The 288358-nt window shown below is 45.4% G+C and overlaps 3 protein-coding genes and 1 long non-coding RNA gene across 23 annotated transcripts; 2 read left to right on the top strand and 2 right to left on the bottom strand.

The window, feature by feature from the left end:
• Positions 1–63157: 63157 nt before the first annotated feature.
• LOC113596804 (uncharacterized) lies at positions 63158–165937 on the bottom strand. Of its 14 annotated transcripts, XR_008295221.1 has the most exons (7): positions 164516–165937; positions 148103–148416; positions 116294–117447; positions 102627–102737; positions 74025–74072; positions 70497–70645; positions 63158–67412 (listed from the first exon to the last, which is right to left on the bottom strand). It is a non-coding gene; the product is annotated as an uncharacterized LOC113596804 (long non-coding RNA). The 14 variants fall into 14 exon arrangements; XR_008295219.1 differs by lacking the exon at positions 70497–70645; XR_003417640.2 differs by lacking the exons at positions 102627–102737; positions 116294–117447; positions 148103–148416 and adding an exon at positions 85150–85291.
• Positions 88818–106065, top strand: GJA5 (gap junction protein alpha 5). 2 transcript variants are annotated; one of them, XM_015084247.3, is made up of 2 exons: positions 88818–88966; positions 102918–106065. In XM_015084247.3, exon 2 carries the CDS (start codon positions 102950–102952, stop codon positions 104024–104026), a length of 1077 nt encoding a protein of 358 aa, XP_014939733.2. In that variant the 5' UTR covers positions 88818–88966; positions 102918–102949; the 3' UTR covers positions 104027–106065. The 2 variants fall into 2 exon arrangements, with proteins under 2 accessions (XP_014939733.2, XP_053070694.1); XM_053214719.1 differs by lacking the exon at positions 88818–88966 and adding an exon at positions 92598–97409.
• Positions 165938–166083: 146 nt separating the features above from the next.
• On the top strand, positions 166084–191274 carry ACP6 (acid phosphatase 6, lysophosphatidic). 5 transcript variants are annotated; one of them, XR_008295209.1, is made up of 12 exons: positions 166084–166757; positions 174210–174338; positions 174454–174584; positions 174920–174999; positions 177676–177763; positions 178628–178760; positions 179871–179971; positions 182152–182247; positions 183898–184063; positions 188988–189150; positions 189232–189405; positions 191024–191274. XR_008295209.1 is itself a non-coding variant. In XM_053214705.1 (11 exons), the coding sequence occupies exons 1-11, from the start codon at positions 166542–166544 to the stop codon at positions 191032–191034; spliced, it is 1314 nt and encodes a 437-aa protein (XP_053070680.1). In that variant the 5' UTR covers positions 166084–166541; the 3' UTR covers positions 191035–191274. The 5 variants fall into 5 exon arrangements, 4 of the variants coding, with proteins under 4 accessions (XP_053070680.1, XP_053070679.1, XP_053070681.1 ...); XM_053214705.1 differs by lacking the exon at positions 189232–189405; XM_053214704.1 differs by having other exon boundaries at positions 189232–191274.
• A 14276-nt stretch (positions 191275–205550) lies between these two features.
• Positions 205551–219046, bottom strand: BCL9 (BCL9 transcription coactivator). 2 transcript variants are annotated; one of them, XM_027051503.2, is made up of 7 exons: positions 218912–219046; positions 217381–217697; positions 215972–216161; positions 214985–215084; positions 209895–212136; positions 208371–208631; positions 205551–207274 (listed from the first exon to the last, which is right to left on the bottom strand). In XM_027051503.2, the coding sequence occupies exons 1-7, from the start codon at positions 218962–218964 to the stop codon at positions 206157–206159; spliced, it is 4281 nt and encodes a 1426-aa protein (XP_026907304.1). In that variant the 5' UTR covers positions 218965–219046; the 3' UTR covers positions 205551–206156. The 2 variants fall into 2 exon arrangements, with proteins under 2 accessions (XP_026907304.1, XP_053070671.1); XM_053214696.1 differs by lacking the exon at positions 218912–219046 and having other exon boundaries at positions 214931–215084; positions 217381–218422.
• Positions 219047–288358: the final 69312 nt, after the last annotated feature.

Genomic DNA, 288358 nt, shown 5'->3' with positions numbered 1-288358 from the left:
GCAGTGGGGGCTGGTGGTTAATCCATTTGGAATATTTGTTCGATACACTTACCTGTTGGTCGACAAATATCTAACACCTATCATTCTTGATAACCTGCTCAAAGTCTGAAAGTGTTTACAGTGAAGGTGATCACTCTCATTTCTTGAAAAACATAAAAAAAAAAAAGAAAAATAGTTAATTATCCTTTTGTTTGGTTGGGATGATCCCATCCTAGTCATATCTCTGTTATGGAATTTGTTGAGTTGCATGATGATTATTAGTTAACTTGGCTGGCTCCTCCAATAAAATGTAGGTTCCTTGAGGGCATATTAATTAAAATTAATTTTAAGAAGAGTTTGCGGATTCTTGATTAAATTGTGTCCAGAAATTCACTAATAAAAAATGAGGAGTCAAATTAATTCAGTTAATGAGATAACTGGGGCCAGCCAGCTCAGCTAGCCAGCAGGGAGTTCCCCTCGAAATTTATCACCACCTGGCTATGTTTTGGCATCTCCTGGTGGCAGTTGTCTGTTCTAGGTTAAATATTGATGGGGATGCTTCTGGATCCTGTTGTTTGAATTTCCAGAGCAAGAGCAGTGATTCTGGAAATCTCCTGGCTAGTGGTACCCATTTGTTGGCCCAATTTAAGTAGATACGTGGGGATTCTGGGGCACTCCACTTCTCTGATTTCAAAGGCAAAATTTCCCCTATCCTGTCTTCCTCTCCTTACACATTCCCTCCGTTTCCCCCCAAATAATAAGACATTTAGATGGCTACATTTGAGAATGGGGGCTGGATGGAGGATAGGAGCCAATTTATAATGGTCTTCATTCTAATTTAATGTCATTGCAGGATTTTACTGTATTGGGTGCTCAAAAAGTGTTTCTTGAATGAACAAATCTAACTTGTCTCACTCAACATCACCGAGCAGTGAGTTGAACTTTTTTAGAAAGACAACAAAATGTGTGAATAACCAATGAAAGGGATCAACATTTGGTCCCACTAAATCTTGGGTACCTAGCCACTGATGTACTAATGATATATTAGCAACCCTAGATCTGAATATAGCAATGATATATTAGCAACCCTAGATCTGAAACCCTGAAAGAGCATCTACAACAGATAAGCCTGAGTTTCAGAGTCAAAACTGTGCCTAATTCTAGCCTAAAGAAAGTCTTGCATTTGGGCAAAACTGGAAATGGCTGTGGCTGTTACTCAAGATTGGACAACTCAACTGGTGCTGAAGTAGAGTAGAGTGTACCAGAGCATCCAACGTAGTTGACGACGGGAGCAGAAAACAAATGGTGATGAAGGAGACTGAAGACTTTTAATTTTTAAATATATATCATTAGATTCTTGGACCACAGAATTCTTCAAATTATGCTGGCAAAGATTGTAACAGCCTTTTATGTGTAGTGTGTTGGAGAAAGCATGTTCAGACATATTGGAACAGAATCATCATGACAGATCAACAAATCTTGGCCAAAGACAAACTGATCTAAAAAATAATAACAAAATTTCGTTTTGATGGTTAGGGGATAAAGTCTTTTGTGGTTTCAGAAGAGAAGCCAGCACAAATGTGATGGTTGGGAAATGTGAAATTACCTCAACCAATTATCACCTGGGTAACTATAGTAGTTTTGACCCCAAAAGGCAAGCAGCTTTGGGAATTAGGGTTTCCTTACATGATACTATCAATTTATACCCTATTTCTTTAGAATAATCCACATGTTTACCATTTCTGTTGTCTTTTTACCTTTCTGTGTCTCCAAACTACCATTTGGGATGATTTTCCTTTTTCTTAAGGAAATAACTTTAGTATTTCTCTTAGTGCCAGCCTACTTTTGATGAATTTTCTGTTTTTGTTTAAAAATGGATTAAACTTCATTTTTGATGATGGATTTTTTTGATGAGTTATAGAATTAAAGACTAGTAGTTATTTTCTTTCAGCAGCTTAAATATGTCGTTGCCTTCTGGTTTCTATAGCTTCTGTTTGAAAAGTCATCTGTCAGTCTTGTTTTGCTCCTTTGTAGGTAATGTGATTTCACTCACCCACTGATAATTTTACAGTTTTTTTCTTGGTCTTGGTTTTCAGCAGTTTTGCTATAATGTGCCCAGTTGTGGGGCTGGTTATGTGTGTGTGTGTGTGTGTGTGTGTGTGTGTGTGTGTGTGTGTGTGTTGCTTGTGTTCCTAGGGATTCCAGTATGTGGACTGATGCCTTTATCGGTTTTGGAAAATTCTCACCTGTTATCACTTCTAATATTGCTTCTTCCCCATTCACTCTCTCACTTCCTTCAGGACTTAAATTTCATATCTTTTAGACCTTTCACCATGTCCTGTATGTCTCTAATGCTCTTCTCTTTCTCCCTTTCTCTCCCTCTTGATATTTTCTATTGACCTGCTTTTTTTTCCAGCTCATTAACACACTTTTCAGCTGTGTCTAATCTGCTTTCAAACCTCTTCATTGAATTCCTAATTTAAATTATTTTATTATTTCAGTTTTAGAATTTCCATTTGATTCTTTAAAAAATAGATTCCAGTTCTGTGGAGAAAGTTCCTCATATGTTTTTTTTGAATATATTATTCACAGTTATTATCGTTTGATAACTTCAAGATCTGAATCTCTCTTGGGTCTGCTTCTATTTTCTTTTTATCCCTCCTTTTGTTCAGTTAGTCTTGTCTTCTAATGCGCCTGTAACTTTTGTTTGAATCCTAGACATTGTGAATAAAATATTGTAGGGATGTTTTGAGACTCTTAGTGACATTATTTTACTTCAGATGATATATACTTTTGCTTCTAGCAAGCAGTCTAGAGGCAATTTATCTCAACCCAATGTGTAAGTGAGTTCATAGAAAACTGAGATTTATTCTTTTTGAGGGGTGGTCCATTTCTAGTTCACATTTACACTTAAAGTCCAGCCTTTTAGAGGTCCTAATTGAAAGCCTAGGGTGTTATCAGATCTTTTCCTCTTTGGTAGACACTGACCTCAATTCTCGTAAGGCTGCCAACAGCTCTGCTCAGTTTCCTAGCCCCACAGTCACCCTTTTGAAGCTGAATGTCGTACTGACCTTTCCTGAGTCAAAGATCTTTGTCCTCAAGGCCTTGCTGCCTTGGTAGCTGTTTGACCCTTCCAATTGATGTTTTTATTTCAAATAGTTTATCCAGATTCTCTAGCTGTTCTTGGAATGAGGATTGGTCTGTGCAAGTTGGTCTGCCATGGCTGGAAATCTCAATGATGTCTGTTTCAAAGATGAATTTTCCAGATAATTCTCATGTGATCAGTCTGGGTTGAGTTTGGCAGCAAAAGGTTGGTCTGTACAGTGCTTGGCTTATGATGTTCATATTGTGTTAAGAATAATAAGTAATAATGACAATGGCAACTTAAAGGTAGCCACTCAGGGTAGCATGAGGATGGTTTGTCATGACCCCGTGACCAGTCTGCCTGCTCCCAGGCCCAAGGCAGTACTGAGAGGAAAGTGAAGTAAGAACCCTGCCACCTACCTTTTCTTCTCAAGAAATTTGTAATCTCCCCAGCAAAGTAGAATCCCTCCTTGATTTATCCTGGCCACCACTGCACTTATCGTAGTATCTTGCACAAACTTTGTGCATGTGTTGAATGACTGACTCTTGTCTCTCCATTGCTTTCTGTCACTTAGTAGCTTGAGGAAAATGCCATTATCCAATGCCACAACAGCAGTCCGGGGGTTTGCAGGCTTGTGTTCTTGTCACTATGTGACACAGGGAAAGCCACGCCCTCTCTGGGTCTCAGTTGTCCTTATCTAGAAAAATGAGAGGTTTGTACTAGATGCTTTTAAAGAGTTCTTCCAGCTTAAATTGTAAATATTTATAAATATAGCCATCTTAGCAGCATTTTTATTTTTAAAATAATAAATGAACTTCTTTTTTAAAATGTTTATTTTGAGAGAGAGAGAGAGATAGCGCACACTCGTGTGCATGCACCTAAGTGGGGTGGGGCAGAGAGAGAGAGGGAGAGAGGGAATCCGAAGCAGGCTGCGTGCTGTCAGTGCAGAGTCCAGTGGGAGGCTTGAACCCATGAACCTTGATGTCATGACCTGAGCCAAAATCAAGAGTTGGAACCTAACCAACTGAGCCACCCAGGTGCCCCTAAATAATGAATTTCTAAGTGATAGGATTTGTGGAGTGAACTAGGAACTCCTGTCTTTCCCATAGGAAATTGCTCTTATCATCACTTCCACCTGAGAGTTAAAACACTGGGTGCTTGCAATGTGTCGGGTGCTTGCAATGTGTCAGGTGCTGTACTAGACTACTGAATCTCAGCCTTCACTGTCTACTAGAAACTCCTCTGGAAATGTATACAATGCCTAAACCTCATCCCGAAAGATTTTTTTATGTCCTAGGTAAGGCTGGAGATCAATGTTTTTCAAAAGCTCCTCCTATATTCTAATTCTAATGTATAAACAGGGTGTTGCTGTGCCCTGCTGTACTTGGCATGATGATGGTCACTGCATCTGAGGTCAACTCTATATAAACAGAAGTCTATCAAAGGAAAGCACCTGGACCCTGGTTACACAACCAGTAAGTTGGACTTAAAACCTAGGTCTTTTGATTCCAAGTTCAGAGCTCTTTCCTCATCCAGCAGCTAGTGACTGGATACCTTGCAAGCTCAAGATGCTAAGTTCGGTACTTGGAGGGATGGAAAGATGACAAGGATATGGTCCCTGCTCTACAGGTGGAAAGAAACCTTGGCCAAGTGTCTAGTAACTCTCAGTTGCTTTTATACACATCATCTCTATCAGTCCTCAGAATTACCCTCTACTGGGGGACATTATCAACCCAATTTTAATATGGGAAAAAGGAGATTCAGAAAAATTCAGCAATTTAGCAACTTGTACAATTCCAACTAAAAGTAGTAAGTGATAAAGCCTAGATTTGAATCCAGGTCCATTTGTCTCCAAAGGCTACTCCAACAAGCTGCACTTTAGTGTCATAGGTGGGAAACATACAGTGATGACTATGTTATAAGACAGTATACAATTAAGCGTAATACAAAGTACAACCTGGACTAAGGAGGGATGATTTTTTTGAGGGATGATATGGCAGTGCTTTGGTATCTGACTTCTAAGAGACTTCTCTGCTTTCTACAGTAGGATATGTCTTCCACGATAGTTTGAAGAGTGCTCTAAATGTAATCATGTCAGTGGTTTCCTACAGAATCAGTGAGAAGATAACCCTTTCATATCCAATTAGCAGATGGAAAAACATTTTCCCCAACAAATTGCAGGATGATCCTGGCATCAGCAGCCAAGATAGATGGGCGCCTGGGTGGCTCAGTCTGTTGAGCGGCTGACTTTGGCTCAGGTCGCCATCTTGTGGTTCGTGAGTTTGAGCCCTGCGACCGGCTCTGTGCTGACAGCTCAGAGCATGGAGCCTGCTTCGGATTCTGGTCCGAATCCTCTCTCTCTGCTCTTCCCTTGCTAGCACTCTGTCTCTATGTCTTTCAAAAATAAATTTAAAAAAAACTTAAAAAAAAAAAAAAAGAAGGCAAGATGGCTTTCCCCTAGTAGGGGATTAACCTTCTGCTTCATAGCCCTAAGAGGAGGAGGGATCCAGTCAGAAGGAAGACTTTAATTGGCAGTGGTACCACCTCCTCATCAGGAGCACTGAATCTGTCCTTTGGAGACTCGCTGCTTGGCCCTGGAGGCCCAGGGTCCTGCCATTACCTTCTCAAACTACCTTCTCTAACCTACATGACTAGGACCCTCCATGTTCTGGGGCAAAATGAGTCTTTACCAAGAGAGCATGCTAGGGATGTTTCTTGGCTAGCAGAGCCCAGGGAATTATTTATAAACCCAATCGCTATATATACATTGTGTATGATCACACTACACTATAGTACCGTGGTTAAGAGTAGAGGCTTTAAATTTTTTTTTTCAACGTTTTTATTTTATTTTTGGGATAGAGAGAGACAGAGCATGAACGGGGGAGGGGCAGAGAGAGAGGGAGACACAGAATCGGAAACAGGCTCCAGGCTCTGAGCCATCAGCCCAGAGCCTGACGCGGGGCTCAAACTCACGGACCGCGAGATCGTGACCTGGCTGAAGTCGGACGCTTAACCGACTGCGCCACCCAGGCGCCCCATGAGTAGAGGTTTTAGAATCAGACAGATCTGGGTTTGAATACTGATCTTGCTGCCTATCAGCAAGTTGTATTTACTCTTTGGGTTTCAGTTTTATAATTTCAGAGTATGAATAATAATATGTACCCCTAGTGTTGCTAGAAGTAGTAAATAATATACTTAAGGTATCTAGGTCAGTACATACATAGCACATGATAGGTATTTAATCAATATCAATGGTAAGAAAGTATACTCTTGTCTAAGTTTAGTTTTGGTTCTGGCCACTCATGTGCCTCAGTTTTCCTTCTAATTAAAGGGGGAAAGAGACCCATACATCTCCTAAACTTTGCTTAAGATTAGGAAATGGACATGAAGATTTTGAATGAAATGCTCTATGTATTGACTTAACATATCCCCAGATGTGTTCAGATGATAGTTGGTTCACCAGACTAGAAAAGATTTCAAGCAACTCTTGAATTCATTCCTCTGTCTACAAGCATTACCTGATTATATTTTAAACCATCCCAGATAGACGAGGATTGTTCCAATTTTAAAAGATTTATAAGAAAGGAATACAAATCACAAAACTCCCCTGTTTAACAACTAAGCAAGCCCTTCCTTAGAGCTAATCTAAATCCTTTGTGCTAGAGCTCAGATTTATTTCTTTTCACACCTTTGCTAGATGGGTAAATTCCTCCAGGATGGGTGCATTTCTCCTGCTCACTGTGGTATCCCCAGCCCTTGGCACATAATAGGCCTTTAGTATTTATTTGTTGAATGAATGGATGACTGAGATAACCCCAAAATTCTGAAATTGAGTTATAGAACACTACAGTTTGATGAAAACATAGGTGTTCGCTAACCCATCCTTATGCGAAAGACAGGATCAACTTCTCCACCTACTTGATAGGGCCTTACTGCTCCTATTAGAATACTTCTGCAACGAGTAACTCACTTCTTTGAGACAACCTGTTTCATTATTCAACAACTCTGGTTATTAAAATGAATTTTATTTAGGTAGAGCTAAAGGACTGATTAAAACATTTTTTTTGCAGAGTTTTATGTGTCAGGCCTGAAAACAGCATGCATGGCTTCCACTCACATGCATGTAGCTCCAACCTAACAAGGGGGCCAGTTTAGCCAATTATGCAGGAGAAAAAGAAAGGGCTTCGTGAACACATAGCACTGACTGTCATACAAATTAGGAAGGTAATTTTTAGTCTCCCCCCCCAAGAAGCAATAGACATATTTTTAATGTTTTTTTTTTTTTTTTTTTTTTTTTTTGACAAAGAGAGAGAGCATGAGTGAGGGAAGGGCAGAGAAAGAGATGGAAACACAGAATCTGAAGCAGGCTCCAGGCTCTGAGCTGTCAGCACAAAGCCCACGCGGAGCTCGATCTTGCAAACCACGAGATCATGACCTGAGCGGAAGTCAGAAGCTCAACCGACTGAGCCACCCAGGCGCCGCAACATAGACATATTTTTAAATTCACTTTGTACTTTAACAGATATCCTATCTGTCCCATTTTCTAGGGGCAACTAGGCATTTCTTCTGGTATTTATCTCACTATTTCATAATAGAAGATAAGAATATAGGTTTCTTAACATAATCCCCTTTCACACACATTTCCCCCCTTTCCTCACAATTTTGATTGTGTGTATTACGTTTTTCCAAACAACATCTTTGGGAGACTCCCAGACACCAGGAGACTGGCATGTTCAAATACGCCTTCTTTCTACCTCATACTCAATCAGCATTGTACTCAGTAATGCAATTCTAGATTGGAAACATTTCTCTTCAGAATTTTAGGACACTGGTCCACTATCCTTTAGCATCTAATTTTGTTTTTGAGAAGTCCAACACCATTCTGATTTCTGAACTTCAAAATTTTACCTTGCATTTTTTCCTCTTTCTCTTTCTTCCAGGGATCCTGGGATCCTGTCTTTATCACCACCATTCTTAAATTGCACAGTGATGTGCTTGATGTAAATCTATTCATTGCATAGATTTTTGATGGATCCTTTCAATCTGTAACTTTATGCCCTTCATTTTTGGGAACTTTTCTAGTATCATTTCTTTTGTGATTTCCTCCTCCATGTTTTTTCTTTAAAAAAATTTTTAAAAAAATATTTATTTGTTTTTTGAGAGAGAGATTGAGAGTGTGAGCAGGGGAGGGGCAGAGAGAGAGAGGAAGACACAGAATCTGAAGCAGGCTCCAGGCTCTTAGCTGTCAGCATGAGCCCGATGCGGGGCCCAAACTCACGAACCGTGAGATCATGACCTGAGCTGAAGTCGGACACTCAACCGACTGAGCTACCCAGGTGCCCCTCTCCATGTTTTTTCTTTCTGAAACTTTTAATTTATCAGCAGTTGGACATCGTGAATTTATCTTTTAATTTTGACTTGTATTTTTATGTCTGTTTTCTTGTTCTACTTTCTGAGAGACTTCTTCAATTATATCTTTCAATATTTCTATTGAATTATTTTGTTCCTGCTTTTATATTTTAATTTCTAAGAACTCTTTCTACTCCTCCTTCTTCTCGTCCTTCTTCTTGAGTCTCTCTTTCAAATTGTTTGGTTACATAGCTAGGACACATCTTTTTGGAGATTGATTTCATTATTGTTAGATATCTGTGCATTTTCTCTTCATGAATCCTCCCAGATTTCTTATATTATAGTATAATATTTCTTTAATCTTTTCTCGTGGCTTTCCTTTTTTCACCTCTTTATTCTGGATACCTAATCTCAATACTCGCCAAAGTCTTCATTGCCTTCTTTATCTGGTCAAAGTATAAATAAAGAAATGTTTCAAGAGATTTAATCTGCAATCTGAACACGCTAGTCCAATTTTCAATGTTCATCAATTCAATTCCTATTCAGGAAATTATAGTCAAACTACAATCTTGAAAATCAAAAATAAAATCTGGAAATAGACCCATGGTCACTTAATCTACAACAAAGGAGGCAAGAATATACATGGGGAAAAGACAGTCTTTTCAGTTAGTGGCAGTGGGAAAACTGGGCAGCTACATGCAAAAAAAATGAAACTGGACCACTTTCTTACCCATACACAAAAATAAAATGGATTAAAGACCTAAATTTGAGGCTTGAAACCATAAAACTCCTAAAATAAGATACAGGCAGTAATAGACATTGGTTTTAGCAACACATTTATGGACATGTCTCCTCAGGCAAGGGGGGAAAAAAGCAAAAATAAACTATCAGGACTATACCAAATACAATCTTTTGCATAGCAAAGGAAGCCATCAACAGAATGAAAAGACAATGTATTGAATGGGTAAAGATATTTGTAAATGGTATATCCAATAAGGGGATAATATCCAAAAAAACATAAAAGATGTATACAACTTGAAACCAAACAGCAAGGAATCTAATTTAACATTGGGTGAAAAGAAAAAAAATGGGCAAAAAAGACCTAAATAGACATTCTTGCAAAGAAGACATGCAGATGGCCAATGGATACATGAAAAGGTGCTCAGTGTCACTCATCATCAGGAAAATGCAAATCAAAACCACAACGAGGTATCACCTACCACCAGTCAGGATGGCGAGTATCAAAAAGGCAAGTAATAACAAGTGTTGGTAAGGATGTGGAGAAAAGGGAACCCTTGTGCACTGTTGGTGGGAATATAAGTTGATCAATCACTGTGGAAAGCAGTATGGAGGTTCTTCAAAAAGTTGAAAATAGAAATACCATAGGATCCAGTAATTCCACTACTGGGTATTTAGCCACAAGAAACAAAAACACAAATTCAAAAGGCTATACGCAACCCTGTGTTTATTGCAGCATTATTTACAATAACCAAAATATGGAAGTAACCCAAGTGTCCATCAGTAGATAAATGGATAGAGAAGATATGGTATAGTGGGACACACACACACACACAGACACACACGCATACAAATATGCATCCATAAAAAAGAATGAGATTTTGCCATTTGTGCCAACCTGGATGGATCTAGAGGGTATTATATGCTAGTGATAGAAGCTAGACAGAGCAACACAAATACCATATGATTTCACTTATATGTGGAATCTAAAAAAACAAAACAAATGAACAAATAAACAAAAAAAAATGGACTCTTAAATACAGGTGGTTGCCAGAGGGGAGGTGGATGGGGTGATGGGCAAAATAGGTGAAGGGGATTAAGAGGTACAAATGTCCAATTATAATTTTTTTAATGTTTATTTATTTTTGAGAAAGAGAGTGGGGGGGGGGAGGGCACAGAGAGAGAGGGAAACACAGAGTCTGAAGCAGGCTCCAGTCTCTGAGCTGTCAGCACAGAGCCTAACGCAGGGCTCGGACCCATGAACCATGAGATCGTGACCTGAGCTGAAGTCGGACGTGTAGCCGACTGAACCACTCAGGCACCCCTAAAAATGTCTAGTTATAAAGTAAATAAGTCATGGAGATGAAAGATACAGGAAACATAGTCAATAATACAGTCATGTTGTATGGTGACAGATGGTGACTACACTTACCGCAGGGAGCATTGAGTAATGTATCGAATTGTCAAATCACTTTGTTGTACACCTGAAACCAATGCAACATTGTATGTCAACTATTTTAATAAGCAATTAAAAAGTAAAGAAAATAAGAGGGAAAGGCTTAAAAGCAGCCAAGTTGGGGAGTGGGCACAACATACTGGGAAACCAAGAAACTTGTTAGAATTGACTTCTCACAGGAAATAATGAAGGCCAGAAGAAAATGGAATGACATATTTCATAGGTGGAAAGAAAAACAAGCCCCATCCACCCAGAATTCAATATAATTCAATATGCTGTGACACTATCTCTAAAATATGAGATGGAATAGAGCATTTTCAGATGAATTACAGCTAAGAGACTTTGTTGCCAGCAGACCTACATTACAAGAGATGCTAAAGAGTAGTTATGAGGCTGAAGGAAAATGATACCGGATGAAAATTCAGATCTACAGGAATGAAAGAGGAGCATAAATATGTAGGTAAATATGGAACACTACCTTATTTTTCCCTCTTCATTTCTTTAAAGGGCAAGTGACTGCATAAGAGAAAACTAGCAAGAATATATTGTAGGGCATATGATATAGGTAGAAGTATAATATGTGACAATAATAGCATAAAGGATGGAGGAATAGATGAAAGTATAGTGTGGCAAGGGTCCCACGTTCCATGTAAAGTGGCACAATATTAATTCTCACTAGATTATGGTAGATTAAGGATACCTACGGTAATGTCTAGAGCAACTACTAAGAAAAAAATCTCCGGAGATACAGCTTGAAAGCCAACAGAGGAAATACAATGGAATCCCAAAAAGTCCAATTAATCAAAATAAAAACTAAAAGACAGGGAAGGAGAAATACAGGGGAAAAATCCAGATGGGACATGTAGAAAAGAAAGAGCAAGATGGCAGACTTCTACCCAATGATCTCGAAAATTACATTAAATAAATATAGACTAAAGATTTTACTTAAAAGATAGATTTTCAGGTGGGTTAAAAAATATCAAGACGCAAGTATGTGATATCTAGAGGAGACAGAGCTTAAATACAAAGAGCACGCATATAGGTTCATCGTCAAAGATGGAAAAAGATCTACAATTAAACAGTAGATAGAAGCAACTTGGTGTGGCTATGTTAGTATCAGCAGACTTAAAGTCAAAGAATATTTCCAGATATAAAGAGGCACAATTCACAATGACAAAAGGGTCAACTCATCAAGAAGACACAACAATCCTAAATATAAATACATCTAATAACAGAAGCAAAACGTGACAGAACTGAAGGGAAAAATAGACAAATATCCAATTATAGTGGGAGATTTTAATAACTCTCCCTAAGCAATTTATAGAACAAGTAAATAAAAAAGTGAGTAAGGATAAAATGTTTAGACCTACTTGATTTAATTGACATTTATAGAACATTCTACCCTGTAACACCAGAATAAACATTTGAATGCTCAGGGAACATTCCCCAAGTTGGACCATATGCTGCTCCATAAAATAACTCTCAATACTTTCAGAAGACTAATATTTTACAGAAATATTCTTTGACTACAATAAAATTAAATTAGAAACCAATAACAATAAGGTACCTAGAAAAATCTCCACATATGCAGCAATATAACAACGCATGTACAAACAGCATGTTGTAAAGAAGATATCATGAGAAACTGGAAAATGAAACAAAATGTCAGTATACTTCTAAAGGAATACTTGAAAGGAAATTTAAAGTGTTTTTTTTTTTTTTTTTAAGAAAAGAAGAAATGTTTGGGGTGCCTGGGTGGCTCAGTCTGTTGAGCATCTGTCCAGCTTTGGCTCAGGTCATGATCTTGCAGTTCGTCAGTTTGAGCCCCACATTGGGCTCGCTGCTGTCAGTGTGGAGTCCGCTTTGGATCCTGAGTCCTCCTCTCTCTCCCCCCTTCCCTCTCATGCTCTCTTGAAAATAAACATTTAAAAAAAGAAGAAGAAATGTTTAAAATCAGTGATCTACATTTCACCTTAAGAAACTAGAAAAAGAGGAACAAAATTAAAAACAAAGAAAGTAGAAGGCAGGAAATAATAAAGAGCTGCAGTTGACTAAGTAAAAGACAAACAACAGAGAAATTAACAAAGCCAAAGTTGATTCTTTGAGAAGATTAATAAAATTCATAAGCCCCCCAAGGAGGCTGATCAAGGAAAAAAATTCAAAATCAGGAATTAAAGAAAGAACATCATTATAGATGCTACAGATAAAAAAAAGGACGAAATGAAAAATTATGAACAATTTTAAGCCAATAAGTATGACAGTTTCCATTAAAATAGACAAATTCACTGAAAAAGACATAATTTGAAATTGACTCAAGAAAAATAAAAGCTGAATAAAAATGAAGAAAATTCACAAGCCTTCTCACAAAGAAAACCACATGTCCAGATGGTTTTATTAGTGAATTTTATTGATCATCTAAGGTCAAAAAATACTATTTCTACATAAACTCTTTCTGAAAACAGAGGATGAGAAAAAACTTGCAAATCATTTTATGAAGTCAACATTATACAGACTAGAAAACAAAGATTCTTAAACCAAAAAGCAAACAAATGAACAAACAACCCCAAACCAAAAACCAAAAAACAGTCTACAAGGAAAGAAAAAAGAAGACCATTGTCTTTCAAGAACATATTCTTAAAAAGTCCTCAATGAAACATTGGCACATTGAATCCATCAATGTGTAAAGGGGGTGATTAAAAAATAAAAATTTTTTTTGTTTTTTTAATTTTATTTTTAATGTTTAAAAATTTTTTTTTCAACGTTTTTATTTATTTTTGGGACAGAGAGAGACAGAGCATGAACGGGGGAGGGTCAGAGAGAGGGAGACACAGAATCGGAAACAGGCTCCAGGCTCTGAGCCATCAGCCCAGAGCCCGACGCCGGGCTCGAACTCACAGACCGCGAGATCGTGACCTGGCTGAAGTCGGAAGCTTAACCGACTGCGCCACCCAGGCGCCCCTTATTTTTAATTTTTAAAATTTATATCCAAGTTAGTTAGCATATAGTGCAACAATGATTTCAGGAGTAGATTCCTTAGTGCCCCTTACCCATTTAGCCCATTCCCCCCTCCTGCAACCCCTCCTGTAACCCTCAGTTTGTTCTCCATATTTATGAGTCTCTTCTGTTTTGTCCCCCTCCCTGTTTTTATATTCTTTTTGTTTCCCTTCCCTTATGTTCATCTGTTTTGTCTCTTAAAGTCCTCATATGAGTGAAGTCATATGATTTTTGTCTTTCTCTGACTAATTTCACTTAGCATAATACCCTCCAGTTCCATCCACGTAGTTGCAAATGGCAAGATTTCATTCTTTTTGATTGCCGAGTAATACTCCATTGTGTATGTATATATATATATATATATATATATATGTATATATATATATATATATATATATATATATATATATATACCACATCTTCTTTATCCATTCATCCGTCGATGGACATTTGGGCTCTTCCATACTTTGGCTATTGTTGATAGTGCTTCTATAAACATGGGGTGCATGTGTCCCTTCGAAACTGCACACCTATATCCCTTGGATAAATGCCCAGTAGTGCAATTGCTGGGTCATAGGGTAGTTCTATTTTTAGTTTTTTGAGGAACCTCCATATTGTTTTACAGAGTGGTTGCATCAGCTTGCATTCCCCCCAAAATAAAAATAATTTAAAAAGGATTATATATTAGATCAAGTAGAGTTAATCCCCCCAAATAAACAGATGGTTTAAAATGTGAAAATCAGTATAATATACTACATTCACAGAAGGAAGAAGAAAAGCCAAACAATCAACTCAATAAATTCAGGAAAATATCTGAAAACATTCAACACTCATTCATGGTTAAAATTCTCACCAGAGAAGGAATAGAGCCTCCTCAATCTGATAATGAATGTCTATGAAAAATTCTACAGCTAACATCATACTTAGTAGTAAAATATTGAATGCTTATCTCCTAAGAACAGAAAAAGTGCTCTGGGTTTTCCACTGGATATTCTTTCCTACTTTGTCTAAGATTAATTGACCATATGGTTTTAGGTTGATTTCTAGGTTTTCTATTCTGTTCTATTGATCTATGTGTCTGTTTTTGTGTGAGTACCATACTGTCTTGATCATTACAGCTTTGTAATACAACTTGAAGTCTGGAATTGTGATGCCCCCAGCTTTGCTTTTCTTTCTCAAGATTGCTTTGGTGATTCAGGGTCTTTTGTGGTTCCATACAAATCTTAGGATTGTTTGTTCTAGCTCTGTGAAAAATATTGGTAGTATTTCAACAGGGATTGCATTATCAACATTAGCCAAATTATGGAAAGAGCCCAACCAACTGATGAGTAGATGAAGATGATGTGGTAGATATGTACAATGGAATATTATTCAGCCATAAAAAAGAATGACATTTTGCCATTTACATGACTTGGATAGAGCTAGAGAGTATAACGCTTAGTGAAATAAGTCAGTCAGAGAAAGACAAATACCATCTGATTTCACTCATATGTGGAATTTAAGAAGCAGAACAGATGAACATATGAGGGAAAAAGAGAGGCAAACCAGGAAATAGACTCTTAACTATAGAGAACAAACCGAGGTTTGCTGGAGGGGAAGTGGGCGGGGGATGGGCTAAATGGGTGATAGGGATTAAGGGGGGCCACTTGTTGTGATGAGCATTGGGTGTTACACATAAGTGATGAATCACTACATTCTACATCTGCAACTAAGACTACACTGTATGTTAACTAACTGGAATTTAATTAAAAACGTGAAGAAAAAAAAAGTTAAACACGAACCTATTCTGCGACTCAGCAGTTTAACTCTTAGGTGTTAAGCCCACAGAAATAAAGATACGTTGCCAAAAAGACTTGCGTCAGAATGTTTACAGCAGCTTTATTCGTGAAAGCCAACAATCCTAAGCAACTCAACAGGGGAATGAATAAACAAACTGTGGCATATCTATACAATGGAATTCTATCCAGCACTAAAAAAGAGCAAATTATGGATACACACAACATAAATAAATTTCAAACGAATTATCCTCAGTTAAAAAAGCCAGGCACAAAAGACTATGATTGTACGATTCCATTTATATGAAAAACTAGAAAAGGCAAAATTACAGTGATGGGAATGAGATGCATGGTTGCCAGGGGACAGGGAATGTAGGGGGTGGGGATAGACCATAAAGAGGCTGGAGGAACTTTTTTGGGTGGTGTAAGTGTTCTATATCTCAATTGCCGTGGTGATTACACAGCTGTATACCCTTGTGGAAATTTAGTAAAGTGCGTGCCTTCAGTGGGTGAGCTCTATTGTGTGTAAATTATGCCTCGCTAAAGGTAATTTAAAAACACCTCTTTTTTTTTTAAAGTAGGCTTCACGCCCAGCACGAAGCCCAGCATGGGACTTGAACTCACAACCCTCAGATCAAGACCTGAGCTGAAATCAAGAGTCGGGAGCTTAACTGACTGAGCCACCCAGGTGCCCCTAAAAACGCCATCTTAGGAGGATAGGCATTATTGCCCCTATTTTATGGATGGAAAGAGTGAGACCAGAGAGGTGACATTAACTTGCCTAAGTTCACACAGCAAGTAAGTGGCACAGCCAGCGTTTGAACCCTCGCATATCTTTGATGCCAAAGGCCACATTCTTTCTGTTACACAAAGAACTTAAAAATGATTGTGTGTATGTTTATTTATACATGTAGGCATCCTCTGTTCCTTCAACTAGCGTGGAAACTCGAATGCTCTGTAACAGGGTGGGGCCGTCTGTAGACTTGAGCTCACCCAGCAGCGCTGTGTGCGGTGACCTTGAATGGATTACAGGCACGTCTGAGGTATTGGTCCCCTTTGTCCTACAGGCATCAGGAGTCCCTGGGTTAGTTGCCCTGCTGAGATGAGCTCCATATGTCACCCCGGGGTGCCATACAAATATTATCATTTTCTCTTCCATGAAAAAGATTAGGAAGCACGGGCTTAGACAGGAAGTGCTGCTGGAACTCGAGGGTGAGAGAGGCTAACTCTGTCTGAGAGGCTCTGGGTCAAGGACCCAAGAGGAGGAATTTGCTAATCAGAGAGGAAGGGAAGGGAGTGTGTGGAAGGGGAAGAGGAGACTGGTTTGGAGTGAGATTGGGCTTGACACACGTTTGGGGACAGTGAGCAGAGCCCCCAGGCTGGCACTGGGCTTTTGGAGATATATTGGAGAGGGAGATGGATGCTTTTCTGGTGAGGGCCTGGCACCGGGCTAAGGAGTGGGAATGTGCTCTGCAGTACCATGCTCCCTGTTCAGATTTCACACAAGATTTCATGTGTGTGTTTAGGAGGCTGGGGGTAGGGAAGGAAAAGTGTGTGTGTTTAAGAATAACATGCTGTTCCCGGACTCCATGGCCGACGGTCCTGCTGGATGCTGGGAAGGGCCAGCCCCCCAACCTGGAGCCGCTGGTGAAGTCTGGCTTTCCTTTTCACACAGCATTTGTTCCCAGCCCCTGGCTGTCTCCCCCGGGAGGACATCCGTGGGGACGGTTCCTGTTTCCCTGCCTTTGCAGGCCCCTGCCTTCCTGAACGTGATATGATTGTTTCTCTGGGCGCAGTGCAAAGATGCCAGTGGAGAACGGAAATATCTCATGCCTCGGCAATTTTTTAAGGCAAAAAAGAAAAGGCTATTGAACTTGGGAACCCTGGGCCTGGAGTCCTCTCTTCCTGGTGTGGGAGGGGGGACATTGTACAGGGTCTATCAGTCAGTCGTATGGGCCAGATATCCAACATGGGAACGATTTGACTCCCATCCATCAGCTAAGCAGTGACAATACTACTAAATTCCTTCTTGCTCTTGAACTGCTATATTTATGCTGTTCCCCTTAGGAATACTGGGGCATGGAAATAGAGGGCTCTATCTTCTGGCTCCTCCCCCACTTCTCCTCCCACATCCTCAGCCTCTTTTAATAGTCTTTCATTCATTCACTCATTTATTCACTTGGTCAAGAAGCATTTCTTGAGAATCTGTTATGTGCTGGATACTGTCCTACACAATGAAAAGACAGCAGCGCTTAACAGAAACACCCATCCTTGATCTTATGCACTTAGGGTCTGCTGGAAAAGATCGTCCGCTGGGTGCAGGTGTGGGAGGACAGAAAATACAGGACAAAAGAAATGCAAGATGAGGAGTATATCTCAAAGCTCTTCGAAGCCTGGGCTTGTGTCTGGTTCATCCTTGGCCCTCTTCTAACACATGCTACAATGCATGGTACGTAACAGGTGCACTGTGACTGTTTGCTGAATTAATGACGCCAAAGTAAATGAGAAGTCACATAATATAACACAAAAAGAACACAAGCGCTGGCGTTCCACAGGCCTGAATTTGATTTCCAGCTCTACCACCTCTGGGCTGCTGTGACCTGGGATAAGTCGTATAACCTCTCTGGGTCTCAATTTCCTCATTTGAAAAATGAAGGTAATAATACCTATTTCAGGGAAATTTGGTAAGGATTAATGGTTAATGAGTGTGTAAAGTAAGTATGTATAGTACGTAGCACACAGTGAACAAGAAAGAGCTTACATCATTTTTTTTTTTTGGTGTCACCAATAAGGCATAATAATGATTAAATGGCTAGTAGAGAAAAAAGTTCTGGAAGTATGAAGGAAGCTGTGGCTACAGAGGGCTGAGGTCCTCATGGAGATGGGACGGCACTGAGCTGTGCCTGGAAGGTCACCCACAGGTGCATAACTGCCGAGGGGGCCTGAGGCAGTGCAAAGGGCACAAGCAGTAAGAACAAGGCGCCGGGCACAATCATGACGCACCTCCGGGACTCAGCAGAGACAGCCCAGATGCAGTGGAGGGGACGGACCAGCTCAGAGAGCTCCTGCAGGATTTGACTCTGGCCCAGTGGAGTCTTAAAGTGCGGTATGTGCCAAGTGGTGTTCTGGAATCATCCGTCTGGGGCAGCGAGCCTGGGGTGCCGAGCAGGGAGGCAGTGAGAACAGCTGGGAGATCATACAATAATCCAAGTAGCATGGGGCCCGGATCCAGGGGACAGCAGCAGAATAAAAAGGAAAGCGTGCATGTGACACACTTTGAGGTGGAAGAATCAACAGGATGAGCTTTAGAGAAGCTTGTCCGGGATCATAGAGTCAGGAGGTAAAGAAACAAATACTCCCCCCTCCCCCAAAGGAACCGCTCCTCTAGTGAGCTCCACTTCCCTATCTTAATACCTTTTCAGGATTGTTAAGTATACTCATATTGCTGTGCAACCAATCTCCAGAACTTTCTCACCTTGCAAAACTGGAAACTATACCCATTAGACAACAACTCATTTCTCCCTTGCCCAGCCCTGGGAGAACACCATTCTAGTTTCTGTTTCTAGGGGATAACCCCTCTTTCCCACCTTTTTTACAACTTGAACATGAGTATTCATCTTGAAGGGGCCTCTATAAGGAGACCTGAAGACTTTACCTTACTCTCTGGGCCAGTCTTTTTTTTTTTTTTTTTTTAATGTTTATTTATTTCTTGAGAGAGATACAGAGTGTGACCAGGGGAGGGGCAGAGGGAGAGAGGGAGACACAGGATCCGAAGCAGGCTCTAGGCTCTGCTGTCAGCACAGAGCCCGATGCGGGGCTTGAACTCATGAGCTGCAAGATCATTACCTGAGCCGAAGTCGGACACTTAACCTACTGAGCCACCCAGGCACCCCCAGTCTTTGGTATCTTTATGCAAGAAAATGTATACACCTTTATCAGGGCCCTGCTGCATTTGGGCTGAGCCCTCGGTCCTGCCGACAAGAGGCCGAGATCCCTGGCATCACTGGCAATAAGCCAGTTGTGAGCCCAGTTGTGAGCTCATGACTTCCATGAGCAGGTGGGACCCTGATCCTGAGCTGCACCCTCACCTTCACGTGCTTTGTATTCAGGTTCTTGACGGGTCACTTGAGCTTGGACTCACGACCCTGGTTCCCATTTGGAGCAGGTTTTGAAGTTTATGTAGGTGATTCCCCAAACTTCTGGCTTCAGCTTCAGCCTTGAGTATCAAACGCGTGCAGACGCTAGACGCTTCACTGGCACTTGAAACTCAACTGGTCCCACGCTGAACTCAGGATCTTTCGTTCAAAACTTTCTTTTCTCTCATCTCTGTAAATAATGTTTCCCTATTTCCATGTTCCTATTCCTTACTCTTTAGAATCTTCGTTTAATTTCCTCCGTCTCCTTCACCCCCACATTCCATCTACAGTTAAGACCATACGAGTCTAATTCAATGCCTTGCCTGTCTTCACTCTCCTCCCCAAGGAAAACTCCAAGGTTTTCCAGTCTTCTTTCCTTCTCATCAGGAGACCATGGGGTCATCGACAGTTTTGTATAATTTCTGAACTCGGGGGTCTCTGCCCGTTCCAACTCCTCTTGTGTGCCACATCAGTGTTTGACAAACCTATCTCTAGTCATATCATCATTCTTTTAATATCTCACATTTGGCATGTGTTATATCAGATATAGACAAGAGATATCAGCCATAGGGCACATGTATCAGTGTGCTCCCGAATGTCCTCCCATCCTTTCTAGGTATATTAATTATGTACTGCTGCATAACAAATGATCCCCAGACTTAGTGGCTCAAAACAGCACACATTTATTATCTAACAGTTTCTGTGGGTCTAGAGGATGGGTATGGCTTCAGCTGGGTCCTCCAGCTTGGGGTCTCTCATAAGACTGCACTCAAGGCATCACCTAGGGCCACAATCATCTCAAGGTTCGACTGGATCAATAATGCTTCCAAGCTCACCCAGTGATTATTAGTAGGATTCAATTTCTTGTGGGCTGTTGAACTGGGGGCCTCAGTACCTCATAACATGGCAGCAGGATTTATCAAAATGAATGAGAAGGAGGGAGAGAGAGGGAGAGAGAGAGAGAGAGAGAGAGACCGAATGAACAAGATGGAAGTCTTTATAGCTTTATTACATGGGAGTGTGGGGTGGGGATTCCACAAGGAGGGTGTGGAGGTAATCACTAGGAGGCATTTCAGAAGTTGCCTCCTATACTAGTCTTCTGGACTTGTTACTCCACTGTTTATGCCCTAGGTTCTGGCCACCTGGTGTGCTGACTGTGACTTGAGTACATCCCATTTTTTTCCACCTCTATGCCATTACTTAGGCTATTCCTTTCACCTAAATGACCCCTCCACCCCCACAGCTACCTGTTCATCCTTGTAAGAGCATTTCAAATGCCACTCTCCCTGCAGAGCCTTTCTTGACCAGATCTAGAGTAGATCTTCCACTTTGGAGCCCTGGGGAGCCCCCTGGGGCATGTGTCTCTCTTGGCTGTTAATCACATTCTGCTCCGTGGCAGACTCATTGGTACAAGTCTACTCCACAACTCTCAGTAGACTGAGTTCCTTGAGGGTATGGTTATATTTCAGTCCATTTTTCAATCTCCTTATGGCCGTAGAACAGTTCTTGAGACACAGTAAGCGACCAAACATTTGCTGAATTGTAAACAATTGTGAGGTCCAAGAGCCCAGGTCTGTGCAGATGGAATGCTGTTATGGGCAGTGGTAGGGGAGAGGAACCCCATGCTTCTCAAATAGCCCCGCTTAGCTGACTTATAGAAAAACAGCTGCCTTGCTGTGACTCCAGGGATTAGTCAGGCACTGGGACAGTCTGCAGGGACTGTGGGCTGCTGGGGACCAGAAGCCACTGATATCTGATCTCTCTGCAGGAACTTGGGAAGACTAGTCAGGGTGTCTTTTTCTGATTATTCCGTTTAAAGAAACCCTTTTCGTGACCTCAGTAGAGCCAATGAGCTAGAAACTGAAGGGGAAAGGAACAAGTATTTATTTAACCTATGAATTTTGCTAGCATTTAGTACTCAGGAAACAGTCCTCCATAAAGTGGTTACTATATGCCCCTTTGGAAGATGAAAACAAAAACAAAACAAAATTCAGAGGGTAAAAGTAACTAGATGGAACTTAAGAGTTAAAATAGTGATTCAGATGTAAGCAGGACTGCAAAGAATGGGCTCTATTATCGTCACTCGTCTGCCTGTTTTTATTGAGTACCTGATATGTGCAAATCTCTGCGATAGAGTGTTGAAGGTTTGTAAGGTACAAGGCATGGACCTTACCTTTCAAGACAATCTAGAGTTGAATTTGGGGTGGGTGAGTTGGTTGATGGAGGATAACTGAGTTTAATGTGAACAGTCCTGTACAGACAGATGGACACCCTCCCCCCCCCGCCACATTTGTCTGTAGATGGGAATATAGTGAAAAACTGATTAATTGCACTGGGAAGACTGGGCCAAGTTTCTTAGAGGAGATAGAGATTCCAGAAAGGTAGGATTCTGAGTTTAAAGAGGGAAATCTTGTGTCTCTTCCCAGCCTCAGCCGTGCCTTCCTGTCGAATCCTGGGCATAGTACACATGCTATTGACATTTGTAGGTGTGATAAGGATTACAATGCACCTGTGCTTGGTGATGCCCCACGAACTCAGGCGTAATCAAACCTAAGGAAGGAAATATTGAATTTGCAACCAAAAGGATAAATCAGGGTAAATTTTTATCTAACATGTCACATTCACCAAAGCAAACTTCCTGAGTGATTAAATGAGAGACGAGTGCTCTGTGAACAGCAGAACACTGGTCGTATGTGAAATACCAAAAGAAGAAGTCCAGCAATATTCCAGTCTTTATGTTTGCGCTGCTGTGCAGCTATTTTTGTGACTCTAAATACAGGACTTTCCATTTATCTTGATTACATTTCACCTTGTTATCCTGGGGAGATGGGATCCTGGATCCTGACTCTGTCAATCTTTGTATTTTCTATTCTTGGCTTCTTTACGTTGATAAACATCTTCTCGCGTTTTCATCCAGTGTGTTATTAAAAACGTTGAACAGACCGGGACTGCGGTCTGTGGACAGGGGCAAGCAGGGGTGGATGTGTAATGTCTGGGCACAGTCATCTCCACAGTACCTGGTGGGGGGGCTTGGCGAGGACGCCTCTGGTAAGCAGAGAGACACGAATTTGTTACACTTGGCTCCTTCCCCCCAGAGCGGCCGGGGCACACAAAAACAACCACGCTGAAATGTTGTATAAAGACTCTGCGACAATTAAAAACTCATATCTCTTGGGTTTTCTAATTGCTTTCACATTGATTATCTCATTTGGGCTTCCCAAGAATCCCATGTGCAGGTGTGGCTGTGCTGATTTTCGGAGAATGCTAATGAAATCAAGGCTGTCAGAGTTAAGTAACTTCTTGAGGCTCATGTAGCAACAAACAGGAGGACTGGGTCTCAGATCCTCTCCTGATTCCGAGACCTGGGAGGCTTTTACTTGCCTGATAATATCTATGTTCAGTGAAGTGAAACCAGTCTGGTTCCCCACCTTATTGTGATATCATTGACGTAGAACATCGCGAACATTTCAGGTGTACAGCAGAATGATTTGATATGTGTATATAATGCAGAGTGATATATATATTTTGTGATGAGAACTTTTAATACCTACTCTTAGCAACCATCAAATACGCAATACAGTATTATTATCTATAGTCACCATGCTGTACATTCCATCCACAAAACCTATTTATCTTGTAACTGGAACTTACACCTTTTGACCACCTTCACTCATTTCCCCCACTTACCACCCCTTACCAAAATGTTCTGTTCCTGTGAGTTGGGTTTTTGGTGTTTTGGGTTTTTTTTCTGTTTTGTTTTGTTTTTAGATTTCACATTTAAGTGTGATCATAGCCTATTTGTCTTTCTTTGGCTGACTTATTTCACTTAGTGCAATGCACTCAGGGGTCATCCACAACTGTCCCAAATAGCAGGGTTTCCTTTTTATTTGGGACTGAATAATAGCCCATTGTATATATACACACACACCACACTTTCTTTATCCATTCATCAGTCGATGAACACTTAGGTTCTTTCTGTGTCTAGGTTATTGCAAATAATGCTGCAGTGAACATGGGGGTCCATATCACTTCAAGACAGTGATTTTGTTTCCTTCAGATATATACCCAGAGGTGGAATTGCTGGGTCATGTGGAAGTTCCATTTTTAATTTTTTGAGGGACAGGTTTTTTCTCTTGTTGTCCGTCCCTGCACTTGTGAGGACTGGCTGGTTGCATATCTCCCCACCAGACTCTATGCTCCGTGAGCTATTATTCCTAGCTGCCTCCTTTGTTCCTGTTTGGTGATCAGCACAATGTATGTGCTCAATGAATGTGTGTTGAATGAATAAGTAAGTAAATAAATAAGTCTTATTACCTATAATGTAATTGTTAATAATAACAATCCTTATTTTATTTAGTAAAAGCAGGGCTTAAAATCGCTCCCTTCCAATACGCCCTGAATAAATACAGCAGTATGACTATATACACTGCTCTCTTAATAAAGAACTCAAGATTCTCTAAGTATGTTCTGTTTATCCTCACACACACCTTGACAATAGGTATGGGCTAGTGGTGTTATCATATTACCCACAAGAATAGAGAGATTCTTTATCTCACCCAAGACTGCACAGACATTTTCAGGCACAGCTGTTAATAGATTTTATGTTTCTTTATATTCAGTCCATTGCTGAGGCTGCTAAATCCTACTAAAGCTATCAGGCACCAGAGCCTTACGCTGCTTTTCAAGGGTCTGCAATGCTCCCAAGTTAATTCATGGAAATGGTTGCAGGATTGTGCAAAAACAGCTGGTTACCTCCCAGCAGAATTAGCTGTAACCAGTTTCCTCACTTGCTGAGAGAAAGCAGGAAATCAAACGTCAGCAAAATCCCCCCTGATATAATAGCAAGTAAGTCTCTTTCTGAGGAGACCCAGATGGGTGGTTGGTTTAGGAAGATTCAGGGACGGGAAGAGATCTGCGGTCTACAGAATGGGAGAGATTTTAGAGCCAGACCTGGGTCTCTGATTTGGTGATGATGTTACAGATGGGGCAAATCTTGGGAGAATGGTGAGAATGGTTTGCCAGTGAAGTTAAAACAGAAATGTGGACAGGGAACCTTGAGCTGCACTCAGTCAGCTGCTGCTATGCTGACATTTGCGTCTCCTTTCCACAGCCTGAAATCTGCAACAAACTCTTGCTCTCCACTCCCTCTGTTCCGGGAGGACCCACCAGGAAGAAATGGGCGATACCCTGCCCCGGGGGGGTCAGGTCACAGCCTATTTTTTTGATAGTATCCTTTTCTATGAAGCAGACTGGGAAAGAATTACAAAGTTCCTAAACCCTACGAGTACTATAGAAGTTAACAATTTTTTCCTTAACTATTGGAGAATAGATTGCCAATCTGATTCTCTGTGAGCCCGGAACTTCGGTATCTCCTACGAATAAAGACATTCTTCTCCATCCCAACAACACAATCAACCAAATTAGAAAATTAACCTCAAACCATTAGACCGCCATCAGACCTCATCCAAAGTGTAAGTGTTGCAATGGTACTTTCTGCAGCAGAACGATCCAGTTGAGAACCACATGGTACACGAATCTGTCTCTTTGGTCCACTGCCGTGTGGACAGTTCTTTAATCTTTGACTGTCACGACTTTCCCACTTTTGAAGATTATAGACCAGTTACTTTGTAGAATGTCTCTTCATTTAGGCCTGTCTCCTATTTTCTTGGATTAGATTATTCGGGTTATGAAGTTGTTGGAAGGAACAACACAGAGCTGAAGCTGTGCTATTCTCAGTGCATCGTATCAGGCGGTGCAAATTCCAGTTTTTCCCTATTCCTGATTGATGGTAGCTTTGCTTTATTAAGATGGTGTCCCTCAGGCTTCCCCAGTCTCAAGTTACCTCTTTTCTCTTGGTAAGTAATAAATATTTTGTGTGGAACAATTTGAAACTATGTAACCATCCTATTCGTCAACAAGCTTCTAATTTATTCAGTTGTTATTTTCTATCTGTAAGGATTCCCCGTTTCTTTCCTATTTTATTCCGTGAATTATGGGTTTTTACTATCATTATTAATTTTAATACTCCAATTGTTCCCAGTTTGCCCAGTGGAAGTCTCTTCGATCTGGCATTTCTTTATCCCTATCATTCTTTGAGTACTTCTTTGCCTCTGGCAACAAAAGAATTTATAGGCTCATCTTATGATTTCCCTGCCCCAGCCTTGAACGCAGACATTTCTCTAAGAAGCCCCAGTTCCTTTAAGTGAAGAATGGTGTTTAGAAGCCACAAGTTGGATGGGGCGTCTGGGTGGCTCAGCCGGTTGAACGACTGACTTCAGCTCAGGTCATGATATCTGGGTTCATCAGTTCGAGTCCCAAGTTGGGCTCTGTGCTGACAGCTCAGAGCCTGGAGCCTGCTTCACATTCTGTGTCTCCCTCTCTCTCTGCCCCTTCCCCACTTACACTCTGTCTCTCTCTTTCTCCAAAATAGATTAATATTAAAAAAAAAAAAACATTTTAGAAGCCAGGAGTTGGGCAGTAGGTATGCTTATTACTAATAAGCAAGGCTCCTAAGACTGCTCATTAGACAGAGCTAGGGAATACATGTATGTACACATACACATGCTTACCTCGACACTTATTTCCATATCTAACTATATCTATTGCAAACTGCTAGCTCCAAATTCAACATCACAGAGTTCATTCTGATTTTCTGTGTTACCATAATTGTAATTGCATTTTCTGATGGTGAGGAACCTGACTCCCGCTATCGATAGCATATTTAATTGCTTGATTAATACCCCTGTGTGAAACTGATTTCCCGTCTTCATGGCCATCCCCTCGCCTGCGAAGATGCCCTCCTCTCTCTACCTCCCTCTCTCCACCTCAGGCTGAGAAGAGGACCCTGAGGCACTGGCAGGAAGGATACTGCTGAAACTACTTTGCTACAACAAGTGCTACTTTTTGTGGAAGAGGAAGGATGGCTCAGAGGGCAGAACACAGGGTCCAGAGGGTGGAGAGCCAGGGAGAATTTATTCTCAAGCCTTGAAACCTAATCAAGGAAATCTAACATGTGCCCGACTGAATATCAGAGCTGTGAAAGACCAGGGACTCTTTCTTACCTCCCATCTTCCCAGTTTTTGAACCAAGCTAGCATCCTAAGGCTGTCACACCATTGTATTTTGGGCATGTTGGGGACAGATAGCTTGTCTCTTTCGTTTCAATGGAGAGGAATTGCATCCCAAGAGCTGTACTTAATAGATTACACCTGGGATTCTCATCAGCACTGATTTAGATGATGAGATTTTGGACTTTGAGTTGATGAAATGATGAGATTGAAATTTAGATGATAAGATTTTGCTGACGATGCACTGAGATGAGGATCATGGGATAATGAATTAGTCTGTTAGAGGTGTCATAACCAAGTAACACAGAGTGTGTGGCTTAAACAACAGAGATTATTGTTCACGGTGCTGGAGGCTACATGTCTGAGATCATGGTTCAGCTGCATTGGTTTCTTCTGAGGGCTTCTATCCTTGGCTTCTGGATGGCTGTCTTCCCTCCGTACAAATTTCCTCTTCTTATAAGGACACCAGTCATATCAGATTAGGCCCCACCCTAATGACCTCTTTAAAGACGCTGTTTCCAAATACAGTCACATTCTTAGGTACTGGGGGATTAGGACTTTAACATATAAATTAGTGGGGGGGGGGCTATAGCCTATAGCAGATGGGGGTGAATGTATTTTGCATGGGAAAGGGCATAAATCATTGAGAGCCAGAGGGCCAACTGTGGTAGACAGAATTCTTGGATGGTCCCCAAGATTCCTGGCATCTGGTATGCATACCCTGTATAATCCCCTCCCCTTGAGTGTAAGTGGGACCTGTGATATGATAAGGTAGTCCCTCCTGTGGTTACATTGTATGAGATCCCATCTGAGCAGACTGGAGAGAGTGAGTGAGAGGCAGAGAGAGAGTGAGAGAGAGCGAGAGAGCGCTTCTCCTGTGGGTCTTGAAGAAGTAAGTGGCCAGCTTGTGAGAGGGCCACCTGACAGGGAATTTGGGGGACCTCTAGGAGCTTAGAGCAGCCCTCACTGACAGCCAGCAAGAAAGCAGAAATCTTAGTCCTACAGCCACAAGGAATTCAACTCTACCAACAAACACATAAGCTTGGAAGAGAACATAGAGCTCCAGAACAAAATGTAGCCTGGTGGACCCTTTGATTGTAGACTTGTGAGACCCTGAGCGGAGAACCCAGCTACACCATGCCCGAACTCCTGGCCCCCAGGAACTGGGTGATAATAAAAGTATGGTGTCGTAAGGTATGTCTGTGATAATTCGTTACACAGCAATAGGAAACTAGTATACCATCCAAAGTTTCTAGCCCTTGTCAGCTCTAGGCTGCCATTCTCTCTGCCTTTGCAGCACCGCTCCCCCCCCCCCCCCCCGCAAGATCTAACCAACTTTGGACTTCCTACCAACCCCAAAACCGAGCACACACATAGTTCTTACAATAAGTATTGCAATCCATTAAACTCACTCTTGCTTCTTCAGCGTCTTCAGGGTTGGCTTTCATGCAAGGAGCCAGCTGACTAGTGCTAGTTTGTTACACTGTCTCCATGACCCTCAGATTTGCATTTGAAGATCACTCTTGATTCTATGTGGTGAATGAATTGGCAAGACCAGCTAGGAGGTTGCTGTAGCGGTCCAGGTGAGCGGTGACAATGACTTGATTAAGCGACAGCCAGGAATCTGAGGAGAAGTGGTGGACTTGAGGAAAGGCCGTAGAAGTCACCCTCAACCTCAGTTCCTGGAGCAGGACCTGGCTCCACGGTCAGCCCTGACAACAGTACACAGCACCCGCCCCTGCCCTGGCCAGAGCTCACTGTTCCCAGCTATTCCGTGTGTTATAACCTATGCATCTCATACCAGTCAACAAGTTTGTCATATTGTAACTACTTACTAAGTGCTTAAAGTGATCTGGAGTGCATAAGGGTACATTTTCAAACGGACTTTAGAAGGGAGGCAAGAACAAGTTGGGTATTAGGAGAGCAGCTGGCTGTGAATTTTTTTTTTTTAATGCGTCCATTAAACAACAGATCAGCCTTCCCCTGAGAGCCCACATGCTCCACTCAAGCCTCCCAAACTTGCCTGCAACCCTCTTTTCAGAGCTTGCGGTCGGCTTCCCAGGAGTCCTCTCATAGATTATCCACATATACACCCCTCCCGCCCTCCCTCTGTCCGGCTCCCACAAGTGCAGGGCCAGTAGGGAAGGGGTCAAGTTAGTGGGGGCCTATCTCGGGTCCTCCTGTAACTATTCTCTCCTCCCACCTTGCATTCCCCAAACCGTATCTCCACTTTTCACCTCCCCCTGTGAGGGACAAAGCAGGGTCTCTTTCCCACACACACTTGGAAAGTTGTCAAATAATTTAAGCCAGGGTGTTTGCTGATAACAAAGGTGCTGTGGCCGATAAGGAAAGTGTTGGCCAGATAGGCTTCACATCCCAGGAATATTTGCATTTTCATGGGGGCCTTTTGAAGAGAGAGGGAACTGAAATTTGGGGTAGTTCCCCGGCATAGTCTTAGACCTCGCTAGTCTTTGCGGAAGTGTCCCCACCCCTTTTGGATCAATGCCCACCTGCTACTAGATGGGTGGTCAGAGACCTGCGGGCCCAACTAGCTGGATACCTGTGTCGTCCTCACGTCCCGCCTTCCCCTCGTCTCTCGCAGCTGTGGGAAGGATGGCCGGGGAGGAGGTGGGGGAAATGCTGGTTTCGCCCCAAATTGGGAGACACAGTGTTAGAAGATTATTTCCACTTTTAGCGGCACAGTTACATGAGAAACAAATTTGTATAAAGATTATGATTTGAAATGAGCTATCTAAACAAGATGGACTATCAAACTGCACTTTTTAGTGCACTGTTGAATATAAATCTCCAAACTGGCCAACAATGACCTACAGTTTAGTATCGTAAAATACAAACTGAACTTGTCTCTTTCAGTGTTTTGTTGGTATAAGTTCTAAATATCCTCTCATGGGAAGAACTTACTTTTATTCTGAGATTCTTTCCTATCTTTTAAAACAGTCTTCTTTCCTGTGTTTGGTATTTTTCCGATGTTTTGGTATTATTATTTCCAATCCTTTTTCTTATATTATATATTATTATGGTTTCTATGTTTAGACTTACTGTTATCTGTGTGTGGTATTCCTATTTCTCATGTGTTTATAATAACAACCGTTTAAACATCTTTGTGATATTAAAACATCCTTGGTATTAAAACATGATAAATGACAATGACAGGAGGCAGAGACGTGGTTTTGTTCATTGCTGTGCCCCCAGCCCCTAAGACACTGTGTGGGGCATAGTAGAGATCAATAAATATTTATTGAACAAATGCATATATGAATGATGGGTCTTAGAAATTACATTCTTATCTGTCATACGAGTTGGCAATTCTGTATCAATCCCTAAATTTTAAAGTTACCAATTCATGGGGCGCCTGGGTGGCACAGTCGGTTAAGCGTCCGACTTCAGCCAGGTCACGATCTCGCGGTCTGTGAGTTCGAGCCCCGTGTCGGGCTCTGGGCTGATGGCTCAGAGCCTGGAGCCTGTTTCCGATTCTGTGTCTCCCTCTCTCTGACCCTCCCCCGTTCATGCTCTGTCTCTCTCTGTCCCCAAAATAAATAAACGTTAAAAAAAAAAAAAAGAAAAAATAAAGTTACCAATTCATGAGATCCATGGGTTTGGAACACAGAACAGGGAGTCAGAGCAGCTCTAATTTAACTTGACCTTGGACAAGTGATTCGATCTCTACAGGCCTCAGTTTCCACACCTGTGGAAAGGAATTGATACTAGTCGTTACTTTGTTGGGTCATTTGAGGATTGCAGGAGGTGTCTTGCAGGCCCTGGCGGGGGACCGGGGGTAGGAGACTCCGTCCAGGGACTGGACTGGCCTCCCGGGCAATGAGGTGTGACTGCCGTTCGTGTTTATGCTTGGCCAGCCCTCTGGATACAGCTTACCCCCACCCCTAGTAATTCCGCTCTGAACATCTGAAGAACATAGAGGTATTCTGATGATAGAACGACCTGCCAGTTGGTTTTCCTCAGGTGTAGGGAGCGAGAATAAAATGAGCACACCCTTCAGTGAATTCTGATTTTTTTTTCTTAAAAGCTTAAAATTTACTTTTTCAATAGGACAAATATTTTTATTCTTAGAAAAACTAAGCACTTAGTATTAGCAATTGGTTACATACCTGGTTATGGGTTTTCCCCTGCCCCCCACACTCAAAAATAATTCCAGGACGTATTATTGTTATCTTACAGTTATGGAAACAGAGTTCAGATTGATTAAACGGCTTGATCACCGTCTCTTGTTAGCAGGCGGGAGAGCTAAGGTTGGGGTTTAGGTCTGATTCCCAAAGCCATGCTGTAACTGCAGCGTGCTGCTGCACGGAAGGGAGATTGCATCTATTTGTCTGTTTGGGTGGAAAATTTGGAGACAGGACTCCCTTTAACCTCTCTCTAGATAAGATTCATTCAGCCTCTGAACGAAATCCTTTTCCATTCTGACTGCTAGAGATCAGGCTCTGCAACTCATTAGCTGTGTGACTTTGAATAAGCTGCACACCCTCTCTGAACTTCAGCTTTTCCTCTTGCAAAGTGGAAACAGCAACTTCTGCCTCTCTCTCTAGGTTGATGCCTTGTGAAGGTGCCTTGTAAAGTGCTAGATACACGCGAGATAGCGTTGTTAGTGAGTCCCCACGATTTCCTAGCCAGCTTCCTCTCCTCTATGGATCTGTTTCACTGATGAAAGAGTTCTTTGCAAAGCTCTTCCTTGTATATTTTTAATTGCCTTGGTTTTTACTTTACCCCAATTGTCTATTTCCTTTAACTTTCCCTTTCTTTCCCCCCACCTTGGGCTATCTTTCCATTAGATTCCACTGATTAGTCAGGGAACAGAACTATTTCAAGTGCTTGGTATTTTGATCCATTTCACACTCTCCTTTTGCCTCCCTTACCCCCCACCGTGGGCTTTCAGTCAATTGTGCTTAGTCTCCAGACTTCTAGCGCAGGCTGCCTTTAAAACTTCTGCCTTCCAGTATACTCCCTGTTTTGCTACAACCCCTTCCCCCCGCCCCAGGCAGGAAAAAAGCTGATTGCACCACATGAATGGAGGAGAACAGTGCCTCATGACCTTGGAAGGTTGTGTGCCGGAACAAGTGGTGTCCGTAGTGTTAGAAATGTCCCAGCACTCAGTGAGCTTTAGTTTTGCCTCTAAGTGGGTTTCAAAGTTCCAAATATGCATTTGCAACCCAAAACACGGACATGCTCTCTGCTCTCCTCAAAACGATCATCCTTGTTCTAAGTATCAAAGAAGTTCTCGAACCACCCCTCTGTGTTCATCGGGCAGCAACTGTGTACCAGGTCCTAGGTTAGGCGCTGTGGGGATGTCAAGAATGGAACGGAGCCCTTGATCAGTAGGGCTGCTGGGGACAACAGACTTGCAGACAACACGGACATGAAATGAATTCCTCCTTTTTCTCCTCAAACAAAAACCTCAGCCTCAGAACAACACTTCAAGGGATTCGAATATAACCTTCTGAGAACAATCTTATGTTAAGGACCACCTCCGGGCTGAGCCTGATATCCTGGAGCCCCAGATCACAGCTTTAAGTTCACCCCCAAGAGACTCTTTGCATGCAAGAGGCTTACGTGTGCGTGCTTCGGTTGTGGTCAGTGCGGGGACAGCGTCCACCCCCGCCCCCCACCTCTGTACCCTGTCCCCAGGGCACCTCAAGGAATCAGGCCAGGTGAGGAAAGCGGTCACTCTATCAATCCCTGGAGGGGGAAGGGAGGAAGACTTTTCCCCTTTGATTCCTCCTCAGCTCTGGCCAGGTGCTGCCCTTACAGTGGTATCTCCAGCAGCCGGTACCTGGGTTGACCCTGGACTAACTGGAAACTTCTCCCTACAGAGGCTGTGTGGTGTGAGGGACACATCTTCCATTTCCTAAGAAGGTCAGGGCCACTGTCTTAGTTTGCTAGGGCAGCCATAACAAAGTATCCCAGACTGGGTGGCTTAAACAACAAAAATTTATTCTCTCACAGTTTTGGAGGCTGGAAGTCCAAGATCAAGGTATTGGCAGAATTTGTTCCTTCTGAGGGTGTGAGGAAGAATCTGTTCCATGCCTCTCTCCTAGCTTCTGGTGGTTTTCTGGCAATATTTGGCGTTCCTTGGCCTGTAGACCTCTCAGCCCATACTCTGCCTTTATCTTCACATGGTGTTCTCTCTGTGTCTGTCTCTGTGTCCAGATTTCCCCTCATTATAAGGACACAGTCATATTGGCCTAGGGCCCATCCGGCTGACCTCATCTTAACTTGATCATCTACAAAGATTCTATTTCCAAATAAGGTCACGTTCCCAGGTACTGAGGGTTAAGACTTCAACATCTTTTGGGGGAGACAGACTTCAGCTCCTAACAGCTCTCTCTCTCAGATGGCTCAACTTTTCCTCAAGATTCCTTGGTATTTCCACCTTCTTGCTCCTCCTCGGTTCCAGAGGAGTCTCTCTCTTCCTTGCCCAGGCTAACGCCTTCCCTGGGTCCCCTGATTCTGTCCCTTCCCGCGTCCTCCAGGGCCTCCTCTGTCAGTTAGCCTGTCCTGGGCGCCTCTTCAGGATCTCCCAGACTTATAAACTTGTTTAGGCTTTATAGCTGCTTCCCATGGTCCTGCCGTTCCTGCGTTCCGTTCTCCTGGTTTTGTTTTGTTTTCTTTCACAAACCGCTGTGTCTATTCCTCTATCAGTCACCCCCTCTCCACCCCCAAATCAAAGCTTGCCCTGTCAGAAGAGCATTTGAGAAGCGGTGGACCCTGATGTCCGAGTGTGCAGGCTTCGGAGTCAAGACTACCTGGGTTCAAATCCTTGTTCACTTAATCTGTCTAACCCTCAGTCTTATCCGTCTGTCCCTGTGCATGACGACAGTGTCCACCACACGGGGTGTTTTGAGGATAAATGAGGTGGCGCGTTCATTACCTTAGCACAGCTCTTGGTAGACAGGGAGGTCTCAGCTACGTGTTAGCATTTCAATTTTTGGTGATTTCAGCTTTTCCTATTGCCACGAAGATGGTAATTATGTCTGTGCGTTCTGCTGCAAGTCAATTACTTTCCACCTTTCCACCTCATCCTAGACACTTTATTTAGAAATGCTACTAACATTTCAATATATCCCCCAAACTAAGCCCTGTCCTTGCCTTCCCGTGCCCCCCTCCCCCTGCCCCCAGCACACACACTCCTGAGCTTCTGTCTGATTTTTCTATTTTTGCTAATGGCACCATTACATTCATATCAGCTCTGGACACAAAACTTGGAGTCTCTGTTCCCTTTCTTGTACCAACTATATCTAAGCAATAGCTAAGTTCTGTAAATGTTATTAGTGAAACATTTTAAAACACACGTGCTCCTATCTATCCTGTCCTTCCATTTCTTTCTTTTTAAAAAATTTTTTATGTTTCTTTATTTTTGAGAGAGAGAGAGAACACAAGCAGGGGGAGGGCCAGAGAGAGAGGGAGACCCAGACTCGGAAGCAGGCTCCAGGCTCTGAGCTGTCAGCACAGAGCCCGACGCGGGGCTCCAACGCGGTCAACCACGAGATCATGACCTGAGCCGAAGTTGGATGCTCAACCCACTGAGCCACCCAGGCGCCCCCAGACTATTCCAGTAGACTGCACTCTGGGTCTCCAGTCCCTTCCTGTCATGATCACTTACACACACTGCCACCAGATTATTCTTCTTAAAATGCAGCTTGATCATGGAAACTCTCCTGTAGAAAAACATTCAATTGCTCCCTATTGCTTATCAAGTAAAACCCACACTTTGGCATTCAAATGCCTTTATAGTAGGGCTTTTCTTCCTTCTAACCTCCTTGTAGGCGCTTAAGCTTTGACTACACATTTCAAACATGTACAGTATCCTCTATTTTTCATTTTTTTAAAAAATTTGTTTGAATGTTTATTTTTGAGACAGAGAAAGAGACAGAGGGAGAGAGGGAGAGAGAACATGAGTGAAGGAGGGGCAGAGAAAGAGGGAGACACAGAATCAGAATCAGAAGCACACAGACAGATTCAGAAGCAGGCTCCAGGCTCTGAGCTGTCAGCACAGAGCCTGATGCAGGGCTCGAACTCACAAACTGCAAGATCATGACCTGAGCCAAAGTGAGATGCTTAACTGACTGAGTATACCCAGGCGCCCCTCTATTTTCCAATATTCTTCTCAAATATACTTTCCTTTTGGTAGGCTTCCTTGTTCACTTTACTGGGGGCGGGGGGTAGTTCTCTCCCTTTGCTGGTCTTCAATATCTTATTTGGTATCTACCCCTTGCGGGGCCCTGAACACAATCTGTCCCATATTCCCTGGTAGCTAAGAGGACAGAGACATTCTTCTGTCCCATTGTCATATCTCCTGCAACTTTCAAACAGTGCCTGATACATGTCGATACATATAATTGTTGAGACTTTTGACCTGAATTGAAGAGTACTCAACCTTCCGTATCGGTTTCCTTTTCAAAAGGGCTTCAACAGACAAATGTGAATGGATGCTGCAGTCAAGTGTAAAATCAGAAATTCATCTCTCAGCCCCCTGGAGCCTCCCTCTGCCTGCCCCGCCCGCAAGGTCTCTTCATGGCTTCCCTTGCCTGTCATCCACACTGGGGGAAATTCATGGTTTCAGGGGAAGTGTGAACTTAGGACTTGAAGACATACCTCCTTCCTCCCTTCCCACACTCCTTTTTCTTCCTAATCCTGGCAGTCTCTCAACTTGTACTTCATGCTCAGATTCTTTCTTCTCTCTGCTTCTTTTCTTTCTACCTTTTCCTCTTTGCATTACTGTCTGTATCCGCATCCAGTTGTAAACAAGATTCTGAATCTGGGGCTCGGCTGGGGATGGGCAGCAGAGAGAATCAGACATTAGGGCTGGGGAAAGGCTAGCCCATGGGGCCAAGTCATGGCCCCCTCTGGCTTCCTCCTGGTCTAGCAGCCAGGCTGCAGACTTGACCTAACTGTCCTCCTCACTAACCGGGGACTCTTAGACTTGCAGCAACTTCTCTTTGTCCTATTAGTGGGATTTAATGGAGAACAGAGAGGCTTTCAAAGTGATGGCTTTATTCACAGAGACCTATGGAATGCAAAGTACTTTTCTCTTCCATTTACAGAACCAACAGCTGAGAGTCAGGAATTCTCCCCACAAAGCCCTGCTAGCCATTCCTTCCCTCCCCCTGGCTTCTCACCTCCAGATCTCTCTACCCCACAAGTGCACTATCAAATGACTGTGGGCGCCCCGGGGAGGTGCAATTTAATCTTCAACCTGTTTCTCCACGGAGACTGCTTTTCTGGAGCACATTTTTGGGAAAGCATAAATGTTTTAGGTCTGATCAACTAGCATTCCTTGTCCTGCCCATGGCTGGGCCCCTCTATTAATGCGTCCCTTTGTCTCCATCAGCAGTCTCTTTGTAAACCTGTTTTGTGATCTCTGGTCGCATCGGTAACCCCTCCTTGCTGTCATGATTCCTCAAGCCAGGTTTGCACCAAATCACCCATGTGTTTGGAGACCATTGCGCTAGGAAGGAAGATGGCTCACATGGGCATGTCCGAGTGCTCAGTCAGCCCTTGTCTGTCGCAAAATAAGCCCGACACCCCATGCACTCTGAATCCTCTCAAGGAAACCAAGTCGTTGAACTACATGTTAAGTTGAATTCTGTTTCTGGTGTAAGCATTTTCGGGGACTAAGAGCACACTTTGTAGACTAGGTTAAACTCACACGAAACACATTTGTAAATCCAAGGTATTCTTTATCACTTACTGCTATTACTCAGAATAACCTGGTTTTAGCACATTATAACAGGAAGGTGGTATTCTTCGAGTATACTGCAACCCCTCACGCTTGGGGCTAAATTTCTTGCGAGTATAACAAATGTCTAGAGATTTTGCTTTCTGAGCCGACCTCAGTATAGGATATCTGTAACTCCCAGGGCTCCTGGGGACAGCCAGCCAGTGCAGCAGTAATCTTCTGAAAGTGGTTGGTTGACTATAACCATCCCCAACACTATGGATAAAATTCACAAATAAAATGTCGAGAGAAAGAAGAGAGTCATAAATAATAAAATACTCTAGGATTCCATATTTTAAAGTTTAAAAGTAGAGTAAACAAATCTATTATGCTACATGTCAGGATGGCGGTTACCTTGGGGAGGTAGTGACTGACACACAATGGGGAGCACCTGGGGTGCCGGTAACATTTCCGGCACAAGTAGGTTCTCTTTGTGAAATTTCACAGCACTATACTTTTGTGATTTGTGCACTTCTTTATATGTGTGCTGTATTCTGATAAAAAGTTCTGTTAAAATGTGGTTTGTCAAGATTCTGGCTGCTGGGCTTGGGAGCAGTGACAGGTGAGAGGATTACATTGCTACTGTAGTAAATTATCTCCTTCAGGGACTCTTGAAGGTAGCAAGTTCCTTCCAGCCTCCACAAATGGCTGTAGAAGGGGCAGGCTCAAGGGCCGACTCTCAAAGTACATGGTAAAGCTTAAGAAGATCTAGGGATTTTACCGGATACTCCTCATGCTCTTGGATGCTCTACTTCTGAATCCTAAAATAAGGGAGGAGGGTGAGAAGATCGAGTCTCCCATTAGGAAAGCCAAGGAGGGAAGGTAGCCTTCTTCTTGCTCCCTGCCACTGGGGAGTGGCTGTGCAGCCCAGGCGTGGCCAATGGATGCAGTGGCCCTGGTATTTGAATCTTTGGGGCAGTTGAAACTGTTCTAGGCAAGAGAGGCGGAGATTGAGGTGCCTAGGGACTTCGTACTGAGTGTCCAGTAGAAGCGAGAGGCCATCAACGGTGGAGCCTGCCACAGCCTTCTCGACGGCCTGGTTTTGTTGCGTGATCTGAACGAGTTCTTGGCTGCCCAGCCTTTCTTAGACTCGGTCTCACTTCCAAGCCTCCTCCTCAGTTCTGAGGATAATATCAGATACCCTTTCTAAGTCCCTTTTCTGGTTAAGGTAATCAGAGTAAGTTTCTGTTAGTTGCATTCAAGACCCTTGACTAGTAGAAGAGCTCCCCAGTGAAAGAGATTGCCAATTCCGCTTGCAATGCTTTACCAAAACTTTATCACATAGCTTCTCATTCACTAACTAGAGATTATTTGGGGTTAACTATGCTGCTGTTTCAAAAATACCAATGTTCCTACAGGGCAATTTGTACCTCGATGTGAATTCTTTGAACCCAGTTGGTTTTTCCTTTGTGTCTATCTGCGATCAGTACATAAGGAAAAAAGGATGGAGGGGGCATCTGGGTGGCTCAGTCGGTAAAGCATCTGACTCTTGATTTCGGCTCAGGTCATGTTCTCTAGGTTTGTGAGTTTGAGCCCCACATTGGGCTCCTCGCTGACAGTGTGGAAACTGCTTGGGATTCTCTCTCTCTCCCTCTCCATCTCCCTCTCTCTCTCTCTCTCCATCTCTCTCGCTCTCAAAATTAAAAAAAATTAGGATGGAGGGGGGTGGTTCAGGAAGAGTTCATTTTGGTCTTGGGCCATTTCAGGGAGGGCAGGAAGGTGGGGTGGGAAGGTACCAAGGTGGGGAACCTTATGCGGTCAGAGAGTTTCACAAGGTCACAGGATTCATAGGGGGGAGGGAAAAGAAGACACCATGAAATAGGAAAGGGATCAGAGCAATGTGTCAGAGAACCAAAGATACATTTTGCAATTTACCTTCAGGCCGCTCTCTTGCATTGGAGTATTTTTTGTTTTGTGTTAGGGTAGGTAATTGGGAGCTCTGGTCTGTTAGAGTTCTGGGAGTGATTACAGGTGATTTATCATGTTACTGCAACTCCCAGCTTATGTACAGACACCATCAGGAGAAGCAGTGTGGGTTCAGGATCCACCCTGCCGGACCAATCTTCATAAAACAACGGGAGCTCACTCAGAACCAGTTATGCCAGACTAAGCTCATTTCCTTTGTTGATGGGGTTACTAGGCTGGTGGGTTTCAGCAGGATATAGGCCTTGTGAGCCTGGTACAGTTAAGTGGATTTGTAATTGGTCGAACCATCCCACACAAAGACTAATGATTAATGAATCTGTGTCAACTTTCAGGGAGGTCTCTAGTCATTTGCTGCGGGGTCTCAGTCAACATTGCTATTAATGACTCGGACGGGTTCACAGGACACAGTGATCAAATTTGCTGGGAGGGTTAGCAACTACGTTGGATGACAAGATCAGGATTTAGAATGCTCTCAGCGGACTCAAGTGACATCCCGGGCGTAACAAGGTGGGATTTAACAGGGATAAAGGGGAAGTCTTACACTTAACCCTAAAAAGCCAACTGTACGTGTAGAGGCTGGAGGTGACTTGGGGTGACGCGAGCACAGCTGAGGGAGAATCACCCTGAGGCGGGGCCTGGCGTGCCTGAGAGCACGGCGACTCCGCCTGCCCCCACCTGCAGAGGGGGCTTCATTCCGGGTGCCGCCCTTAAAGAGCAGCTGAGACAAACTGAAACATGGCCAGAGGTGGGACCCGGCCATGAAGGGGCTCTGAAGCCATCTTGTAGGACAGTGAACAGCTGAAGGACGCCTAGCCTGGAGAGGAGAGGGCTTGGAGACAGGCCACCTATTTTGAATCTTGGCAGGCCTGTAAAGTGGAAGGTGATTCAGTATGGTGATCTGATGTCTCAAAGGGTAAAACTCACAGCTGTGGGTGGAACTTTTGGCTTCTACCTAAAATATAGAACTTAGGAAAGCTTCCCAACAACTAAGGAAGCAGGAAAGCACAAACAGTAAGACCCCAGGCTTAGGAGTTCAGCTTTGGTTTGAATCCCAAATAGTCTACTTGTTAGTTGTGTTTTTGGGTAAGTTTATCTCACCTTTCTATTTTCAGAGGGATTAACTGAGATAATACTACAGCACCTAGCCTGTGGCCTGTTATATGCAGGGACTCTATAAATGAGAGCTATTTTATAATGGTTGTTACAATTGCTCACAAGTACCCTGGGGCGGGGGGGGGGGGGGTGGCTCCTGGCTTGGTCCACTGAGCGTCCAACTCTTGATTTTGGCTTAGGTCATGATCTCATGGTTCCAGTGTGGAACCTGTTTGGGATTCCCTGTCCGTCTCCCTCTCCCTCTCTGCCCTGCCCCTGCTTGTGCACTCGTTTTCTCTCTCAAATAAATAAATACACATTTGAAAGAATGTATTCAGGTGGAAGTGAGCTTGAGCATAGCTGGAATGAGGGAGAGGGAATTTTATGTATTTTATGGGATGGTAAGGGAAAGGTTGGTTGGTAGGACCCACTTAATTCTGAGATTTGATGTCTTTTGGACAAAATGAAATGTGCATCTTAGCAGAGCAAGGAACAAGGGCTATGCCCCATTTCTGTATTTTTTTTCCAGATGTATTCCCAGAACAGCCAGGTTTTATGATTTACACTGCCTAAGAAGTTGTTCTCTTCCTCAAACTCTGTACATTTAAAACTTGACTTTTGGGCCAGATATAAAATATAAATCCTAATCTTAGTGAGACCTTCTCTTTACTGAGGCTATGTTATAGGCTAGGCAGTGTGTTAAATCACCTTCCATAAATCTTTGTGACAACATCCTAATATGATGCCAAAGGAATAGTGTATAATAAGTATGGCATAATAAACATCTAATATAATGACATAGGAATATTGTATAATAAGTATCATAGAACATTTTAATATGATAATATGAAGTATTATATAATAAATGTCACAGGAACATTGAGAGGGAAGCAATTAATTCTTTTTTTTTTTTTATAATTTTTTTTAACGTTTATTTATTTTTGAGACAGAGAGAGACAGAGCATGAATGGGGGAGGGTCAGAGAGAGGGAGACACAGAATCTGAAACAGGCTCCAGACTCTGAGCTGTCAGCACAGAGCCCGACACGGGGCTCGAACTCACGGACCATAAGATCATGACCTGAGCTGAAGTCGGCCACTCAACCGACTGAGCCACCCAGGCACCCCGGGAAGCAATTAATTCTAACTGGAGGATTAGGAAAGGCTTCTTGGAGAAAGTGGCATATGAGTTGGGTCTTAAACGATGAGTAAGACTTTAATTGATGGGAGGCAGTGGGGGCAAGGCCATCCAGGCTGGGAAATGGCTTAAACAAAAGCACAGAAGTAATTAGTGGAGATAATGAGCCATCTTCCCAGGGCAGACTCTGCCTTTCTGATTATGGATGCCATCATCCTTGCCATCCTTGATGATAGCACGTTAGTATGAAATTATAGGAAAGATTTTGCAGTCAATGAGTTGTTACCGTTGCTCCTGTACCGAGGTTATTTTCGTGTGTTCTCATTAAAGTAGATGGAATGCTTGCGACATGCGAGCAGAGCCCCGAGGTCTGGACAGGCAGGTGACCCTGGACAACTCAGGAAGGGAGATCAGTCAGGGAGAGCTATGCGGCAGGAAAGGAGGTCCGGGAACCCACACTGAAGTAGGCCTTCTCCACCTACCGGGGAGAGGCTGTTGTGGCTTTGAGAAGGTCATCTCTGGCTGGAAAAAACCCACCAGGTGGAAGAGGCTCCGTGGATGGGAATCTAGCAATACTCAGGCTGGAGGACCCTGTGCCATTGTTTTCATGCATGCCTGTACCTATGGGAGGAGGCCTGGAAGCTGAGAGTGACCAGGGGCCAATGGGAGGCACAGAGAAGCAAGACCTCAGGTCAGGGTGGTTTCCCATGGATGGATGGAACCCCCTCCACCCACCCCAATCTGTCTGCTCTCAGAAAATGAGGCGCTCTGAGAGTAGCTGCACCTAGCTGTCAACCAGCGTTAGGGCAGGACAGTACTTGAGGAGCTACCCTGGTCCACATTGACCACAACTGGCCTATCAGTGACCAAGGGGAGTAGGCTGAGTGATGACTCCAGAATTTCCAGATCTGCGGCACTTAGGGACAGAAATCAGGTTGGGGGAGGTGTTGGGATTCTTGTCTTAGAGCTGCTGTTGCATATCATGCACTGTTTTCACTTGGATGGTATGGTGTAAGTCAAGGAGCAAAGCAATGCTTTTGAAATATGCTTTTGTTCACATTTCATATAAGATTAAGAATATGCCCACTGTCCATTTCAGTGGGAGAGGTGCTGATGGAGATTAAAGGGACTGGGCTCGAAGCCACCCCTTAGCAGGTGGACCAGGTAGAACCCGGGGCAGAGCCCTGGTGCCTGGAATTGTTCCTGGGCTCCAGCCTGAAATGGGATTCAGGGATAGGACTCCAGTGTCCTTGGTGGAGGGAACGTTTAGTCCTCTCTGGAGAAGTGGGAGAGGGCGAGAAGGCTAAGATTGCCTAAACCAAGACTAATAAGTAAAGTCATCATTTATTGGGCACTTACCATGTTGTAGATCTTGTCTCACTCCTGACAGTAACGTAGGTTACTGACGCAGGTATTTCCTGTACCCATTTTGCTGAAAGGCTGTGTGACATGTTCAAGGTCACAGAGCTAGACTCCAAAGCCCATGCTTGCAACTACCACCCTAACCTTGGGATGGGCCTGGGAAATGGGGCAGGGCTAAGAATAGAGGGAGAATGGCTAATTAAGGGGCTGGAGTATAGTAGGCGGAGGCAGGAGCTGGCTTATACCCTCAAACTGATGCTAACTGACACATACTTACCCGATACAATTTTCATCAAAGAATTTATTCTAACAAGGAAGGGTAAGATCTTGGGCACTGGTGGAGGGGGAGGGGGGGCAGACATGATTATCAGAAGAAGACATAAGGGGGAAAAAAAGGGTTTGAGGCACATTTTGCTAACTCGTAAGTTTTTCATGGGCCGGCCTGGCTATAGATAAGACTGGTCTAGTGAATGGGGAGAATTCGAGAATTGAGCCAGCGAGATGAATACCACCGTGCGTCTTAATCTAGTCAAGCTGGTGCAATTCCATCTGAGGAAGAGAAAGCAGCTGGAGAATTCTCTGTGGTTTTGGGGATTAGCTCTCTGAAGGGCAGTGCTAACCAAGGGGGAGATGACTACACAGGCCAGTCATAATTATGTCTTTCATTGAATGAGCATCTTCTAGTTGATTCGGTCATTTGAAGCAATCGATCTCTGAGCTGGGAGGAAAGGTTGGGGAAAGGTGAAGGGGAATAACCAGTCTTTTTGCCTCGACTGAGGAATGTAAGACGTGACACCAAAATGAGCTACCGCATTAAACCACCCAAAGCAAAACAATAATACAGCAATTTGACCGATTTCTCAACCTTGCATCTGGTTACGTGTCTATTTTTGGAGGATTTTTCTCTTCATTCCCGTCACTTGAATACTGACCGCTTTCCAGGCACGTCAGCTCAGTAACACTCAGGGTGTATGTCACAAGATCTGTGGGTCTGAGGAAATCGCAGCACACACAGCCAAGGACCAAAATGTCCCCGGCTGCTTGGCAAAGAAAGGTCAACCCACGGCAGGCGCCGGGGACATAGCATCGCTGGCTTGCAACGCTAACAATCCTTAGTGATTAGCAAATGAAGAAGATGTGTCTGTGATGACTGTGCGGTCTCATACAGTCCCAGTGTCAAGGACTTCTTTTTCCTTCTGAATTTGCTTTTTTTTTTAAATGTATTTCATTCTTCAAAAAGATAGTTCTTTAAATACATACCTGAATGTGGCTTACTTGTTTTGCGTTTGGAAGACTTTTCACATGAGTAAGTTAACATGTCTGAAGGAGAAAAACACCCTGCCTATTATCCATATGGTGACATCATGCATTTCAATGTTTGGTTTTGGAAAATATGGTCACAGTTAGGGAGTCAAAGTCTTTTTCCCTCCACCTATAAGAGTCAGCTCCTTACCAGAAATAGAGTTTAGGGGGTGCCTGAGTGGCTCAGTTGGTTAAGCATCCGACTTTGGCTCAGGTCACGATCTCATGGTTCGTGGGTTTGAGCCCCGCATTGGGCTCTGTGCTGACAGCTCAGAGCCTGGAGCTGCTTTGGATACTGTGTGTCTGTCTCTGTCTGCCCCTCCCCCACTCATGCTCTGTCTGTCCTCTCTCAAAAATAAGGAAACATTAAAACAAAAAATAGAGTTTAGGACAGACCAGGAGAAGAGTGTAATAGGGGTTTTGGCATGTAGCGCCCCAAGTAAGTTCTGGGGCTACAGTCAGCTGACAAAAGTTGGAAAGACAACGGATATCCATGAAGCAACTTTCTCATGTGTGGCTCCAGCCAAGTGCTTCACCACGCAGTCTAATCTAATTTCAGAAAGACCCTCTGAGGTGGGCACCATGAACCCACTTTATAGATAAGGACACTGAGGCCGCCACCCCTATTGGTGCCCCTTAAAAAGACCGAACAGTGGATTCTTTAAGTTCAAAATGTCTTTTTACAGGATGTACCTATAAAGAAGTGACTTTTTCCTAGCAGAAGAAAAAAAAAGGAAAAGATGACTTTGCCCAGAAGGGAGAAGCCCTCCTCTGCTGTGCTTGCATCATGCAGCCCGACTCTTCCTCCAGGAAATCTACAGGTGATATGTCGTTGGGATCTGTGATGGCTTCTGAGATGGTCTTACATTTGCACCTCCTTCACACTAGAAACAGAGTTTCAAATCTCCCCAGGGGCTCCCATATCTTGCATGTAAGTTGTTTGAGATAACTCTGTGGACCTAACATGATAAATCTTTCCTGGAAGCTTCTGCTTTGACTCAAGAGAACCTAAATAAAAGTTTTCAGAGTGCCATTGCATATTATCCACACCCTTTCAAAGGAATCCAAAGTGGAGATTACAATATATTGTTTTAATTACAAAGGGATAATAGCCTTAAGTAAAGGAGTTTTCCCAAGAAGAAATGAGTCTCACAAAATGAGGGGGGGGGGGGCGGGGAAAGCCACTGTGATTGTTATTACTGGTTTTATTCAGGGTGAGACCTCAGTAAGATTGGGACAGAGGCCAACGTGTATTTGAGCAACCCCCTACTTCCCTATGCCATGGTTATGGAGAAGCCTGTTGACCTTGTCTCTACAAAGGGATGGCCCTATGTACTTTTATTTACTGCTTTCTGAGTCAAAATGAGTCATTAAAGAAGTAGCTTAGCTCAACTCCATTCCTCTGGTAGAGTGTAAATTCACCATAGTGTGCTGCTACATACAAAGCAATAAAACATGGTCCTTACCTTGGGGGAGATGATAATTCCTGGGGAGGTAGAACTCGTTCTCCTCCAGGATGTGGTAGGATAATATAGTGCATTACTGAGGGCCATCTGGAGCTTTAAAGTGATCTTCTGTCTCTGTCCTCTGCCTCCTTCCAGCAAGATTGCCACCTCTCATATACTACACGGAAGACTTGAATCTTTACTTGTTAGCAATTTGCTGGGAGACCAATGCGTTTAAGAAGGTGATGGTGTGCCTTTCTCTGCAACAAATCAGCTTAATGCCACCCACAGTTCTTCCTTTTCTGTGGCATATTATGGTTTATAATAAGAAATGTATATTTGATCTTTGCCATGTCTGGCACAGAGCTTCTAAAACCCTTGGGATTTCCTAAGGGCTAAGCTCGATCAAGTTGTCTTTGTTTTATTCATCACAAAACCCTTTCAACCACACCTGAGTTTGTGCTAGTGAAGTGACTTTTGGGAAACTCCTAAGGATGGGGCCTGGGGAACCAAGCAGGTGATTGAAACTTTCGGCTTCACTCACCTACTTGGGGGGAGGGGAGAAGGGCTGGAGTTTGACTCAATCACCAATAGCCAATGATTTGATCAAGTATTCCTACATCATTAAGCCTCCATAAAAATGCAAAGGACAAGGTTCCGAGAGCTTGTGGATGGGTGAGTGTATGGAGAAGTGGGCTGATGGGAGCGCCTGAAGAGTTCAGGGAAGCCCTCTTTGCACATACCTTGCCCTAAGCATCTGAGTCACTGATAAGCCGAGCACTGAAATTTTTTCAGAGTTTATTTGAGAAAACATCAATTCCAATTGGGCGGCACCAACCCAGAAGTGGTCAGGAGCTAAGGGCAAGGTTCTTATAGAGAAGACTCCCAAGAAGAGCAAGGAAATTCTTTGATTAGCTATAGCCTCAGGTTGCATTATTTGGGAAAGCCTAGTTGGCTGTTGGTGATTGGTTGTTCTTAATCTTGAGGCGTTGATAGGAGTTGACTCTGGCTTAGGTTTCTATTTGCTGATGCGGCTTATGTAGGCTCCCAAGGTGTCAGAGCCACCTCAGTCTAAGGGGCTCCTTGTTTGATTACTTGAATCCACCTTTTCCATCTGGCTGTTTCTGAGTTATATCCTCTTATGATAGTAATCATGTAAATAATAAACATAATAGGGTAAATAAAATGTTTTCCTGAGTTCTGTGAGCTGCTCTAGCAAATGAACCCAAAAACGGGGTTGTGGGAACCCCTGATTTATAGCTGGCAGGTCAGAAGCACAGGTATCGGCGTGGGGGGTGAGCTGTCTTGTAGGACGTAGCCTTTGACCTGTGGTATCTGACGCCATCTCCGGCTGGATAGTGCCAGAGTTAAGTTGTAGGACCCCAGACTGATGTCACAGAATTGCTTGGTGTGGGAAAACCCCTCACCGCCCACACTTGGTAACCAGAAGTGTCAGAAATGAAGTATTGATAGTAGAGGCATGACACGAGAAGTGTTTTTCCCCAAACGCATGGGAAGCCACAGGTTCCCCTAAAAGGGAGACTGCCTGTGTCCATCTCAGCCTCCCATTCTCTCTCTCTCTCTCTCATTCTCACTCTCACTCTCTCCCTCCCTCTTGTATTGATTCAGGTTGCAGCTCCCTTGCCCAGTTTTTCTTTCTGGACCACTGTGGACTGGACACTTTATTGGACTGTCTCCGGGTCTTGGGCCCTCTTTTGCCCCCGGAATGCTGATTTCTCTTCTCCATTCACTCAGTACTCCCAGCTGTGGCTGCCTCTGTTCCCTTGCTGGTTCAAGCTCTACCAGGACAGCACGGGTCAGACTCCTTGGCCCCTGTTTGCTTAGGAGGGCAAGCTAGGCTCTGTGATCCTACTTGGCAAGAACAGCTGTGGTATCCACTGTTCTTTGAGGTTATTTAGATCAATAGATGGGGACTGAGTGATTGGGGGAGCCCCTGGAGAGTCTTGAGATTCTAAAATAACTTTTCTACTGTGTGCTTTCTCCATGACGCGTGCGGAAGTCAGGAAGTCCTCCCACATCACCCTGGAGGGATAGAATGAAAAGAAAAAAAATATATATATATATGTAACCAAGATTTCCAGCTATTTAGTTCCTTGGATGTTGAGCCATCATAAATAACTTTAAAAAAGAGAAATTCTTAAGTGTGGGGGATATGTTGAGTTTCACACAAAGGCCAGATTGACGGTCAAAGCCAGGAAGCACTCTGCACGTGAAGCATCCACCTGAATCAGTTGGGGTCATCTATCTCATGGAAACATGGTTTTCCCCATACAGCTGGGATGTTTGCCATCATTTTAGAGCCGAGCTTCTCAAATTATGATTCCTAGACCACCTGCATCAGAATCATCTAGGGAGCTAGTTACAAATGTAGATTCCTGGGCTGGGGCCAAGTTAGGATGCTTTCAGTTGCAAATAAGAGAAACTCAACTCAAAGTGGCTACCAGAACTGGTTAAATCAGAGTCTCAACAACCTTCAGAGACCTCCTTTCTGCCTTTTTTCCTTACGGCAGCTTTGACCTCAGCTTAGTTCCCCTCGTGCTTAGAAGATGGCTCTCACGTGTTCCAAATGCAGCAGCAATGCTTTCCAGCAGAGGGAAAGACTCTTTAAATGAGGGGATGACCCCCTTTCCAGGAGCCTTCCTGCCTGGGCTGGTTTCCTGGGCATGACGTCCGTGCAGTCACATAGGGCCCTGTCCTCAGAAGGGCCTTGTCTTGGTTTAATGCTTGCTTAAGACAGCACTGTCTTGAAATTCTTAGTAATTTTATCTTTGAACTTGTGTTTGGTGAGTGAAGCCCAGTGAGACAACGGATCAAGCACGCAAGCAGAGGAACCACGTGTTGCTGCCCTTCCTTGCCTCTTGATTCCCAGAGAGTCTTGGCAATGTCCCATGAGCACACAGCATGTGGGACTTCAGCAAGGCTCAAAGCTAGGACAACGTAAGCATGTCATGGAAACCACTGTCTTCAACAGCATACACACATCAAGAAGTAAAATGAAATAGGTGAGTTTTGTACATCCATTCCACAGTTGCAGTGGAACAAAGTACGAGCGTGAGCTACCTATATGAACTGTGTGATTTCAAGGATCCTGCATATAAAGTAAATGCTCTTATACTTACATTTAATACTGGTACTATGCAATGTAATGACAAATCGTAAAATTCGTGGTAATAATTAAAAAAATTAATTTGCGGGGCGCCTGGGTGGCTCAGTCAGTTGAGCGTCCGACTTCGGCTCAGGTCATGACCTCGCAGTCTGTGAGTTCGAACCCCGCGACGGCTCTGTGCTGACAGCTCGGAGCCTGGAGCCTGCTTCGGATTCTGTGTCTCCCTCTCTCTCTGTCCCTCCCTCGCTCATTCTCTGTCTCTTTCTCTCTCTGTCAAAAATAAACATTAAAAAAAAAAAAAGAACCGGGACTTTTTACTATTAACTTTTCATTCATTTGCATTGCTGCAAAGTAAATCCCTTCTCCATTTTCCTCAAAATGTCGGCAAAGGCCTTGTAAGATTTGTGGGGGATGTGAGTCAATCAAGGGAGGGGACTGGGTTTTCACTTCCGGGTGAGAAGGGCCACGTGTGCTGGAAGGTGAGCATTGATAAACTGAATTAATTCCAGAACAGAAGAGACCATGGAAACGTAATAGCTCTGTGAAAGTGCAGACGTGTGGGGGAGAGCATTGAATTTTCCACAGGATGTAGCCTAGAGATTCAAGCCAATCTTATCTGGATCTCAAGTGGCCAGTGTGCCTGCAGCTGACTTTTGGGTTATGTTAGATTTTTATCTTACTTATAATGTCAAGTCCATTTCCTTGACCTTCCATAATCTTGCCTCACCATATGAAGCCAGCCTCCATGCAGAACCCCTCTGCTCCGCTACAGTAACATTGCTATACTCTCACGAACACATCACACTGAGCAGCCTTGCCTCCATTTTCCCTGGATCTCCAATGCCCTTCCTTCCCTCCATTCACACTCCGCATCCCTCCGCCTTGCTCAGCCGCTCCTCCCTGCACACTCTCTGTTTCTGGCACTCGTTGGCCCTACAGTTCATACCCAGGAGGTCTTTCTTTTCTCTTTTTTCTTTTTTTCCCTTCTTTTTAAAAAATAGACTTTATTTTTCAGAGCAGTGTTCAGGTCACAGCAGAATTGAGTGGAAGGTACAGCGAGTTCCCACATACCTGCTGCCCCCATATGTGCATAGTGTGTCCCATTCTCAACATCCCCCACCGGAGCGGTATGTTTTTTACAACTGATGAAACTGCACTGACACATCACGGTCACCCAAAGTCCTTAGTTTACATTAAGGTCCCTTTTGATGCTGTGTGTTCTGCGGGTTTGAAGAAACGTATGAGGACATATATCCCTCGTTATAATGTCATACAGATTATTTCCACTGCCCTAAAAATCCTCTGTGCCCCACCTGTTCACCTTTGCCAGAACGTCATGTAGTTGGAATCACACAGCATGTAGCATTTTCCATTTGGCTTCCTTCACTTAGTAAATATGCATTTAAGTCTCCTTCATATCTTTTGGCTTGATAGCTCACTTACTTTTAGTGCTAAGTACTATTCCATTGCCTGGATGTGCCATAGTTTATTTATCCACTCACCTACTGCAGGACGTCTTAGTTGTTCGGTCTACTCTTACTTAACATACTCTTTTGTATACATTGCCCGTTGCTGTTCAGATCTACCTGGCTTTCAACCCTGCTGTGCTGTGGCTCCTTAAGGCCAGAGCCCTTCTTCTTCCTTGGATGCCCCATGGTGCCTAGCAAGGTGCTTTGTATTAACACTAGATTCTGCCAGCCTGACTGACACTGTCCTCTTTGGGGCCATCCATGCACCAGAACCCCTGCTTTTTCTGCTGCCTCTAGGCCCTTGGTGTTGTCCTGGGGCTCAGTATCTGGGATCCTCCTCTTCTGGGACTGTGAAACCCTCTGCTCAGGCTCACTCACAAATCACATTCCTCTGCAGATGCACTGATCAGCCCTGGGCAGAGGTGTTAGGCCGCCTCTCACAGAGTTCATAGCCCACAGTTCAGGAAGCCCAAACTTGCCCTTATTGAGTGGGTAAGGTCAGTCCTGGCTTTGGAAGACTTTCTACCACAGCCTGTAATAGGTACTGTTCTTTTATAGGCAGACTCTGTCATCACCCAGGAAAAAATACACTTAATACTCAACCGAGAATACTCGACACTCACAGACACGTACACTTACACATAGTACCTTCCTGAAACAAAAGTTTTAAAGAACAAGATTCACACTTACTTTGTGCAATGCATACCGATAGTTTCTTATGTATGTATGTATGTATGTATGTATGTATTATTTTTGAGAGAGAATGAGGGAGTGAGAGAGAGTGAGGGAGTGAGAGAGGGCACGTCTGCATAGGAGCAGGGGAGACGAAGAGAGAGAGGGAGAGAGAATCCCAAGCAGGCTCCACACTCAGCACAGAGCCCGACTCCGGGCTCCATCCCACAACCCTGAGAGCATGATCGGAGACCAGATCAAGAGTCGGACACCCAGGTGCCCCTTTCTTTTTCTTTTTTAATTTATTTTATTACAAATGGTGATGGCAGCCCACTCCACTGATTTCAGTGTAATTGTAATTGGCAGCTCAACAAAATAGGGTTCTGGAGGGTCCAAGAACAGTTGGCAGAAGAAGAGAGGGGCAGGGCCATTCCGAGGCTCTTGAATGGTAGCCCCTGGTGATGGCAGGGGGAGTGCTGGTTCTGGGTGATCACTGCTTCTGCAGGTTCCCTTGGCCCTGCGAGTTCAAGTTCAGGGCAGGTGAAGAAGCAGCCTGCAGATGAGCTGATCCGGCAAGTACACCCACGTCACTTCACTGGTCTTTGCACAGGAGCCGGGTGGCCAGCTCCCGTAGAGTGACATCCAGGGAAGGGCCTGGGTTCTCTGGTGGGGGCTGTTGCACCGTGAGCAGCGGGGACACTTGGACAGTATCCTGGTGGTATTCAGTAAACCCATGTCGAAGGAAGAATTGAACAGTGGTGACCTCCTGTTTCTATAGTTCTCACTCAGTGACTACTGACCAGGGAGGGGCACTGGGGAAGGGGAACACGGGGAGGGAGGGATGAACACAATTTCTTGCCACCAGTGACAATGGACGTTGAAGCGTCCGTGTGTCAGCCTTGAAAAAGGTGGGCAACGAGCTGGGGAGTACTCTGAGTTCCCTCTCCATCCAGAACTGAGCATGCTCAGTGAGGGTCAAAGACAAATGCAGCTTCTTTAAGGCCTTTGCCAGTGGACAGTGTTCTCGGGCCTGAGCAAAAGGGAGGCTCTGTGGGCGGGAGAGGGAGGGAAGCGTGAGGAGATGATACCGGCTGTGGCATGGTGTTGGAGAGGACGAGGAAGTACTGAAAAGTGCTGCTGTTGTCCGAGCTCACCTTCTTCCCGCCGGTCGCTGTCACACAGAGTGAACGGTGGCCTCCCTCCACCCTCCCGACACCAACCTCCCCACCTCCCACGTGTAGGCTGCCGTGTTCTCTACCCGTCACTCTCCCTGGGGAGCAGAGCGGCCAGGGAGCGAGGTTCTGTTGGCCCACAGGGTGTAGGAGACCCTCTCCATGCTGTCACCCCGGTCCTGGGAAACAGAGAAGCAGCTTCTGTGTGTCAGCTGCAGCCAGAAGGACTTGTCTTCTTGTGGAGTATGGTAGTTTGGGGGCCCTGAGCCACATGACCTCAAGAGAGTTATTTTATTATTATTATTATTATTTTATACTATTATTATATTATATTATTTTATTTTATATTATTATTTCATTATTATTATTTGATTTTATTATATTATCATTTTATTTTATATTATTATATTATTTTATTATTTCATTATTTTATTTTATATTATTATATTATTATTTCATTATTTTATATTATTATATTATTATATTTTCATTATTTTATATTATATTATTATATTATTATTTTATATTATTATCATTATTTTATTATATTCACTCTCTGTGTTCTCCTCCGTTAAGTGGAACTCGACAATATCATATATATATTTACATAGTTTCCATGAAGATTAAAATTAGATTAATTTAAAGTCTGTAGCATATATTTGCTCAATGAATTAATTCAACAAATATTAATGGCTCCCTGTTATGAATCACTCACTATTGTCAGTGCTGAGGACATAACAGTGAACAATGCCTTGATCTCATAGAGCTTATATTCTAAAAGATGGAGCCAGATAATAAATAACATAAAAATAAGCCAATGTGTAATATGTCAGATTGTGACAAATGCTATGGAGAAAGAAGTGAATCAGTGTAAGGGCCACACGGGTGTGGTTGGGCAGAGGTTTGTTATTTTATTGATGTTGATCAGGGAAGGTGCTGTGGACTAAATGTTTGTGTCCCTGCAAACTCATATGTTGGGCCCTAACCCCCAGTGTGGTGGTATTTGGAGATGGGGCCTTTGGGAGGTAAATGGGCCATGAGGGCAGGACCTGTTCGAATGGGATTAGGGCCTTTATAAGAAGAAACTCCAGAGAGTGTCTGCTATTTTGTTGTGGGAGCCCAAGTAGACTAACACAGAAGGCCTCTCCAAGAAGATGACATTTGAGCAGAGACCTGAAGAAGTAAGAGAGCAAGTCAGGCAGACACTTAGGAAGAACATTCTAGGAAAATGGGCTAGCAATGCAAAGGCCCTGAGGTGGCAACATGCTTAGTGGATTCAAAGGCTACCAAGGAGGCCAGCTTGCCTGGTAAAAAAGTGAGTGACGAGAAGAAAACTAAGAAATGAGGGAGCATGGGGCGCCTGGGTGGTTCAGTTAGTTAAACATCTGACTTCTCTAAGGACATCTGTCCTTCTCTAAAACCCCTTGCATCTCCCGGGTACCGTGAGTCTACTCAAGGGCAGTGGCCAGCAGAAGGCCACATGTGGTAGAGCGCTTCACTTGTTGGCAATTATCTGTGCTCTCCTATGTTTGCCATGCTTCTCTGCAGGTGACATCCCACCCAGCGGCCTTGGGCTGGGCCATGGGATTTACTCTGGCAGGTGGAGCATGGGCAGACATGTCAGAGCTGAAGGTTTAAGTGTGCTGACATGGGTCAGCTCTGTCCCCCTCGGAGCCTGCTCTCCATGGGGAGCAGAGCTTGCCTTAGAGAGCGGCTGTTCCTCCATCATGAGCCACTGAATGAGAAGCCAAGGGGGAAACCAGTGGAGTCCAGTCCTCAGGAAAGAAGCATCTGTGCTTGTAAACCGCTGAGATTTTGGGGCTTTGTTGTCGCAGCAAAGTCTGACCGCTAAGAAAAGATTCTGTCCTAAGCACTTGCAAATAGGATTGTATTTCACCTTCATACCGGTACTTCTCCGTGCAGTGGGTGTTTGCGTCCCAGTTTTGTGGATGAGGAAGCTGAGGTCTGGCAAAGTCAAGCAACTTGCCCAGAATCGTACAACCGACAAGAGGCAACACTCAAATGAAGGTCTAGCTGGCTTCCCGGCCATTATGTCATGGGCTACTTCCTTGCTTTCCCATGTGATCCACGGGAGGGTAATAGACAAAGAAGTTGCTAAGACAACGCTGCGCGAGAAGGGCTGGACTTCTCTCTCCCCCTCAGACCCTGTTGACTCCTTTCCTTTCTTCTTCCTCCCCTCTCCCACCACCCCCACTGCACCGCACTCCCCCACGGCTGAAAACGCTCTTTGTCTTCTCGTTCTTTTCCCAAATGGCTATTAAAAACTACCTTCTCTGGTGAAATCTTTCCAAATAACAAGAGAAAACATGGTCTTTCTTACCTTTATTATTTCCAAACATGCATGAAAATCTCTTGGCTATTTTTTTCTCCATTCTTTATTCCCAAATGCACAAAGTTTTTTTTGTTTGTTTTTTGGTTTTTCGGTTTTTTTGGTTTTTGTTTTGTCTTTGTGCTGTAAATGTGTATATTGCCACATTTCGTGAGTACCTCCTATGTGGTAGCTGCTGTGCTGGGGCTGGAGAGTGACAGGTGAGATATTTTGCTGGAAGAGTTTAAAACCTAGTGGGAGACAGCATTAAGCAGTTCATGTTATTAGATGTGCTAAGTTCTAGGGGCACCTGGGTGGCTCAGTCTATTAAGCATCCGACTCTTGATTTTGGCTCAGGCCATGTGTCTCACAGTTTGGTTCGTGAGATCGAGCCCTGCGTCAGGCTCTGGTCTGGCAGTGCGGATCCTGCTTGGGGTTCTCTCTCCCCCTCTCTCTCTGCCCCTCCCCTTCTCTCTTTCTCTCTCCAAAATAAATAAGTAAACTTAAAAAAATAAATAAAGTGCTAAGTGCTATCAAATCAGTAAGCACAGGGTTGTGGTCACACAGAGGAGGGCTCTGTGCTCAGCTTGGAAAGAATGATTGAGAAGCTTTTTGGGGCAGATGACACATAAGTTGAGCTTTGAGGGATGAATGGGAGCCAGCCAGACACAGTGGCAGGGAAGGGAACAGCACAGCAAAGGTGTTGAGGCAATAACCACAAGGCATTCTTGGAGAGTCCCAAGTGGCCGGGTTTCGCTGAAGTGTAAGTATAAGGGAGGATCGCAGCAGGCTATGGGAGGTGGAAGGCAGTGGCCGGAAATGGTCTGGAGACACAGAACAGATGTACCGCCTGATGGCCTGCTGTACAACTCAACGGGTTAACATGCTGACAAAGGTCAGAGTGTGAGACCACATCCTGGTCCTTGTAGATACAGCCCTGCTTCAATCAGAACAGCTGCTGCTGGAGTAGGCTTGTGGACAGTGTGTTTTTGAAGCGCCCAGTTTTCTCACACCTGTTTGCCTATTGCTTCCTGTGCGTTCCCACCCTGACCTCCCGGCTTCTCAAAAGCCTTCCTTCACCCCAGGAGGCAAGGTCAAAGTGGTCCTCTTTCCCAGCGTGTCAGCCTCCTAACAATGGGCTGCCAGCATCCGCAAAAGCAACAGTTTCCTGACACGTTATGTGCCAGGCTCCGTACTAAGTGCTGTAAATGCGAACGTAATATCACTCAATCCTTTGTTACCCTTGCTTTAACAAGGAGGAGACCAAGCCTTCTGGAAAATCCTAAGCCAGTAACAGCCAAGAGAGGAGAGAATTTTGAGGGGGAGTGAGCAGGATTCGGGGGGTGGGAGCAACTTCCAACTCCAACATCCCGCCCCACAGACTGACTATGGACATGTACTCTTGAGGCTATCAGTCCCGTGAGACCCAAATACTCAGCATCAGGAACAAGGCTAAGGAGAGCTTCGTGATCTGCTGTCCTTGGGGTCAGCGATTATTATTTTCAGGCACAGGACTTGGCCAATAGCATATAAGTTATGTACAATGAACTATATAACTGGACTTCCTAAATTTAGTGTTGTTTTTTTGTCTTAAGAGGGAGGACTAGAGAGGCCTATGTCTGTACCTTCTGCCTGCCTCTGGCCCTTTGAACCACCTGACCCCGTTATTATGCTAGGTGAAATCAGTCAGACAGAGGAAGACAAATACCATATGATTTAACTTGCATGTGGAATCTAAAAAACAAACCAGATGAACAAGCAAACAGACAAAGAGACTCTTCGTCGTAGAGAACAAACTGGTGGTTGCTGAAGGGGAGGCGGGTGGGGGGATGGGCGAAAAGGGTAAAAAGATGAAGGTACAAACTTACAGTTATAATATAAAGAAGTTACAGAGGTGAAAAGTACAGCACAGGGAATATAGTCAATATATCGTAATAACGTACGGTGACAGATGGTGGCTCCAGGTATCGTGGTGAGCGCTGGGTAATGTATAGAATTGGTGAAGCAACATATTGTACACCTGAGACTAGTATAACATTGTATGTTGATTATACTTTAATAAACAAGCTAAGAGACAAAACTGCCTGGCCCCGTAGGAGCTCACCAGCCCTTAAAGGCCACAGAGGCCAAACCAGGAATTTATTGAGATTACCCAGGGCCACCTTGCTCACACCCAATGTATCCTTGATCTGACCCTCTCTCCCCCAGCCCTCAGCTTGACTTACTCAGATTTCTCCTTCTGGTTCTTTGGGCTCAGTTTTCCCCACTTTTCCAGAGGATTCTATTACCCTCTCCCTTGGTTCCAGTGCTTGCTGGATCTAGCTCTACTCATGCAAACCCGGCTTCTTACCGAGTGGCAGACAGGTGGGAGCAGAGATGCTGATACAACTGGGTGCTTGATAGAGCCTACTGATGGGGGGGCAATAATGAGAGCTGATATTTACCGAGCACTCCCCTGACCAAGTATCGCATGTTAATCAACCACATTCCTAAATCCCATGGTTACTTTTCCATACTCATCTTCCTTAGAATGACCTGTAGGCTACACTTGAGTTTGTCCACCTGCCTTGCAGGACATCACAGTCTCTGGATTTTTCCTCTTTTGCACTCTCTTTCAAGAACTCTTCTTCCTGACCCCTGAATATTGGTGTGGCCATGGCTTGGTCCTTGGTCTTCTTTTCTATTTGTACTCACTTCCTTGGTGACCCCACTCACTCCTGAACTTGTATATCAAACTACCTACTTGACATAGCTGCATCTAATAAACATCTCAAATCCGTGTCCTTCCGATCAAACCTACTCTACCGTCAGTCTTCCTCATCTCAATTGATGGCAACTACATCTTTCTGTCGAGTCATCCACTTTCCTTTACATCCAATCCTTCAACAAATGCTCTTGGTTCCACCTTTAAAATATGTCTGGAATCTGGCCACTTCTCACCACTCCACTGCTAGCACCTTTGTTATCTCTCGCCTGGATTATTGCAACAGCTTCCTAACCCATCTTTCTGCTTCCATTCTTGCCCTTTATAGTCTGTTATATCACATGGTAGCCAAATCTTTTAAGACTGTGTAAATCAGACCATGTCACTCCTCTGCTCAAAATCCTGTGGTGGCTCTCTGTTTTCCTCAGTGCAAAAGCCCAAGTCCTATGAGGTATCCTGACACCGTCTGGTCTTGTTACCTTTCTGACCTCATCTCCTACCCTTCTTGTCCTCCCCTACTTGGTTCTAGTCACAGTGTCTTCCTTATGAAGGAGATCAGAATATGCCACCCCCAAATATGGCATATCTTTCTGGCAAGTGGATTATTCTGAGCCAAAGACAATTGGCAAACAGCAGATGTAGGATGAGCTCTCTGTTCTCTTTCTGTCTACCTAAAAGTGGGTCATAAACTCCCCTCGTGAAGCTCTCCCCCACCCACCCCGTTCCATATCAGGAAGAGGAGACAACTCTCATATTGGAGGTGGGGCCAGCTTGAATCTGCATAAGAAACCTTACTGAAATAACCCTTGTATTACATTAGTTTCCTTCTGTATAACTATTTTCCCACAATTCACTGCCCCTGGAAGCCCACATCCTTTTTCTTTGTATGGTACTTCTCTACAAATTTATTGTTCTTTGTTAAGATGGTATATAAACTCCCAGCCCTAACCACTTCTTTGGGTTTTTACTTCCTTTTCTGTGTATACATTAAAAAAATTAAAATATTAACATCAAGTAAAATTTGTTTACCTCTTCTCCTGTTAAGCTATCTTTTGTCAATTTAACTTGCAGTGCCCCAGAAATGGAATACGAGAGGATACTGGGAAGTTTTTTCCTCCTCTGCACTCTATTTCTCAAACATGCCGGGTGCACACTTGCCTTAGAGCTCTTGTACCAGCTGATCTCTTTGCATAATACTTTCCCCCCAGATGCAGGCTTGACTCACTCTCTTATCTGCCTCAGTTCTTTGCTCAGAGGTCCCCTTCTCAATAAGACTTACCCTAACCACCACATTAAGGACTGCAAGCCACCCCCTGCACACTCAATCTTGCCTTTCCTGTTCTATTTCCACGCAGCACTTATCACCTTTCATATTAAATAGTTTAATTATTTATGACCTCTGCCCTTCCCTCCTGTTAGAATGTAAATTCCAATCAGGAATGCAGTACCTAGAAAAATAGCTAGTGTTATAAACCCGTGTGCTTCAGGCCCTCCTATAAGCACTTTACATATGTTAAGAAATCTGGTGTTGGTATCAACCCCATGAAGTGGGTACTATTCTTATCTCCATTTGATGGATGAGCACACTGAGGTGTGTAGAAGTTAAACGACTTGCCCCAAGTCACACAGCTAGGCTATACTGCCTTCTGTCTTCTGTCGAATAGCACATTGTAGGCGTCCAGGAAGTGTTTGCGGCATGAATACATGAATAGACAATGAGGACAATCACTAAGTGAATCATTTTATTGCTACCATACAGATGAGCTGAGGGTCAAAGATAATGAGCAACCTGTTCACACAGGTAGGTGTGAAGGTAGGCGGCAGGGCTAGGGTCTGAACTCAAAGTATTGCTTCTGTTTCTATTACTTAACACCATAGACAGGGGGTGATCATAAACGGCTTGGGGACGCCCGGTGGCTCAGTCAGTTAAGGGCCTGACTCTTGGTTTCAGCTCACGTCATGATCTTACGGTTCGTGAGTTCAAACCCTGAGTCGGGCTCTGTGCTGGCCACGTGGAGCCTGCTTGGGATTCTCTCTCCCTTCCCTCTCTCCCTGCCCCTCCCCCCCTCACACGTGCTTGCTCACTCGCTCTCTCTCAAAATAAAGAAATAAACTAAAAAAATCAATAAATAAACTGCTGATCAGCATGAATTTTCATAGATTCTCATTGTAAACCCTTCATGCGAACTTTCCCTAACGCACGTGTCCAGGCATCCTCATGAAATACCATGAAGGAGGTGGGAAGGGCATTAATTTCCAACACACTAATACGAAAAGTAATCTCATATAGGTTGATTAGCTTTCTCAAAGGAAAAACATAACTCAGGGGCAGAGCTACTGTTTCCCAGACGGATTCCAATTTCCCAGTAATCTACAGAAATGCAGAGGAAATGAAGAGTTACTCCCATCAACTTAACTCCTTTGTCTTAAGAAGAATGCTGGAGTTGAGACCTGCGTCAGTTTGTGACACCAGATTTGGGTGGGGACTGGCCATGCGTGGTCCCTGCTGTTCCCAGTTCCCGTCTGAGAATCACTTAGGGGTGCTAAGTCCTTTTTGTCAGCTTTCCAAGTGTGCGTTGGGGACCAAGTTGTCTTGCTGCTGGCCCAGCCAGCTCTCCGTCTCACAGAGACACCCCCTCTCTGAGAAACTCATTTATTTATATATCTGCATTCTTGACTTCACCATGTAAACAGTGATGGATATCAGGAATATCTGGAAATGGAACCCTCTTAGAGTGTGTGTTGTTTCTGAACGCTGACAACATGGGCGGCTCAGAGAGAGGGCAGCTCAAATCTCCCCTGGCTGGAACAGCACGCAGTTGTCAGGTCTTAGGCCGGACTGTGTCATTAGGGCCGCTGCAATTTCTCTTCTCCCTTATTCTCAGTTCAGATGGTTCCTTCTAAGCCCTCTCCCCTGGGCTCTATGAGAGTCCTCCTCATTTTGGATTGTCATCATCTGTTTACTGTGTCTCCCCAGCTAAACTGTGAGATCCCCCAAGGGCAGAGATGGGTCCTGTTCATCTTTGTATCACAGAACTCAGTGCACAGCCTGTTGGGGTCATAAAATTTGGTGTATGAACTGATGACAGACACTGATGACGTGTGACCTCAACCAAAGGGGGGAATGGTGATCACATGGGGTTTGTGTTCTAGTTACAGGACCCATTTTCCACTCCTACCAACCTGTCAATTACTCTTTTTGCAAGGGGCTTGCAAGCCCTGTCCCCATTGTCACATTACAGGTAGGGCCATGCAGAACCGGGGGTGGGGGGGTGGGGGGCAGAAGGCAGGCAGCTGAGGGAGAGACACGAAGATGATGAAGGGCTGTGGGCGGGATGGTTTGTCACATGTTTTGGAAGGCCTCTGAACCTTATTAACAGTGAGTACTCCGTGTACATTCAGACCAAGCCAGGTAGAGACGCTGAGCTTCTCCTGAAAGCTTCGATGAGGTCACAACACGAGGAAGTGACCTGTCCCCAGGTGGTGCTGGGACAAGCATAGTGTGGCATTCCGGAAAGGATAGGCAGTATCTGGGTAGAGAAAGAAGACAAGAAATCCAGATCCACTGAGATGCTGAGGCAGTCTCTTGGGGACTGCAGGCTAAGAGTCACTACTAATTCCTTACTCGGGAAGGGTGGCGCGTCACCATCAGGTTCTCACTGTGAGGTGTTTGCACCTGTGTATGATCATGCTGTCCACTTACCAGAGAGTAAACGGCACACAGTTCTCTTCCCCCAGCAAAGATGAAATTAATGTTTTCCTTAACGTTTTCATAACTCTCCAGATGTCTGATCTCAACCCCATAGATCTGACAACTATGTTGGTCCTGATTCTAGAGTTCCGTTGGGGTAGGACTTGTTTCTTAACAAAGGGTATTCTTGTACACGTGTGCTCTGGTTCAACCTAGGACGTGGGAGGTGCTCTGTCGTGATTCAGTAAAGGAAGGAATTTGGCCCAGGCGCCTGGTGCCTTCCTTGGTACGGCTTCTCCACAATGCCCGCTTGGCACCCTTTCTCTAAAGCCAGTGCCTTCTCCTCTGGACCCATCTGTCTCAAATTTTTTTTTTCCTTTTTTTAAACACTGAACAAATGGCTAAGCATTGAGGAATCAGGGTACAGCCCACAGTACAGCTCTCTGCTTCATCACTTTGCCGAAGAGCAAGAAACAAACTTACTCAAAGGAGTATCTGAGTGGCTGAGATTTATTCCCTCTCATCTTTTCCTCAAGTTCAAGTTAAACAGTGACAGATTCTGTTTTGGTTTCCTTGCTTTCAATTCCCTAGATAGGAAACCATCTGCCTCGATGAAAATGATTTATCCCTGGAAGTGTGTGTAACAGAGAGAGAAAAAAATGGGGCCCACTTGGTTAATGTTGACTATGAATTTCTGGTGTGAACCGACCACATCAGCTATTCAGTTGGTAGCACTACTGTTGAGAAGACGGCCAGCCGACTCCAGATTTGGGGCGTCGGCAGTTCTAGATTTGAATCCAGGCTCTAACACTTTCTACCTGTGGGACTGGGACATGCTTCTTCGTGTCTGTGAGCTTCATGTTCCTCATCTGTGAAATGGGGACTTTAATGCCTACTTGGTACATAGCTACAGTTGAGTCATATTATTGTGGGAAGGAATGTCATCAATATATCCAGCGAAGGGTGCCGATATTGGACTTTCATTTAACATGCTCTCTCCTTCCAGAAACATTTTAATAGGGTCCAGCACCTTGCTCCAGGGGGGCCCGGGGGCATTCTGAGAGGGGGCCCGGGGTCATGCTCAAGGTCTTGGGCGAATCACACTGGGTACGTCAGAAGAACAAGAGCTTCCAGAATCAACAAAGTTTAGAGAGTAGGCCTCAGAAACAGGCAGGGTGGTGACCAAAAGGAGGACACTGAATTCACTTAGCTGATTATTTACATACCAAGTATGTGCCAGGCACTGTTTGTAGGACTGGAGATCCAACGGTGATTTAAGACAGATCAAACCCTTACCCTAATAGAGCTTACCTTCTATTTGAAGCGATGTCTAATAAGCATAAGAAATAAATTAAATGTATGGTATGTCAAAAGATGTATAAATCTAGATAATTTGTGTGTGGGGGGGTGTTGCTGGGGTTTACAATGTTTTTAAGCTTATTTATGTATTTATTTTGAGAGAGAGAGAGAATCTCAAACACTGTCAGCGTGGAGCCCCATGGGGGCTTGAGCTCACGAACTGCAAGATCATGACCTGAACCCAAATCCAGAGTCGGATGCTTAACTGACTGAGCCACCCCCGCACCCTGGGGTTTACAATTTTATTTTATTTTATTTTATTTTAAATGTTTATTTATTTATTTATTTATTTATTTATTTTTTAATTTTTTTTTCAATGTTTATTTATTTTTGGGACAGAGAGAGACAGAGCATGAACGGGGGAGGGGCAGAGAGAGAGGGAGACACAGAATTGGAAACAGGCTCCAGGCTCTGAGCCATCAGCCCAGAGCCCGACGCGGGGCTCGAACTCACGGACCACGAGATCGTGACCTGGCTAAAGTCGGACGCTTAACCGACTGCGCCACCCAGGCACCCCAATGTTTATTTTTGAGACAGAGCATGAACGGGGGAGGGTCAGAGAGAGAGGGAGACACAGAATCCGAAGCAGGTTCCAGGCTCTGAGCTGTCAGCACAGAGCCCGACGCAGGGCTTGAACTCACAGACAGCGAGATCATGACCCCAGCCGAAGTCGGACGCTTGACCGACTGAGCCACCCAGGCACCCCTACAATTTTAAACAAGGTGGTCAAGTCAGCCTCCTTGAAGGTGACATTTGAGCAAAAACTAAGGGAATGAGGAGGTATGTCTCCAAATGATACTGGACAGCCTGGGTTGGGGTGGGGGGTGAGTGGACAAGGAGTAAAAGCCTGGAGGGAAGCATTGCTCCCAGGCCCCAGCGTCAGGCCTACCCACAGTGCCTGGTGATGTCAGAGAAGGCAAAGGGCAGTGTCTGTGCTCATTATGTTTTTTATGGACCAGCCGGCGAGGACTCTTCCTCCCTCCCCCCCACCATTACTATACTGGATCTCTGCCTGTCTCCAGCAGCCTCATTTTTTTTAATTAATTTTTTTAATGTTTATTTATTCTTGAGAGAGAGACAGGGCGCGGGCAGGGGAGGGGCAGAGAGAGAGGGAGACGCAGAATCTGAAGCAGGCTCCAGGCTCTGAGCTGTCAGCACAGAGCCCTACGTGGGGCTCGAACTCAAACTGTGAGATCATGACCTGAGGTGAAGTCAGACGCTTAACCGACTGAGCCACCCAGGCACCCCTTGAGCAGCCTCATTTTTAACAAAGCACATGGGTCAGCCCTTCTCTGAATTACTATTGCCGTGTACGGTTGTGCAGGTTGGACACTGCGTAGGATGACATACCTAAGAGGTTTCTGTTTACATTTTAGACGCTCTAGATTTGTATATCATGATAACTTTCTGGCAGGTGGCAGCGAAGTGTCCCAATGAAAGCAATATATTGCAATGCTCTTCTGACTGTCAGGATAAAGTATTTTGAAGAAGAACTTTTTCTAATTCACATTAAGGCACCTGGCAACCTTGAAGATCCAGATTTCCAAGAGGCGCCCCCTGTGGTTTGTCGGGGATAGATTTACCGGTTGAGACAAGTCTGTCCTCTGCCGAAAATTCTACTGTGGCTCTCAGAGTGGAAATTCCGGCATTTCTGTGTTGGAGGGTCTTCAGATAGCAGTCTGATCAGAAGAGTGAGCGAGCCCAGAAAACACACGGCCAAGCTGCATTTGCAGGGCAAGCGCGTGGTGCTGTTTGAGTTTGGGGAAGCAGCACTCGCACCACCCCTCGACCCCACCCCTGCATTGGTTCCTTCTCAACTTGGGCTCGGCTACCTCCTCTAGCCTCGCTCTCATCAGCCCTGACTTCCTCTGCAAAGCCTGTTCTAATGCCCAAATCCCTCTCCACACACACGCGGTCACTGTGTTCTGGTGCTCACAGACATTTCACCAGTTCCTTTTTTTTTTTCTCTTTTAATTGTTTAATGTTTATTTATTTTTAAGAAGAGAGAGAGAGAGAGAGAGAGAGAGTGTGAGTGGGGGAGGGGCAGAGAGAGAGAGAGAGGGAGATATAGATACAGAATCTGAAGCAGGCTCCAGGCTCTGAGCTGTCAGCACAGAGCCCGATGTGGGGCTCGAACCCACAAACCATGAGATCATGACCTGAGCGGAAGTCAGATGCTTAACCGACTGAGCCACCCAGGCACCCCTACACCAGTTCTTTTTAAGTATTTGTTCTCTCTCTGGAATTAAAATGACAGCTTCAACTGCCTATGTATCCCACTAGCCTGTGGACTCCTTGAAAGCTGGACTGTGTCTTATCGACTTTGGTAAACCCTCCCTGACACAGTAGTTGCTCAAGAAATGTGCTGTCGAGCACTGTTTCTCAAGCGCAATTACTAAGCATCGTCTGGTGATAATAAAGAAAACGGTCCTTTTAAATGATACATTTTAAAATTGCGGGACATGCCACAAGCAGCTTCTAAATCCTTTGTCTTAAAGGCTGTTTTTTCCATCTGTCACATTTGTCTTAAGCCTGGTAGTTTCTCAGGAGCTGAGGTACTATAGGCATCAAGTAAACACACGTGCAGATAAGAACAGCAACCTGTGATTACGGGGTCACGGATCAAATAGCCCAGGCTACAGCCTTCGGGCTCGAGGGTGTTCATTTGTCCTTCTTTGGGGTTGGAGAGAAATCTCCTACCCCAATATGGCAAGCATGGGCCGCCCGAAGCCCTGAGCCCGTATAACTGGGCCGCCCCCTGGGTCTTACAGCCAGTTTTGGTTTCTGCCAGGCTTGATCACTGGGGAAACGTACAGAGTATGTGGCCTTGTAACCCCAGCACATAAGTCTTTGTGGAAAGTTGCCATTCTCAGGCGTCAGGCATGTCCGTGAGCAAAGTCCCCAGGGGGACTCTGGGGCAGAAATATCCCAATTTAAAAATATTCTCCAAGTGGCTTCTAAAATGTGTACAAGTTCAATTACTCTCGGCTTCCCTGTGCTATGGCAGCTGGTCTGTCTGTGTTTATTTGCTCCTCTGACGCGTGATTATTCAGAGGGACTGCATTTGTCTTGCCCTGTCTCCTCTGTGAGAGGCCGGGAGCCCCTCAGAACAGAGGTCAGTTCCCTCACATAAGTGGTGGACCTGGCTGGGACTGTTGTGCTCCAGGGGGTGGACATTAGTGGAGGCTGGGGACAGTTTGGGCAGCAGTGGGCAGGGCTGGGTGTCGTCTGGGTGGCAGTGTGTCCATCGAGAGAGAGTAGCATGCTGGTATTTTCTCGACTGGTAGTGGAAACCATTCTTGGTGCTATCTTGACTCCACTTTCTGTAGGCAGCCAGTCCTGCCTGTTCTGTGTCCTTGGAGGCAGAGTGAGAGCAGTCACTGGCCTAATAAGGCACAGTGTCAGAGGGTAGCTGGCAAACGTTATAAATATGATTTAAGCAATAGAATCCAGGGGCTCCTGGGTGACTCAGTCGGTTAAGCATCCGACTTCGGCGCAGGTCATGATCTTGCGGTTCGTGGGTTCGAGCCCCGCGTCGGGCTCTGTGCTGACAGCTCAGAAGCCTGGAGCCCGCTTCGGATTCTGTGTCTCCCTCTCTCTCTGCCCCTCCTCTACGCGTGCTCTGTCTCTCTCTCAAAAATAAACATTAAAAAAAATTAAAAGAAAAATCTCCACAACACCCAGTGCTACATTTGGATGTCTCTTTGTCATTATTAGCAATGTGGCCTCGGCTGGGTTACCTAATCTCCTGCTTTCTTCATTTAGAAGATCTACACTTGCCTCCTAGGGTTTTCATGAAGGTCACCTAGGATACTTTAAGTAATCAAAAACATATATGTCCCAGGGTGCCTGGGTGGCTCAGTTGATTAAGCGTCCTACTTCAGCTCAGGTCATGATCTCAGTTCGTGAGTTTGAGCCCCGCATCGGGCTCTGTGCTGACAGCTCAGAAGCCTGGAGCCTGCTTTGGATTCTGTGTCTCCCTCTCTCTCTGCCTCTTCCCGACTCACACTCTGTCTCCCTCTCTCAAAAATAAACATTAAAAAAAACCCCAAAAAACAATAGAATCTATAGTGTTGAGAACAGAAGGGCTGTCTCTGAATTCCCTTTGGCTGGCCAGGTGACTGGGGCCGGCCAAGCTAGTGGACTAGGACTAGAGGAGAGAATTCCTTACTGAAGGTTTTGGGGAGATGTCAGCCAAAGAAGACATCTAACTAGGCTACAAAAAGTAGTGGGGCTGGGGAGATAAAATGGGGCCCAGCCTCCTTTCCTCAGTCATCTCATGACCTCCATAGCCCATAAGGCACTGACTGACCCGAAAGGATCCTGGGCCCAGCTGGGACGGCAGCCACCTCATATATCCAGGGAAGGACAAAGGGGCCATGTTTTAAAGCCCACGTAGGTAACTTCAGTTGGCAATGATTCTCCACTTCATGCCTCTTGGTGTGATCCTCAAATTGACCTTTGCGGCCTTGGATTTCAGCTTTTAGTGTTGGTGCCATAGGCACCCACCTTGTATTAGTCTGATTTGCTCCTCGTCTCTATGTGGTTTGTTACTGTCGTAAAGCCTTTCACGTCCCCGAACACAATCCTGAGAGGTGGGTAGAATTACCAGCCCCATTTCATGGATGAGAAAGATGATGCTCAGAGAAGGGAGGTGACCTGTGCAGGTCATTGCACTAGGGAGCAGTGGAGCCAGAGCCTGGACCCAGATATTTCGACTGCATTTTTGCTTTGACACGTCAGTTATGCCCATAAATCACCGGTAGTCACACTTTTCTAAGTGCCGCATGACCGTGTCCTCCAATGTATGTGCGTTTAATTACCCATAAATCATAAAATGCCTGGCAGTGTTAATATATAAGCATGTTATACAGCCTATGAAAACATATTTTTAAAGGGCAGAAAATGAGGGGCACCTGGGTGGCTCAGCCACTTGAGTGTCTTGACTTTGGCTCAGGTCATGGTCTCACGGTTTGTGAGTTCGAGCCCCGCACCAGGCTCTGTGCTGACAGCTCGGAGCCTGGAGCCCACTTTGGATTCTGTGCCTCCCGATCTCTCTGCCCATCCCCCACTCACATTCTGTCTCTCTGTCTCAAAACAAGTAAAAATTTAAAAAAGGGCAAAAAATGAAATAAATGATGTATTTTTTAAAGCCCAGGGACCAACACTTGTGGGTAGGAGCTGGGTAATGGGGATTTATTTTTATTATTTGGACTACTTTTGCATAGGTTTAAGATCTTCTCATGAAATGTTAGAAAAAACAAACACGGAACAATGAACCAAGAAAGGGGGCCAACAAACAGTTACGGAAGCTCCGGGCAGGAGCCGCAGATCCAGGCAGGGTGAACTGAGAAGAGGGGCCAGGATTGCCCTGCTCACTCATCGGGCACGTGGGTGACAAAGGCAAGGGCTGGAAGAATTCTGCTTCTGCCATGTCATCAATACCACTGTAGCATGTCTGTACTCCTGCCTCTGTGAGGGGCCACGGGGGGCTAGTGGGCAAGAGGCTGGACTCCAGAGCTGGACTACTGGGCTCACGATCCTGGCTCTGCCACTCGCTAGTTTTATAATCCTGGGAAGTTTCCTAACTTCTATGTGCCTCGGTTTCCTCCTCTGTAAGGAGGGGATAATAACAGTGGCTCCTTCACTGGGTCGTTGTCTGGATCAGATGATATACACACATCATTTGCATAAATTAATATTTAAAGTAGGAAGGACAGTGTTGGAAACATAGTGCTACATGGACTGGCTGTTGTGATAATTGTTGTAGAGCTGTTACACGTTGTTTTAATGTTACTATTATTCCCTCTGCCCTTTCTAGAGGTAATGGGATCTGATTTCTCAGGGAGCCTGCTTCCCGTTTCCACCTCTGACTCAATCTCTGAAAATGTCTGGACCAAAAAGGTGCAAGTACTTCCTGGGCAAGTGTACTCTGGGAGAAGAGGAAAACAGCGGTGCCACATGTAACAGGAAACAAAAGCTGATGGAAAGAAGTGGGATGATGTTTCAAGAAAGGAAGTATAGCTTCAGCCGCGCTAGGTACGCGGGTCCACTTCACGGGGTCCCAGCCTTGTCATCCCTAAAGCGAGCGATTTGCTGCAGCTGATACCAGAGGTGCCTTTCTGAGTTGACATTTTTTGGCTGTGTTCTGCTTCCCTTTGAGCTACGATCACTCTTAGGATTTCGAATTTCAAACAGTCTCCTGGGTTTAGCGCCTGATCAGAAGATCTCCCGATCTCAGGTTTGGTCCATAAGCCATGGTACACCACGTGCCTTGGGACATAGGCCAGGTTAACCTGTAAAGTAACAAATCACAAATTATGCATTAAACTTTTAGAAGCACAGATGTGTCCTATTCTTTATGATACATGCAGGTTGATGGGTTGACGGTGTAGGAATTCATATTAGGATGCCAAATAAAAATACACACGTCATATAAGCTGATCTCTAGGCAGTTGTATATATAGCTAGCCATAGAAATTTCTACCTACTTATAGACACTGTATGATACATAGGGTTAGTTATATATATATATATATAGGTAGATAAATCTGAGATACGCATCAGATACTACCCTATTTCCTGGATCTTTATGTCAGGAATATGTAGAACACTGCACTTAAGCAAAAACAGATGTTCATAAATTTAAAAAATCCACAACTTTTGTGAAAAGTCACATATTTGTATATATCTATACAAATATAAATATTGATATATAGATTACACAGATATAATCATTGAATATTAATAGTTATTATTTCCGGGTAGTGCATTTCAGGTGATTTTGTACTTTTTTCCTTATGGTTTACATATTGTGAATTTTTTTTTTTTTTACATTGAGCATGTATTATTTATATAATCAGAAGAAAAAAGCCCTTTTCATGGTGAAGAGTGTCTAAAACATACTAACTCAGATATTGGCATAAAGAGAAAATCATTAAAAGGAAAAACTAACAAAATATCTGATGCAGTAACTAAACAAAGAAAGAATATCCCGAACTCTGAAGGTCAGAAACCTTTAATGCAATTGCGATGTTTTAGATACTTTCATTTATAATTACGTTCTAGGGCTTCTTGGACATTTCCTAGGACCGATTACAACTAGGAAATCCTAGAAAATGTTTGGAGTTGGGACAGTTTAGCCTTTGAGGACAACTGAGTGCCTTAACACATTTCTTTGCATAGACTATAGCTTTTCTTTAGTTTGAAAAAACAATTCATTTGATCACATTTGTGTTGGGGGTTTTACTATATTATTACTGGGGTACCCTTACATTGGTCCCTCATCTTAGTCTCACACACACACACACACACACACACACAGGCCCCTCAGTCCTTATTTGAAAGACAGCCCCCTCCAAGCTGCACTCCTGCCCCGCGCTGGCCCTCAGGCCGTGAAGGCAGCGGTTCCCACAGCTGGACTATCGGGAGGGGAGCCATGAGTGCTGAACAAGAGTGGAGGAAGCTGGGGCAGGCCCTGAGCTGATAGCCTCACAGACAGCATCCATCCGGGGCAGGTGAGAGACTGGGGCACACTTCCTCCACGGTGGGGTTTGTCTCCCTTGCTCTGGGTCAGGTTGTTCTTGGAACAGTCTCCCTGGACAAAAGGTCTCAGTTCCTACTGTGCTGGGAGTGGGGCAGGGGAAGACTAAAGGTGAGCATCTCAAGAGGGGTTCCCTCCAGGACCGTTTATGATATGCTCATGGGTCCCTGTGGACTCAGGTGAGGCACCACCCCCGCCCCCCGCCCCCAGAAGCCAATCAGGCAATACCCCCGTGGGCTGGAGAAGAATCCCCCTTAACGAGACCAGACCTATGCATTCCTCTTGCCTGAGCTTGGTCTCATTTTTAAAAGTTCTACTCAGAATACCCATTTAGTGCTGAATACAATACTACTAGTGAATACTTATTAAATAAGCACTTATAAAGCACCAGGGGCCAAACTAAATAAATGCTTTACATGTGTGAGCTAATTTTATCTTCCCAATAGCTCTATGAGGCAGGATCTAGTATCACTCCCATTTTATAGATGAGAAAACTGAGTAATAGGAAGTCACTTTCTGTAAGTCATACAATGAATTATGTAGCTCAGTCAGATTCAAATCCAGGTCTGTCTTCCCCTTGAACCCATGCTCTTAACCTTTGTTATACAGCTACACACTGTGCTCAAAGCTGTGAATAAGGCCTTCATGGGGCTCACAGTCTAACAGGAAGAGTTAATTACGTGTGTGAAACATGAGTGAGAGAAGAGAATGCAAAGTTTATAGTACTCACACCAAAGAGAGCTACCCGAGGCTGGCCAGGTGGTTCACCTGTATTTGCAAAACCATATTCTAGAATATTTTATGAATATCATTATGAACATTGTATGTTCATCATTATGAACATAATATGTTATGAACACAAGCCTAGCTTATAAACAGAATCCAGCTTACTCAAAACCTTGTCTAAATCTTTGCTGTTAGGGAGCTCTAGGCACTTGGGTGAGTCAAGCTTAACAATTACTTGGGGTTGGTGGATAGGAACAAGGTGAGGCAGAAATGCACACAAATTCAAGGTGGAAATTAGGGACTCCTTTCTGGCAAATCATGTACTTCATCTTGCCTAACAACATTGGAATTTCATCTGGCAAAGAAATTGGGAGATATTTTTCTCCCAAAACATTTCTTTTGGCAAATATTTGAGGATTCGAAATTTGACCACTGATCTACTGGGTTTTAGTTTGAGAGGAAACAAGACAGAGTCTTCTTGGAATAAGAGTACAAGAACAGCTGTTTGTTAGTTTCATCCCCAAAGCCTCTTTCCCTTCCAAGGCTCAGTGGGCAAGTTTGTGGGCCAGACAGTAGAAAGGGCTTATCTTGAGTTTTGGCCTCCTGGAATAGAAATTTAATTTCAAAAAGGTACATTATTATTCATATTTCTGTCTCCATGAAAATCAAACATTACATTTTTATTCCAAGTACTCTAGTATATGAAAGACCTTCCTCCCCCCCCCTCCCCATATGTTCCTACAAAGATAGCAGAGGAGAGTGTCAAAATATATTCCAACTGATGAAGTGTCTTCATGGCAGGAAAATGGAATTGGAACTTTATAAAGTGTTTGTTAAGGGGAGGGCAAATGTCGAAGGTTTCAGCTGGAGCTTCTAATTGCCAAGTTAACAATTTTGGGAAGATCTCAACCAAGCTCTGTGGTGCCTGGTAAATATCCTCTGGCCATTTTGATTCAACACTCAATTAATTAATGTAGTGGCAGAAAGGAGCTTTAACTTGGAGTCCAAAAGTCTGGGTTCCAAATCCTTTTGTTAACTGCTTGACCTTGACTCAAATCTGAAAACTCTCTGTTCTTTATGTCTTCATCTGTTGAATAAACATCATACTTACCTGGCAAGGTCATTTAAAGGATCAATACAATGATCTCAAGGGTCCGAATAAATGACATCCCCTTCCTCTGTCCAAGTTAGGAAAAATGGGTGAGAACAGTCCAGTCCAGGCAGAAGGATGTCAACATATTGCCTTTAGTACTGATGAGCCTAAGAGCAAAGGCTTAGCTTAGGGTATATAACAATAGTGGGCCTTTCTTCCCAGTTACTGGACATGGCTATGGCCTTATCAAATGGTGAGAATGGAGGAGGGGTTAAATGATGGCAGGCAGGGAATGAAGAGAGGGGAAGGATCTGAGCCACCCATGCCCACAGAGCTGCACCATGACTTCTGTGGGTCATAGGCCCTTTTGCCTTCAGGGGTCCCTGATTCCATAAAAGATACTAAAAATTACATATGCATTGGCATAAAGATGAACATAGTAGCATGACATTACTTTAGCATTACATTTTAAAACATTTTCTTGGACCTAACCTGAAAAAGTTTTTTTTTTCTTCTCAATTTAAAAGAAATTAAAACATTTTTTTTGTGGATCCCTACAAGTATTTGGACCCTAGCCACTGTACTGAATGGTCAAGTTGGCCTTGGACGGCTGGCCCTTGTTCTCAAATTTCCTAACTAGAATAGCCCCTCCTCCCTTCTTGGGGGGTACTGAGGAGGCCAAAGTGGACACGCTAGGTGTTGCTACAGACGGAGACATGAACTCAGGGGGCAGGATGCTCCCCAGACCCCATGAAAGTAAAGTGCTAAAAAAAATGTGTGTGTAGCCTAGACTGTGAATAACACCAAAACGGGTAAGACATTTTCTCTGTCTTCAAGAATTGATTATAGCATAAGGCAGAGGGAAATAAGAGCAAAATTGGAGAATAAGTCACATGCTGAGGGAATTTCTAGAAACAATCCCTTGTGGTAGTGATAGTGGAACTTGGCCTTGAAGGATAAAGATTTTTGTTAGACAAGGCAGGATGGGATGGAGTGGAGAGGTCATTCTGGACTGTGAGACTGGAAAAGATATGGATTCACTTGAATGCAAGGATGTTCTGGAAATTAAGTTCAAAAGGCAGCCACTAGTGGCACCTGGATGTCTCAGTAGGTTGGGCGTCTGACTTGGGCTCAGGTCATGATCTCACGGTTCGTGGGTTCGAGTTCTGCATTGGACTCTGTGCTGATAGCTCAGAGTCTAGAGCCCGCTTTGGATTCTGTCTCCCTCTCTCTCTGCCCCTGCCCTGCTCATTCTCTCTCTCTCTCTCAAAAATAAAAAATAAACATTAAAAATTTTTTTTTAAAAAGTAGCCACTTTCCTTATTCTTTGGCTCCACTGAACTCCCTGTTTAATGTTTTTATATCAGTGGGTGTTTTTATACCAGTGGGTGGGAGGGAGGGATGTTATTATTTACTTGGTACCTACCATGCACCAGGAGATTTACATGCATTGCCTCATTTACTCTTCACTATAGTGATTTGAGGTGGATATCATTGCCCCTGTTTTTCAGACAAGGAACTTGAGACCCTGAAAGCATAAATGGCTTACTCATGGCTCCAGAACCTAGTGGGCATCAACAGATTGGCTCTTGATTGCCAGTCCAGGGCTCTGTTCTCTGGCTCCTGGGAGACTTCAAAGGGGTTTTCTGAGAGTTATACAAAGAGTTCCTACAATTATAGTTTAGGTGGAATGTTGTTCCAGGGCCTCACTTCTGGTGTTCCATTATCCCGACTCTCAGACCAGACTGTGCTCCCTCTCGTGAGCATCTACCTGGTGAGGGCCCCTCCATGCATGCCTTCATCTGTTCACCAGCACTGCCTTTCCTGGCCTCCCATGCTAGGTCCAGATCTCTGCTGTTATAGACTTGGTGCTTGTGATTCCCCAAATGGGGCTGGTTCCAGGGGCCCCTGTGTGCCGGTCCCAAGACCGTGGTGGGCTTGCAGGAGTTAACAAATACTGGCTAAGTAGCTAATATTTAGTAAGCACTTGCTCCACTCCAGGTACGGTGCTTAACACATCCTCACACGTTGTTTTATCCTCACAACCTTCCTCTGACATAGGCATTATTAAACTTTTACAGATCAGAACACTGGGGCTCAGAGGGATCCTGCAACTTTGCCAAAGGACCGCAAGTGATGGTGCCAGAGGCAGGATTTAACCCCAGCAGCCTGACTCTAAATTTACCCCCAAACCACCATGGAGTCCAGCCTCCTGGAATACTTAGAGCTTCACAGCACGTTTTTACTACTTGTGAGAAATTGGCCTCTGCTTTTCTCCAGTTGATCTCAGTTTCTCAAAGTTCTTCCATATTTGGCATCTTTTCTTTGTTGTCTTCCATGTTGCCCTCCCTAGGCGTGGCTCTTATTCTTTCAGAATTTTGTCATTTGGCTAGGTCCTGTTCAGAAATTATTAATCTGTATTAATATATCTGTATTTCTGTATATCTGTATTTCATCCAGTCCTTTCATTGTAGATATCTAACAGCTTAGTTGTTGTACATCTGATATTTAGTTATCTTTTCACTCCTTGCTTGCTTTTGTCTTCCCCTGGCAATGGCCAGAGGGTAAGCATGGAGACTTGAATGTGGAATTCCTGGCAGGAAGTCACCTTTTCCCTCTAACAGGACCCAGCCATGAGGGAACATCTGTGGGTTTTATCTCTTCACATCCATTCTCCTCTTTCATCAACACAAAAATTCTGCTTTGAGGGACTTACTCTTTCCCTGTTGACATTAGAGGACACATAACATGGTGGCACCACATTGCCTCGGCTTAAATCCCAGCTCTACCACTAGACCATCTGTGCTAACTTGGACTGATAACTCAAACTCTCTCTGGCTCAGTTTCTTAATTACAATAGTACCCGCCTCACAGGGTTATTGTGAGAAGAAAACATGTGTAAATATGGTGCTTAGAACAGTGCCTGGTAGAAAATAAGCACACCATAAATATTAGTGATTTTTAAAAAATCATTAATCTTTCCCAAGGCTAGGCCGAGGGAATGTTCTTTCCTGGAATTTGAATCCTGAGCAGAATGGCAAAAAGACAGAAATCCATTAGAGCTGATTCATTTGGGTAGTGCCCCGAAGAAATGGTTAATCAGTTCCTATTCCCTAGATCCTAGCCATCCTTCTTCTGGTCTTCAAGTTCTGGATCTTCAGAAGTGTTTTTTATTCTGCATTCCACTCCCCACATTCTTCCAACAAATGTCCCCTCCTCCTCCTCATTTTCCTCTTCCTCTCCATCTTTCTTCTCTTGCTCCTTCCATTTTCCTACCCCCCACCAAGCACCCTTCTCCCTCCTCCCCAAGCCCAAAGTAGTAAGCATTGGTTTCTGATACTTTCTGCCAAAAAATCTTTACTGAGCCAGCATCCCATGAAAATGGCCCCTTAGTCTTGGCTTAAATATTTCCATAAAACAGCTCTCTCTGTCTCTTTTTTTAAATTGGTGAACTCTGAAAGTACTTTGTCATACTAGGCAGAAGCTTATATAGGATTCTAGAACTACAATGTTTGGATTCGGAGCCTGGCTCAGTCATTTACTCACTGTGAAGCTTGGGCAAGCTGTTTAGCCTCTATGCCTTGGTTTCCTCACCTGTAAAATAGAAGGCAATAATAGTAACCATTTCATGCTATCGTTGTGAAGATTCAATGTCATAACACTTGTGAAGCATTTAGATTTCCAGTAAGAGTAAGTTCCTGTGAGTCATCCTCCTCTTCCTCCTCATTCCTACCATGGATCCCAGCTCCACTCTTCTGAGCTGCCCAGAATAAGCCAGATCTTCCTCTTAGTGCCAATCTTTCAAATACCAGGATGCTCCATTTGTGTCCCTCCTTCTTCTGGGCTCAGTATGCCCGGCTTCCTTCTGTCCTACCTGCAGACTTCTTCCCAGTCAGGCCAAGCTGCTCTTTGTGGTCTAAACTGATCAAACTGGAAAGATCCAAACCTGTCTTCAACTTGTCTGCCTCATTATTTTATCAAAAGTAAAACACAAGTAAACATCTTATAAGGTTTTGGGTTGAAATCTACCTGCTTCCCCTCAACACTGGGGAGGGTCTATGCCAACAGCTTCTGGACTCCAGAGTCTTTGAGCACCACCCGACTACCTGGGCCTGAGGGTTGAGACTGGGGTCAGGAGGAGAATGGCACATGAAGGCATATGGAAATAATAGCAGTGGGAAAAACTTCCTGCCTCCCCTGCCGGTCCCCACCCAGGCTTATGCAGAAGCTGACCAGACGTACTTTCTGCACTTTGCCTGCTCTGCCTTAGAGTCATAGGCAAGTCCCTGGGCTAAGCTGTTCCTGGTTGTTGACATGCCACTGACAAGCCTGAAGAGTTTCTACTCATAGGAAGAGCTTTCCCCACAGTGTGGAGAGCAAGAATCTGATTAATCATATCGGTTGCATGGCACTTCGCAGTTTGGAACACATCAATTCACTACAACATTGGGATGGATTTGTCATAGGAAGAACAGTCTTTTTTTCACAAAAGGAATACCTGTTTACGAGGAGGATGTTCAGGTCCGAAGAGGTTAATGGCCTTGCCCGTTCACACAGCCACAAGGGACAGAGCTTGCATTGGAGTTGCGCTTAGAGTTCTTTGTGACATGCCTTGTTCTGAAGGCTATGGGGCCGCTGTTGGATGTTCCCATGAGTGTGTCACTCTGCCCCGGAGGCTACAGGACCTCTAGTAGCCTCTTTCTCAATGGTCAGCAGAGGCACCAAGGAGCAGGTCGCCTGGGACCTATAAGTAGGTCTATCCTAGTCTACTTCGAGGAAGGGGAAACTTTTGGAAATAGAGACACAGTGACTTGAAAGACACATGATGTTTGGTAAGGCTGCAGGGGTACCCTGGAGAGAATGAGAATCCGCTGGTGAACTGGAAGTTGTTGGGGGAGTCAAGTTCCAATGTCTATTCATCCCATCACTTATAAAGTCCAAGGGAGCCTTCTGACTAAGGGGCTTAATATTAGGGCTCTTTCTAGAGAGTCTAAGGAAAATAAGTTATTTGGTGGCATCCATTGTGGATTTTCTTGGATTTGGGGATTGCATGGTGAGAGAGGAGCCCAGGATTCCATGGTGGAAAGCTACTGGGGTGTCCTGCCCAGCTCTGCCTTTGAGAGCTATGTGTCCTTCCAGTCCTGGACTGGCAGTAGGACTTAAGTTCCCAGCCCTGAGTTCCACCTGTAATTGCAGGGGGTGGGGAAGCTAAAAGCAGGGAGCAGGTGGCCAAAGCAGAAGTGGTTTTATATTGGGAGTGATCCAGGATAGGGCAACTGAGAAATCACCCTGTGAACCCCTGAAGATTGGAGGACAGTCCTGATTCATCCCTTTCCTTGGCTCTCCTCAGGACAAACTAATGTGGTTTGCAAAGCCCTTAAAAATCTGGCCCCAAACTCTGGCTTCTTTGCAAGCCAAGCTTCCCCATACATTTTGGTCCAGCTAGGTAGAATTATTTACTGGTCTTTGAAAGTGCCATCTCACTTTCTCACCTCATGCCTTTGCTCATGCTGTCTCATGCTGCCTGAGATGTACTTCACCCCATTTCTCTTTCTGGAGAACTTCTACTCCCTCTTCAAGATGTGCCACAATGTCATTTCTTCTGTGGAGCCCCCTGGCATGGTCATGACTTGCCCCATTCTCGGTTCCTACAGCATTCTGACCTCAGCTCTGCTGTGGCACTTATCACATCGTCATGTGATTGATTTTGTGTTTGCGTGCACAACGGACACTGAAACCAGACTGCCTGGATTCAAATCCGAGCTGTACCACCAAACTTAGACAAGGTCACCTTGGACACGGTCTCTGTTCTTGCCTTCCTTCTATGTAGAATGGGGGCACTAGCACTCACCCCACAGAGTTTTTATGAGGATGAAATGAGCCGCCATGTATTAAAGACTCAGATCACGGTCTGGCACTGTAAGTGTTAGTGGTGTTGCTGTTGTTACCATTACCTGTTTGAAGTCACCTGTCATGGTTCCCTCCTATTCATGTCTACCTGAACTTCGACCATCACAAAGAGGTCACTTGAACATCCACAGTCCATAAGCCATACCTGGAATATGACTTTCTCTCTCTCTCCCCTTGTGTGTAGGGTGAATAGATGCTGACAGGCAAGCTTCCTGATTTCCATTCAATGTTCCTCCCAGATCAGAGCTCCATCTTGATCCTTTTTATAGTCTTTGCCACCAACTTCCAGCATGTATTGTCCAATTCCCTCAATCCAGATATCAGGATATCCTTCTACACATGGTGATATAAACCAGGCAGACTTTTTCTTCCAACTAGATCTCTATGCCCATGGAATGCCTGGTTGGTAACACGCCTACATCCCTCATCTGGTTCTCAGAGGGGTCTGGGCACCCCTGACACCTTATGACACTCTAGGCTTTGTTTTTTTTTTTAATATAGAGGCCATGTTTGAGTCACCTGTACATCTATTTCCCAACACAGTACCAAACTCAGTGGGTTTTTAAAACGAATAAATAAATGGAGAAGAGTAAGTCATCCTTGACTTTCCCACAGTACAGTGTCAGTGTGATTGGATGCACCTGGGCTTTCTGCTATTGACAGATGAAACTGTCCTGATTGAAACACACCTCCAAGTGTTTGCTCATTTCCATTCTCCTTATCTGGAGTACCCTTGAGTTTTCAGTACAGTGCCACCATCTGGAATAAAAAGTGTCTGGGACATATTTTGTGCTCCCCAGAAAGCAGCTTCAAGAGTAGATATAGTTAGGCACCCAAGACAAACTTCAGTTTCTTCCAAGCTTTGGCTTGGTATGGAGAAAACCAGTTGCTTAGAATCACAGACACTGAACTGGAAGGAAGAGTCAGTGTAATCTAGCCCAATCTCTTCTTTTTACCAACATGGACGCTGAGGGCCAAAGAACAAGAGTGACTTCTCAAGGTCACTCAGCTCTATATGCCAGTTAGGATCTGAGCTCACATCTCCTGAGTCCCCAATCAGCACCTTTGTCCCCGGGCTCTCACTACCCCATCAGCCTTTGTGTCTTGCACATGTCCTCGCCTCCATGGGCATAGCTGCTACTCAATTCCAGACCCTCATAAGCTTACTGAAAGCTGGGCAGGACTGGAGGCAAGAAGCACAGGAGATAGTTGTTCTGGGGGCAGTAGGCTCCATGGGTGGTGGGGGTGGGGGTAGGGCTGGGGGTTGGAGAGGGTTTTTACAAACTTTGGTTTTGTTGTCCAGGATTTAAACTTCTACCATGTTTACCCATAGAAATCTTCTCTCAAGATTTTTGCAGGGTTTTCTCAGGGTCTGTCAAGGTCACTCTTATCTCCACTTATTCACCACTCACCCAGCACACTTCCTTTTGTGTGTTATGTGTGGTGGGGAAGGGGTTGGTTGGATGGGGGAACGTAGTATTTTTTGTTTTGTTTTAAATTGTTTTGTTCAGAAATTCTGTTTTTTCCCACGATCTGCTTGCAAGGCTTTGAAATGAGGACTCAGAATCACATGGAGTAACTCAGAGTAACTCACTTGGGGCAGAGAGGGGGATGTGTCAGCAGCACCAAATTACATTGTCTTAGAAATTTAAAAGGGTGCTATTTACCTTCAACGAGTAATATTTTAGTAACAGATATTGAAATGCCCAATACTAGGGAGTGAAATGAACTTTGGTAAATCCAAAGAGTAGGAAACTATGTAACCCAAGGATTTAGCAAGGGGCATACGAGATATATCAGTCTAGGGGGTACCACACAGCACACAGATGCTAATCTTTGCAAATTCTAGTGTGGTGGTAACATTCTTGCAGAGAAAAGGCACCAGCAGATTGTATGGCCTTTGGGTGTCATTTCCCGTCACTATAATCCTGATAATCATTAAAAAGGTGAAGAAGATGTACATCTATTGACATAGAAGATGTCCCTGGCATATTGTTAAGTGAATTAGAAAACAATGCTCATAATGCAATTCCTATTTTGTAAAAGTTATAATGATAAAAATGTGGTGGGTAAAAAATAGATATCAATATTGTCACAGTGATGATAGGTGATTTTAAGTCCTGTTTATACTTTTTCTGCATTACCAAAAATTTCACCATAATATACTTTTACTTTTGATACTTGGAAAACACCATAAGTGTTGGAAAAAATAAACTTTCTATTTGTGGCTGGGCCCAGAGATTCATTTATGAAGGGGATTTTGCTGAAGAGGTCAGTCATTGCATTAAGAAACTTGGGATATCAATAAATGTTATTTCCCTTCGCTATGAAGAGAAGGAGGCAGGAAGAGGCCATCCTCAATGCAGGTGTGGGGCAGAGACTCTTCAATCGGAAACTCCAAAGGGATGTATTCCTGGAGTCCCTAGTCAGAACTTGGCATCATTATTTCCCATCCTGAGACCATCTTAACTAGGTTGTTAGAGTCTCCAGTACTCTCCACGCTGTAGTTAAGCAGCATTATGCCTTAAATAAACTTTTAGGGGCTAGCCTGGGAAGCCAACTACCCTTTACCACGTTATTTCTATGGGGAAACATACTCCCAATGCCACATCACCAGGTTACATTGGAGCTTTGGGACACAGCCATTTTCGGTTTGGAGACCTACTTGACCCTTTCCTCCTTATTCCCTATTTCAAAAATCCCTATTAGTTTGTGAAAGATTGTAAAGTTATGGACAAATTCTTTGGTTTACACTCCATTTGGTAGCCTGGCACCCAGTTTTCAAGACCGAAGAGTTCTTGGAGATTGGCATGACTAACTCATTTTTTAATGAGTATTACTTCTCATTGATCAAGTTGGCTGGAGTTGCCCAGGGTTCCCTAGGCATAAATCATGCTAGTGATTTATGTCTTCCTTAGCACTCCTTTGCTTACTGTGGTGGTTAATTTTATGTGTCAACTTGATGACTTGTGTTGGGTGCTGGCCTTGGGTAGCTGTGTGAGTTTGCAAGTTATAAAAGAAAGGAACAGACAACCTGATCTCAGAGGGCCTTTCCATAACTGACAGGTGAAGTCTGAACTGAGAAACTCACCTCATGTCTGTGGGACAGATTTCAACCTGTTTGGTAAGAGACTTCTAGGCCAGGGAAGGAGTAGGCCATGCTTGCCTCTGTTAGATTTGTCAGCCATTTCAATTACTTTGGAGGTTGGTGAAAAATGACCTTTCTTGGCGGTAGAGCAGTAGTCTAGAGCGGTAATCTCTAAGCTTTTCTGGGTCGAGAGTGCTCTGTGAATCAGATCAAGACAATGATCCCTCTTCCCTAAAGATTTGTGTATGAATGCAAGGGCTTCTAGGCCCCATGAACTTCACCAAAAACTTTCTAGGGGTCCATGGATGTAATAGAAGCTCCTTTGGCTAAAGTCCAAATCAGCAAGTTCATGATTTGGCCAGAGATGTTTAAAAAGAGCTCAAGAGCGAGTTTTGCATCTCCTCTCAAACACCTTCCGGATCTAGAGCCATCCTAAGCTCTTGGAGACAAGTTGTTCCAGGACCTAAAGAGGTCAAGCAATCATGTTTTTCTCTAGTTCTTAGTAAGTTATGCTCCAGGGACTTTCAGCTAAGAGGCCTAACAGAGGTCAGAGGATCTATTATCAGTTAATTGGCCTGTTCAGCCCTAAGGGAAGTCCCCAGGTTTCCTTAATTCTTTGAAAGATCTGGATTCTGCTTCTGACCTGGGACAAGCCGCCTCCCCACTGGGGGCCTCAGTATCCTCATCTGGCACAGTCACTCTTTAAGTTCCTGTCAAGCTCCGGTGGTGTTCTGTCATCTGTGAGTCCTTGATAGCTGTGTGGTGGAGACAAGCATCTAAGAAGTCATGATTCTGGATCCTAACTTGCGTCTGCTCCTGTCACTGAGGGGATGCCTGTCCAGAGAAACTTCTAGAGCACCCTGCCTGAGAAGCATCTAGCTTCCCAGAGGCCTTCAGGGAAAAGGCGAGGAACAGAGTTGGTTTTTGTTTGTTTGTTTTCTGGTCTGGGAAGAAACCTATTAAGAGTCATCTTGAAAGGAAGATGTCCACTGGGCACCAGGAGAGGCAAGCTAGCATCAGGGATTTAGCTGTGCTCTGAAGAAATAGAAATCTCTTCTCCGCTCTCAGAAGTTCTCCCATTTCCATGACTCACCTCCTCTCATTCCAGAAAGTCATGCACAGGAATTAATTTATGGGTCCTGTCCAGAGGTCTTTAAGTAAACAGTGCCACCAGACCTTTCTGCTACCCAGACAAGCTGGATTTCAGGCCCCAGGGAGGAAGCTAATGACTTGTAGTTACTTGGCTATTGTTTTCCGAAAACAATCTGACTTCCTTTCTGATAGCCTCAGAATTCCTTCTTTACAAATTAAGATGCTGGAGCCAGGGAAGGGCTGAGCTCACCAGCTTGGTAGCACAATGCTCCAGGGCAAGATCTGCTTTCTGCAACAAGTTACAGAGGCTCCTTATGGACTGGTGGACAGGCAGCTCAGGGCATGCAAGCCCCAGCTGGGCCTCTGGGCCACTGCTTCTCTCTTGAGATCTTACCTCCATTCCATAGCATGTAATAATAACGAAGTTGTATTGTGCTCAAAGAATAAACTTGTGAAGACGATATCACCATTTTATAGATGAGGATGTTGAGGCTCAGTGGTTTGCCCAAGATCTCACAACAAGTAAGCGACAGGGTTGAGAGTCCATCTCTAGTCTTCTGACTCCGAGTTTCAGCCTCTTTGAAAGAGGACATGTCAATGCAAAGAGAAGCAGTCTGTCTGGAGCTGATAGATTTTGGTCCATCATCTGAGAACTGAGTCTTCATGTTAGATAAGAATCAACATCTGAAATTCACTGGATGTGGGGCTTAAGTGCTAGATCCCTGTCTCTTCTCCTCCTCCCCTCCGCATACTCCAAAGCTAGGGTTGGCTTGGGTCTGGTGTTGGGGGGGCAGTTTCGATCCTTCCTCCTGCCTAAGAGGTTTGATGAACACTTAACAGAATGGCCAGTCCCTTTTTGCCGTAAAAGAAGATTCCCCACTGGCTTTCTCTGGCCGTCTGGACCCTGTTACAGAGTCGTGTTAAGTCTTTTTTGTTAGGGTGCTTGTGGGAGCTTTTGTTTTTGAAGGGAAGTAGACTCTGACTTTGTGCTATTGTTGATAACCACTCTGCCCTCTACCCCACCACCACCACCACTTTGAAGGAAAAGCTGATACAGTAGTGCCCCCTTATCCGTGGGGATTTGTACCAAGACCCCCAGGGGTGGATGGCTGAAACCACGGACTGTACTAAATCCTATATGTACTATCTTTTTTTCCCACACATACACGCCTATGGTAAAGTTTAATGTATAAATTAGGCAAGTAGATAGAATAGTTAAAACAATAGACAGTGACAAAAACTATGTGAATGTGATCTCTCTCCCTCCCTCTCAATAACTTATTGTACTGTGTTCACACTCCTTGTGATAATGTGGGATGATAAAATGCCTGCCTGGTGAGAGGAAATGAGGTGAATGACACAGGCCTTGTGACACAGTGTTGGGCTACTATTGGCCTTCTGATGATATGTCTGAAGGAGGATCATATGCTTCCAGACCCACAGTTGACCATGGGTAACTGAAACTGTGAAAAGTTAAACTGCGAATCAGGGGGAGCTGCTGTAACCCCCTTGTACCATTTTGTACCTACGCCCACTTGTGCACTCATTACATTGTAGTCTACTTGCTGGTGCCCGGGGCTCTCTCCCCAGCCATGGAAAGTATGGGGGGAAACTTACATCTCTGTTACTTCTGTATGCCCTGTCCCTGCACAGAGTGTGTCCTCAGTATACCTTCACTGAATTCATGATTAGCAGATAAATGACTCTACAGGGTAGGTGCTATTCCTCAAACTCTGAAGGAGGATGGTGGGGGGAAGTGCAGTATCACCTGGAAAAGCAATTGAAATGTGCTCTCAGGTACAAAGGGAAGGTTGTATTTGAATGGCACCTTTGGATGTGTGCGGTGTCCCACCTACATGGCCCCATCTGGTGGCCTTGGTCAAAGGAACCAATGGAAATGGACAAAATAGTTATAGCTGTAATATTGATAACACCATGTTTCCATTGTTAATCTTTTATCTTTCATTTCTTTCAAAGTAGTCTCCCCTCTATGATTTAATTTTAATCTTGAGAACAGATGCATGATTCATTATATGCTGTATGTATGTATCCATGTATGTATATATCTATGTCTATTATCTATCTACATGGATGTGTAGGTATATATGTCTGTATTATATATATGAGAGAGGATATTTATTTAGCAGTCACTACATGCCAAACATATATCTCATTCAATCTTCATAACCAATCTATAACTTTCATAGTTATTATGTTATTCTGATTTTAACTCATGACCCTGAGATAAGACCTGAGCCGAGATCAAGAGTCGGACGCTTAACTGATGACTGAGCCATCCAGTCGTCCCCTATGTTATTCTCATTTTAAATGTTTACTTAATTTTCTTGATTCATTTTGAGAGAGATGGGGAGAGAGAGAGAGAGAAAGAAAACAAGTTGGGGAGGGGCAGAAAGAGAGGGAGAGAGAGAATCCTCCCGCACACTCGGTGCGGAGCCCAGCATGGGGCTCAATCTCATGACTGTGGGATCATGACCTGAGCTGAAATCAAGAGTTGGATGCTCAACTCAGGCGCCCCATGTTATTTTCATTTCAAAAGTGAGCCAGATGAGGCTGCCAGGGAGAAAAAAATTTCCTCTACTCTTTATGTTCAGTTATTGGAGGCTTGGAATTAAACTGACAGAAGATAGATAACAGGGGAAAAAGAGGTTTATTCATATGCATAGGGAAACTAACAAAAGTAGCTAGCTCACTAAAAGGTTAAAGGTTAAGGGGTGCCTGGGTGGCTCAGTCAGTTGAGTGTCTGACTTTGGCTCCGGTCGTGATCTCGCAGTTTGTGGGTTCAAGCCCCGCATCGGGCTCTGTGCTGACAGCTTGGAGCCTGGAGCCTGCTTCGGATTCTGTGTCTTCCTCTCCCTCCTTCTCTCTCCCTCTCCCCCACTCACGCTCGGTCTCTCTCTCTCTCAAAAATAAATAAACATTGAAAAAAAAATTTTTTTAAGGTTAAAGGTTAAACTTAGGTAATGCAAAAGGGGGAGGGAGAAAAGGCTTCTATGGGAAGAACAAATTGATTTCTTTAGGAAGGACAAATGAATTTTTAGAACAAATGGGAGATAAGAAAGTTTGTGATAATGTTTGTTTATGCAGGTGTGGTGATCTTTCTGTCTTCTTCACGGCCATGCAACTCCCCCCCAAAGAGGGGATTTATGGTGGCCTCATTTCCCAGAAGCTGCTGCTTTTAGTCAGATAAGGGAATCTCCAACAAGGCTTCTTCCTGTGTCTGATGAATCTCAAATGTCTTCAGTTTACAATAATCTCCCTACCAACTCCTGGGTTCTAAACGGGTCCCCACATGCCAAAGAGGGTCACATAGCTGCTGAGAGGTGCAGCCAAGATCTGAACCCAAGTACTCTTAACCACAAGGTGATTTGCCCCCAGCCTTATCCATTCTACTTTGAGTATTTAGCTGCTGAATGTGAGATGAAACTTTGAAGAAATGGAATAATCTTAATCTCCTAAATATGCCTCTAATCTTCTGTAATAATTTGACCGTAGCAGCTATAGTTGAAGCTGGGCACTAATTTAGGAGGAGATGAAAACTTTGTTGTTGAGTTAGGTTTTGAACATTATTGTCTAAATTATCAAGACAGGCATGGGATATTGTATCTCTATTTTAAACGCAAGGAAATGCCTCTTTTTTGGCATGATTTGTCTGAGGGCACCTGAGTTAATGGCATATCTGGCAAAAAGTTTCCTGACCTTGTATTTTTATTACTTTTGCCACTAGACCCCCTGGTATTGTACCTTGGACTTGACTGAAAACACCTTTCAAAACAAAGGAGGAGTAAGTTCTTTTTGGTCTTTGTGAGGTGGGTAGACCAAGGATGCTTAATCTGTTACAGGAAAAAGAGGTGTGCATTGTTAACCCTAGATGTTGCTTATAATGACATAATAACTAAAATAATATGAAATTCATAGTCTTCTTGCTTTCAAGGACTTCCTTTTGGATCTAGAGGGCAAATGCCATCCCAAGATCTCCCAGAGAAAGGTCTCATTTGGGTCATAAAATGAAATCCCTGGACCGGGTACTCCAAGGCTCCAATGAGGCTTTATCCAGCTGTTGTCTTCATGCCCTGAAATTAGGGGGCGAGAATCAGGCTTGGCTGATACTGGATTCCTCCTCCCCCCGCCTCCTTCTCTTCTTCTCACGTCCGTGGAGGCCACTGGCCCAAGCCCACTACAAAAGAGTCCTTAAGTTTGGGATCCCAAAAGTTCCCATCTGCCTTAAGCCCGAGAAGAGGTATGGCTGTGACTTTGAGCTTTTCTTTGGGATTAAAACTTGAGATGTATTGAGAGTAGATTCATAGACCAAAGCACCAGGGGCAAGGAAGTCTGTGTTTCTTTTGCTTTCTGCTTCTTGGAACAGGGTGTTCTTGCCCGTTTTAGCCACTATCTGGAAAGCAAAAGTCTTAAAGGGGACGGCGTATGCCTGTGGTGTCTGCCTCTCCACGGCAGGAAAGGGTGAGTTCAGCCCACTAACCATGGCTCCAGTTACCTACTTAGGACCTCTGAGGGAGCATGTGGGACTCGTCACTTTCTTAATTAAATGCCGGCAGAACTTACTTGCATGTGTTATGGTTGTAGGTTCTAAGGGAGGAGGCTCTTCAAACATCCGGACCACAGTGTCTTGGGAAGGAAACTCGGGGAGTCAAAGATTCATGAGGTAGAAGGACATTCAAAGGTCTTCTCATTTGCCCTCTTGCCTCTAAGGAGAAGCAACAGAAAAAAAAAAAAAAGAAGGAGAAATTTTCAAAATGCCACCTTTAAAAGACTTGTAGAAAAAGGGTGCCTCTGCCTGGAAATCTCAGCTGGGGCTGTGCCACCTTCCTGGTCATGGCCAAATGCGGTCTCTCTTGCTGGGGTTGGAGCCCATTCCTTCTGTGGCATCTGCAGGCCTGTTTGCTCCCACCTGGAGAGCCCTGTGCCCCACTCTCTGACCAGGCCATGGGTTCCATGAGAATTCCTCCACGGCCATGGGGAGAAAGTGCCTGACCTTTCGCATCAGGCAGGCCTTTTCTCCACTTCTTAACTAGTAAGCTTGCACAATTTACTAAACTTCTCTGAGGCTGAATTTTCTTTCCTGCAAAACAGAAATAATAACACAGTGTCTACCTTGTGGTGTTGTGAGGTGAAAACGCCTGGTACATCGAAGGCCTTCAATAAATGTGCCTTGCCCTTTCTCCTTCACTAAAGCACAACAAACAGATCACACTGTATGAATCTGTTTTCCAAAAGATTTGTTTTCCTCATCTAACTGAACACTTTAGGATATCATCATACAATGAGGACAAACACATATCGAGTACTGTCATTGATACTAATTGTTTTGCCTGCATAGCTGACTGGAATGTCAGGTTCTTGTGGACAAAAGATGGCCCTTCTCTTCTACTTAGCAGAGGCTGGGCCCATAGGCGGGGCTCCTTGTCCAGGAGACCGTGATGGATGGTTCAGACAGTCTTTAGAAGGTCATCTGTCTGTCTTCTCATCTCCAAGTAGAATAAGGTGAAGAGTGCCTCACACAAAGCCCTGCACGTAGTAGATGTGGAAGGATGTCTCTTTTGCTATCCCACGTTTACAGCCCTTCCCTTACAGGTACTGCCAACCAATTCTTTGGCTCTCTGAATCCCCCTGAGTTCCTCCTATCTGTAAATGCGTGGCACATAGACCTCGGCACCTCTGTGTAAGACCGTGTCTTAAGCGGAATGTGAGGATGAAGGCGACGACACAGCTGACAGACCCTCAGTTCCCACCCCGGTCCCTGGCCTGACACCTCCTTTTCTGGGGCATCGAGCATCTGCTCGTGGCATCCTTTTTGGATATGTGGTGACAGCTAGATTTAGCTCCATTAGATGATCACCCAGAATCCACAGCCTGAATGATATTTTCCTTAATTTTGGCAGAGTCTTTACGTGAGCCTGGAAGAGACCCAGGTAAGAAATAAACCAGACTTCTAGCTTTGGACCATCAAAATGCACTCTGTCCTAGATAGCACTGTGAGTGCAGTACCTGGCTGGAGAGCTGCCCCACTTCCCTGCGTTGGGATGATCCTAGTTGGGGACCTCAGTCTTCTCCCAACACCGACTCGGACTTCCTGGGTCACCTCTAGTGGCCCATCCAGTTTCTTCACTGCCCTATTTCTCTACCTGCCAAGCACGGTGGGAGCATTTACCTTCTGCGCCCTGTGTTCTGCCCCAGATCATGGGTGTGCCTACCTCTTGGTAGTTCTTTCCTTCTGGGCATTCAGAGGAAAATGGCGCTCTCCTTCATCCGTAGCCCTAATCCCAGCTAGACTCTCCTTTGGAAGCCAGTGATCTGGGAATTAGTACTTCATTAAATCTTCCCCACTCTCAGATTATCCTTCAACGGAGACTTATGTGTTCTTTGACTGGCCCATTTCCTGGATAGATATAATAAGGGGTTTCCAGGAGCCCCCAGACTGGCTGGGCTATGAGGACAAAGCCATAGTAGACGGATAATCTCTGTTGTGGAGAAGAAACTGGTATCGCTAGGGCTCTCTGTGAGTTCACATGCTGAATTCTATCCTAGGAGTGTGGCCCAGCCATGGTAAATGGCTGTACAGGCAGGAGGAGACTGGTATTGTATTGTATTGATTGTGCAGTCGCATCCACAGCACTTAAGTGCTCTAGATACTGTCCTAAGTGCTTTACGCATACTCATTAGTCCTCACAACAACCTGAGGGGGTAATTATTATTATCTCCAATTTATAAAACCGAGATGCACAGAGGTTAACTTAACTTGCTTGGTGTTACATAGCTAGTGAGCAGGAGAGCCATGGTTCAAACCCGGACGGGCTGGCCTTGGAATCTGCTACATAGGAAAAAAAGAGTGGAACTCTGACTAAGGAATCCAGAATCCAGAATTTAGTTCCAATAGGGCTGCTGCCTCCCTAGGAAATTCGGCCCCATGTTCTTCCCCCTCTTGCTGGTCCTAAGCTTATTCACCCATGAAAAACATCACCCACTAAAGAAACAAACGATTTTTGCAAAATGTTGGCATGTGCGTGAGCAGCGCTAGGTGTGACGGCGATAAGAGGGAGCCAAGGAACGGATCTGGGTTCTGGTCCTGCCTCTGCCACCTACTTTTTCCTGTGTGTGACACTGACATGTGGTCTCTGCTCTTTGAGCCTCAGTTTCCCTGGCTGTTCCAGATAATCTCTGGGTTTTCCTCTCGCTGTCACAACCTGTGGGCTCTTGGTCATTGCTTTGTCTGGGTTCAGTCCACTCACAGCAACCTCTGTCATTGATGTTTATCACACTATGACTGGGCCCATGGCCCCATGCTTAAATTAAGTTGAGGAATTGAGTAGTTGGGAATGAGGGGAGATTAAGGGGAGAGAAAACTCTCAGTTTCTGAATTTGCTCCCCTGTGATGCATGATCTAACAAGAGATAAGCTTCCTTCCATCCACTGGAGTCCAGCTGGGAGACCTGTATGCTTTTGTGGGAGGAGCACAGAGGTGAATTTGGGCATTGGCTAAAACTTCTGACCCCCACTCTACCACTAACTAACCCACTGGGTCACCACGATTGGGTTTCCTCAAGTGTAGGAATGTCTACCTTGTAGAACTGGAAACTGGAATGATTAGCGAAATAAAAATGGAATATATATACATACTCTAGCCCAGCATTGGGCACATGGAAGGTGCTCTCGTCTCTTTAGAGAAGAGGGAGCAAGGAGGATGATCCTGGTTAGTGGGGGTGCCCTCTCCCTGCCCTTTGGAGCTTTTCAGTTACCCTTGGTGTCTATTCTGGGTGCTGGTGGCTGTGAGTTGTGAGACCACGTTTCCTATGCTAGCTGATTAGCTCCCAGAGGAGGACAGAATGGAGGTCCCCAAAAGACCTGTTCTGTGAAGCAGCACTCTTTTTCTCTGGTGGTGGGAAAAGGATGGAAAAGAGGGATCTCTTGGGCCATGTGCCAGTCTTCCCCTGATGCCCAGGAGGAGCTCAAGGAGGCTCTGTGGAGGCTAGGGAGGCGGCTTGTCACCCGCCGGAGGGAGTGGGGAGGGGGGGCGCCAGGACTGTGGCGGCAGCGACAGCGGAGGTCAGCGGGGGAGGAGGAGGGCTCTGTCAGTCTCCTCGGGAGAGGGTGGTGAGGACAGGCTGCAGGGAGGTAGAGGGAAGAAAACTTTTGAAGTGAGCACAGATTATGAGCCTGGAGGGAGGGACCCGGGGGGAAGGGGGTGGGGACCGAAAGAGTAGGAAGAAGTGGGAGGAGGGAGGGCGACAGACAGGGAGTCAAAAGCGGGGTGGGAGCGCAACTGGCAGGCTGAGAGCCCGAACGGTGGGCGGCGGAGGAGGCGGCCAGGAGCCGAGGCAGGCGGGAAGCCCGCGGACATTCCAGAAAGGAGGACGAGGAGAAGGTAAGGACGGACTTGCTTTCCAGAGATGAGACGACCCTTGCCGGGAGAGCCTTGAGTTCCAGGCTGGAGAGCAACAAAGCTCCTTCTCTGTCCCTGGGGGCTTGCCCCCTACTCCTGGCTAGTCCCTGCGCCCCTGAGGTTGTGAAGCAGCAGATGAATGACACTTGATTTATAAGGAGTGCTAGAAGTGGGAGGGGAGGGCCCTTGCCTTGGGTCTGGACTTGTGGCTCCAGGGGCATCTTCCAAGCTGCGCGGCAGTCCATCTCCAAGAACTTTGGTTAAGACGGAATTGGCCCTTTAAAAAACAAAACCATCACTGTTTTACGACGCTTCCTCTAAGCTTGGAATCTTTTTTGAAATGCTTTCCACAGCAGCATCTAGGGGAGTGTTTTGATTTCCACCCCCCTAAGGCATGTTGGGTGGTTTAAAAATATTCCCTGCTTAGTTTCCTGCAGAGTATCATGTCCCTGCTGGCCTGCCACTCGCTGTCACTGTCGGAGGAGAGAGGCTGGTGAGCCCCCCAGAGTGGAAGCGGGAGGAGGTGCCCACCGAAGGTCCCCTTTCCTCCTGGGTGCGGGGCCCCTTAGCCTCTCTTCTGAGCATGTGGCAAAAGAACCCCGACTTGGGGGTCGAGATGCCCGGGTTCTGGTGCCCTGAGTGGCTGTGTGTCTTTGGGCCAGACACTTCCCCCTTCTGGGCCTCAGTTTCCTCATTTAGAAAATGAAGGGTCTGAAGTAGAATGATCCCTCCGGTCCCATTCAGCAGGAACATTGTACAAGGTTATGATTCCTTTGGCTCAAATGCACCTGGGAACCTTGAAAAAGGAAAGCTTCACATGAGGGTTTTACATCTTTCCTGTGCCCTTGCTCAGTTTTAACTTGACCCCCGCCTTCCCAGTGTCACATCATAATGGAGGGATTCCTGGTTTTTACTCCTTGGCGTCTCACAAGGCTCTGGCACATGGGGTCCGACTGGCCGGAGAAAAGGCAGGACAGAGTGAGGAGCACTGGACAGGGAGTCAGGAGACCCAGGAGAAATCCAGCAAAACTGGAGAGGAGACAGCAGCCGGCGTGTGGAGGTGCAGCCGGAGGTGCAGCCCCTCTGTGTGCCAGCTGGTGTGGGCTCACCACCGGGGACACGAGCTGGTGTTTATAGGCAGCCCCGCCTGACTTTCATTGTCAGCGGGCCCTCATCTTTTCTACCCAATGCCCCCAGAGTCCCAGCCCGGCCCAAGAGCCTGATTCACTGCTCTCTAGGGACAGCTCTGAACTTTCCACCTTCCGGCAGGTTCCCCAGTAGGCTGTTTAGAGCCTACTCCCCTGGCTGTTCCTCCAAGGAGCAGTCCTCTGACACGGCTCGGCTCGCAGAGCAGAGAACACCAGGAGGTGTGTCCCCGGCTTCCACACCGGTGCCCTCTGGCCACACTCCCACCCAGAGCCATGAAGTTCATAGAGACATGGTAGGAGCACAATCATACTGTCCTGCTTTGCCTTTGAACCCCATGGACGTTCTCGCCGAGCTCCTGAGACGGGTTCTTGTCTGTTAGCTGCCTCACTCCTGTCCCCTGTCCTGCCATTGGCTAAAAGTCCTAGGCCATGAGGACTGGAAGAGGTCTCTCAGATTTCCCGTCACCTTTTTCGACTGATGGGGAAAACGAAGCCTAGGAAAGGAGGGTGACCTCTGAGGGCTGACGCAGTGAGTCAGGCCAGTTTGCTTGGGAGAACATCCAAGCTTGCTCATGCCAACCTCGGCCCCTTCGGACTCTGTCCTCAGCTGTTTTCTGAGCTTCCATTTCTCTCTAGGCCTCCCTGCTTCTTCCATTTAAGCATCTCTACAGTCCTGTTTTCCAGCAGTGACACCCACCTGCCCACCTGCACCTCCTCATCTCTGCGGGCCGCCGGGGGCGGGGCGGTGCGCAGTGCAGGGTTCTGGGCTCTGGCTGCCGGCGGGGGCTGCCACCGTGCAGCTTGGCCTCTTGGAGCCTGGCTGATCCCACCGCATCAATGGAAGCAGGACAGGGAGGCTGTCTGCCTGGATCCGGCAGGAGACCCGTAGTCTTCAGGGCCAGGGAGACCCAAGGCCCGGGCTTAGCTCCCTGTGTCAGGGAAGACCTCCCCCACCTGGGATTCTAACAGTTCTCTGTGCCAGCTGGCCCCAAGGATTAAGCTGACCGAAGGGAAGAGATGCCCATTTTTCCAGGAAAGCTTCAGGGCTCCTAGAAAAGAAACTGACTCCTTGTCTCGAGTCGGAAGCTGCTGTTCTTGGAGAATGACAGCTTGAGTCCCCTTTGTGATTCACTTGTTTCTGGATATTAGCAAATAAAAAAAAAAAATCAGCTTTCAACAATCCACTCACGTTCATAAGGAAAGGGAGTCAGGAGGTCTCAGAATCAGAGGTATTGAAACAGCGCAGAGAGAAGGTAGAATTTAACTCAGAGTCACATTTGGGCTAGAATTTCAGCTGTGTGACCTAGGGAAATTTATTTAATGTCTCTGAGCCCCGGTTTCTTCATCTGCCTAAGAGGTTAATAAATGCCTTCCTTGTAAGGTTTTATGAAGATTAAATAACATAATGTACAGATTTCCCCCACTACCAGAAAGTTTGTTTTAGGCCACTTCAACTTTTACAAGAGACCTACATTATAGTGTCTGTTTCACTGATGGAAATCCGAAAGAGGATTTATTTTCTTTAAGCTTACTTATTTATTTTTTTAAGTTTATTTGTTTATTTTTTTAAAGTTTATTTATTTATTTTGAGAGAGAGAGAGCAAGTGGGGAAGGGGGGAGAGAGAGAGAGAGAGAGAGAGAGAGAGAGAGAATCCCAAGCAGGCTCAGCACTGTCAGCATAGAGCCAGATGCGGAGCTCAAACCCACGAACTGTTCAGATCATGACCCGAGCCAAAATCAAAAGTTGGCTGCTTAACTGACTGAGCCACCCAGGCACTCCCCAAAAGAGGATTTATACTTATGTCAAGGTCATTGCTTCTTCGCTTTACACTATTTTGGCCTACAGATGGTTTCATAGAAGCCCTCTACCTTTTTGGATAGTGGGGGAAACCTGTATTTAAAATGGCTATTATATATTAAGTGCTCAATGAACAATAGAACAATAGGGTAGAATCCGGATCACCTGGTCCTCAGCCCGTTTCTTTGAACTACCTCTCATTTTATGTAAAAGCCTTTCTACACGGAAGGCTCATATTGGCAAATAATTCCGAGGAAGAACCGCTTGGTTTTTACGACCACAGACTTTTTTTCTGGGACTACTTGTGCTGACCTCTAAGCTGGGGGTCAGAAACTCTAGCTTTGCCTTCTGGCTCTGCCACTAACTTGCCACACTATCACAGTTGGTCAAGTCACAAACTCCCCGGATGTTCTCACCTAGAGCTAGAAGGGCCTTAGCAACCATCCAGCTCAACTGCTTTCTTCTCTACACGAGCCAACTAAGGCTCAGGGAGGGGACACGTCTCATCTAGAGTCACAGAGAAACAGCCGGGATTGAAAAGAGGCCCTCTTTCAAGGCTCTTGTTCAGAGATAACTTCCAGGACCTTAATCCAACCTGGCATCTTCATCGTTCAGAACCTCAGAAGAGGGCAGATTTAGTGAGGGGTCGGGATGGCCCTTCTAGACTATCACCTATTTATTTCCCTTCGAAGTAGAACTGAGCCAGCTTCAAACCTACCCTGTGGATGTGCCTTTGGCTTGGTTGGTGAGCAGCTCCAAAAGAGCTGCAGTTTCTCAGAAGGCAGGAATTACATGAAGCACACGTTTTGTAATGTGACCTCCAATGGAGTCCATCCCTAGACCCAAAGGCTTGACTTAAGAGAAAAGTCTGGAGGCAGGCCGGACCTATTTCAAGAACGAGAGAGGCCTGATCTGAGTGGGGCCCTGTACCTCCCTTCTTCTCCACGCTTGCCCCCGGGGGTCTGCACACCCAGTGAAATAATTAACTTACAGTGAAATGAATATCCTTCCCATCGCCCATGTTTTCCTCGCCTCTGACGGTCACCTACCCCACCCGGTGCTACAATGAGGGTCCCTGTGAATCACTGTAACCGGCCGGCTGCACTGCCGAAGTCTGTGTCAGGTTGACTAGTTGGGTCATGCCAGAGAGGAGTTCTTACTGGAAATGTCAGAAACGAAGACAAGGGCCTCACCTTCCCGAGGGCCTACTATGTGCCAGATATTGTTCTAGGGGCCTCCACACATCCACGTATTGTTTAACCCCCACAAGGAAACAGTCCCGTTTTTCAGATGAGGAGGAAAGCAGGAGGCTGAGTGGCTTGCCTAAGGGCTCACAACTGGAGCGTGGAGGCAGGGTTCGAATCCCACCATTTCGCAGGAAACGTGAGGCCCACTACCTATTTTTGTTTCCGCTGTTCTTGTCACGATTTGACATCAATGGAGCACCAAAGCCTGTTGTTTGGCCGGCCGAAAACCCGGCAGTAGACACTGCTGCAGCCAAGAGCACTTAGTGGCTAAAAAAGGAAATAACTTTCTATATGTGAATTCTGGCCAAATGGTGGCAGATGCTGAAGAGTCTGGGAATCCTGAGAACTGGGGGCCGAGGGCTTCGATGGAATCGTTCATTCTAGGAACAGCATATGCAAGGGCTGGCCAGCCAATAAGCCAGAGGCTAACAGCAGAAACCCTGAGCCTCTTCTGGGAAAGTGGGAAGAGCCCTGCTCAGGGAGTTAAGAGACTAGATAGAGTTCTGGTCATAGGTTTGTCACCAGCTGTCAGTGCTGGGGCCTCTTTGCTTTGCTTTCCCTTTGAGAGACACAGAGCGACGGTAGGCTTTGAGTCAGGCAGACCAGCTGCCAAGTCCCTTAGGCAGCATTTGCTACTGGTGTGACTTTGTACAAGTCACTTGACCTCTGAGCCTCAGTTTTCTCAGCTGTAAAATGGGATCATAGCTACTTTCCTACCAGAGTTAACAGAAGGGCTAAAGGTATAGTTGTAAAATGCTTCACACGTGGAAAACTCTCAACTGAGTGGTACCTGTTATCGCTATTCTGAACTTTCCTGGAACCTGGTCTTCAGCTGGTATAAAAGTAAGGGATTGGTTTTGATTGATGTCTAGATTCCTTTTGGCTCTACCGTACTATATGAATCTATGACAAGATGGTGGAAATAATAAAGAAATGTAAGCATCCCATAAATTCAATTTTCATTAATACCTGCATAGGTTTTAATCAACCTTTTGGGGGTAATTAATAAGGACCTCCAATATTTCATTGTAGTTGAATGTCTCCATTTGCCACTACCTCCCATCCACCTCTTACAAATATTTCTTCTTCTAACAGTTTAAGAAGAAAATTACTTATCCCGGCATAATTCTCCTTCCCCACTTTGCCTGCTCCCTTCCACCCCCGTGGCTTTGAAACAACTGTCTGCCAGTAGAGTGTTTCTGAGCGACCCTCTCTGTCCTTGTTAGAATGAAAATAATGAAATGGAGAGAGCGGTTAATTATCTGCCGTTGGCTGGAGTCGAAGGGAAATTAAAGTGACACTTCATCTCCTCCATCTGTCTCCTTCTTCTCTCTCATCTCTGTCTCCCTCCCCCCTCTTTAGTGATCAAGCTTCAGGGGTGTAAGCCCCCTGCCCCAGACTTCTGAGAAGGTTGCCCACACTGCCCAGCTCAATAGCTGTAGCTGTATTACCCACATGGTTATTTCCCCAGAGGCCAAAGAGGCTGCCCCAAACCCAAGTCAGGAAAACAGTGGAAATTCTAAATGTGAGAATTACCCCCAAGCACTTAGAACTCAACTCTCGATTCTAACAGTCACTTTGAAAACATCCCTGCAGCGCTCACCTTATGTAAAAGTGGCCAGCCTCTGACTGGTAAGGATTTTTGGAGAAAGGAACTCTAGGTGATTAGATAGACTCCAGCACAGTTGTGAAGACAGGCAGGGGTATTGCTGTCAGACAAGGCCAGAGCCAGTTTTGGTGTCAACTCCTCTGCTTACTGGCCAGTCTTCCTCGAGTGACCTTGCTCAGTCAACCTCCCCCAGCCCGGATAAAAGGAGGGGGATAATCCCCACTTGCCCAAGTTGTTGGGACAATCAAATGAGAAAACGCATGTCAAGAAACTTGCAAAATGTCTGGCACATAGAAAGGTCTCAGTAGCTTTATGTTATTATAATCATCATCGCCTAGACTGAAAGTTTGATTGTTGTGTCACTTGAGGTAAACTAGAAAATGGAGCTGAGCATCTCCAAGGGTAATAAAGATTGCTGATCTGGCTGAAGATCAAGACCACTTTCTAATGCAATCCTCCCTGTATCTCTGCATTTTAGTGAGAAACTGTGGAGGGGGAGGAAGGGGAAATCACAAAGACGTGCACTAATGAATAAGGGACAAAAGGGTTTTGAGATGATGGTCATGCTTGGTGCTTTACTTTATAAAGCCACCCTTGATGTCGGCACAGCACAGGAGTCCCATAAACATTTTCTGAACTGAGCTGCACTGATGTGGCATTATGTCCAAGGACCCTTTAAGTGAGGCCCCGCGGGTCCTTTTACAACAGAATTCTCTTCATTGGGAAACAAGTCAGCCCTGCTCTGTGCCACATTCCACTGTTTGGTGAGCGGAATTATAGCATGGGCCAGAGTGCTGTTATTATTACCATGAATAACAACCTTTATTGAGAACTAGAGATCTGTCAGATAATGCCCCGAACATGTGTCGTTGTCCAGAATTAGACTCAGGCTCTGCAGAGTGGTCTTATAATCTAATTTTGACAAACTTGGGTGAGCTTCCCCAGTGATCTGTGGGGAGGAAATGGAGAAGAAACAGTCCATGGTGAGCAGGTACATCCAGTCCTGCTCTCAGCGAAGCAGAGGGCTCTGTCACCGACAGACAGAAGGAAGGCTCAGGGGCTGCTGTCTCCCTGGTGTTCTGGTCACCACAGCCATTGTGCAGGTGCCCCAAGGTCACCCTCCCAGGGAGTCCCTCTACTGGCATCAGGTGTTTCAAGTGAGCTGAATGCTGTAATTCATTCACTGTGGTTGATTTTTAAAACTACATGAATTAACCTATCAGGTGCCAGGCACAATGTCAAGCACTAAGAGGAAAGAGTGGGTAGGGGGATTTTAGCGGGAGGATACAATGATGAACAGATACGGGCCTTTTCTTCAAGGACCTCAGGGTTGAGTTGGAGAGATAACACACAGCCAATAGAGCACATAATTCTCATTACGTGTTTGAAACCCCAGTGACTTTACAGTTCAGTCTGAGGCCCAGCTTCTGACTTGGGGTTGGGGTGGGGGCACAGAAATGAGAAGGCAACTGTTACGTGTGGCTCCACACGACAGGATTAGAATCAATAGAAGGAAGAGAATTTTCAAGGAATCCCCATGGTAGCTTCTTGCTCTCTTGCAATATGCTTTCTTGAGCAGGAGAGACAGGGTGCTGTTTCAGCAGGGTGCTGGGTGGCACCTGTAACCTGCAGCCTACCTAGTTTATGCTACAGCCACTACTAAAGGACAGCAGGGTGATTATTGACTGTGCCGTGCCTTATGTCCCCACCTCATCTGAGGGCTGTGTCCCATTAGGGTCTACCCACAGGAGCAAGTCATGTATGAAAAACATGGTCTATCATAGGGGTTGAGAACTACTCTAAACTCCTAGGCATGGCCTCCAAAGCCCTCCATAACCTGCCCCCACCTATTCTTTAGACTCTACCTCCCCTGCTCTGCTCATTGTCCTCTAAAACCATGCTGCTTTTCACTTGGTAGATTTGTTCCTGTGGTTGCCTTTGTCTGGGATGCCCCCCACCTCCTCCCCTCCACAAATGTCACCTCCACTTAACTCCTACTCAAGGGTTGCCTCTTCTGGGAAGCCTGGTGTATTTGCACGTTTGGTTGTGTCTGTATCCGTCACCAGACAGTGAGTTCCTTCAACATTGAGTCTTACTGATCTTTGGGGCCCTAATTGTGAGGGTGAACTGAATTATACTTTCCCATAATCCCCTCAGCACCCCACCCACTGCTGGTCACATCAAGGGAGCATCATAAATATTTTCTTGTTTGCCCAAAAGCTGGCCCCCAGGCCTTATCACTAAATGGTAGTCGAGTCTCAAATAACTCACTGCCCCAGGGTGAGAAGAAGCTTTTGAAGTACTGAAGGGGGAGACATAAGAATCGATGGGCTCTACCCTTGGAAGGAAGATGGAGGGAAGCGTTCTGGTGTGCACCAGACTTGACCAGAAACTCAGTGGTCTAGGTTCTGTCTCCATTTGTCTTCATCTCTTCAAGCAGGTCTTTTAGCTTCTGTAGATGTCTCCTTCTCTGCACAACAGAGGCGACAGTCATCACCCCACAAAGTGGCTCTGAGGATTCCTCTGTTCCGCAATAAAAATTGAGGGTCTATATGTTCTGATGGTATTCAATTGTGAACAAAAAACAAACGTGGTCCCGCACTCTTGGAGTCAACAAGAGAAGGTAGGAGAAGCATGTTTTGAACTGTGTAGGGTTTTATTTTTTCTTGCTGGACTTAAGGAAGATTTGATCCTCCTTTTGATCACTCTGTAATCTTACTGCTAGATGAAGCATTTTTTTTTTTCAATCATTAAGAAAGCATTTATTATGGGGGCACCTGAGTGGCTCCGTTGATTAAGTGTCTGATTTCAGCTCAGGTCATGGTCTCGTGGTTTGTGGGTTCAAGACCCATACTGGGCTCTCTGCTGTCAGTGCGGAGCCAGCTTTGGATCCTCTGTCTCCCTCTCTCTGCTCCTCCCCTTCTCAGAAAACAACAAAATAAAACAAAACAAAACACCAAAAATAAACAAACAAGAAAGCATTTATTATTTACCTAACGTGAGAACCTAATGCAATAAGAATACAAAGTAGAAGACAGGGCTTTTGACTTGGAGAAATCTGTTACTCATTTGAAGGGAAAAGCTGTTAAATCCTTGAGGGCAGGACTCTTGCTTGATGTTATTGGATCAACAGACATCACTGAGGGCCCAGTAAGTGCCAGGTCTGGTGTCTCTTAGATATAATTTTCAGTACCCAGAACAGTGGTAGGCACATAGAGGGGACTCAAAAAAGTACTTGTGGGTGACTGATAGAAAATTTTGGAAAATCAGTGTAAGGCAGCATATAAGTAAGAATGTACCCTACAGGCTGAACAGTAATTTAGAGTCTTTAGAGTTCAGGAGACATCAAAGAGGGCTGGGATCAATTTGAGGAAAGACTTCTCCATTTCTACCTAGATCTGTGGGGTCATAGGAAAAGGTCCTGGCTATGAGCTTTTGTTAACCCAGGTTGCTCCAATTTGGTTTTCTTTGAAAACACTGGCTGTGTAGGAAGGCAACAATGCTAACACTGGACTGGGAATGTAGGTACCTGAATTTTGTGTGTAGCCACGTAATACACAAAGTAGGGGAATAAAATGATTCCTGCTCACTATACACAAAAGCCTTCCTTTGGCCCTTTCCCTCTTATCTAAGCACCATGTCACTGTTACCAAGCAAGTTCCCTGGTGACTCTTCCAAATGTTTGCTCTGTCCCAGGATATGACACGCATAGAGAGGATGTTGAAGGTTTTGGAGTGAAGAAACTACAGAGTTGGGATGTTCTCATCTGGCTTCCAGGGACCATCTCTTTTGCCTTGGGGATTTCAGTTGTATCAGTTGCAAAAGGCTGTAGAGTTCAATTATCCAGGGTTCCTCAGAGGGTCCTGACCTAACGAGGCCCTCCCCAACTCCCTAAGCCAGAGCCAACTCCCCCGAGGTGTTCCCAGAGCACACTAAACTTTCTTAATGTTAACACACATCATGCTTTATTGCAATTATGTGTTTGGTCTCTCCCCTTCATTAAGGGATATGAAGGCAGTTAAGTTCAGTAAAAGCAGGGACTCCTTATTTGTCTTTTTAACTGCTGTGTCTTAAGGGTCTTGTATGATACCTGGTAACCACTCCTATTAAATGGATGAATGAGGGGCGCCTGGGTGGCTCAATCGGTTAAGCCTCCGACTTCAGCTCAGGTCACGATCTCGCAGTCCGTGAGTTCGAGCCCCGTGTCGGGCTCTGGGCTGCCGGCTCGGAGCCTGGAGCCTGCTTCCGATTCTGTGTCTCCCTCTCTCTCTGCCCCTCCCCCGTTCATGCTCTGTCTCTCTCTGTCTCAAAAATAAATAAACGTTAAAAAAAATTTTAAATGGATGAATGAAAGGGAAGGACTTCGTAGGTAGAGAGGAAAGGAGCTAAGACAAAGAGAGGTGAGAAGGTGTGGGCCATGTATACTCCCCATTTGTGAGTGGGGAGTTGTGTAGCCTAAGTATTGGGTATGTGAGCGGAACGGGGAAAAAAGGATGTAGCTGTGCTGTGGAGGATCTCAAGTTGAAGTTAAAGGGTCTGAACTTCATAAGCAGTAGGAAGCCAGTGAGGATCACAGCTAAAGCAGTGAGGTGTATTATTGCCATTGTATTTGATAGAATTTATTCATGGCATGGGCAGCTTCCTTTGCCCCTTCTGACACACTTCCTGCCAAGAAACGGATAATAGTCTACAAAACATTTTGTATGCTGTACACCCAGTAAACTCAATGACTATCTAATCTACATATTTCTTTGGCTGAGTCCCCCCCAAAAGGACCCAGTGTAGCTGGGAAACTGACTCTCATATTATAAACTGAGCAACTGGTACATGGTAGCAGCTTTACGTTTCTCTGACCTCGCCTAAGTCATCCAGGAAGTCGCAGATGCTCAGTCCCGTCACCTGTTTGCGGCCTCCAGGGCACATGGAGTCAGCGTCACCCCTCCACCTCGTCAGCTAGTTTCTGTTTTTCCCTCCCCACGAGGGAGCCTACCTGATGTAACCGGCTTTCTCCTGTTCCACCGCGCTTTCTTTCTTCCAGGTGGGATCCCTTGCACTGCAAGTGAGGGGGGCAGCAGTCAAGCCTCTTGGCAGACCAGACCAAAGCGTCACATTCTTTGCCCGGGGGACTATTTTTAGATCTCCTGGGGGACATGCAAGGAATGAGCGACACAAAAGATCAAGGGGAAAGTCTTCAGGGACTGAGGGCAGTTTGGAAAACTTGCCCCAAATTTTGGAAGGATATGACATTTGTTTCTAGTTTTCCTTTTGTGTCTTTCTTATTTCCATTTCTGTTTCCCTTTCACTTTCTCCCCCTCTGCTCTTCCATCTGTTCTTTGTAATGCAAATCTCTTCTTTCTTCTCCTTCCCCCTCCTTCTCCATTCTTGTTCTTTCTTACCGGTTCCCTTGCTAGTAAAGTCTGCCTTTTATTCTTTAGTTTTTATATAGGAAGGACTGTGCTAAGTGCTTTTTATACATCACCTCATAACACTCTATGAGATAAATAACAGTATCCTCATTTTGCAGATGGGAAATTGAGATACAGATCCAGTAGCTTCTCCAAGCTCAGTGGTATTTAGGGATTTGAACTCCACTGAAGTAACCCCCAAACTGCCTTCTCTTAACCACTACGCGGTCTTTCCTTTTCCATTCCCAACTCCCTCCGGTCCTTTCCCTCTTTTTGCTCCTCCTCTCCCCTTCTCTCCTTTCCCATGTCTCCCCCACCCGCCCCACTTTCTCTCCCTCCCCTCTCTCAGACACTCAGCACATCCTGGTCCCGGCACGTGTGTGGATGACCCTGAAGGTGCTGAACACTAGGCACGTGCCTAGAAGAGATGACAGATCATTCAAACTCTTATCTAATCAGCCATTTTCCTTTTGAGCAAACGCTCCACAATTTTCCACATTTGGAGGCTAAGGGAGGGGGGGACCCTTCACCACCTAAGGGAAAGGGCAGATGTCTGATCGCAAGCCAGAGGAAAGGCCTCAAGACCTGGATGGGTCTTTGATATGGAGGGGAACAGAGATAAAGCCCTTTACACTCATGTGCGGACTCTCAGGGGTGGGCAGCAGAGGCCTGGCAGAAGACAGGGCCAGGAGGCTGGTCTCTGTCAAGGAGATTCCAACTCAGGAGTCCAGGGAGCCTGCATCATGAAATATGGCACCCCACCCTGTCCTCCCTCGTATGCATAAAGAATGTTCAGATAGGAACCAGGGGCACATCGGCAGTAAAGATGTGAAGGTCAAGGTTTGAACTTGACAATCTCTAAGATGCCAGTAGATTCTGAGGTTCTGTCCTTCCAAGAAGGGAATATTTATGTTCGGTTCCCTCCTTTTCTTTTCTCATTATAATATCTTATCACTCTGTTGATTAGGATTGTTTAGAGACTTCGGCCATAAGGACATTTATTACTCATCAAGTAAGAATTCTGGAGGTAGGAGATTCAAGGGTTGATTCAGAGGCCTCAGGATATTGGTTGGCATTTCTGAGAATCTTTGGACAGCTTCAGACATCTTGACTCACACAGGCCTGTCCACACAGGAGGTAGTGGGGGTGGGCGAGACCTCCAGCGAGGTTCCCTCCATTTACTGGGGAATGGAAAAACAGTTTCTAGAGCACTCCCTCTACATTAGACTCTCCTCATACCTGGCTGACCAGATCTCACTGCAGTGGAGACTGAGAAGTGAAATCTGGCCTTTTTACCCTGCTACAGGGATGCGGCCAAGGAATAGGGAATTGGTTTGCTCCTGGGTAGGGAACACCAGAGCTTGCCACCCCTCCTTCATTCACTCAACTAAGATTTACTAAGCACCCACTCCGGGCTAGGCTCTGGGACAGGTGATGATGATACAGAGGAAAAGGCAATCTCTGTTCTCAAGGAGCCCCTACTGGAAGAACGCAGACAGGCAGAGGACCACAAAACAAGATGGCAAGTGCTAGGAGGGAACTGAGTGTCCTCAGGGCCACCACAGGAGCAGAAGAGGCTCAGCTTGAAGGATCAGGGAGCTTGGAGGGAGCCCTGACTGGGTTAAAGTTCTAAAGGGTTAATAGGATTCAGCTAGGGGTGAGGGGGCATGTGGCTGGGAAGAGGGCATCTGGGAATCTTCTAGGATATGGAACCAAAGGCACTCATGGGGACAGACAGGAAATAAGGCCGAGGAAGCAGGCAAGGGCCTGAGGAGAGAAGGTTTTGTTTGGGGCATTTATTCTGGATTTGAGGAGGAGCAGGTCTGGGCATGGGTGCCTTCTGAACACGGGAGGATAGGCCGAGCTGTATGGTTGCAGTGGCCGCACCACACTGAGGCATAGCAGGTGGGCACGAACCCAAGCGCTCATCTGCAGTGCTTTTCGCTGGTGTGACCCAACACGTTTTTGTTTGCCACCTCCCAAGACAGCTGGGCCATGTCCGAAGACGAGAGAATGCGTCCTAAGAGGCCAGACTTGCCGCCCCCTCACCTACTCCTTCCCCTTCGCCCAGTTCTGCCTTCTGGAGCCAGAATAATTCTTTTTCACCCCAGAGCCGTTCAAACCTATGGAACATTTGAGTTATGATTCCCAACATGTCATATACCTCAACTCATTTAACCCTCAGGACACTGACGTAGCTATAGTCTATCCCCATTTTACAGACAAGGAAGCAGACTCAGTGAGGCAGATGGCCAGCCTCGTGATGGCAGAGACCAGTCCTGTGTGTTTTCCACTTCACCAGCATTTCTCCAGGCGTGGCCCTTGGACAGCCAGCCTCAGAACAACCTGGACTGCTTGGGGCAAATTCTGATCCCGGGGGCCACCCCAGACCTCTTGAAGTAGACTCTCTCGAGGTAATAGCACAAAATCCACACCGTAACACACTCCTCAGTCGATTTCCAGATCCATTCAAGTGCGGGAATCACACTTGAATCTTGCTAACACAACCATTTTTAATCTTCTCTTTCCTTTTATCTTTTGCTGGCCTGGAAAAAAAAAAGAGAGAGAGAGAGAGAGAGAGCTTTTTAGGTGAATTTGACTCCTGAGTTGTCCTTTTTTAAAGAACACATTGGCACGGACCGGTGGCATCCCAGAGCATGACTGGACCCTCGAGACTCTGCAAGCCTCCCTCTCTTTTTCTCTCTCTTTCTCTGCCCCATTTGCAGAAGTCTTGGTGGCTGTCCCCCACTGAGCCGGAATGGGTGACTGGAGCTTCCTGGGAGAGTTCCTGGAGGAGGTACACAAGCACTCCACGGTGATCGGCAAGGTCTGGCTCACCGTCCTCTTCATATTCCGCATGCTGGTGCTGGGCACGGCGGCCGAGTCATCCTGGGGGGACGAGCAGGCGGACTTCCAGTGTGACACCCAGCAGCCCGGCTGCGAGAACGTCTGCTACGACCAAGCCTTCCCCATCTCGCACATCCGCTACTGGGTGCTGCAGACCATCTTCGTGTCCACGCCGTCACTCGTGTACATGGGCCACGCCATGCACACCGTGCGCATGCAGGAGAAGCGGAAGCTGCGGGAGGCCGAGAGGGCCAAAGAGGTCCGGGGTGCTGGCTCTTACGAGTACCCCGTGGCCGAGAAGGCAGACCTGTCCTGCTGGGAAGAAGCGAATGGAAGGATTGTCCTCCAGGGCACTCTGCTCAACACCTATGTCTGCAGCATCCTGATCCGCACTACCATGGAGGTGGCCTTCATTGTGGGCCAGTACCTCCTCTACGGGATCTTCCTGGACACCCTGCACGTCTGCCGCAGGAGCCCCTGCCCCCACCCTGTCAACTGTTATGTCTCCCGGCCCACAGAGAAGAATGTCTTCATCGTCTTTATGCTGGCGGTGGCCGCACTGTCCCTCTTCCTCAGCCTGGCTGAGCTCTACCACCTGGGCTGGAAGAAGATCAGGCAGCGCTTTGCCAAATCTCGGCAGGGCACGGCTGAGTGTCAGCTTCCTGGTCCGATTGCCGGCATAGTCCAGAACTGCACACCACCCCCTGACTTCAATCAGTGCCTGGAGAATGGCCCTGGGGGGAAATTCTTCAATCCCTTCAGTAACAAGATGGCTTCCCAGCAGAACACAGACAACCTGGCCACTGAGCAAGTGCAAGGCCAGGAGCAGATTCCTGGGGAGGGTTTCATTCACATCCGTTATGCCCAGAAGCCTGAGGTACCCAATGGAGCCTCTCCAGGCCACCGCATCCCCCATGGTTACCAGAGCGACAAGCGCCGTCTCAGCAAGGCCAGCAGCAAGGCCAGGTCAGATGACCTATCAGTGTGACGCTTTAGTGCGGGGGAACCAGGACCAGGTGGGAACAAAAGAGGCTTAGAGAGGGAAGATGTGTCCCTACCGACCCCATCGCTCATTCTCATATCTGTTCTGCTCCTTTTGGGCTCTGGGTCTCAAGGCCATTGCCCATTTATTCCAGAAGGTAGGACCAGGGCTCTGCAAGTGCAGGCAGAGACATGGCTTCCCACCCAGGCTACTGTCCCTTCCCCATCCTCTAACCAGTGTACCTAGAAGACTTTCAGATTCTTTAGTCAAGGGGGTAGAGGAAGAAAAGAGAACTGTGGCAAATCTGGCCTGGGAGGGATAGCCAGAAGGATAAGATGGCTCCCTACATACCAGCCACATACCAGATGGGTTCTCCAAGTTCCTATGGCTTCCTTGACCCTATCACCCTTCTTCCTGCAAGAAAGAGCCCAACGTTCCTAGCCAATAAAGAGCATGAATCAAGGACCTTACATTAGATGCGCTCTTGAATCTGTTGTCTCTGTGGGTCAAACCTTGGAGTGACAATGAGGTGGCCTTGGGCTGCCCTTGGCTGCCCTCCCTCTATCCAGTCTTACTTAAAAAGAGGCCCTTGGAACTTGACCAGCAACCTCAACTTTACAAGTGCTTTGGTATGTACCTCTGGCAAATGTCCCACTTGGTGATGCTGCAAACTTTACTTCTGCCAGGGTGACAACTAACTAGCCCATGGGGGTGCACACTCCCCTAGGGAGCGACTGTGTACACAGGCCCCACTGGAATCCCTGCCACCACCTGTCATCCTGCGGCTCTTTTACAGCTCAACCTGATGATACAAACCATCCCATCCCTCCCTTCCTTGGTTGTTCACTCAGTGCTCCCCTAAAGACCTTATCGACCAGAATGCCCAAGAAGCCGTCGTCCTCTCTCAGATCCTGACCAGATCACCAGCCACAAAGGCCAGTGGAATTTCCCTAGGTCTTATTAAAACAAAGATGGCATTGTGCTTCTCAGATTCCCGTTGGGAAAAAATAATTCTGCTGTGAAGATAAAAGTGAAAAAAAAAAAGAGAGAAAATACTGGAAAACTATTTTTCCCTCCTATTTATTTCCCTTGCTGACTGCCAACTTAAAGTGCCAAGAGGAGGTGTGATGACAGCTATGGAGCCCCCAGATCTCTCTCTCCCTGGAGGGCTTAGCAGGGGCATGGAAGCAGTAAGGGAATCTCCAGCTCTCTTGGCAGGGGCCTCATTTAAGAGCACACAAATTCCTATGTCTCCCTGGTGCTCCTGATGAGGCTGCCAGAAAGCAGTGGGGACTGCAGACTGTGAAAAAGCCCTGCCTTCCCAGGGACTGGCCTGGTTTCTCTGTTCAGTCCATCCATAATGGGTGGTTGCCATTTTGGATGAAGGTAAAGGATGCTCAGAATTGGATACTGAGACTTACAGGGAGATGATTACTTCTTAAAATGCATATGTGTGTGTGTGTGTGTGTGTGTGTGTGTGTGTGTGCGCGCACACGCGTGCCAATAGGGTGGGGAGGGGGAGGGGGAGGAGAGTCTGAAATAAGGAAAGGAAACCTTAAAGGAAATTGTATCTTCCTGCCCTCACCTCCAGATGCCTGGCAGAGGGACTGAACCTCACTGTTTATAGTGGCATTGGCCTATTTAGGTGAGAGTTCGAGGAAGAGGAGGGTGAAGGTTCAGAGGTAGGCTCAGCCTCTGCCCCACTCACCCGTCTCCAGGCCCCTTTGCTTATTGGCTATTGGTGGGTAGAGAGAAGTATGAGGGTAGAGAGTTGGAGGGGACTGACCAGGATGCCATTTAGGGAAGAATGACTGCTCATTCCAGGTCCCTAGACACCTTTTTATCTATTGTCTGGCATTGGCATGAAGACTGTCCAAAACAAAACCGAGAAGACTCTCCTTCCATCTCGAAAATGGGTTTGTTTTGTGAAATGGGTATTATTGGATTAGAAATCCTATGAGATTATCCTTGATGATGGGACTTTCAGTAATGAAACAGGAAATGATATGTGTAGTGTGTCTTAATAAAATTTGGCCCTGCATGTCGCTTTGGTGTCTCTTTCATGCCGCGACCACAAAGAAGGATGGCGGACTTGGTGGGGGAGGGAAGCACTCGGACCCCACCCATCAGCCAGTAATGCAAACAGCTTTGGAGTCCAGCCTGCAAGGGTGAAAATCCCAGCTTCTGATTGACAGCTGGGCTCCAGCAAGCTACTTAATCTTTGAACCTTGGTTTCCTCGTCTGTAAATTGAGCTTTGTAGTATCTACCTTATTGGGTTGTTAAATGAGAGACCGTAAAGAGTTCAACAGAATGCCTGGGAAATAATATCTGTCACTAAATTATAATCATTGATATTGTTGTCATTATTGTCTTTATTATTTTCATTATTGTGTTGAATTCATAGCATCTGAAAACCTGGGATGTCAAGAGATGATTCCAGAACTTTCCCCCCGGAGCTCACAATCTACCAGTTAACTGAGGTGGTCCAATTAACTGAGGTCAAATTAACTCAAATTAACACAGAGGAAACAATTAGAATAGAATTAAATGGGAATTCATTTATTATCAATTCTAAGAACCACAGGCTCCGGGAAGTGAAACACAGGATGAAACGACATGGAACAGGACACTTGGCCTGGGCCTCAAGAGGCTGAGGTTTTAGACAAGTGAAGGCCTCAAGGATGACTCTGAAATGGGTCTTGGTGTTCCTATAGAGATACTGAGGCCCAGGAAATTTCTGTGACAGTGGAGGCTTCTCACTGGCCTCCCTGATTGGGATCACATCGTTTTGGATGAAGAGAAATGGTTCTTGCTCCAAACAAAGGGTCAAGGGACCACCTAGCACTTGACCAACTCCCTCCCCCCGCTCCCCCCAGAGGTCCTATTTCCTAGAGGAAGAAACAAAGGCTGAGAAACACAAACAGAAGAATTCTCTTAATTCCTGGTCAGTGCTGTTCATCAGGGTAGGAAAGCTCATTTGAAGAGGCTTGCAAGATCATAGAACACATCTTATGACAGCAGAGTTGCGACTCAGGGGGCATCTGTCCAAGAGCAAGGTGCTCAGCCCACAGGGGCCTGCGGAGTCCAACTGGAAAAAGCCTCTGAGATCCATTTTTTCTCCTAGAAAAGAAGCAGTGCCTCTCACGGTTTTATAAACATAGCTATTAACATTTAACAGTTTATATTACACCCAGACTGCAAAAGCCAAGGGACTTATTTTACAGCAAGTAGGATTTCAACCTCATGTATCTGCTCTCATTTTCTCTTCCTCTCCCCTTTAAAGGTTCATCACTGAGGAAGGTAGTACAGTGAACACACTGTGGATTGTAGGCCCCTGCAGACTCCTTTCCAAATTCCCTCCCTCCAGTGCCAGATAAGGTCAGAATTTCTACTACCAGTGTTTCATTACTGTGGTTAAAGTATCTTAGTGCTTAAGTGCTAATAACACTTTTATGAAGAATCATAGTAGGAATGAATTTCAGATTTCTTCCTAGTAGCAAATTTTCCCAGCAGAGAGAAAAACAGGAGAACAAGGGCAGTGGGCACCCCGCTGGTGTCTTGAAGGATTGCTTTCATGATGTGCAGATGAAGAAAACAGTGAGGTTCAAGGGGCTGCCAAAAACAGGATTCCCACTCCCTAATCCTCCGTTGACCCTAGAAGGCCCTGTAGTCGATCCATGGATTGAACAGTAAGCAGAATGTATAAATGATAGATACGTAAATAGAACAGGATCAATAGTTTCTCTTCTCATTGGTTACTTGATGGCAGCAATGAGTATGATCTATAGGTTTTTTTTTTATCTTCTTTCATTTGGAAAAGAGAAAAATTTTATTCAACAATATCTGTTGAGCACCTAGCTTGGGCTGGGCACTATGTCAGGTTTTAGGAATGCAATTCTACAAAACGTGTGAGTCCCATCTTTTGGGGCTTCCATTCTGGTAGGGAAGACACCCTAACACAAGGAAACAAACAAAATAATTATGAATTGTGATAAGCGCCAAGGAGGAAACAGATAAGATGCTAACAAAGGTGGAGGAGGGATGTTCCTCAGGATGGGCAGAAAATCCTCTCTGAGGAGGTAATAATGAGGTTGAGATCTGACAGGTGAGACAAAGCCAGCCACTGATGAGCAGAAGAACCCGAATTTCTTCCGGGAAACCCCACAATACAACCGTCCCTGACTTCAGTCTGGGCCAACATTCTTGAAAGACACAGAATTCAAGCAGCATCTAAATAGCACCTAAAACACCACCACTTGGCAATGACTATTACGAAACATACATCCTTTTTCAGTAAAAGCCCCAAAGGACAGAAAAGTCTCTTTACTCAAAAGAAGGGAAGTCTTAATTAAAACAACTAAATAGCATATGTCAACGTTCTGCAAAGCCCTATTTGATGTTGCAACTGTTATTTCCAGGACTGATTCTTATAACATGCCTGGGGCCTTGTAAATTGGGCCCATTCCCTCGAGTCCAGGCTGGTGGGCAGAAGACTGTGTGCAGAGAGCCAGCAGCATGTGGTCCAGAGGAGCCTTGGCATCAGAGGAGTCAGAACAACGCAACATCGAGCACACGGAGAGGGGGGCAGTGAGGAAGGAGGGAGAGTGCATCAGTACGGAAGCCAGGCCACAGGAGTGGTGCAAGATGCCAGGCAGGCACCACGGGGGACATCTGTCAGCTGGCAGCAGGGTAACAGCTGCATCCCAGGGGCTGGGGTACTAGGCGGGCAATGCATCAGGCCAGGGTCTTGAACAGAGTACAAGGTGGGTGCCCATTATCAGAATTACAGTGAGGTGCTGCTAAGGACAGTTATTGATGGTGACACACAAGACTTACTAGATGCCTTCAAAGTCAGAAATCTGAGGAATAACCAATAGTGAGACTCCCAGGCCCGCCATCAAGCATGGTGTTGGGTGGGAAGATGATTTTGGCATGGTACCTCGTTGGCACCTCTTCAACTACACGGAAGGCTGATGCAGCCCTGGGAAATCATGGCCAGGAAACAAGGCTTAAGTCCCCTCTGTCCCTTTAACCTAGCTGATTTGCCAAGACTCTGACTCAAGGCCCTATGGATGGGCCACAATTACTTGCTAACAAGGGTTTCCTCTGAGAGAAACTGAGAGCCTTGCATGAACCCATTCAGGAGAGCTCTTGCCCTGGGCTCCGCAGCCTGGCCAAGCTCAATCCCCCAAGGAACCAGCTTCGGGTCAAACAGCAGCCCAAATCGGGAAGGGAATCCGGTGGGGTGGAAAGTCTGTGTAGGCCTCCCTGGGGCTTTTCTCAAGTGGACCGAAATATAACCTGGAGGGGTGTAAGCTTACAAAGGTTTGAAGCAAAGTTATACATTTGACAACCAATGTAAAAACCTGTGTAGGGCGTCATTAGCTGGGAAAAGTCTGTTTAAAGAAAAATCCCCAGGGGCACCTGGGTGGCTCAGCTGGTTGAGTATCCGACTCTTTGATTTCAGCTCAAGTCTTGATCTCATGGTTTGTGCGTTCCAGCCCTGCACTGGGCTCCACGCTGACAGTGCAGAGAGCCTGCTTGGGATTCTCTCTCTCCCTCTCTCTGCCCCTCCCCTGCTTGCTCTCTCTCTCACACACACAAAATAAATAAACTTTAAGAAAAATAAAATAAAATTAAAAATAAAAAAAATCCCCAAGTTTGTTTGTAAAACAAACCTAGAATTGTTAAGTGCTGTTTTCCAGGCTCTGTGCTAAGAGAGTTTCTGAATTATCATCTCATCCTTGTAATAGTAATAATCCTGAGGTTGTTTGCCCATCCCCACCCCCCCATCACAGATAAGGAAACAGAAAGATCCAGTAACCTACACAGCTGGCAGGTGTAGAAGTGAGATTCAACCACTCATCTCTTTGTCTACAGCTGCTTCTCCTAAGTGCTTCTCCTATAGTCTTCTGTAAAAAGGCAAGATACAAAACTGTACCCACACCACGATTACGTGTAAAGTAGGTACTTGAAAGGACAAAGGAACTTAAAAGGACAAAGATCTGAAAGAAACAAACAAAAATGAAGGCAGTTGTGCCGGTAGGGTGGATCTGTGGGGGGGCTTTAGTTCTCCTTATTTCTAAACTATTTTAATGTTATCGTGTTATTTTTGCAATTAAAAAATTTAAAATATATTTATATTCAACCTTTGGGCTAAATTTGGTGTTCCCTTGGGGTGACTGCCAGGAGCCGCCTCTCTTCATTTCCGCAGTACTCATGCCTGGGAAAATCTGTCTTTATTTGGGCTCTGAGCGCCACCCTTAAATGGAATAAGGTTAGCAGGAGGCACCCACCCCAAGGTCAGGGCTGCCGACTGCGTGACAGGGGATGGTCTGGTAGCCGCGCCTGGTTATGGCCGAGCATTGGAGTGAGTGTGGGGGCTCCACCCACACCCACGAGCTCTTGCGCCCCCTGTGGGGGCTTGACCGGCACCCAGGAGCGCTGGCGCCCCCTCAGTGCAGTGGGTGTGGTCAGGGCCATGGGCAGGCGCTGTTTGGGCGGCTTGGGAGCGTATCACTAGGAGGGCCCGCAGGTGCTCAGACCTAGTAGGAGAGGAGAATGCTGCCATATTCCAAGGGAGGAGCTGGGTGTGCTAAGCGAGAGGAAAATGGCAGTGCAGGCCGTCAGGGCAAGGCAAGGACCCCCGGAGTGGGAAAGAGCAGGAAAAGCTTCTCAGAGTGAGTACCACTTGAAACGGCTGTGAAAGATGATTAAGGCCATATGTTCCAGGAACTACGAGGATCCAGAAGGGGAAGATGAGGCCAGGAGGTGGGAAGGGCACTTGTGGAGATTGGTTGAGAGCGTACCTTTCACTGTGTAGGCAATGAGGAGCTACCGAGTTTCTTGGGGCATCTGGAGAGTGGGGTGATCAGCGCTGTACTTGAGGTTGACTAGACGAAGCAGCTTGTCAACAGACTGCAGAGGGGAGCCCCTGGAGGCTGGGAGGCTCCCTTTTGAACCAGGGAGGAAGTGAGACAACATAGAGCCTCAGGCTATGGGTACTTGGTGGCTGGTTAGGTACAGGGTGGGGATAGTGGTAGGAGAAGGAAGTCCGGGATAATGAAGGGGTTTCAGGTCGGTGTGATCATTTATTCATTTATTTCAACAAAATTCACTCTGTTCACTTAGTTAACACAGATATAATGTGGGCCTGCTCTGTGCCTCACATAGTGCCAGGACCTGGGCACCCAGAGAGGAAAATCTGTGGTAAGACAGTGATTATCATGCAGCAGAGGGGTAATGGGTATTTTAGACCCCTTTTTTCGTATCACTTCAGATCTTCTCAGCCTCACCTGCCTCTTGTTCCCAGCTGTGGGTGTGGCCCAACTTCACACAGGCGCATCTGACCCCTCCCCAGGTTTCCTTTTCTGACACAGTGGCAGAACTCTGCTCAGCACCCAGCCCAACAAATGAACCACCAAGAACTGTTGAGTAGTCCGTGCAATAAAGGGCAAACCTCTGACCAGGAGGGGACAGAAGCCCTCCCTCCACCCCTACCCCCACCCTGCTAGTGGTTCCGAGACCTGGCTCTTCTTTTTTTAACGTTTCATTTTTATTTTTGAGAGGGGGGTGAGGGGCAGAGAGAGGGGGATAGAGGATCCGAAGTGGACTCTACATTGACAGCAGTGAGCTGATGCAGGGCTCGAAGTCATGAACCACGAGATTATGACCTCAGCCACAGTTGAAGCTCAACCAACTGAGCCACCCAGGCACCTCCCAAGACCTGGTTCTTAGGGCTTTTCCAGGATATAGTACTTTAGATTGAACAACCGGTCCCACTTAAGAGTGCCCAGCTTGATGATACATCTATCTACCTATTGGCCCTACCTCCTTCCATGCTTGTCTCCCCCTCATTTCCCGCTCTTGCTACTAGAACTGTATGCCTTAACAAAGTGTTAGCACATCAGTCTCTGCCTCAGACTTTGCTCCCTGAGGAATCCAGATTGAACCAATGATTCTTACTTGAACTCTAGCTGTCCTCACTCTACCCAAACTTATATAGCATTCGACCAAGTCTGGAACATCTAGGTTAGTAGCAATACTTCACTTCTAGAACAAGTACAGTGTAGGAGTGTAGGTCAAGAATTTTGTCTTTTCTGTTCAGCATTTATAGGGATTCCCGTAGTTTCTTGTGTGTTAGTCTTTTTAAAAAAAATGTTTTAACATTTATTTATTTATCATTGAGAGACAGAGTATGAGTAGGAAAGGGGCAGAGAGAGAGGGAGACACAGAATCCAAAGCAGGCTCCAGGCTCTAGGCTCTGAGTTGTCAGCACAGAGTCTGACACAGGGCTCAAACCCACAAACCATGAGATCATGACCTGAGCCGAAGTCGGATGCTTAACTGACTGAGCCACCCTGGTGCCCCTCTTGTGTGTTAGTCTTACCTGCCTGGATAGATCTTACCTCCAAGACCCTGTGCCTCACAGCATTTAGACAATGTTGGTCAGGCAGAAGATGCCAGAAAACATTTCCAAATTGAATTGAAGTTGTTCTCTTTAATTTTCCTGGATTCCACATTTTTGTCCACTGCCTCACTTTATCTGTAAACTAGTTTCCAAAAGGGCATTTCCTTCCTCTCCTTGTACTGCTTGTGCATGGTAAGATACCACTGATGGAAACTTCCATTTAGTGTGAAAGTGACCACGCTCCAACAGATACAGTGGTTTATCCAAAGAGTTCCCCTTTCCCAAGCAGTGGCTTTAAAGGCTCTGCCTACAAATATCCAAGCTGGTTGCTGCTATTATGCTGCTATGTCCCTCTTTACAGGGCAACCCCACTCTCCCATCCACCCCTACCAACAAATCATGACAACCTCCTAGCTTTGTTCAAGTTTTTGGTAGGAAAGGAAGTTAAAGTGTAGGAAGTGTAAGTCTCCTCCCCAGTTAATTGACGACATCACTGTCATTAACTTGTCCTTCTTCCTCCCCATGCCTAAAATACTCTGAAGATTTGGGGAAAATAAAAAAAATTGTGCACACGCACTCGCGCGCGCGCGCGCACACACACACACACACACACACACACACACACACACACACACACACGTCAGGGTTCCTATCTTAATATTTATAGCAGCCCTTAACCCAAAGGGCTTTCTGGGAGTGGGAGGCAGCCAAAGCGATGGTGGTCTTTCTCTCAGCCTCCTGTGTCAGGCTCAGGCAGGAGACCAGGAGAGGAGGTGTTGAGTTCGGGACAGCCAGGACACTTTAGCTGGTTAGAGAGAGTGAAACACACCCTCTGACAGCTGAGGCTAGGAGCTGTCAAGGCATGGATAGAGCTGCTTGTGTGGCAGCTAAGCTTTCAAAGGGAAACACGTCTGGCTTTCCAAACACTCACCCTTTCTGTTTCCTTTTCTTGGCACCCACTTAGACCCTACCATTCCAAGCCCCCTGCTCATTCCTTCCAACACTTTCTGTCCCCCCTGCTGACTTTCCCTGCCCACCAGCAGAGCAGTGGGCCATGGGCAGTTGGGTTCATACTCATGGCTCGTCTTCCCAACTAAATCCTGAGACGTCAGAGAGTATATATGGTATTTCTTTTCTGTCACCATCTATCCCTAGCACATGCATCACAGGATTTTAAAACAGAAAGGAGCCTCTAGCAATCAAATTCAAGTCTTACTTTCCAGGAAACAGAGCCCTAGAGAATGAAGAGTTCTAGAACTTCAGTGCTGAGCAGTCACTCAGCCCAACCTAATTGCTGCTGTGCTCTCTCCCCTGCTGGCCAGTGGTCATCCGGTTTCTTCTGAGCACTTCCACTGGCAAAACAGAAGAGTGGGTGGGAGTAGTCAGCCTGGTTTCACAGATCTGGGGTCCGAGCCTAGTTTTCTACTTCCATATAACCTTTTGAGCTCTTGTTCCTCATCTCTGAAATGGGGTGATAGTATCTAACTCATAGGATTGCTGTGAAAAGTAAGCAAATGATTGCTTAATAAATGTTAGCTGTTATAATGCCATTTCCCCAGACAATCCAGCCTATCTTCAGATAGCTCTGTTACCAACTTCTAAGTTTTCTCTTAGTTGAAATCGGTACCCATGGAGTTTCCATCTTGTATGAGCTGCCCTAAGTCATCAAGTGAGTTAGAGTTTAGTGGCAGAGTTGGCACTAGATCAGGCCAGACTGTCTCTGAAATACATGCTGCATGAATGAAAAAAAAAAAAAAAGCAATTTGTCATGACAAACTGCTGTTATAAGTATTCCCATAGAAGCTAAGACAACAAAGTGATTTCCACTAGCCCCAGAGATAGGTAGTGATAGAACCAGTTAAAATCACCTGTGTCCTCTCTAGTCTGGTGCTCTACTCCACCACAGGTATGACTTTGAAGAGGTTCTCTCTGCCCCTTCCATCTTCACAGGTCAGAGAGGGAGGTATTTGCAGATGCGGACAGATAGCAGTCCACCATGAGATCCCACCCATCTCCCCTGCACACACTTGCTCATGCTAACAAGTTGGTTAAAGGACAGGAAGTTGGCCTGCAAGTATATTGGAAAGACAAGATTAGTCTTTCAGTTCCGTAGGGGGTCTTGCATTAAAACTGCAAAACATTCCACATCCAAAGAGTCTATTCTATAGAGGTAATGGCCCAAAGCATGGGGTACGCCACTGGGAACATCCTGGGGAGTCGAGGGCAGGATGAACACCCTGAGAATCTGAGAAGACTGCCAGAAGGTTGTCTGGAAAAGCCTTTACCAATTCTATGGCAATGGGGTGGATTGAGCACAGACTGAACCTCACACTTTCATTCCACATCACATATAATAGATAGAACATTTAAAAATCAATACATACATAAATCACTAGAAAGAGAAGTCTTCATGGACCAGAAATAAAGTTGTTGCACTAAAAAGGGAGAAGAAAATATATGGAAAGAACCTACAGTCACAGGCAAAGGCTAGAGTGGAGCCTCATGATCCAGGGGAGGAGGAAATACATAAACATCATCAAAACCACAGCTTTAATGCCCAAGCAAGGATAAAGGCCAGTGTTCTTGTTGGTAGCTCCATTATTGGCAGTGGGTCTGAATCAGAATTCCTGAGTAAGATGATATGTAAAAGAGGAAGTTAGAATAACTCTCCCCTCCCTCCTGGAACTGCATGCCAAAATGAGGTACTACCAGGGGCTAAGGAAGAAAAGTCACCTGCATAATACCCAGGCATAAACCTTTATGATGAGTTCAGAGCTTAGTATGACTCTATTTTCTCAGAGCCCAAGTCTTGAGCCAAGCCTCAAACAAAATATGTGCTTTGGTGCTTTGCACTGAAATTGTAAAACTGCTCCACAGGGAGGTCATCATAGTACAGGAGTACATATGAGACAAAATGTCATGGAACGGGTAATGAAAAATTGATTGTGGTGATGGACATACAACCATGTGAATATTCTAAAAGCGACTGAATTATACACTTCAATAGGTGAATTGTATGGTAGATAGGTTATACTGCAAAAAAGCTGTTAAAAATTTCATCGAAGACAAGCTCGCAATTCTTAATAAAGCATTTGAGGAAAGGCAGGATAATGATATAGTCATTATATCCAATAAATTGAAAGAAACACGTCTGAGAAAAGAGAAATAACAGAGTACTCTGAAAAAGACTTAAAACATGCATGTTTAAAATCCTCAAAGGAATAAAGGATAGAGCAGCATCCACAGAAGAAATACAGGATTCACAAAACAAGAATGTGTAAATATGAAAAAAAGTATATATCTTAAAAATGAAAAATAGAGCACTGAAATTTAAAAAAAAAGGTCCAAGTTATAGATTGGACAGAGCTGAAGAGGGAATTAGTGGATTGGGAAATAGAAGTGATAAAATTTCTTAGAATTTCAGCACAATGTATTAAAAAATAGAAAATATAAAAAGGAAATTAAAACACATGGAGGCAGTCCAATATAGTCTAATAAAACAGTTTCAGGAGAGACTGACAGTTTCAGGAAAGAATGACAAAGACACAAAAATTGAAGACAGAATGGTAGATATTTCTAGAACTGAAGGAAGAAATAAATATTCGGCTTTATAAAGCTCATTAAGTGTTAAATATGATAAATCTCCAAACTCCACATTATAGTAAACTATAAAACATAAAAATAATGAAAAATCCCAGAATTTATGGTAGAGATAGATTAACTACAAAAGAACACCAGTGGACTTCTCATCAGCAACAACAGAAATTCTCTGGTGTAATGTAAAGGAAGGAATCCAAAAATTTAGGGAAATAGGAATGTCAGCATGTATTTATCATATAGACCCCACTCATTCACTCCTTACCTTTGTCTCTGAAAAGGGTTCCAAGACATTTCTCTTTGCCACCATCTTGAGAAATGCATGCCTTTTAGAGTAAAAACATGACATGACTCTGGATAACTGATGTAATTCTATAGCAAGATAGAGAAAACTCTCTTTTCCACATGAAAGTTACTTGATGGTGGTGTTTCCTTGTAGAAATAAAATCATTTTTCAGATGAACAGCTGCATACTAAGTGCCAGGGTATGTATTGATCTACAATGTCGAAAAGTCTGTCTGGAACTAAATGTAGCCTCTACCTGACTTGGTTTATGAGAGTCCGCTACTATGCTCCATGATCGGTCTTCTACGTAAGACAAACAAATAATGTAAATGGGAGTATAGTGAAGATTATCCTCTTTGCCTCTTTCCAGGCTTTATTAGTTCTAATCTCTGTGATTCCACGATAAACAGGGTGCTTTGATCCACCATTTCGGTAGGGTAGCTCCACGGATTCCACTTTCTTCCTACCATGATAGTCCTCACTCTATAGGTCAGGAGGAAACATACAGATTTTTTAGTCATTGAGTATATTTATTCCCAATATATACTCAGGAACATGGGGGGAAAATGGGGTATATTTGTGATCTACTGGGACTACTGTGATATGGACAAAGCCCCAAATTCCATGTATTTCCTTTTTACCATCTCGGTCAAGCCACCTACCTTGATACCCTCAATTAAAAAAATGTCTCTATGGCATGACACCCTCCCCCAAGGCCTCCACTCTGGCTTATGTGTTAGAGTGGTGTTGTGGGTCCTCAGGGTTTAGCTCAGATCCAGTGTTCAATAATCTCTGAAAATGTTTGGGTATTTGCTTCCCCCACAGTGTATAGTTAGTTACGTGGGCAATGGCTACAGGAAGGCTGCTTAGGGAAGGCTAGAAAGATTTGTAGTACATACCTGTGATAATACCTCAGGGCACTTTCTCAAGGGTTTTCAGTCTTCCTTTCATTCAGTGAGCTCTGGGTCTTTGAGTTGATGCTGATCTAGATTCTCTACTGCAGTGACTCAAGTCAGGCTTATATTTTCCAGACCTAGAGTTCCTTTGGTTATACAGGTCAAGAAGGAATGTATTGAGCTGCTCCTCTATGTTGTTCCTAGGGATCCATCATCAGCTTAACACTTACAATGATTCCTGTGGGTCAGGAATTATAGGATTATACTCTGGGCTTGATACCCCTTATGGTAACCATGCCCACTCTGCCTTTGATGGCTAAGTGCTATGTTGCCTCTTCTACTTCAGAATCCCATCATCTTCTATGAACTCAGGGAGCATGTTTCAATCGCAGCATCTCCCATCTTTAGTCCTAGCTTAAAATAAGCTGGTTTTATGGGGGGTGGGAGGGAGGGCAGGGTGGGTGATGGGTATTGAGGAGGGCACTTTTTGGGATGAGCACTGGGTGTTGTATGGAAACCAATTTGACAATAAATTTCATATATTGAAAAGAAAATAAGCTGGTTTATAGATGGATCTGCACAATATGCTGGCACCAGCAGTAAGGGGACTCCTGTCATGTTACAGCTCTATTTACAGGCTGGAAGGGGTGGCCCTAAGGACTACAGAGGAGAGAAATCCTTCCATTGTACAGAGCTTTAAGTGGTATTTGGTCTGAAAGGAGAGATGACCTGAGATCTGGATCTAAGCCAATTCATGGACAATGACTAATGGTTTGGAAAAATAGTCAAAGACTTGGAAGGGATATGTGACAAAGCATTTTTGGGAAAGAGGCACATGAATGGGCAAATCATAATGGGTCCAGGATGTGAAAATGTTTGTTCCATGAGAATGTTCTCACAAAGATGTCCACCGTGCAGGTATCTTGCTCTATGAATGTCAGCCAGCCTCTTTCCCAGTCACCTCAGTCTTTAATCAGTGAGGTTATGAACATCATCACAATGGCAGGGTTACAATTATAGATAGGCTACAATATGCATTTTCCTTCGCAGAGGCTGACCTGGCCACCATCGCTGCTGAGTATCTAACTTCCCAGAAGCAGTGACTAACCTTGAACCCCCGATATGGTATCATGACCTAGAGGTACAAAACTGTCACCTGCCTGGAAGGGTGACTACATTAAATCCTTTTATTGTGGAGTGAACGGTAACTTGGTTCTCACTGAAATAGATGTTTTTATCTGGATATGCATTTTTGTCTTTGTGTACCATGATGTAGGAACACCATTTAAGGGCTTAATGAATGCCTGATTCAGCGTCATGAACTCTTATATGAAGTTGTTTCTAGCATTATGGTAACGCTAGTTTGTGCAACCCCGCCCCCTCAATGGTGGTTTAACACAATCTATATTTCTTGATCATGTAATTGTCCAATGTACATGTTTCATATGGTTGGGTGTCGAGCATTCCTTTATGTGGTGTTTAGGGGCCATCTTGTGGCTCCACTATTCCCTAGAAACTCAGAGTTTTCAACATTCAGATGGCAGACAGGAGAAGAAAATGTGGATATTCCCCATTAGCTTCTTAAAAGTCCCAGCTTGGAAGTGACACACATCATTTCTACTCACATTCCATTGGTGGTAGCGAGTTATATGGATGTAAGGGATGCTAGGAAATGTAGTCTACCCCCATATCAATTGTATATTATATGAATATTGGATAGACAGCTAGCCATCTAGGTCTAATGTTATCAGCCTGCTAAGGAGGTAGACTGGTCATTAAATATTACTGCACACCTGTCTTATACTTACACTCTTAGTACACACACACACCTCCAAAATCCCACTCAGTCACTATATCCAGCTCAAAGACCAGGATCTCTGGGTGATATACAGTTATCTCTAGCAAGTCTAGATGTAGCCCCCTGTGGTCCAGAGACCTATGAACACAAAGATAAGTATCATCTCTCCACTAACCACCAGTCAAAACACGATATGGAGGTAGGAACAGGAAAGCCATAATAAAATTCCATTCAGAAAAAGGAATAATGGGAGCTACAAGGCAGTCACTTGTCCGCAGCAACGATAAAATCTTTCTGGATAGACACAGTGAAGACTGTTTGTTCCAGTGTGAGGGTGAAATTCTCTGACTAGACCTTAATCCTGATCTCTGAAGGAATTTCCTTGTCCACTGTTCTCTCTGGTGCCAGACTATACCGTTGGAATATGGGTCCATGCCCAATTTCCCCCATGGCCTTCTCTGAAGTGAGCTTTGCTGACTTGGCCATCCTTGGGACTATATAATTCACAGCCTGCTTCCAGCCAATGCAAATTTAAAGGCCTGAGAAATGTTTTATATTACAAGGTGTTTTTGGTGGGGGGGGGCAGGGTTGTTTTGTTTTTGTTTCTGCTTTTCGAATCAGGATCATGATTTCTCTGACAACAGAGCTCTCTCAAAACCAGTGGGCTACTAGGGGCACCTGGGTGGCTCAGTTGGTTAAGCGTCTGACTCTTGATTTCAACTCAGGTTGTGATCTCACAGTGTGTGAATTCCAGCCCTGTGTCAGGCTCTGTGCTGACAGTGTGGAGCCTGCTTGGGATTCTGTCTCTCCCTCTCTCTGCTCCTCCACCACTCACTTTCTGTCTCTCTCTCAAAACAAATAAGTAAATTAAAAAACAACAACAACAACAACAACCCAGTAGGCTTCTAATCTGTTTGCTTCCAGTCAATTTCATAACCCTAACCCTAACCCTAACCCTGTAGGCATACCCAGAAATCTTTCCTAGACATAAGTCTCAATATTGCCTCATTTCTTTGCTTTCTCAGCCTCATGCCTCTGTCAACTCATTGGAGGCTACTCTGAGGCTGTCTGAAGCACAAGCTTGAATATGGAGGTTGAAGCTGGTCTTTTTCATAGACTGAGTCCCTCTATGTAACTGTGAAATCTTAATGGACCTTTGTTGCATACACCAATTTTATGTCTTACCTCCCATTGTTTGGGACTCAGATGATTTGACTTTTTCCTATCCCACAAGGTCTCATGTCTCTACAATCCCTATCACCTTTCATTTCTACTTCATTAATAGATCACTAAACCCAAATCATTTCAGTGTCTGCTTGTGAGGAACTTGACCTAAGATCCTTGTATATGTCTGTCTCCCTTTTAGGATATAAATTCTACCATGGTGAAGGCTGTTATGCTCATTATTGTATCTCAGTGCTTAGACCAGTGTCTGGCACAAACCTTAAGGTGCTAAATAAATATCTATTGGTTGGGGGAATGGAATAGGTGCAACTAAACATTTATTTAGGAAATGAATGAAATAAATTTAGTGCTCTCCTTGAAAGGTGTTTTGGTAAACGTATCTTCTTTCATTTCATTATACTCAGTGATGTTTTACAGCCCGGTAATGCAACCCTTGTGGATTGGCACTTTGGAAGTCTGCCTGGTTGGCCGGTGCCCAGCTCTCACCGAATGAATGGACGTGGTGTGTGCCTACAGCTAGGAGGAGAGCACAGGACACACAATGGGGGGAGTGAGGTAAAGCAGGGCTTGCCTACTAGGTGCAGTTGAGCTGGGGCAGCCCTACCACTGGCGATCAGCAGGGACAAGGAGCTCTGCCATCTGCCACCACCCCTCTATACAAGTAGCCACACTTCCTTTTGGCCAACCAAGGAAACCTTTCCTTGTAGAGATGTGTGAGAGGAAGGATTACGGCAGTTTTAGGTGTTTCCCCCTGATAAGACAGACTCCGGGGCCTGATGCCTGGTCCTATTGTTAAACCATCGCTTCTTTAGAACTTTGCAGAGGGTGAAACACGGTTGGGTGCAGTCAAAACTGGCTAAAAATAAGCCCTGAAACAGACAGTGTCTGTCAGAAGCAGGTGCGCTGGGAAAGAGGAGTCTGACTTCTGAAAAGGAGCACCTCATAGGGCCTTTGCAAGGGGAGAGTGAGCACCCGGTGGCAGTGGTGAAGTCTGTTTTCCTGTCCCAAGCCCCCTGAAGGAAGGCTATCCAAGCCTTCCATTCCGCCCCCCACGTCTAATACCACCACATACCACACCCCCATCATGGCTGTCCCCATTGCTTTACCACCTCCTGCCCAATATAGATTCACCGAGTCACCACCTTCTGACTCAAGGATTATAGAGTCTCAAAATAAATCGTACTGAACAACTGCTGTAACCAGAAACAGATTGAGTGTAAATTCCAAGGCCCTGGGACCGGGTTCCTCTTCCCTCATGCTTAAGCCCCTGCCATGCGCCACTGTCGGCACCTGACCAGGAAGCAAATAGAGAAAGCAAGTCTTTCTGACCTTGTGCTCCATTTTTACATCAAGAAGAAGTTGGCCAAGTCTAGGCCAATGCATTTAAAGCCCTCTCTGGTATGAAACTCTTCAAATACAATGTCCTGTCAGCTCACATATAGAACTGGCCAAACCGAGCAATCCTGACTGAATTGTGGAGCAGGGAGAGAGGTGTGGCTGAGCCTTGTCCACTTTGCCCCTCCTCTGTCTCTCCCTCCTGTGGGTCTGGACAAGCTAGAAGAATTCCTTCTGTCATATTCAGGGAAGAATAGTGTAAGCACAGAGAGCTCCAGCAGGAAGGGACACATCGAACCGAGCCAGAACCTGGAACTCAATCCTACCTCATGTCAGTATTGTACTAAGGAGGCTGGGTGAAACTGAGTTAAACCTGTATATGTATGTCGGGGTGCAGATGAGGGGCATCAGGTGGCCTCAGCTGAGAGGAGAGAGGCCTTGAGGCACGATTCAGGCCAGGCCAGAGACTATGAGCAGATTGTCTTGGTCCAAGCAGAACTACACTGCTTACAATGTTAACATCTGCAGATGACAGTGGAGAGGAAATCACGAAGGATCCAGTTAGTGGGCAGCTTTGAAGGTCAGAATGGGAAGAAGCCTGGATTTGATCCAACAGGCAACAGGGAACCACTGTAACTTTCTGAGCAGAGGAATATCTCATAAAAGAGACCCCAGAAGAATAGTGGACACGCTCTCATAAGATCAGCCCTAAAGAGGCACGTGTCTGGACTATAAAAACTTTTAGTAAGCATTTCATGATGTCTCTTGCACTCTCCCCTTCCCTTCCGTCATCTCTGCCTCACCTAAGTTTAGATGCCCAGTCATTCCCCCTAGGCCCTCGCTCAGCCTCCTGCTGGTGCCCACTGTCCGACCCCCCATGAGTCCGTCCTCCGTTCTGACATTGTGGTGGTCTCCCTGAAACACACACCGGCACAGCCACTGCCTCCTTCAGCTCCTGCAAGGGATCCTCACTGAATAAAGTCCAGCCTCCTAAACCTGGCTTTCAGAGTCCTCCACGATGACGCTACAGCCTCCATCTCCAGCGCCTGCACCCATGGTTCCCCCCTGCTCTGCCCCCCCCGCCCCACTCCCTGGCTGGTGCCCACCACACCCCCCACCTATTCTCCTTCCCGTCTCCAGCACCCCTTACCTTCTCCCAGAAGCATCTGTCAAAGACCTCTTACTCTTTAAGGCCTGGTTCTAATCTCGTGCCTCTCCCAAACCCTTTTAAGATCCTCTGAAATAGTCTCTCAAGGCACTGTGTTTGTATATCTAGTGTATCTGGTCTAGCACTTATCTGTCTGCCTAGTGTCAGGGTTATTTATAAATGTCTGTTTCTTCTATTATGCTGTACGTTCTAAGAAAGCAAAACAGAGTTAACAAAATATATAGTTGAATTTCTTGTATTGGCTAGCAGAGCTTATAAACTTTGGTGCGGGGTTACGTGGGGGTGGGCAGTGGTGGATAGTTCTACAGAAATCTTTAAAACTAAGAACCATCCTGAGCCCAGGACACTCTGAACTTTCAAGACCCACACACTTTCTAGCCCTGTTCTATGGTAAGTGAGGTCAGCACTAGATAAGAAATGCCGCGTTGGCCAAGAATCTCCCACACCCCTCCCAGCCCAGTGTTATGTCTAACAGTGGAGCCAGGCTGGCGATTTGGGGACAGGCATGGCGTCAATATCATAACACTGGGACATTACCTACCACGTGTCTTAAGTCCTTTTCCTCGCACTCTGGATCTATCATCTCATGCTGACATGTTGCTTAGTCTATGGAGACTCTGGGAGAACACAGGCACTTAGCAATGAGCAGAATGGTTATTTAAGAGAAATAATAGCCACCTGAGATAATTGATTGATTGTGTCTCCATGCAGGGTTCTGGACCAGAGACTGTAGGAGCCACAACCCTGATAGGTTGGGAATGATGGTTAAGTACAAGTCAGTCTGCAGCCACAGATAGTGTTCTTGAGCCACATGTGTTGAAACTTAACAAGCTTGTTTCAGAGAAACTTATGAACGGGAGAGAGAGGCTTCCAGGCTATTCCATAGGGGCCTATTAAACTCACAATGCAACTAACCATAGCACCTTACCATTACAGATCTCCAGCAGCCTTTAAAACCTGATTCCAGCAGAAAAAGTCACTCTGCATTCTAAAATAGAATGCGGTCTCTGCCGAGGGGAGCCCCAACATGGGCTCAGCGATCCTGTCTTGTGCATAGGGCCACCGCGGCAGCAGAAGTTCTGAGTTCCTAGTGTCCTCTGCCAGCATAAATGGCAGAAAGGGAGCGTCCCTGAAGCTGCTAGCGTCTGTAAGTGGGTGCCTAAGTGTCCCCAGCAGCAAGGAGAAGAGAGGACTTCATATGCTTCTTTTGGAGTGGGAATCCTTGGCTGGAACGAACACTTGTATAGAATAAATGTTCACGGAGAATGAGTCGTGAGCTGAGAAGAGCCTATATATACTAAATTAGATGGGCTGGAGAATATCAGAGGTGAAAAGACCACGTAAGGTCTGCATATCCACCCCCCACATTCTATAGAGGAGGAAGCTGACCCTGGAGAAGCCACATGATTTGCCTGTGGCAAAACAGAGCTGTGAATCCAGACCTTCTGTGGAGCAAGTCATTTCACTTGAGCTCAGTGTCTTCTACTAAGTCGGAACGACGCTCCCTCCCCCGCTCCGAGGGTTGTTAGGAGGGTCACATGAGGACCTGCTTAGGAAATCTTTACAAACTGCAAAATGCCATGCAAGTAGGAGCTACTTTTACTTCCTCTACTCCCAGCTGCCTCTTATTCTCCTTAAGCTCAGTACTACCATGAAGTGACATGGGAGCCAGGACGCACGGTGGCAGGATGCCCCACGCACAGCCCCCAAATCCTGCTGGCCTGCCAGCCTAAGATGCTGGGCAGCCTGTTAATACTGATCCCCAGTTTTTCCTTCCTTCTGCCCCCATCGCCGATGCCTCTCTTTGGCTAGGCAGCAGAAATGTGCCCAAGCCAGGGGGGGCCAATCCCCTGGAGAAGGTTTCCAAGCTTCAGAGAAGATGTGCTTGCGAGGAACAGCACTAGAAGCACTGGAGGTGTCTGTCAGAGTGGCTCTGGGAGCCTCCTGGGGTCTCCCAGAAGGCCCTAGAAAGCAGGGAGTGAGTCCTCAGTAGAAGGCCTTCCTGAAGAAAGCTGCTGTCCTCCACGGGCCCCCTTTGCCCTTTTGAATGTATGGTTTAGGTTGTCTGCCCATGTTTCATCGTCTCCCACTTGCAATAAGTGAAACGGTATTTTGTAATAGCTTGCCATTGATGGGTCACTTGTGTTTTTGCAGTCACTCTATGCCACTTTTAGAAGCGTGCCATCCACTACTGCTATTCAGTTATGGGGTTCCAGGGGCTGATGGGAGCCCACGCATCTGGGTGCCAGTGGCTTGTAAGAAAGGCCTTGCTGAGTTCTGGTTGGTTGTGGCCCCATTGATCCCAACATCTCTCGCACAGTGCGTTCACAAGATGGCAGGTAACAGTAGCCTCTCTGAGGGTGAAGGCACATGGCGAGTGTGTACCTCTTGTAAGGCAGGGGACAGCTGTAAGTAAAAATCGTAATGGGAGCTACCATTTATCGAGCAGTGCACACGTGAGGCCCTGTGATGAGGCCCTGTGATGAAAGAGCTTATTTGACCCCTCCAACAACCCTCTAAGGTGGACTATTTTTATTTACATTTTACAAATGAGGAAGCTGAGACTTAAATAACTTGCCCAGGGTCCCACAGCCTGCAGGGGAAGTGGGATCTGGTCCTGTTCATTTAGGTCAGTGGATTTGGCGTGTGAAATTCCCCAAAACTGACTTAAAAATAAAGGCACATTTAGGCTACATCATTTATGAAATGTGCTCACGCGTGCATAAAATGGGAAGACCATCACCCTTAACTCTTCCGAGCTTTTGTTCGAGGCCAGGAAGGAGTTCACTGTGGTCTGACGTGAGCCTGCGGCCCAGAGACGAGCTTGCAGGTAGCAGGCTGTAGATGGCCACCAAGCTCTGATGATGGTGGTCCCCTCTGTGGGCCGGTCTAAGGTACCCCCAGAGGGCCGAGCTGGACCCCTCCCAAGGTCACATGACTCTGAACAACAACAGGAAATTCTGAGAGAGTTCCAAGAAGTGCCTGCCTGCCCAAGTCACCCTGTGCTCATCCTCCAGGGACCTATTGGGTCTGAGTGTGGGCCATGTGCTCGTGTGGGTGCGGTGCCTGAGCCAGCACTAGAGGTTACAGCACATGCGACAAGGCCGATGCCCACCCTCCACAGCCCCTCCCTTAGCCTCTCCTCCTGTGGCCTCTGTCACCTCCCTCACCTCCTTCAGGAGGCTACCAGGCGGGATGAGTGAATAGGGAGCAGTCAGGATAGGAGGGGGCTGGCATGGCAGTCTCCTTGTCACCACAAGCACAGCTGAGGCTGGGCCCCATCCAGTCACACTCTAACACTGGCTCCCACAATAGCCACACCCCGGCTCCGCTTCCAAGAGTCAGGGTGGCTGTGCCCAGTGACTCCTGGGGTGCTGACAGAGCCGAAAACTCAGACTGAAAAGTGACTCAACACAAAGCCAGAGCTTGAAAATGATGCTTTCCCACCCCTGTCCCCTGTCCCAGTCTGTTTCCATGTCTTATCCAGGAGGTGTTCAAGCTGCCTGTTACATGCAGAGGAAGGGTACCATACACATAGCACACATAGAAGTGTAAGCCTTGTGATGGTCATGTAGAACTTCTCTAGAAAGGATTGCAGCGAACATGTGTTGCAGACACACGGGAAACCCAGGAGGCCAGAGGCTTGTGTCACACAGATCACAGGTGATCACATGACTTCCGCCAAGCTTTGAGGCTTGTTAAATAGGAATCTATAAAAACTCATTTCCTCTCCTTCAAAAGGGGTTGGCACAATACACATATGGGAAGACATATGAAACGAGGATATTGCCAATGACCAAACAGAAACCTTTTCACTTCAAGGTGAAACCCCTCCCGTCTCCTGCCCTGTCCAACCCCACCCCACCTCCCTTACAGGTGGTGATAGAATCTGCAGATGGGGCCGAGAGGGTCTAAAGCAATGTTATCTCTAAGCTGTTTGATAGTGGTTCAGGCCAGAAAGGGACTAAAGGCAGTGAGCCCACAGTTCTAACCTCCTGTGATCTGGAGAATTCCTTATTCTGGAGATGCTGAGACCACCGAACTTCACAGATGAATCTCCATGATGAGAACAAGGCAAGCATTGGGAGCCACTGAGAACCTGCGTTCTCTTCCTCTGGTGGATGCCTTCTACATTGCTGCTTTGCTTATATTCTGATTTGCCAGGAAAACAAGGTCCAAGTAACTTCAGCTCAGTGTGTGTCACCCTTCCGGCCAGTCCTCCAACCGAGACCTACTCTATGTAGTAAATGTATGGACAGTGAGTTGGAAGGACATACACTAAAAACACAGGAGTGGGGACCTGTGGAACAGGGAGAGGGGTAAAAGGGATAAAACAACAAACAGTTTAAAAGGTCCCTGAATAAGGAGAAGCCAGGAACTAAGTTGGGTGGCCAATCTATAAAGAATTGATACAACTTAACTCCTAAAAAACAAATAATCCAATTAAAAATGGGCAGACAACATGAACAGACATTTTTTTCCAAAGGAGACATCCAGATGGCCAGTAGACACATGAAAACTTGCTTAAAATCACTCATCATCAAGGAAATACAAATAAAAATCACAATGAGATACCACCTCACACCTGTCAGAATGGCTAAAATCAATAACACAAGAAGCAACAAGTGTTGGTTAGGACGTGGAGAAAAAGGAACCCTCGTACACTGTTGGTGAGAATGCAAACTGGGGCAGCCTCTGTGGAAAACAGTACAGAGTTGTTAAAAATAGAACCACCCTACAATCCAGTAATCACACTACTGGGTATTTACCCAAAGAATACGAAAACACTAATTCAAAGGGAGACCTGTCCCCCCCCCTATGTTTTTAGCAGCGTTATTTACAAATAGCCAAATTATGGAAGCAACCCAAGTGTCTATTGATAGATGAATGCATAAAGAAGAGGTGGTATATATATATGCAATGGAATGATGTTCTGCCATAAAAAAGAATGATATCTTGCCATTTGCCATGACATGGACAGAGCTGGAGAGTATAAACCTAAGCAAAATAAGTCAGAGAAAGATAAATACCATATGATGTCACTCATATGTGGAATTTAAGAAATAAAACAGATGAGCAAAGGGAAAGAGAAAAAGAGAGAGAGAGAGAGACAGAAACCAAGACACAGACTCTTAACTCTTAACTTTGTTCTCTATAGAGAACAAACTGATGGTTACCAGGGGAGGTGGGGGGGATGAAGGAAATAGGTGATGGGGATTAAGAGGTGCACTTGTCATGACGAGCACTGAGTAATATTTGGAACTGCTGAATCACTATTGTACATCTGAAACTAATAGAACACTATGTTGACTCTACTGGAATTAAAATTTTAAAAATAAAATGACAAAACTAGCATTAAAAAAACCCACCCCAAACCCAAATAAATAAGTAAATAAACAAAATGGTTTTCGTGATTGCTGCATGTCCATCTACTCATAGCCTCGGATAGTCAACTGAGAATCACACCCCACTGAGTCTTGAAGGAAATACCCTTAAATATCTTAAGTGAAGTGATGCCTTACAACAATATTAGATTTGTCTCCATCTGGGAACACTGATCTGGACTAATCGAATGCCATCTTCCATTTTTTTACCCTCATTGGCCCTCCCTTCAAGTCCAGCCACCTCTGTCTATGAACGTTTGTGGCTTTGTCCATGTGGCTCTCTGTGCCTAGAATGCCCCTGGTAATCAGGCTGAAACTTACTTCAAGGCTGGCCTCGAGGTCACTTCCTCTGTAAAGTAACCTCAGTAACCATGATAGAAAAAAAAATCATTCTCTTCTCTGTGCTGCTTGGTACTCCTGTGGCACTTTTCATCCACAGATGTCTATTTTCCTATACGGCTTCTCCTTTGGCATCAGGATTCTTGAAGACAAGGACCGGGACTTACTTGGCATTTTATCACCACATGGTGCTTGGCATATTGTAGATAGGCAATAAGTAGTTGTTGAATAGACTTATCGAAGCATTTCTGGTCTGCATTCAGCATTTTTTTTTTTTTTACACCTCTACTAACTAATGATGTCAAAGCCGACCCCAGTCTCAAGAATCAGAAGCCAGATGTCCTAACTCCTCCGTGGGGTCTGCTTCTTTGGCAGCAGCCTCTAGCTGCCCCAGTCTTCTCTTTCATTCTCTATTTTCTGCTCATCTCTCTTCTATGTTTCCCCAGAAATGAGAACAGAACAGAGCCTCTGTAATGCACACTATTTGAAAAGGTTTTCCTGCTAAAAAAATGTTTTTGTAGAAATGCAATTAAGCTACATCTTGTATACGTCTGTAGCCCTCCCAGTACCTAGCATGGTTCTTGCCTAGAAAGCTTTTGCTCAATTAATATATGGTTTTATGCAATGCTATACTTCCAGCGAACTTAAGATGTTTCAGACAGTCAAAATGATTGATTATGAGGATATCATTTTTGTGGGGTGCATGCGTGGGGTTGGGGAAATTAAGTGCCTGAAGACTCTGTGCCTGCCCTGTGATTACCCTGACAGGCTACTGGGAGACTCGGCATATGCTATTGTGGTTAGCAAACCTGTTTCATAAGCTTAGCAAAGATAGACTTCGATTCAACCCATGTGAAAATAACATCAATTTTGAATCATCGTATCAAAATGGATGAAGATTGACTGTACTGCACACAGAAGCACAGCTGGCCCCCACATGCCTCTTTTGGTTGGATCTCTAGCCTCCAGCTCATTTCAGCTCACCAGCAGCATAAACATGTCATAAATTTAAAGCATTTTTGGAGTAGAAGGGACTTTAGAGATCACCTAGCCAAGCTGTTCAAGCTCAGAGACCATGTATATGCTCAGGAATATACTAAAGTGACAACGGGAGAGCCAAAGCTATTTCCAATATTTCAAAAAGTCTGCTGGAAATCATGCACTTACCAGGAATAATATGACAGAACGTCTAAAGAAGTCTGGTCTATTTATATTTGCTTTTTGTTGGGCTTTTGTGAATTCAGGGTTATTAAACTCTCCCTTGCTTATTAAAGTTTCTGATTAATTACAGATGGTAAAATAAATTCTTGAAAATGCAGAGGATTTTTGGAGGAAGATCAATCTTTCAAAACATGAAGTCCACGCAGAGAGAAACAATAAAAGGGATGGTGGTGAAAAGTTGGCAAACTACTGACTTCACCCAACACGCCCGCTTTACAACCCAGGGAAGGAAGCCGACTGAGGTAGACAGACTTGCCTGGGTCACGTGGCTCGCTGGCGGCAGAGTCAGGGAGAACTTGACCTCTATTTCCTGGATCAGTGCTTTTAAAGCTCCCACACTAGAACATTCACAGCTGCCTTCCCTTCACCTGTCTTTGCTTCCTGGTATTCCTAACATCATTGGATGCACAGAATGGCAGGAGCCCACCACGTCCAGAGTGAAGGAGAATGAAGCAGATCCCCAGAGCAGGAGAAGCTGGAGACCAGCGACACCCACTGCTCAGACTGTGATGAGAAGCACAGGTGTCCCAGGCAAATGACCCCAGGACAGGAACTCAGGGGGATGTTGGGGATGACTGACAGTTGTGGCTGATGGAAGTACGCTGCACAAGAATAAAGATGGTTTCTGTTTCCTGGAGGCAAGGGCTTCCTCATGAAAGAGGCATTGAGAATGGGAGACTGTTACTCTGTTGGCTCACGATGGCAAGTTACTGGCACTGTGGGGTGGGGTGAGCAGGCATGTGGTTTGGTAAAGACTCGGGAAAGCCCAAGAGAAATAAACGCAAAGGTGCAGAACGACCACCAATTGTATAGGGGACACCCCGCCTCTTGACACTTCCCTGGCTCTTTTCCCATAGTACTTAATGCCCACCTCCCCCGACTGCTCAAGTAAGAACACTTTTATATAGTGTTTATTCCAGGCAACGCACTCTACCCTTGCCACAATCCTATAAGTAGGGACTGTTATTATCCCTATTTCATTGATGGGAAAATAGAAACCGAGAGTGGTTAAGAAATTTGCTCAAGGTCTCACAACTAGTAAGTGGCAGAGCTGGGATTCAGATCTAAGCAATCTGACTTAGATGAAAAGAGTCTATACTTTTTTTTAAATTATGCTATAAATTCTTTTTATTTTTTTATTTTTTTGCTGTAAATTCTATAAATTAAATAAATTTTAAAAAGACATTCAAGTATGGGGTGCCTGGGTGGCTCAGTTGGTTAAGGTCTGACTTCGGCTCAGGTCACTATCTCGCGGTTCCTGAGTTCGAGCCCCGCATCAGTCTCTGAGCTGACAGCTCGGAACCTGGAGCTTGTTTCAGATTCTGTGTCTCAAAAGAGTCTACACTTTTAACCACCTGCAGTATAATTACCAAACTCTATTGAAATGCTCCTTTTCCCCTTTTAGTTTCTGACTGAATTCCTGAAGCTCAGGCATTTGGTTTTTACTCATTGTTGCATCCACTCTGCTTAGCCAAGGCCTGGCATGTTGTACATTCTCAACAAATGCTTGTTAAACAGAACCAAACCCCATCCTTGTTCTCAAACCCTTTAGATTTCCGAGATTCCAGGAGCTCTCCTAGCTGGTGTAGATTTTATCCTATCATCTCCACCCCAAACCCGATTTACCCCATAGGCTTTTTCTCACCATCAGTGTCCCCTGCTCGGAGTGTTCCTTTCTCTTTCTCTGCCCTTAACCTCCCCCCTGCGCACCCCCACCAAAATCCTACAGGGCCTCCAGTTTGACAAAATCCTACACTTAGCCATCAGAAATATCAATATCTTACAACACGTTGCCTTTCTTGGTGGGATTTCCTAACCCAAATGGAAAAATACAAATTCATTAACTCAGACAATTCAATTCTTTACAGTCTGATTGATGGAAGATTAAAGCAAGACAGGACTTAAAAGCCCATCGGAGTTCAATCTCCTCATTCTACAAAGAAGGAATCTGGGTCTTGGAGAGGAAGTGCCTGGCTTTCAATCATACAGCCAGTTAAAAGTAGAGCCAGCTCTCTTAAACTTTTATTGTTGGTTAGGAAATGGTCCTTCCCTTCAAGAAGGAAGGAATGTAATGGAGGAACTGCTGTAGGTACTAGAAGGGGTGGGATTGGGATAGAAAGACCTTCCCAAATCATTCCATGTAGGTGGCTATCTCCTGGGTTGTCCCCTGCCTTGGGTACCTAATGGTGGTTCCTAGAAATCTGGGCCAGAGGCAGGGAGCCTACAACAGGTAAGTAAGGTCTAATTATAGCCAGAGCCAAATATCACAAAGTCCTCACCCCATGTGTGCTTATAGTTTCAGTGCAAGTAGCACCAACTGTCTGCAAACTCATTTTTCAGATCTCTGAATTGACAGAACAGATCAAGAAGAAGGTGTTCATTTGCCTCAAGTCTTAGATTTGGGGGAATATTCCAATTCAGTACGGTTTGTCTTTAGCTACTCTTCTCTGTCGGCTGCCTGTAAAATGCTGTCTTTTTCATGGCTCCATCCCCGCTTTTTTAATTTATACACTTCTGATTAATCTCATCCATTCTCATAGCTCCGGACGTGACCCTCAAATCCTTATCTCCCGGAAGTTCCCCTGAGCCCCAGATCACTACGTGGAATGGACATCTTCCCTTGGATGATGCACAATCTGTTAAGACTCCATAACTTTCAGGGAGCCTTCATCAATCCTTTCCTCCAAGGCCCTGCCCTATACCTACCACCCCAACGGATCAATATCCTGTGATCTACTCTCATATCCCTCGGTGCCCACAATTTATTATCACTGATAATAGTTGTGATGGGTAATTTTATCTTTCAACTTGACTGGGCCACTGGGTACCCAGATAATTGGTCGAACATGATTCTGGGTGTTTTTGTGAGAGTGTTTTTGGATGAGATTAACATTTACAGGGGTAGACTGAGTAAAGCAGATTGCTCTGTCATGTAAGTGAACTTCATCCAATCAGTTGATGTTTTGAATAGAAAAAAAGGCTGACCCTTTCCTGAGTAGGGGAGAATTCCCCTGCCTAATGGCCTTTAAAGTGGGACATTGGCTCTTCCTGGTTCTACTGGAACCAGGTCTGCTGGCTTTGGGACTTGAACTGAGACATCGGCTCTGTTGGTTTTGGACTTGCCAGCCTCCATGGCCATGTGGACCAATTCCTTATAATGAGTCTCATATACCCTATTGGTTCTGTTCCTCTGAAGAACCCTGACTAATTCAATAGTAATATTTATTTCACTGTTTTACTATGTGCTAAGCACAAACACATCCCAACTGCACTTACTCCTCTCTACAACCCTACATGGTAGGTATTAGCTCTATTTTACAGATAAGGAATCAGGCTCAGAGAGGGATGGTAGTGTGTTCCAGGCACTCTCATTCCAAAGTCCAGCACATGCTGTATTGATAGGACTCACCAGTTTTCTGGTCACCCGTGTGACCCTTACCAAACAGGAGATTTCCTTTCATTGGATCCAAAACCAAATATTTTACCTTTTCTTCCAAGTTGCTTTTGGCAGACATTCTGGTCATCTAAGGAAGGAAGCTAGGGAAACTGGAGAGCACTAGCCAGATTTTGGATATGCTACTCTAGATGTGTTACTCTAGAATCTTTTAAAAGAGTGATGGAAAGTTCCTACCACCAACCTGCTCAGTACAATGCCTCACGCCTATGCACCATGCTGGTTCTTCCTCACCAAGATCTTCAAGTCTATCCATTAATTAACTTCTAAATTTTAACACAGAGAAGACAAAGCTCCAGTTTTGTGATGAAAGTCAGTGGGAAACAGAATGCACTTCATTCATGCATGTATCCATCCATTCATCACTTTGAATGGCTACCATTTGTCAAGTATTGGGCTAGGTATGAGGTGGACAGATATTTCTAGATCATAGATATAAGTAGATCTTTTTTAATGAGAATGATATGTTCCTATATGTTACCAGACATACTGTTTTTGCAGAAGTAGAAATGATATGAGATGCACTACACAAATGCAAGACTTGTTTTTAAGGACATTTGAAGTGATTGGAGGTTTCTGAGTAGTATTTGAAGTCTGGCAGCATTCTACAGAATGAACGAGAGAAATAGAGAGAGAGAGAAGACAGAAGGCAGAGACATACATTAAGAAGCAACTTCAGTAAGTTGGAGAATTTTGTAATTAGGCCTAAGTTAATAAAGTTCTGGCCTCAGGTACTGAAAACAGGAATGAAGGGGGGGGTGGGTGGGTGAAACAGTATTGCAAAGAATTGACAAGATGTGTGATAAGCAGATGTTAAGGAAAGGAAGAAACAGTGACTCTTGGGTTTTGAGTGGGGGTAGCTAGAAGAATGGAATTTGGAAGGAGGCAATAGTTTGGAGGAAAAAGCCCTGTTGGAGATATACTGAGGGTGTGGGAATGTGGTCTCTGGAGAGGCTACCTGGTGGGCAATGGATGAGGCAGTATATAGGACCGCATAAACCATGCCTTCTTGTTCCACTCAAATACCCCTTCAGTTGATTCACAGGAATACTGCACAACCATTTAAAGTGATATATTGGAATTGTTGAATCATTGTATGGTACTCCTGCAACTAATATAACACTGTATGTTAACTCACTGGAAGTAAAATAAAAACTTTAAAAAAACCCCACTTATACCTTCATGAAAAAAATAAAGTGATGTATTTGGAAGTATATTTATTAATATGAAATTAAGTTTCCATATTAAGTGGAAAAAGTCAGTGAAGAGAAAAGCCTGGATCCCCCACATGTTAACAGTGGTTATCTCTGGGTGGTATTATGGGTGACTTCTTGCTTCTTCATGAATGACATTTTTAAACTTGAAATTTTTTTTAATGTTTATTTTTGAGAGAGCGAGGGAGAGAGACAGAGCATGAGTGGGGAGGGGCAGTGAGAGAGGGAGACACAGAATCCGAAGCAGGCCCCAGGCTCTGAGCTGTCAGTACAGAGACCGACGCAGGGCTTGAATTCACGAACCCCGAGATCATGACCTGAGCTGAAGTCAGACGCTCAACTGACTGAGCCACCCAGGCGCACCCAAACTGTAGCATAAATATGCTACTTTTGTCCTCATCTGAGATTGTCCCCAGGTCAGGGACCGAAGGGGATCTGCTAATCCCTTTAGTCCATGTGGTTCATGCCTCCTGGGCTCGTGTCCAGAAGCTTCCCACAGCTCTCTTCCTGGAGAACACTCCCTCCTCATCGTAGGGCAGTCAACAAAACTGCAGTGGCCACAGCACAGCCATCCCCAGCAGCCTCAGTCCCCTCCCCTGATAGCAAAGCCCCCCGACTGCAATGTGTGGCAGAGAGGGGAGCAGGGGTGTCCAGGCACTGTCAGGAGATAAGGTCTGCCCTCAGCCTCACCCTAGAAGGCATCCTCCTCTTTGAAGAAGTCAGAACGGGAAGCCATGTGGGGAGAACTGGTGAGGAGGTTTGGCCCTGTCAGAACACAGGGAGCTCAGAGCCTGCTTCTCCTGAACGAGCACGGAGACCTCTGAGCTGCCTTGGGTTGCCCTGCTCCACCTCTCTTTTCTCTCCCCCAAGAAGTCCCCAAGAGATCTCTGAACATGGAAACCTTTGAGTAGGCATTCCTGATGCAGCTGAACGAGCATGGGACTGGCACCCAAGGATGAGAATATGCATTCTGGCTCCACCACCTACTAATCAAGTGCGTGCCAGGCATTGACACTCTACCTGTATTAACTCATTTAATCGCCTACCAACCCGAAGAGGCTGCTGATTATTATGTGAATATTTCTCCCTGCTAGAATACTCCTCATTCCAACTGCATCTGCAAAGACCTCCAGTGATCTTCATGCTGCCAACTCAAATATGGTTTCTTCATTTTACATCACCTCGGTGCCTTTAAGTTGGCCAGTATCTCTTATTCAGCTTCCAAGATTCTCTCTGTTTCCCTCGACTGCCCAGCCCTAGATCCACCTGTTGTCTTTCAAAATCTAGTTCAGGCTCCACATTTCTGGGAAACCATCTCTGACTCCTGCTTCTCTCCTCTCTAATGACTCTCCTGTGTCACCTCCTTATATAACATTATAATCTGTTTCCTATCTGTGTCCTGTTAGGCAGAGAGCGCCTTGAGCATCGAAACCATACTCCATTGCTCTATTCACAGTATAGTATATATAGTAAGTCCTCAATAAATTGCTTATATGAATAAATGAATAACTGGATAAATTGATGAGGAAGGCCAGGAATGTGGAGAGCTCATTTAATAAGTTTGCTAAGGAAAGACAAATGGTGGTTGGAAACGGGACCAAGTGGTTTTGTGTGTGTGTGTTCATTGTACCTGGGAGATAGCTAAGCCCTGAGAAAAAGTGGTCCCAGGAGAGAGGAGAGATTTTTAGGAAAGGGGAGACCTGATCACATTTTCAGATTGAGGGGGTCAGTCTGTGGTAGAGAAAGAAGCAAGGGATGTATGTGGAGAAATGGAGGAAGCAAGAACTCGTGAGGGAAAGTCAGGATGAGCCCCAAGAGCACAGATGGAGCCATGAGCTGTGGACGGAGGAGAAGCCAGGACTCTCCTCACCAGCTCGCCCTGCTGCCTGCTCCTTCACCACTGCCCTCAGCTGGGATTCCTCCTCCTCAGGTACCAGCATGCCCCTACCACCTCAGTTGCTGGCATTGCCAAGACCCAGCAGGGAGGAAACAGATGCTTCTCCTCTCAGTAATTCCTGAATACTGGTGGTGGCAGGATCGCCCCCGCGTGCTAATAATTCCTTTCTTAGACCACAGAACGGAGCCACCGTATGCCCTTGGTTCTCTTGCGCAACCTTCACTCCAGAGCTCTGTCCTTTGACCCGTTCCTTCTACGTACCATCATTCCCTTAGCTACTTAGTCCCAAGTCAGAAGATATTGTGAGACTTCATTACTTTTATGTACATAAGTAGGCATGAAATGGTCAAAGAAAAACTCTTACTGTGCAAGTGTGTATAGCGATGGTGTTGTTGCGGGGGGGGGGGGGGGGGGCGGGGTGCTCCAGTGGAGAAGATTTTGTTTTTAGCTCAGATCTCAATCAGGAAGTTATTCACTCTGGCAAAGGCACTAAATGGATTGGGTCAGAAAACAAAGATGGGTCACTGAATGCTCAGGGAAGTGTAAAGAGTCTGCTGGAGCTGCAGCTTTTTGCAATTTAAGACAGAGAAGCTTCTCCAGAATAACAATCAGGTAGGCAGACAGAGTTTTACAGGGTTTTATATTCAATTGCTCATTTGACAAATATCTGAGTGCTTCCTCTATGCCAGACACAGTGTAGACACCAGAGATCTAACACTGAGTGAAACAGATCAAAACCACCACCCGCAGGGACCTTACATCCTAGTGTGGGGAGACCAAAAGTAAACATCTGAAATAGGCAAACAATATGGTGTCTCAGAGGGTGGTGAGCACTATGGAAAGAAATAGAGTGAAGGTGTGGTGGTCAGCCTTCAAGATGGTGCCCGGGATCCCTCCTCTCTGTATAGATCTGGCCTATGTGACCAACAGGAGACTGTGGGAGGGATAGTGTGTGACTTCCAAGGCTAGGTTAAATTGATGTTGTGGTCTCTGTGGGCTGTCTCTTGGATCGCTTGTTCTGGGGGAACCCAGCTGCCATGGCATAAGGCATACTCAAATACCCTGGGAGACGTCCATGTGAGGAAAAACTGAGGTCTCCTGCCCACAGCCAGGTAAATAAACCATCTTCTAACTGAATCCTCCAGGGACGCCTGGGTGGCTCAGTTGGTTAAGCGTCCAACTTTAGCTCAGGTCATGACCTCACAGTTTGTGGGTTCGAGTCCCGTATCGGGCTCTGTGCTGACAGCTCGGAGCCTGGAGCCTGCTTTGGATTCTGTGTCTCTCTCTCTCCCCTTCCCATGCTCATGCTCATGCTCTGTCTCTGTCTCTCTGTCAAAAATAAATAAATATGAGAGAAAGAAAGAAAGAAAGAAAGAAAGAAAGAAAGAAAGAAAGAAAGAAAGAAATGAATCCTCCGGCCCCAGTCAAACCTTCAGATGACTGCTGCAGTGACGTGTGACCTCAACCTCACGGGAGAGTCCAAACCAGAATCCACCCGGCACTCCCAAAATTCCTGGCCCACAGAAACTATGAGAGATAAGAAATATCTGTTGTTGTTTTAAGCTGCTATGTTTGGGGACAATTTGTTATGCGGCAATAGTTAACTAATATAAAGGAGAACCGGGAGGGACAGCAAGCTGGGGTGGGGACTGCAAGGTTAAGGAGGATGGTCAGGGTGGGCCTCACTGAAAAGGTGACACTTGAGCAGAGCTTTAAGAGAAATCTGGGAGATAGGCATGCAGATCGCTGGAGGAAGAGCGTCCCAGGCTGACAAAACAGCCAGTACCAAGGCCTGAGGAGAGAGTGTGCTGGAGGATTTGTGGAACAGTAAGGACTGTGGAGAGTGGGGACGGAGGGAGCCAAGTCGGTGGTGGGGTTGGAGAGGTGACGGGGGGAGGGGCAGTGGCCGATCACGAGAAAGGACTCCTGGCTTTAGCTCCGTAGAAGTCATTGTTGACCCTGTGGACGGTGGCCTCAGCGACCTAATGGAGACAGACGCCTGCTTGAAGTGGGTTTACGAGATAATGGGAGAAAGGAATTGGAGGCAGCACCTCTTTCAAGGAGTTTTGCTGTAAAGGGGAACGGGGAAATGGGATGCAGCTGTGGAAGGAAGTGGGGTCAAGAAAAGATTTATTGTCTAGATGGGAGAATAACAGCACGTGTGCATGCTGACCATAGAGGGCAGGGAGGCGAGGGCGGGGACAGCTGCGCTGGAGTCGGTGAGAGGAGCTGGGATCAGAGGTCCAAGTGGGGGAGCTGGGACTTTTAGACAAGACAGAGGGCTCATCTACACCGAAGTCAGAAAGGCAGCATAGCCCCAACAGATTCGGGTGGGCGGGCTGCTGTGCTGGGGGCAGCTCTAATCTGATTGTTTCTCTTTGCTCGTAGGAGGAAGTCAGCAATTTTCTTGGCAATATGCTGATAAAAGCCATGCATAAAGTGAACCAGCGTATAATAAAGACAGGGAAGAAAGGCCCCAGGAGCAGAAATACATGTCTCGGGGTGGCCTGTCATTTAGAAAAACTAGCATGGTGCATAGAAGAGAATCTACCGAACCAGAATAAGAGAGTCATGAGTTGGACACGAACACAGGTTATTCTCTCAGTCAGACCTGACGATTTTTACCAGCGTCCTAGCCCGTCTACTTTATATGCTTTGCAGCTTGTGTATGCATTTATGTGTGTGCGTTAGTCATATGGTAAAATGCAGGAAATTCTAATTCCAGAATGTGAGCTTAGTCATTCTTAATTCTTCCAACTTCATGAAGTCCCAAAGCAAAAAGACTTTTGTAGTTCTTAATATAGAGAGATATCTGGGATTGGATGGACATTACCTGACTTTTGAAAGTTAGTATGCGATTGTCCAAAATGCTCAGAACCAGGCAGAGACAGAGACCCACCTAAAGTTTTATTATCAGGGATATCACACCCCACAGTGTCATGCAGTTATGCTCAAAACCATCCCTCCCCATCACCCCATACAGCCTCCTTGGATTGACTCAGTACACTCGGTCTGTCCTTTTTCTCCACGTAAAACGTTCCAGTTGGTGACGTTAAAAGGTATCCCTTTTACTGGCTGCAATTATTAAAAGGAGCAACCATTAGCTCCAGCTGGCCCTGGTCCTCTCCCTTGAGGCTCATTAAGCCCACACTCGAACAGAACCCACGGCCAGCCGCCCCCAATGTTCTGACATGCTCTGATATGCTTGAGCTCCCTAAATGGGCAGGCCTACTCAACTCCTCTACCCTGGACCTGCCTACACCTGCTTTGTGCTATATACTGAGGGGAGGATACCTCTATATTAAGACCCATCTAGGATAAGTTAAATAGCCTGCCGATTTCCCCTGAAATACCGTGAGTTATTTTCAAGTCTCCCTACATGGCACTGGGGGAGGCTGGTGAAGAAAAAGGGGTGGGGAGAGTGTTTGACTCATGTTTGAGAATTGTTCTACAATAGAGATTAAAAAATATATATATATTCCTTCTGTATGTGACTTTCATTCAACCACAAAGCTTTTCTTAAGAAAAATAAAAATCCTTAATGTGCTAACAACTGTGCATTACCAAAGTCCTCAATTAAATTGCAAGAGAATTGAGAAAATAGGGCTATTAAAATATTTGGGTTATTTAGTGACATTGAATGGGGAGAAAAAAAGACTGTTGTAGCTCCCTCCTGCCTTTTACTCCCTACCCACATTTCTCTCAGTCTCTGTCTCTGTCTCTCTCACTGTCTTACTGTCTCTTAATCACACTGACAGGACAAATAGCTTTGGGAAATGATAGGGAGGGAAATGTTAGGAGGGTACCTTGGGAACAAGGTACTGCCACAGCTTTAACTGACCACCATATGGACCCTCAGATGGATTTGTCCCCTTTCCTGCTCTATTCCTCCCTTTCAAAGGATTCCAGTTGGAATTATTCAATCCATATGCATTGAGTTCCTACTATGCTCAAAGCACTATGATCTGTAATTTGGGGGGAAGTGGGGCTTAAATAATTGAACGGCATACTCTCCTTAGAAGAAAACAATTATACATGAAATAAGTAACATGCTAGATTTAACAAGCTATACATTTTTTAAATGCGGTCTCATATTAAAGGAGAGGAGAACCAAGATTTTTCTTTTGCCTTATATTTGCCAGGCACTGTGCTAGAGGATTTATCTATTTCATTGACTCTTCACATCAAAACCATGTCATAGATACAGCCCATTTTAGTTATGGAAAGTAAGTCTTGGGAAGGATGAGGAACCCACCCAAGGCTGCACAGATGGTGTGGAAGGAGGGGTTGCCTTCGATAGGAATAGATGAATATGCTGGAATTTTAAAGATTGACAGGAAAGAGAGGGAGGAGCGACCCAGGTTGAGCCTAGAAGCCAGGTCATAAGCAGTGGAAGACTGTGTTGGCAGGGCTCAGGGAACAAAGTCAAAAGTCATCCTATCCACAGCGCGATGGACCACCATTATGGGACAAGGTCCTGAGCTTACTGGGAAACACAGGAGAGAAGATCCATTACTCCTGAGGGAAAAGAGTCTCACACTCACCACCATCCAATAACTATTAAAATCTAGACCAGCAGATCTTATTGAACTGGCCGCCTGGAAAACCACTTTTATTGAACGGAGCTTTGGTGTGGTCACCCCTAATGAGCTCCACCCCAGTGCCTACCTTAAGAATTGCTGTTGTGGGTGAGGGCCTTTGTGATTGCATAATACATGATCTTGTTTAGGACATTCTTTCGGAAATTTTTTCTTTCTGGTTTTAGTATCAGGAGTATGTTGGTATGGCGTGTTTATACGTCATGATCCCTGGGACTGGGGCAGTTAATTCGCTCTCCTCTTTCTGAATCACCTCCAGGAAGCACGGACCGAAGGAGGACCCGCTAGTAACCAAGAGTTGGGACTCTAAGAGATATACATTTGCATCCCCCTTATTACTTGCTCTCGTTTTTCTTTTGTCCACTTACTTTTAATTTAAAATTAATTTAATATTTTAAATTTACTTAATATATTATCTTGGTCAACTACATCTCTATGGGCACCTTAAATCCTTTTCTAGAGCAGGGAAGAGAAGGAGGAAAGGAGGACATAAGGAGGACAATCAGAGACCACGAAGTCTGAGGACACCATGAAAGGCTAAGGCAGAACGGACTGCTAATTCTTAAAAATCACAGGGTGATGAATAATGCAGAGCAAAATAAAAGTCAAGAATAGAAACTGAATCAGAGCATCAGAGCTGGTCAATTGCGGGAGCCATGAAGCAAGAAGGGCATTTAGGAGAGGCTCCAGAGAGCACAAGGTCCTGTATGAACCACGAGCAAGGACTGTTTGACCCCGCCCAGATTTCCACGTGTGGCAAGTGAAGAGGGGGGGAAATAAATGTCAGCCTTGTATTGCTTATTATTAATAATGGTTTGGCAATGCCAGATCGCTAATATTGTCCTTGGATTATGCTTCTGCTTGTGATAGTGTCAGTGATTTTGTTAGCCCTACGGTATTTATATGACCCGGAGGTGCTCAAATTCTCTGACCTTTCATCCCCAAATAACATTAGCTTGAGCCCCTGTCCTCTATGACTGCAGGAAGTCCGGTCTCTATCTGTCTCACCTTCCCAAGCACCTCTAGTGGTCACTAAGAAAAGCTTACTTGTTCATAAATCCTGTTTGTCACATGTCATCTCAGGCGCAGTCCTTGCTCTAGAACATCAAGGCACTAAGACCCTGTTTTCACCTCTTGTCTCCTTGTAAGTGGAACAGCAGCCCATGCCACACACTGTGCCTTCCGTGTGAGCATAATCATACTCTTCAACTCCCCAAACATGGCTAACACTGGTCTGAATGTGTAATAAATGCCTTTGGGCCAAGGAACACACAACAGAGAGTAGCTAACAGATGTCATTACATTTCCACGTCCAGAAACTGGGCTCCACTTCCCACAGACCCAAAGTTCTCCCCTTCTTCAGTGCAAAGCCCACCTCATTTCTGTGCCTCTGTGTCTTCATCCTCATACGAGGTGCATCATGCCCCCTGTCTGTGACACAAATAGCCCACCTGGTGCTAAGTAAAACCAAAGGGTACGCCGCCCACCTCATCCTCTCGTTTGTTCTCTGGTGTGCAACAAAGGAGCAACCAGGCCTGTGTGTCACACGTGCCTGCAATCTGGGCTCTAGGCCTTAGAGGGTAGGTGCTGGAGCAAAGCCCACCTGTGCCTTCCACACACACGCAGCTTACAGAGTGCACAGCTCGAATGCAAGTGTAGAAGGAAGTGTCCTCATGCTGCAGGTAACAGATCACACTCCGGGAAACAGATCTAAATAGCATACTTAACACGTGTGAGGCAGGCTTCCCCACTTATATCTCCTCGACCACACTGATCACTGAGAAGACCCTCTCAGAACAAGAGGAAGGTGTTCGCAAGCACACTCCGGCCTCCCCACCCAGGAGTGCAGAAACTGCCCCGAGCCCCCAGGTGGCAGTGTCGGGCTCTAACAGCCTTAGGATCCATCCGTCATCTGGCAGTCTATCACCCCTTTATGACTCCTTCATCGTGTCTATTCCTGATTCTGCTTCTAACACTGTTCAAGGCAGCAAAGCATTTTACACACAAGACATGAATATATGGAAATGTCCAAATCTACCTGTAAACTAAATAATTATCATCATAAGCAGTGCAGTGGTGCTCGTGATGTGTCGTCATTTACGCTTTTTCAGTGCAAACTCGGGCATTTTAGCTTAAGCCCGTGTCTCCGTATATAGTCAGTTGGACATGAAAATAAGTAACTGCTTTCTAATCTTCATGACGGTTAGTGACTGAGTAATGGATCAATCCCCGAAAGAGCCAGTCGCTGTCGTTATCCTAAAGACTAAAATAACAATGTGAGTTGAGTTGCCATGAGTCGGGCTTCCAAAGCCTGGACACTGTGAAGGTCCTGATGAAATGGGCCCCATGAAACTGAGGACTGCAGCCCACATTCGTGATAAGCTCTCACAGCGCAGCAGTGACAGGAGGACCTTTCTGAGCCATCACTTGGCCTCTCTCTTTGACATCTCTTCAACAACAGTAGCACTCAGGTGCCAGCTAAGGACATTAAAAAAAATTTTTTTTAATATTTATTTTTGAGAGAGAGAGACACAGACAGACAGACAGAGTGTGACTGGGGGAGGAACAGAGAGAGAGGGAGGCACAGAATCTGAAGCAGGCTCCAGGCTCCGAGCTGTTGGCACAGAGCATGACGTGGGGCTCGAACCCACGAACCGTGAGATCATGACCTGAGCTGAAGTTAGACGCTCAACCACCTGAGCCACCCAGGTGCCCCTGGTCAAGGACGTTTTTCACCAAATAACAACAAGGACCTTTTCATCAAATGTGATTTGACTGAATAATACTCTCAGTGGCAGAACACGCTAAGATTTATTTTCAGCTCTTGACCACTTGCTCCCCTTGTGGCTCACCCTCATTTATTGAGTCGTTGCTAAGTGTCAATCTCTGTGATAAGCTATTTATGTAACTCTTATCTTTAAGAAAATCCTGTGTGGGGGGGGAGGGCATCATTTTCCTGTTTTACAGATGATAACACGAAAGTTTGTAAAGTTTAAATGCCTTGTCTAAAGTCACGTTGAAGTAAGTGGCAAAACTAGAATCCGGATGCACATTTGTCTAGCTCCGAGGCTTTCTCTTTTTTGTATTTCTTTTCTTTCTTTCATTTTTAGAATGTTTATTTATTTTTGAGAGAGAGAGAGAGACAGAGAGACAGAGTGTGAGCAGGGGAGGGTCAGAGAGAGAGGGAGACAGAATCCGAAGCAGGCTCTAGGCTCTGAGCTGTTAGCACAGAGCTCAATGCGGGGCTCAAACTCATGAACTGTGAGATCATGACCTGAGCCCAAGTCAGATGTTCAACTGAATGAGCCACTCAGACATCCCTCATATTTCTTTTCTGAGTATTTCCTACTTGCCTATCAGAGAACAGATGTTAGTAGCCACGTGTATAAATCGGAATGCAATACAGAGAGATATCACACAGTAATTTCAAGAGGGGAAATTTAATATGAAGAAATACTAACTATAACAGGGGACTGGAATAATGCGGAATTGTCTAAGTAAAGAAGCCCTCTTACAACTCAATGATAAGAAAAAACTCATTTTTTAATGGACGAAGGATTTGTCAACTTTTTTTTTTTTTTTTAATTTTTGGGACAGAGAGAGACAGAGCATGAATAGGGGAGGGGCAGAGAGAGAGGGAGACACAGAATCGGAAACAGGCTCCAGGCTCTGAGCCATCAGCCCAGAGCCCGACGTGGGGCTCGAACTCACGGACCGCGAGATCGTGACCTGGCTGAAGTCAGACGCTTAACCTTGACTGCGCCACCCAGGCGCCCCTAGGATTTGAATAGATATTTCACCAAAGAGGATATATGAATAGCTAATAAGTACATGAAAAGATGCTCAGCATCATTACCATTAGGAAAAAGTAAATTAAAACCACAATGAGATAGCACTTCATATCACTTGAATGTTTATAATAAAAAATACCAGACAATATCAAGTGTTGGCAAGGATGTGGAGAAACTGGAACCCTCATACATTGCTGGTGGGACTGTAAAATGGTTCAGCTGCCTTGAAAAACAATGTGGCAGTTTCTTAAAAAGGGGGAAAAAAATCCTTACTGTAACACCCAGTGAGTCCACTCCTAGGTATTTACACAAGAGAAAAGGAAACCTATGTGCATACAGACACGGACATGAATGCTCACAGCAGCATGATTCAGAACAGCCAAAATCTTGAAACAACTCAAATGAACTGGGAATAAATAAATAAATGGGATATATACACACAGTAGGCCATTATTTGGCCATCAAAAGGAATGAAGTGCTGAAACATGCTTGACATGGATGAACTCTTGAAAACATTATGCTAAGTAAAAGAAGACCACAGGTTGTATGATTCCATTTCTATGAAATTTCCAAAACAGACGAATTCAAAGAGACTCAAAGTAGATTAGTGATTGCCTGGGGCTAAAGGACAGAATGGGGATTGGCTGAAAATGGGCATGAGGGATTGTTAAGGGGTGATGGAAATGTTGATAAAGTTGCATTGTGATTCTGGCTGTACAGCTCTATAAATGCACTAAGAATTATTAAGTTGTATACTTAAAATGGGCAATATAATTTTTTAAAGAAGTAAAAAAAACCTCTAAAGAATATAGGAAGAACAGATATGAGGAATTTCTTATATCTACTTCTGGGGCTCAGATAGAGCCTCCAAAGGAGAGCATTCTCCACACCACAGATTCCACACCCGTCCTCTCCTCCAGCCACCTGCCTCACTTCCAACTTGAAAGGCATTTGAAACAATCAAACATGAGTTCCAACTTCCTACTTCTTTACCCACAACCTCCTTCTCCTTTTTTTTTCTCTAGACCCAGCAGGTGAACGGTCCCTTTCCCTGATCTTGACGCTGGCCCTGTGCTTTGCACCCCACCTGCACTGTGCTGGGCTCTGCTCCTTGCGTACTCCACACCCCGTTAAAGTCAGCCCCTCTTTCCCCACTGCAGTCTGCAACATGTCAAAATGCCCATACCTCTTCCACCTGAAGAAAAAGCAAGCACCCTTTCCAATTCTGCAATTTCTCTGAACTACTTATCTCCTTCCTTCCTTCCTTCCTTCCTTCCTTCCTTCCTTCCTTCCTTCCTTCCTTCCTTCCTTCCTTTCCTTTCCTTTCCTTTCCTTCCTTCTTCCCTTCATTATCAACTTCTTCTTCTCCTTCTCCTTCTCCTTCTTCTCAAAAGAATAGTTGGCAACCACATTTCCACTCTTCCCCCATTGATGTGTCAACTCACAGCAATAAGGCTCCTGTCTCCATCCCTACAACTATTGTTCCCTGAAAACAAAACAATGACTTCTTTCCAAACTCCCAAATAGATTCTTCCCTTCACACCCCATTTTATATGGCCTCTCTAAGCACTCCCTTCTAGGAGTTCTTTTCTCTCTGGGCTTCTGAGACTCCAGCTTCTGATAGTCGCCATGCCACTGTGAGGAGAAGTCTCTTCCCAGTCTCCTGCTGACTCTTCCCCTGCCTGGTGCTTCCTAATACTTTAACTTTGGCCTTATTCTCTTCTCAGACCACATCCCCTCCCTGGGCCACCTCTTCACTCTCATGGCTTCACCATCCACCTCAGAGCTGGTGGCTCTGCAAACTCTATCTTCAGTCCAGGCATCACCACTGAGCCTGGGAGTCAGAGATCCAATTGTTTTCTGCATCTATCTGGTGCTCCCCAAACCTGCCCCTCCTCCAGGCCTCCACTTCTCAGTAAATGTCACCACTATCTTCCTAGTTATTCAGCCAGAAATTCTGGAGACATCCTTGTCTTCTTTCTCTCCCTCACTTCCCATAATCAAATTACTAAACTGTATTGCTTTTACAACACAGTTCAATAATCTCTTTTTATAACTGACCCCTCCTTTCTATCCTTAGTGACACTGCCTGGCTAAGAAACAGTATTACTTGTGTGTGTGTGTGTGTGTGTGTGTGTGTGTGTGCATGTGCGTACACGTGTGCACGTGTGTGTATGTGTGTGCACATGTGCGTGCGCATGTGTGTTTTCTTTGAAAGCCAGACTTGGAATTATCATCACTGCGCATGAGGACCATGAAGCTGGAACCCCTTTGGTAATGCTGCTCTGGGACCCTCTGTTTTGGGTCAAGGTCTGCCATAGAACAAGAATCATAAGCTTGGTCTAGGGGACCCAGACAGGTCACCCTTAGCAGTAAAGCTGGGGAGATATGTAGGCAGGGGAGGTGTAGGGACAGAAGTGAACTGGAAACACAAGCCCTGCCTGAAGGCAGTGACACTACTCTGCTCAATCCACTGTAATGTGGAAGTGCAGAACTAATGTTGACAAATACTTCAATTTTCCCCCCATAAGCTAGAAATTCAGATTTTTTTAAATGTTTATTTATTTTTGAGACAGAGAGAGACACAGCATGAGCAGGGAAGGGGCAGAGAGAGAGGGAGACACAGAATGTGAAGCAGGCTCCAGGCTCTGAGCTGTCAGCACAGAGCCCGACGCGGGGCTCGAACTCACGAACTATGAGATCACGACCTGAGCCGAAGTCGGACGCTTAACCGACTGAGCCACCCAGGCGCCCCTAGAAATTCAGATTTTTATCTAAAATCGTCCCTGTTCAACATTGGAAACAAATTCAAAATATTTTTTAAAACATCACACAAACAGAGCATCTCTGCAGGACTGATACAACTTGCTTGTGAGTTCCACCCCAAAAGGGTTTCTGTCTGGGGAGGGCACGGTAGAAACGGGGTCTGGGGAGCAGGTTTCTGGCAGTGATTGTGCCCAGTCCCAACCCCAAGGGAGAGGGCAAAGGGGGGCTAGCTGCAAGCCCAGGGGGGAGACACATGAGCCCACACTAGGGGGATGGGAGCCAAGAGAGCATGCGGTGAGCATCCCCCACATCATAAATCAACCGAACGAGACACAGCCAGAGATCAGGTCTCGGTGGCACCACTGTGCAAAGGGGTCCAGTTCAGTCTGAGTGCCTGCCTCCATCGCAAAGTCCACTCACCTACGGACATTTGCCTGCACTCCTCAGCCCCAACCCATCCTCTTGAGGTGCTTGTGGGACCTTGGCATGGTCCATATGGCACCAACGAGGAAGTCTGCCCACTAGTCCCCTGGCTGCCATAGTCTCACTCCATTACCTTATGCAAATGGCAGACACACAGAGGCTGTTTCTCCATCTGGGTGCCCAAAGGAAAGCCTTCTGGACACCCTGACCTTCCTCTCGGAAACAGTGAAAGGAGCAATAAGGAAACATTTGCAAAGCCCTGAGACCCACCTGTTGGCAGACGAAGGAGAGTTCCTATATAAATTATTAAAGAGACCAACCTGAGCCAAAGGGAGTCAGGGAAACTTCATTATTATGCGTGGTGCATGGCTGTCTTTTGAATATTCTGCTTCCTTGGTTTCCAATTTCCTTTTCTTAGTGAATCTTTCTCCCTCATAAATCTTTGCATCGCAATGTTCTGTTCTTTCTTCTTTTGTGTTCTGAACTGGGAGTTCTCGCAACCCCTCCATGGTTAATCCACTCCTCCAAACGTTGCAGGCTCCGAGCGGCACTGTGCATGGTTATTGCTCTTGAAGGCAGGTGACACCCTTCTGCCTCCACTCTCTGTAGGGCCTGCTTTCCTGAAGGACAGGTTCTGGAGGGAAGGCAGGGGAGGGGGCGTTAAGGAGAGCCAGGCAGGCAGGGAATGCTCCCACCACTCTCTCCTCCTCTCCTAGCTGGCCAAGGAAACACTCCCCAACCATTCTCTAGAACAAACAAAGCGAGCACCAGGGCCTTTTTGTGAATCTGACAACCAGTGATCACAGAAGGAAGACTTCCAATGCCCCCAGGGATGGCACCTGGCCCAGAATTAGCATCAAGTGCCCTCTAGTGGGAATCAGAGGCACCCTTTCTAAGAGGCAAATGCTCGTGTCCTGTCCAAATCGGACATCAGCATTAGTGGTAGCATACGATGGGGAGGAAATCACAATTGGTATCTTCATCACTAAAAACCAGAGAGAAAGGCTTCCTTTGGTATCAAGAGGAATCTGACATATGAGCAAATGTGTGCCACTCTAATTAGGCCCCATTTCTCTGGCAGAGACCGTACATACACAAGTGAGGGACCAGCAGTGATCTCGGGGTGGCACGTGAGCGGGTGGTAGGCACACAGGCATGAACATGTTTCCCCTTTGCCCTCGTGTTTGAAACGTGTTGAGGCAGACACAGCTGTTTAAACCGGCATCCCTGTTAATCTCTGTGTTCCCAGTGCCTAATGGTTACGTGACTGAACTGAATTTAAATTGCTGTAAGCTTGTTAATTGCAAAGGAACAGAAAAATTTCAGGGGGATGGTGGTTGGGAGCTGCATTTCTACCACTCTGCCTGCTGATACACACCCCCCACTCTGCATAGCTCCTGCCAGATAGTCAAAAGAACGGGGTTGGTGTTGGGCTTAACTGTTTATGCCTGGAGGGTCACATGGTATAATGAAAAATCTTGGGTTCTGGACTCAGATGTGACTTCAGTTCAATGGGAGTTACTCCACTTACTAATTGTGGGAACTGTACAAGTTTGTAAAGCTTTCTGCCCATCAGTGCCTTCATCTTTAAAATGAAAATACTGGGGCGCCTGGGTGGCTCAGTCAGTTGGGCGTCCGACGTCGGCTCAGGTCATGATCTCGCGGTCCGTGAGTTCGAGCCCCGCGTCGGGCTCTGTGCTGACAGCTCAGAGCCTGGAGCCTGTTTCAGATTCTGTGTCTCCCTCTCTCTGACCCTCCCCCGTTCATGCTCTGTCTCTCTCTGTCTCAAAAATAAATAAACGTTAAAAAAAAATTAAAAAAATAAAAATAAAATGAAAATACTAAGACCTGTTTCAGAATCTATATATTTTATTTAGCCTAATGCAAACTATTCAAACCATGTATAGACATGTATTTAATGACATGGAAACTTTATGATATATTAAGTAAAAAAAGAGAAGGTTATGGAACAGGTGTAGAACACCTACAGGTATAGAATATTCTACAGGTGTAGAATATCACCGTTTGTAAAGTGAAATAACACTACTGTCTGGGTGTCCCCAGGTTTTCTTGTGTTTTGGGCCCACTGCTACCACACACGCACAGCACCGTGACAGAAACGAGGGGACCCACTGGGTCCAGGGTGCCTGTCCACTGGTGTAGTCTCTGCCTGGACAGTTCTTTTCAAGGCCACAGCTTCTGTGATTTGTCTCTAATCGCTCCCCAGGGGGGAATCTCTGCACATTTACCATCACACCTATTCCTTTTTCCCCACAAAAGCATCCCGAGAGTTAGCATTCCACGTCTAAGAATAAAGTACACTGGTAAGCTGATGAGAAGAGCTGCTTTGCACTTTTGGGTTTTATACACATTTGGGCAAAAGAGAACTAATCTAATCGAAGATTCAGGAGACTCTTCACTGTCACAAATGACTAACCAGTAATTATCTCATCTATGAAATGATAGGGAAAAGGCACTGAAAGGGGCACCCCAATGCCCTGTTGTACTCTGTTGGTAATAGTAAAAGCTGGTTCAAATCTTTGGAAAACTATCCGATAAGAGCCTTTAAAATGGCACACCTTTAACCCAGTAATTCTGGGACTGGAGCCTAAGAAAATAATATAGAACACATAAAAACTTTCATGCACGAGAACATGCATGGTAGCATTATTTATGCTGGTAAAAAACTAAAAAAAAAAAAGAATAAACAACAATAATCACTCAAGGCATAAGTAAATAATGACCCACCCAAATGTTAGAATAGTTACCCAATGCTGTGAGAAATGGTTTCCAAAGATGGCGGACAACATTACGAGTTAATTTTTTTTTCTTTCTGTTGAAATATTTACTTCATTCTACAAGAAGTGAGGACTAGAACAGTTTTTTACACACTTCACAAAAATAAACTCAAAATGGATAAAGGACCTGAATGTGAGACAGGAAACCATCAAAACCCTAGAGGAGGAAGCAGGAAAAAACCTCTCTGACCTCAGCCACAGCAATTTCTTACTTGACACATCTCCAAAGGCAAGGGAATTAAAAGCAAAAATGAACTATTGGGACCTCATGAAGATAAAAAACTTCTGCATTGTAAAGGAAACAACCAACAAAACTAAAAGACAACCAATGGAATGGGAAAAGATATTTGCAAATGACAGATCAGACAAAGGGCTAGTATCCAAAATCTATAAAGAACTCACCAAACTCCACACCCCAAAAACAAATAATCCAGTGAAGAAATGGGCAGAAAACATGAATAGACACTTCTCTAAAGAAAACATCCAGATGGCCAACAGGCACATGAAAAGATGCTCAACGTCACTCCTCATCAGGGAAATACAAATCAAAACCACACTGAGATATCACCTCATGCCAGTCAGAGTGGCCAGAATGAACAAATCAGGAGACTAGAGATGCTGGAGAGGATGTGGAGAAACGGGAACCCTCTTGCACTGTTGGTGGGAGTGCAAACTGGTGCCGCCACTCTGGAAAACACTGTGGAGATTCCTCAGAAAATTAAAAATAGATCTACCCTATGACCCAGCAATAGCACTGCTAGGAATTTACCCAAGGGATACAGGAGTGCTGATGCATAGGGGCACTTGTACCCCAATGTTTATAGCAGCACTTTCAACAATAGCCAAATTATGGAAAGAGCTTAAATGTCCATCAACTGGTGAATGGATAAAGAAATTGTGGTTTATAGACACAATGGAATACTATTTGGCAATGAGAAAGAATGAAATATGGCCTTTTGTAGCAACGTGAATGGAACTGGAGAGAGTTATGCTAAGTGAAGTAAGCCATACAGAGAAAGACGGATACCATATGTTTTCACTCTTATGTGGATCCTGAGAAACTTAACAGAAGACCACAGGGGAGGGGAAGGCAAAAAAAAAAAAAAAAGAAATAAAAGTTAGAGAGGGAGGGAGGCAAACCATAAGAGACTCTTAAAAACTGAGAATAAACTGAGGGTTGATGGGGGGGGTGTGAGGGAGGGGAAAGCGGGTGATGGGCATTGAGCAGGGCACCTGTTGGGATGAGCACTGGGTGTTGTATGGAAACCAATTTGACAATAAATTTCATATTAAAAAAATTTTTTTTAATCTGAAAATTTCAAAAAAAAAGAAGTGAGGATAATTTTGAATTTGGAAAAAATAACTTTCATTATTTAAAAAAAACAAGAGTCTAGATTATATCATCATTAGGGTCACTGGTCACAGGTTGGGTTCTTCAGAAGCAGATGCCGAGCTGGATTTCAGGTAGAAGATGTTGGTCAAGGATCGATACTTGGGCAAGGAAGGGAGTGGAAGGAGAATGAATCAGAGGAGGCAGTAAAGACCTGAAGAGGCTTTACCACCCCACTAGAGCACTTTTAGAGCAAGCACTGCCCACATGAGTGTCCCACATTGGGTCAAAATGGCCTGACCTTTCTCAGTCACCAAATGCAGGCTGCACGCGGAGGGGCACGACCTCAGGTGAAGAGTGGCCTCTGTAGCTGAGGCAGAATCAGACGGATTTAACAGCTAGAGGCTCCTCTTGATTACACCCCTTGCAGTTGGGCAGTAAGTCTTTCCTGGAAGGGAGATCTAGGTGCCTTCCACAACCATGCCTTCCCTCCTCGATCCCGGTTCTTAGGCTCCCGCATCACATGCTTAGTTACTACACAAACAATAACAAAACAATCTTACATAGCACGTTTACCATGTTCTCACATATGGCACGCTTCCCTAATTCATAGGACAGAACCAAGAGGACTGTGAGGGATGTTTTTGTTTTTTTTTTAATTTTTTTTTCAACGTTTATTTATTTTTGGGACAGAGAGAGACAGAGCATGAACGGGGGAGGGGCAGAGAGAGAGGGAGACACAGAATCGGAAACAGGCTCCAGGCTCCGAGCCATCAGCCCAGAGCCCGACGCGGGGCTCGAACCCACGGACCGTGAGATCGTGACCTGGCTGAAGTCGGACGCTCAACCGACTGCGCCACCCAGGCGCCCCGAGGGGTGTTTTTGAAAAGCACTGCACAGCTTTTTCATGACATTTGCTTTCCCCACTTCAGTAAGGCCATTTCATCTAAGATTGGTTCAAATTGTGAAACAGGGAACTTAAGCGCTTCCTCTTCTCAATGCAATTCTCTCCCCTGCTAGCAACTCTTTTCCTTGTTCCTGTCAGACAGCTGTTGCTCTAATATTGGCAAAAATCCCTGTGCTCATGGTAACATCTTACCCCAGCCTCTCCTTCAGGTAGCTCCCTCTCTCTTTTCTACAACTGGCTAAGCCTGGAAAATGACCGACACACTTAATGCAAACAGGTTCTAATGACTAAGTACAATGCACTATTCTGCCAAACACAGTTGTGTTTCAAAAGTGGTGCCCACATGTAACAACAGAAGCGTAGGCAACAAAAGAAAAAAATAAATTGGATTTCACCCAAATTCAAGACTTTCGTGTATCAAAGGATATTATCAATGGAGCGAAAAGATAACCCACAGAATAGGAGAAAATATTTGCAAATCATATATCTAATAAGGTACTGACATATATAAGGAACTCCCCAAAACAAACAAAAAAAAGCCAAACAAAACTCAAAAATGAACTTTTTGGGGCACCTGGGTGGCTCAGTCAGTTGAGCGTCCGACTTTGGCTTGGGTTGTGATCTCACGGTTCGTGAGTTCGAGCCCCTCACCAGGCTCTCTGCTGTCAGCCTGTCAGCGCAGAGCCCACTTGGGATTCTCTGTCCCCCTCTCTCTGCCCTCTCCCCTGCTTGCGCTCTCTCAAAAATAAATAAACATTTTTAAAAATGAACTTTTTGATTAGAGATTTCTCCCCAGAGTATACACAAATGGCTAATAAGCAACCGAAAAGATGCTCAGCATCACTAGTCATTGGGGGAAATGCAAACCAAAACCACGATGAAATACCACTTCATGCTCATTAGGATGGTTATTATAAATAAACAAAAACAAAATGAAAAACAGAAAATAAGCATTCGCAACGACGTGAAGGAATTGGATCACTTATGCATTGCTGGTGGGAATGTAAAATGATGTAGCTGCTGTGGAAAATATGGCAGTTCCTCAAAAAAGTTAAACATAGAGTTATCATAAGAGTCAGCAGTTCCACGTCTGGGGACCTACCCAAAAGAACTGAAAGGGACTTGAATGGACATTGGTGCTCCCATATTTGTAGCAGCATCATTAACAATAGCCAAGACATGGAAATAACCCAAATGTTGGATGAAGTGGTGTGTACATACCATGGAATATTATTCGGCCTTAAAAAGGAAGGGAATTCTGATATGTGCTACAATGTGGATTAACCTTGAGGACATCACGCTAGGTGAAAAGCCAGACACAAAAGGCTACATATTATACGATCCCATTGATATGAAATGTCTATAATTGGTTAATCCACAGAGGAAGTAGATTAGTGTTGCCAGGGGCTGGGGGAACGGAGGAATGGAGAGTGACTGATAATGAGTCTGAAGTTCCCTTTGGGGGTAATGAATATGTTCAGGAATTAGACTGTAGGGATGGTTGTACAGCTTTACGAACATACTAAAAACCACTGAATTTTATACTTTAAAAGGGTGAATTTTATGATATGTAAATTATAGCTCAATTTTAAAATTTGTTCAGATAGTTCCAACTTCATGAAGACCTCCCTGAGCCTTCTGGTTAGGGTTAACCACTCCCTCTTGTGCACAACTTTAGATCACATCTTTATTGAGTCATGTCATTTTTTGTAATATCCCAGCCCCTGAGCTCCACCTAGACAGGACTGCATCTTGTCTATGCCTGTATCTTCTACCCGGCACACTGCTTGAAACTCAGCACACAGTCAATAAACACGGGTTGAACTGAAGATATTACCTACTTTCCAAGACTTTATAATACACAGCAATATTGAGCAATCCATTTGTTGGATATGATAAATATTATCCACACATTATGTGTAAGACTTCAGTGATATAAAAATGAAAGATGCATGGCCTCTACCTTTGAGGAACTACAAATTTTTGGTGGAAATAAGCATACTTAAATACAGGCATACCTCAATTTATTGTGCTTCACAGATACTGTGTTTTTTTTTTTTTTCTTTTATAAATTAAAGGTTTGTGGCAATACTGCATCAAACAAGTCTGTCGGTGTCATTTTCCCAACAGCATTTGCTTTGTTTCTCTGCATTACGTTTTGGTAATCTTTGCAGTATTTTACACTTTTTCATTATTGTTATATTTGCTGGTCGGCGATCTTTGATGTTACTACTGTAATTGTTCTGGGGCACCATTGGCAAACTTAATCTATAAATGTTGTGTGTGTTCTGAATGCTCCAGCCACCGAGCATTCTCATGTCTTTGTCCCTCTTCTCAGTCCTCATTATTCCCTGAGGCACAATACTATTAGGCCAATTAATAACCCTACAATGGTCTGTAAGTATTCAAGGGAAAGGAAGAATCACGTCTCTCACTTTAAATCAAAAGCTAGAATGATTAAGCTTCATGAAGAAGGCGTGTTGAAAGCCAGAGCCTGAGCCAGAGCAAGGCCCTCATTCTCTTCAATTCTATGAAGGCCGAGCAAGGTGAGAAAGTTGAAGAGTTTGAAGCTAGGAGAGGTTGGTTCGTAAGGTTTAAGGACAGGAGCCGTCTCTGTAACCTAAAAGTGCAGGAGGAAGCAGCAGGTGCTGATGCAGAAGCTGCAGGAAGGTATCCAGAAGATCCAGCTAAGACAATTAACAAAGGTGGCTACACTAAACAACAGGTTTTCAATGTAGACAAACAGCCTTATATTAGAAGAAGATGCCATTTAGGACTTTGATGACTACAGCAGGAGAAGGCACTGCCTGACTTCAAAGCCTCAAAGGACAGGCTGACTCTCTTGTTAGAGGTTAATACAGCTGGTGACTCAAAGTTGAAGCCGATGCTCAGTTACCATTATGAAAATCTTAGGGCCCTTAAGAACTATGGTAAATCTACTCTGCTTATGCTCTAAACGGAAATGGAAAAACAAAGCCTGGATGACCGCACATCTGTTTACAACATGATTTACTGAATATTTTAGGCCCACTGTTGAGACCTGCTGCTCAGAAAAAAAAGATACCTCTGAAAATATTATTGCTCATTGACAATGCACCTGGGTGCCCAAGAGCTTCAATGGAGATGTACAACAAGATTCATGTTGCTTTCATGTCTGCTAACACAACATCCCTTCCACAGCTCATGGGTCAAGGGGTCATTTCAACTTTTGAGTCTATTTAAGAAATACATTTCATAAGGCTGTAGCTGCCATAGATAGTGATTCCTCTGATGGAGCTGGCCAAAGTAAATGGAAAACCTGGAAAGGATTTGCCATCGTAATACCATTAAGAACATACATGACTCATGGTAAGAGGTCAAAATGTCAGCATTAACAGGAGTTTGGAAGAAGTTGAATCCACCTCTCCTGGACGACTTTGAGTGGTTCCAGACTTCAGTGGAGACAGTAACCGCAGATGTGGTAGAAATAGCAAGAGAATTAGAAGTGGAGCCTGAAGATGGGACTGAATGGCTGCCATCTCATGATCAAACTTGAATAGAGGAGGAGCGGCTCCTGATGGATGAACAAAGACAGCGGTTTCCTGAGATGGAATCTACTCCTGGTGAAGATGCTGTGAAGCTTGTTGAAATGACAACAAAGGATTCAGGACATTACCTAATATTACATACACTCAGTAAAGCAGTGGCAGGGTTTGAGAGGATTGGTTCCATTCTGAGAGAAGTCCTACTATGGGTAAAATGCTATTAAACTTTATTTTTAATGTTTAGGTATTTATTTTGAGAGAGAGAGAGAGAGAGAGAGAGCGCGCACGTGCACGGTGGGGTGTGGGGGGAGAGGGAGAGAGAAAATCCCAAGCAGGCTCCACGCTGTCAGTGCAGAGCCTGAGGTGGGGCTCGATCTCACAAACCATGAGATCATGACCTGAGCTGAGGTCAAGAGTTGGACACTTAATCAACTGAGCCACCCAGCCTCCCCTAAAATGCTCTTAAACAGCACATGCTACAGGGAAATTGTTTGTGAAAGGAAGAGCCAATTGACATAGAAACTTCACTGCTGTCTTAGCGTAAGAAATTGTGCAACGACCCAACCTTCGGCAACCACCATCCTGCACCCCTGATTGGTCAGCAGCCAACTGACCACATTGAGGCAGGACCCTCTACCAGCAAAAAGGATTATGACTTGCCGAAAGCACAGTTGGTGGTTAGCAATTTTTAGTAATAAAGTGTTTTTTAATTAAGGTATATGCATTTTTAAGATATAACACTACCGCACGCTTAATATACCACAGCACAGTGGCAACGTCACTTTCGTACACACTAGGAAACCAAAAAATTCATTTGGCTCACTATTTTGCAGGGAGGTCTGGAACTGAGCTCACAATGTCTCCGAAGTATACCTCGACACAAGGTAGAAAATAAGCGCCACGTGAATGGCATGACAATCCATAGCTAGCAGTTCAGTGAAGTAAAAAATGACTACCTTGGGGGTGATGAAGAAGATTTTGTTGATGTAGAGGCATGAAAGTGAACTTTAGGGTTGTAACAAGATGAGAAAATGAAAGCTTCCGCTGAGGCACATTCCAGAGCTGTGTGTTGGACCAAACTGCAAACACTTTCAAAGTAGGTGGTAAAAAGTGGGGGAAGAGAGGCAGGTAACTCTTAAATTGTCACCTACATTGATGGCATAAAGGGACGTTGAACTGGAGAGAGGAAGCATTTTGAACAAAGCATTTCTTTGCAGAGAGAACTACTGAGTGTGAAGAATTCTACCCTCCTCCCCAAGGGTGAAGGAGGAGAGAGAGGGAGATATGCTCCTTACCTCAAATTACAGCGCAGGACTTTGAGGGAACCACCTGCAGAGCTTAATGTGTGTCTCTGGCAGTTTGAGGCACACAGGACTGCCACCTGGCATGTACTTGAGACATGTAAATCTAGAGGGCTGAGGTGTGGGGAAGCAGCCACACTCCCAGAGGCCACCTGGGGAAACAGTGCTTCCTTCCAAGGGACCAGAGGAGGTCCCTGAGGGAAAGGGAGTCAGTCTGCTCAAAATGACCTCCCGCAGGGGTGGGGGCCTTAGCAGAAGCAAGCTGGATGGGGGACTGCTGTGCCATACCTCAGGGTGAAGTGTGGGGAAAGGGAAGGTCTCTGGGGAACCCACGAAAAAGTCCCTAAAAGAGCAATCAACTTTAACCAGCTGCAAGGTTCAGACAGCACCGGTTCGATCATTTCCACAGTACGTACTTATCAACAAGGGTTGTGCTAATTTCCCTTCCTAATTCCTCTTTACTAATGTCCCTCCCCAAACTCCAGACCCTGAAGGGGTCAGAGATAGGTTGATACAATGGAAGAAGAGAAGAAGGAACATTTGAGGAGGAAAGAGAAGCCAAGAATGCTTCTCTTCCTCACCTTCAAATGTCAAACTTCTAGCCTACGGTCAGCCCAAGCGTGAGGAGAGGAGAAACTTCAAGGTTCAAGTTCTAATTCTTCTCTTGGACTGCCATTTTAATTCCTGATTGCGACTTTATTTTGTGACTTAAAAAGTGACTGAGTGCTTTTATTACCTCTGAGGGACAACCTTTGTCTCCTCTAAGGGCAAGGAAGAGACAGCCCCTTGGTGAGATGTAAAGAGACAGTGGGGGGTCAAAAATGAATTTGCCTTAAGATTCCATTCTACCAGTTATGCTTGTTCAATGGAAGCATTACAGGCAGAGAAACAGGAAAAGGAGCCTCCAGCAAAATTACGGAGGTAGCCAGATCCAAGTTTTATTTGGCAAAGGAGACATAGATAAATACATCTATCCCAGGAGTAGGGACAGCGTGAGGGAGGCTGTAAATATGGACAGGGAGCTGACTGGAAGGGCCTCCAGTGCCAAGCTAAAGAGTCACTTAAATACTAAAGTAAAATGTCAGTGTATTTGGTATTTATTTCACATAATGTATTTTAAGTACTTGAGATCAGTAAAACAAAGTATTTAATACATTACAAATACAAAAATTGATAATCGTAAGTAAAATGTAAATATACTGAATATATATTAAATATGCTGTAATATAAAGATAAAATGTTGCTTAAGCACTACATAAAGTTTAATTGAGAGTTAAAAATGAATTGAAATTGACAACAACAAAATGAAATAAAATTATGATCTTTTTAAAAAAGTGATCTTGGTCTTTCAATGATGTCATCATTGAGTTATGAAAAACTTTCCAGTTGCTGAAAGTTTCTTTCTGAATCTACACTGGTTAAGGGAATAATAAGGAGATAATTGTAAGCTGTTCTCAAATATTTTTCTCTAGCCTGTGATCTTCAAACAATCCTATCTCTTGGGAGATAACTTTGAGGAAATTTGGAGGGGGGGCAATGTTTTGTTTCTCTGCAGAAACAACAATTTTTTTATTAAAAAAATTTTTAATGTTTATTTATTTTTGAGAGAGAAAGAGAGAGACAGAGAGACAGAGCATGAGCATGGGAGGGGAGACACAGAATCTGAAGGAGGCTCCAGGCTCTGTCAGCACAGAGCCTGATGTGGGGCTTGAACCCTCGAACCCTGAGATCATGATCTGAGCCAAAGTCGGGCACTCAACCAACTGAGCCACCCAGGCACCCCTAACAATTTTTTTATTGGTTACAAGCTACAAGCCATATATATATATATATATATATATATATATATATATATATATATATATATATGTATATGTATATATGCGTGTGTGTGTGTGTATCTTCCAAAAAAGTATTTCTCATTTGTTTTCATCTTCCTATTTTATCTTACCTAAGTAGAGATGTTAATGCAGATACCATATTAATGCCAATAGTGTCTGTTCATATTCCATTTGCTGGAAAGTCTTTGTAATAGATAAGAATCATTTCTGCATTAGAAGCTTTCCTTTGGTGGTTGCTATTTTCTTCTTTTGCTTGAAGTTTATGGAAGTATAGAAGACAGCTTTCTCAACAAGCTCACCTATAGTCAAAGTCTTTAAAAAAAATTTTTTTTACATTTATTTGTTTTTGAGAAACAGAGTGAGACAAAGCGTGAGCAGGGGAGGGGCAGAGAGAGATGGAGACACAGAATCTGAAGCAGGCTCCAGGCTCTGAGCAAGCGGTCAGCACCGAGCCTGATGCAGGGCTCGAACCCACAAACTGTGAGATCATGACCTGAGCCAAAGTCGGACGCTCAACCGACTGAGCCACCCAGGTGCCCCATCTATATAGTCCAAGTCTTAATGAAGCATGTCTGTGATATGTCAAGACATAAATAATTGAGATTTTTTTTTAAACTCCTAAATTAACAGTATGACACCAACAGAAATACCAGTATTCCAGGTATAAAGCAGCACGGAATACCAGACTGGTGGGCCACTGAACGCTGATACCAAGAATCATCCTGTGGGCAAAGGGGAGCCAATACAAGTGTTTACACAAGGAAATAACGGAGGTACAGAGGCAGAGGTAGACATACCTAATTGGAGTTCTAAGAGCTGCAGGAGAGGATTAAGCCCACGTCCCTCTGCTGAAAGGTGAGCAACTTCGCCGTGAGCCCCTGACAAGGCGCACAGGGGGTTGATTAATAACAGGACGAAAGACGGGAGAAAGGTGTGGAAGACATCTGCTGTGTCCCCTCATCATCCATTGTCCCTTTGCTGCTGAGAACAGTTCTCTGGGTCTCCTTTGAAGAGCTGCTTTCACCCCTCTGCTCGTTTGCTTTGGGTGGGTTTCACTTACTTCCCCATCAACTCCAGGGATGGTCAGAAATGATTTGTTCAGAAATTAAGCATGTGTCCCGAATCTGGCAAGTGATTCTGAGGCCCAGGATCTCTGTTTGCATGAAGGGAAAAAAAGCTCATTGTTTCCAGCTAAGCTGAATGGGGAAGAGTGACGGCCACGGTGCAAACCAGGGGCAGCCTAGCAGTCGCCAGACAGTTTGAAGTTACACAGTTTGAGGCTAAAAGCAACAGAGAGAGAGAAATGAAGCTGGAGGCCGCAAAAGAAGCCAGAAACCATCTGTATGTCCTCTTTGGAAAAACATCCATTCAGGGCTTCTGCCCATTTCTTTTCATTAGAAACCAATGTTATCAGTGCTTCTAGCCAGCTAAGCCTGAGGCAGTTCTGAAGTTTTCCATAACGTGGGCTAATCAATTCCTCTCTTTTCTTTCCTCCTGTTAACCCAGCTTGAATCAAGTTTTCTGCCACTTGTGACCCAACAAGTGCTAAATGATATTCAAGAAAATAATCGAGGAAGCCATCAATCACTGAGGTGATAACAGGAAGAGAGACACTTACTGGTGAGAAGTTCTGAAGGAAAACCAACGTTTTAATCTCACATGTTGGAGGGATACCACACACGCGATATAGCACACAAATTACTAACCCCTTCCCCAGCATAAGTTTAGCAGTATCTATCTGGGGCTCATATTATAGGTCCAGATGTTACACGGGCAGGGGCTCTAATTCAAACTACCCAGCAATCCAATTATAATTATGTACTTATATCTTTATAATTAATATGATAATACATAAGTAACATTATTATTTTTATTATTATTACTATTGATGGGTTTTCTCTTTTCCAAGCTTTTTGGGGAAAAGAGAAAACCCATCACTGGGGGAAATAATTTGTTGGAGGTGAAACTATCAGTCTTACCTGCCTCAATGTGTGTCTTTACCTCCTTCTTCCCTATCTTGCTGGAAGAGGTGACCCTTAATGAAAGACATAACCCTCCTGTGGATGGCTGATCTTAATTGGAGAGGTGGGACTTCTCCTGTCCAAGGTGGATCCTTCCTCCTTTCTTTATCATACCTTCTCCCACCTCCTTAAGGGCTTTGTCCTATCAATGATTCCTTTTTGTCTTGCTTCCTCTCTACTGGCAATTTTCTCCCATTTTTATAAAAAATCCCCCTGTACTAAAATAACGCCGTCCTAGACTATCAGTAGTTCTGAAAGTGTGATCTGAAGAGCTCCTATATCAGAATCACCTGGGGGTACTTGTCTAAAACTAAAATTACTAAAATTGCAGAGTCCTGGACCCCACCCTGATCTGTAAGACTCAATGGTGCCCTGGAACCTGCACTTTGACAAACCCTCCAGGTGATTCCAATGCACCAGGCAATGGTGCACTACCCTCACTTGTGTGTACTGTGAATATTTCACTTTCCCATGATCCTCAAATCTTCAAAAGCATCAAGCCTGGCTCCCTTCCCATACACATACTGATTTTGCAGAAAAAAGAAACCATTAAAGGAAAAAAAAACCCTCTAATTCCCATATTATAAATGTAACTCCATTCATGGGGTGCCTGAGTGGTTCAGTAAGTTAAGCGTCTGACTTTGGCTCAGGTCATGATCTCACAGTTCGTGAGTTCGAGCCCTGTGTTGGGCTCTGTGCTGACAGCGCGGAGCCTAGAGCTACGAGCTCTGTGTCTCTCTCTCTCTGTTTGCCCCTCCCCTGCTCAGGCTCTGTCTTTCTCTCTCAAAAATAAATAAACATTAAAAAAAAAAGAAAAAAAAGAAACGTAACTCCATTCACACACACCTACCCTTTCTACTTTTCCTCCTGTCAACATGGAAAATATGTACTTTCTCCTTCTGAGGCTAATTATGACATCTGAGTTCATTTGTCCCCTTTTCCTACCCTCCTAAGCGCTCCACTCGATCTTCTATCCTGTCTCTTATATTTTTAACCTCTCCGTATCCACAGCCTTCTTTTTATCAACATTTAAACATATGTACAATTGACCCTCAGACAACACGGGGTTAGAAGTGCTGACCTCTCCCTCCCGGCGCCCGGAGTCAAAAGTCCACCTATAACTTTTGGCTCCCCAAACACTTAACTACTAACAGCCTACTGTCGACCAGGAGTGTTACTGGTAACACAAGCAGTCAGTTAACACGCAGTTTGTACGTTATGTGTATTAGGTACCGTAGGCTTACAATCAAGCAAACTAGTAAAAAGAAAATGTTATTAAGAAAAACATACAGGAGAGGGGCGCCTGGGTGGCTCAGTTGGTTAAGCAGGCGACTTCAGCTCAGGTCATGATCTCACAGTTCGTGAGTTGGAGCCCCATATGGGGCTCTCTGCTGTAAGCTCTGAGCCCACTTGGGATCCTTTGTCTCCCTCTCTCTCTGCCCCTCCCCCACATGCATGCACTTTTGTCTCTCTCCAAATAAATAAATAAACATTAAAAAAATCATAAGGGAGAGAAAACACACTTACAGTATGTACTGTAATTACTGAAAAAACATCCATGTGTAAGCGTACACGCCCTGCTCACACCTGTGTTGTTCAATGGTCAACTGTGCAAACATCTCCCATCTTCAAGACGATTCTCCCTTAACTTCATGAACCAAACACCTCCAGCGACTGTACTCATTCACCTCCTCTTGTCGGCTAAACTTCTTCAAGATGTCTACACTTACTGCCCACTTGCTGCCCACTTCTGCTTAATTCCCACCCTGCTATTTTCCTGCAACTTCTCTCACTAAAATGACCCCAAATTCCTTTGTCGTTAAATCCAGTGGACACTCAGTCTGCACGTTATCGGACCTTTCAGTTCTATTTGACACTGTCGTCCATTCCCTTCTTGGAACCTTGGCTTCCTTGATATCTCACTCTCTTCTTCCTATCTCTGTGCTGCTCCTTCCCACTTTCCTTCTCAGGCTTCTCTCCCTCTGCCCTTCCCTTAAACGGCGGGCTCCTAGAGTTCTGTCCTAGCCCCCTTTTTTTTGCTTGCCTCACTCTATCCACTCGCCCCATGAATCTTACCCAAGCCTATTGTTTCAGCTAATAACTAGGTGCAGAAGAACCTCATGTATACATTCCCATCTGAGCTCCAGACCCACACAACCAATTATCTAGAAGGCATTTCTACTTAGATGCCTCACGGGTACCTCACATCAGATATATTGAAAATTACCTTGGCAACTTCTGCTCAACGCCCTTCCAGGTAAAAAGGCATTCTCGTGGAGCTGCCCAAGTCAGGAATTTACCAGTGATCCTTGACTCCTTCCTCCCTCTCTCTCCCGTTAACTCCCTCCTAAATGTTTCACACTCGGAACAGCCTTTCCCCAATCTTGCTCCCTTCCCATCCAGGGTGATACCCTGGAAGAAAAGGCCACAGTTATACTGACCAAATATTTGCTGTAGTTAAGTTTAGAAGTAGGCTGCAAGCTTCCTGTCAACCCAGTAAAAATGAAAGAAAAGTAATCTTCATAGTTTGTAATCCTCGTTCTAAGGCTAACATGTTACTCTAAAAGAAATTTCTCAGGAGGAGATTTATATAGGGAGCAAAATGCGATGAAATGGACAATGTTCTCAACAGCATCCCTGTGATAGATCCTATAATTTCACTCGGCAAGTATTTTTGGAGTACTTACTATGAACCAGGCTCTGTGCTCACCATTGCACATAAAACAAGTGAATGTGGTTATTTCTTATCTAATCTCATGATGAAAACCAATTTGGGCATCATGTTAAATGCCACTGTCTGCACACAATTTGGTGGGTTTCCCAAGCCATCCCTGCCTGATGGTAAAACTGGGGTCACAACAACAGCAGTTCAGTTCGTCCACCTCCTCCCCTCTCCCCCCGGGGCCATCCCCAGACCCTAGGGCATGACTTCACGATGTCTAGCTTTTCCTTTAAACCGCAGCTCACTTAAAAAAAAAAAAATTATAAACAAACAAACAAATGGCACTTACCAGCAGTATCAGCACCACCGTGCATCACATACTCAATATTTATAGGACTCCCCAAGAGTTGTCGCATATGTGCTGACAAACAGTGCTCTCAGCCACCACACAGAATCTGTCATTTTCCAACCTAACCTGCTCTGGCTTCCTGCGGAGATCCACTGCTAAGATATCCCCAGCGCAGTCACCCCAACCACACATGTGTGTCCCGGCCAATGTGTGTGTCCCGCTGCTCTTGCTTAAATAGGTCGAAGGTGCTGCTCCTGATGCTTGACAAACTTGTGCTGAGGCTGCCAGAGTGGAGGGTGTGGGCTAGGGTGGCCTGTCCATTGTGGCCGAAGGTACTGGTTCCCAGATGCCAACGTTACATCATCTTAAAGCTTACCCTGATGTACTGAAGCTGCCGAAGCTGTTCAAATTATCAGGGTCCTTCTGCACAAGAGTTGTACCATGTTTTGCCACGCTGTGGAGAACAGATATCTCTAACTGCGGGGATTATAGTTTCCAAAGCAGTGTTGTCTGGCACTCCCGGGGCCTATAGAAAAACAGCTTTCAGTTTGTACTCACATCAGGATGCACAATAAGACTTTGAAGAGAGTCCAACCAGGCAGGGGTGAGGCCAGGGGGAAAACTGTGACAATGAGCCCGTTCCAAAATCACCCTTCCCCCATAGTAGGGTATTCATAACCTTGCAGCTTGCTGAACAAGCTTAGATCCAGGTCAGAAGTCATACTCCGTAAGTATGTTGTCTTCAGATTTGGCCCAGTTTGATCCAGGACTAAAAATCAGAAGGATTTAGGAACTGGTTAGATGGCCTATATTCAGAGTCTTCTCACACAGGTCTCTCCTCTCAACTTGACCTTTGCCTTCAGACACAGCTGGTTCCATTATGTTCTGTTGTCAAGATTTAGAACCCAGGCTTGAGGCAGTCCCATATGCAAGAGAAACCAGACCAACAGGTGCTTACAGGTCACACTGTCCTTTGTAAATTAAGGTGTTTAGTCACTGGGACACTCACAGGCAGGCCCTGGATTTTTCCACAAGAAATATTATGGATATAAGTGAGCGTAAAGTTCTACGTGTATGCGACAACTTGGGCCTCTTTGAATTCAGAAGGGGCCGTTTAATCTTTAATCTTGGTAAGTGAAGATTAAATATAAAACGCCTAGTGCCATCCTTCGCAAGGGGTGATCACTCAGTAAATTGGTGTCTGGGCTCTTAGCCTCACAGACCCCAGCTTCCAGGACGGAAGTGTCCTACACGCCTTAGACTCAAAATTACTCCCCTCTATCACCCAGTTCTACCCCAGTCTTCTCTTTTCCTACCTTATCGGCCAGGCAAAGTCGCGGATTCATTCCTACCAACTACATTGACCACCCAGTCCCGGAGACTTGGACCCTCAGCTGCTGGGGAGCGAGATGCAAAGTCTGGGGCAAGAAATTACCTCCCAGCAATGAGCCCGCCGCGCGCAGCCTTGTGGGAGTTGTAGTTCTCACAACCCAGAGCCTCCAAAGAGGCGTCACCGTGGGACTCGTTTTCCCGTGCTCCTCGGCGCGGATCCACTTGGGACTGGTCCCTGAGTGGTTGCAGTGGTAGTGTGCTAGCTTGCTGACCGAAAAGTGGAATCCGGTCCCCTGTGTTCGTGGAGTCTCAGCCGCCGAGGATCTCAGGGCTGGTTCCCGTCCCTTCGGAGCCCCGGAGGCCAAACTGGGATTACAAGTTTAAGGTTTCCTAGAGGGCGAAAGATAAGGAGCCGACCTCCCCCCCCCCCCGCCTGCGGTGTCTGCTGCGGGAGCGGCCAACCCCTACCCGAGTTAAAACTCCCGGGGAGTCTTCGCTGTTCCCACCTCCGCTTCTCCCGCCACGCTCCCACTTGGGGTTCCCCCCACCAGGGCCGCGAGTCGCCGCAGCTTGGCTGGGGGCTGGATGTGCGCCCCCGCGGATTCCCGGGAATCTGGAAGCGGCCGCTGAGCCGCGGCGCGGGCGGAAAGTTTGTATTCGCCCCGTGCAGCCTCACCCCGCAGGGGCGTCCACCATGATCACCCGTGTCTTCAGCGTGCGCGTGTGGGCCCCGGTGGGCGTCTTGACTTCGCTGGCGTATTGCGTCCACCAGCGGCGGGTGGCCCGGGCCGAGACCCCGGGGGCGCCTGGCCAGCGTCCCGTCGACCGGAGTCTGCTGGAGTTGAAAATGGTGCAGGTCGTGTTCCGACACGGGGCGCGGAGTCCTCTCAAGCCGCTCCCGCGGGAGCAGGTGAGAGGTCGGCCGGGGCCGGGACTGGTGGGGCAAGGACCGGGGCGGTCGACCGCAGGCGGACCGGGCGCCTGGCCCCGAAACACACACCTTGGGAGTTTTACCCTCATCGAGCGGGATTCCGGCTGGATCCAGACCAGAGGAAAACTGCAGTACCTTGAGCAGAGGGGCTGGCCTGGCACTGCTAGCCGCCCATCCTCCTCGTACCCTCCGGATGTTGGGCACCCCGGATGTTGGGCACCCCGGGGACTTCTAGTTGTAACCCCTGATTGATGGCAGTGGTGTAGCACAGTTGGTAGCACTGCGCTGCTTGGAGGGCTTAGAAATCTCCTAGGGATCTTGTTCAAATGAAGATTCGAATCCAGCAGGTGTGTGGGGTAGAGCCTGAGATGCTGCATTTCTAACAGGTACTTGGGTCAACTTGAGAATGAAAGTGTAGTGCATTTCTGTGTGACTGTTTGAAGGTTGTCAAGAGTTGCAGGAACCCCCATAACTGGGATTACAGCGGGTAGCAGAGGTCAACATCTTTGGAAACAGGTATCACAGCGGCTTTCAGTTTGCTGGAGATCATTTGAGATCCTTGAAGGCTTTTTTTTTTTTTTTAAATAAGTGCTGTATCTTGGGTCTTATTTTCTATTTTGGGTTTCTAAAACTATCGTGGAAGGGATTTGAGGTAGGAAAACATTTTTAATTGGCTAGTCCTGTGTTTATAATGTCTTAAAATCTACCAGGTTTGGCCAGGGTAATTATGACTAAAGCACAAATAGTTTCTATCTATCTATCTATCTATCTATCTATCTATCTATCTATTTATTTATTTATTTATTTAAATGTTTGTTTATTTATTTTGAGAGAGAGAGAGAGTAAGCAGGAGAGGGAGAAAGGGAGAGAGCATCCCAAGCAGGCTCCGCACTGTCAGCCGCAGAGCCCCACAGGAGGCCGCAACTCACAAATTGGGAGACCATGACCTGAGCCAATATCAAGAGCCTGAGCTCAATTGGCTGACCCACCCAGGAGCCTCTAGGTGTTTTTTGTTTTTGTTTCTTTTTTTTTTGTTTGTTTTTTAATGATTAACCTTCCTGGATTTGATTTTTGGAGAGAGGCAGTTGAGGTCTCTGGCCTTTGGTGCAAGCAGGCCTGTAATTGAAGAACTGGCTTCCCAGCGAAGATAAAGAGGCAGCCTGAAATCCTCAGGCCCCCCAGCTGTCACACTTACCTGTGGAGTGCTTTTGCATTAATTGGTCCTCCAGGCTGATGTTGGAGCAAGTTCAATAGATGTCTAAACCTCATATTTGGCATTCTCTTCATGATCATCGTTGCTTTCCAGAAACCCTTAGGGTTGTGTTCTCACAGTGTCCAACTAAAAATCTGGTTTTTAAAGCTGGCCACACATGAACTCAAACCTTTAAAGCACCTCCCACATGAATAAACAAATTTTGGCAGGCACTTAATTCTGCTACCAGATTTCTAGTTAGCCTTTCTGAATGGCTGTACCACTTTCCATCTGGTATTGGAATTTCTTTTTTCTCATCTTCCCTCCTCCCCCGCCCACCCCCACCCCCACCGTTCCTTCCTTTCTTTTTGTTGCTTTTTGAATCCCTTACTCTCCCTTTTTTTATTTTTACTAAATCTTCCTTGTGACTTTTGCACATCGCCCATCTCATGTGCACTCCCCCCTTCTTCGTTTATTCTTGTTACAGAAAGGCTGGAAAGTAACATAGGGATAGAAGACTCATCACGTTAAAGACAAAGCTATCAGTGGTAGCAGAGAATTAAAGTCTGAGTGTCTAGGCTTGGGCCTAATATATACAGGATATATACTCCCTTAAGGCCCGAGAAAGATTTAGATTCTTTTAGGACTTCTTCCTGAGCTAGCGGGGGTGTGATGGCTACTTTCTGCCATTCTGTTGGAAGGCGCAGTTTGTAGCTCAGGTAGAATGCCAGCTTCATTCTCTTCTGTCTGTGTAGCCACAAAGTAAGAAGCATCTGAGTCCATGGCCTCCCTTTGCAGTTAGGGAAGGCACGTCACCTCCTCCCTGCTCACATTCTCCAGACATCAGGCCAATGCATTAAACATCTTTGATTAGCACAAATGCCAGGGGTGGGACCAAACCTCTTTCCATTTAGGCTGTGAGCCTGTGTCTTTGGCTCCCTGTAACTTGTTTCTGGATGATTTCTCTCAGGTTTTCTTTTCAAGGTCCAGTTTGATAACGGTTGTTATTGGGATTTTCTAATCTTCCTGGTTCTGTTACTAACTGTAGTCAGAAGGGACCACCTGGTAGCAATTCTAAAATGAAAATTGCCTTTGGTAGATGTTTCCAGGCTTGTGACTGGTTAATGGATGAATACAAGTGACAAGTCACTTCATTCAGTTATCTCAGAAATCTTCAGAGAGCAGCATTGTTTAAAACGAGGTGTGTTATTGAGTTGTTTTCATTTGGCTTGAATGGCTGTTGACTTAATTTGTCTTCCTTTAGCTGTGCTTGGGAATATAAGCTCTGGAACTTCGTTAGCTATTTTTTTCTGATCATGAGATTCGACTCAAGTACATATTCACAAGATAAGTGTGGCCCTGCTTTCAGATTTCCCTTAGTTCACCTCTAGGCAAGATGGCCTCCAACTCAGGCAGGTTCCTCCAGTTTTTATAAAGTAAAGTCTAGCTTATCTCAGTTCCACTGTTGATTAAGGCATTTGGGTTCCTATTTATTTGGTAATGTAGGCCAGCTGGAAGGCATACTATTAGTCTAATTGTTACTCAATACTTACCCAGAGCTCAGCTAAGAGAAGCACTCACTATTCAGGAAGCATGGCATGAAGGATGTGCCCATAGCCCCATTCATTCCTCTGGAGCAGTGTTCATGACTGTTTGTTCTTGGAAAGACTTTGGACTCCGATGGGGAGCTTTCAAAAATATTGATGCCTGGGTGTCCCTTCTGGAGATTCTGATTTAAATGGCCCAGAGCATCCAGACATGGCAACGTTTTCTCTGGTGGAGCTTTAGAATTATCTGGACTGGATAGCATTAACAAAGTTGAGGCCCCATCCCAGGAGATCCAGATGTGATGAGCTCAGGATGGGGCTGTTTTGTTTTGTTTTGTTTTGTTTGTGATGCCAGTGTGCAGCCAAGGTTTCAAACCACTGCTTTATTCTAAAATCCACACCTGGAAGGGTTTTGTTTACTTTTATGTAGATTTTGTCTTTTACCTCTGGAATGTAGCATATCAATCCTGGTATAGTACTGTCTTCACAGAAATGTGCTTTGGTGAGATGCCATCATTCTGTGTTGAGAAAACTATGAGAAACAATCCCACAGAACTCGTTGCTGTGACTAGTGAAAAGATGTTCATTATATTACTCTATCCTCTTTATGAGGACCCTTGGGAGGAATTTGTCTGTTCGCATTAGAAGTGGTGTGCTTCTCCTGAACAGTTGGCTTGCTTTTATCTTTAAGCTTGTCTAGCTGATCGAGTTTCTCCCTTCATAAAAGCCAGAAAGCTTAGCGCTGAATCTTTGGCCCACCTACAGTGAAATCCGTGGGTCTTTAGAGTGTACCTTTTTGAGAAACTTTATTTCCATATCCAGTTTTTGTCCCCATACTTGTTTGCTTTTGTCTTTCTTGCCTACTTTGAATGGGTTGTCTTACTCTGTTTTAGGTCTTGTTATCCTCTCCTTTAAGTTAGTTCTTAAAAATGGGGCATAAATAAGTAAGATTTTAAAGTTAGTCTTTGCCATGAACTCTGAAGCTGAAGAGCAGGAACAAGAATGAGAGTGTGTGTGGTTGGGGGGGGGGGGGCGCGGTTAGACACCATGTACAGAACTAGTGTATCGTGTAGTCTTAAAAATTTGAAAACGTGCATTGTAGATTTGGCATGAACTGGACTGCCAGGAGTCATCTCTTGGGAAACACCAAAGATCCTCTGTTGGTGAATGTCGCTAATAAGAGGAGATTTCTTAAGTGAGGCTGAATAGACCCTGTGGACTTGGTATCGGAGCCTGTACTAGACAATGGCCTTACCAGGATGGATAATTCAGTCTCGGCTGTAAAAGAATTTTAAGATGTGCTAAAGGAGAAAGAAAAGAGATTCCTATGCTGGGAGCCCTGGGAACGCAAAGAAGGTACCTCAAACTTAAAACCGAACTCAGTTTGTCTGTTCTTCTGCATTGGCCTTAGTTTTAGTCGAGGAGGACCTCTATTACCCTTGTCGCCTTAGGCACCCAGGCTCAAAACCAATGTAATTTCTTTCTTCAACCTTCCTTATTTACCTACCAACATAGCCCCCACATAAAGCTTTTATCCACTCACTTGCCAGGTTTGACTCGAGTCTCTTGCATCCACCCCTTCTATTCCTACTGCCTTAGATGGGGCCTTAGGCCCTCCTCTAGTTGGCTTCTGCATCTAGACTTCCCATTCTAGTTATGATCTATGCTGCTGGTTGTCAAGCTATTCCCTGGAGCCTGTGGCCTCAGAGGGTCTGAGGGGCTAGGGCTCTGTGTTCCCACTCCTGCTTCAACTAGAGGAACTCCAGTTTTTGCCTTTGTATGTGGAAATCTAAAGTTAAACTCTACTTGGTATTTGCTAATTAAAAATTTTGTGGGGCGCATGGGTGGCCCAGTGAGCTGACAATCTGACTCTTGATTTCGACTCAGGTCATGATGTCGCATTTCGGGAGTTTGAGTTCTGCATCGGGCACTGCACAGACAGCGTGGAGCCTGCTTGGGATTCTCTGTCCATCTCTCTCTCTCTCTCTGTCTCTCTCTCTCTCTCTCTCTCTGCCCTTCCCTCACTCTCTCTTTCTCTTTCTGTCTCAAAATAAATAAATAAACTTAACAACAACAAACTGGGCTGTTATTTAAAAAAAAAAAAAGTTTCAAAACTCGTCCCAGGTTGAAGCAAATCAAACCACTTCTTTCCTACATGGCATTCTTGGCCATCTCTGCTTCGCTCAAGCTTCTTCCTATTCTTGGAATTCTGAATACCAGTCTCTCCTTACCCACCTTTTACTCTCAAGTCCAGGTCTTTGCTTTTCTAAATCGTCTTCACTTCAAAGGCCATCCCTTCATGAAACTTTTCCTGAATCCCCAGCCAGAAGAGGTCTGTCTCTCCTTTGAACTACTGTGACCCTCATCTGGTTTCTTGTGGCACACAGTTTCTGTTTTTGGTGCTGCCGTCATTTCCATTCTAGCTTGCTATCTCTGCTAACCCGAAAACCTAGAAAAGGCAGGATCATGCTATCTCAGTCTTGGTTTCTTCCACAAGGTATGGCAGATCATCTGTACGGGCCCTTTGCTGGGCTTCCAAAATGCAAGGGTAAATCGATGACCCAATCTCTCTTCTCCGAGCAGGACTGCTGAGCAGGACAGACTAGTAAGGGAGCTCTTCTAATACGGTTTGGTAAAGGCCACCAAAAAGAGCCACCGAGGCTACTTTGAGACCATGGGGCCATTGTCACAGCTCCTGGGAATGTTTAAGCTGTCTTGCGGAATAAGCAGAAATCTTTTCAGATGAAAGGGAAAAGAAAATTCCAGGTAGAAGGAACATGAGGTTGAAAAGCTAGGAAGTTCGAGGACGGTGCTATAGAAAACAACGTTGTGTGGCTAGAGAGTAAGTGTGGAGGGCAGGGAAGAAATGGTGAAGAGAGAGAAGGAGAGGCGGGGGCCATCATGCAGCTGTGAGCCCCGGAAGGGTTTTATGCAGGCAAGTTACAGGATCAAAACTTTGGAAGGAGGAGCCATAGTTACAGGACAGTAAGAAGAAGGTCTGTGCTCTGAACACCCGGTCTTCTGATGTCAGTTGCTGCAGCTCCAGTGGGGGAAGAGGCCCAGGTCTGGAGGACTGGCTGCAGGTGGGACTAAGATAATGTCCTTTGAAAGATGGAGGGTTTCCTTTGTGTGAATGGAACCTGGGGTCCCCTCCCAGTGGTGCTCCCCTGGGCTCTTTCTGGGAGGGGCCAAGATAGATAGAGTGCTACAAGACATAGTAAGTTTTCAAATGTTAGTTTTAAAAGGAATAGGAAATCGCATAGTGGGAAATTGAGTTAAATGATCTTGTGATTTTAAGTGCTACAGGTCTCCTGCTCTCTCTTCACCATTTCTTCCCAGCCCTCCACACTTACGCTCTAGCCACACAACGTTGTTTTCTACAACACCGTCCTCGTACTTTTAAGAAGACAAGCACTAAAAGCTAGAGTAGTCACTGAAGGGAAGTAAGACTTGAGCTATCATTGGACCTTGAAGAGAAGCTGGATGGGCAGGAGTCCCTCCGAGCACAGGAAGCCAGTTGAAAGAAGATGCAGAGGAAGCAGTGGGCATGGTCTGATCTGGGGACGGGAGGAGAGAGGCACAGCGACACTATAGCAGGGGACAGGGGCTCGGCCGAGGTGTAGGAGTCCTGGAATGCCAGGTGCCTATCTCTTGAAACATTAGGAAACAACTATTGACATGATGAAAGTGGCTTAGCAAGATTAATGGGGGGCAGGGAATTGTATCTATGTATGGATTGTGGGGGTGGAGGGAAGGGAGTCAGTCACACGCTTTTGCCTGAGGTAGTAAGGTTTTACACTCTTACCAGATAAAAGGAGGACCTTCGGGAATGACTTTTTTTCCTAGCCAGTGATCCATAGAGTTTAGTGCGGCTGGTGGAGTAGTGGGGGAGAGTCAGAGGTTTGAGTTTTGGGGCCTAGGAGACCTGTGGCATCATTGCGAGCGACGTAATGTGTTCGGGAGAGGAGCTGGCATATGGGAAGAAGAAAAGATTTTCGTTTTTAAAATTGGAGTCATCACATCTGACTCAGCGAGTGTAAGAGTTTCATGGGCAGTTGGAGCTCTGAGACCTGTGGCTACTGGGGATGTTTTGAAACCATGACAGTAGAGCGGAGCAGGAGCGAGACTGCAAGGAGCAAAGGAAGATGGTGAAGAGGTGAAGAAGGGGCAGCCCCTTGTTTGAGAAACTCGATGAAAGGAAGGCAAAGGGACATTAGGTATCCTTAAGGATACCATAATTAGGACATCATGTATCCTTAAGGGCAGGGGAGGCATAGAAACCTGGAGGTTGATTCCTGGAAAAATCTTACAAGTGTCTGCTCACTGAGGTCATATTATTTTCATTCATTCATTTGTTCATTCATTCATTCACCAAGTATTTGCATGCCAGGCCTTCTGGTGACTTCTCCCCTTTACTGCAGTCTGGGCTTAGTGCCAGAGCAGCGTCTTAATAGCCAGTGCTAGTGGAGCAGTAACAGGGCTTGGGCTGAGGGTACCCGGAATAATAAATTACTGTCTTTCCTTCCTTTAATTGGAGCTAGAGTTAAAGCTTCTTTCTTTCCTTCCCATGGGAAGGTTGTGAGTTTAGTGTCTGTGATCCCAGCTATGTCTTTCAGGTGCTGCTGGATATTAATGCCGTAAGTTTCAAGAACCCTCTAAACAACGTGTTGTGTTTTTTTGTGGTCATAACAGGCAGAGTGGAATCTCCAGCTATTAGAGGTCCCACCCCAAACTCAGTTTGATTACACTGTCACCAATCTAGCTGGTGGCCTGAAACCACATTCTCCTTTCGACTCTCAGTACCGTAAGACCGTACTCAAGGTGAGCATTGCCTCCCTGCCCTGGGAAGCCCCCTGTAAAGTTTCCATGGTTTTCTCTGGGCTGAGTTTAGCAGACAGGGAGGTATTTTCATGCTTCTCTTTCTGCCCCGCACCAGGGAGGCATGTTTGCTGGACAGCTGACTAATGTGGGCATGCAGCAGATGTTTGCCCTAGGACAGAGGCTGAGGAAGAGCTATGTGGAGGACATCCCCTTTCTTTCACCAACCTTCAATCCACTGGAGGTCTTGTGAGTCACTCGTAAAAGGGACGTGGCTTCCATTTTAAGATCTTACACATGAGGAAACCTGTACTGACCCCCCAGGATGGTGCCCATTCTCACCCAAGGTAGTTTGGGGCAGTTCCCCTTATATAACAGCATCCTGTGAACATGTGGTCAGTGGAGATCACGTTCATTGGCTTTTGGGTCCCTTGGGGCACCCATCCCGCAGAGAAAGGATTCCTCCCAGTCCCATAGCCCCCCTCATGTGATCTTAAAGCCTCCCAGTTGCTCTGTAGGATGAGACAGTGTATAGAATCAAATCTTCCTTTTTTGAGTGTCTCTACCTTTTTGTTTTTTTCCAGTGTTCGTTCCACTAATATATATCGGAATCTGGAGTCTACCCGATGTTTGCTGGCTGGGCTTTTCCAAAGTCAGAAAGAAGGTTTGAGTTTGGAATCTAGAAGTCTGCCCTGTCCCTGAGGAGCTTTTTCTTCTTCCTTCCAAAGCCCTCCCGCCTCTCTTTCTTAGTGCGTGTTCCTTCGGTTTCTCTTCTCCTGCACACGTGGCTTCCATGGCATGCCTACTCTGGTGGGCCCTCGCTTGTCTGGCCTCCTGCTGGCCTTGCCGGCCTGACCTCCACCTCCACGGTGATGTGTCAGCCACTCTGATGTGCCTCTGGCCCCTGACTTCTCCTCTTAAGCTTCTACACAGGCTGCTTAAGGCATCCCCAGCCAGGTCTTGTGAATAATACTGGGGCTTTTTGCTTAGGTAAGACACCGCTGAAAAGGAGGGAGGGCAGGAGGAACACTTAGCCGAGACCCAAGCCTGCTGCCATTGGCTTGGTCTTGGTGTTAACCCACAGCATGACTCAGATGGTATTAACAGTATTCTGTTCAGCCTTTCCTCACTGAGAAAGTCTATTGAGTTTGGGTTTTAACATGTTCAACCGATGAGTGATTGCAGCTAGTGGTGCCCAGCCTTTTCACCACCAAGGACCACATATGTTATTTTCCCTCATGGATCTTATGTATTGAGGGCCTTTGACTGTCAGAGGGACCTTCATTTTGCCATTTATACTTGACTGAAATTTACATGTAATTGCCAGTCTGAGTTTCATATCCTCACGACCTCACCAATATTGAAATACTAAAATGGTGCTATAAAGCAAAGGTTCTTGCTTAGCTTCTTTTGTAGTATCTCAAATAGATATAAAATTGCCATCAGGCTTATTAAAAAACAAACAAACAAACAAACAACAACTATGTAAAAGAATAGAAACCTTCAGGCCAGAGGAGGCCAGCCTTACCCTAGTCGGGGTGGGATACAGCTGCTAATTCCGGCTGAAATTGGCTGCTGAGCACAAGCAGGGTGTGTCTGAGTAACATAGAGCAAACAGAGGGGCTGCCCCTTAGGAGCCCCTGAGCTTTGGAAGAGTCCACAGTGCCTGGCCTTCTGAGAGCTCTTCACTTGCCCAGCTTCTAAGAGGCAAATAAATACCCTTTCCTCTGAAACACCAAAAGTAGGAAAGCTGTTTCTTGAAAGCAGGCTGACCTACAGGCAGGTCTCGGACTGAGACTGCCCCATATTCCCAACAGGGAGGGAAGTGGTGTCACCACAAGCCACTGGACCCACACGCCCTGGGACTCCAATTTGACCATGTCCCAAAGCTTTTTTAGTAGCTTTGTATCTACTAACTTGTTTAGTTCTTGTAATAATCCGGGGCCGTACGCAATAGTATCCCCAATTTACAGATAAGAGAATTCAGGCACAGAGAGGCTAAATGACTTTCCCAGGAACACACAGCTGGTAAATGGTGGAATAGGGATTCAAAGTATGGCAGTCTGGCTTCAGAATCCAATACTCTTCGTCTTTACACTCTGCCGCTCAGAGGACACATCTGTCTGGAGAGGGCCTCTGATCATTTGCCTGACAAAGTGTGTATGAATTTTGATATTCTAGTAAAGTTACCATATGCTACTAGAATTTTGACTGTCACATTTTTGTTTGGGAATAATAGCTCTTTGGGGCTTAGATTCACCTAATCACCCTGTATTGATTGGAGTGAATTCCGGAGAGCTGCTGACAGCAGCTGTCTCTTTGCCATTTAGAGAAGGTCGGTCTTGAGTTGTGTAGCAAAGGAAGCTGCCACAGGCCCTTGCCATCTCTGGCACAGAGCAAAGCCTTGGAAGGTGTTAGAGCACCTTCTCTGGGTATTGATGGGAGGGGATAAAGGTACTTGTGAGCTCTGGGTAGTAGCGGGCTCCTGCGAGGTATACAGTTGACCTTTGAACATGGGTTTGAACTGCATGGGTCCACTTACACATAAATTGTTTTTTTTTGTAAGTACAGTACAGAACTATAAAAGTATATTTTCTCTTATTCTTAATATTTTCTTTTCTCTAGCTTACTTGGTCGTAAGAATACAGTATGTAATACATATAACATACAAAAGATGGGTTAGTCAACTATTTATGTTATTGGTAAGGCTTCCAGTCAACAGTAGGCTATCAGTAGTTAAGTTTTGGGGGAATCAAAAATTATACATGGATCTTTGACTGCATGGGGGGATTGGTGACCTTAACCTCCGGGTTGTTCAAGGGTCAACTGTATAATAAGAAACATTATTTGTGGTCTAACGTGTGGTTCTTGGCAGTTCATCTGGAAACCTGGCTTTCCTTTTAGGCAAGGCTGTGGGGTCTGACAGGATTTGTGGCCTTGTGGTGGCTTTCCTTAGATTGTCATGCGCTGAGTCACTATATTGGTCTATAGGATTGGACTTTAAGAGGCAAGAAAGTCACCTAGTTCTGATGGAGTCCGGGACAGCTCATTCTTTGTTAGAATGCCCAAGTCTGATCCAGGTCTGTACCTGCTCTAGTCATATGTGGCCCAATAGGAGGGGTTGTGCCAGACAGAACAAGGCTGCTCCTTGCTTTCTCCATTTCTCAGCCCATAGAAGAGCTGCTGTTGGCAAGGCCAGGGCATGTTCAAGGCAGTTACTGTCCTGAAACAGTGACCTTGATGATCTGTCTCCTAAAGCAGACAAGAGAAGGAGGGGGTGGGGATGCTGGGAGGGACAAGCTGAAGCCTCTTCCTGACTGTGCTCTCACCTTCCTTCCAGGACCCATCGTCATCCACACTGATGAAGCAAGCTCTGAAGTCTTGTACCCCAACTACCAGAACTGCTGGAGCCTGCAGGAGAGAACGAAGTAACCGCCCTGGCTTCTTGCTCAATGGCGGGGGGGGGGGGGGGGGAGAGGTGGAGCGGGGGGTGGACAGCCAGCCTCGTGGCACTTCTGCTCGCAGGACTCTGCCTAACCTGAGGGCCTGTCCAGGCTTACTGTGTTGGTGGGTGAGTGGTGGGAAGGATTGCTTTGCACTCAGGCCTGCCATCGCTGTCCGGGAAATGAAGGTCTTGCTTACAGCAGCAGGCCTCTAGGGAAGGTATAGCAAGCCTGCGGGAGGCCGCCTGCTGGGCCAGAGAGCTGGTACCAACAGCCCGAGCTGGGTTTGCCTTTACAAACTATTGCCCTCTCGGCCATCGTGGACTCTCCGAGGGGGCCGACGAAACTGTCAGGTTAGGTAGAAGGCAATGAAACAGGTCATAAAACTGCAAATCCACATGGGCAAGCAGAAGACCCAGATTTCCCTACTCTTACCAGCTTGCTGCCCTGTAGAATGGCTCGGTTTGGGCTCAGGGCGCTTTTCAGCATTCAGATATTTCTGGGCTGCACAAAGACTATGTAGTATGTGTTCCACAGCAGACAGAGAATATTGTTTTCAAGCAGACTGCAGGGCCATGGTTGTATCATTTTGGGTATAATAGAAGAAAATGCTAGAGTGGAATTTGGAAATCCAGGCTATTATTCTAGCTCTGGTACCTGTTAACTTATTTTATAAGTCATTTGAATTCATAGAACCTTAGTTGACTCGTGTAAGATGGGACTAAACCCAGCTAACCCCAAACGTCTTATTATTGAAGATTAAATGAGATCCCAAATGATGAATGAGATACACTTTGTAAACTGTTAATTACTATACCATATAAGGGTTTCCTTTTTATTTTTTGGCAGAGGCCGGAGGCAGGCTGCCTGTTTGCAGCCAGGAATCTCCGAGGATTTGCAAAAGGTGAAGGAAGGGATGGGCATTGCCAGTAATGACGGAGTAGACTTCCTCAGCCTCCTTGACAATGTGGCTGCTGAGCAGGTTGGGTGACTGTCCTTCTCTGGCCCTGGGGGTTGGGGGGCTGGGGATAGGCAGCTGGACCTACTGGCTCCTGAGTTAGACTTGGGCGGAGGGGTGTGGCCTAGGGGTGTGGGTGGAGGGGAGGGGTGTGGGCGGAGGGGTGTGGGGTGGAGGTGAAGGTGGAGGCAGAGGTCTCCCTTTATGGAGGCAGCTGTGGGAGGACGTGCAGGTGGGGTGGATGTGGGAGCGGAGGGATAGGGCCCACGTAGGGAGGACTCCTCACTTGGTTAGGCACATGGTCATTTAATTCTAGATCAGAGTTTCTCAAGGCACATTCCCCAGAATACCTATGATGTGAATGTGTACATCCCGGGCCAGCAGGGGCAGGGTGGGTGATGGGTAGGGGGTAGGGAGGGATTGCTGTCTGACTGTTTTGGAATCTCCGTTATATCACCTTGTGGAGAGTCTCTACACACAGCAGCATATTAAAGAATCTGAGAAGTAAAGAAAGCTGATCAGTCTTTAAATCTATTTTTCCCAAATGTATCAAGCCATAGATTCTTTCTTTATCTAATGGATACTGAAGACCACCCAATGGGAAAGCCTTCTCTAGATTCAAAAGGCAGACACCCAACAGTGCAGTGTAGCCTGGGTCCCCCTTCCTTCTCTTGTCCGGACGACAGTGTGCCCTGAAGGCAGAAATGCCCTGTGCTTATGGGTAATATAGATGTCAGGTTATAAGGTGAGAGTTTATATAAAAGTGTTTACATGGCATACTTTTTAGAAATCCATTTTGGGAAAATAAAAGCCATGTGGAAATTTACGAATTCCTTGCTCTGTGTTTTATTTATGTATTTTTATAGTTAAAAAAAATGCAAATGTTTTTCATTTTGGAGTAGACGGGAAACCATCAGAAAGGGAGGAAAAACAGCTTCCCCCCCGCCCCCCCCCCCCAGGCCTCCAGATCTCTAGGAATTGCTTTAGAAGGGCCTTGGGGGTGTAGCTTTGGGGGCTGCTGAGGCCCTCCCGGGGAGAAGACAGGCCCCTGAAGGCTTTGTGGAAGCTGGTCAGTTGCCGAGCTCAGCGAACGAGAAGCATTTCTTTGTGAAACTGTCCCTGTGGCTCTTCCAGGTGCACAGCCTCCCGAGCTGCCCCACACTGAGGAGATTTGCACAGATGATTGAGCAGAGAGCTGTGGACACGGCCTTGTACGTTATGCAGAGGGAAGACAGGTGAGAAGCCTTCAGCCACCGTCACTAAGTCACGCTCGGTCAGGCCTCCCTGTATGTGGGGAAAAGGGTTCACCAGGCCTGTTCACACCTGCCAGCGCATGTCTCTACATGTGCTGAGGTGGGAATCACCCTGTTCTGCTGGCCTGTTGAGTGGGTTCGGCCCTGCGACCTTATACTTCTGGAGCTGGGACTGGTGAGCTGGTGCTTCTGTTCACTGTTAGGCAGAACCAGGAGTCACCTCTCGACTGAGTTTCTCTTAATCGCTGACTTTTTCCCCATTTACTTTAAGTTTCAAAGGGTTTGGGTGGGGAGAGCTGACGGAAGAATAATGATTGCTGACTTTGTTCATCAGTTTACAACTTACAAGCCATTTTCCTGTTCTCGCTATGAGGTAGGTGTCATTTCCCTGTCAGGGTCCAAGTCCTGGCTTAATAGATGAAGTAGGTGCGAGCCTCACCTAGGCTCAGCTAGCTGCCAGGACTTAGGCCGGCTCTTCTGAGTATCAGTCCTGTGTTTTCTGTGTTGCTTATACTTAGGGCTCTGTTTTTAGAAGGCCTGTTTCTTGCCTACCAGAATGGAGAGTTTCTCTCTTAACCAAATTAAAAAACAAAACAAAACAAAACAAAACACCTTTTTCTGGTTGGTTAAGAATATCCAGCTTGCACTCAGAATAGGTAACTTGGTAGAGACGGAGATGGGAAAGAGAGGATCAGTCCTGGGGAAGATAAGTGTGAGCAAAATCCAGCTAACGTTTCAGGAATTTGCAGGGTCTGTTGCATAAGGGTAAGGACCCCTGGCTGCTTTTTTCCCCGCTCAGATTCAGTGTGTCCGCTTGTGTACTTGCTCGGGGCCTCCAGAAGACTCCAGCTGTGCCAGCCAGCTTGCCTCCACTCACTGTGACTTGCCGCCTTCCCTCATCTGTTCCTGAAGTGGCCCCACCAGACCTAACTTATCACTCACTGTCCCCCCGTGCTTCCCCCCCACACACACTTAGTAAATATTTTAGACTTTATGGCCCATGCATTATCTGTTGCAGCCACTCATTTCTGCCCATGTAGCATGAACACAGCCATAGATGATACGCAAACAAGTGGGTATGGCTATATTCCAAGTTAAAGTTTATTTATAGAACAGGCAGGTGGAGCAGATTTGGCCAATGGCCGTAGTTTGTTTTCTCCCAGTGTAAAGCATTTTAAATAAGCCTTGATTCTTCTTTGCATTTCAGTTAGCCCTGGTTTCATAAAACTGATGTTTCCTCAAGGACAAATTGGATGGCCTCACAGTGCCAGCCAACTTGGCTTGGCCTGTGTACCTTCTTCTGGAAAGTAGATGTTGCATACGGTATTGGTTGCCTACTCCCCATCCATTACTTCAACATTCCCGTTTATTTACACATTATACACATCGTAAGGGTGGTCATGTATTTACCCAGTCACCATGAAAGGATTGCTCCAAGCCAATCATGATGACCTCGTTCCCTTTTGTCCAGATTGGGCTCTGGGAATTTCTGGAAGAGGTTTTGTCCTCTTCGATAAAAAGTGAGAGGCACCACGACCAAGCCTTTGTGCCGCTTCCTGCACAGCTTCCTGCACAGCTTCCTGCTCAGCTTCCTGCTTCGTTTACCACTGGGAGACAGGCTTTGAGCCGCAGCAGCCACCCTGTGATCATAAGGCACAAGCCCGAGGGGGAAAGTGGCGTGGCCACCGTGCCAACCCTGCGGGCACCACCGCTGAACTTTGTGTTGTATCAGATACATCTGACACGTCCTTGTGGTCTACACTCCAAAGGAGGAGGACTGGCATCTGGGAAGCCTAGCTTGGGATGCTGTTCCTTCCTATCCCTTTTCTAAGGGCCTCCTGGAATTCCTGGAAATCACTATGCCCTGCCCTTCCCAGCTTGTTCTTTTCTCCCTGAGGGCCTGGTTCTTCCTGACTTACCCTGGTTACCACTGCTGTTCCAGTTGTGTTCTTACCAGATCCACATTCTGGCGCTTTTGTTGTTGGAAGTCTCTGTGCACAGAGAACCCTCACGCCAGAGGTGGCTCCACGCGCCCCCTCCCACCCCCACCATCCCGCAGGTTACTCTCTCCTCCGCCGTCTGATTGGGCTCATGAGGTCCTGGTGGCAGACCCGCCCGCAGCCCCGTGTGCCGGCAGCTTCAGTGTTGTTTACTTGCCGCAGGGAGAGCCTTCAGATGGCAGTTGGCCCATTCCTCCACATCCTGGAGAGCAACCTGCGGAAAGTCATGGACCCTGCCACCGCACCAGGCAAGACCAGGTACCTGCCACAGCAACTGGCTTTTGTGCGGCCGAGGGCAGGAGAGGCCTCTGGCTGCAAGGGCTGGGGGGCTGGGGGGCAGGTTCCAGGGGGGCAAGAACCAGGCTGTCAGTGACAGTAGGCAGTTGTGTAAGAGGCCAGGAGTCCCAAAGACGTTCACAACATTGTTACCATTCTTCCTGCTGCAGCAGTCTTGCCATGGTTTGAAAATCTTATGTTAGTGATTAAGAACCCTAAATTTATTTTTCCTTTTTTTTTTACTACTGGAACACGTGTGAAAGAGTAGCTAATTATGATATCATGCTGATACAATTGCTGAATAGACTGTTTAGTTCGAACACCTTCACCGAGTGTATAGAAGGGTATGATATCCGCGAGGCGTTTTTAAATGTCAGAAGTAGCACCTAAACCTCTGTCCCCACTTTGTAGTGCCTGGAACCTGGCTGGGGGCACAGATTGGGAATGTGACGTGTCCTGGGCATTTGCTGAGCAGAGTGTGATCTACAGGTGAACAGCTTCACCGCTACTGGGGGAGCTTCTAGATTTGGACTGACCTATTGAATCAGGATCTGCATTTTAACAAGATCCCCAGGGGTTTATGCACACACTGCCGTTGAAGCGCTGTTGTAGGCGGCCTTCTTTAGAGAGATTGTACATAGCTAGAAACTCACGAACGTGGGAACAGTAGGGGACAGTGAGGTGACATAGGAACATTCAGGAACTTTGGGCCAGATTTATAATAGCAGATCGTACCAGTGCCCTTCCCTGTCCTTCACAGCACCTGCAGTGACAGTACATTTCTCACTGGCCCTGGCCACCTTGCCCCCCTTGACTTTGTATCTGTAGAATACTACAGGGTCCAGTGTTAGTCTTCTAGTTTAAGAGTCAACACATAGGGGCACCTGGGTGGCTCAGTCTGTTGAGCATCCGACTCTTGGTTTTGGCTCAGGTAATGATCTCACAGTTCCTGAGTTTGAGCCCCACGACGGGCTCCATGCTGACAGAGCAGAGCCTGTCTAGGATTCTCTCTCCTTCTCTGCCCCTCCCCTGCTCACACACGTGTGCGCGCTCTCTCTCGAAATAACTAAAAAAAAAAAAAGTCAACACATGAAATCCTTGATCGTTTTAAAGAGATAGATACAGGGGATGGGCAGATAAAGATAAAAATGGCACCTTTCTTACTGATTAAAGCCCTTTGGAGAATATATTGAAGGCCAAACAGGCTTATTAATATTCCTTTGAAATGAACTTAATGCCCCCGAACTGCAAGCCTCCCCAACAAGGAGGAGCATGCTGTACTACACTCATCACACAACTGAGAGCAGGAGGGACATTTGCCACAGGCAGGCAGGTCCCAAGGGGAGAAGAGAGGTAGGACCAAGCGACCCATGCTCGGTTTCTACTTCAAAACTCACCAGGGGAGGAGTGAGTGGGTGGGTGGGCAAGCAGGTGGGCAGGAAGGGAAAGGCCAGCTATCCCAGTGGGGATCCCTCCTCATGAAAATATGAGAGTGGCATCAGGGTTCCCCCAGCATCTACTTCAAAGCAGTTTTCCATCAGGCTCACTGATAAGTGTCAAAGGAGGCAGACATCATCCTGGTCTTCTGAGTCCTGAGGGAAAGGCCTATAGAGAACTGTTTCCTCCTTGCAGAAAGCTGTACCTCTATGCGGCTCACGATGTGACCCTCATGCCTCTCTTAATCATCCTGGGGATTTTTGACCACAAATGGCCCCCGTTTGCTGTTGATCTAACCATGGAACTCTACCAGCACCGGGAATCTAAGGAGTGGTTTGTGCAGCTCTATTACCGTGGGGAGGTAAGGTGGCGAGGCACCCTTCCTCCAACCCTGCTCACCTGGTTTACCGCCAAGGCTCCCTCCTTGGGCCCAGTGGAGTCTCCTTGGTACAATCAGCTCTCTGGACCCAATAGAGTGACTCACAGCCATGGCCCAGAGACAGGGCAGAACTGGAAATATGGTGGCAGGCTGGGATTTGGGCCTTATCATGAGCCTGCTACAGACTCCTTCTAGGAACAGGACCCCCTCCTCCTGAGTGTCTCTGCCAGGATGTGGCATCCTGACTGGGAGTCTGTGTTGAAAATTAATGCTGGTGTCCTTGGGAGGCAGTGTGCTGTCTGCACTGCGGTGCCTCAGCTGCTGTCCGGGTCAGGCGCTGGAGTACCCCACCCCCGCCCAGGGCAGACTTTCGCCTCCCAGCTCAGGGGTATGATGTGACCATGTCTCCTCGGTCAATTCAAGAAGCAGTTCTTGAGTGACCGTCTCAAGTAGGGCATGGTGCGCCTATTCCGGAAGCTGACCGGCTAGTGGGGCCTTCCTGGCTGTTACGTGTGTGCATGCACACACCATTGGGTCAAGTTCCTCGGACCTCTGGGCACAGCTGAAAACAGCAGGCCAGGGTCCTCAGTGGCCCCGCTGAGTTTTGTCTCTTCCCCAGGAGCAGGTGCCAAAAGGATGCCCTGACCAGCTCTGTCCACTGGACAAGTTCTTAAACACCCTGTCAGCTTACACCTTGAGCCCAGAAAAATACCACACACTCTGCTCTCAAGCACATGTGATTGAACTTGGAGATGGAGAGTGACCGATGTATACAAACAGGATGCGTTGGTTTTTCAATAAAATGCCTTAACACACTGCCTCTGGTTGTCGTGCTTGGGGAAGGCAGGAAACAAGGGTTAATGTATTTTAACCTAAGGGTATTTCCTTCCTGCAGATATGATATACTGAGGTCACTTCTTGAAAGGAAGAGAGGTGTAATGTTGAGACCAAAGGGGTATTTTCTATTTTGTGGCTTGATTTCCATGGCCAGAAGCATCTCCCATGACACAGGCTAGGGTCATCGTGACCCTGCAGAATTGTGTTGGTTTGGGACTCGAGTTCTTTTTACCTGTCTTCATTTCACAAACATACATTGTGCCACCTACTAAGTAGTGGGCATTATAAAGGTGGAAAGGTTCTGCCCTCACATTTTTTTCGCCCATGGGAGAGGCAGTAAGTCAGTGATGATAATGCAGTGTGTTACGTTCTGTGATGAGGTGTATCGACCTCTTTGGGTACAGAGAAGAAATTCCTAGCCCCAGCTGGCAGGGGCCCGAGGAGCAGTTAAGAAAGGCTTCTAGGGAGGTTCTGTGCTGATCTGAGTAGGAAAGGTGAGTAGGAGTTAACCAGGTAAAGCAAGGAGGGAAGGGTGTTGTGTGTAGGTAAAAGGTAAGCTTGGAGGTCAGGGGACATTGCTGGTCAGTGAGATGAGCCCTGCTGTGGAGACCCGGCTGGAAGGCGCAGGATGGACACTCGGCTTCTGGTGGCCGTAGCCCCAGTAGCGAGGATGCAGGCTCCACAGTGGCAGGCTGGAGCCACTCTAAGAACTCCACCTCTAACTGGGCCCCCCGAGGTACCTGATGGTCCCCCCATTTCCTTATCAATTTTCTCATTCTTCCCCAGAATCTCTTTCAAACTTGCTCTCATCTCAAACCAATTGATCTCTTTACCTCTTAGGGAAAACAGCAATCATGAAACCCTCTCCACTTCCAACCATCTTTGTGTTGACAGCTCCCAGACCTACTTCTGTAGCTGAGGTTTTTCATCTGGCCTGCAGACACTCATGACCATTAGGACGTCCCATAGGCCCCGAACTTTCAATGTCAGAATCAGCCCCCTCTCTCTCAGACTTACTCCTCCCTCAGCCTTCTGTATCTGAATGAAAGACCCCTCCACCGTCCACTCAGTTGCTAAAGCAGAAATCCATTCTTGTCTTTTTCCTCTCCCATTTTCCTGTGTCTAATCAGTTAAGTTCTACCAGTCTCTCATGTTTGTTGTTTGAATCTATTCATATCTATCTTTGACGGTCATCGTCCCCTCCCCATCCTCACTCTGCTAATTACTATATTTCCTATTTCGCCAAGAAAGTAAAAGCAATCAGAAGATTGCTCACCCCCGACCACTGCCAAATCTCTTAACTCACATGCATTGGTGCCCATAAGGCCTTCTATCCTGTTACTAAGAATGAACCATCCCACTCCTATCTAAGGCCAACCTCCAGCTTTGCACTGACTCCTACAATTACCTTTTTTCTACATTGTTACTTTTATCTTCCTACCCTACTTATTCTCACTAGCATACAAATGTGCTGTAAAATCTGTCTTACAACTTTTTCCCACATCTTTGACCTACTATTGCTACTTTTCTTTCCCCTTTTACAGCAAAACGTCTCAAAACTTTTCAAAAGTCATTTAGACTCTGATTCTTCCCATTCTGTCTTGAGCCAACTGTGATTCACCCCACCACTGCATGGAAACAGCTTCTGTCAACGTCATCAGCGACCTCTGAGTGCTAAATCCAACAGCCAATTTCCGGGCTCACTCAGCTTCTCATCAACAGTCTGGGGATATTTTCTTCATTTGGCTTCCATGACAAATACTCTCTTGGTTTCCCTCAAATTTCTCAACTTCTTAATTTTTGCTAAATCTACCTTTTCCTCATCTCTAGGTGTTGGAGTATCTCAGGTCTTAGTCTTTGGATCTTTTCTCTACCTTTTTTCTACTTTTTCCCTCCCTACACGATCTCAAGCAGTTCCATAGTTTAACATATTTTTACACAAATTTATCCCCAAATTTATATCCAAGGAACAGGAAGCCTCCTGTGGCCTCTGGACTTTGGTACACATTGTTCCATCCCCTGACCCCCGACACACTCCCTTTTCCCACCTCACCCCTGCTTATCTAGATACCTCTCATGTTTCTGCTTGTCTTGCAACGGGGCTGTCTGTTTTGTTTATTGTTGTGTTCCTAGAGCCAAGTACAAGAGTTGGCACAATTGACTTCAGCAAAGATTTGGGTTTTTTTTTTTAATATTCTTTTTTCTTAAGTGCACTTATTTTGAGGGCGTGCGCAGAGGGAGAGTGAGAATCCAAGCAGGCTCTGGGCATCAACGCTGGGCCCAATCCCATGAACTGTGAGATTCTGACCTGAGCCCAAATCAAGAGTGTGATGCCCAGGGGGCAAAGATTTATTGAATGGATTTTTTTTAATGTTTTTATTTTTGAGAGAGAGACAGAGCATGAGTGGGGAGGGGCAGAGAGAAAGACAGTATCCAAAGCGGGCTCCAGGCTCCGAGCTGTCAGCACAGAGCCCCATGTGGGGCCTGAACCCACAGACTGTGGCAGTCATGACCTGAGCCGAAGTCGGAGGCTCAACGGACTGAGCCACCCAGAGGCCCTTACTGATGGATTCCGAAATCCCTCGTTTGTGCTCCTGTGCACTCTTCCCCACTCGCCACCAGGGGGAAACATGGAGTGAAGGCAAACACCCAGGCTTCCACTGGGTTCAAATTATACACTACTCTGTGCTTTTCTGTGACCCCTGGACAGGAATTTCTGAGCCTCTCACGTAAAATGAGATGATTATACCAACTAATTAGGGTTGTGAGAATTAATTAAGTAAATGTAAGAGCCTTCAGAGAGGGTTTTTTGTTTGTTTGTTTGTTTGTTTGTTTTGCCTTTTTGTTATTTCTGCCCTCTAGATTCTGAGTTGACACAGGCTTCCTCACCTCGTAGGGAAATTTGGGAGTGCACTTCCCAGCCTCCCTCTCAGCGGACAGTGCCTCCTCTCTTACCCCTTACCAGGGGCAGTGTGCTTGTGTGTACAGGGGAGCCCTGACTCCCTCCCTCACCAGTCACGTGGCTGTGGGCAAGTCACTTAACTTCTCTGAGCTTGTGTTTTTCCAATTATTAAGCAGGGATGTTAACATTTGCCTACCTGACGATCTGCCCTCAGGATAGATGTGAGCATTTCATAAACTCCTCACCCGCCCTTGGCCTTGACTCCTTTCTCTTTATGTTTTTAAGTGAGTGCTCCTAAGTTTAAAAGGATTTGCAGAGTGAGTCGCTCCTTGGATGGCCAAAGTTAGGGCCTCCCCGGGTAGCAGACAGTGGTGACTCTTCTCCCACATCCCTCGGCTTGTATGGGTAGATTGACTTTGGCAGGAATTCACCCGGCAGACCCTCTTGAGGACCTCGTGGCTGATCTTACTTCCCAGAGCTCTTGGCTGTCTGGCAGGTGCTGAGATGAAATAACTGGCATTAGACAAGGCCAGTCACTGCTATGTGCTGACTCCCCTTTAATAGTTTCATGTAGATGGTTCAAAAGGACAGCCAGGGGATCAAAACTCCAAAGGGCCCACCTGCAGAGGAGGAAGAGAGTCCCCATCCCACCCCAGCCCCAGTTCTCAGAGCACCAGGTCATGGCATTGCTGGCCCGTTTGTATTTGTTGTAAGCAACTCAGGTCTTTGCACGTGGTACCTGGCACTCCTTCTCTTTGCTGGAATCCTCCGGGGGCATTGCCCGTGTATCTGCAACGGAGGCAGGAGGGGTTAAGAACAACTATTTCATATATATTTTACTATATGCCAGGGAAGTATCATTCTTCAACACTGGGGCTAGAGTTGCCATTCCCTGAGTAACCTGGGGCTGCGAGAGAAAGCTCAAGTCCATCTGCCTGGCTGGGGAACTCTCTAGGAAGAGGGCTGTGTGCTCCATTCAGACCCTGCCCTCTAGTGGCCCAGGGGACTGGCTTTGCAGTCCTGACTGCTCTGTCTACCCTGCCAGCCTCTAGGAACCTGGTCCCTGTCTAAGGAGGGGGAGAGAGAGAGAGATGAAAAGCACTGTCCTCAATAAAAAGCTGATCTTCCCAAGGACTCCTTTCTCTCTACCTGGCTTTTGAAATGTAGGCTTCCCTGAAGGTTGGAGTTGGGGTGAGGTGGCATGACCCACAGTCTCCATTTTGGAAGCAAAGATCCAAACTGGTATCAGAACTTGAGAGAGCACCAGTCCGGGAATCACAGGCTGTGAGTTCAAGTCCTACCTCTGTATGTACCATCTGTGTGACTTTGGGTAAGTCCGTTAACTTCCCGTGAACAAGCTTGTATATCCTCATTTGTGAAATGAGGCTCTCATATAGTGTCTCCTTCACAGAATTATCCCCGGGCTCTTCTCCTTGATTAGCTATGCCATGCACTTAATGATGTGAGGAGGAAAGTGCCATACAAATGTAAGGCATCACTCACATTATTCCTCAGAAACCTCTTCTGAGTATTCCTCTGAGGGTTCCCGAGGCATGGGCACCCTGTGCTGGATAGCGTACTGTTGGTGAGAAGATCCTGGTGACTGTTTTGGGGGAGTTTAAGCTGCTTGTGGGACAGGGAAAGAAACGCCTACCTTGGAGTAAAGATAAAGAGTCAGGGATTTGGATTCCAGCCTTAACACTCTCCCGGGCCCTATGACCTTGGACAACCCACTTAACATTGCAGAGCCTCTGTTCATGAGAATATTGATGGGGAGGCTGCTCTCTGTGAGTGGGAGGGAGCAAGTGGTAGAGGGTGAGAGCAAAAGAGCTCTGTGAAAGGTCTGGAACATGTAGCTGCTCAAGAACAGCTTCTTGAATGAATCTACATCTTCATGTGTTTGGGCCTTAAACTAGATTTCAGTGGCTCACCATAGGCCCAGAAGTGTGAGTCGCTCCTTGTGGTGTAGGGATCCTTAGAGAAGGCAGGTGTGTGCTTTGGAATCCAAGGCATGGCCCAGGTAAACAAGTAAAGCAGGTGTGCCATGAGGTTGGGGCCAATGGTGATAAGGCTGTTTATACCGGTTGGGAAAGCAGGGCATTTTTCTCTGAGGCAGGCTTTCTGCAGAGGAAAATCTGGATTCGAGAGAGATTAAACGTCTCAAAGGTAAAGGAGAGATGTAAGGAAATGGCCTGCACTGAATCACTGCAAAGGACAGTATTCATCAGAGAATTAATTTGGAAGGAAATAGAGTGTGAAATAGCAGCAGAGCTTTCAACTCTGGGCACTGTGGCCTTAGAAACGAGGCTTGCCAAGGCCCAGCCCGGGAGCTCCTTCCAGAAAAGCAGTCGGGGGATGCCCAGAGACCACAAATTGCTGAGCTCGGAAGGAACTGATTGAGTGTGTAATTAAGGGGAGGGTTGTATAACACTTGGGTAAGTCGAATTTGATGGGGTCAAACCAGCGGGGCTTCTGGGAGATGAGAGAGCGGTCCCTGGAGCTGTTAGTAAGGGAAGCCAGATGCATAAGTTTAGATCCAGCTTACCTGGGCCTTGTGGAGACGAGGATGGAAAAGATCAGGAAGGGGAAAGGTTGAGTGAGTGTTCCCTAAATCAGAGGGTCCCCAGATGCTCAATACCATGGTGGTTCTGTTCTGGGAGTGAGGTAACATTATGGAGCAATGGGAAAAATCCCCAGAAACTGAAAGATCAGAGGGCCTGTGACTTGGCCAAGGGCCCATAGCGTGAAGGAGCTTTAATGGACTCTGAGTCCTGATTGTGGGTCCAGAGTGTGTCTTGTGGTGCCACGCGGAGGGTGACAGCTGGAAGGGAACTGGCCAGTGTGTGAAGGGGGCGTCCTGTATCCGGGATGAGGGTAATCCCGGGAAAGGGTACCATTCACAGTATATCCGTGGACAAGATGGATATGTGTTGGCCAGATACCGAAACAATTAGGTCTATTCATAACTGGTTGAATTCCTATACCCCAAATCCCTACCTAGTATTCCCTAATCCGCAAGGCCCCATCTGACAGGACCCCTGCCCACCCTTCCACCTCATCCCCTACCCCTTGCTTTCCCCTCAGATCTTGAGATGTTGGCTCCTATTTGTGATTCAGACCTCAGCTTGAATGTGATTCTGTCTTGTGTGGGTTATTTCCTTATGTGCTTATGTGTATGGTTAATTTAGCGTTTACTTTTGTAGAGATACACTAGAAGCCCGGTGGCTAGATGCTCAGGCCCTGCAGCCGGACTGCCGAGGTTGACGGTCTATCATTTAGAATCTGTACGATCTCGAGCAAGTAACTTCACTCCTCTGGGTCTCTGTACACTTAATCTAGAAAATGGAACAGTGATAGTATTTACCTCACAAGATTTTGTGAAGAACAAACATGTGCAGTGTTTAGAACAATGCCTGGCACATAGGAAACACTCAACAAATGTCAGCTATCATTATTATTTTTATCATCCTCTGCCTCCCCCGCTGCAATCAGCGGGAATCTTGTCTGGTTCGCTCACTGCAGGATGTTTCTCTAGCAGTAGATCAGGACCTGGCACATAGGAGGGTTTCAATATATATTTAATTTGAATGTGTTTGCTGAATTCATAAAGTAACTAAGTCAATAGTCAATCGTTTTTCAGGGAAGTGTTTTGTGGCATATGTAGGCCTCTGCCCATTTGGACATATTTGTCAATAATCTGAGTAAAAAATAAAACTGAACAATCAGGGTGTGCAGGCTGGATACACTTACTAAAGACATAAAACTGGGAGGAATAGCTTATTGAATGACTGAATGGCTGAGTGGATAAATGATAGGTGTATTAGATATGTCCATGCCAATATCGTTTGTTTGTTTGTTTGTTTTGATGCTGGGCCGAATATTATGAGATGGAACTTACTGGGAATGAATACAAAGTTCTTGATCTCAAAATCAATTGCCCACAACAGGATAAGGGTGGTTGTGAGCAATGTGTTCCGTGTGAATCAAGAGTATGATGTGTTCCTCAAAGTTCTAAATGTGCTGTGGCTGTGCCGGTGCCTGGAATGAGGGCCATGGTGCTGTCCCTCTGCAGAACCCAGAGACCTGTGCTTGGATCTGGCAGCCACACTTGCTAGCAGAAACAGACAAACACGCCAACTGGAGAAGGACCAAGGGGGAGGGATTAAAGGGGCTGAGGACATATTTGATACAGTATTTACATGGGTCCTGAGGACCGCACTCAGACCAGTATATAGGCTACAGGGCCATGGAGACCTGAGGTCAATGTAAGGAAAACCTTTGAGATACTCTGAGCTGGCTGTGGGTGAATCGGGCCATCTCAGAGGGTTCCCGTCACGGAAGGATTTTGAGTTTACACTGGCATTTAGCCAGACTATTGTAAAGGCTCATACACCATCCAAGGGGTTGGAATAAATGGTTTTAAAGTCTCTACCCACCCTGAGAATCCATGGCTCTGTGATTCCACAGCATCTTTCATTCCCTGTAAACAGTCTGAGTCAGAGGCAGGCCTCATTTTTCTTTTCATGTGGTCAGGGATGGGGTTTGGTCCTCTAATTTGATGATTCTGAACCTTAAAGAATCCCTTGAAGAGTCCACCATGTTGGGCCCAGTTGGGCTTGGAGGCGCCAGGGAATAGTAGCCCTTGCAGACACCTTCTTGTGGCTGCTCCCCCCATCCCATCTTACAATGTCCACTGTAGTTGGTGCAGCTTTCTCTAAGGCTTTTCTGGGCTACCTTTCAGGGGAGCAGCGAGAGGACTCCCTGGGTCTCCCTTCTGAAAGAAGAAAGTTTCCAGCTCCAAATAGAACTTTCTTATTGTCCAACCAGCACATGTGTGAAGCTTTTAGAATTTACTCACTAGCAGAGACATTTCAGATGTCTGCATTGTGAGCTCTGGGGTAAATCTCAAAAATGCTCTGATAACTCAGCTGGTAGTAGACCTATGCACATATGTTATCTGAAATCAGTCTCACAAACTCGGTGGCATTGAAATGTGAAGCAGCTGGCTCAGAGAGTTCAAAGTCAATGATGAGGCAGAGGCAGGACGTAGACCCCCACCTTTGACCTTGGGGTCGGCTTGGTTTTTCTCCCCACATCTGTCCCCTGGGATGTTGCTTTCCCTTTGGCTTTGTCTCCTTCCCCACATGTGGTGCCTCCTTCCTTTTGGTGTCTTCCTTTCTCCAAAGCTTACCTCCACGCATGCTCTGGTTCTTGAGCTCCTTCTTGAGGTCTTCCTGCCAAGGATGGCGCAAGTTCTCTCGTATCCTCGGTCCCTCCCACTCAATTAATTGCTTCCTTTCTTCCTGACTTAGTAATATTACCATTGTCTCAAACTTTATTTCTGCTTTCCTTCTAGCCAGCATCCTGTTTCTCTTGCCTAGTACTGCCAAACCCACTGAATGTGTACAATTCAGCATCTCCGTCTCTTTCATACCCAAACCCTTTCCCCTGATCCTTACGCTGGCAATCTGGCTTCCATTTCTTAACCAGAAACGCCCTCTGGGGGACTAGAGCATCAGTCAATCAATTTTGAGAGCCATTCTTAGCGTCCTCATCTTCCTGGATTCCTCAGTAGCATTTGGCCCTGTGGACCACCTCCTGGATCTTGCAAGCCACTTTCCCACCCCCTCAGGATTTATGCAACTCTATACTTTTGTAGCTACCCCAGTGACCGGATTGATTCTGTTTTATCTGGACAACCATTTCTTCATCAGTTACATGAGAGAGGTGGGCTAGGATCATTTCTAAGGTTTCTTCCTATGTTACGAATTTCAGCTTCTTTCTCTGGAATTTCTTCCCCTACTTCCAACGGTGCCAATCCTTCATGACTTAGTTCCTGGCCCTCCACTTGGTTCTCTCTTCTCTTACTTCCATGGAGAGATAACCCATACTCAGTTCCCGGTGGAGGAATTCACATTTCCATAGCTAATCCAAACCTGTCATCCCCCTGCTCTTATTTCCAACTGTCTGCACATAGTTGCTAAACCATCCCTTCATACTGAGCACTTCCTCAACCCCAACAAGCACTGGCTTCCCAACTTCCCCAGTTTTTACCCATGATACCAGAGGCTTGTGTGAGGCGGGGCAGGGAGGGGAAGCTAACGGCCTCTAGGCTACAGTCTGAGAAAATAATGAAGAAGTAAAAAACGGGCTGCTATCTGGGTAAAGGGATTTAGTAGAGGAAAGACAAAATGAAACCACTTAACTCCAGATCCTTCTCTCTTCCCTAATCAGGATTTTCTAAGAAGGGAAGCCATCTTCAAGCCAAAAAAGGCCAAGCATTGTTGGGATGGATGAAAAACTTAGACAGATGAGCATATAGCACCTGGTTGCTTCTAATGAGTTCAGATCTTCGTGTGCAGACGCATAATGCCCTGAGATAGAGGAAGAAGTTCTAGATGTTACTTCAGAGAGTAGCCTAGGACAAGTTATAATTATCTCAGAGAACCAAAATATAAAGGCAAATGTGGTCCTAGTTTTTCAAAACCCATAAAATGAGAGACTGTAGAATCTGAAGACCAAGAGCTTCTTTGTCCCCAGTAGGTCTAGAGTTGGTTCTTTTTTTTTTTTAGGGGAGTTTTTTATTCTGTATAACTTTTTAAAAATGTTTATTTATTTATTTTTGAGAGAGAGAGAGAGAGAGAGAGAGAGAGCACAAGAGCAAGGGAGGGGCAGAGAGAGAGGGAGACAGAATCCCAAACAGGCTCCGTACTGTCAGCACAGAGCCTGATGCAGGGCTTGAACCCACGAACCGTGGGATCATGACCTGAGCTGAAATCAAGAGTTGGACACTTAACCAACTGAGCAACCCAAGCCCTAGAGTGGATTCTTTAACAAGTAAAAGTCTGTGAGCAAACTCTCTTTTCTGTTTGGGTTAATAGACCAATAAATCAAATATTCCCAAGAAATTCAATGAAAATCTTTCCAGTCAGTGTATGTTTCGCAGTCTTAACATGTTGGCAACTTCCTTTTCTTCTGTTGTGTCATACGTGTGTTTGTGATCACTTGTTCCGTGTCTGACTTCTTTAGTAGACTATGAGCTTGGTGAGGACCAGATGTGACCATCCCTGACCAGTTTGCTGCCATATCCATCATTCCTAGCTTTGTACGTTCTGACTAAAAAAACAAATAAAAGAATCAATCACTGAATAGGTAGATGGGAAATGTGAGCTGGATGATAATGGACTTATAAGTGATTGTAAAAGTACATTTAAAAATTAACAAACTACTGAATTGATGTCAATCTGAAGATTAGTTCCAACTATAAAACTCTTAGAAGAAAACATAGAGGAAAAGCTTTATGACCTTGAATTCGGCAGTCATCTCTTGGATATGACGCCAAAAAGCACAGGCAAGAGAAGAAAAACTAGACAAGTTAAACTTCATCAAAATTTTAAAACGTTTGTGTATCAAAGGACACTGTCAACAGAGTAAAAAGGCAGCCCATAGAATGGAAGAATATGTTTACAAATCCTATGTCTGATAAAGGATTGCTATCCAGAATATATAAAGAGCTCCTACAGCTCAATGCGCGTGCACACGCACACACGCACACATACCGGTTCAAAATGGGCAAAGGACTTGAATAGACATTTCTCTAAAGAAGACATACAAATGGCCCATAAGCACATGAGAAGACGCTCATCATCAGGGAAATGCAAATCAAAAGCACAATGAGATACCACTTCACACCATAAGCCATCAGATAGCTATGATTTTAAAAACCCAGAAAATAACGAGTATTGATAAGGATGTAGAAAACGTAGAACCCTTGTACACTCCTGGTGGAAATGTAAAATGATATAGCCATTGTGGGAAACTGTGTTGGTAGTTCCTCAAAAATTTAAGCTTAGAATTGCCATAGGATTCAGCACTTCCACCTCTGTAATGAAGTCAAAAGAGAGGGGCACCCTGCGTGGTTCAGGTGGTTAAGCATCACTTTGGCTCAGGTCACGATCTCACAGTTTGTGGGCTCAAGCCCCCTGTTGGGCTCTGTGCTGACAGCTAGAAGCCTGGAGCCCACTTCAAATTTTGTGTCTCCCTCTCTCTGCCCCTCTTCTGCTTGTGCTCTCTCTCCCTCAAAAATAAATAAACATTTTTTTTAAAAGGAAAGTCAAAAGAGAAAAGAAGTTAAACTAAAAGAAGTTTAAGCAAAAAAAAAAAAGTTAAAACAGGGACTCAAACAGATATTTGTACACCCATGTTTATAGCACATGATTCACCATAGCAAAAAGGCAGAAGTAAACTGAGTGTCCATAGATAGAGGAATGGGATGAACAAAATGTGGCAGATACATGCAGTAGAGCATTACACAGGCTGGAAAAGGAAGGAAACCCTGCCACACTGCTACCACATGGATGAACCTTGAGGACATTTCACTAAGGGAAATAAGCCAGTCATAAAAGGACAAAGACCATATGTTCCCACCTATATGAGGTACTGAGAGTGGTCAAATTCATAGACACAGAGAGTAGAATGGTGGTTGCTAGGGCTACATGAAGGGCAAAATGGGGACTTACCGTTTACGGGGGACAGGGTTTCAGTTTTGCCAGATGAAAGGCATCCTAGAGATGGATGGTGGTGACGGTTGCATGGCAATGATGCCCTTACCGCTGCACAACTATGCACTTTAAATTGTTACAATGGTAAACTTTGTTTTTGTTTTTGTTTTTTTTTACCACAATAAAAACAGACGGGTTTTAAAAAAATGTAGCTTTGGGGCGCCTGGGTGGCGCAGTCGGTTAAGCGTCCGAGGTCAGCCAGGTCACGATCTCGCAGGCTGGGAGTTCGAGCCCCGCGTCAGGCTCTGGGCTGATGGCTCAGAGCCTGGAGCCTGTTTCCAATTCTGTGTCTCCCTCTCTCTCTGCCCCTCCCCCGTTCATGCTCTGTCTCTCTCTGTCCCACAAATAAATAAACGTTGAAAAAAAAATTTTTTTTTAAATGTAGCTTTAATGGTGAGCTTCAGGACTTTATTCTGGACCCTTTCATCACTTGGATGAAAATCTTAACATCTTTGCTTTTGATATGAAAATCAGAGAGAACCAATGCCAAAGATTTTAGGACAGGTTTTTAAGGACTTGAAGATTCTAGGATAATAGATCAGAATTGGACTTGAAATTAAAGAGGAATAACTGTAAAATCCTGAATTCAGGGTAAAAAAATAAGCAAAAAATATACGGAATTAGGGGCAAGGGTTAATTTTACATGAAAAGGATCTTGGGGTTTTCATTTCCTAAAATTCCCCCCACAGAAAGGGGGGGAAGGTGAACTTTCACCAAGGAGAGGAACTTTGTTTAGATAAAAGGGGGCAACAGTCTCACTGGGCTCTGTGTTGACCAGACATTACTAGGGCACCAAATACTACTGTCTTAAGTTCTTAGTGGCATACTTTTAAGAGGTTTATAAACTGAAATGAAACAGAATAAAACTATGGGGGCTATTAGGGAACCCAAAACCAGACCTCATTGGTCGTGATTGATGGACCAGGGAATTTAGCCTGGCAAGAAGAAAATTAGGAGGGACCTGATAACTGTTTTCGAACATCTGGAAGGCTAGCCTGTGAAGTAAGGACTGTCCTTATTCTATATTCCTAAGGGCAAAATTGGGATGGCCAAAGAGCTAATGGAAACCTGACTCACTGTGTCCAGAATTTTTTTTTTAATGTTTATTTATATTTTTGAGAGAGACAGAAAGAGAGGGAGAGAATGAGCAGGGGAGGGGCAGAGAAAGAATTGGACAGAGGATCTGAAGCGGGCTCTGCACTGCCAGCACAGAGCCTGACGCGGGGCTCGAATTCACAAACCGTGTGATCATGACCTGAGCTGAAGTCGGATGCTTAACTGACTGAGCCACCCAGGCGCCCCCGTGTTCAGAATTTTCTAAATATTAGAACTGATGTTATTCAACAGCATGACCTCCTGTTACAGGACAGCCACCTGCTAGGGATACTGCAGAGCGGGAGGTAGGTCCTTTCCAACGCCATAATTCCTTCTTTCAGTTCCTTGGTCTCAAAACCTTGGTGTCTTATTTGAGTCCTCCCTCCTCCTCCCCACCCCCCCCCCCCCGTGTCTGATGAAATCTTGGGGCTTCTTCCCTCACAGCTCTCTTGGCTCCACTCTTCACTCTCCATTGCCAGCAGCCTCTCATCCTCCACCCTGGAGGACTTGTACATGCCGCCAGTCAGCTCTCCCAGCTTTGGGGCTGCCCCTTGCTTCAGTCCCTTCTGAGTCCCCCCGCCAGACCCGATCCATTTTATACACTAATTATCTTATCGTGTAGTTCCCCTGATCTAGACCAAAGAGTGGCTTCTGCTGCTTCCCATATCAAGATGAGAATGGCTTTTGGAGCCATTCTTCTTTCCCTCTCTTTTCAGTTTCATTCTGTTACCCAAATGACTATTTTGCTGAAGCTGTTCCCTTCAATGTCAAGTGGTCTGATTGTCTCCCCCTGTTCATTCCCTCTTCCATTCCCTCATGTGTGTTGTCCCCACCCCCAGCTTTATTATACAGACCACCTCATGTACCATAACCACCATGATGTCTTTCCTTGGCCACCCAAACTCACACGGACCCTTCGTTTCTCTCATTGGCAGATATTTACTGATCCCTCTTAGAAGGTGGGCACTATGCTAGATGCTGGTGAATAAGTGATAAGCCAGAAAAATTCAGTTTTTGACTTCATGGAGTGGGTGAAATAGAATGAACCCTTGCTATAAGGGACACAAATGGGATGTTGTGATGCAAAATGGTGTGTGTCTGTGTGTGGTAGGGACGGGCAGGTATTTAGATGGGTGATCAGAAAAGGCCTGAGGAGGTGACAATCTGGGGCGTAAGGAAGTGAAGGCATCGGTCACTGGGAGTGGCTGGAGTTAAGAGCATGTAGTCCAAGGAACCAGTGTATGTGAGTCCTGGCACACTGGAGATACTGGACTTAGAGTGGTTTGGCTGGAGCACAGTGAGTAAGGATAGAAGGGCATGAAGTGAAACTGGAGAGGTACCTGGGTCACGTGAAAGATCTTCGATTTTATACAAATTGCACTGGGAAGCCATTACAGATTTTTAAGGAAGGAATTGATGTATCTGGGCTATACTTTTTAAGATCACTCTGGCTACCATGTGGACAGTAGACTGGAGAAGAGCAAGACTGGAAGCAGAAGTTAAGAAATGAATGTAGGTTGAGACACCACCTCACGCCGGTCAGAGTGGCTAAAATGAACAACTCAGGAAACAACAGATGCTGGTGAGGATGTGGAGAAATGGGAACCCTCTTGCACTGTTGGTGGGAATGCAAACCGGTGCAGCCGCTCTGGAATCAGTGTGGAGGTTCCTCAAAACATTAAAAATAGAAATAGGGGCATTTGTACCCCAATGTTTATAGCAGCACTTTGAACAATAGCCAAATTCTGTCCATCAACTGACGAATGGATAAAGAAGATGTGGTTTATATATACAATGGAATACTACTTGGCAATGAGAAAGGATGAAATCCTGCCATTTGCAGCAACGTGGATGGAACTGGAGGGTATTATGCTGACTGAAGTAAGCCAGTCAGAGAAGGACAGATATCATATGTTTTCACTCATATGTGGAACTTGAGAAACTGAACAGAAGACCATGGGGGAAGGGAAGGGGAAACAATAGTTACAAACAGAGAGGGAGGGAGACAAACCACAAGAAACTATTAAATACAGAGAACAAACTAAGGGTGGATGGGGGCTGGAGGAGAGGGGAAAGTGGGTGATGGGCATTGAGGAGGGCACTTGTTGGGATGAGCACTGGGTGTTGTATGTAAGTGATGAATCATGGGAATCTACTCCCAAAACCAAGAGCACACTGTATACACTGTATGTTAGCTAACTTGATAATGAATTATATTTAGAAAATAAAATAAAATAAAAATTTTTAAAAAAGAAAAAGAAATGAATGTAGGGCACCTGGCTGGCTCAGTTGGAAGAGCAGGCAGCTCTTGATCTCAGGGTTGTGAGTTTGAGTCCCACGTTGGGTGTAGAGATTACTTAAATCAATAAACAAATAAGAGCTTAAGGGAAAAAAAAGAAATGAATGTAACAGAGCAGATGAAAGATGGTAACTTGAACTGGAATGGAGAGAAGAATGGAAAATAGACATAAAAGGGTTTGCTGCTGGCTTCATGTGAGAAGTAAAGAATTAAGAATGACTCCCTGTGTCTGAGCTGAGAACTAAGTGGATGGACCTATATCACTTATGGAAATTAGATGTGGGGGAAATTCAGAAATCAAGTGTGGGACTTGTTAAGTTTGAAGTGCCTGCAAGACACCCACAAGGCAGTGTCCAGGCGCCAGTTGACTCTGCAAGTCTAGAAATCCTGTGAATAGGCAGAGAGGGAGATAGAAGTTCTAGAGTTAGCGTACAGACGGTGACTAGATGAATTAGAAGACTAAGCAGAAAGCCTAGGACCAAATGTAGGGCCTGTTTGTATGCTGATGGGAATGATGGAAAGCCAGGGGAGAGATTAATAATGCAGGAAGGGGGTCACAAGATCACTAACTTCATTCTGTATAGCCCCAGTCATCTTTATTGGTGAATTCAGTAATTATTTCGGGGTGTGATATCAACATGAATATGGTGATGCAGAGAATAGAATATGGTCATACTCCATAGTCATTGCTAGCATGTATCTTCTCAATGAGACATATGCACGTTCCTCGTAGGCAACTTGTATACCTTCATATTCCACTGGTGGTAAGACCTTCTTATAACAGTCCTTGCTGAAACCTTGGACTCTGTTACACAGATGCCAAAGATCCTTTCTTTCCTGGGCCAAGTGATGCCTGGTACTTTGTATGGATCTGTTCCTTGTATTTCCTTACTGGTATCATTACTTTTAAAGGCCTTGCAGGAATGAAGAGAATTCTAGGGATTCTCCAGCCTCATTGACAAGGAAAAAACAAACTAATCTTCACGGCAGCGTGTTGACATTTCAAAACTGGCATTTAATTATTTACATACCTTAGTATATTAAAGGTGCATATACACTTGAATAAATAAATCCGTGTGTGCAAAAAATTTTAATAGCACAACTACTGACAGCTAGAATAAAGAACTTCACCAAAGCCTGGGAGACCTTTTGCATTTGGGGAAAGAAATAAATCACAGTTGTCCATGGATTCCCTGTAACCAAATATATTTGGTTTGAATGCAGTGGGGATGACTCAGTCTCTAGCCAGGTGCTGGGCCCGGCTTGGCTGCATTTGATGCTGAGAACCTAGCAACCGGAGGCCAGTACTCCCGAGCTCTTATAGCACCACTGAGAACTGAACATGCACGCTTAGATCAGATTGATGTGTGGGGATGGGCAGGAGTCTCCAGGCAAAGAAGCTCACGGAGGGTTTCTGTGTGGGAAGCTGGGAAAATGAAAGCTCCTGGAGGCTTGGTAAAGATGAGTAAGAAAAAAAAAACAAAAAAACCACAGGCTCCAAGGAGCCTTTAACAGAAAGAACTTGGGCTGCGGCAAAAACAAAAAACAAAAAACAAAAAACTTTAAAATTTCAATCCATCTTGAACGCTAACTAATTAGACACTGAATACCATTAAGATTTGTAAGTTCTTTCTGCCCTCAACTCTAGCTCCAGACGCTGCTGGAGAAAGGAAGAGGGTGGTTAGCACCGAGCACCTTCTCTTTATCTACCGTGTCTGTGATCATATACTCACCTTCTTTCTCTAGCAGTATTGGTTGCCAAACACAACTAAGCACTGAACCAGAAAGTTAACAGTTGAAGTGTGGTCACCTCCAGGCAGAAAACAGATGGAGTCTATTACAGTAACCCAGATAAAGAGCCACGTTAAAGAGCAAGACCATTTTTAATCCTACAGTCCCCATAGCATACCTTCTTTTTAACCTCGTTTACTATTTAACTCCCTCCAGTATAAAATATACCAGTTGGCGACAAACTGGTCTTTCTGCTTTGCAAACTGTTTGCTTTAGATGTATCGTTCGAATTTTACCACCGAACTGAGATGCCATGACTGTTCTTAGAGACAAGGGTTTGTGGCTCTGAAAAACAATGACTGGTCTAGGTGAGAGAAAAGAAAGCAGCAGTAAGGCTTAAGTTCTGTAAACAAGCACCGAAGATACAGTTCAATCTAATGTTTTTTAAAGCAAAAGAGATGAGTCTGTGCACTTACGGATTTTGCAGAATAAGCAAGTCTTTGTAAGTGACCTTCCTGTGTTCTCCCACCCCACCCCACCCCCAGCCTGACTCCCACACCACAGCACACTCCTGAAGGGCCAAGCTGATCACCTGCATCCCTTGCTCAAACGTTGAAGTTTGGGCCCCTCGATGGGCCCCACCCGGCTCTCTGTGACCTCTCTCCCTCTGCTCATTTCTTACCTCCACCTCCTCTACAGCGCCCATCCAATTTCAACAGGCAGGCCTGTTGAAAGGTCCACCACCACCTTCCACCAGGAAAAATCCCCTTCCCCTCTGGCCTGTTGCACCCTGTACCTTCACCACGGTATTGACCGTATGTACTGTAATGATCAATTTCTGCACCTGTTCCCTCGTCCCAGCCTCAGCACGGTTCTGGACACACCATAGGTGCTCTCTAGATGGTGGTTGCTAAGGCAATGAGTCCTTGTGTTAAATACAGCTTCCCCATCCTCGCAGCACTTTGAAAGTACTCAGAAAAGGAAATGACTAAAGTGTAGACTGTTCAAACGGAACACCACCACCACCCTGCCTGGGGTACCCGTGCCACTGGGGAGGAGGAAGGACTGAGGCCGAGAGCCCAGCGCCGCTATGGAGCTGCTGTGATTGTCCAGTTTACAACAGTCAGGACTGGCTACACCATCTGTGGGGCCCAGTGCAGAATGGCACTGTGGGGTCCCCTATCCAACGATTATTGAGAATTTCAAAAGGTGACAGCAGACCAAGCCCCAGCCCTGGGCAGCTGCACAGGTTGCCCACCCATGAAAGCTGGCCCTGGTGACAGCAGGGGAGTAGGGAGTCTGGGAGAAATTTTGGACGAATTTTTTTAAAAAGTAGCTTTAAAATCTGCAAATTTGTTTTAAAATTTCTATTTTCTCATGCCTCGCCCTTCACAAGACCCCCACAGTGGTTTATTTTCATTTATAAGTGCAGATCCTTTTAAAAAGCTTGTTTTATTTCACATTGTTTTAGGGAAAAAAACACCACACTCTGTTAGTCCTTAAGAAATAATGCTATGATCCACACCCCACCACTTACCCCCTGAAATGAAGTAACCCATCATTATTGCACTTCCTCCATTTAGTCCTGAAATTGCGGGGAGACGGGCTGGGCTTTCACAGGATTATGTTAACATGAAATAACTTTATCAACCTTTTGCTAATTTTTAAAAATTAGTTCTCTGTGCAACAGCATCCAGTCCCTCAAATGTGATTTTATTTCACAGCATTCTTAGTAAATTAGAAATTGTTCTGTTCAAACCCAAATGAACTTAGTTTATCAGATATCATCTTGATGAAATGTTGTTGGTATCTGCTGACAGTGTAAATGAATGAAGATTTATGAAGGGGGCTTTTCAAAACTGCGCGGCTCTGCCAGCGGGCAGCTCATCTGCACTGCCGCACTTGTCCAGCAGGGGGCGGCGCGAGCAGTGCCACATTCCCAGCGCCTCCCAGCAGGGGCCACCCCGCTCTTGCCCTCCCGTGGCTCTCTCTTAGGGACAGTAGCAAGGGACCACGCGCTATCAGTGAGCACAGCACCATCAGGTGCAGCAGGCAGTGGGGCTGCCCAAGAAGCCAGTCCAGTGGGCAAATGCCAGGTCCCAGCCTTCCTTAGGGCTCTCCTCTCACGTTCCCCATGCTTCGCTGTTCCTTGCTCTCCTCTCTATGCTTCAAAGCCAGAGGACCTAGGAATATGGCTAAATTCATGAAACAAAACCCTCATTTTTGCTCCCCTAGCATAAACTTTTCACCACGCAGGACCATCTGAATAGATCTGATTGTGCCAGAATCCTTAAACTTGAGCTCAGGTTTCTCATCTGCAAAGGAGATGAGTACCACCTACTTCGTAGGCCCCTCAAAGATCTGCACGAGAACACACATGGAGGGGACCGTGGGGGAGGTGCTCTCACGTTTGTTGTCTGGGGCTCCAGAGTTACTGAGAAGCCAGGGCTGCCGACGGTGGGAGAGAAAAACGGCTCTCAAACACCCTTCCCGGAGACAGAAACGGTCACAGGAAAAACTCCGGACTGTAGAACGCCAGCAGAGCCCAATTTGTCCAAGTTTGTCTGCAGCTGACTCCGCACCTGCAGCTCCTCACTTCTTCTCTCACCTGTGAACGAACACGCACACAGACGCCCACTCGCTCCGCTAAAAACGCCTAGGACCTAAAGAAATCCACACGCCGGAACAAATCCAAAAGCACAGAAACACAAACAGCCAGTCCCTCAGACGTGTACCTTGCAGGGTGCACGCTGCTGCGCTGGGGGGCCTGTGTGCGGTGGGGGATCTAACCCAGCACAGCCTGAGCAGGGCCGGGGGAGGGGAAGACGCCGACAAGCAGGCAGCGAGGAGGGGAGCCAGAAGGGACGCAGAAACCCACGGACTGTGGAGAGCCGCGATTTGCAGGGACAGCAGGAATGCGTTGCCTTAACAAGATCCAGGGACATTTCACAGCTTATGCAAATGACTGCAAATCTACCTTCAGCCTTAATTACTTCACGCCATTAAACTGACTCTCACAGAAATTCCTGGGAAAGACCATTCTGGTAAGGAGGTGAATTGCAGCACTGGGGACGGGGGTTGGCTCTTCTGCCGACAGCCTGGCTTTCACGACTAGGACAGGACCCAGTCCGGCATAAATCCTCGGGGGCTTATTCCTCATTCCGCCTCGTCCACAGGGAAGAGGCTTCACCTGGGCCGCTGTAGACTTTGCTAGCCTTCCTTTCCTCATCAGCCAACTCCCTACAAGGTGGAAGCCTCTGGGCCACTTGGCAGCCACCATGCCCCATACCGAACAGCACAGGAACCCAAATGAACAAAAAAGGCAATTGGATTTTGTAAGAAACAATATATTTTATTTTTCTGACACCACAGCTCTGGTGAGTGGTTTTGTACCAAATTTAATGGAGGTTACACAGAACGTTTTACGCATGGGAGGGGGAGGGCAGGGGAGGAACCACAAAATTAAAAACAAAAACAAAAACGAAATCCTGGATAGCTTTTAGCATCTGTTCCACTCCCACATCGATAAAATTCACTTGGGAATTCCTAAAAAAAGGAGAACAGAAAACAAGGTGGGCAGGGAAGGGCGTGTCGGGGAAGAAGAGAAAGGGAGCAGAAGACCGCCGAGCATCCCAAGCACAGGCCTTTCCCTCGCGGAGCCGGGACGACGCTCAGCCTGGAAGGCGAGGCTTTCGTTAGATTTACTTCCCCAAAAGAACACCGTGTATTGCAGCTGCCAAAGGGAAAGAGGAGGAAAGCAGGGGTCACCAGTTGGGGGCGGGGGCACGGGAGAAGGAGATACACTTAACCAAGGAGATGAGGGCAGGGTGGGGGGCGGGGAGGAGAGGGAAACTGAGAAAAACCGTGAAGGTGGGTTTGCAGACTGGAAGAGACAGACGGTGCCGGAGAGCACTCGAACCGAAAAACAAACGTCCTAAGCTTCATTATTTTTGAAAAGAAAAATCTCCCCCCTCCCCCCACCCCTCGCTGAACTTAGTTCCTTTTTTTTGTGCTTTTCATTAATACTCTGCTCTGAGGTCGTAGTTTGGTTTTTTTCTATACACTGGAGTTGAAAGAAAATAGTCCAAAGGTCTGAAGACGGATTCTCCACCTAAAGTAAACGGCCCAGCATTCCTGTTCTCCTCTTGTCCCAAAGACTAAAGTCTCTGCTAAAATCCCTTTTACAATATAGTACAGTACACAAAAAAATAAAGCCCAAAGCAAATAAAAAAACAAACAAAAACAAAAAAACGAAACAAAACAAAAAAACAAAAACAAAACCAGAAAAGAATCCTGGGAGAAGCCAGTCCAAAGGACGTAAACATACAGAGAACGGTGCAACACATGACCGATGGCAATTCTCGAAGCACAGGCTACAGATTCCCAAAAGTAGGTGCCATCATGGGATACCCAAGTCCACAAAAATAATTTTTAAAAAATAAATCTTAAAAAAAACACACCTGTTGATTAAATGAATCATTTGTTTTCAGGTAAATCCATACATTCTCGAGTTCCCCCCTCCCCCAAAGCAGCCCTCGGGTCTCTGCTCTCCTATTGCCTGACCAACAGCACTCCCGGAACTCCCTCAAGGCAGCTCTCAGGACCCGGAATCTCATCTTGACAAGGATCGGCACATCCAATCTTAGCAGCTTAAAACATCATGTTTCCTGGGTTGCCAGGTCCTTGGCTGAATCCACCCATGCCCACGTCAGCGGCCATGCCCCGGGGCCTCATCTGTGGGGGGATCATGATGTTCTGTTGGGGTCCCATCATGCCCTGCATGGACATCATCATGCCTGGGGAGCCCACAGGCCCAGGGTGGGTGTAGAGCCCAGCAGGCCCCCGATCCTTGCCGGGAATCATGCCCACGGCGGCAGCCGGATTGCTCATCAGGGTAGGCTGGCCGGGCATTGTAGATTGTGCTGGTGACATCATCCGATGGTGAGGTCCCATCATGCCTTGCTGGAGAAAGGCTGGTGGTCTCATTGGGTTGTGGCCTGGCATGGATGGAGCTGTGCCAAGAGGGATGTCCGGAGTTCCCACTGGCCCTGGCCCTCCCATGCCAGGTAATGCTAGTCCCATTCTGGGGGCCTGTTCGCCCATCATCCCCTGCATGTGTGAAAACCCAGGCCCAGGCCCCTGGGGCTGTTTACGGCCTGGGACTTCCCCTCGAGGGAAATATTGCAGTGTCTGGCTAGGCTTCTCAGATGGAATAATGCGAGACAGATCAAACTCCGGGATTCCGGTGGCTCCAGGTCGGATGACCTCCTGCAGGTCTGGGTCTGTAAACACCGAAGGCATGCTGTTCCCCAGGACGGCGAAGGAGTCAGGACCCCCGGGGCCTCCAGGCTTGCAAAGTGCTGCATCTGCTGAACTCTGGGGCAGGGTGCTGGGGCGGCCAAGGGGGCCTTCGCCTGGGAAACCCATAGCTCCTGGGAAGCTGCCCTGCCCCCCACTGGGGCCGTTGTGAGGGAACGGAGCCTGCTGTGGAGGAGACTGTACTGGTGGGAAGCCCTGGGGGAAACCCATCCGTCCTTGAGGTACCATCGGAGGCTCCTGGGACCCATGCCCCATGATAGGATTGTGTGACATCAAGCCAGGCCCCATCGGGACCCCATGAGGAGGTATGTTGGGTCCCATGGCATTCGGAGAGGGCATCTGATTGGAGTGAGAGAGCGGCTGGGTCATTCCCATTGGGCTGAGGGTTGGCATCGGAACCACGGGGTTTGGACCTGAAATTCGAGGATTCTGTGTATTAATGCCCATCCCTAGAAAAATAAAGATATCAAAGGAATCACCTTAACCGAGAGCAACTTAGAAAAACTACAACAAATCCAATCAGCAACAACAAAAAGCCAAATGTGCAAGGTACTCTGTTGGGAAAACATACGTCACGAAATCCCTGCCCTCAACAAGATCGAAATGCATTTTGGAGCACAGACACCCAACAGCTCTACGAGAGGTTATATTTTGAGTGTCAAACTGTATGACGTAAGAGTATGTAGAAAACAACCAGGAAGAAAGTCTCCTGTGCGAAAAGTTACAAATTAATATGCAAACCAGTGTAGTCTTCTTCATTGGAGACATTTCATACAGAAAAAAAGAATCTGTCTGAAGTAAGTATGGTCCTCTTTGGAGAAAGAGGATTAATCAGTCCTACAAGTCCAAGAATCAGAAATAATAACAAGGAAACCAAACAGGCCTTTACCAAATGACATCTAGCATTATCTTTTTAGACTGCCTTACTCAGAGAGCATTTCACACTCTAGGGTGTATGAAACGTTAAAGAAACAGCTTTTAACAGAGAGGGAAAGCATGCAGTTTCTACTATAGTCTCTGGGACATTTAAGTATTTGGTTTCTCTGTGGAATTACTACTGAGTATGGTAAGGACGGTGCTTGCTAGGAAATGGGGGCTTTCCACCATCTCAAATCCCGTGGCTGCTTGTGGTTGGAGGCTGCCCTTCCAGAAAAACACTTAAAAACTAAAGACATCCAATCAGAATGTTAAAAGGAAACTGCTTTCAGTCTTGCTCCAGGAGGACCCTCCCTACTCTGACCCTCGACACTCCCCCCACCACAGAAAGGGAAAAACGAACCCATCCAGGCACACAGAAGCATCAGAACTTCTATAAGTTCTAAGAACTGTCAAGAAATCTGCTTTCCAATAAGCACGGACTGAGTCAAACTAATACAAAATTGCTATCTTCCTCTAGTGCAGACACTTTAATTCTATCGACGGTATTCTTTCTCAACTCGTTGCACCTCCACCCGTTGAGGTCTGCAGCTGTCGACAAAGCACGCGTGAAGTCTCTCTTTTGTCTAACACGGGCTCCGTGTTCTAGCTTCCATCCTGATTGCTTACCTGGCATATTATTCATTGATGGCAAGTTGGGAGAGCGAGCTGGAGGGGAGTCGTCATCGGAGCTGGCCACAGTCTTGATGGCGTCGTGGTATAAAGGGGTAGAACTGGGCATTGCGAACTTGGACATTCGAGACATCATAATAGACAGTGGGTTCTGGGAAAGGGTTGGCTCGGGAGGCATGGTGTAAGGTGTACTAGAGGGAAGACTTCCAGGGATATTCACAGAGGCAGACTGGCTGGCTGTAGGAGGTGGGGGGCCACCTAGAAGAAAGCAAAATAAAACAAAAATGGGCAGGGAATTAGATTGCTCTTGAAGGCTATCGGGCCTATGATTATGAACTGGCAAGGTCAGGGATGCAACAGATGAACAGGACAGTGTTATTAGACCCGGGACACGAATCATCAGTCTTCTAGTCAAGATCTGTGTGTGTGCAGAGGGCAGACCGCAGCGCAATACGGAGGTGACGAATCAGCAGACGTGAAGACAAACACGCCAAGAATGCCTCAGACAGAACTTGAAGCTTGGGAAAAACACGGCTTACGGACTATTTCACTGAAAAGAACAAGACGTAAGCGGGTCTTTCCCTTGCCAATCACAACTCAAAATTCAACTCCGGTATTTAGTCTGCTGTGGAGCCAGACTAGCGATCCGACCCCAGCCACCAACCCTACACATGCTCTTGATTAATTTCCACAACCAAAGCGTTTGAACAAAAAAGTTCTGAGGGGGCTGTCCCACCGTCCTGCTTTCATGACCCGCTAACCAATGGAGAGGGGCGCTTTAACTTGGTAGTATACGTTTTCTATCTTACTCGGAGTCTAGTTTTTCTCAAGTGGAGACAAGGCGGACCTAGTATTTACACCTCGGTGCTCATCTTCCACGGACCACCTCTGGTCCCATTCATAAAACCACCATCATCAGTGAGAGCTTCTCCTGGGAAGAAAATACTGATAAATTGCGGCTGATCTGTGAGAACAGCAGTCTACCAAAGAGGTTTTGGGAACTGCTTCTGTGGCCAACGTGTATTTACGAGAACCACTCAAATCTCTCAGCGGCCTCCCCTTTGTGCTTAGGATTATACTCAGAGCCTGTGGATGCGAGGGCAGCCCCCTCCAGTGGGCGGGCCTAGTACTTAAAGCAGCCACATTTACCCACCATTAAGGCATTTTATTTCACCAACATGTTCACCGTGCAAATGTAAATTTGTCTGTGAAATGACAAATACTTCCCATTTTCTCCTCTTCCTTTTAACAGTCCCATCTGACACACATACTCTGCCCTGAGAGCTGTGTTTCTCTGCCAGGATGGGACGCCTGTGCCTGACCCCGTGGAAGTACTGACGATGCACCCGGCCACAGATACGTCCGTCTCGGTGGAGGCCACCTCCGAGTGCAGAGCTCAGAGACATGTCTCCGGGCACCAGCTGCATCAAGTCAGGACACCAGCTTCCTCAAAGGACATAAACCAGGCTTTTGCAATCTCTGGCTCACAAGGGGCGACCGTGAGGACGCGAGCGTACTGACCTGACTCTACATTGCCCAGCATGGCTGGGGAGGCCATGGTGAGGGGTGCTTTATGGTTTGGAGGGATCCCGGGACTCTGGAGGGGAGGTTTTGGAGAGGAGGTCCATCCAGGTGACGGGGCAGGAAGTGATGGAGACTTGAGGTGAACAGGCGAAGCAGCAGCAGACCCCAAGACGGGGGGGGACTTAATGGACGCAGCAGCAGCCGGGCCCGCCAGCATGCCTGCCAGCTGCGATGGAGTCTGGGGGGACTTGAGGTTCCCCGAGGGTGAGCCCAGCATTGGTGACTGGACTTGGCACACCGTGGGAGACTTCAGAGGGTTGATGCCTGGGGAGTGCCCCTGGCTGCCTGCCGCAGATATATCCAAGGGCTTCCGCCCCAGGCCACGCTGCACTGGAGGAGCGGTGTTGAGGCTAGTGGGGTTACTGGAAGGGTTGAGAGGTAGTGCTGGCATATGACTGAGCCGGCTGTTAGTCCTTTGGTCGGGCCCGACTGGTTCTCTGAGACTCCGCAAGCCACTGTTGCTGCCTGGACCCTGAGACATGGGGAGAAACGGCCTGGGGCCCATGCCGTACTCTTGCTGGGGGTGCTCCCCAAACGGCAGGGGCACCATCTTCTGCTGAGCAGACAGCACGTCTGTGCCACCCGGGCGTAACTTCATCATCTCCTCAGGGCCCGTCCCAGCCTCTCTCATCTTCTGAGGTATCATCTGAGGGTTGGATCCCATGTTGACGTTCAGACTGACATCTCCCTTCATCCCACCGGGAACCATCCCAAACTCCAGTTCCCGACCAGGGCCCATCTGCGGGGGCATTCCTTTCGGAAAGTCGCCCCGAGAGGGACTCAGAGGGCCCTCGACGGGTATTCGAGGGAAAATGGGACTGCTCCCAGGCTCCATGTGTCGCTGGGAGCCGGGGATCAGCCTGTTCATCTCCATGCTGGGCCTGATGCTTTCCATGCTCATCCCCGGGGGGAGGCCCAGCTGCTTCTCTGCCAGCTGCTGTTGAAACATCTCTTCGGACAATCCTTGGGGGTTTGGGAAGCGTTCCCCTCGGCCAGGACCACTGAAGACACCCTGGCCAGGCGGGAAGTTTCGACCGTCTGCGATTTTTGGCACATCGTCTGGCCAACTGACTCCAGAAAGACCCGGTCTCGATGCTGGGTTGGGGACGTTCGGTCCCTCCATTTCAGAGTTGATCATTCCCGCAAACCCAGGGAGGCGCATCTGGCTCCCTGCCATGTTGGGGTGGGGAGCCATGCCCCTCGGGGGCAGAGAATGAGGCATGCTGATCCCATCAGCAAAGGGCTCTGCGCCCCCCGGCCCCCAGCCTTCACCGGGGGCCATCTGGTATGGAGGGGGAGGCCCTCGGCCCACGCCCCGAGGCCCATGCTGATGGACCATCATGTCCTGGAGGGAGCACTGCTGCACGACAGCGTGCTCCTGCTTCCTCCTCTTCTCCTCGTAAAACTCCTGCTGCAGCTTCAGCCAAGCTATCTGCTCGGGGGTCATGTGGTCCAGGTGGTCAGGTCCCATGGGCCCAGACTGGGAGTTCATGGAAGGTGGAACCATTTCATCCGGAGAAAAGGGCACATCTCTATGTCCTTGAGGGCCAAATGGAGCTCCCACATCTGTCCGGGGCCCAGGTCCCTTCCCTAGGCTTTGGGATTGAGCCATCATGGCCTGTATCGGCCCTTCTGGTTTTTTCTGAGGTCCATCTAATACCCCAGTGTTCTGCTGGGGTCCCCCACTTTGTCCTCCTGTGAATTCTTTCTCGTCGGGGAAAAGCATCCGTTGGATATCTCGGAGCGTTTGTAAGGAGCGCTCCCGGTGCTCCAGCTGCTCCTGAGACAGGCCATCGGGGTTCTCTCCCAGCGCGGGGGGCTCGCCACTGGACGCTGGTGGAGGTGGGGCGGCTTTGGGATCTGCTGAAGAGCTACTGCTCCCCTGGGAGACAGGGGTCACCGCTCGGTTATTGGGTGTCGAGTTCGGCCCGGTACCATCTGGGGGCAGTGGCGTGGAGCTGGCGGGGCTGCCCCCAGGAGGGATCAGTTTGTTTTCTACACCAGGACTGTCCCGGTCCAGAGGACGCGGGGGTGCAGCAGGCTTGGGTGCTGGTGCCGGAGTGGGCGGGGTCGGCTGCAGCCTGGTATTCTGGGAAGAATTCTGGTCCTGGCTGGCCGGAGCTGGGGGCTGTGGTGGGAGGGGTTTCGGATCATTCCGAAGGGCGGATATCTGTGTGTTCTGAAAACAAACGAGATTTTAAAAAATCATTGGTAAGTTGTACAAAGAGGCGATGAAAAAGGCAAGGCACGTTATAAAGGATTTGTCCCCGTCACATAAATCTACTCTGACATTTGCTGTACAGCCCCACTCTGGACATGGGGACGTTCTGATTTTTTTCTTTCCCTTTACTGTCAAATGGCATCCTCTTTCCCGTGCTGAAGATCAGGTTTCAATAACTTTATAAGCATGCCAGGGGGAGAGCCACTCTGCCAAAGTGAATACATTTGAGTATCTATTTCGAGGAACAGGTTTGATATCGCATGCACCGTGTGTTGCTGATTCAAAGAGAGATTAGTTTCTTGGTATGTGGGAGGCTGTACCTAACACCTTTTCTTTTCCCCGAAAGTACGACTGGGTATGCAGACTTCTCACTGTCAATCAAGAGGGCTGATGTTTTCAACCGAAAGAGAAAGTCCCTGTCACTGACAGCTCTGTACTCTCCCAGCTGGAGGAAGCAGGGAAGGCCGCTCAGTGTCGGCGTCTCCTCTGGCAGGGGGACTACCTAAGTACTCCTCTCCTTGAGTTTCCAGGGGGCCTGACATCTCTGGTTTCTGTTTTCAGTTTGTGATCACTGATTCCATATTCGATAAGAATTTGTACATTAACTGTAGTAAGATAATCCGCAGGCAGGAAGCGTCCGTGGAGAAATCTGAGGCTATCTAGCTCATGGTGTCTCTCGGTCTGTTCTTTCCAATAGTCGGCAGACCGCCCTTTCTATAGGCTGGATGATAGCCTCGTTATTATTTATTAAGTACCAGCGCTACACTAAGTCCTGCAATAGGTGACAAGGATGCTGTTAGTGCCTGGAAGAGGGACGTGTGTGTCCTGGGTCTACACCCTGGTGCTGCGGGAGGTACTGGAGGAGAACCGAAGGGCCCTGCCTACAAACCCCAGCTCAGGGATCTTTCGCCAGGCTCCAGGGAGCCACATGATCCGTTTTTTGATGTTCATTCGCTCCTACTTGTTCACTCAATCCAGTCTGCGTTTCCAAACCCCTGCCTCCCCACTGACTCTCTGGAATGGTTCCCTGTGTGCACATTTGTACACGACTCGTCATGTGTATCTCCGCATGGAACAGTTTGTGTTGCATAAACACAAAGACTATCCTCGGGTGTTCCCGTTCTGTGAATATGTATGTAAATGTTTCGCTTGCAGGTAGCCACACACATATGTCTGCAGACAGAGACCGGTTCGGGGAAGGCTGGCTAAACCTGAGAGGGCTCCGTGTGCTCCGAGTGTTTTCCATGTCCCCGCCTCCCTCACTGGAGCGCGGAGGTCACCTTCATCCTCCTTCCAGTGCCATTTTAAGTTTGCCTTTGGTGGCCAGGTTTTGTTTGTTTGTTGGGGGGGTGGGCATGGACGCTGTCATGTGACCAGAACAGAGGAAGCACTTCAGTGCCACTTTCGATTTCAGATTTGGAGCAACGGCAATCTGATTATTCCCAATTCCAGCTCCTTCTCCGACTCATTTCAGTACCGGAGAAGGTGGAGGTGAAAACTGGTACAATCTGTCATCCTATCGATCAAATGTTAGTCTGCACTACAACGTACCCTGTGCATTCCAGATAATATAAATCTTAAACATTATATACGTGTATAAAAGGTTTAAGTATCAATTAAAAAACATATATATATATATATAAATTTAAATATTATGTACGTCCACCTCTATCCTTCTTGACTAGAAGAGATGTATGAGCAGCGCGAAATGCCTTTTCTAAGTCTAGCAAAGCCCAAGCTCTGCTATGTCAACAGAGAGGGGCTTCGTTGATAAACGACACAGATGAAAACTTTATCTTGAATTGCCACTCCAGTCATTTAATGTCACTTAACTGTTCCCATGTCGAAGACCCAACCCAGCGCTAGATCTTAGGCTTCCTGAAAGCAGGGACTGTGTCTGGAATCTCTTAGTGTCCCCACGGCACTCGCCAACACCTGTCCCAAGAAATAACTTTTGGTTCCATCTGGAACGCTGTCTTGAAGCAACCATAGCATGCTTTTTCTAATGTGGTTTGCAGCAGGCACTTAAGTTCCAGACAGGAAACAGACTAACATTCATTATAATTTTGGAAATATCAAGCGATTAAAAGCACTCAATGGTCCTCTCACTCTGAAATACATGAGGATCATTCTGAAAGTCACTGAGACTGTAATTATGGTATTATCAGCATGTGCTCCAGGACTGTGGCTTTAGTTATTCCTTTTCTGTTCTGCAACTAACTCAAGAACGTTTGTCAGTTTTTAGAAACCTGCCCCGTACACAGGGTCTGAAGTCAGCTTTTCCCAGAGATGGTTAGTTAACATGAAGGAAATCTAAGGTCTCCACATAACTCCTTTTTTATTGTGTCTTTCTCTCCCAGTAATCCATCAGTATACCAGCATGCTGATAGAAAAGGCCGGTACAGGGGCGCCTGGGTGGCTCAGTCGGTCAGACGTCCGACTTCGGCTCAGGTCATGATCTCGCGGTCTGTGAGTTCTAGCCCCGCGTCGGGCTCTGTGCTGACAGCTCAGAGCCTGGAACCTGTTTCAGATTCTGGGTCTCCCTCTCTCTCTGACCTTCCCCCGTTCATGCTCTGTCTCTCTCTGTCTCAAAAATGAATGTTAAAAAAAATTAAAAAGAAAAAAAAGAAAAAATAAAAGGCCAGTACAGTGTGATCCGCCTGAAGCCACACAGCGCCAGGACTAGGTGTCCAGAATGCAGCTTACACCATCAAGACTACCCTCCCTGCCAATGACATTCACCGTCTCCCACCTGTACAGCTGCTGTAGAGCCTTTAAACCACACTCCACTTCCAGAATGGCCTACCAGAGGGGCTGTGCTTCGCTCTGTCTTGCTGTTAGAGATGTTCTGGATGTGGAAAGTGACGATAGTTTCAACCTGGCCCTTCAACACAGCTTCCGCAGCTCTGCAGAGACGAAAGAGACGCATACGCTAGGACGTGCTTCTATTTCACTACCTGTAATTCCAAAACGTTTTAACCCCAGACTGAACTTGTACAAGGGGAAGGAAGGCGGTTCCGTGTAGACAGCTACCAGAAATGTTGAATAAGAATCGAGAAACACAGGGTTTTCATTATCTGTGTCTATCACTTACCACCAGACTTCTGAAATCTAATGACAGCCATTAGCAAATCTCAAAAGAGGCATGTAAAAAACCTGAGATTTTCTCCTTCAAACCAATGTCCTGTGGTAGGTGTGTTTTTATGGAATCCTAGTTCAAAATCCCAACCTCGAATATGAAATCTCACAATACCTAATGATACTCTAAGGCTGTCAAAATTCACTTTGTATGTATGTAAGGTATAGTCACATTTTTTATAAATTAAATAAGTAAAAATCTGCTGGTCCATCTACCAGAGACATAGGTACCAAAACATTCACCGTAGTTATCTCTATGAACTCCAGGCAGATTTTTCTTTTTAGTTATTCATATTTTCTAATTATTCCAAGATAGACCTGTATTACTTGTGTTATTTAAAAAAGGATGCTAAATCACAGAAAAGTGTATATTGTGTAATTAATCTCTTTTATGTTTAAAAAAGATCTAGATGTATATTACAAGCATAAAAAACTTCTGGAAGGAAAGCCCAAGTATCATTAGCGGTTGCCTCTGGGGAGAGAGGGTAGGGAGGTTTAATATTTTATTTTACTTTACCCCTTTCTGTCCTGTTAACTTTAAGTGATCATAACACAGGTCAGGGGAGGGGGGAAGGAGTAGTCCTCAGTGGGAATAAGAACTGAGGTGTCCAAACACACAAGCCATGCCAACAGCAAGACACAGCCATTAACTTACTTATTGGCCATCTCAGTAGAAAACACATACACCACTTTGGCGGGAGTCTTCTGAGCAGGTGTGGGCTCTGGGGCAGTAGTCTGGCCATGGGAGGGGGTGGAAGACCTGGGGGCCGTAGCATTTGACGGGGTCATCGAGTGTGGCGTGTGCTGGGAATCCTGGGACTTTATGTGGTCAGCAGAATTACATTCTAGAAGAATGAAAAGATCCGCGTCACGGAGAGAATAAAACTTCTTCTGCCAGCATTTATATAGCACAAGCCCACCTTGAGAATTTCAAGGAGGAGGCACCTTGCTAACAGGAGACCTCTAATTTTAAAAACTCCAACACACTTGCCCCGAAATGATGAATTACAAAGCACTCCTCCCCCACCTCCTTACTTCTCTAGGGCGCATCCTTCAGATATCAGCGCAAACATCCCTCCTTCCTGGAAACCTTTTTGGAACCTCTTGGACTGGATGCCCCTGTGGGTTGAACCCATAGCCCCCACATTCTCTGATTTCAGCATTTGTCCAATTTGATTGTAATCATTTAACGATGTGCCGTCTAGGTGCGCTCACATCCTCGGGGACAGCAGCTGCATCCATCTTGCTGACCGTGGCCCCCCAGCACCCAGCACAGCGCTGGCACTCATGACAGGCCTCCCCACAAACACCCGAGGGAGGAACGAAAGACGGGGGACAGTCACCAGGTTTTCATCTCTAATTTGGGTTGGGGGCTCCCACTTCCTCTCCTGGAATGCTAACTTCATGCTCTGGCCTACAGTTAGGATTTTTGGTTTTACACTAGGAGGAAAAACAACTAAAACCACAGCCATTGGTCCCACATTCCTCCTGGCTGGCTCCACTGTGGGGCCTCCCCTATGTCTCCCCCAACGTAGCCACTCATCCTGCCACACTGAAATCAGCCGGGACAAACCCACACTAGTGCCAGCGCTAACCCTCGTGCCTACAACGCTGGCAACGTGGGAGCCAGAGAGCACAAAACCCACGTCTTAGAGGGTGAATCTGACAGTGAAAAGGAAGGGACGCCAGGAAAACTGCTCGAGTGCGGGCCACTGGGGTCAACAGGCTGGAGCTGCTGGTTTGATTCTGGAGTATAAATAGCACGGAGGCCAGACACATCCATAAGAACGTGGTTAGGACCACGGAACATCCTACTGTAACCCCCAGAACACCTGCATCATCAAGAGCAAGAGCTCCTCAACAAAGTGGTTCCACACTGCTCTTCACAGTGAGCAGGAAAATGAGAAGAAATGGTTCCCTCTTAATAAGCCGTGACAACGCCTGAGTCTGATACCTACTCTCCCCACTCAGCTGCTATTAGGCTCTCCGGCATCCAGCAATGGCGGAGGCCTTCCCTCGGGAATACCTACTTCCCTCTGAGTCTCAAAGATCTTATAGACATACCTTTAATGTCAGAGTCATCGTTTGGAGTCCCAGGATCTCTCTGATCAAAGGAGTCGGCGGAAATACTTCGCTCCCTTTTCCCCTTGCCCTTGGCACCATTTCCAGCCCCATTCTTCAGCCCCATGCTCCCACCTGGGCCAGGGGGTGCTTTAGGGGTATGGCCCCCACTCTTGGAGTCACAGGGGGATGGCTGGGATTGGCTGGCTGAGCCCCCCTGTTTACCCTGATTGGAGAATTTGGAATCCAGCTGGGGGTTTCCAGATGGGGACATCACTGTAGGGGGACGGACCATCACCTCCTGCTTTGACTTAGGGCTACTAAAAGAGACAGATAATAAAGAGAGATCAGATGCCGGATACAGCTGGGCAGCCCAAATCAGGAAGAAGCAGTTTCTAGGAGTGGGTCAAGGAGACACAGAGGACTAAGTAACTACCCCACCTTTCACCTCGGCTCCTTCCTCACCCCCTCCAACCCCACTCTCATCTCGGCGCTATCGACAGAGAGGAGGGTCAGGCAGAGTGGCCTGCCAGGTCTCAGGAACCCTAGAGTCACATGGGGACCCATCTCTAGGGCTTCTGTCAATAAAGGACAATGGTTTCTATGTACATAGAGAAGTGACTCTCACACTAAGACTAGCTCAGAGTAAACAAACAGGCATCGTTAAGATCAAAATACTACCCACCCCCTGGCTGATGACAAGGAACAGCTGTAACGAGAGCCTAGCTTCCCTGCTGGAAAATACGAGCAAGACCCGGAGAGTACACGAGGAAACCCGCTGCTGAATGGCAGGTTAGGGAAACCCTGCCAGACACGAGTCCCTCAAACAAGCAGTATCGCACGCCAGAGCAGATATGCTAACCAGTGCCCCAAGGGATGTGGAAAAAGTTCTTTCAAATATCCATTTAAGGGGCCCCCGGGTGGCTCAGTCAGTTGAGTGTCCAACTCTCGGTTTTGGCTCAGGTCACGATCTCACAGTTGGTGGGTCAAGCCCCGTGTCGGGCTCTGTGCTGACAGTGTGGAGCCTGCTTGGGATTCCCTCTCAGATCCCCCCCCCCCCCCCCCCCGCCTCTCCCCTGCTTGTGCTCTCTCTGTCTCTCTCTCAAAACAAAGAAAAAAAAGTTTCAATTTAAGTACTGTGGAACAGAGGAGAAAGCTTCACAGCGGGAGTCCAGTCCAGGGCTGGTGTTTTAGTCCTAGGATCTCAGGCCTCCTCACCATTCCAGACCTCGGCTTCCTCACTCGCCAAGGTTAGTACGTGGTGCTGGGTGAACTCCAAGGTCCTCTCCTATGCGCTTTGGGGAGGGGGCGGGGGTGGAGAGGCGCAGTCGGAGAACAATGGGCGGAAGAACACCAACGGACGTCTCTAACAGAAAGCCCGATGGTACTATAGCCCGTTTATTATTCTGTTTTCTCCTCTTTTCCCCACTCGAGTCTCATCTGCGTCCAATCCAAACACACTGTTCCCTCAAGGAGTGTTCATGGTCCACCTGCGACACCCCCAGGGGGCAGCCGGGCGGGCTCTAGCCCTTACCTCTGTGTGTTTCCTGATGGAGAGTTCCTCACTTTGGGGTTACTGGAATGCATTGATTGAAATCCTGAGCGTGCAGTCACAAACAGGGACGGGCTCACCGAGTTCCTCTCGGGCTGCAGCACAGACAGCTGCTGAGGGCAGTGGCGGCGGCCGGCGGCTTGCTGGGCGCGGCCCTCAGCGCTGGCCACCTGTATGCCTTTTTCCTCTTTGCTTTTCTCTGCTGTGGAAGTGGGTCCTTTCCCCTTGCAGCTCCGGCATCCTCTGGGTGTGTGCCTCCTGCTGCCAAAGGAAAATCTCGCATCTCCAGGGCACACTACGGGAAAAGGCCACCCAGAAAGACATAAAACACCCTTACAACAGGATCAAGGTTACAGTCTAGCCAACTAGACGCGGCGGCTACATCACTTCTCGGCTTCCAACAGGGCCAAAGGGGGAGCGGTGTTCATGCTCTGGCGAGAAGGCAGCTAGAGAGTGACAGGACTCTCTGCCAAACACACGGGCCTCCCACCAAGTATCATGTACCGGGCGTCGGCAAGCACGTGAGAAAAACATTTCATCTTCAGCCATATATTCTCCCTTACGTTTCTCCACTTCCAGATACAAACCCGCCCAAAACGCAGGTTTATCTGCTCTTTTCAAAACAATGCTTTGAAACCACAGGGTACTCCCAAATCCATAGCAACTATCCGGTGTTTCGCCTCTGATGGCAGACAACGGCACTGAAATGTAGCAAACCCATCCCGATTTCAAACCACGAAACAAATTAATCTCTGTTTATATTCTCGGGGCCTCAGGGTGGGGAGACATTGGAGGAGATCCTTCTGAGATCGGCTGCTGAGCCAATACCAAATACAATCAGTTCTGCCCCCGACTTCCACGATCTTTCTATTAAATTATGCCAAGGATGTGTCTGGAGTTCTCACTGTTTAATGACAGGGACCGTAGGCATGGCTAAGCATGGGAATGATCCATCATATTGAAGGTAAAAGAACATCTTTGGAAGCTAAGATAGTTTTTGAGCCAATTTGCAAGGCTAATATGAAGCATAAAGGTCAAGAAAATATTCCCAAACCTAGCCAGAGAGCAAATGAGAACGCCCTTTACTGCAGGACGCCTGGACTAGTTCAGGGACAACCAAAACCCACTTTCAGTCACTGATCCTTCCAGGGCAGTTCCAATATGGTTTTCGGGTAACCGCTGTCCCCTCTACTCTCTTCTGATAGCTTGGCGGGACTTCTGATAGCTTGGCGAAGGGGCCCGGGACTGAGATAGAAGGATGTAAGATGCGGGACTTGTGGCTGAAGAATCACAGGGAGCCAGAAGTACCTCGGGTGTTACCGCTTACACACACTTTGTGGGACTCCAGAACCGGACTGGAGATTGGGAGTTGTTACAGGTTTTGGCGCCGAGTCTGATCACAGTCAAGGGTTAAACATCCATGTCTTCCTTTGGAAATCTGCAATAGTCCCAGCTATTTTACCTGAGACACTAAAAGGAATTTATGGAAGTTCTCAGTGCACACAATTACTTTTTTTTTTTTTTTCTTTTTAAATGATGAAGTCAGGAAAAACAACTAGAAGAAAATGGTATGGAATGTTTTCTATGCCGACCTCGGGGGGAAAAACATCCCAAAAAAACATTTTGGTCTTGATGGTATTTAAGGTTGTACTTTTAGCCCCCACCACCTTCAGCTTTTTTTTTTTTTTTTCAGTCTGAACTATAAAATTGATCGTGGTTGTCAAGTCTGACATACATAATCATAAACCATTTTGTAACCTCTCACTAAACATCAGGAATCCCTGGTAACGTACAAGTAGCTACTGAATCTTGCATGGACAAAGCCATCAGAAAACATTTACCTCAGGAACAGAAAAGTAGTTACCACCAAATAGTCCCCTTCTGTAACTTCTGGTACTTTCTGTCTGAATCACACATTCTAGCACTCAATCATATGTCATACTGAATAGTCCTATGTGTATGTTTTATCTCCTTATGAAGAAAGACTATGTTCTTTGAAGACAAGAATCTTGTTTTCAAGTTCTTTGGCTTGTCTATAATACTCAGCATGATGTACTAAGATGTGATCGGACCCTCAGTGACATACTCCGTCTGCTTCTCCCAGAACAGAAACACCTGGCATTTGTGGTACACTTTCTCCAAAGGAACTCAAAACATATTACAAATATCAAATCGCCTCAATCTGCCAGGTATATCTTTAAAAAAATATTTTTTTAAATGTTGATTTATGTTTGAAAGAGAGAAACAGAGTGTAAGTAGGGGAGAGGCAGAGAGAGAGGGAGACAACAGGATCCGAAGCAGGTTCCAGGCTCTGAGCTGTCAGCACAGAGCCTGATGCGGGGCTCGAACTCCGGAACTGCAAGATCATGACCTGAGCCGAAGTCGCTTAACTGACTGAGCCACCCAGGTGCCCCAGTCTGCCAGGCATTTCTGATGAACTGGTAGCAAAGATTATTTCTGATAATAATACTGTGAGCACACAACACTTTTATCTTCAAAGTACTCCTAAAGACAGTTTTTTATTCTCACGAGTTTCTCAGCCTTGATGGATGGGCATTTTATAGGTGGATGGAGGGAGCACATGTGAACGGTGTGCATGGCTTCTTTCCAGGTTTGCAATCGGTTCTCCCCGACCCTACTCTTCATCAAAGCCACCTCCTCACCACGACCTTACGGGCAGAGAGACAGCACGAAGGCTGAAGCAGGCGTGTGGACTCCCTGACTGACGGGGAACAAAATCCCGGGTTTTCAAAACCCCTGGATGAGCCAGGGGAGTAGTTGAAGTCAGTCACCCTAGCCTTAGCCTGGCAAAAGAATCCACCAAGTGTCTCATCATATAGTTCCAAAGACTACAATTTGGCTCTTGGGGGCCTACATTTGCAGGCTGGTGCTCCGCTGTCATTTTAAGGACTGGAAAAGGTCTTCCACAGAAGATGATTCATTACAGCCACAGAGAGACTTTTTCCTCCAATAGAACTCAGGCTTCCAACTTGAAGATCTGTTCATTCAATGCTTCTCCCTTTTCTTCTTAGCTCATATTTAAAATTCTTCCTAACGAGGTATCAGGCACTCTTTCAGGCAAGGCCTGTACATATTAAGTCACTGACCACAGCGCCGGGAGGCAGGTACCCCCACCTATTTGAGAGGTGAGGAAACTGAGGCTCTGAAACGTTTAGCCGTTCGCCGGAGCGAGTTGGGTCATACGTGAGTTAGTCATATGCGAGTTAGTCATACTCTAGTAAGTGGGAGAGCTGGCATTCGGCCAGGCCCCCGGCTGTGCTCTTCATCACTGTCAAGATGGGGACTTGGTGGACAAGGTGAGCTAGCGCCCGGAAGACAGCGCTTGGCGGCACGGTATCAGCCTCTGGGTTAACTGGTACTACGGCGACCATCACTGTCTAGCCAGCTCACTCACTTATCCTGCCCAATGGCATTTCATATCTTGTTCCTCTTCAACTGACCCTTCCACCCCGCCCTCCCCTCTCTCAGGGCACGGTCCTGCCCAGGACTTAACAAGGAGAAAAGAAGTCACCAGGCAGGACGTGACGTCGTCCTCACCACCAAGTCTGCAAACCTGTTTTCACGGTGCCCACCCCCTCCTTCTTCTCTATCATCGAAACAGAGAAAATAGCCCACTTTTCCTCAAAGGTCAGTCCCGCCACAGGCGGTCTAGGCCCCATCCCTTCCAGCTTTCCACGAGCACGCTCTCTCTCTCTCTCTCTCTCTCTCTCCTTGGGTCTTCCCCGCTATCTGCTGCGTGCTTCCAGCCACCACGCAGACACGTGGTATGTCTTCCAGCGTTGAACAGAGACCAAAAAATTACAGGAAAACAAAGCATGTTGTTAGTCCCTCTCAGAGCCAAGTCTCTCCACAGAGTTGACAAGACTCGTGGTTTTCCCTTCCTTACTTGCCGTTCACCGTTTAACCATTTTAAACTGACTTCCACCCCCCACCCCCACCCGGATCACAGAAACCACTGTTTTGGTTAAGGTCACCACTGGCCACTTTTGTAACCTCATCGGACTCCACCTCTTAGTCTGCCAGCTGATCACCTCCTTCTTGGAACTCTCCCCTCTCGGTTTCCAGGCCGCCACACTTCCCTGGTTTCCCTCCTGCCTCCCCAGTCGCTCTCCACCTGCGCCCTGTGCCAGCCCCTTCTCCACTCAGCCTCTACGACTCAGAGCTCCTCGGCACTCTTCTCTCCCCACTCTGTAAGCTGTCTCGGAGCCAATGCCTCCCAATTTCCCATCTCCAGCTCAGCTGGCGCCCCGCAGACCTGCACCCACAGCCACCACCTTGGCGTCTCCCTAGATGGGAGAGGAACTCTTCATCCCTCCCCGACGCACCTGCCCCTCAGTCTTCCACACTGTGGCCAATGGCACTTTCGTCCACCCAGTCGGTTCTTGCCGGAAACACGGGAGTCATTCCCGACACGCCTCTCCCTCACCACAACCCTCCGTATGGAGTCTGAATATTTTTGCTGAATGCCTGAAATCTCGGCTTCGGGATTTCTTCTTCAGAGAGGGAAGGCAGGGGTCAAGGCTGATTTGTTTGGTCACCTCTGTGTTCCCAGCGCTTACTACAGCACCCAGCATGTGGTGTCTGCTCAAAAAATATCTGTTGAACAAAAGCCGAAGTTTTTCCCCAAGATCATCTTTCTAAGCCAGCCAGGTTCTCTAGTGCCACCATCCATCAGGCTACTCACCAAAACCCCAAGGGTCACGATACCGCAGTGCTCATCCTGGAGGTGAGGAGCTGTGGGAGTCCGAGAACCCCTTTCTCAAAGGTGACCCTCACCTGGATGAGGATGAAGAAGAAAAACTTCTAAATGGATTAAAAAAAAAATTTTTTTTTTACATTTATTTATTTCTGAGAGCGAGAGACAGAGCACAAGTGGGGGAGGGGCAGACAGAGCGGGGGACACAGAATCCGAAACAGGCTCCAGGCTCTGAGCTGTCAGCCCAGAGCCCGACGCGGGGCTCGAACTCACAAACTGTGAGATCATGACCTGAGCCAAAGTCAGACGCCCAACCGACTGAGCCACCCAGGCGCCCCTAAACGGATTTTTTTTTTTTTAAATCCACTATATCGTGTTGTCACTGAACACCTTAAGAGAAGAACAGATTTCCTATTTATTCTAGAATACTAGATTGAGAGGCTATTGTCACCTCCCAGGTAAAGGGAATCAACTTCCAATTTTTTAAAGAGTGTGTTATCCAATCTGCAGACATCTCAAGGCCCTAGGCCTTGGGACTCTGCCTCTTCCCCAACTGCATGTTTTATTTTCAGCGACTGGTGAAATACTAAGAGCGAATAAAATCAATGTTTGTATTTTTTAAATTTCTGGGCATTTGGTAGGAGAAAAACACCCCTCCCATTTTTGCTTCTGTCCAGTCCTTGTTATTAGGGAGAAGTGAGAGCTGGCTGGGAAGGCAGGAGACACACAACTGGAGACATGATGCCAAAGGCACAGAGCGATGCAGCACAGTCCTCCCCCTTCTCAACCGGGTTCTGCATCACAAGCGTTCAGCAAGCACGGTTCACATACTTTCGGGAGAACTTGGGGCCAAACAACCTGGCCAGATGATTTCCTCTGACTGAGTGCCTACTGTGGCACAAGGCTACATTGACTTGAGCTAAGTAAGTCAATAAAACAAGGCTACTGGTCGAGCAGGACAATTTCCAGTGTGAGTCCTTGTAAAACAGAATTAGAACCCTGAGCCTCCCCCGTTTGCCCAGATGTTATAGTTCTGAAATTGCAAGAAAGAACCAAGTTCCAGACTGTTCTAAGGCCACACTACCTCGGAATCTTTAAAAGGAGACTCTACAAGGTGGTCACAATGTTGTAAAGAAATTCACAAGTTAATCTGACCAAGCTCAGAACCACCTCTACAATTCCAATTTCCATTCCTCCAATGATCCTTTCCCACTTTCCTGCTCTAAGAAGTCAAGTTTATTACAACTATGTCATGTTTAACAAATTTCATTTCTACACTATGACCACTGCTCCATAAAAGGCAGAGTATCAAACTTAGAATGTGGAACGAAAAGGCCGCAGGATTCCATTCCTAGCTCATTCTTGACTTCTGGCATGCCAACTCCTAACAGGCTTCCTTGCAGAAAGAGTACACAACAGGAAGAACCACTCTCTCTCCAACATGTGGGGGAAAGACAACTAGGAGAGAAGCATGTGCAGAAAATCTTGGTCCACACAAAATACAAACGTGTTTTCATACTCGAAGGGTCAAAATGCCTCTAGTGCCCTGCAGGCCAACAAACCTTAGGCAAGCAAATAAACATTTCTACCAAACTAAAGAGTCTTGGCAAAATGTAAACATTCAAAAATGAACTTCAACTATCATTTGGAATGATGGCCACCCAAAGTAAAATGTCAGCACAGATGTCCCTTCTTTGTGAAATTCTCCTTGATTCCCAGCTACCCCTAGGCATGTCCTCTGTGGCCCTTCAGTGTCATAGTCACAACACTATTACACCTTATAAACTGTATCTCTGTTATGTGGAGACACAGAGCCCCCTGAGAAAAAGGGTCATCATCTCAGCACCCGATGCCCAAGAGAAACTCAATAAATACTGAGTGATCCAAGGATTATAATGAGCTTGGGGCTTAAGTTTTGCTACCTTTGGCTTGTATTTACACAGACCAATGAAGACACGCTAAACACCTGTTTAACGTCTTCCCACCTGCCTTTCCCATGAGGTGAGCAATTGCAGAAGTCCCTGCTCACAGGAAAGTATAAGGTGACTACACTTACAGTTTAGACTTGCATTCGACTTGATGACCTTTGCCTTGGGAACTGTTACAATAATGAACAAGTGGAAAGGTATAAGAGACCCTACAGAAACAGAAACAAAGCTCTAAAATACTCAGAGTGAATCGCAGAAGTTACATGTTCATCATCAGGTTCTTTACCTTTCGAGATGTCCGATCTGCTCTCTTCTACATTGGGACACGGAAGAACTTTCCAAGAATGAGCTCTGCCTCCCAAACAGAAGGGAATTTTTAGGTCAAAGTGGAGTGACACCAGCTAGTCCCACATTGAGTCCTACAGGGACGAGAAGAATGGAGAAGTTCATACCCCAATTCACACCAACTGCAAAGAAAACCACCCATTCCCCAATGCTCTGTGGCCAACAGAGTATTTGGAAGGAGTAGTGAGAAAATAATTAGGTCAAAAATGGAGAATGAAGGCAAACCACTAAAACTCAAAATGCAAGGAGACGGAGCAGCACAGCCCAAATCCGCTCCCCTGAAGACGGGGCTGTTTCGCAAAGCAAAATCCGCCAGACGTGAAAGCCTGATGCTAATCATCGTTTTTACTTTTCTCCACAACCAAGAATAGTCACCAACAGGCTGCAAAACGAACTTTTACTTCATACCTTCTTTACGCTCTTGGATTTGGCATGATGGAGATGTCGAAAAAAATACTGCAAAGCTTTAACCGCGAGTGGCCATAAGATCATTTAATTTTCAAAAATCAGCTGGTCTAGGGCAGGAGCCCTTAACCTGGGACCCACTGCCTCACATGGGGTCTGTGGAGAGACTTGGTGGCAGCTGTGGACTTACTGGGGGGAAACGTCCATCTTCGTTTGTACTCACTCACCTCTTCAGCAAAAGTCAGCACTGCCTTCAATTGTGAAGGGAGGTAACGACCCGTGATAGTATTAGCAACCCTGTGACTGTCACCAAGACAAACCACAGGACATTTTCATGTCACATTATACTTGCTGCAGATACTTCAACACAATATTTACTCATCGCTAGTTCAAAATTACAGTATGGTTAGACCTGCAGCTACATTTTGTTACTTAATGTGTTAGAAAGAAGCATATGTATTACTATATCATAACTGATTAACATTTTGATAACTGTTTCCATGTCATTTGTAAGTCCATGTGTTTCATTTTATGCATTTTAAAAACACAGTTCCCAAAAGAGGTCCTATATTTCATTAGCCTGCCAAAGGCGTATGTGGACATAGGAGGTTAGGAACAAATAAAGTTGATCTGGGACAAATAAAGTTTCTATAGACTCTAACAGCGCAGTCAACCAAGGCAGACGGACAAGTGGGTTATTCCACCAACAATATTTCATAGTTGAAGAAAATTAAGGCACCATGAAGCCAAGTAACATGTCCAAGATCACACAAATTCAGGGCAGGCATCAGTCTAGGTGAGCATTCACAGCATGTACATTCCTACTCTCCATGGGGACCTCTCCTTACACTCTCCGATTGTCATCACTCTAACTTCCTCGTAAATGGAGAAGAGGTATCACCTTTCAAAAAATCTGTAGGAAACCAAAACCCAGATGATAGAACAAGACAGATGCATAAGGTACTCCTTTTTGTTCCTTGATCAACTATGCTGCCATGATTGTTACAAAAGCTGAAAGTGGTCTGTTCCTGAGAGAGCAGTCTTTTAGAAGTGAGAAAAAAGTTGGGCTACATCATCTCTCATTCTCAGAAGTGTTCAAAGCAGTTTACAGATAGGCATTCACTTGTTAAGCAATGCAATGTGTTATGAGTGGTCAGGGCAGTGGGATCCCCACTTCATCAATGGGAAAACTGGAGAATAAATATGAGAGATTGGTTCAAAGTCACAGAAGTCAATGGGAAGCCAGCTTCCTGATTCCAAGTTCATGGCTCTAGCCACCATCCCAAGTCACCATGATCAAATAATTTAGTTGGTTATAATGCTTGTGAAACCTCTGTACATTTTCCCCCCAATAAGCCAGAGAGCATTTTCTTTTGATTCACAGCAGCAGACACTTCTGAAGGCTATGGGGCAAATATCCCATAGAACAAATTCTAATGTGCATAAGTACTTTTTCACCTATGTTAGTCATCTAAAAATCGAGGTCAGGGATCCTGAGCTCAAAAGCCAAGTTACATACAACTTGCCTTCTAAGAAGAGACCAGTGTGGAATCATTCCTTCACCTTTTAGTCAATGACCTCCTTACCAACCTACCATATCTTGTGGAACTATTATCATCGAACATTCAACACTGTTACTACAAAATAGCATTATAATGGTTCAATTATAGATCCTAGCTCCTAAAACTGTGAGATGTCATCCCAGCCCCAACTTTGCCTTAGATTTTCTCTTTTTATTCAAACCACCTATTACTGGAATCCTCATTCTTCAAAGCATCCTTACATCATCTAACTTGTCCTTTCATGAACTCATCTGTCTTTAATAGCTTGGGTCTTTTTTCCATAGTTAGTAAGCATATCTTTCTTACATTTGTACTTAGGACCAAAACGTTATTCGCAGTAGCATTAATCTCTTGCTAAAATCCCGAACCACTAGTACCAAGACAAAAAACCAAAATCAACAGGGCAATCATGTTGCACAATCTCCATGCAGAGTCAAACTCACACATGACTGTTACCCACCCATAACCTTTTGCCCCTCCCAGGCCCTACCTCTCAACTATTTTACTACTCATCCTTCCTACCTGCTACTTCGGACTCATCATTTTGTGCTCTGTGCACAAGAGTCCAAATCTCTGGTCTAAGAATGAACGCTTAATTCTCGAATATTTCAAATGCTAGTTATCCACCACACATCACTGATCAAAATGTATCTCTTTACACAGCCACCAAATCACTTTCCCACTGAAGTCACAGCCAGGGAGCAATCCATGTTTGCCTTAACCAAAGACTAACTTTGCACCAATTCCATCCCACCTTAGAGTCTCTCTCCACCAAGAGATACTTATGCCTATTTCTCTACCTTGTCCAGTAACTTTATTCATCCCTAACTGGACTAGAATTTAGGCTCTAAGTCCTTCCTCTCTATCACAGACCAGGGGGCCCTTGGAGGACAGATTTGAGGCCTCCTCCTTCAGGCTTGGGAGCCACCAGGTAAGGCCCCCAGCGACAATATTACAGGCCTCTGGCCCTTCCCTCTGAACATAATAACCAACCCTGCTGTTGTTCTCCTTAGGATATCTCCATCTCACCAGGCTCACCCAACACTAACCAGTGACATCTTAATAGTCTTTGCAACTTTCAAAGGTCAATGGCTAGGGCTCCACTTTGGAAATCACTGTTGTGTCCACGACCCCCACAATGACTCAGTGACCTAGACATCACCACCTCACCTACTGGAGCCCTTTACTACTCATACATGCTTCTTAGCTTTCACTTCCCCTCACCCTTCAACAAGTCACTGGCCTGCAAAGTCCCCTTTACCTCTCTATCCACCTCCGGGGTCTTACAGACCCCACCAAACTCAACCCGAATTCCCTTATTTAGCTCTCCATCTCCCCCCTCCAAAGCCCCTCCATCCCCGGACCTTGGGACCGTCCCATCTCCTCGTTCAGCCTCTCCAAGCACTGCTTGGGACACAACCTCTAAAAAATCGAGAGATGCCGCGGTCTCTTCCCACTGCTCAGTGAGCGGTGGGCAAAGGACGTCCCCCCTCCTCCCCCACAGGTTTCTCCAGACTCAACTCACTAAATCCGCAACCTCGACCCCCGCCCCTTTTCTCCCCTCCCCCCCAACCCCTACGGCTCTTCGCGGCTGTGGCCACCCCTGCCCCCAAACCGGCTCAAAACACGCGGACCCGGCCCCCCCACACCCCCGACTCCGGCCCTTCCCCTCCCCCTCCCCCCCGAGGTGCCACTTACCCCCGAGGCGGGAGTGGGGGAGGGGAGAGGAGGAGCGGAGTAGGGGAGGAGGTTTCGGTCCGGGGCGGCTCTCAGCCCCGGGGGGCCGGGGCCGGGGCCAGCGGCAGCGGCGGCGCAGCGTCTCCCCCCGGCGGCGGCAGCGGCGGCGGCGGCGCCGTCCCACTCCCGCAGGCACACATAGGCTCCATTGTCCGCCGGCGCCTCCCCCTTTCCGGCTCCCCCCTCCCGGTCCCGCCCCTTCCCCCTCCCCTAGGCCCTCCCCCAGCCGCACCGCGCCACGAAAGGTACCGCCGGCCCCGCCTCGGACGCGAGCGGAGAAGTGCCCCCTCCCCCGGCCCCGGCGTCCCGCCCGGCGGGGGACTGGGGACTGCCCCTCCCCGCCTCGGCGCTGGGCCCGCCGCCGGGAAGGGCCCGCCCCCCTCCAAGGGAATGTCACTTGTTCCCCCTCCCGGAACGCGCGCGATGGTACCAACCCGGCCGCTTCCTCCTCCCCTTCCCCGGCCTTCCCGGAGAGGCACCGCCCCCAGCGCCCCGCCCACCAAGTAGCCTCGCCTCCTCGACCCCGCCCCTCCCCGGAACATTTTACTATGGGACCGCCCACCGCCAGCACCACCTCCTGTTTTGCATGGGCACGCCCACGGGGTCCCCGCCCCGGTTCGTCACCCGGCCAGAGGTGACGCCTACTCCCCACCTTAAAGCGGCAGAGCCCTGTTTCTCAACTGAAAGCACCTCCCCAAGGGCCGGTGGGGTGGGAGGTGCGGCCGGGGAGGGTCTCTTCTTTCCCCGAGCCGTCCTCCGCGCGCACACACTCACCCGGACCTCCCCACCGCCTGCTGCAGCACCGGGGAGCAACCCCAGGGGACCAGTAAAGGCACGGAGGGGGGCAGGGCAGCGTGGAATTTGGCCATCTTTGACAGAAACGAATTGGAAACTGCCAAAGGAAGGGGTCTTTCCCTCACTCTTCCCTGCTGCCCTGGTCCCGGCCTAGTCGTCAGTCTTCAAGGCGACCCCCTCACACCTCCAGGATGCCACTAGCGCAGGTCCCGCGTCTTCACCTCTCAATCTGTGCACTGCATTAGCGGTTGCCTGCTTTCTCCCCTCCCAGGGGAGCAGGCCCCTCTTGGGGTTGCACTCTCCCCCACCCTCTCCAAAGCCGACTCTCGCCCGGGTCCTGCAGACGCGATGGCTGGTGCCGGGTCTCTCCTTCCACGTCCGGCCCAGCCCAGCCCAGCCCAGCCCCGCTCGCGCGTAGCAACCTGGTGCCCTAGAGGACTTAATGCCCAGATCCTCGAATGGCTTCACAACCGCTTTTTGATCGAAGTATCGCTCCCCTGATTTTTCGGGAGGCCTGTGCTTTGGAGGGCTCGAAGCCCAGGCATCCCGGCACTGTCCCCTGTGGAGTGGGAAGGTAACCCCTTAGATTGCACTTTTTCTCAGAAGGAAAAATGACGGCATCCTGGTGAGCGCATGTTGCTGAATAAAGCTCAGATTAAGGCTACTCCTGTTTTATCTTTGTGGCCCTCGTTGCTGCCGTGACCAACTGTTATTACAGACACGTCTACTCCACAGTCCTCCCGGGAACACACTGTTGTTACATCTCTGTATTTGTGCTTTGTAGAATCTTGGTCTAAGATGTTTCTCTGCAACTTCGTGCACTGGCCCTACAGCCTTTCTGAATCAGTTAAGTGAAGACTGCCTATGTTACAATGTACTGCCTAGTCTCCCTGAAGAAAGAGGGGCAACATGGCCAAGAGAAATAGATAAATTTTCTTCTGTTTTTGCTTCTACCACCCATAGTTTTAACCAGCATGCTTAATTCTGTAGTCAGTTTCCCTGTCTACAAAGTAGGAAACCTACCCTGGGGCAATCTTTTAACTAATGGTGCTGGTTGTAAAGGAGAACCCTGAATGATGAAGCTTTGGAAACCACTTAGAAGTCTTGGGTGGCCATGTAAGTTTCTATTCCGTGTCTCCCCAGCCTAGATCCTTTGAAAACCTGTTTTTTCATAGCAAGATGTTTTCTCTTTGTCTTCCATTATGACTAAGGATATAAATAAAGAAAAAAAAGACAATAGTATGTTTAAACAATACAAAGCTGGGGAGCCTGGGGGCTCAGTCGGTTAAGCGGCTGACTTTGGCTCAGGTCATGATATCGCGGTCTGTGAGTTCGAGCCCCGCGTCAGGCTCTGTGCTGACAGCTCAGAGCCTGGAGCCTGTTTCGGATTCTGTGTCTCCCCCTCTCTCTGACCCTCCCCCGTTCATGCTCTGTCTCTCTCTGTCTCAAAAATAAATAAACGTTAAAAAAATTAAAAAAAAAAAAACAATACAAAGCTAAGATCAATTGAAGGATTCCAAATGAGAAACAATTAAAATGCTTTTCTGTCAAGTTTTGGAGGTAGGTGAGAACCTCTATAAAAAGAAGACGGGGAAAAGTAAGGTATGCACTTGTGAAAAGACAGCTAAAACCAGGAATACACAAGAAACATTTGGGATTGCAAATGTAGGTGGAAAGAAGGGATTTACAGAAGGTACCTGTAAGAGAAAACCATTACTAAAATAAGCTCCTGGGTGGGGTGTTCCAGGCCTGATCATTTCTATTCAAAGTCAAGCTCACTATAACAATAATACATACAAAAAAGTCTTAACCGTTTCACTAGGCATTACGCCCTCAACTTTATGTGTCAAAATTCAAATTATTTACTGAACCAGAAGAAAACTATAAATGAATACTAAATGTGCAACACTAGGGTAACGGAGCAATATATTAAGAATAACGTGTGCTAAAAGTCATGAAATCGAAAGGTTAGAGTCTCCATAGTAATGTTAAATTACCTGCATTGCACATGGGATTGAAATGCATTTAAAAATATTATTTATTCTATCAAATCGTTTATTTTACTAGAATTTTTGTCTTCTGAATTTTCTAACTTCCATTCATTTCCATCTCACTTGAGAAATAATTCTATTTTGCTGTATAGAGATCTAGCATGCTGTATGTACATAAATACTAATGGATGATGATGGAATCATTTTTAAAAGCATCCTATAAATAAAAGCTTCAAACTATTTCTGCTCCTCTCGAAATTCTAAGATAAATAATTTTTAATCCAAATGGTTAACAATGTTAAAAATTGAGGCTTTTGACACTGAAGAGACCTGGGTTTGTTGTTGTTGTTGTTGTTGTTGTTGTTTCCTTTTTGAAATTTGCTTCTCATAATGATGATAAAGCACTGACTCTGATGTAAACATGGATGGTATAAATTTGGCTTGTTAGTTCTTCAACTATTCACAGTATCTTTTATTTAAGTTTGACTCCCGTCTTTTTTTTTTTACCTGTAAATTCCGCTTTCAAAATGTTTTTGTTCCCCCAGCTCTTGATAAACTTAGACTGAAATTTTAAGGTTGGAAAGAACCCCCTTCTGTTTTACAGAGGTGAATTCTAAGACATAGACGTTTAATGACTTGCCAAGATTCTACCCATTTTTAGGGAGTAGAATTGAAGTCCAACACTCTTCAGCACTGTTCTAACTGCCAAGCGTTGTTCATTCCTACTAATATTTATCATTGTAGAAGAGAACATGAAGTTCTACCTCGGGATGTTGAAAGTAAGACTCAGAAAGGCTGAGCCCACTCAGCCAGCTGGTGCTAGGGCTTTCAGAGGCCCTAACAAATTCTTGCCTTGGTCAAAGCCCTCAGTTTGTCTAGTTTCCTGCTGTTTATACTGTTTCTTACCGATTCATCTACTCCATTGTCCAAACCAAAACAGGCAAGTTTCAACCCCAAAGGAATACTACCAAGAGAGTCATTTGTGACTGAAAATGAAGGGTTAGGATGGAATGGTGTCTTAACCTTTGTAGTCTACTGCCCAATGCTGTAATAAAATACCCAGCAGGCAATTTCTTTGCTAGGGTGCCCATGAAGGAGAATCAAATCTCCCTAACCCAGCTTTCACCAGTCCATTTAAGTCAATGGGGAGTCTCAGAGCTTCATCCCTACTGGGAAAACTTAGGGCTAAGTGTCTCTTTTGTAAGGAAGAAATCAATATTCCCACCTCCTTCCTTCTGGCCACTCCTCCTGGGGCCATTGGCACTTGAATGTGAGTGTGGGTCTTGCTCTTTGTCACCAAAGACCTGCTGTCCACAATCTGGGAATTAGAAGCATCCTCTCTGTGAAAGCTCTGACAGATCTGTGATGTGACGCTCAGATTCTTTGAAAAATTACCATCGATGTTTCCCTTTTATTTTTCATACTCAGACCTGTGTGGTTGTGTCTCCTAACCTCATGTCTGCCATCTAAAGGTCAAGCCTTGTGACTTTCAGCCTGCTATTTCCTTCCGGAGCCCCGAATGACTGATATATAAATGCTGATCCTCGGGGTGCCTGGGTGGCTCAATCGGTTAAGTGCCCAGTCTCTTGATTTGGGCTCAGGTCATGATCTCACTCAGGGATCCAGCCCTGAGTCAGGCCTGAGTCAGCCCTGCTGACAGTGTGGAGGCTGCGTGGGAATCCCTCTCTCTCTCCCTCTCTCTCTTCCCCACCCCTGCTTGTGCTCTCTCTCTCTCTCTCTCTCTCTCTCTCTCTCTCTCTCAAAAATAAATAAATAAACATTTAAAAAATAAAATATAAATGCTGATCTTCTTCCCCAGTCTTTGGACCACAGTCCATCATAGCTTAACGAGAAACACGTGGGATGTTCTAGGTGCTCCAACCATGTCTCCCCAAATCTCTTCATCTTCATTCCAGTCCTTCACATCTGCCATTATAGACCCACAACCTTTTTCCTCTTTAATTGCCATTAATTTCCTGTTTCATTTTGTTCTTCACCTCTTTCCCAGCAATAATTCTAAGTATTTCTACTACTTCATTTCATTTTCTTCTCCCAGACATATCTCTAGAAATGCTGCCCTTCAGATACACCTATTTTATTTCTCCTGGGTTTCCACCTTCCGAGCTGGAGGCCTCCCACTTCCCACAATCACCCTCTCCTTGGCTTCTCTGGAACTGCAACTGGACCACACCTCCATGGTTTGCATCCAGGTTGCTCTCATGTGCCACGATGCCTTTCTGGAGTGCCTGGCCACCCATTGTCCCAATAGTGAAAATGCCTAATCTAAGATGTTTGTTTCCACTCCTGGGCTGCCAGACATTATTAGAAAAAAACCCACAAAACCGAGAAAGTGGGTCCCAGCCAACATTTAGGCGATAGAGCTTCAACTGAACTTTGTTACTATTTACTTGGCAATTCTTCTATGTATCGTCATCACCTCCTATAACACTTCCTGCAACAATTATCCCAGATTTTATCCACTACTCCTCCTACATTGCAAGACCTACCTTGTCATCTCACCCCACCTCTAAAGGAGCTTTTTACTTGGTTATTTCTCTTCCATCTACTTCGCCTTTGCTTTAGTATCTCAGTTAAAATCTTTCTTACTCCAACACTCTTCTTCCCTTTTCTTTTTATTCGCAATTTATCCAAAGGGTAACCTACATTCTCACCATCCATTTTCCTCCTCTGTAATTAACCCAAGCCTTCTACTAGAATTCTCTTCAACATGGCCAAACCTAATCGCCCAAAGCATCCAATGACTATCATTTCCTTTCTGAATCTCTCATAGTTTGAACCACAAGATAGAATGTTATTCTGATTTTGTCTCCCCCACCACACCCCCAATTTTATTGAGATGTAATTGACACATAACATTGTATAAGTTTAAGGTATACAATAACATACTTTGATGTATGTATGTACTGTGAGATGATTACCACACTATGAGTAGTTACCATCCATCACCTCACATCGTTATAATTTTTTTGTGTGTAATGAGAACTTTTAAGATCTATTCTCTCAGCAACTTCAAATATACAATACAGTATTGTTGACTATAGTCACTACATTCCCAGAACTGATTCATCTTACAACTGGAAGTTTGTACCTTTTGAACACCTTCACCCATTTCCCCCCGACCCCCTACTTCCTGCCTCTGGTAACCACCAATCTGTTCTGTTCTTGTAAGTTTGGGTTTTTTTTTTTTAAGATTCTGCATATAAATGAGATCATACAGTATTTCTCTTTCTCTGACTTATTTTACTCAGCATAATGCCCTCAAGTTTCATACACGTTTTTGCAAATGGCAGGGTTCTTTCTTTTTTATGGCTGAATAATACACCACTGTACATATATAACACATTTTTTAATCCATTCATCCGTTGATGGACACTTAGATCATTTCCATGTCTTGGCTATTGTAATTAGTGGTTCAGCTGTCTCTTGAGACAGTGATTTCACTTCCTTCACATAGATACCTAGAGGTCTGTCTCCTTTATTGATTTAAATTCCTCTTTTTGTCTCCTAATTGTGAGTGTTCCTTAAAGTCCTTGCTTCTTTAATCTTTCCCCTCTCCAAGTCTCCGTACGATGCCTCTCTCACTCTTCTAACTACAGCCATTGCCCCTTTGCAGAGGACCAACACATCCTAGGGCCTTTGAGCTTAAGTCCTGCATTTCTGTCTACTCAGCCTGCCTATCTACAATCAACTCAACATGTCAAAAAACAAACTCACCATCTTTCAAAATTAAGTCTCACCTCTGAATTTACTATCTTTAACTCATGCTCAAAACTTTGGCGTAACCCTGACTCAAACTCTCCATCCATCTCTTCTCAGTCACCAGTGTCCACAAATTCCTCCTTAAATCAATTTCTTGTTTTCTGGTCCCAACTTGGGCCTGCTGTAATAGCCTCCAAATAGTCATTCCAGCCTCTAGCCTCTCCCCTTGTCAGTCTGTTCTCCACGCTCCTTCCAGATAGGTCTTCCTAAAAGACTTGTTTATATATATTACAGTTCATGCAGTGTCTATTCCTGTCGGATTACTTCAGCCCTACTGGTTCTTCTGGGCCCAACTAGGGCCCCTCTACCCTAAGATCTCAATGGTGTGGTGTGACAGGAACAATATTGCCTTTAGAGTCATCTGGACCTGGGTTCGATGGAATGTTGGACTACAGTTTAGTTACCAAGTAACTTCAAAATGAAGAAAAAGAAATGTTCTTTTCTTTCTCATCCATTATAGAAGGAGGTGTTTATATCTCCAATTTTAGAACATAGCATGGATATGCAAACTTTTAACACCCTGTACCTTTTAAGGTAGTTCCTAGTCTTGCCCTATATCTGGAGAACAAAATCATATACCTCTCTGTGTTTTGCAATCATTTAGTCATTGCTATATTTACTGAGCAGCTACTAAGTGCTGGGCATCTTGGTGGGGGGGGGGGGCGCACAAATATGAATCAGGTATCAAATTTTGTCCTCAAAGTCTAATCAGACTTATACAGATGACTCATTCATTTAAAAAGTGGGGAGGGAAGGGTTCAGTAAGTGCCAGGTATTGTGCAAAGCACCAAAGATTCAAGTAAGTATACGACAAGTCCCCTCATGTTGGGACCTGGGATCAATCTAGTTAAGAATACTGACAAGTGAACATTTATAATCAAGTATAATAAATGCTAGGAAATGGATAAATACCAGGTGTCCGGGGCACACAGAAGAGAGGCATCTAATCCACACAAGAGAGTCACGGAATGCAACCAGACCTGAGCAGAATCTCAAAGAACGCGTAGGAGTCAGCCCAGCAAAGGACTCAGCAATGTGCAACGGCTCAGCTGTGTGACAGTGTATATAAATAACCACAATACAAGATAGAAAGTAATAAATAAGTGGCAGAGCAGAGGCAAAAAGTAAAATGGCAATCAGAGGAGATATATTATCCGGGGGCTGGGTGAGATGAGCAAAAAATGCATCATGGAAGTGGAGGCATTTGAGACTACCCAAAGGGGGCAGCAGGCAGGTTGATTCAGACCCGCAGTGGGGCTAAATCAATGTCTTCTCCACATTCTAAGCAGCACCCTCGCACAATGGCACCACACCTTGTCTGCTGCCACGAGGATGACGATGATGATGATGGTATCTAAGTCTTGCTCATAAAGTTGGCTCTTCTGATTTCCTAGAATGCTTGTAAGGGGAGACTGAAGATTCAGCAGAGCCATTTCTGGGTAGAGGGGCCCTCCATCAGACTGCCCAGCGTTGAATTCCACCCTCAGAGAGTTGTGTGATCTTAGAAAAATTACTTAACCTCTCTAGGGTTTCGTCTTTTCTTTCATAAAGGGGAGCGATGCTAATATTTTCCTCCCAGGGTAGCGTGAGGAATAAATGAGCGCCCACATGTAGACATGTAGGATTAGTGCCTGGCACATAGTAAGTCCCCAGTAAATGTTGGTTATTACTACATTTCCTCATCTCTGGATTATCCACAATGGGACTGGCTTTAGGGGGAGATTTTAGGAGCACTGAGAAGGTTACCTCCTCAATACCTCACTTATTCTCACATTTAAATCTCCCTCACTGGGATCTCTTCAACTCTCCTAATACACTCCTTTAAACTCTGCCATTAGAAATTCATACCTTTGGATTTAAGATGTCCCTTCCCCAAGCCCTTGGGAAGGGTAACACAACAAATTATTTTAATAATTTATCTGGCCAGACCTCTGTCCTCCTTAACTGTTAACTGTATGCAGGGAATGTTGTGGAGAAGAAAGGAAAAGCTAATTCTGGAGTTTGGAGAACCTTCCCAAAAATTAAAGCCAGGAGATGCTCAGAGGGCTTTCTGAAGGCAGTAGGTCCTCTGGGATTAGGGGAAGGGTCGGATTGGACAGAGACGCCAAGATGTAACAGTGAAAACAAAAACAAGGTCATTTGTGTCAGTGAAAACAAGCTTTACTAACTTAACAGACAATGCCGACCTTGACTTGGGGACTCTCCACTTTCTCTACTCTGTGTTTCAGAATAAATAATTTCACTCAGGATCAAAGTTGAATCGTATCAATGAAGAACACTATCAAAAAAGGTGATCAAAAAAACCCTGGTTTTAAAATTTCATAATGACTTTTACATGTTTGCTTTCTTAGTTATTGTTTATCAATGAAAAGTTAAATTAACACTTATTATGCATTTTAGTGCCAAATTAAATCGAGTGAGAATTTCAGTAGAAGGTGAAGAAATAGTCCTTGTCATGAACCTTACAGTTCAGTTGGGAAAACACAAAAAGTTTAGTAACAATTAATTCCTAAATTGTGTTATAGACAGGACAGACAGGAAACAAACTCGACTTTGGTGGGGGGCGGGGGGCGGGGTGGAAAACAAGAAGTAGAGTCTGGAGCAATCATCTGCAGCACCAGAAGTTGAACTAGGCCTTGAATAGGATTTGAGCAGTTCCAGGTGGGGATAGTGACCCAGGAGGGAGAGACAAGGAGCCAAGCAAGACGCTGAAAGGAGAACAGTGTATGTGTGGACAGAAAACGATAATAGTAATGGTGATTACAAGCCAACACGACCGCTGCCTTTACTTAGTATTTGGTATATGCATGTGCCAGGCAATAGTCTAAGGACTATATTTATATCGTCTCTTATAATATACACAACGACCCCACAAAGTATGAACTATTGTTCCCATTTTACAGTTGAGGGGTCAGATAAAGTATCTGAGAGATAAGTCACTGTCCTAAAATCATGTAGTTTAAGTGGGAGCTGAGATTGAAACCCGAGTGGGAGCTGAGATTAAAACCCAAGTCATTCTGAGGTGAAAGCAGGTGTTGGGTGCAGGGACAAATGCAATTGAATAAATAGGGTAGGAGTTCATTACACAGAACACAATAGTGAAGCATGCACGAATGATAACACCGTTAAAAAAACGAAAAAGCCACCCTTTACCAAACGCTGCTTACGGAATAGGCACCTTCCTTACAGCATCATCCAGAATGGGATTTATAGTTACACCCATTTTACAGATGAGAAAATCAAAATGGTAAGGTTGAATGACTTGGCCAAGCCTCGTGGCTGTTACATAGCACACAGTTCAGATTCGAACACTAGGCCAGCAGCAAAGCCTGTGTTCCTGCTGCTTTTCCTGCCTGCCTCCCTCCTTGAGCACGGGAAAAACTGGGTAAAAATAACACTACTGCAATTTGCATGGCATTCTTCAAAGCCTTTTCATACTCACAGCCACACCTGATCCTTATGATAGCCATGTGCTAGGTTTGGAAGAAACCTGCATCATAATGAATAATAATAATAATAGTCATAACAATAATTAAAATAATAATATTACGGGGCACCTGAGTGGCTCAGTCAGTTAAGCGTCTGACTTCAGCTCAGGTCGTAATCTCATGGTTCATGAGCTCGAGCCCCGCGTCTGGCTCTGTACTGACAACTCAGAGCCTGGAGCCTACTTCAGATTCTGTGTCTCCCTCTCTCTCTGCCCTCCCCTGCTCACACTCTGTCTCTTTCTCTCTCAAAGATAAAAAAACATTAAAAAAAATTAAAGTAATAATATTAGGCAGCACCGAGTGTTCCCCATACCACCGGCACTGTGCGGAGGGCTTTACTTGGATTGTATGGTTGGCTTACGGCAACCCTATAAGATAGGCTCTATTATCAATCTTACCTCGCACACGAAGAAACCATGGCTCATAGAGGTTAAATAACTTCATGAAGGAGGCTGGGCTCAGATAAGTTGCAGAACTCATGCAAGGTCATGTGACAGTTAAGTGTGATTCCTGGAGGAGGGCACAGCTCCCCTGGTTCCACATCCACGCACACCCTGTGTGTGTGACTCTTCTAACAATCTGCAGCTCCAGGAAGGAAGGTAGACCCACAGCGGGCCATGAGAGCAGATGGAAGGCTGTAGAAATTTCGGTGTGAGGTGATGCAGACCCAGAGAGGGTAACATAAAGGTGAATGAAAAGGCGCCACCTGAGGAAGGCTAGAGTAGCTCATTGCTGAAGCGTGTGAACGTAAGAGGAAGGAAAAGAGTTCCAGTTTGGTTTCTAGCCTAAAATGGGGGGGGGGGGGGAAGTGGCGGGGTTGGTGGGGGTGGGGGGAGCACTGTGGTCAGAAAGGGGGGGCACGTAGTTCAAAACCGACGCTGGTCCACAGTGAGACGTACTACGTGTCACCCAGGGGCAGCCATGAGAGAAAAGACAGGCGACATCAAGTGTTGCGAGAACGGCGGGGGACACTGTAACCCCCGCACGTTGCTGGGGGAAACGGAAAATGGTGCCGCCACCTTCAAAAACAGTTTGGTAGTTCCCTAAAAAGTTAAACGTAAGTTGACCATATGACCCAGCAGCCGTTCCACCTCTAGGTGTCTAGCTAAGGGAAAGAAAAACAGGTCCACACAGACTTGTGTGTGAATGTTCTATAGCAGCATTATTCTAACAGCCAAAACGCGGAAATAATCCAAATGTCTATCAACCGATGCGCGGATAAATAAAATGTGGTGCGTTCCTCAGCAATAAAAAGGAATGGGGTACTGACACACACTATGACATGGCTGTACCTCAAAATCGCTACACAAAGGGAAAGAAGTCGGGCCCACAAGGACTGTAGCCTGCATCATCCCCTCTATGCGCAATGTCCTGGAAAAGGCAAATCTATAGAGCCAGAAAGCAGATTAGTGGCAAGGAAAAGCACACAAGAGGAAAGAAAGGTGTCGCGGGCAAAACCTTTGGTGTCACTACCATTCGGGGCAGGGATGATGCTTTGCCTTGGTTGATAGGGTGCTCACTCTGGTAGCCACGTGTCCCACTAATATTAAAATTTACTTATATTCCCTAAGCTCGCACCCCCCCCCACCCCGGAGAACAGAGGTCTGTGCCCCAAGTCACGGCAAACGGCAGGGTCGGTCTGTGTGGGGGAAAATTGCCTCTACGTGACTAAAACACACAAGGAGAGTGGGAATGGACTGAACGTGTTCCCTGCATTTGGATGCTAAAAAGAGAACTGCACAAACACTTTCACCCAAATTAGAAATAACATCAGCATTAGGGAGTGCGGTGTTTCAAGAGCAATGATATTTCACTTAGTCACTAACCAACACCCCGGCTGGATATCATGCTGGACCACCCCCGGGGAATCAGGCTCTTTGGCCTCCATGTGGACTTCTGACTTCAGAAGGAGCCAGCAGTGATTTTCAGGGAAACTGCAACTGCTTTCCCCAGGATGCAGCAACCCTGGGGCGCCTGGCTGGCTGGTTCAGCCGGTTGAGTGAGTGCCCCTCCGGGCTCTTGATTTCAGCCCAGGTCATAATCCTGGGGTCCTGGGGTAGAATCCCGTGTGGGGCTCCATGCTGAGCATGGAGCCCGCTTGGGATTCTCTCTCTCTCTCTCTCTCTCTCTCTCTCTCTCTCTCTGCTCCTCTCATAAATAAATAAATAAATATATACATACATACATACATACAATGACCTTCTTCCTCTGGCCCCCACCCCAAGCCTAGGACTTTGGGAAGGGATCCTCCCAGGCTAGGGACTAAAAGATCCCCTCCCTCCCCCAAAGCCTGACAATCCTTTTATGTTTCTCCTTTCACGTCTCCAGTGAAAATGAAACAAATTTAGACTACTGCCCTTGGTTGTGTAATACAGGGGGAAAAAGAAAAGAATCTAGGATCTCCAGATAGAGGCTGTGGAGTATAGACAAGGAAGCCCAGGGCCAGCCAACTGACCCTGGCTTCAGGACCACCCACCACCAACATCACATCGGGGGGCGGGGGGTTGTGCAACTAAGCAGGGTCTCTTAATCCCAGGTTTACCTGGAGACTAACACTGGATTTTGGATGGAGGAAAAAAATATACGTTTACTTGCACTAACTTCTAACTGGAACTTATCATTTCCTTCAAACAGGAACACAGGCAATAGATCAAGGCCGCATGAACCACCCATGACTTTTTCACCAATAGAATCACAGGGATTTTTGTATCACCTTTCAGTTGTGGCAAACATCCCAAATATCGCTTAAACTCATCACCGATGACACAATTACAGTAGTTACTAAATTTGCCAGTAGACCTTTTTATTAACATTCTAATAAAGAAGCACATATATTAGCGTATGGCGGCTTTGATGCTTTTGGCATTTTGATCATGTTTCATTGTAACGATTTTTGCAACACTGTGCATTTCATTCTATGTGTTTAAAATTATAATTCCAACCATAGGTTTCACCAGACTGCCCAAAGTGCGTCCATGTCCCAAAAGAGTTGAAGGACTCCACGGCTGGAAAACTTTACCCGAGTGCCTCTCCAGCACCACCAAAAATGAGGCTTCCTACAATGCAGGCAATCCCACCATTAGAGAACATTTCCTTCGGGTTTTTAAGATTCCCATTAAAATGCAAATGCCCCCAAAGGAGAAGAACTTCTCCGCGTGTTATTTGTTAACCCCTTAAATAGGGTTGTTTACCAGCTAGCTGAGCACAACACCCTACAATTCAATTAAACAAACATTTATTGAGCTCCTGCCACGGGTAAGGAACCGGGCTTGGGGATAGAGAGGGAAATCCTCTAAGGTTTCTCTTCTCAAGAGTGCTTGCAATCTAGTGGGGGGAATAAAACAAAGCACAGAAAGGGCAGGAGGTGACAAATGGCAGGGGAGAAGGGCAGGGAGCAGAGCTCATTCTGGGACGGAATGGCTCGGAGCAAACAGATTCCTTCAGGCTCGCATTCCAGGACTGACAGAGTATGGACCTCAGAGTACAACCTTGGCCAAGTTCACTGCCCAGCGTGGCGTTAACCAGGTTAAGCAAAGCAGGAAGAAAGCCAGGGCAGTTGAGTTCTCGGTTGGGGCCTGCAAAGCACAGAGGAGGGAGTGACTTAGGGCCGGTGGGGGCAGGGGAGAGTCTAGAAAGACTGTTGGTTGTGATGAATGTGGCACGGAGGAAATGACACACGAGCTGAGCCTAGTAGGGTAAGTTTTTTAAAAAGAGAGGGGGATGGGGGAGGGGAGGGGGGGAGGGGCACCGCATTCTTGGCAGAGGTATGCGTCCTGGGCCTGTTCTGGGGATGCCTGTAAAGTGAGAGTTTAGGGACAGCGAAGGGGCCAGGCAGGAAAGATGGGGACTAGAATGGTAAGACCAAGCTGTGCTATGAAAGGATCTTAAGTTGAATGCGGAGGAACTCGCACCCCATCCCTCTGGAACAATCAGAAAAGTCTTCATGAAGCAGCGCCTTCATAGTTGAGCCGGGCCATTAAAGCACTGGAAAAATTTCAACAGGTGGGGATGGGGCGGCCGGGGAGGTCTTCGGGCTAAAGGAACAGCAGAGCCAGCAGGGGCCAAAAGCCCAAGGCTTGATGGGAACCACGCGGTGGTGAGGTGAGCGGCCCAGGGTGTGGGGCCAGCGGTGCACGGGGGGGGGGGGGGGGGGGGGGGGGGGGGGAGGGGGGGGCGGGGAGGATACCTGGCTGCAGGCGCCGGCAGGGCAGTGTGGCCACCGCACATGTTCCTCGCCCCCAGGGCCATCCCACCAGGTCGGACCCTCTCTGGCTGGAGCCTGTTTACCAAACGCCATAGGTGATCTTGATGCGCAGGATCAAAGGTGATCTTCAGGGACTGGGTAGGAGAAATGGCTCCTTAGGAAGGTGGGGTCTTGAGTGCTGGCTAGGAGTGTGCACTTGGGTTAGAAGGCCACCCTGAGCTGAGAATGGACCCCGAGGGAGCACAGTGTTTGTGGAGCGGAGGTTGCTTAAGGGAGTGTGAGGGGACTGAAGAGTTTAGGATGGGAAGTGTGGGGACCCAGGAAAGGGCTATTACAGGGGTCCAGGCAGTGGCAGTGGGAAGGGACGAATGTGAAGATGTTTGGTGACAGAATCTACATGGCATACCGGACAACTAAAGTGGATGGAGGGGCTGAGTCACAGATGACTCCAGGGACTGGAGCTGGGCGGTGAGGAAAACAGCAGGACCTTTACAAGAAAAGCAGGGGGGTAAGGCGCCCTTGTGAGGAAGCCTGTGTGTTTAGATGCCAAGCGCTGGCAGAGTCAGAGGCCAAGAACCGTGTAGATTTTTATTTTGAGGGAGGGCACTCGGTGCTCAGTGGGATATGGGAGGGGACCCAGGTGGCCCACCAGGACTGGGAGGGGGCGGAGCAAGGCCTGCCTGCCTTTATCACCATTTTGTTGAGGGCCCAGTCCCCCAACGGGGTGACAGGAGCCCTGAGCTGTAAACCCAGGCCAGCCCCTTCTCTTCTCAGGAGCTCTTGTTTCCTCTTTGGAAAAGCAGGTGATAATAAAACTTATCACCCACTCATCTCCTGGGAGTGCTGGAGAGCAACCAATATACATACATAAATAAGTTTAAGGCACTCTGCGAGAACAAAGTGTGCTAGAAATGCTAAACAATAATAAATTCAGCCACCTCCTCCACCATGATAGTAAACAAGGTGTCTTCTTTCAAAAACAGATGCGGTTATCCAGATACTAACTTTGAGGCTGTCTGTGGCTTCTAACAAGAAGTAGGGAAATCTAAACTCTTGATTTTCAAGAATTCCCTCATTGGAGAATCTGAGTGACCCTAATACCTGCATCAAACGGAGGTCTGGACCAGACTGCAGTGAATCAACATGAAAATTATTTTATCAGCCCACCTCCCATCCTTTGTATCCATGTGTGACTAATATCAGCATCCAAACGGCAGGCAGTCCCCACCCCCACCCCCAACTGCACTCTGTCACACCCCTGAGGTCCCTCTCTTGGCAGAATGGTGCCATATAAAATATTCACATCCTAGGTGGGATGTGTGCAATCTACAAGGGAAAGGAGGCCGTCAGAAAAAGTAAAAGAAAAAAAAATAGCACTCCTAAAATGACAAAGGTTGCAAATCCATTTTAAAGGAACACATCTCTAATGGTTTGTTCTGTGCATAAGCACATCTCTTAATAAATCCCACACCAATCTCTGCCCCCCTAAAGAGCAGACCTGATAGGTAATAACTCCCCTCCTCTGTGGTAAAATCCAATTTTCACACCTGGTAAATGAAATAACTCCACTGTGAACCAAGGTCGGGTTGGGGTGAGCCGTTAACAGAAGGTTAGGGGCTGTGCATCATGTAACAGCTCTTCTGGGAACCCTTTTCAGAGATTTGCTCTTTTTATACCAGTTGATACTATTCAGCCAGAAAACCTCCAACCTCCTAGGTTACAAAAGCTGAAGGCTTTGTCACCTGGAGTGGTTATGAACGAGCACTACGGTTCATGGGTCACATAGGTGTGAGGCCTGGCTCTGGCCTTTACCTCTTGTTGGTAGGAAGTTTCCTTACGATTTGTGTACTTGTAGGAGATAAGCTTATACTGCATGCCTGACAAATTGACCATGAGAAGGGGCGATGCTACTGAAATTTACCACCGTAAAGGAGTAAGACACCGGAGGGGAAAAAAAAATAGAATGCCAAAATCCACTAGGATCTGTGTACTGTACAGACCTAATCAGGAACAACAAAGTGGACGTCTGTAGGGAATCAACAACAAAACACACACGTACACACACACAAACAGAATACCAAAAGACATACACATTGGGGCACCTGAGTGGCTCGAGTCAGTTAAGCTTCGGACTCTAGGTTTCCTTCAGGTCGTGATCTCACAGTTTTGTGAGTTTGAGCCCCGCATCGAATTGCCAGCAATTTGGAAAAAATTTAAGACCCTCGTCTCACATCGTATAATAAGAAATTCCAGAGGGATTAAAGAGATAAATATAATAACGAATCAGTTAAAAAAAAAAACTGGAAGAAATGTAGATGAATACTTATCTGACCTTGGGGACAGGGAAGGATATTCTCAGAATAAAATCAAAGGAAAAATAAGTAAATAATTCAATAGATTTGACTGCACAAAAATGTAAAATTCTGTCTGTAAAAAAATTCATAAAACTGGAAGACCAACAACCTAATAGAAACAAAGTATTTCCAACAAATAGGATTTTAACAAATATGACTGAAAAAGAAATTAACCTTATTAGTATATAAAGAGCTCATACAAAGCAATATGAAAAACATAAACACCTGAGTTAAAATTTGACATTTCAATTTTTAACATTTCAAAATTTACCATTTAACACCCACAGAAAACTAATAGAAAAAAAATCACTTGAAGTCGCGAACACATCATTCTAACTAATGACTGAAGAAGTAGGAAGTCAATTGTATTTTCTATGATGGCCCAGCACACGGTAAACACTTCATAATTATTTGTTGACTTGTTCAGATTAACAATAAGTAAGAAAATCCCACTGGCAATTTGTAGGATCACATACTAATGCAGGGGTCAGCAAACTGTTTCCGCAAACTATTTCCGTAAAGGGCAGACGGTAAATATTTTGGGGTTTGTGGGCCATATAGTCCCCGTTGCAACTATTCAGCTCTGCCACAGTAGGGCGAAAGCAGCCACAGACGAGACGTCAATGAAAGAATATGACCATGTCCCCAACATGCGTTCTTTGTGCAAACTTAAATGTGAATTCCATATAATTTTAACTTGTCATAAAATATTCTTCTTCTTTTGATTTTTCTTCCCCAACCATTGAAATGTGTAAAAACCATTGTTAGCTCATGGGTGGTACAACAAACAGGTCACAGGACAAATGTGGCCCATGGTTCACAGACTGACCTGTCCTAGAGCAACATTTTTGGAAATCAATTTAACACTATATATCAAGAGACTTTGACAAGGCTTTGACTGTACACAGGTTGGCCAGTATTAAAGTAATCAGGTACAAATACTTTTTTAAATAAAAAATTAAAAGTATATACTCTATTCCCTGATTTCCAATAATTCCCTTTCTAGGAATTATTTATAAGGAAAAAGAAAGTGTGGACACTCAAATTTTTACAAAGAAGCGTCTAAACATCAGCTGAATAGGGATGGTCAGGTGTTCCCTGGTACATTCATACAGTGAAATATTATACAGCCATAAATCTTTAAAAAAATGTATGACATGAGAAGAATGCTCATGATATAAAGCTATGTGGAAAAAGCAGCATACAAAATGTATACATCCTAATTTTTCAAAACATACGTAATACAATTTACAGAGATAGAAACATGCATATGCATAGAAGAATGAAGGAAATGAATTAAAATGTGAATAGCGTTCTAAAAGCCGGGTTCGTGGGTCATTACGTTTTTCTTTCTTCTTTTGTCCTAATTCTCTACGATGAATCATTATTAATTTTGTAATTAAAACAATACACGGGGTGCCTGGCTGGCTCAGTCGGTGGATGGAGTGTGTGCCTCTTGATCTCAGGGTTGTGAGTTCGAGCCCTGTGTTGGGTGTAGTGATTGCTTAAAAATAAAACCTTTAGAAAAAGAAAGTTCACCAATATTACATTTAAAATAGAATAAACTGGGCAGCAGGGGGGAAGTCCAGAATCTCAAGTTCACATAGAATATTCAGAGAAGAAAAAAAGAAAAGCCTTTCAAATGCCACCTAAATGTAAAATCTTGACAAAATCTGCAATGAAAACCAGATCCAGGCAACTGAAAGTTGCCAGGATCTAAAATTCATGCAAAATCACCACAGGAGGGGAAAAAAGTTCTGATCAAAAGCAGCTGAGACCCGGAATCTACAACTGCCCCTGCACTGAACACATCCAGAAAAGAAGAGATGAAAAGGCTGCCTTGGGTCCTTGTGCTCCGTGGGGCTGGTAGGGGGGACACAGATGGCTTCTTGTTCCTACCCCTGGACACCCCCCCCCACACACACACACACAATTAACCACAAAACAGCCCTTGCCTCAAGCTTTGGGAGGACAGAATTCTACAACCAAGGCTTGCTTCTTTTGTTTTAGTGTGGAAGAGGTATGGCTTCTCTATTCCAAGTGTTACACCTAGATGCATCTTTTTGCTAGAGAGAGGAGTTAGGGCAGTCTTTAAACAAGAGAGGGAAAGTTCCCCTAAGCACACTTTAACGGTTTCACAGTTTGGTCTAGAACCTGACCCATACACAATTAGCATGTGTCTATCCTCTCGGGAGTTTACTGCCAGTCAATATACTACACCTTTATATTGGTTGCTTCAGTTAATTCCAATAAGAAGCCAATGAGGGGAACTTTTCCCAATGTTAAGCAAGTGTCACAGCAGTCAAGACATACCAGATAAGACCTGGAGGGATCCAAGTGTTTGCCCAGGCCCATCTAGGTAATAAGAGGCAGAGCCAGCTTTTAAATCTTTTTTTTTTTTTAAGTTTATTTATGTATCTTGAGAGAGAAAGCACGAGCAAGGGAGGAGCAGAGAGAGAGGGAGAGAGAAAGAATCCCAAACAGGGCTCCATGCTGTCAGCGCAGAGCCCGACTTGGGGCTCGAACCCACGAACCTTGAGATCGTGACCTGAGCTGAAGTCAGACACTTAACCGACTGAGCCACCCAGGCGCCCCTCAAATCTTACTTCTAAGTTTTCGGCATCAGTGGCTGAAATACTTCTACTACCAGACTGTAAGGAGAGGCGGGGAGGGCACAAGTATTACCATCAAACACACAGAGTGCAAGGTTCAAGATCATAGCACGAGTTGATTTCTCTTGGCTTCAGTTTTCTCACCTCTAAAAATGGGAATAATAAAACCTATTTCTCAGACTTTTTGCAAGTTCAAAAATAATATAACGAAAATACCTAGTACATAGTAAGTCCTCAATAAATGGTTGCTATTAAGAGAACACAACTACATATATATACTACATATATATACATACTACACATATATATATGCTACATATATATACTACATATATATGCTACATATATATGCTATATATATATACACTATATATATATGCTACATATATATATATGCTACATATATATATGTATACACATGCACACACATACATATCTGTATATCTGTATTTTATTTTTTATTTTTTTGCTAAGTCAAAGCTTAGTCAGAAGGTCTCTTCCAGGAAAACAAAAGAGAATTAAAGTCAGGAAATTCCTTAGGTAACTTGGGAAAAGGCTTTTTCTTCCCTTCATTTCCCAGAGATCCTTAATTCTTTGCTTTTCTATTTAAGATAAGGGAAGCATGTTTGGGACACCAGGTTTGGAAATGGGGGTAATATATAGCATGTTTATACTTTAAAAATCAAGCATAAACTCTCTAAGACCACAAACCACCATGCAGGGTGCTTTTCTGGAAGAGCAGGAGCAATAAACATATTCCTGTAGGAAGGCTCCGTCTCACAGAGCCCATGAGATGAGCCGAAGGAGAATCTTCTACCCACAAAGAGGAAGGTGGTAACGTCCTTCACTTCCTTTGTGGTTTTAACCTAAACCACAAACTCCTCCTTCTTAGCTATAAGTCGTTTCTTTACATCCATTCAGATGTACATTAGCATTCTCCCACCTAATATGTCACTCCCTTCCCTGCCATATGGATAAAGATCATATGCTTCTCTTCCTCCGAAGAAAGTGTCTCCAGCACACAGGAATGGTTTTGAGCTGCTCTCACAACCCATGCATTCTATAGCTGCCTGCATGGGAGTCTGTTCCCAGGGACCCCTGGAAGATTCCAGAGTTCTTCCGATGCCCAGGCCTGTGGCTTGGAGGCAGAGAGGATGAATAAATGTACTGTGCCTCACTTAGGCAAAAGAGGAAAAGCTTTCTGTTCTGAAATGAATGAGAACATCAGAGTTTCCAGTTGGAGACAAATGGAGGAAATACAATGTCCTTGTTTTGGTTTAGGTTTTTTGGTTTTTCGTTTTTGGTGGGTTTTTTGTTTTTGTTTTTGTTTTGTTTTGTTTTGGTGTGTGTGTGTTGTTTTGTTTTGTTTTGTTTTGTTTTTAGAGGAGAAAGAAGGGGGAGTACCACTAAGTTTGTTTTGTTTTTAGAGGAGAAATGAATGAAAGGGGGAAATACATGCAATGCTCCAGCCAAGGAAAGGAAAATCAGAAAACACCCCCAAAGTGGTAGGTTCAGGAAGGTGGGCAGACAGCTGTCTCCTCACTGCTGCTGTGGTTCCCGAGTTAATATTTGCCAGACTTAGCATTCCTATGAGTGCCGTTGGGATAATGGGCCTCACTCAAGCATCACGTCTGTTCTCCATCTCAGCCGAGGGACAGGATTTCAACCATATCACACACAGCTCTCATTACTTGGAAGGAAATGATCTTACTGAGGAAAGCAGCGCAAACCATAAACACATTTACTTGAAAAGGCAAAGCTGTCAGGTGTACCCCTCAACTTCATGACTAACATGTTGTGCTGGTCTTCGCGGCTCGTGTCCGAGTCCAGAAGAGCATTTCCTAGAGTGGATCCAAGAGCCACTTTAGGTCATGGGCTATGTTATGAGAAGAGCACTCTTGGGCTTAGCTTTCTTTCCTGAAGGGGCAAAATAACCACCATTTTCTATGGAAGAATTTACTAAGTACCATCTATGGCAAGCCTGTTATCTATTCCAAATTGTAGAAAAAAGAAATTTCTTGGCCCTTGAGAAGTTTATAATCTCTTTAGGGAACCAGTGGGCCAAAAATTGGGATTCTAAGGCTAGAACCATTAGATCCAGCCACACGGTTGCTCTCCCTCCATCTTTTAGGTTAAATAGCAACAATAACAATTGAGACCTGGGGAGGCTGAGTGACCGTCCTTGCTCACTCAATTAGAAAATTTGCAGAGACGGAACCCAAGTTTTCGAATGCCAAGACCGAGGACCTTTCTCTCATACTTATACTTCAGAAGGAATAGCTAGAACCCAGAACTGCACAAGTTAATATGATGCAAGCCACATGTACAGAAGTAGTATGGCATGCAAATAAAGGGAATGCAAAGTCTGAATTGAGTTAGTCCAGAAAGGTTTCTTTGGAGGAAGTTCTGAAGGATGTGATGGGTAGCAATTGTCAGAAACTCAGCTCCATCAACAACCCTTTCTGAAAGCCCAATATGTACGAGGCACTTGACATAGAGAGGAGGAAGCCCAATAAGATGAATATCACATGGTCCCTGCTCTAAAAGACAAGAGTACCACTAAGTTTATTAATGGTAGAAGGGGAGCAACTGAAGTCACACAGGTATCAGCCAGCAGGAGGAGAAAGGCAGATTCTTGGAAACATTGTGAAGGCAAAGAAAAACTGGCCAGGAACCAGGAGGGGATATACTTTGAGTGGGAGAACTCAAAATGTATTGAAGTGTCACAGAGGAGGAAGGTTTTCTAGATTTAAGCTGGGTAAAAGGGAAACAATCAATTAACTTCCAAAATATCTGGAGTTTGTCCTTATAGACATAATGACTTACATAGCTAGATTCATTCAGAACTTGATATCATGAAAACATCACACACACACACACACACACACACACACACACACACACCCTTGGAAGCACTGCTCAAGCTCATACTGGTTGAATCTCAAAGACAAAAGGTACCTTAGAGACTGATCCAACATCTCATTACAAATGAAAAGATCAAGGTCCAGAGAAACAAAGCAAAAACTTATTTTTCCACCAAGGAAAGCAAAAAGGGTCGGCCCCCAAACTAGAGCCACTTGGTTCCAGTTCCAGTGGCTACATTGTCTAAGCCAAAAATTGGGACACAAAATACAAGTGACTTTATAAGCATAATGGAGCAGGATATTTAAAATAAAGGCAAAAGGTTACAGTGGTCCTGGGTGATGTTTCCAGAACATTCTATCACATTGGTCTTTTTGTTTGCCAAAGGCACATTCAGAACAAAACAGTCTACTCAGAGTCAAGAGAGATTTCCACAGCCGTAAAAGAAGCATCAGAGTCTATCTCCATCCAAGGTGAGCCCTTCCTGAAAAAGAAAAACCACAGGGACTCTAGGCAAGTCTTTGATAAACAAAATGAGATGATAAATAATCAGTTCCCAGGGCTCCAGGTTTTCTACAAAGCCTGTATGCGTAGGGCTCAATGAATTCTAAATATAAACTATAACAAGCTGATGACGACCTTGCCTAGTGTACTCCTTGGGTATCATAAGATACTCGGACTGCAACAATTTTAACCTGGTTTACCTGTTACTTGTATAAATGCAAATCCAATTATTTTCATATCATGGTTAGATCATTCCTAGTTATTTATAAGCCAAAAAAAAAAAGCCCCAAATATTAGTGCAATACTACAGGAAGCTTAGTGAATTATTCTTGCACTAAAATAGTCATCCAAGATAATAAACCAAGCTCTGTCCACACAAAATAATGTAATGATGATGTCCTTTATATAAAAGAGACTTTTCTCTCTTGGTGGGACTAGATTTGCATGAATTCATCCTCACTTTCTCACCTAACTCCTTTAGTGACAGAGACCAGCAGCAAGTTAAGTTGCTAACAGAGACCGGAACCCATCACCTCCGCCTCATTATGCCGGTACTCAATGAACAGCCCTGTAGAAACATCATCCTAAGAGTGAGTCAGAACAGAAAAACCCAGGAAGATTCAGGACTCACACGTGATGGTGTTATTATTGTCATAAGTCAAGAAGCATTTCTCATTCATTAGCCCCAGTACCATTAGTACCATTCAAATTTCAATACATCGCCACGATGTTTAGTAGTTTTGTTTAAAAATAGACTCACAGAGCTTTGTGCTTTTGGTTTCTATGTACTGAATGTCTCATTCTCACTTCCTGTCTTGGCCTAGACTAGGAAGTGAACTAATTCACTGTTATGATTCAGTGTGTGCTACGGAGTTGGGTCAAGAAATAATGCCTTTCAAAATGGATATATCTGCATATGCATAGAATATCTCCAGAAAGGTATATGCAAATCTGGCCACCTCTGAAGTGACGGGGGGATGGGGTAAGGTGGAAGGAGACCTATTCACTTAAACATTTTGTGAATTTTATACTTTGTGTATCATCTACTCGTTTGCAAAAAAAAAAGTTATTTGCATAAAAAATTTTTAATGAATAAACAAATATTTCTGTTGAGCTTCTTAATCCCTAAATATGTTTCAGCAGTGACCAAGATTAAATAGCAGCTGATTTCCAAAGTTTTAAAGGTGTTGGCTCCACTCCGATCTAGCCTGCTTCTTATTCCTCCACAATGCATCCTTTCTTTTAAAGGTTGTCACACTTTCTTTTAAACATCCAGCAAAGTTACATTTTTTAAAAGTTGCGCCTTAGGGTCTATTTATTTTATTTATTTATTTGTAGTAAACTCTATCCCCAACCTGGGGCTTGAACTCACAACCCCGAGATCTCAATAGTCACATGCTCTAACAACTGAGCCAACCAGGCACCCCAGCAGCAAAGTTAATTTTTTTTTTTTAATTCCTGAGAATCTTGAGAAATGCAAATCAAAACCACAATCAGATATCACCTCACACCTGTCAGAATGGCTAAAATCAAAACCACAAGAAACAACAAGTGTTGATGTGGAGAAAAAGGAAAACTCGTGCACTGTTGGTGGGAATGCAAATTGGTGCAGCCACTGTGGAAAATGGTATGGAGGTTCCTCAAAAGTTAAAAATAGAAATACCATATGATCTAGTAATTCCACTACCAGGTATTTACCCCAAGAATATGAAAACACTTAAATCAAAAAGATATATGCACCCCTATGTTTATTACAGCATTATTTACAACAGCCAAGATAGGGAAGCAACCCATGTGTCCATCGATAGATGAATGGATAAAGAAGATATGGTATATAGATACGATGGAATATTATCCAGCCATAAAAAAGAATGAAATCTTGCCATTTGCAACAACATGGATGGAGCTAGAGAGTATAATGCTAAGCAAAATAAGCCAGTCGGAGAAAGACAAATACCATATGATTTACTCATATGTGGAATTTAAGAACCAAAACAAACAAAGAAAAAAAAAGACAAACAAAAAACCAGACTCTTAAATATTGAGAACAAATTGATAGTTACCAGAGGGGAGGTGGATGGGGGGATGGGAGAAACAGGTGATGGGGAAGAAGAGGACATTTATCATGACGATCACTGAGTAATGTACAGAACTGCTGAATCACTATGTTGTGCACCTGAAACTGATATAACACTGTATGTTAATTATTCTGGAATTAAAAAAAATAATAATTCATGAGAATTTTGTGTTGCCATTCGAAATAACTACACATTCTTGGGATATGCCAAAACCATAGCTGGCAATCACTGAAATAACAGATTCTGAAAGTGCTCGCCACATTTTTAAAACTTTTCAGAATCCAATGATATATAAATGCACATAAATTCTATCTGGTTTACTCAAATTCTCTTGTGCTTATTAGATCCAGTTATCGATTATGTGAGTATGGACAAAAATCTCTACATTGTACCATAAGTTGAAGCATTAAATAGATAAATATGGTGAATGGTTAAGGGATCTATTGCAAAATTGTAATACAGCATTTTGAAATGAGAGGAAAGAAAATCTATTCCCTGATCCCTTGCCCAAATAAATATTCATTGTATGTGTACTACCTGGAAGCTTAATTTCAGAATTTTATTTTTTTAAGTTGGTTTATTTATTTTGAGAGAGAGAGAAAACACGAGCAGGGAGAGGCAGAGAGAGAGAGAGGAGAGAAACCCAAGCAGGCTCCGCAGGTAAGCACAGAGCCCTACGTGGGGCTTGAATTCGTGAACCATGAGATCATGATCTGAGCCGAAATCAAGAGACCACACTTAACCGACTGAGCCACCCAGGAGCCCCCAGAATTTTAAACACAAGAAAAAGAAGCATGATGCAGTGGAAAACAGTCTATGCCAGCACGCAGAGCTGAGTTCGAATCACCCAACTTACCATCCTGACAATTTATTTAACTCCTGTTTGTCAAACACCTGTCCGGTCCTGGCTCGTCGCCAGGAGCTGGGCACTGGGCACAGAGCAGGGGCAGAGGGACATAAAATTATAATACAGCGAGTGAGGAAAACTACAAGGAGCTCGGCAGGGGAGGGAACCTGGTCTCGGGTCGGAGGGAGCCTTCTAGAGGGGTGATTGATGGTTCAAGTGGAGACCTGAGGCCATGACTTCGGAGTTAGCTGAAGCTAATTGTAATTAAGCTCATCTCATCTTCAGGTGTTTGCGTGTAACACAGGGATCGTGGTAGTTATCTCAGAGGTTCACTCTGAAGACTTAATACGTCTGGTATTTAAAGCCTTTAGGAGTTTGGGGCACATAGTAAATGCTCAATAAATGATAGCTGTTATTGTTTGCTCTTTTTGCAGCGTCTCCTCTGGGTTACATATGAGGCGGCCCCCAAAAGTATACAACTTACAAAATGGTCCTTCTGCTAAATGCTTCTGTTCTCCTGCACACACTGCAGGGCAGTGGACGTGGCGGGGAGACAAAGCACACGTCCTCTCCGCGGGAAGGCCTTCGGCTCAGGGCTGCACAGTCACCATGACCGTGAGGGGGGCCCTATTATTTTTTTGTCACAGGGTTAACATGTTATAGGAGTCAGATCCAGAGTCCTGGCCCCCTCAAAGGCTGCTGGGTCTCCCTGTTTAATCAGACATGAAACAAATCGCGTGCTGCGGCAGAGGCGTACAAACACGCTTTAATTACAATATTGTAACACCAATTAGAGATCTATCTAATCGAGGACTCGGCACTTCCTGCTTGGATATTACTCCCATGTTGGGATAATTACTGCTAATTAAGCTTGGAACTAATTAGGCTAAATGATCTCATTTATACCAACAAAGATGACTTCTAGGAGTTCATAAGAAAAACTAGGGTGATTTTATCATTCCTGGACTATTTGGCATTTCACACTGGAGATACAACACCATCCCTTGTCATCAAGGTACACGGATAGCTTGTTCCTCCGGAATTCTGGTCCCAGATGGCAGTAGGATCTCCATTTGTCTATACAGATCCTATGAGTTAAACGAATAATATAAAAACAGCGGCCACTCAAACCCACTGTGTCCTCCCGCAAATGACAATCACAGTCTCACAAAAGGTGGCCACCGAAAGCAGTGACAGCAGTAAAGGGAGGATCCACCTGCAGCCTGGCGGGGCCTGTCTGCCTTGCGCTGATGTTTAAAATGCCTCAATATTCTTAAGACAGTCTTCACGGCTAAGAGTAAGGCACGGGTTTGGAGGTCAGGCAGACAGATCTGGGTTTGGGTAGATTATTTATTCCACCTAAGCTGTAGTTCTGTGTCGTTAGTACAGGGATAATGATAATGCCATGTAGTGTCTCTGCAAAGATTAGTAAGATAACACACGTGGAATGCAGGATACGTACTTGGCACACAGCAGCCCTCAATAAGCAGTGGGGATTTTTTTTTTCTTCAAGGCACCATCATACTCACTTCTGAACTCAGCCTACATTTTACCTGTTCTGCTTCTCTTTTCTGGCCTAGTGTAGGGGTAGTGGGAAAAAAGCACATGACAGGGAATTAGGGACTGTTGTTATTTTCAGGTTTGTCTCTAACTAGCTGTGCGACTTGAGCAAATCACTTCTTCTTCCAGAAAAATGACATTCGCTGTATGCACTGGACCAGGTCACGTGAATTTTCAGACTTAACCTTTATACAATATGCCCCCATTTTAGAGATGAGGGAACTGAGACCTAAATCAATAATTTCCAGGGGCACCTGGGTGGCTCAGTTAGTTGAACATCTGACTCTTGATCTAGCGGTTCATGGGATTGAGCCCCACGTCGGGCTCTGGGCTGACATTGCAGAGACTGCTCGGGATTCTCTCTCTCTCTCTCTCTCTCTCTCTCTCTCTCTCTGTCACGCTCTCTCTCTGCTTGCTCTCTCTCCCAAAATAAATAAATAAACACTAAAAATTTTTTTGAAAAAAAAAAAAGGAATAAATGATTTCCAAAAACAGAAACAAACAAATGACAATACAACAACCCTCACTGCTATCAAAGGACAAGGTCAGGAATTGAACCCAGGTCTCACTTCAGCATGTACCCTCTTATTAGATGTTACACTGAATTGCCTTATTCTCCCTTCCCATTTGGCATCTCCAAGGTCACTTCTGGCTAAGAATTTCTGGTTCTGTCCCGAGGGGTGAGCCTCTCAACCTTGTTCTTAGCCAGCAACCATCAACAGCTAAGGAGTCTTTACTGCGTGTCTAATACACGCTCCACCCTATGGAAAATGAGATGCCCCCCCCCAACACAAACCCCCTGACAAGCATATTCATTAGACCACTTGCCTTAGAATTCCTATATTGTGATAGACATCTGCCCCTATCAGAATTACATATTTTAACTCTTTTCACCACAGAACTCACTTGCATCATTTGTGGAAAGTCTTTACACTATCTTATCTGAGTGCTAGCACTTGGGTTTTAGTTTGTTGTTTCTTTTTTTTTCTTCTGAGAAAAAAATGCTAGGGATTCTCTAGTTGTCTCTTATCTTCAGAGTCTAATAAAAGACTCCACAAATATGTGGGTACACATACACACAGATTTTCTTTGCTGGAATACTCTACCAGGGGAAAACAAACACCAATAGACGAAGCCCAAACCTCTGTTCTTAAGTATTACAGAGGGTTGAAACCTTCAACCTGTGGACTTTTTATTCTAGAAAGGTGTTAATGGGATCGAAGTGTTGGCTGGTCACCTGTGGTGGGTGCGGGTCAGGAATTTCCTGAGCCGCTTAAGCTGCAACCTATCCCGGAAGTGATTTCTATTGATGCTAGAAAAGTCTAGAATGGAAACACATTGGTTGCCTGACTCTTAGGAGCCTCTGCAGCAAAAGCCTTGGTGGCAACCTGGCCTCTGGCCTGTGTCCCGCTGGAATGTAAACTCTAGGAGGAGAGTGGTTTTGTACGGTGTTTCACCTCCAGTACTCAGAACAGGGCCTCAATTTAGTAGATGCTTAGTAAATGTATGTGGAGCCAACGACTAGAGTACTGGGTTAATGCAAGAGTTTGGGTGCAAAACCTAGGAACTAAGAAGGTGCCTTGCCTTTGGAGCGTCCTTCCTGTGGCACGTCCTCAACCTGCAGAGGTGTGGCTATACTTCCTCTGGGGGGAGGGGAACAGGAGTGGGATGCAGGGATGAAGGGGCTTTCTCACCTGCTGAGGAGGAAGCAGGGACCTCAGTGTCACCTGGGAAGGGGCAGGGGGGTAAACCCTGTCTGAATGCCCCGGATCACTGAGCCCCTCCCAACCCGGAGGCCTGGCTTTGATGGAAGAGGGGGTCTCTGTCTGCAGCTGACTCTTAGGAGACTGACAAACAGAACTACCCTTGCCTCTGTCTGCAGTACTCTGCCCTGGGGGGTGCTGTCAGCTTCGTTCCTCACCTGCAGGGTTGGGGCATCAGAAGGCAAAGGAGAAAAGGAATAATGGACTTGGAATCAGAAAACTCAGGTCTTGAACCAGCAGCCTCACTTTCTTCCCCTGTAAAACAGGGATAATGAGAGCATTCCTCCTTACGTCCGAGCGGTAAGGGCCAAAAGAGACCATGAGGACCACAACTGATCGCACCCTGCAAATGTCATGTAATGGTGAGTGACTGCCTCTCTCTCACCCACTGATTGTCTCTCCTTGTAGTGGGATACGCTTAGGAATGTTTGTGACCCACTGTGTCCTCAGGGGCACCTGAGTGGGCCCGGTGTGTACAGCCTGGTGGATGGGGAATGTGCAGGCCCCTTCCCTGAGACCAAGTACCAATCTGTCTCTGCCAGGGATTGGTTCTGGCTGCTCAGCCAGCAGGGTGGCTCTAGAGCTTTGGACCTAAGCAGCAGATAACACACATGTGGTATTCCTGACCTCCATTCCTTCCTTTGCTAGAGATGGATTTATGTGAATGAGCACCTATAGGAACTAAGGATTCCTTGCTCATTTGCTATGGGTCACAAGGATTGGTTCCTTACCCTGGCTAAGAACATGGGCAGCCGTGACAAGTGAGGGACTCAGGGAGAGGCCCTTGGTCCCAGGGAACCCAAGTGTGACATATTACAAGAGCACACTTATAAAGAATCCTGAAACAGAGCAGGATCCTGTCTCTTAGCACTGGCCTTAGAAACGAACAGGTGAATGGGGCGCCTGGCTGGTTCAGTGGCCAGGGCACGCGGCTCTTGATCTCAGGGTTGTGTGTATTTGAGCCTCGGGTGGGTGTGGAGCTTCCAGAAGAAGAGGACAGCAACAGTAAATAATAATAATAATAATAATAATAATAATAATAATAATAATAATAGTAAACCTAACCGGTGATTAATCTAAGAGGATGAAAAATGAACACATCTATTAATGAATAAATAAATGCTCTCGCAAAATGAAGACACCTTTTATAAGAAGGATCGTGGTGCCATTCTCCTGATTCTCTTCTTGTCTTTTGTATGAATACAGAGTTTCAATATGTCAGGTTTGTTTCCTTAATATAGCTGAGATAATTCAGTTTCCTGTGCTTCTAGGACGTGCCAGACAGAGAGGTGAGGGTGGTGAGGGAAATATTATGAATCCTCAAATCACAGCACACTAGGTCTAAGGGAGAACGTGGGTAAGTCAACCAACCCCTTCGTTTGACAGATGAGAAAATTGTGGCCCAGAAAGCTCACACAACGTGCCCGCGTGCATACAACTATGCTCCTCTGAAGACAGCATGTTGGGATATTTGCCTGAGAAAACATACCAGCTCTTCTCATCTGAGGCAAAAGAAAAACAAAAACGTTGTACATTTGTTGCTTTAGGGGGAAAAAGTCAACGAAGTTGCCAAAAAACAAGGCTTCCCATTTATAGGCATCAGAAGTGACCCAGTGGATATGAAGCTCTGAGCAGCCCAGGACTGACTCCTGCAAATGACAGAGGTACTGGGAAGTCACCTGAGGCAGAGATATCAGGGAGTTCATGTCCTGCCTGTTCTTTTAGCCCATCTGGCCAGGATGAGCCCCAAAGGGGGCCAGTTGCTTCAAGGCTGTGTATATGTCTGTCCAGTCCCCTTTAAGGAATATGCCTGTCCCCGAAACTATCACCAGTGTCATGCCAAGTATTTGTTAAAAAAGAACATGATGACACATTTGGGGGGCTGAAGGGCTAGAATGCCCCTAGTAAGGACCTCATCATCATGCCCACCTTTAAAATGGGTCTTCCTTAAAGCTAATCTTTCCTGCAGGTATGAAAGTGGTTCTTGTTTAAAGTTGGGGGTCTGTGGGGCATCTGGGTGGCTCAGTGGGACTTCAGCTCAGGTCATGATCTCACCGTTGGTGAGTTCAGGCCCCTGCACTGGGTTCTGTGCTGACAGCTCAGATCCTGAAGCCTGCTTCAGATTCTATGTGTGTGTGCCTCTCTCTCTGCCCCTCCCCTGCTTGCCCTCTGTCTCTCTCTCCTTTAAAATAAATAAATATTACAAAAATTTAACACAAAAAAAAATAAAAAAAAATAAAGTTGGGGGTCTGATTCACATTTTTCCTCTGCATTCAAGCTTCGGCTCATTCATTTATTCATTTGTTCAGCTGGCACTTACTGGATTCCTATTCTGAGTCTGAAATGAGGGTAGCTTTGAGAAGTTAGTAGCCCTGCAATGAAGGAGTAATTACTCTCTGGTAAACACTCACTTCTCCACCCCTAAAGACCGGGTTGTCTACCATTTTTCTTCTCTGAGAAATGTTTTCCCCTATTGGAGGACTGGAGAGGGACAAATTTATAACTGCTTGGTTTAATGCATCTGATCTTCCTCAGGCAAAGGTCACGTGTCACCCAACTAGAGCTAAAGTGAAGCAGGTAGGTTGGTGGGCAGATCAGAGAGCACAAAGGTCAGAACCACAGGCAGAGAAATGGTTCCATAAGCTTTTAGACAGGAAGGCGAATGTAACATATGAAAAGATCTTATTCATTCACTCATCCGGTATGTGTGGAGAGTCAGTCGGGTGCCAGGCACTGTACTAGGCGTAGGACTATAAGATTAAATAAGGGAACGGTCTTATTCTCAAGGATCTCTGGATTTGAAGGAGGAAACATGCACATATGCAAAATTATAACAGAACAAAAGAAGTCCGAAAAGGAGTATGGACATGGTGCTCAGTGGAGAAAGAAAATGCTGAATTTGGGGACATTTTTGAGGTGGGGTCAACAGATCCTCATGACCATTTGGACGGAGAAGGTAAGGGAGAGAAGGAATTCAATGAGGCCAAGGTATCCAGCTTAAGGGACGGGATGGAAGGTGGTATTATTTAACTAGGACAGGGAATACTGGAGGAGATTCAGGCTTTTTAGATGAAAGCGAATGTGTTTTGTTTTGCTCGAGGTGCCCACAGAAGGCCATCGAAGTGTCTGTGGGCAGTTGAGAATGTGTCTGGAATTAGGGAGAGAAATCAGTCAATAATGTTATATTATGGAGCGGGGATGGGCCAAGGGATAGGGTGACAGAGAGCAGCAAATGGTAGAGAGTATAAATATATAAGAACTTGAAAACACAACCCCTACTCCAAAGACAATGAGGATGCAAATCCCCTGCCTGCCCCACTTCAGACAAACTACTTCCCCCTACATCACAAATGGCTTCCAGCTGTCAAATGGAAAAAGCACTTTCCAGCCCACACCTTGTCTGCCCGTGGATTTGCACCGTTGACTCCTCCGTGCCTCGTGCCTCGTGCGATTCTCTCCCTGACGTGGCTTCCACGATACCACCTCTCCACTTCTCATTCTCCCTACTTTTCCTCAGCTCTCCTCTCCCTTCTCATTAGGGATCAGGGATCCCCACCATTCCATCCCAAGACCTGTCTTTTTTCCCAACGTGCTCTTCCTGGGTGAGTGTGCATAATTTCAATTGCCACTTACAAACAGCTGGCTCTCACACCAATATCTCTAACCCGGACATCCTGGGGAGCACGCAGAAAGCACACCATAACTGTTTGCTGAAATGAGCTGAGCTCTAACTGGATTTTTCCAAACACTAGCCCCGTTAGGCATCACCATGCCCATAGAGTCCCACAGAGTCTTCAGATTCAACATAAACAGAACTAATCTCCTGCGGTCAATCCTCCTTTTTTAACCTCTATTTGTTCTTTTTGTTCAGAAAGTGACACCTTTAATGCCGAAGTGCCTGAACCAGAAAACAGCATCTCCTAGACCCTTTCCACTCCTTATTCCCACACTATCTTGCAGATTCTACCTCCAATATGTTTTATTATTTTTTTTAATGTTTATTTATTTTTGAGACAGAGAGAGACAGAGCAGGAACAGGGGAGGAGCAGAGAGAGAGAGGGAGACACAGAATCCGAAGCAGGCCCCAGGCTCTGAGCTGTCAGCACAGAGCCCGACACGGGACTCGAACTCACGGACCATGAGATCGTGACCTGAGCCGAAGTCGGACGCTTAACCTACTGAGCCACCCAGGCGCCCCTCCGATATGTTTTAAATATGCCCCTTCCTCCTCATTCTACCTGCCAGCAACCCTCACCACCTCTTTCCTGTTTCCCTGTGACAGTCTACTGGTTGATATCTCTGTCCCCAGTCTTGTCCTATTCCAAAGTACTGTCAGAATGACCTTATAGGATAAAGTTCAAATTCCTTATCATGTGACAGACTTTTTCCTCCACTAACCCCCTGCCCATGTCCTTCTACTTTCTCCAAAAAGAATCCTCCTCGGGAAAGTAGTTATTTACTAAGAAGACTTGGGTCTCAAATGGCTCCACGATCTTGCAAATTCTGTTCCCTCTTACTGGGTGCCTTTCCTCTACTTGCCTCTCTTCCCCATTTGTTCACCCAGAAGACTCCTCTAGACCTATAAGAATTTCTCCTCCCCTACCTCCCCCAGCTGCCCAGTCATCACCTTCCCTCCTCTCGGCTCCAATTAATATTTTTTTTTGCCACTTTATATAGGGCTATTTATTTATCACTGTACAACACAGTATGCTTCCTGTAGGGAGGGCATTTATCTTATGATTTCTAGGAATCCTTAGCCCCTGACACAGTGGTGGGTACTCAGGGAATGATTGAATAAGTAAATGAATAATGAGAATGGTGAGGGAGACAGGACAGATGACCAAGAGAGCCATGGTGGGGGGCGGGGGGAGCCCCTGGCTGGCTCAGTCAGAAGAGCGCATAACTCTTCATCTTAGGGTTGTGAGTTCGAGCCCCACGTTGGGTGTAGAGATTACTTAAAAATAAATAAATTAAATAAGTAAGTAAATAAATAAGCAAATAAAACTTAAAAAAAAAAATAGAAAATGGAAACACGTGCCAAGGACACACATAAAGAAATGCATCCTCTCTTGAACTGCCCTCTGATCTGGGCCTAGACAGAAAGAGGCCTTTCTTCAAAGATGTCCTCAAGTCTAATGATTTCATTTACTAAGTCTTTTAGGAAGATCTGTGGGAAGGAAGGAAGCAGGTAAAAGAAGATTGTTAACAGGTTGCCTGAATTTGTCCTCCTTTTTTTCATCTCATCCCTTTCTTGTACTTGAAAAAAAAAAGTGAAAGGCTCAAGTAAGGGTATAAGAAATCACCAACGATTACTAATTGTTCTGTTGGGATCCAAGTAAAATGACTAAGAAAGTTGCTTGGTTTTGCTTCTTTTTCATCTTTCTGGTTCAGCATTGCCCAGGTAGGAAATGACTGAGAAAAGGGATTTAAGCATTGTTACAAGTTGGACCAAATGGTATCTCGTCTCTGAAACTTCCCAGTGCCACGAAGTCCAGCATTCTGTGTGGTGTGTGTCAACGGGGCATTGTTACGAAGAATTTGCTCTGTCGGGTTTTACAGTCTCGTTTGATCACAGTTGTGCCCTAAAACACTTCAATCCTATGACAGAGCGCTATTGGCGAGAAGCAGCATGACTAGAACCTTCTTGGAATGAGAGGGTGCCTTGGACGTCTAAAAAGATAAGGCATTGGCTCCAGAGGTAGGTGGGCTCGTTAGCATATCTAAAGCTCCCTAGGTGAAGGCTTCCATTCCTGGGAGGTTGAAGCCTGCTCCGTGGAGGGGAGTATAAGGGGTTTGCTAGTGTTCGTGTGTGCAACCGCGTTGCAGAGTAGGTTGTGTGCAATTTGAAAGTGCAATTATTAGAGCTGAGATGTAACATAAAATTTGAAATAGAGAGTGGAAAAGCAGTCAGGCCTGCTGGGTCACTAGCAAAGCCACCCTCAAAGTAGATAAGGGGATCTCTGCCTTAGGAGGAAGGAGAGATTGGTTCCTGAGATTGGGGGCAGGGGGGTGGTCCTAGGACAAGAACGGATTTAGGCTTCATTATGCAGGAACACTACTTGCTTTCACTTCTTACCGTCTCATTATTTCCACCCATATTCTCCTCTAACAGAGTTAGGCATTATTCCCCACTGAGGCTCAGTTACATGCCAAGTTTGATGCTTTAGGAAAATACTGATTTTTATATCATTAATTGTTGAGGATATTTGGTTTTTCAAAATGAAATATTTTCTCCTTGCTTTTACTTGACTCAGAAATAAATGAACAGGTTCCATTTTGTTTTTCCCTCCTAAATTTCCCTTAGGCATATACCAAATGTGTGTGAAATGTCAATTCAATTAGAATATTTTGGAAATAAGGTATCTATAACCGTGAAAAGCAGGCCAGGGTAGAATTCTCTTCCTAAACTTATTAATGATATTGCTTGGTCCACACACATATACGGAGGGATAAAGCAACCACACAGTGCAAATTTTCTGGCACACTTCCTACTTCCAATTGGAAGTTGGCTGTAGAAATGCCAACTCCCTGTTGCCTCTAGAAATGCTTTAAACCAATCAGATCCTTTGTCTTGACGATAAATTAAAAAAACATGTGCCCCCTTCCCCCCATATGTTTACAAATTGTTAATACACTGGTTGTAGTCTCTCTCTGAAGGTTAATGAGAGCGATAAGACTTAAAAAACAGTTGTTTGGGGTTCTAGCAAACTGGGAATTACAAGTATTGTGTTGGTTATCTAGGACAGGCTGGCAGCTGGTGAGATGACGGGGTGGAAATGGGTGGAGCTGGAGAGATGGAATTAAACATCTATTGGGCACCTACTAGGTACCAAGCGCTATTTAGCATTTTACATCCATATTGCATGTAAGCCTGGGGAGTAACAATCCCCATTCTAAATTCCCTAGCAGTTTGCTTAAAGATCAATATTTCATGATTTAAATAAGTGCAAAGATGAAGTGAAGCCAATCTCAGTAATTTGAGCTGGTCTGGGGAATTGATTCAAATTCTGCATCATAGAATACTCCGGTCTGCAGGGCAGCCATTTTCTAGGGCACTTGTAACTTAGAGACAGCATGGAAGGGGCATGCTCTCCAGCTTTCAGCACATCTTCACTGTGACCGAGTGGGGGTTCACTTAGCCAGGCAAGAGAAGGATGCTGAACGACAATAGCAAGCTACTTGTAAATTCTGTCTCAGGCATATCTTCTTCTGAGATGGATGGTATTAGCAGCCCTGCAAAAGGAATATCAGCCTATTCTATTACTCATGTGTCCACAGTTACACGGTGTGAAGAGCAATGGAAATCCACTGAAGAGTTGTATGGGCTGGAGCAAGTGATCGCACCTCTTTGGGCTTCAATTGTCTCGTGTGTAAAATTAGAAAGTTGGAGTAGGTGATGGCTTACGATTCTTGATATTCTTCATATAGGCGTTGGCAAATACATTAGGTTTCAATGTCCTCATCTGAAGAACAACTAGCTTGGTTTTATTGTGGCTATAGAGTTATGAGAAAGCATGGAAAAATGCAACTCAGGAAAATCAACAATGGTGCTGTTCAACAGAACTTCCTGCAAGGCTGGAAATGTTCTCTAGTGACACTGTCCAAAATGGTGGTCATTAGCTACATGTGGCTACTAAGTTCTTGAAATGAGGCCAGTGTAATGGAAGAACTGAGTTTTAAACTTTATTTAATTCTACTTAATTTCAATGTAAATGGCTACTTGTGGATATTGGCCACCATATTGGATAGGGCAGATATCAACTGCATTATAAGCAAGAACTTTAAGTATAAAGATAAAAGATTAAGGGAGTGATTTGGGAATTGTTTCAATTGAAGAATAAAGAAAGGCATGAGTTTAATTTAGGCAATTTACAGACAGAGCAGGCACTATTATTGTATTAGACCTCTGAAAAGAAGGATGGACTCTCATTTTGTAAGGATGGCAATGATAACGATATCTTACAATTGTTTATAACTCTATGCTCTCCCAAGTTCTTTTATGGCTATAATTTGATCCTCACAATAACCCTGTGATGTAGAAGACAAGTCATATGATCTCATTTTACAGATGAGGACATTGAGACCCGGATGCTTGCCCAAGGTCACAGGCTTCAAACAAAAATGAAGTAGAAATCTGAAGCCATCACTTCAGACCGCATTTTCTCCAGTTCCTTTCTCAGACAGTACAACCTCCAATCCTTCCTCTCACCTAACTTCACCAACAGAAGTGGAAACAAATTATATAATCCTTCTAAACATGATAAGAATAAGAAAGATGGGAAGAAAGCAAGGGACTCGGTGATCTACCATCTAGATAATCAAACCCTGAAAAAACCAAGAGTTAGTGGTGTGTCTTATAAGAGAGAAAGGAGTACAAAATGAAGTCCCACTATGTGCCAGGCATTTTGCAGATTAGAGTTGACAGAACACTTCTATGAGGAGCATCTCAGCAGGATTGTATTATTGGGAAAGTTCCTAGTCTGAGATCACACACCTATTGAGTGGTATAACCAGGATTCTATGCTACAGCTCCTGGCTGTTTATAAAAGTCACATTCACGTTCAAAAACGAGGAAGACACCCACCCCCTGCCTGCCCTCCCACACCTCATCACAGAGGACGCTGTACAGCAGGTAAGCATGCAGGCTTGGGAGTCCCCCAGACTCCATGTGAACCTCACATCTGACATTGCTCACGGGATTTACGTTTCTGGGTCTCGGTTTCCTCAATGCAAAACCGGGCAATCTTTTTACCTGCCTTACAAGGTTTTGAGGTGGACTTAGTGAACTGATTTCTGAGAATACTTAGTATCAGTGCCTGGCACAAGTGCTTAGTGAATAGTGTTATTAATATTTCACAATATTATTGAGATGCTGCAGACTGTCTGCAGTTCTAAAACAGGAATTTCAAAAACTACTTCAGACAAGGTAGCATTTTTGCTAAAGTCTACCAAGTGGACAATCTCTGGAGGGCAACAGACACTCACTTGGACACCACAGGTTGAGTCGGAGACTATAAGTTTAGCATCAGTGATTAAGGCAGAAGCAGTGAGAAGATGCCTTTGCTCAAAGTGGCCCAGGAGCTGACTTTTCCTGACTTTCCAACTCCTGTGAGACAAATAGCAAACATGGTCCTCTCTTGAGCTCTAACCCCACATACCCTAGTCCTCGTTGTTCATCGCTACGTGAATGTGACACCTGCATAAAAAGCCAACATACCCCCGGAAGAACAGATTCTCATTCGTTCATTCACTTGACAACTATTCATGAAACACCTCATACGTGGCAGGCTTGGTTTTATAGACTATGGCTACGAACAAGACGCACTCCTAGAGCTTGCTTTTGGTAGAGGGGAACAGACACAAACAAAGGGGACAAATAAATAAGAGCATTTCGGATTATGGTAAATGCCGTGAAGAATAAAAAGCAGGATGATGTGATAAAGGGTGGCTGTGGGCAAAGGGTATGGTAATGGATTGGGTAGGAAAGGCCTCTCCTAGGAGGTGACATGTAAGCTGAGTCCTGACTGGCAAGAAAGGGCCAGGTAGGTGAAGATCTGAGGGCAGAGTGTTGTGGGCAGAGTGTACATTAAATGCAAAGGCCCTGAGGCAGAAATGACCTTGGTACATTTGAGGGACTGCCAGGTGGGCAATGTGGCTAAAACGGAAGCAGGACAGAGTGCTGGGAGATAAGGTTGGAGCAGATCAGGGCCAGCTCACGTGGAGCTTACACCAGGCAGTGGTAAGAAGTTTGGATTTTATTCTAAATGCAGTGGAAGGCCATTTGGATATTACTAAGCAGGGGAGCAATGAGATTTGATTTGCCTTTTAAAAAGGTTCCCCCTAATCCTGCCACCCCCTCGCCCAAACACGTAAGTGCAAGTGTGCAAGGGCACGCGTTCAGTTCCTCTTAAGAGCGGCGTCATTTTGCCAGTTTTCTGTCATGTGTGAGTCAACCCCCACCCCCATGTAATCTGTTGCCAAATCCTACCAGGTCTGCCTCCAGTGTTTCTGAAACTCAACCCCCCCTTTGCGTTTCCACGTCCATCACCGCAATTCTAGTCCTCAAGCCTTCACACCAGAAAGACTTCGGTAGCTCCCCCATTGGTCTTCCGGACTCTCATCTAACCCTTCTGCAGCCCACCCCACATACCACAGCCAAATGAATCTTCCCAGACTAAAGATCTGCTTACACCACCTCTCTGCTCAAGAACTTTCAGCTGCCCACGAAGCTAAGTTGTAATTCTCTAACCCAGTATTCAAGATCCTACAGCATGTATCCTAAACTGTGCCTCTCTCCACACTCACCCAGTTCCCTTCTATGCTTTGGCCAAACTGATCTACTTGGCTCTTCTTGGAACATGCCTTTGCTTTTGGTGTTCTGGGTCTGAATGCATGCCCCCTCCGGTCACATCTGTTGAGATCCTATGCTGCTCTATCCCCAGAGTCGAATGATACCATCTTCGCGCTGCCTCCTCTGTTTTTTCTGACTAGATGTGAACCTCCCCCAGGATTCTGTCGGAACCTTTTTAAGGCATTTATTCCACTGTTCTTTGTATTACAGCTATCCGCGTATGTCTTACTCCTCTACTAAATGATTAGCTCCTTGAGGATGATGATTGAAGCTTATTCATTTTTTATGCTTGTTAGTCCCTAGCAGAGAACATAGCATGCAGGAGGTGGTTAATAAATATTTGTTGAATGAATGAACAAATGAATAGACAAATATACCTAAAATTCATCTTTAGGCGGCATTGTTCAATGAGATGATTTTAGAAAATTATGAATAATCATAAGAGGGAATAAGAAGAAGGGTCTAGCCCTTTAATCTTCACCATGGCATCTCAGGGCTCCCGGGAAACACAAATAAGCATGGAAATAGGTTTCCATTGTTTTACATGGAATGGATGTCAGAAAAAGTCACTGGGGAGTTGCTGAAAATTATGCACTGTGTTAACAGTGCCCTAGGACATAGATTCCATGTCTGGGGCTCCCCACTACCCATAGTCCTTCAATCCCCAAGGTAGGTTTAGGGAAATAATGTAGAACCATTTCCCTTAGCAATTAATTTTGAGTCGAGCAGTTCCTTTTCAGAAAAAAAAGATAAAAGTTTCATCTAATTCCCTCATTCTTCACTGTAGTATTAGTATATTAGCATTCCAGAAAGACTGACTTAGTGTGTTGGGGTTTACCTCAATCAATTGTGTTGTGAGCTCACTTATCGTAAGTGACTTTGCTTTGGAAGAAAGTACTGAATGAATGTCCCCACGGAGGAAAGGCCCCTATTTATGTAGAAAATGGGTACATTTGCTGGGGAAGCAAGAAGATAACCTTTCCTCACGACTATCTTGGGTGTCATGCATTGATCTTGACTTGACTCTTTTTGTGAAAGGGGAAAACTAGATGTCCGTGTTGTTTTTTTAAGCTATGCATATTGTTAGTACATGGTTTCACTGTGAACCATCTGTTATTAATCAGAGCCGAGAATCATGAAGATCTCACGAAGCAATGGTACCTGTTTTTATTCCTTCCTAAGAGTTAACAGACTCCTCCTGGAAGATTAAGGGATACACCAGAGGTCAGTCCATCACTGAGACATGTGAAGGTTGATACTTGCTCAGGATGTCTTACCTCACCCTGGGCTGCCGCCCCCTGTGAATCTCATCCACGCCAACGCAGCTTCTCACCCACCAGCAAGCTGGATACCAGTTGTGGGATTTGAGCCCCAGGAGTAGTTCCCTGTATCATTTCTGTTGTTTTTCTTTTCTTTTTAAACATCACAATAGTAACTTATTCTGAAATATGAAGTCCTTGTAACATGTCCTAAGGTGAGAAGTGAGAGCAAGGCTTTCTAAGTCTGGTTTCTAGAGTGTGTGTGTGTGTGTGTGTGTGTGTGTATGTGTGTGTGTGTGTGTGTGTGTGACTTTATTACCAAGAGTTTAGGTAAACAGCCTTTTTCCAGCTTCTTAAAAACCTCTGTTTTCTCTGGGACTAGTTTCTCACCTTCAGGACCCAACTACTCAAATTGCCCAGAATGTCCAGGAAATCTTTTTCAAACACTGTTCTCACACCTCTTTCTAAGAGACATCGATGGGAAGGTGAGGGTGTAAGTCCTATGCCTAGAGAGGACTGAGGTATCCACACTCTTGCCTGTGGTTCTCTAGGGGAAGGAGGAAGAGAGTGCGATTCTGTTATAACATTTGGCTCTTTGAGGTCAGAAGGGCTCTCCTGTAGCTCAGGAAAATGGGGTAACATTTGCATCTTTGGATCGCAGCAAAGTAATTCATAATGGGTACAGCCATGCAGAGTGGATGGGATGGGAGAAACTGGGTGCAAATGCCAATTCTACTCCTAACAAATGGGCAGTCCTGGGCAAGCGACCCCCTCCTCCAACACTGGCCCCTGGTGAGGCTCAGTTTGCCCAGCTGTTAAAGAGGAGCAGTATTATCTGCCCAGGTTACAAGGGATGGCATATGTGAAGCCTCTTATATTCTTCTAGACAAGATGGAGACATATGGGAGGCACAACGGGAAAATGTGGTAGATTGGTAACTCAACAACTATGACTTCCCAAAGGACTCTGTCTTTGGCCCTGTACTGCTCCATTTGTACAGCAATGATTTAAAGCTATAGAAGACGTTTTTAAATGTTTTCATTTGTGGATGTTACAAAATTGGGAGTCACGGCCATCAAATGCAAACAAACAAACAAAAAACCCAAAGTCAAAAATCCTCAAAATGTCAGTGCTAATAAAAGGAATTTTCAAAGTGACCAAAGCATAAACGACTTAGGTCCAACACAGAAATTACCAAAAAGTCCAGGTTGCCCACATAGCAGCATGTGTTCAAAAAAAAAAAAAAAAAGGAGGCTCTAGAGGAGAGTAAGGAAGGAGAAAGAGCAGGGGAAGGAGAGCTTAACACTTCTCTGATGAGATGCTGGAAAAATCGGATGTACTTGCAGGTTGTACCAAGAGAAGTATGGTACCTAAAGCAAGGGAGGTGATCATTCTCTACTCCTATGGAGCAAAATGATCAATTCTGCATACCTTTCTGTAAAAGGAACACAGACAAACTGAGGTGCATTCAGGAGAGTGGCCAAAGATAAAGATTTCTATACCATGTCCTATGAAGAACTCAGAGTATTCAACTTGGAGAAAAGAAGCCTTAGAGAGACCCTCATAGCTGTTGCAAACATGGGAAGGGGCCACAAGGGGTTAAGACAGTGATGCCAACTCTATATATTTCTGCAGACAGAACGAGGACTAGAGAGTAGATGAAAGCCGAGCTCACAACAGGTGCACTGGGCCGCCCAAGTGACTGTCCTGCTGGTGATTCTCAGAGGCTGCGTGGTTCCTTGGGAGAATGTTATCATCAGGGGTTCATGCACCAGAGGAACTCAAATTTTCCTTCTACTCTTAGAAATCCATGGCCATCATTGACCCCAGTGTCGCTCACAGTTTTCCCTCAAGGAAACGTCTTTGGGAGATAGGTCCTAAGGTAAATACTTTTAGTAGAACACATTTTATTGGGAAAAAAATCCCTGAGTTCTGTAGCAAGCCCTGATTTCAATCAGCAGCACAGGACTATGAAAAGGGGACTGGATTTGGAGACACTAATTGGGGTCAAATTCCAGCCCTGGAGCTTGCCAGCTATTTGCCTTTAGGCCAATTACTTGACTCCTCTGAGCCTCACTTTCTTCATCTGGCAATATTAATACTTATTTCAAAGGTCATTGGGAGGATTAAATGAGATACCATATCGCCTCAATTCTAAGATGGGTAGTTTTTCACCTTTTAATAGCTCGCAAATCAAGATGCATTCTTTTAAAATATAATTTCTTGTCAAATTGGTTTCCATACAACACCCAGTGCTCATCCCAACAAGTGCTCTCCTCAATGCCCATCACCCACTTTCCCCTCTCCCCCAACCCCTCAAGATGCACTTGAACACTGGTAGTGTGCCATAGTTTAATTGAGAGTGTTATTTTGTGTCATAGTGGCACATAAAGTAATATGGGTCTTACAAAAATCAATGGTGACTTATATTCAAAGGAATATAACACATATTAAACACTTAGCATAATGACTGGCACACCATGAGAGCTCAATGCCCTGCTAATTCCCTTTTTCCTTTGATAGATAACACCTTCACAACCTCTTGAGAAACAGGGAGGTCCTCAAGAATTAATAATTGGTACTGGTCTACAGATTCTCACAATGGTAAACTAAGGAGAAAGTTCACACTAGATCCTACGGAGAATTCATTCTATTCTACACACACACACACACACACACACACACATTCTTTATATACTTTATATACATTTATATTTATATATATATTCTTTATATATTTATATATATATGTGTGTGTATTTTTTATCATCCCATTTCCTGTGGTCGCGTAAACCTTCTATAATTTTCCAACTTTGCTTAGTGAGTATATTTTGGTTCAACATTTATTGAGCGCAAGGCTAAATGTTTTGCCTACTTTATCTTAGGAAAGAGGATATCCTTGCCTTCACCAGAAGTCTACCACCATCTTCCAAACCAATCACCTACCACAGAATGTCTTTGTCAAGTTTAATATCCTTCACATCTGACTCCTTTCCTCTTCTGGTGCTCAATTCAAGATGCTTTACTTTGTCACAAGAAGCGTATAATCAACTCCATGCTCCAATGATATATGAGTAAGGGAAATTTTTTCATGACCTGGCTGGCCCTGAACATAATCACCAGAGAGGCTCTTTGTAGTCAGATACTGTGGTTTTAAGTGTGGATTTTTGTCTCACGTAAGGACATATCTTGTCTTTTATAAAATGTTATCAAGCATGCTTGTCTCAATGTTATTTTTTTGTGTTAGAGTTACACAGGTTAATTACATATTACACAAAATCCAATTCTTTTTTATTCTTTTCTTTCTTTCCTTTTTTTCTTTTTTTAAGTAGGCTTCACGCCCAGCGTGGAGCCCAACACGGGGCTTGAACGCACGACCCTGAGATCAAGACCTGAGCTGAGATCAAGAGTTGGACGCTTAACCGACTTAGCCGCCCAGGCACCCCTAAACAAAATCCAATCCTTTATAGCTGCCTCACATTTAACTGTTTAATGGTACATATTATCTTATCTTCCATTAATATTTGAAATTCACTTGCTAGCTCTTCTTCTCTCTCCCTAAACCAACTTCTGGACAGGTGATCGCTGTTTAGTACTCCCAGCAGAAAATGAACAGTGGCAAAGTTATGTTTTGTTTCTGTTGGCACGGCTAGTTGGCATGTTAGTTGATGTTTATTGAGGGCTCACTATATACCCGTCACTGTGCTAGATCCTAACCAGAAAGATAAATGCTAGACCTTCAAGGCATTCATCTTCGAGGCCAGACATGGAGCAGAAGCCACACTGAGCAGGGGCTCCCTTGAGTGACTGACACTTCACTGACTCATCTGTGGCCTCCACTCCATCTGTAAAGGTACAGACATAGGCCCATGATGAGGGTGATCACGGCCAGTGGTGGGCTCCTTTAGGAGCCTGCCCTCTGCTATTCCCGCAGTAGAGTTGTCTGCCCACCAGAAGTTGGCATGTTTGTTTCCAAACCTACTTAGTCTAGTTCCTCCCGTCACTGTTATTACACAATTTAAGTAAATGTACTTAACATAAGGAGTACGAATAAAGAAGAGAGAATTTGTTTCTACCGGAGCTCAGGTGAATGTTTGGGAAAGGCACAGGAAAGGTGAATTACTAAAAACATGTGCCGTCAGTGTATGCGTGGGAGAGCCACCTGGAAAAAACCTGGAAAAATCTGCTTCACAGAATGGCTTTAAGATCTTGCTCTACTTTAAAGGAAACCAAGACAAAATGAGTGCAAAAGCCTCAGAGGTGTGGCTTATATGAGAAATAGGGCACAGAACTCTAATGGGAGGCCTGAAACTCAAAAGACAAGAGAGGCCTTGGCCCTACATCAAAAATTTGAGGGATGTTTTAAGTTGAAATAAAAGCTTAAGGAACGATTCCATCATTTTGTATGATTCCTGCTTTAACTAACTTGTTCAACCAAATCACCAACTATTCATTGCATAGGGCATAAGAGTTTCCACTGTTAACATAATAGTATGTTTAAAGCTACAATATGGGGGGCTGAGGCATACAAGACGACTTCTTCTTGGGGAAAGGAGGGCTCAGGACAGGCTCCATGGAGGAGGTTAGTCCTGAACTGGGTGCCAAAGAATAGAGTAGGCGTTCCTAGGGAAATAAGTAAGCCAGTCACTCCCTAGGAGAGGAATCAGCATAGTCACAAAAGTCGGCTTTCTAGACTTTGTCAATCAACCCAGAGGTAAGACAACACAGGTCTGACTCTGTTCAGTCATTGCAATGTGTCCTTAAGCAAGTCGTGTGTGCTTCCGTGTCTATATCTGGAAGATGAAGACAACTGTGGGTCTGTACCTCAGCAGACTGTTGTGAAAATTACAGGAGATGACCTTTGGATAATCATGCATTAATAAAAACATTGCAAAATTATCTTAAGGCTTACTGGGAGCAAGGGAGTAAGACAATCTGTGGATGATCCTAGAGATTAAAGAAATGTGGCACACCTCTTCTAAAATTTCCTGCCACAAACATAAGCTGGAGAAAGTTCAAGAGAAGGGAAGGTGTGATGTAAGTTCCCAGGTGCCAGGAGACCGGCAAGCCAATACTCTTAACAACCAATCCGCAATATCAAACATCAAGGCTCACCCACCACTTTCAATGGACCCGTTTGGTTCTCCCAACAAGCGTGCAAAGCAAGTATTGCTATTATCTCCATCTTACAGATGAGGGGACTGGGTCTCCTAGAAGTCAAGCATAGCACTCAAGGTTGGACAGATGATAAACACAGAATATGGACCAGAACCCTGGTCACCTGATTGCAAACTCTGTGAGCTTCCCAACACCCTGGCTGCCTTTCTTGTCGGCCGTTTAGTTCACAAACCGTGTGCTGCAATGTCCCTATTTGTTCATTTGCTAAAACTTTTCATAGGACGGGAGGCTGCAACTAATAGCTCAAATGAAGGTTGGAGATTATCAAGGATTTCAATTATCCTGCCTATCTCTGACCTCCATTACCAAGGATAATCTGAAGCGAGCTCGAGCAATTTTCTGAAACTTTCATTAATTTTAAATAAATTTATACAATGTCATTCCCCCTCTTCCCCTTTATCCAAATTAAAATGTCCTTGTCTTTTCAGTCTCTCATTATAGGCAAATCCTTTGCATGTCTTGGAGATGGTCTGTTGTTTTTCTCTAGGTCTTTTGTATTTCTGCTTTGTTTTCTTTGAGACGAAAGGACCCAATGCCGAATTCTGATTTTAAGGTGAAGTCATGACATCAATGTATGTCATTAAAATGTTTTATTGTAATTACAGAACTAGTCAATGCCAAATTACGTGCACTATATTATTTTCTGCATCATTCTTTATCCCATTCTCAAAGTTAATACAGCCTATTATATCTCATTCATTCTTCTGGCTGCCTCTGCACAGCAAGCAGATGTCTCCATTGAGCAATCCACAATGAATCCGAGATCTTTTTCCTGGGCACTTACAAGTGGAGTAATTCAAAGCCCATCAGTGAGTATGAGCTGTTTCAATTGTTCCTTCCAGTGTACATTAGCTCGCACTTGTCTACATAAAATTTCAAAGAACCATACATATTACAGATGGAAAAGACCAGTTAGTTCATCAGGCCTGCCCACTCTGCCAGCAAGAGTAAGCATGGAAGCACTTCTACCAGTTCATGCTATTTTAATTATGTGTATTAATAATAATTACAATTACTGTTTATACTACATGGTTTCTTTCATCCTAAAATCAGTTAAAAGGCTTTCTGTTTAAAGCAACGTTTCTTTTCCAAAACGGAACTGGAGGTCAGACATCAACGTTACTAGACCCAAAGCCAGCCCGACGTGGGGCACCTGGGTGGCTCAGTCGGTTAAGCGTCTGACTCTCGGTGTCACCTCAGGTCATGATCTCATGGTTTCGCGAATTCGAGCCCCGCGTGGGGCTCTGCGCTGGCTGCGTGGAGCCTGCTTGGGATTCTCTCTCTCCCTCTCCCTCTCTGCCCCTCCCCCACTTGCACTGTCTCTGTGTCTCTCAAGATAAATAAATAGCTCTGAGAAACCGAGTCCGACAAAACCCAGAACTCAATTCAGTTCAGTTCAGTAAACATCTCTGAGCGCCAGCTACTCCTAAGGCAGGGGCCGTGTTGGGTGTTTACAGGGAACTGTAGGTGAATGGCACCTAAAACCTGCCCTCTTGTTTATCGCCTATTAAGGGATTTGTGATGGTGAACGTGTAGAGCTCTTATGGTCACTTCAAGAAAAGAACCAGATAACATGGACACTCTGGGGATGGAGAGACTCCTCAGGCTCTAGGAAGGGTGAGCATAATGTCCATCAACAGAGATCAGGGGAAAAAAGGTTCTTGAGCAAAGAACCAAACAAAAACAAGGGACAAAGTCTGTGAGCAGAAGATGTCTACAGGCCTCTCCAAACATTTAATTGATGACTTTGAATTACAATCAGAACACACAGATTACCAATCATAAATATACGTATGGAGTGAAGGCAGAACGTTTTAAATTGGGACTGGTATTTTGCTTTCTTTTGTTTGTTTTGTTTTGTTTTGTTTTGTTTTGTTTTTGTTTTTGTTTTTCAGAAAACCTGGTATTGTATGTAAGAAAAATTGAGAACTCCCAACCACAGACTAAAATCTCCATTCCAAATTTAAATGGATAGGTGACCCACTTGCCGGTAACTTAGTACTTTTAACGCCTCACGATACAGCTGAAAGCGGACACTGGTGTACCATTTGGCCACTTGGGGGATTTGTAGTTTCTTGTTGGATTGCTGGACAACTTGAGATCTTCAAACTAGAATGCATAGAAAACAGGATTCCATTTTCTGGTCCTTTTAATAGAAACATATGTAAGTGCAGACCAGGAAAACACAAATATATTCTTTAAAACAAAAACAAAAAATTTTTAACATTTATTTATTTTGAGAGAGAGAGAGAGAGAGACAGAGACAGAGTGTGAGCCGGGGAGGGGCAGAGAGAGAGGGAGACACAGACTCCGAAGCAGGCTCCAGGCTCCGAGCTGTCAGCACAGAGCCCGACATGGGGCTCAAACTCACTAACGCAAGATCATGACCTGAGCCGAAGCCGGACATTTAACCAACTGAGCCCCCCCCGCCCCGACGCCCCAAATATATTCTTATGATTAACAAGAGTAGCTGTTTCTTCACACTCAACGAACCTAATCTTTTTTTTATTTAAAAAAAAAATTTTTTTTTAACCTTTATTTATTTTTGAGACAGAGAGAGACAGAGCATGAACAGGGGAGGGTCAGAGAGAGGGAGACACAGAATCTGAAACAGGCTCCAGGCTCTGAGCGGTCAGCACAGAGCCCGACGCGGGGCTCGAACTCACAGACTGAGAGATCATGACCTGAGCCGAAGTCAGACGCTTAACCGACTGAGCCACCCAGGCGCCCCACGAACCTAATCTTTAAAAACACTACTAACTCTCAATATATTACTACAGGAGTTACCTTGTACCACCCTTTGTAAAACCATTGGTATCAAGGAAAAGGAAACTATAGGAGACTTCTTGTCCTTCTGTATTTGTCCCCTCAAAGACCACGGCAGATGTTGCCTACTGCATGAAGCCTTCCTCTGTTCCTTCTACCACCGTTTCCTTCACCCACCAAACTAACCGTTCTCTCCCTTGACTCCCATAGTTCCTTGATCCAGCACTACAGGCTTTATTAACTGTATGAGCATCTATCTCTTTCCACCAGAATGAAAGCACCTTAAAGGAAGGAATTCAGTCTTACTTGCCTTGCATTCTCACAAGGCCAAGATCATTTTTCATTGCCTGACACACAGTAGACATTCAACACATGTTTGTTAAATCGTTTCATCAGGTCTGGGAGGCCTATTTGGACATATTTTAATTTTTAAATTTTTTTTCCTTTGTACTCTTTCCAAAATTTGCCCTTGTCTGTCTAGTCATGGCATTCAGACTCAGATGCAGCGTAAGTGTGTGTGTGCTTACCACTATCTGTCATTCAGTCAGTGCATACCTCTGGTGGTGAACTTCAAGAACGCTGCCCTACACAAGACCAGAATCTCGATTCCATCACATTCACATTCAGCCACTAAGTGACTTTGGAAAACATTCGGGTCAGATGGACCTGAGTTCAGACAGACTTACACATAAGCTCTGATTGGCACTTACCAGTTGTACGGCTTTGGGCAAGTTAACTCTCTAGACCTCAATTTCCTCAACTACGACATGAAATATAACGAGCACCTAACTTGATTTAAATGACAACACAGGAAAAGGTTCAGGTCAGTGCTTTGCACGTAGCAAATACTCAACTAATTATTAAAATTGTAGCCTTGTTCATAAAGTAGAAATAATAATACAAACCCTTTAGGATTCTTACAAGAGATAAATGATATAAGAAGCAAAATTTTACCCAACACATTCAGTCAATGTTTCCTTCCTTCCTGTGTGCTAGAATAATTGTTACAATGGACTGAGCACCTATGTGCTCATTACCTATCCTAGGTAATATATTATGCCTTTAAATATATTATGCCATCTAACTTAATTCTTGTAATAAGCTATCGAGATAATAATCATTATCCCTATTTTACAGATGAGTAAATTGAGTTTCAGAGAGAATAAATAACCAGCCCAAGGTCACATCATTAGTTCATGACAGATTGTTCCAGAAGCTAAGTAAGTGGGATCAAGAATAGAATAGGAAGCAGAGAAAGAAAATACAGGCAGAAAGTATAGGCAGAAACTCCCTAAGAAGCCTATTTATCCCCACCCTAATCCCCAGTTTCAAGATTATGCTTGCTTTTTTTTTTTAATTTTAATGTTTATTTATTTTTGAGAGAGAGAACGACAGAGCACAAGCTGGGGAGGGGCAGAGAGAGAGAGGGAGACACAGAATCCGAAGCAGGCTCCAGGCTCCAAACTGTCAGGACAGAGCCCAACATGGGGCTCGAACCCATGAACCGTGAGATCATGACCTGAGCCAAAGTGGGATGTTTAACTGACTGAGCCACCCAGGCGCCCTGGATTATGCTTGCTTTTTGTTTATTTTTTTAATCTTTATTTATTTTTGAGAGAGAGACATAGTGCGAGCAAGGGAGGAGCAGAGAGAGAGGGAGACACAGAATCCGAAGCAGGCTCCAGGCTCCCACCTGTTAGCACAGAGCCCGCCACGGGGCATGAACCCACGAACCGTGAGATCATGACCTGAGCCGAAGTTCGACGCTCAACCGACGGAGCCACCCAGGTGCCTCAATTAGGCTTGCTTTTTAAGCCAGCCTCTGGGATCTGACACAATATATTCTCACTTTCACTATTCACACACTCCAGCCTTTTAATAAATGTATGAAATGATGTCACTCATCTAAGAACTAACTCTAATACATTTCCCTCTCCTAATTTCTTTCCTGGTTACAAATTTGCTATTTGTTCCCACAGTCTTCTTATCTCTGTATACTGTCAACCATGAAACATTTTAATTTTTAATAATCTGGTTACCCTTAATTTCTTTAAATTTCCATAATGGACTTATATTAGATATGTCAAATACATTTGTTGCCACCTACATAGAAGGGAAGATGGCTCTTCCATAGTTCCTACTAAACGGCAATCCAGTTTTATATTAACACCCCCCCCCCCCCACCTCCCTTTACCACGGCACTCTAGGCTAGAGGTTTGCGTCTGACCCTCGGGCAAGGCTGGTTAGGGACTTAGAAGAAGGGCAAGGAAAAGGCTAGCTGGGTTATTGGATTCTTTCTCGGGTATCTGAATTAGGAAAACCTGAGAGAATGAAGCAATTATCAGGGAAAATTACAGATGAAAAATGTAGGGAAAGAAGGCACGAGGAAGAAGAAACAAAAGAAGCAGGGTAGAGAGGGTAGAGTTCTGGACATGGAGGTCTTGACAAATCAAAGAAGCAACACTAGGTGTAAGCAAAAGCTATGAGATGGAGAGAGGTTACGCTAAATAAAGCTGGAAGACCAAATCAGCATGTAGCAAAAGGAGCTAGTAAGGCAAACACACAGTGAGAGAACGAGACTGATATAAAAGAAGAGGTTGCCCTTGGAGCTGCCTCTGGTCCTGAAAGACTTCAGTTCTGATTTCAGGTTCCTTCTTGAGCATCCCCACAGGGAAACCCCTTTCCTTGAGGAAACTTCCATGAGTCAGTTCTTTGCAACCAGAAGGCCTTTTCTTGAGGGTTCAGCACTTGAAACCTCTTTTAGAAAATGAAGTTTAAATTGTATTGTTCTCTTGTTTCAGGTGAGTCTCAGCTGCAGATTCCTGGAAGTCAGGCATTCGTTCACCTGACTACCCTCTGATTGTCCAGACTTCCTCAAAGATCTATTTTCCCTGTTTCTGAGATAGGAGAAACTTCTCCTGTTTAGCTACTACCTAAATATCAATACAGACCGCATCACTCATTTATCGCCTATGACCCTTTGACATAAGAAGTAAACTCTTAGACCAATGAGAAACACAACTAACAAACTTTACGGGAGAAAAGCTGAGCACAAGAAGAGGAAAGATTCAGGGATTCACAAAATACTTTGCTATGAAGGTATAGTTTACTCTGCAAAGGAGGAGAAGGGTGAATATCCTAATACAAGAAACTTCCTTTTTTTAACTTGGGATGTAAGGTTGTATAATTTAAGATTTTTACCTGTTGTTCTTTTTGCATTTAGCTAAATTTCTTCTTTTTTTTTTTTTTAAGTAGGCTTCACGCCCAGCACAGAACCCAGTGCAGGGCTTGAACTCACAACCCTGAGATCAAGACCTGAGCTGAGATCAAGAGTCGCCGAATGAGCCACCCAGGTGCCCCGGTTTAGTTAAATTTCTTAATAAGCTACATTTCACTGTGAATCACCTATTCACTTGACAGCAACAAATGACCACCTGCTGTTTCACCCTGTGCTAGGCAGCAGGTGCACAAAAGCTAAAGACAGGCCCAAACCTTGAAGGGGCTACAGCCCAGAGCAGGAAGTATCCTATTCCAGCGCAGTGTCATAAAGGCCACACAGGCATACGCCCGGCCGAAGAGGCAGTGGGACAGAGATAGGATCTAAGAAGCTTTCCAGAAGAAATGCCCAGGATAAGTCTTGAAGGAGCGGCAGGAGTTGGCTTGGAAAAGATGAGGCGGAAAGATGTCCAAGCGAAGGTAATGACCTGGGCACTAATGCTCTGCATCCTTTAGACCACAGTTGCCTTAAAGACCCCGGGATATCATGGACTTCCGTACAGTAAGCCACCAATCCAGGAGTCTTTAGAAAAGGCAAGTATGCCCTTGACTCACATTCAAAAAGTCCCTTAGTCATACACCTTAAGCAAAGTTTTTCTCCCCAACCATACGCTAACTACGCCAGCCCCAAGGATAGCAGAAAATCCAACGTAGCTAGTACTAGACAAGGTAAAGCTACCACAAGGCTCCCAAGTTTCTCTTCTGAGCAAATGATGGCTTGGTTCCTTTCAACTGTCATTACTGTTCATTTTGAGTTTGTGTATGTATTTTTCGAGGAAAAGAATGATTATGGTTTTCTTTTTTTTTATTAAAAATTTTTTTTCTTAACACTTATTTATTATTGAGAGACAGAGAGAGACAAAGCATGAGCATGGGAGGGGCAGAGAGAGGAGGAGACATAGAATCCGAAGCAGGCTCCAGGCTCTGAGCTGTCAGCACAGAGCCCGTCGCGGGGCTCGAACCCACAAACCGTGAGATCATGACCTGAGCCGAAGTCAGATGCTCAACCGTAGCCACCCAGGCACCCCAACGATTATGGTTTTCACGTAAATTACTAAAGCTCTCCAAAGCTTTTGATTAGAGGCATTTCGAACCTTCCCACGAACAAAATAAAAATACTTTAAGATTTTTATTTTAATTCCAGTATTGTTAACATATAACATAAAAAATACTTTTGATAATTATCTCGATCATCAAAAGTTAGATTGGCTACACTGATATATAGAATATGTTTTTCTTTTCCTTCAAGTTTAGCATTCAACAATAACCACATTTCACATATTTCTATAGAGCATAGTCTTTTTTCTTAAGTTTATTTAATTATTTTTGAGAGATAGAGCACAAGCAGGAGAGGGGCAGAGAGAGAGAGGGAGGGAGACACAGAATCTGAAGAAGGTTTCGAGACGCAGGGCTCGAACGCTCGAACTGTGAGATCATGACCTGAACCGGAGTCGGACGTTCAACCGTCTGAGCCACCCAGGCGCCCCTATAGAGCATAGTCTTATGTTCTAAAAAGCTTGCTGGTATATCATTTCACAAACCTCTTCATGTTTTCCCATCTATAAAGTCAATAATATATTTCTCTTACATAGTTACTTCTTAGGATTTTATGAAGTTAAGCTATATACCCAATGTTAGGAATTTTAAGCAACCAAAAATAAAGGTATAAGTCAAAATATTATTAAATATGGTCTTCCAAATTCCCTTCCCCAGTTAAAAGTAATTATATCTTAGATACTTTTTTTTTAGCAGACAGAAATAAGACCAATTCAAAGAGAGTCAGTGGTTTACTGATCCTCAAAGCGCCTTGAACTAGTCTCCCTTGCCACAAGTAAGACGATAGTCCTAAAATACGGTGCAAGTTCTTACTCCAGATTCCGAAAATTGCATTAAGAGCTACCATGTGAAATTTTTAAATTCTATCTTTTCAAAGATTTAGCCAGTTTCAAGCGACTAGTGCTTGGAATTACTCACACAAAACATGATTAATAAAAACATCATTCAGTCTCCACCCTATCTGTCTCTCTTGGTCACATTTCAGAGGTAGTTTTTCACTCACGTCCTAAAGGTATATTCCACATATGTATGTGTGTGTGTGTGTGTGTGTGTGTGTGTGTGTGTGTGTATATATATATGTATATATATATATATATACATATATATATGTATATATATATATATCTCACACATCATATCAGCAAGTCTTCAGCAATATCCTCCAGGAGCTGCTGATCATAAAGATCGTCAGTAGCCCTGTCATCCCCCAAAGCACGGTGTTTAACACGTAGCGTGTGTCATCAGCACTGCCGTTGCTTAAACTGGTCCCTTGCGCCCTCGAAACAGTATGCAAGCATAGTTCGAAAAGGAACAGCACAATTTCTGGGAGGAAGCAGTAAGCATGAAGCTAAGAGATGTACCCGGGGCCCGTCCATTTTCAATTCATACTTATTATACAGGAAGATGTGCATTCAAAACAGCCTATTCTTTTGGAACTGGTTCTTTAGTCTCCTTGCACATGCGCCTGCATGCTGACTGGCCAATTCTCTTCAAATCCATAAATTAAAATCCCACTTTTGCTTATTGTGCTTTTCACTTCAAAACGTCAACGTGGTTTGGATGTGTAGGAATGAATCCCATATACCTACAAAACTCACATCTCCCCTCTGGGGACCACAGTTCTTGAATTGGGCTTTGTAAAATGTAACCAAAAGACCAGATCCGTGGAACATTCTCTTCACAGAATTCGAGACATAGGGAACAACAGGAAGGAAACTTAGATATGAGGCAGCCCAGCCCCTCATTCTGAAAGAGGTCCAGAGGAGCAGAATGGGGAGTCCTGGGTCATAGAATGGCAAAACCAAAACCAAAAACTGGTCCAGTACACTCGTAAAAGCCACGTAAAGCTTAAATTAGAATTGGGGCCCCTTCTTTTTTGATCAACACTCTAAATCTTTTTTTTTTAATTTTTTAACATTTATTTATTTTTGAGAGACAGAACATGAGCAGGGGAGGAGCAGAGAGAGAGGAAGACACAGAATCTGAAGCAGACTCCAGGCTCTGAGCTGTCAGCACAGAGCCAGACGCGGGGCTCAAACCCATGAACCACGAGATCATGACCTGAGCCGAAGTCGGAGGCCCAACCGACTGAGCCACCCAGGCACCTGAACACTCTAACTCTTGTCTTTAAAGAAAGGAGTAAATTTGTCTGGAATATCAATGGTGACTGCCTCACGTCTCTGCTTCTCATCTCTTGAAGGGATTTGGCCTAACGGAAAAACGGAAATTTAATCAGCTAGCCATGGTGCCCCTTATTTTCTTTTTTAAAAAAAATTTTTTTTCAACATTTATTTATTTTTGGGACAGAGAGAGACAGAGCATGAATGGGGGAGGGGCAGAGAGAGACAGAGCATGAATGGGGGAGGGGCAGAGAGAGAGGGAGACACAGAATCGGAAACAGGCTCCAGGCTCTGAGCCATCAGCCCAGAGCCTGACGCGGGGCTCGAACTCGCGGACCGCGGGATCGTGACCTGGCTGAAGTCGTACGCTTAACCGACTGCGCCACCCAGGCGCCCCGGTGCCCCTTATTTTCTTGTGAGTCCTTGGGTGAGTCACATAACCTTACTCAATTATAACAGAAGCATAACGATACTACTTAATTCATAGGGCTATTGTAAGAGAGGGCTGAGCAGATATTTTAAAGTGCATTAAAATGTCAAGGCTTAAGAGAAATGGAGAAAATTTCCATTTTACACCTTATATGTATATCTTTTGGGGGAAAACACACACACACACACACACACACACACAATTCCCTTCACTAAAGTTACACACAAAATCGGCATTTGTAACCAAGGAGTTTGGGGAATGTCCCGCACGTAGTAACGGTTTTACCTTCAGAGGGACTAGAAGCTCTCGCACTTTTATTTACACACAGTGCGCAAACAATGCACTTTTTAAATGTCATCAGTCTTCATTTTTATTCCCCCAGAGTTAAGGACGACCTGATGACTGTTGTCTGGCTTCCCAGTTCTGTTAAATTTCTCCCTCAACCAGATCCTCCTTCTATCCACATCTTAGCTCCCCACTCCCCTCCTTGGATTACTCTTCCAAAGCGGACTCAGATTGCCTCCCGCAGAGGCAGCGCCCCAGTGAGTAACACATTGGGGGGCGGGCAGAGTGTGTCGGAAGTGATCAAATACTTGCAAATGAAGTCGTACAGCTCACAGGAGAAGGCAATGGCCACAGGTGCCAAATGCAGATGACGATGGCAAGCTGTGGATAGGGCTGTCGCTACAATGTAGGCCGGTACTTCACCGCGTAACAACGTTGGGTGCAGAGAAATGACTCATCACACGACTTAACCACACGACCTGTGTAGGTTCCCCAAGTAGAGGCACCAAACCTATGATTTATGTGTGGGTGGGCATGTCTGTCTTCCTTTTAAAGTACTAAATTAGCCTAGAAAAAAAAAATGGATTGACAACACTCCTCTGAGTACTAGAGAAACACACCATGTAGAAAATGGGGATACAAGCGTGAGCAAAAGTCTGCCTGCACGGAAGAGACTGGCATTTCAACCATAGGTTCCCTCTAAGCAAGACCAAAATGGGGACGGGAGATTCTCCTACTTTGGGGGATCAAGCCAGTCAGATTTTAATAACCCAGCCCAAAGGGGACTATGGTAAGATGAAGAGGCTTTAAAATGTTTTGCCCTTTGTAGATACACATCCTTGTCAGGAGGAATGGGAAAAGCCATGTCATTACACTATCTATGGTGTTTGGAATTGTGAGGGGACAGTGCTAATGGCGGGGTTTCCCACAGCTATGTGTTTAGTTGGCATCAACTGGAGAAACTACGGAATAAGTGAAATGAGACAAGGGCTTCACGAACCACATGTCTGTCCCAATGCCCATTAGAGGTTAACAGGGTGCAGAGGCCACAGCTAACGTGAGTCACCCGGGCAATGGCTGCCACGGAGGCCAACTCACAATGAGTGTGAAGTTATTTAATAGTACAAGTGTAAAGGGTTAATAGATACTATTTGTATCTCTGTTGCACTGTGGGCAGGTGGGGGGAGGGGTTCTAACTGGAAACAGTGGACTCTACGCGACTTGGGATGCCTCCAGTGAAATGGAAGTTGGCTGGGGGGAGAACTCAGCCAAGAAAAAAGGACAGCTAGCTTAAGTCTAGCTACAAATTTAGGGCAGTTACTTCTACGCCTTTATGTTCTGCCCTACGACGGCATCTGCATGCTGTTCGGTGTGAATTATCGGTATTATGATTATAATTTAACTGTGTGGTGAATGTTGATTACACCACCAGGACCAAGTGCTCCAAGAGCAAGGGACCACGCGCCTGGTCCTTCCCTGTGTCCTCGGTGCCCAGCAAGGCGCCTGGTACCTAGGAAATGCCCCTCAAATATCACTTGAACAGACAAGTGAATACATGAATGAATTCCTGCGAACTCACGCTGTCACACGGGGTCGCCCTGTCCGCTCCGTGTGCCGTGAGCAGGGCTGAGTGTACCGCTCTAGTCCAGCACGGCAAGCAGAAGCCAAAAGGTGCCAATCTTCTTGGCAGACCTGAGTGCTGGGCCGTACAGGGTCCAGCGTGGAGGCCAGGGAAGGAGGCCAGCGCGACACCATCGGGGCACCCAGAACCCCAGGGCAGCTTCATTGAACCCCTCAGATCACTGCTGATCCTTCCAGGCCTTTGGTGTTCTTATTTAAGACCTGAGGAATAAATACCCTTTCTCTCCCCCTGGCAGTTCTGAAACTCTAACATTTTAGGAAGATATCCGGAACCAAACCATGGTAAGATCTTCTGCTTTACGAAGTGGAAAAGAATTAAGTTTTTAAATACGAAGTTCAGTTCTATTCCAGTGAAACATTATATGGGTGTGTGGAGGGCGCTTCTTGCCCGATCCAGGCCAATTAGTATCTCTCTTTCAGCCCTTCTCACACCCAGAAGTCAGGTTCTCCAGGCCTCCCAGAGAAAAACATAAATATTCTGAACCAGGGCCGGCCCTTTGCTTCAATCTCTAGCTATCACAGGGAGTCAGTCTGATAAACATTTGCAGTTCGAATGGAAGGAGGCACAGCCTCCCAGACTTTCACAGATTTTTTTTCTTGGGGGGGACAACTAGCAGAGTCACAGAAAACCTAGAATTAGGTAAGAAAGCGAAATTCCCCCAGAGAATTCAAAGAGAGCTACAACTGAGAGCCTTGCCGCGTAAGAAGAGAAGAAAGGAAATCCACAGTTCAAGAAAATAAGCAGACATTTTTTTTCTTAAAAAAATTTTTTTAAGATGAGTATTAGGCACTGATTTTCGCCTTCTCTTCCCATCTCTCAAGATGTCACTTTAAAAAGCAAAAGGTTTTATCCACAAAACCACCAGCGAGTAAACAGCCTTCACATTCTTACCCTCACACACACAGTAAGACATTTACTCTCTGATAAACAGCAATTGTAAATAAATCTCATTTAATCTCTAAAAGCCACAATAAAAATCTTTAACCTCCAAGGTAGAGTTTACAGATGTGTCTACAAGCCTTACCAGAGCCAGAAAACACAAGGTCTTGAATAAACTACTCTAACAGGAGGCACATTTTCTCTCAAGCATCTTACAGGGACCTTCTTTTAAAAAAAAATATGTGCAAGGGAGGAGGAAAGGGGAAAACCTAAGCCCTCCCACCCCATTCTCTGTACAAATCGGCCAATAAATCTAACGAAAAGACACAAGAGGAAAGGACAGAAGCCAACAGGTGGAAAAAGGCATTTTGTTTCCTTAGAAATGCTCAGACACTTGATCTGTGTTCCCCGGTTTTTTGTCTCGGGGTGTCTTTAATGATGGTTTGACGATGATGATGATAACAGTTCTACTTGGGGATCCTGCAGGATTGCCAGCTCGAAGATGTCTCCATGCCTCTTAGACACAAGGATCTGTACTGTGTCGCCAAATCCCAGGCAGACCTGCGGCATCCCCACTCAGCTCTCTGGATTGTACAGAAGGGGAAACTGAGGCACGCCCCCCTTCCCCACCCCCCGCACCCCCCCCCCCCCACAA

Source organism: Acinonyx jubatus, chromosome C1 (assembly GCF_027475565.1).
Source record: "Acinonyx jubatus isolate Ajub_Pintada_27869175 chromosome C1, VMU_Ajub_asm_v1.0, whole genome shotgun sequence".
In the NCBI taxonomy this organism is placed as follows: domain Eukaryota; kingdom Metazoa; phylum Chordata; class Mammalia; order Carnivora; family Felidae; genus Acinonyx; species Acinonyx jubatus.
This window is presented reverse-complemented; position numbering and strand designations above follow the sequence as displayed.

What these genes read in the sequence shown, in the direction of transcription:
- GJA5 (XM_015084247.3), top strand. Translation starts at nt 102,950, where the DNA reads ATGGGTGACTGGAGCTTCCTGGGAGAGTTCCTGGAGGAGGTACACAAG.
- ACP6 (XM_053214704.1), top strand. Translation starts at nt 166,542, where the DNA reads ATGATCACCCGTGTCTTCAGCGTGCGCGTGTGGGCCCCGGTGGGCGTC. An exon ending in AGCCGCTCCCGCGGGAGCAG is followed by an intron (nt 166,758 to 174,209) that starts GTGAGAGGTCGG and finishes TGGTCATAACAG; the next exon opens with GCAGAGTGGAATCTCCAGCT. An exon ending in ACCGCACCAGGCAAGACCAG is followed by an intron (nt 182,248 to 183,897) that starts GTACCTGCCACA and finishes TCCTCCTTGCAG; the next exon opens with AAAGCTGTACCTCTATGCGG.
- BCL9 (XM_027051503.2), bottom strand. Translation starts at nt 218,964, where the DNA reads ATGCATTCCAGTAACCCCAAAGTGAGGAACTCTCCATCAGGAAACACA. An exon ending in TCTACTGAGATGGCCAATAA is followed by an intron (nt 215,085 to 215,971) that starts GTAAGTTAATGG and finishes TCGTCTCTGCAG; the next exon opens with AGCTGCGGAAGCTGTGTTGA. An exon ending in ATCAATGAATAATATGCCAG is followed by an intron (nt 207,275 to 208,370) that starts GTAAGCAATCAG and finishes TTATTTTTCTAG; the next exon opens with GGATGGGCATTAATACACAG.